Here is a 260,384-nt window from a genome sequence, read left to right on the forward strand (position 1 = left end):
CCAAGGGTTAAGGAAGTCTGAGTACAGGTGGATGCTGAGGGAGGGGACAATCACCACAGCAGATGAGAATGGACAGGCACTGGGATTCTGAATCAAAAAAACCTTAGCTTGAGAACTGGCGCCACTACTTCCTGTATCTTGGGCAAAACCACTCGGTTCTCACTGCCGGCCAGGAGTAAATAGCGACCCCTTTGCTGCCCTCCTAATGCATGCCAGACACCGCTAAACGTTTCACGTGCTCTTGCTCGGATGCAATTGTTTAGAAGACAAATTTCATTGTTGCTGTGATAGAGGAGAATGGGAGCATTAGTGGCGATAGTGCGAAAAGCGCAACGCACGGTGTCTAATTAGATGCAGAAAGTCAGACTTGGAGGGTTTAGTACTTCCAGCAACGAGAATGGCTAACCTTCAGGAAGGGCTGGGGATTTAACAGTCAGAGAAAACCTGGACAACCTAGCGCAGCCGATGTGATTGTTCTCAAGTGTTTGGTTTGGGGGCGCAAGGTGGGGCTTTATGGATTGAGATCCTTCAGCTGTTGTTGATACTGGCTCCAAGCTACGACTCCCCGTCCCAGCCTTGACTCTGTGTTTACAAAGACAAGAGGTCGTTCGACGCCCTGAGAATCCAGGTGGCTCACTGGCTCCGAGCAGGCGGAGCCCACCGCAGGGCGTGGGGAAGATGGAATTCTCCCACCAAGGCCAAGGAGGCCGAAGCTCTACGCTTCCTTTGTGGTTGGGGGAGGCGCCCGGCGCAGGGAGGGGGCGCCGCGCGGCCGCCCCGCCCACTTTAGCCCCGGCCCTCCTCCTCAGCCCCGCCTCTCAAGGCTCGCGCTTACTTCTAAGCCCCGCCCCCGCCACATCCACCCGTCCCGGCCAGGTCCCTACCGAGCTCCTTCTCGCCGCTCGAAGGCACCATTTCTTCGAAGCCCCGCCCCTCACAGCCAGGCCTCGCCCTAAGCCCCGCCCCTCGCGGCCTGGCCTTGCTCCCTATCCCCGCCCCCTAAGCCCGCCCCGGCCCTCCCCCTCAGCCCCGCCTCTCATGGCTCGCGCGTTCTTCTAAGCTCCGCCCCCGCCACATCCGCCCGTCCCGGTCAGGTCCCTACCGAGCTCCTTCTCGCCGCTCGAAGGCACCGTTCCTTCGAAGCCCCGCCCCTCCCGGCCGGGCCTCGCCTCAAGTCCCGCCCCCTAGGCCCCGCCCCGTCCCTCGCAGCCCCGGGCTCCGTTCTGCCGGAGGCGCGGGCTCTGGGGCCCCGCGCCTTTTGTGTGGTGCTTGGGCCGTCGCGCGCGCTTTCCCCTCAGTCTCGACTCCTGGGCTGAGTTCGCCCGCGCGCGCGCGCGCGCGCGCACCCGCGCGCCTGCCCTTCTCTCCGTCGACGGCGTCGCAGACGCCCGCGCCCGCCCGGGGACTGCGCCCCGAGTCTCGGGCGGGCGCGCGCGCTCCCCCCGGGCCGGCGGGACCCGGACGGCGCTCTCCCCTTCCCCCTAACCCCCGGCGGCGCGCGCACACAGCGGCCCGGGCACGCGCCCGCCAAGATGGCAGGGGCCGGGGCCCGGCTGTCAGGCGCCGCCGCCTCAGCCCGTCCCCGCAGCTAGCGGCCCGGACGCCCGCCCGGAGAAGATGAGCCCCCGCTGCCCCCCGCAGCCCAGCGAGACGCGGAGCCGCCGCGCCCGGGGCCGGCTGCCCCGCTAACGCCCCGCGCCCCGCGCCGCGCCCCCCGGCCCGCGCGCCCGCCCGCCCCGGCAGCGACAATGAGGTGAGTCTGGCTGGCGCGTGGGGCGGCCGGGCGGGCGGCGTGCGGAGCGCGGGGAGGGCCTCAGGAGCACCGGCGGTGGGGGGGCTTCGGGGACGCTGGGAGGGTCTGGGGGAGTCGACGCGGGCGGCGCCCGCCTGTGCAGCTCGCGGGGGGCTGGGGGCCCGGTGGGGAGGCGACCCCGCGGGCGTGTGTGGCCGCGCCCGGCCGCGAGCAGCACCCCCTCTCTGGCCGCCCTCCCCCGGACTTCGTGCCCTCGGCCTCGGCCGCCCTGTGCCGCCGCCCCGAGCTCTCACGTTAAGGGGTCGTGTCCTTCCACCTGGAGCTGCTCGCCTGCCTCTGCTCCCTTTTTCTCGTCCCCATTTCCTTTCTTCTTGCACGCCACTAAAGTGCAAGACCCACAACGTACCATTCCGCGGTTCATTACCCAGCCAGGGGGGGATTGATGGTTATCAGTTCGAGAAAAGAACATTGCCAGCACCAGGAACTCTAAATTCTCTCTCTCCAGAGGTTACCTGACTTGTGCGGATAATCACTTCCTTGCCTTTTGTCTGTGTAAGTGTACCTTCCAAACATAATATCCCATAAACACTATAGTGTCTTTCATTTTTGCCCGTTTTGTGATCTTTATATAAATGAAATACTCATGCAATATATAGTCTTTTGTGTGTCTGACTTCTTTCACTCAAGGTGTTTCTGAAATTCATCCATTACTTCCTAACTGCTGCTCATTTTTATTAATCTGTCGTATTCCATTATATGAAGATACTACATCTTAGTCATTCCGCTATTTGAGGACATTTGTTTCTTAAACGTCAGCCGCTCAGTCGTGTCCGACTGCGATTCTATGGACTGTAGCCTGCCAGGCTCCTCTGTCTTTGGGATTCTCCAGGCAAGTGTACTGGAGTGGGTTGCCATTCCCTTCTCCAGGGGATCTTCCCAACCCAGGGATCGAACCAGGGTCTCCTGCATCGTAGGCTGATTCTTCACCATCTGAGCAGTAGAACTTCTGGGTCAGAAAATACCTGTATCTTCCAACTTTGAGAGGTAACACCAAATTTTTGAAGCGCCTGTACCGGTTCATACTCCTTCCAGCAAGTGTGTGAGACTTCTTGTGCTCTGCTTCCTTGCCAGCACGTGGTATTGTCAGTCTTCAGTTTTAGCCATCCTGGTGATTGTGCAGGCAGCCGGGTGAGGTGTCCCAGTGTGGTTTTGGATTATGGTTTGTTGCAGACGGATGAGGCTGAATGTCTTTTTATGTTTATTTGATATCTTCTTTTATGAAGCACCTGTTCAGAAGTCTTTGTTTGGGGTTTACACATCTTTTTCTTCTTAATCTGTGGGAGTTCTCTGTCAAAGTCAAGAAGATAGTTTCCTATAACATCTTACTGCCCTGCCTTTCAAAGTAAAAGATCCACAGTCCACTTGGAAGTGACTTTTGTGTAACTTGTGAAAAGGGGGTCAAATTTTTCTTTTTTACCAGAACCATTTATTCAGCACTGTTTATAAAAAAACATCATCTTTTCCCCATCGTTTGCTGTGCCACCTTCGTCATCTTCCAGTCTTCCATTTGGAATCATTTCTTTCCATCTGAGGAATTCCCTTTAGAATTTCTTTAGTGCAAGTCTGTGGTGACAAATTCTTAGTGTTCACAGATTTCCTTATTTATTCTTCATTGAAAAACATTTCTTGAGATATCATTCCCATATCCTGAAATACACCATTGCCGCAGTCTAATTTTAGAACAGTTTCCTCCATGTTAGAAGGGTCTTTTCAGTAGTAGCAAAATTCTTGGTTTGACATTATTTTCCTTTAACACTTTAAAGATACCTCATGGTTTCTAACATCGATTGTTTTCTGTTGAGAAGTCATTTGTCTGTCGTTCTTTGAAAGTAATTTTTTCTCCATTTAAATTTTTTAAAAACTTATTTATTTTAAAAAAGATTTATTTATTTGGCTTTACTGGATCTTAGCTGAGGCATGCTCGCAGCATGCAGAGCTCTTTGTTGTGGCATGTGGGATCCAGTTCTCTGACCAGGGATCAAACCTGGGCACCCTGCACTGGGAGCTGGAGTCTTAGCCACTGGACCACCTGGGAAGTTCATCTGGCTGCTTCTGAAGTGTTCTCTGTCTTTGGTTTTCAGCAGTATTTTCTGTGCTGTATGGATTTTTTTTTTTTTTTTTAAAGATGAACATAACTTAGGGCTTCTTGGCTCTTTGGCTTCATGTCTTTCATTAGTTTTTGGAAGTCTTGTGCCATTAGGACTGCATATTTTGCTTCTCTCCCATTCTCTCTCTCCTTTCCTTCTAGCACTACAGTTATGCGCGTTAGACTATTTCACTGTATCTTCTGTGTCTCTTAACCGTCCTTCTGTGTTTTCTGTCTCTTTTTCCTTCACTCTGGATCTCCCCTCTCTTCTTTTTCCTATCACTTGAGTTTTTAATTTCAGTTATTCTATGGTTTTTGGTTCTTTAATTTCGATTTGGGTTTCTTTTTATAGTTTCTTTGTAGTTTCCAGCTATCTGCCAAAATTATCAGTATTGTCTTTCAACTCCTTGAACACAGTATGCATAATGCTTGAAGTTTATCCCATTATGGCAGTATTTCTAAGTCATTTCCAAAGTCTGTTTTCCTTGTTTGTCATTCATATTGTCTTGTCTCCTTATGTGTCTAATTGTTTTTGCTTTTTAATTTGTTTTAATTCTGCTGGACATCAGATTTGCAAAATTGTAGAAAGTCATTTGCCCAAGACGATGTTTTTCTCTTCCAGAGATAATTCACATTTGCTTTTGCCAGAGAAACGGGGCACGTATAACCTGGAGTCTCTTCGGTGCAGTCTCAAGGATCGGGATGTTTCTACCTGTTCTCTTGGCCGTTAGTGCTAGTGCTCACCTCTTCTTTAGCCCTGTTATCCCCCAACCCAACGCCATGCTTTTAGGATTCCCCCTAGAGTTGGCAAACACCCCCACGGAAAAGTAGCCCCACGTTCTGATCTCATCTCCCTGAGCATCTGATGTCCCTTTTTCCTTCAAGCCTCCAGGCAGACTTTTACTCTATTTACCCCCTGCTTGTCTAGTTCTTTCCAGCTGGAGGATTGTTCTCATTTTTCTAAGTTCATGTTTACTGGAAGTAATAGTCCCTGATGTGGGGCTGCTAGTAGTAAAGGACCCGCCTACCAGTGCGGGAGACCTAAGAGACTGGAGTTCAGTCCCTGGAGTGGGAAGATCCCTGGAGGAGGAAATGGCTACCTACTCCAGTACTCTTGCCTGGAAAATCACATGGACAGAGGAGCCTGCTGCTGCTGCTAAGTCGGTTCAGTCGTGTCTGACTCTGTGCGACCCCATAGACGGCAGCCCGCTAGGCTCCCCTGTCCCTGGGATTCTCCAGGCAAGAACACTGGAGTGGGTTGCCATTTCCTTCTCCAATGCCTGAAAGTGAAAAGTGAAAGGGAAGTCACTCAGTTGTGTCCGGCTCATAGCGACCCCATGGACTGCAGCCTACCAGGCTCTTCCGTCCACGGGATTTTCCAGGCAAGAGTACTGGAGTGGGGTGCCATTGCCTTCTCCGAAGAGGAGCCTAGTGGGCTGTAGTCCATGGAGTTGCAGAGTCAGATGTGACTGAAGAAACAGCATGCACGAAAAAAGTCCCTGATATTAGGGACAGTTTGAGTCAGCATCCAGTTTTGGAGGAGACTTAAACTATCAGGTTACAGAAGCTGTGGAGAATACCACCACGTATTTTCTTGTGTTATAACTATATTAGAGCATTTCATTTTGTGAAATACACTTAGGATCAAGGTAGCTTTAAGAATAAATCTTTATTTCCTTTTAGCAAGTAATTAATTGGAAAAAATGGCAGATCATTACTGTAAAGCAAAGGAAGCAGTTGCATTTTCTCCCTTTTAATATTCATTTCTTTTTTCTGTCTTGATTTCCTTCATTGTTTGTTTGATAAATCCACTTGACTAGAACATTTTAGTTTTTGATCTATAATAGAGTTCTCAGATCCCATTTGGGGGGATCAGATGACAAGTCATGGATATAGAAGTGAAAGTTTATAAATACTTTCTCCAAAATGAGTCATCCAGTTACCCTTTTTCTTTATGGATTTTTTTTTTTCTTTTAAAATGCTGCTAACAGTTTGACATGCTTCTCTGTTGCAGGCTGTTTGTAGTTAAACATCCATACGTGTGTATTTACATGTACCTCAAATACTAGGCTTTTGCAAATGGACCTAAATGAGTTGAGGGGGGTCTTTTCATTACCTTTGTTGTCAACTTATTTAATTTAGATATTTATAAGCAGTATCGCTCATCTGTGAAAATCCTTTTGTTCAATGCTGTAATTTTTAAAATGAAAATATCATATTTTTCTTGCTAGATAATCTCATGGGAATGCATAGATTGAAAAGGGTCAGAAATGAAACCTCTGAACTGACCCTATCCAGGAGTGTCTTAGAAAGGCATAGGGCTGGAGATGCATTCTAACAAACTGAACATCTGAGGCACATGTCCACATATTATAGTAAAAAGTTCTGTTGAATCAGACGACTTGGATAATTAAGGCTGTGGCTGAGTTTTTTCTTGGGCTTCCCAGGTGGCACTGGTGGTAGAAACCCACCTGTCAGTGCAGGAGATGTAAGAGACGTGCATTTGATCCTTGGGTCGGGAAAATCCTCTGGAGGAGGGCACGGCAACCCACTCTAGTATTCTTACCTGGAGAGTTCCATGGACAGGGGAGCCTGGCGGGTCTGTAGGGTTGCAAAGAGTCAGAAACGACTGAAGTGACTTAGTACAGTGAGTTTTTCTTAATTTTCTAGACTGTTGCCTGAATTCTTATTTCTTTTTTTCTAACAGACCTTATGTATTCTCATATCTTTATTCAGAAATCATCTTTGGAGGCCTTCTCATTGGTACTGGGTTAGATGGGAAGAAGGAAGCAAACCCCCTCCCCCAAATAATTCCCATCCCTAAAAGATTTATAGACCCTTATAGACCCCTTTCTGAATCCTTTTTCTACTTAAAAACAAGATACCCACATATACAGTATTCAAAATATTTCTGTTTATATACTTTAATCATTTATCTCTTGGGAAGATTCTCTTCTGTGAACATTTCCCCTCTCATCACCAGGGCCAGCTGTGTGTGTGCGAGCCTCTCATCACCAGGGCCAGCTGTGTGTGTGTGTGTGTGTGCGCCTCTCATTACCAGGGCCAGGTGTGTGGTGTGTGTGTGTGTGTGTGTGTGTGTGTGTGTGAGCCTCTCATCACCAGGGCCAGGTGTGTGTGTGTGAGCCTCTCATCACCAGGGCCAGGTGTGTGTGTGTGTGTGAGCCTCTCATCACCAGGTGTGTGTGTGTGAGCCTCTCATCACCAGGGCCAGCTGTGTGTGTGTGTGTGAGCCTCTCATCACCAGGGCCAGGTGTGTGTGTGTGTGTGAGCCTCTCATCACCAGGGCTAGGTGTGTGTGTGTGTGTCAGCCTCTCATCACCAGGGCTAGGTGTGTGTGTGTGTGTGTCAGCCTCTCATCACCAGGGCCAGGTGTGTGTGTGAGTGTGTGAGCCTCTCATCACCAGGGCCAGGTGTGTGTGTGTGTGTGTCAGCCTCTCATCACCAGACCAGCTGTGTGTGTGTGTGTGTGTGTGTGTGTGAGTGTGAGTGTGTGAGCCTCATCACCAGGGCCAGGTGTGTGTGTCAGCCTCTTATCACCAGGGCCAGGTGTGTGTGTGTGTGTGTGTGTGTGTGTGTGTGAGTGAGTGTGAGCCTCTCATCACCAGGGCCAGGTGTGTGTGTGCGTGTGTGTCAGCCTCTCATCACCAGGGCCAGCTGTGTGTGTGTGTGCCTCTCATCACCAGGGCCAGGTGTGTGTGTGTGAGCCTCTCATCACCAGGGCCAGGTGTGTGTGTGTCAGCCTTTCATCACCAGGGCCAGCTGTGTGTGTGTGTGTCAGCCTCTCATCACCAGGGCCTGCTGTATTATCAGCCTCTCATCACCAGGGCCAGCTCTGTGTGTGTGTGTGTGTGTGTGTGTGAACCTCTCATCACCAGGGCCAGCTGGGTGTGTGTGTGTGTGTGAGCCTGTCATCACCAGGGCCAGCTGTGTGTGTCAGCCTCTCATCATCAGGGCCAGGTGTGTGTGTGTGTGAGCCTCATCACCAGGGCCAACTGTGTGTGTGTGTGTCAGCCTCTCATCACCAGGGCCAGGTGTGTGTGTGTCAGCCTCTCATCACCAGGGCCAGCTGTGTGTGTGTGTGTCAGTCTCTCATCACCAGGGCCTGCTGTATTATCAGCCTCTCATCACCAGGGCCAGCTCTGTGTGTGTGTGTGTGTGAGTGAGAACCTCTCATCACCAGGGCCAGCTGGGTGTGTGTGTGTGTGTGAGCCTGTCATCACCAGGGCCAGCTGTGTGTGTGTGTCAGCCTCTCATCACCAGGGCCAGGTGTGTGTGTGTGTCAGCCTCTCATCACCAGGGCCAGGTGTGTGTGTGTGTGTGTGTGTGTGTGTGTGTGTGTGTGTGTGTGTGTGAGCCTCATCACCAGGGCCAGCTGTGTGTGTGTGTCAGCCTCTCATCACCAGGGCCAGGTGTGTGTGTGTGTCAGCCTCTCATCACCAGGGCCAGGTGTGTGTGTGTCAGCCTCTCATCACCAGGGCCAGGTGTGTGTGTGTGTGTCAGCCTCTCATCACCAGGGCCAGCTGTATTATCAGCCTCTTATCACCAGGGCCAGCTGTGTGTGTATGTGTGTGTGTGTGTGTGTGTGTGTGTGTGTGTGACTCATCACCAGGGCCAGCTGGGTGTGTGTGTGTGTGTGAGCCTGTCATCACCAGGGCCAGCTGTGTGTGTGTGTGTGTGTGTGTGTATCAGCCTCTCATCACCAGGGCCAGCTGTGTGTGTGTGTGTGTGTGTGTGTGAGCCTCTCATCACCAGGGCCAGCTCTGTGTGTGTGTGTGTGTGTGTGTGAGCCTCTCATCACCAGGGCCAGCTCTGTGTGTGTGTGTGTCTGTGTGTATGTGTGGTGTGATGTCTGTGTGTGTGTGGTGTGTGTGTGGCGTGTGTGTATGGTGTGGTGTGTGTGTGTATGGTGTGTGGTGTGTGTGTCTGTGTGTGTGTGGTGTGTGTGGTGTGTGTGTCTGTGTGTGTGTCTGTGTGTGTGTCTGTGTGTATGTGTGGTGTGATGTCTGTGTGTGTGTGGTGTGTGTGTGTCTGTGTGTGTGTATGGTGTGGTGTGTGTGTGTGGTGTGTGTGTCTGTGTGTGTGGTGTGTGTGTTGCTCAGGCTCCCATCTCACAGGTCCGGCTCTGTGCCAGGGAACCGTCTCCTCTCCTCTGGGCCGAGGGCACTGTATCCGTTTGGAGTTCTGTAGAGCGCAGTGCGATTATAGGGTGCAGTGTCAGCGACCCAGGCACAAACATGGTCTTCGTATCACAGTGAGTCCGCACTGGCTAACACACGGAAGTCCAGGCACGTCTCTGAGCTCGCTGCTGCGGAATAGACAGCACACCTCCAGATGTCTCTGGAAGTCATCTAGGGAGACCAGCTGTGGAGCTGTGGCGCCGCTGTGTGCGTATCTTTGGCTCTTCTCTCTCGTCCTGTCTGCTTATTTTTAGACGTGTGTCATTACCATATATATCTTGTGGGTGATTTTTTTTTTTAAGTACTTACATTTTGGCTGTGCAGCACGTGAGATCTTACTTCCCCTATCAGGAATTGAACTCGCTCCCCCTGCAGTGGAAACTCAGAGTCTTAACCACTGGACTGCCAGAGAAGTCCCTGAGTGATGATTTTTAATATAAGCAATGTCATCTTTTTATTGGAAGTAATGTCATCTTGAATTTTGCTGGTTTGGCAGTTTTGTTTGTATCTAGTCATATACATATAAGAAATTTTCAACTTAGTTTTTTAAGATGCACCTGAATAAGCTACATGAAAATAAAGTAAACCAGCACTGTTTCACAATATTTTTTTCCCTCTAAAGGGAATCTGTCGTCTGCCAAGTTTGAACCTTGCAGTAGACTGTAAGCTTGATGACTGTTGGTTGTTAATTGAGGATCACAAGTGCTAGGGTAGTGCAGTAACAGCTTAAAGAAGAGGGCCTCCAGCTTGCAGCTGGGCGAGCTGGGCAGGACAGTGGTCCCCTCAGCGAACCGCTGTTTCCTTTTCCCATCCTGAATGGAGAAGACCTTACAGAAATGACTTCTAGCAGCAGTTCTCATTTCTTCTGGTGTAAGTGGGACTTCCGTGGTGGTGTAGTGGCTGAGATTCTGCGTTCACAATGCAGGGCGCCTGGGTTCAATCTCTGATCAGGGAACTAGATCCCAGACACCACGTGCAGCTAAGACCCGGCACAGCCAAATAAATATATTTTTTAAATGCAGTTATATTGAATGTGGAGAATTTGAAAACATAGAAAGTATAAAGAAGACAGTAAGAATCAGCACTGATCCTACTATTTGAAGGAAGGATAACCCATTAAACACGGGGTATAGTTCCTTTATCTTTTCCATGTGTGAGAGTGACGTTTTCACAAAATTGATAGTGTACTGTGTATTTGTATTGGGCATTTCTGCAGTCAACATTTATGCATTTCCCCTTTTTAATGAATGTTCTTTGAAAACATGTAAAATGGCTGAATAACAGTGTTTCAGATGATATACCATAATTTATTTACCAGTACCCCAAGTTTGGGACAGTTGGCTTCTTTTTAGAATGTCATCATTGTGAACAACATGATAATGACTGCGTGTTCAGTCTTAGAGTGCATCTCTGACTATTTCCTCAGAATAAGGTAGCAAAATAGTATCACTGGCACCAAAATCTGTTGACATATATATCAGGATGTAAACTTTAAGCAGGAAAGAGAGAAAGATGATGTTGATTAAAGGAAGTTTATATTCCTGGTCTTAACTTGGAGGTTCCTCTCCCCAGAAGTTTGAGGATTAGAATAGGAATTAGAAATAAATGGTGTGGTTGCATCTGTTCGCCAGTGGGGGGAGCCCTGGTCCCGAGTCCCCTGAAACAACTGTGTATGAAGATGGATTATCTGTCTTTGTCTTTAAGGCTGTGTGAAAGACGTCTATTCTTGGGTTTGGACTTAAAGTAGGAATGTGAATGAACTTTTTTAAAATATTGATTTAGGCCACCTTTTGTCCCTCGTATTCTAAGCAGCCTGGGTTTTAGAGTCTAATAGACCTGGATTCTGCCCCAGAGCCACTCTTTACCAGCTGACTAACTTGGTGCAAATTGCTTAACCTTTATGACCCTCCACTTTTCTCAACTATAAATGAGGATAATTCTCCTTCCTTCTTAGGTTTGCAAGGCTCAAACAAGAATACATAAAAAGTTCTCAGTGTATGATGTTCAATAAAAGTTAGCTGTTTACCTCCCCCAGCTCACCTTGTTATGTCTGTGAGGAAGATAAATCCTGGACGATCTGGGACAGTTTTCTGATTTCAGATTTTCTGCCCTTTTGTCAGATTGCTGCCTAACTTATCTACCATAGGTGATGATTTTTTGCTTTAGAAACTACAGTTGCTATTGATACTTTAGCTTCTAAAAATGATTCAGGGACATTCTCTATAAAAGACACAAAATATAACTACTGGAATAAAGACAAAACAGGCATGTTATTTTGGGGTAGAGAAGATGATTGTACTAAGAAAATTTAGATGCAGAAATAGTTACTGCAGTTGAGCAGTTGACTGTGGAATTGACAGACGTGGTGGCAGAAAGCACAGTGGGAGCCACTGGGACGCGTGTCCTGAGTGTCTCAGAGATGGACACTGTCCCTTACAGGGGCTGGCTCGGGGAACCTCTTACCTTCTGCAGCCTTCCCCTTGTCACACATTTTTCCTGGGTGCGCGCCCTCTGCAGCTTCCGGCACCTCACACTCTGGGCGCTGTGCTCCATCCTGGGCTCTCTGTGGAGCTGTGTTGCCGGGGTCCAGCCCCTGCGGATGTAGGGTAATTTGAAGATGGGGACGGAATCGGCATCCTAGGAAAAAACTTATTTAATTACAGATATAGAGAGATTAGAAACGGATAGTGTAGTAGGAAAATTAGTGGAGAAAAACAGGCTGAATAACTTGGTTTCCGTGGAATACCAATCACCACCTACGTAGGCCACAGACATCTTTCCGTTCTCCCAAAGGAGAGGAGGCACTGAGGCCTCCCCGGTCCGATCTTAGAAGCCCAGGCAAAGTTAGCAGGCTTGGTGAGTACCCACGTACCAGATGGGAATTCAGCCAGAAAGACAGAGAGCAAGAAAGAAGCGACATGGGGGAATCAGTCTTTCCAGAAACTGATCCCATTTCTTTATTTTTCAGGTTTGCTTATATACTTTTTGTTATACATAGGGATGAATACAGAGTCACGCGGCAGTCAGCAGTCCTGACCTTTATCAAAATCAGGTGCTTCACACAAATGTATAAACAAAGGTCTTAGGGGTTTTACATCATCTTCTGGCCATGAGGCCTGCTGACATTTTATGATCCTTTCTTTCTGATAACCAAAAAACTTATTTTTCCAAGGGTGTTTTTTTCTTAAACCAGGCACCACCCTCTAAATAAAGTTGTATTCCTATAGGGTGAGGGTGTAGTGGGGTACAACTAAGACAGGAATTTATTTAACCTAAGGTTAACATGATCAATCTTAAAGGTTAATACTTACTTCTCCTATATGCTAGTTATATTCATTATAAGGGCAGGGAATATGGAGATTAAGCAGCGAACATCAGCCCAATGAATGAAAACCCTTCACCAATATTCCCCTTAAGATCTATTTAGTCTTAAGATAGTGATAAAGTTACATTTTTGCATAGCAAGGACACTGATTTATAACAAAGTACAGTGATCTATAACAAAAGAGAAAATTCATTAACTCAAAAGGTCTAGTATTGCTAACATCAAAAACTACTATATTTCCTTTTCTATATTCCAAGTACATTAATATATTCCCAGGTGCCTAAGGATATGGAGGCCTGGCGGCAATAATTGACTCCACAATGAGAAAAGCCCTATGCTAATTAAGACTTTCAAGATACTCCGAACTCTCTGTGCTGTTTAAGGTTGAGAGGTAGTAAACAATCATGTGGAGTATGGATAATCCTGTCACATAAGCTGGTTTGCCTGCAGAGAGGTTTGACCTGAGACACCCTTGTCACACCCAGGGCAGGGAATTAGCAGCAATTATTGGCACAACAAATGAAAAACCCTTCACCAATATAATTCCTAACCAACCCACTATACTAATAATTTCTAGCTTCCCAAAAGAATCTGCCTTTAGTAAGTCTAAAACATCTTGTCCCTCTCATGATTCAGTTCAGTTCAATTCAGTCACTCAGTCGTGTCCAACTCTTTGTGACCCCATGAGCCGCAGCACGCGAGGCCTCCCTGTCCATCACCAACTCCCGGAGTTCACTCAGACTCACGTCCATCGAGTCCGTGATACCAACCAGCCATCTCATCCTCTGTCGTCCCCTTCTTCTCCTGCCCCCAATCCCTCCCAGCATCAGGGTCTTTTCCAATGAGTCAGCTCTTCACATGAGGTGGCCGAAGTACTGGAGCTTCAGCTTTAGCATCATTCCTTCCGAAGAAATCCCAGGGTTGATCTCCTTGGAGTCCAAGGAACTCTCAAGAGTCTTCTCCAACATCACAGCTCAAAAGCATCAATTCTTCGGCCCTCAGCCTTCTTCACAGTCCAACTCTCACATCCATACGTGACCACAGGAAAAACCATAGCCTTGACTAGACGGACCTTAGTCGGCAAAGTAATGTCTCTGCTTTTGAATATGCTATCTAGGTTGGTCATAACTTTTCTTCCAAGGAGTAAGCGTCTTTTAATTTCATGGCTACAGTCACCATCTGCAGTGATTTTGGAGCCCCCAAAAATAAAGTCTGACACTGTTTCCACTGTTTCCCCATCTATTTGCCATGAAGTGATGGGACCGGATGCCATGATCTTCGTTTTCTGAATGTTGAGCTTTAAGCCAACTTTTTCACTCTCCTCTTTCACTTTCATCAAGAGGCTTTTTAGCTCCTCTTCACTTTCTGCCATAAGGGTGGTGTCATCTGCATATCTGAGGTTATTGATATTTCTCCCGGCAATCTTGATTCCAGCTTGTGTTTCTTCCAGTCCAGCATTTCTCATGATGTATTCTGCATAGAAGTTAAATAAGCGAGGTGACAATATACAGCCTTGATGTACTCCTTTTCCTATTTGGAACCAGTCTGTTGTTCCATGTCCAGTTCTAATTGTTGCTTCCTGACCTGCATACAGGTTTCTCAGGAGGCAGGTCAGGTGGTCTGGTATTCCCATCTCTTTCAGAATTTTCCACAGTTTATTGTGGTCCACACAGTCAAAGGCTTTAGCATAGTCAATAAAGCAGAAATAGATGTTTTTCTGGAACTCTCTTGCTTTTTCCATGATCCAGTGGATGTTGGCAATTTGATCTCTGGTTCCTCTGCCTTTTCTAAAACCAGCTTGAACATCAGGGAGTTCACGGTTCACGTATTGCTGAAGCCTGGCCTGGAGAATTTTGAGCATTACTTTACTAGCATGTGAGATGAGTGCAATTGTGCGGTAGTTTGAGCATTCTTTGGCATTGCCTTTCTTTGGGATTGGAATGAAAACTGATCTTTTCCAGTCCTGTGGCCACTGCTGAGTTTTCCAAATTTGCTGGCATATTGAGTGCAGCACTTTCACAGCATCATCTTTCAGGATTTGAAACAGCTCAACTGGAATTCCATCACCTCCACTAGCTTTGTTCGTAGTGATGCTTTCTAAGGCCCACTTGACTTTACATTCCAGGATGTCTGGCTCTAGATGAGTGATCACATCATCATGATTATCTGGGTCAGGAAGATCTTTTTTGTACAGTTCTTCTGTGTATTCTTGCCATCTCTTCTTAATATCTTATGCTTGTGTTAGGTCCATACCATTTCTGTCCTTTATTGAGCCCATCTTTGTATGAAATGTTCCCTTGGTATCTCTAATTTTCTTCAAGAGATCTCTGGTCTTTTCCATTCTGTTGTTTTCCTCTATTTCTTTGCATTGATCACTGAAGAGGCTTTCTTATCTCTTGCTATTCTTTGGAACTCTGCATTCAGAACTCTCTTGATTGGGAGGCTGTAAACAATCACATGTGGCTGGATGAACCTGTACTGGCAGGCTAGATAACCTTCAGAGGAGTTCGTAAGTTGAAACACCCTTGTCACGCCCAAGAATTTTTATTGACTTGGAGCTGTAAGTTAACACCTTCTCAGAGAGAGGTAATGGGGGTCAGCCCCCCATAAAGTCAGAGGTATAGGTGAGAACGTGAAACAGTAAGGTAGGTAGACTCTGGTTTGGGGGTAGGTGCCCCGGAACAGGGGGTTTCCTGAGGCTCAATCCTCCTTTGCGTATGCTGAAGCCTCCTTCCTCATGACCTTTGCCATGGGCGGAGTTCCTCACGCTGGCTCCCCGCACTGTGTCTGTCTCTGTCATCTAGTTCCCATTCTCTCTCAAAGGATCCTTAAATAAGCAGAGGTCTGAGGGACCAGCTCACGAGTTAACCTGAGGTCAGCTGCTTCCTTTTCGTCTTCAGCTTGCTTAGTGCCTAGCCTTCAAATCTTAGCTGCAATGTCACTTCCTCAGGGAGGCAGTCCTTGACCCCTACCCTGACTGAGGGCCCTTTCTTGTTTGCTCTGTGGGATTCCATATTTCCTCTGCTGTTACTCTTTTCGTAATTATTATACTTAACTTTCTCGGCCCAAGCCTCATCGAGAGTTACAGCTATTTCGATCTCTGTTGGGTCCCAAGAGCCTAGCACTGTGCCTGGTGCTTGGTAGATGCTTCATGAAAATCGGTGCTGCCACTTGTACCCGAAATGAGCAATAAATCATGACGTTCCTTCTTCCTCGTCATGGGTCCTTCCAAGTACAACATTCCAGGCAGCTCCCAAATGGGAGATGCTGGCATGCAAGATGAAAACGTGCATTATGTGCTTGATGAATTCCTGGGGTGACAGTGCTGATATCGTGCGTTTCCATACCACTGCTGGGAGGCAGGCTTTGTTTATTGATGTGTGGATGGGTTCTTTTTTCCTGTTTTTTTTTTTTTTTCTTTGTAAGAACACTGTGACTCTCAGTGTCCCTGGTGTTTCTCAGACTTTAATGTGCGTAGGAATCACCGTGTGTCCTTCCAAAATGCAGACCCCCAGGCCCCATTGCTGGGGATGGAGGAATGCTTTTCATAAGCCTTTTTTTTTCTTTTTATTAATAGAATTTATGTGTTAAAGCAACTTTAGACTTATGGAAAAATTAAGCAGAGAGTACGGAGAGTTCCCATACACATATCTCCACTGGTACCGTTTCCACGGTTAGCATCCTACATGGTCCATTTGTTGTATTTAGTGAACTACTATTGATAACAGTATTAATAGCTGGAGTCCATAGTTTGTTGGACCTAATGTCCTTTTTCTGTTCCATGTTCTGATCCCGAATACCACATCACATTTAGTTCTTAAATCTCCTTAAGCTCCTCGGTTGTGATAATTCTTCAGATTGTCTCTGTTTTTGATGATCTTGGCTATTTTGAGATGTACTTACTTAGATAGGTTGCAGGATGCCCTTCTGTTGGGATTTGTTTCATGTTTGCTTGTGGTCAGCCTGGGGTTGTTAGTTTGGGGCGGGAAGATCATGGAGAGAGTGACATTCCATCCCATGACAGAGGGTGCGTACCTGCAGCGAGCTTTATCACCGTGGATGTTGGCCTTGATCACCTGGCTGAAGCGGTGTTCGTCGGGTTTCATCCTTGTAAAGTTATTCTTGCATTCCCCTTTTAATGCTATCGTCTTTTCAAAACAGTCCTTGTCCATGTTGTCATTGTTCATTCACTAAGTCGTGTCTGACTTTTGCAACCCCATGGACTGTAGCCCACCAGGCTCCTCTGTCCATGGGATTTCCCAGACAAGAATACTGGAGTGGGTTGCCATTTCCTATTCCAGGGGATCTTCCTGACCCAGAGGTCGAACCTGCATCTCCTGAACTCTTTACCACTGAGCCACCAGGGAAGCCCAGTACTGTTGCGTAGCCCATGCTTAAAGAGGAGGGAATTATGATCCTTCTGATGAATGGTTTTTAAATTCTAATAATTAAATGTTTATTTTTATGTGTATTAGGAAAAAATCACTGCATACGATTGTGAAGCTCGCTCAGTCGTGCCCGACTCTTTGTGACCCCATGGCCTGTAGCCTACCATGCTCCTCCGTCTGTGGAATTCTCCAGGCAAGAATACTGGAGTGGGTTGCCATTTCCTTCTCCAGGAGATCTTCCCAACCCAGGAGTCGAACCCGGGTCTCCCGCATTGTAGGTAGATGCTTTACCATCTGAGCCACCAGGAAAGCTCTGCATCAGACTAGTGGTATTAGTGGTATTTTAACTGGGTTCTCTAGAAAACTACCCAAGATGAAGGCTCGTGTGTGTTTGGAGGAGGGCATAGGATTGATATTTGGGGGAAGGAAGGGTGATATATCCATTAGATCCCGTCTTCATTTGGCAGAGTAGTGCCCCACATGGCATATATTGCCCCTGCTGGTGCTCTCAGTGGATCCCGAGAGGGCACACATGGCAGCTCTCTGGGGCCACAACAGACCCCCCTCCCACCCCCAGGCAGGCACTGGACACAGGTCAGAGCCCGGACAAAACTGGTTGCCTCAGGGATGGCCGGAATAAAAACAGTTAAGGCGGGAGGAGCTGAAATGATGCAGACGCGAGGTGCTTAACGCATGTGACTTTGTGGGTATTTCTTTTTTAGTTTTTTTTTGCTTTACTGCGTCTTGATTTTCAGTCATGGCTAGAAAGTTTTCTACGTCCCCAGGTTGAATTCACCTGTGTTTTTTTTTCTAGTGCCTGTATCATTTCTTTTTTCTTTTCAAACTTTTAAGTCTTTGATCCGCTTGGAATTGAATATATAGGTTTGAGAGCCAGATCCAATTTTAGCCTTTTCCATCTCATTTTTCAGTTATCTCAGTACGGCTTATTAAAAATTCCATTTTCTCCCAGTGTTTTTAGATTCTGTCCTTTGTCATATTTAATCAGTTTGACCCATTTCTGGAGTTTCTGTTATGTTCCGTTTCAGTTCAGTTGCTCAGTTGTGTCCGACTCTTTGCGATCCCATGAACCGCAGTACGCCAGGCCTCCCTGTCCATCACCAACTCTCGGAGTCCACCCAAACCCATGTCCATTGAGTCGGTGATGCCATCCAACCATCTCATCTTCTGTCGTCCCCTTCTTCTCCTGCCCTCAATCTTAGGTTCCGTTGGTCTCTATTTATTTGTATGCCAATATCTCATTTGATTAAAGAGGCTCTATCGTGTGTTTTAATATTTAGGAGGGCTAATCCTCTCTTACTGCTTTAGCGAGTTGATTTTAAAGAAAATGACCAATTAATAGCACTCATGTTAAACAGATGTGACAAAAATCATGGCCAAATAGTGCTTTAACCCAAAGGAACAAATCCAGAATGGCATGATTCAGGCATCTGAATGCCCCTTGGGACAAGTTCTCACTTGTAGCGTGATATGTTTGGCTTTTGAATATGCATCCGAGGAGGCATCTGTGAGGCTGGAGGACACTCAACAGTGTGACCCCTCAGGATAGGATTGTCAGCACAGTCAAGGCACCCTTAACCTCAGTCACCCTCTCTCCGAAGTGTGAGTGAAGCTGGCTCATTTTGGAGGGTTTTACCTGTAAAAAAATTCTCATTTGTCAAACCATAGAAAATTAGATTCAGAAACTTAGAAATTCTCTAAGTCCAGTGGTTTTTAACCCTCACTGGGCATCAGAAACAGTTGAAAAGGCCTTCTTCCCCACCCCCCCTTCCAGTGTGAGGGCCCTGCCTTAGAGTCCATTAATCTGAAATAAAGTGTTTTGTTGTTTTTACTTTATTTAAAATCTCTAGTTAAATATGCAGCCAGAGTTGAGAAGTGCTGATCTAGTCCTGAGATCAAGACTGGGTCTGGTTTCTCAGAAAGGTAGCACATGTTCAGTAAATGTTTGTTGACTGGCGCATGAGCCCCCTATGTCTCAGATGAGAAATAGCCCGTTTCTCAGACTCCAGAGGCCTTGCCTAGGCCACATAGATTGTGTGCTTAGTTGCTTGGTAGTGTCCGGCTCTTTGTGGCCCCATGGACTGTAGCCCGCCAGGCTCCTCTGTCCATGTGGATTCTCCAGCCAAGAATACTGGAGTGGATTGTCAAGCCCTCCTCCAGGGGATCTTCCCAACCCAAGGACTGAACCTAGGTCTCCCGCATTGCAGGCAGATTCTTTACCATCTGAGCCAGGGACATGAAGCTCATTTTTCTTATTTTTTCACTCCTCTTCACCCATGGTTTTCTCTTTAGTTACAGGCCAAAGTAGGCAAGAGTATTTGCTCTCTTGATTCACGAGTTCATTTTTATGACCTCAACCCCAGTTCCTCCTGTTCAGTACAGCAGAAACTTGAGAATGAGCCTTAGACTTTGTAGTGAGAGAATTGGACTGTGCTGAAATTTCAGCCTGTGTTCAGTGTCCGTCCACCTATCGGTGGGGATCAAGGAGGGGCGGGGAGGAGGAGCAAGGGCCCAGGGACCGGCTTTCCCATGTGTCTGTTGTGTGTTGGGCTCCAGGTCTAGGGGTTTACAGCGCCTAGGTTCTAGCTGTCTCATTTTTTGAAGGGAGCTCCATGCCTCCCATTCCAGCCGCGAGGCCTGTTAGATTTCAGATTACAGGGCTTGATTAAATTAGTTTTGATTGATGCTTTGTTTTAATTAGGGCTTTATGGTTTTCTGTTAGTAAACAGCAGTGCCAGCTCTGTTTTCTCACACTCCAGATTGCTTCATCGCCTGATTTGGTTAGTTCCCTGGGAAAAACTCAAATTTCAGAACTGCAGAAGTTGTAGAAGTCAACTAGAGAAGACTCGAATTACACGATGAGTATTTTATGTTAGAAAGTTGGCATCTGGTTCAGTTTTGAACAAGGCTTTTGTACTAGATTGGGGATTCCACTTCTGGCGGTCTTCTATCAGATCACTTGGGCCTAAGACCTACTAAGAACAAGACAAGGTAAAAAGTTGAGAAAGAATTGTCAGTTTGAGGGCATAGGAGAACCACAAGGCAGAAGGAATTTTCAGAGCCAAGGTGTAGGTAGAGATGTCAGGTAACCCTACATTTGGCACCATTTCTTTTCTTGAAGCAATTGTCAGTGCTGAAAGTGTCAACTGAGAAGATGATTACAGCTTTAGGCAGATTCATGGGACGGGAAATTTTTTTAAAAGTTGGTGCACACCCTTGCTGAGGAGGAGAAGCCCTAGTAAACACCCCGGTTTTCCTAAGGGCTCTTCTTGGGGACAAGAGTGAACTGGACACAGACTGGCCCTCTCAGGAGCTGGAGCACTGCTTTGTCTCATCTCTGTGCCTAAGTGGACTAAGATGGTCTGGAGTAGCTTGTGCCTCTGACCTACCTGCATGTCAGAAACAAGAACAAATCTTCTAGGAGCCTGGAATTATCTGTGTACTTCTCATACGCAGTGACTGGGATGCAGTCAAGGATTATCAGATATACGAGAAGACTTAACTCAAAACGAAGGGAAAACAGACATAATAAAATAATCAGACTTGGATTTTAAAAGAAATGTGATTAGTATATCTAAGGAGATAAGTTGTGTTTAACCTTTTCTTGTTCACCATGGTCATTTCAGCTTAGAGGCTAACTCAGACTCCTGGACAAGAGTGTTTATAGTTGTCAGTGGCAGGCCAGTGTGAACAAGTGTGGCTCTGTGTGGCTGCCAGTTGTCCTTGGGCATATTTGCATGGTTGAGACATTACTTTACCAACAAAGGTCCGTCTAGTCAAGGCTATGGTTTTTCCATTAGTCATGTATGGATGTGAGAGTTAGACTCTGAAGAAAGCTGAGCACCGAAGAATTGATGCTTTTGAACTGTGGTGTTGGAGAAGACTCTTGAGAGTCCCTTGGACTGCAAGGAGATCCAACCAGTCCATCCTAAAGGAGATCAGTCCTGGGATTTCTTTGGAAGGAATGATGCTAAAGCTGAAACTCCAGTACTTTGGCCACCTCATGCAAAGACTTTACTCATTGGAAAAGACTCTGATGCTGGGAGGGATTGGGGGCAGGAGGAGAAGGGGACGACAGAGGATGAGATGGCTGGATGGCATCACGGACTCGATGGACATGAGTCTGAGTGAACTCTGGGAGTTGGTGATGGACAGGGAGGCCTGGTGTGCTGCGATTCATGGGGTCGCCAAGAGTCGGACACGACTGAGTGACTGAACTGAATCATCTTTGCTTAATCCCCTACTATGTAGCTTTGAGGTAAGGACAGGAGAGAAATTAGAATAATGATCATAGGCATTTAGATCTTAGAACTAGAAGAGCCCCTGGAGGTCAGTATTTTGATCCTTGTTTCTACCTTTGAGAGACATGTACCTTGTTGAGCTTGGCTTAGGCAATGTGAACACACACGGACGTTATTGGACATGGTAGAGCTGATGTTAGACACTTAATGGAAACATAATTTCAGTAAATGTGAATACCCTTTTCTTGGCCATACCACACAGCTTGTGGTATCTTAGGTTTCCCAACCAAGGATCGAACCTGGGCCCCCAGCAGTCAGGTACGGTACCAAGTTCTAACCATTGTACAGTCAGGCAGTTCCCTAAATGTGACTACTTTAAAAATACTTCAGAATTTTAAATCTATTACTGCAGTAAATGTGAGTTTTTTTTTTAAAGTATAGACTTCTCTTATAAATACATAACTACTCTTTATCTATTTTTGTGTAGCATATCTGCTTAAAAATTTACTTGAAAGGTAGATTTTGAGTACTTGAAAAGCACTAGGGATCAGGCAGTGAGAGTTGGGCCTTGTGTGTTACGATGTAGCCAAGAAGAGGGGGATGGGGCATCTGAGGTAAAAGTGCCAGAAAACAGGTCTGGTCCACGCAGTGTTTATTTATTTATTTATTGCATTTGTAATGGGCTTGACTAGGGTCTTTCATCCTCTGTGTTGGTTCTTCCCTTTTGCGGTTCTTTGTACCGGTTTATTATCGCTTGAAGACAATGGTCTGCAGGACGTCTTTCATTAATTTAGTTTAATGTCCTCAGTTCTTCAAGTTATTCATGATTTATCTCTAATTAGTGGTCCTTTTGAGGGCTTCCCTTTCACTGAGCTCTGACCCACTGATGTCATTAGTGAAAGTCCCTTAGTCGTGTCAGACTCTTTGAGACCCCATGGACCATCCATGGAATTCTCCAGGCCAGAATACAGAAGTGGGTAGCCTTTCCCCTCTCCAGGGGATCGTCCCAATCCAGAGATCGAACGCAGGTCTCCCGAATTGCAGGCGGATTCTTTACCAGCTGAGCCACAAGGGACATTATTAGCATTTAAAAATTTAAATTCCCTAACATTAGCCTGAACACAGAAAAATGTTGGGCCTGGCACTCAGTTGAAACCCTTGATACAAAACAGAAACACCACACTTGGAGCCTCTGTGCCTGTACACAGATGAAAATCAAATGTACGCTTTCTTGTCCTAGCTGAGATTTCTGACTGAGCGTCTCTAGGGACTCCTATCCTAGGAAGAAGGGACGCGCCGTCCTGGATCTGTGTCACTGTGAGTGTGAGCAGGACACTGAAGACAGCTCCGGCTAGAAGAGCAGCAGCAGAAAGAGCCACCTGGGGAGAGTGCGGCGCCCCAGAGTGGCCGCACCCGTGGGTGGTGCGGCAGGCCGCATCACGGGGGACCACGCAGGCGGACAGGACCGCTCTCTGGGTTTATCGAGTCCCTGGTGCCGACTGCTGGGCTGTGGGTAGAAGCCATGATTATCCACACGTAGCTTACCGCCAAGAAGCTAGAGCGCAGGCGCTTCACACTCGGTGAGCCTAAACCGAGACCCACTGCTGCTGTCTTTATGAGCAGCTGGTTTTTGACAAACATGCCAAGAAAATTCAAGGGGGAAAACAGCCTTTCAGCAAATGCTGGGACACCTGATTATCAACATACAGAAGTTGAATCCCCTACTTCCATATACAGAAGTTAACTTTTAGATTATGACCTTAAATATTGAAGCTAAACTTTTTTTTTTTTTTTTAATAAATACGTCTTTCTTTATTTAGCTGTATTTTTGGCTTGCTGGGTCCCTGTTGCTGCGGGAGGGCTCTCTCCACTCCAGTTGCGGTGCTGGGGCCTCTCGTCGCAGGGGCTTCCCCAGAGTCGCTGCAGCCTGGGTGCTCCAGAACACGGGCTCCTTGCTTGTGGCACGTGGACTCGGTTGCCCCTCGGCATGTGGGATCTTCCTGGACCAGCGTCCCTTGCATTGGCAGGCAGATTCTTAACCACTGGACCACCAGGGAAGCCTGCTAAAACTTTCTTACAGGAGAAAATATAAGAGTAAATCTTGAATTCAGCAATGTTTTTCTAGATGTAACACCAAAACACAAATCATGAAAGAAAAAAAGATAAATTGGATTTCATCTAAATTAAAAACGTGAGCTGCAAATCATACTGTTAAGAAAGTGAGAAGACAACTCACACAGTGGAAGAAAGTACCTGATAAGGGATGTACATCTAAAATACACAACGAAGTCTTCCAACTTAGTAATAGAAAGACAGCCCACCTTAAAGGGGGCAAATGATTCAAATGGACGCTTCTCCAGAGAAGAGATACACACGGCCAATAAATACACGAACAGGTGCTCAGCATCCCTAGATATGAGGAAGTACAAACCAGACCACAGTGAGGTACCACTGGCTTTTTTTTTCTTTTTTTTTTTTTAGTTTTTTATTTTTTAAATTTTAAAATCTTTAATTCTTCCATGCGTTCCCAAACATGAACCCCCCTCCCACCTCCCTCCCCACAACATCTCTCTGGGACCACTGGCTTCTCACTGGACTCAGAAGGCTGGGCGAGGGCTTCCCCAGTGGTCCCGGGGCAAAGAATCTGGCTGCCAGTGCAGGGACGCAGGCGCGATCCCTGGTCTGGGGGGATTCCGCATGCCTCAGAGCAACAGCCTGTAAGCCGCAGCTGCTGAGCCCCTGTTCCAGAGCCTGTGCTCAGCAGCAAGAGAAGCCGCTGCAAGGAGAAGCTCGGGCCCCTCAGGGAAGGGTAGCCCCCCGCTCTCTGCAACTAGAGAAAGCCTGCTCGCAACAGTGAAGACCCAGCACAGCCAAAAATGATTTTTTTTTTTAAATAAAAGGACAGGTAATAACAAATGTTGATGAGGATGTGGGTAATTAATCTTCACACATTGGTTAAGTGACTGTTGATAAATCTCGTATTGGAAACCTCAAACATTGCCTGGGGAGAATGTACAGTTGCTTTGGAAAACAGTCTGGTAGTTCTTCAAAATGTTAAACATAGAGTTTCCTTATGTCTCAGTGTTTCCACGTTGAGGCATATACCCAAGAGAAATGAAATGTACCTCCGTACAAAGCTTTACATAAATGTTGATAGGAGCTTTATTTGTAGTAGTCAAACAGTGAAAACGACCCCAATGCCTCCATCCTTATGAATGGGTCAACAAAGTGCGGTACAGTGGGGTGTCATTCAGCAATAAACAAGGGACAAGGTGCCCATCCTGGTAAGACATGGGTGAACCTTGAGAATATTATGCTGTGAGAAAGAAGCCAGTTACAAAAGACCACATACTGTGTGATCCCATTTATATGAAATGTCCAGAAGAGGCAAGTTTGTAGGGACAGGAAGTAGATTAGTAGGTGCTGAGGTTAAGGGGTGAGAATGGGGAGTGGCTGCTGGTGGGTGTGAGGTTTTTGTTTGGGGGGTGATAAAAACAATGTAAATTTAGATTGCAGGGATGGTCACACTGCCCTTGTAAGTATACTAAACAGTTATTGAATTGTGTATTTTAAATGGGTTACTTCTATGGAATAAAAATCTCTTTCTAAATAAATCTGCTAAAAAAAAAAAACAAAAACTGAACACACTGCTCTCTTTCCCAGACTTTTCTTCCCGAATCCTCATTCTCAGTGAGCTGTGAGCTGTGGCCCGAACTGAAACCCGGAGGCTTGATGAAGTCATTCATTCCCTCCCCCCAGATCCAGGCGGAGGCGTCATTATCATTTCTTCTTCCCTAAACTCTCTTTTGTCTGTCCCCCTTTCTCTGGAGCTGTGATACTGGCATAAATAGGTCTTCATCATTATTTAAGTGCCATGGTCACATTCCACTTTCCTTCTTTACCCCTTTCATTGTCTCCTCGGTATTTTGTTAAATTGTCAATACTCAACTCTGAGTTAATATTCTCTTCCTAAGTTTCTTCAGAATCTTTCTGTTTTTCTGGATAAAGTTATAACTTCTTAGCACAGTTTATGAAGCCTTGGGTGAAGCAGGCTCTCTCTGCCTCTTCGTGTTGGTTTCCTCTGTTCTGCATGTTTATAAGGAACCTACCCTCACGTGTTCTTTGTATATGATAGCCTTCCTGATGGTGATGCTGGTTTCAAGTGGTCAGCCGGCACGTGTGGCGCCGTGTGGGACAGCGCAGATTATGGAGTTTCCATTACTGCGTTGTAAGCACTCACTAAATGAATGAATCTTCACTCAGTAAACATTTCCTGAGTGAATGAGTGTGATCATAGCCATTATCTGTGACAGGAGCTCACCCAGCGTCTGCTCTTACAATTTTGGTGGTTAGATGCTCCCTGGGTTATTAGGTTACTAACCCAGCCCTAGGTGTCTCTCCCTTCTTCTTATATTCGGTATGTATTTGCTTCTCTGAAAAATGTCTACTAATTGATCCAGGTCCTGCATCGTCCATCACAGCACCCAAATTATTAGACTGTGGCGGTCATTTCCTCGACTTTGCCCTGGGTGGAATACCCTGCTCTCTGGAGCTGTGTAGAACAGGCTCTAGTTTGTCCGAGGTTCTCACACATTGTTGACTCCAGATACGATGTGGCTGTGGTGAGACCGGTGCAGAATTCTGATAGGTATGTTTTCGATTGTGCAGCCCTGATTGCTGTGAGTTTCAGAATCTGGCGCAAAGTCCAGTGGGGAGGCAGTAGCAGGCTGAAAGAATTATTCACCAAAAGTACGTTGAATAAGCTCAAGACTCTTCAAGCTTTTTTTGGAGGGGAGCATTTTCTGTAACCAAGTTTGTGACAAGTAAATTCTTGTCTGAAAGTATTTCTTGCTTCATTACTATTAAGGCACCTCTCTTTTTAAGTCACAAAAATAGTTGATCATAGTAGAAAATTTAAAGGCAATGGGTCAGCAAAAATAAGAGGAAAAGCAGCCTCATCGCATCACCCAGGAGGGCCACTGTCGACTTTCTGCTCTGGGTTCTTTTCTTGTGACCACACGTTAAAGAAAGATGTGTATCTTGTGGATTTGTTCTCTGCATACAGCTCTGTGGTCTTTTTTATTTGCCAGTGCATCCTGTTTAATGGCATACTTGTGAAACAGTCTACTGCTTAGCTTTTTTCAGCATTTGATTATGAAAATTTTCAGACTTCAAAAAATCGAATTATCTAGTAAATGTATATATCCCCACCACCATCCCACTGCATAAGCTTCGTCACTTCTCGGTCCGTTTACCCACCCAGCCTCCTGGCGGTGCACATTATTTCTTTCGTGCACATTATTTCTTTCAGAAGAGTTTACCTTGTAACAGTTTGCTAGTATTTTGTTGACTGGAGGTATCTAGATTATGTAACCAGTCCTCACTGTTGGGTATTTAGGTTCTTCTCCATTTATATTATGGGTGTTCTGTCATTGTTGAGTTTTGAGATTTCTGGATATAAGCCAGAAATCTCCCTTCTGATTACTCATTCTGAACATAAGCCATTTATCAGTTTTGTGATTTACCCCCATCTGTAGCTTGCCCTTTCATCTTCTTGGTGGCGTCTTGAAGCACGTACATCTTTTATTTAGATGAAGTCCAGCCCACCAACACTTTCTTCTGTGGATCCTTCTCTGCCCAACTCAAGACCAGGGAGATTTCCTCCTGTGTTTTCCTCTAGAGGTTTATAGTTTTAACTCTTAGACTAGATCTGTGACCCACTTCAGTATCGATGCGGTCCTGTGTAAGTGTTGCATGAAGTAAGGGTCTCTCATTTTTTGTAGAGATTCTCCACTGTTTCTGCACCGTCTGTTGGAGAGACTGTCCTCTCCCCGTTGAGTTGCCATAGCACCTTTGTTGCAAGTCATTTGTGTACTCTTTCATCATTTGCTACAACATAAAATAAATTCCTCGTTTTTATTTTATTCTTTTTTTTTTTGGTGGCTTGAGCAGCAGGCGTCTGCTTCTCAGGGTTGTGGCGCCGAGGGAGATCATCCGCTTTTTTCTTTTCTGCCTCTGCTCCTTTCGGCTTCACTCACCAAGCGTTTTGGAAATAGTGCCCTTGCCATGGCGGCTCCCATCTCAGCTACTGGTGGCAGGTAGTAGAGGCGTGAGGGTGTGTAAAGAATCGAAGAGGGGCGTGAGGGTGTGTAAAGAATCGGAGGGGGGGCGGCCCCGCTTTTTACCCTTTCTCCTATCCACCAAGGTTGGTTATTTGCTTGGGAAAATAAGTGATAACTGTTAAAGAGTGCCTAACTGGTGAAAATTTCATAAGAACGACGATTGAATAGATGCTTTAACTGTGGAGAAAATGTCATCTAGCATGTGCTAGGATATCAGCAAATTTCAGAAACCTTTCTTAGGACTAAAAGTTTGCTCCACTACTCTGTCTTTTGAAGTCAGCTTTCTCAGGGCAGTCATCTAATCCTGTTTTATAGTTTGTGCAAATACGATTAAATGTAAAAGTGCAGCTTAGAAAGACCTGAACTCTGCTTCACCATTAATGTACTTAGTAATAATAAGGATAGCAGGGACTTCCCCAGTGGTCCAGTGGTTAAGAATCCACCCTCCGGTGCAGGGCCTCAGATTCGATCCCTAGTCAGGGAACTAAGATTCTGCATACCACTGGGGAGCTAATTCCGTGAGCCACAGCTAGAGAGCCCCGTGCTGTGATGAAAATCCTGTGGGCCACAGCTATGACCCACTGCAGCCAAATAAGTAAGTAAAGTGTTAAAAATAGGAATAATAGTAAAGGATAGCGGTAGCTCATATTAATGAGTACTTTTCACATGCCCTCCGTGTTCCAACACTGAACATACATTGTCTCTTTATCTTTACGGTTCTCACAGAAGGTCGCTGAGGTGCTGCCACAGTCTCTTTTCATGCTGAGGAGCCTGGGGCACAGAGAGACCAGTGAGCTGCCCGCCTGGTAGACTGCACAGGCCCCAGCAGGCCCCAGGTTTGAGAGTCCCAGCATGGTGCAGCTCAGAACCGACAGTGCTGGAGCTCCAGACGCTGTTTAACCTGTGATCCTCACCTTCAGTTACAACTCGATAGTCCCCATGGTCTTTAAACATTCATTTTTAAAAATTGGTTGTAAACATAATTGTTTACCCAGATGTGGCTCTGCCGGCATATCTTGTATGGCTAATGTATAACAGACTGGCTTCTCTTTGAGTAATTTCAACCTTTGAGGGAGTTGAGAAGCGGAAGGAAAAGACAGTTCCGTTTCTTGTATCGGTTGCTGTTCTTGCCTAAAGGGCAGGGTGATGGCGTCCTGCACATATTAATCAGCACGTAGGCTCATCCCTTACGTGTAATAGTCATGGTCTGGAGGCTGGGGTGTTTGCTGCCACAGTTGGGCATATGGTGTATTCTCAGTGTCCACTGACCTGGATTCTGGGAGAGGAAAGAAAGGCTTACGACAGGCAGGGTATAGGGAGCAGGGATGAAGGAGAGGATCGAACCAAATGATGTCCAGGCCCAATACCGTGTGGTTTCTGTGGTTCTGTGGAGCTTTCTGACTCAGAACAGAACTCTTCAGGGTGCCGGACGTCCACAGTCAGGGCAGCATAAGTCAGCGTGAGGTGATCCATGGGAAAGGTGAAGGAAGCTGCAGGCTCTGCTTCTGGGGTCAGCCTGGCCCGGCCCCTGATGAAGCAGGACTGAGGCGTGCTTTCTTCTCCCTCCGTCTGCACCTTTCCCAAACGGAAGTACCGTGTGAGGTCCCTTTCTGTTAGCAAGCAGGGCTGGCAGGATGAGGCTCGACTCTGGTCACGACAAACCTCCTAACCCCCGGGTCTGTGGCTTCCCCCTCTGTACAGTCAGGATGACAGCCCCACCTTGCTCACCGTGGCAGGGGCTCCTTTGGCCACCTCTGAAGGTCCTGTGGACGTCGGCAGTCACTGAGGTGCTTCCCAGCCGGAGACTGAGCGTGTCCGTGAGGTAAGGGTTCGCTGGAGGTGCCAGCTTAGTCCTTCCTCTTAAACAGTGGGAAGAAGCAAGGGTTCCCATGGTCAGCATCAGGAGCCCAGAACCGCAAGCACCCAGCACTGAGGACGGCTCCTCGGTTCCGTGCTGTACAGGCTGACCTAGACCAGGGTTTCTTGAGAGACAGTGACTGCAGGCAGATCAAGGCAGATTTTATTTTCAGGTAGATAGGGATTAGGGTATTCTAGGAAAGCTCATGAAGGTCAGCAAATTAGTACTAATTAATAAAATCCACATGGTTCTCAGGTTTTAAAAAAGGTTTATTGGAGCCAAGAGGCTGTAAAATAAATCGACCCCAAAACTCCCATAATAATCATAGTAATACGTCTTTCCGGTTATAGTGCCTCACACTGTACAGAAAACTTTTACGTGATTATCACAGCATCCCACAGGGTAAGTGAACACCATGCTCATTCTATAGCTGTGAAAACAGAGAAGCCTGTCCAGTGCCACACAGTTTGCCATCAGCAGACCTGGCACTAGGCGAGAGAAGAGCTCACTTTTATTGAACTTCTGCTAAATGCGAACTGCTTTCCCGTTCACTGTCTCACTTGTTCCGTTGCTAAGCCGTGTCCGACTCTTTGCAGCTCCGTGAACTGCTGCATGCCAGGCTTCCCTGTCCTTCACTATTTAATCCACATATAGTCTTGAGTTGGTATAATCCCATTATATAGATGAAGAAACTGAGGATCAAAGGGGCTAAAATAAGTTGTTCAAGCTTAACAACTAGGAAGTAACAGAACTGGTATTTGAAAATCTGGATTTTTAAAAGTATTTACTGTTTAGCTGTGAAAGTGAAAGTTGCTCAGTCGTGTCCAACTCTTTGTGACCCCATGGTCTGTACAGTCCATGGAATTCTCCAGACCAGAATACTGGAGTGGGTAGCCTTTCCTTTCTCCAGAGGATCTTCCCAACCCAGGGAAAGAACCCAGGTTTCCTGCATTGCAGGTGGATTCTTTACCTGCTGAGCCACAAAGGAAGCCCTTTATTAGCTGTGCTGAGTCTTATTTGCCGCTTGTGAACGCCTAGTTGTATCATGTGGGAATCTAGTTCCCTGACTTGGAATCGAACCCAGGCCCCCTGTATTGGGAGTGTGGAGTCTTAGCCACTGGACTACCAGGGAAGTCCCCAGAACTGGTATTTAAATTCAGCTGCTGTTTGGCTCCAAAACTCAGCGCTGCTGCCCTCTCTTGCCTGTCAATTCATCTGTTCTTTCATTCATTCAACAGATGTTTATTCTGTACCTGGTAGTGTTTCAGGCCTAGAGTCTCAGGCTCCACAGCTTGCTCTCATTTGAGATTGCCTGTCTCATGAAATCTGTTAGAATTGAGAGCATTGTCTGTATGAGGCTATGGTTTTTCCAGTAGTCATGTATAGATGTGACAGTTGAATCATAAAGCTGAGTGCCAAAGAACTGATGCTTTTGAACAGTGGTGTTGGAGAAGACTCTTGAGAGTCCCTTGGACTGCAAGGAGATCCAACCAGTCCATCGTAAAGGAAATCGGTCCTAAATATTCATTAGAAGGACTAATGCCAAAGCTCCAATACTTTGGCCACCTGATCCAAAGAACTGACTTATTCGAAAAGACCCTGATGCTGGCAAAGATTGAAGGCTGGAGGAGAGGGGGACAACAGAGGATGAGATGGCTGGATGGCATCACCAACTCAACGGACGTGAGTTTGAGCACTCTCTGGGAGTTGGTGATGGACAGGGAGGCCTGGTGTGCTGCAGTCCATGGGGTCTCAAAGAGGCTGACACGATGAAGCAACTGAACTGAGGAGGATACATATAAAATAGTGTTGTTGTTTTTATAAAAACCATACCTATTCATTGTAAAAATTCAGCAATAGAGGAAGGGACACAGAAAAATGAAGTGCAGATGACGAGAGCATGTCAATCCCCTGGAGATAAACAGTTGTTAGCATTTTGGCCAACACACTTTAAACATTTCTCTAGGCCCATATATGCAGAAAGAAGTGCAATAATAATGCGGCAGCTCTGCCTAAGAGCTGTTTCCTAGCAGCGTCACGCGCATTGGGTAGATTCTCACCTAAGCCCCGTGAGATGACAGTGTCATCCCACTCAGAAGGAAGCTGGCGTTGATGGTAGTGTGGTGACCTGCCCCTTGGTGGGGAGCTCTGCATCCGAAGGCCAAGCTGTGAGTCCTGTGCTGGGTTGTATGTGATGGACAAGCTGACCTTGTTTTACCGCAATTTGCAGATACTGCTTTTTTTTTTTTTCTAAACAAATGAAAGGTTTGTGGCCACCCTGGGCCAAGCAGGTCTGTTGGCGCCATTTTCCCAGCAGCCTTTGCTCCCTTCAGGTCTCTGTGCCTCATTTTGGTAATTCTCGCACTACCTTATACTTTTTTTTTTATCATTACCGTATTTGTTAATTGATCAGCGATCTTTGTTCTACTACGACTCACTGAAGTCTCAGATAATGGCTAGCGTTTTTTTAAGTCATAAAGTATTTCTAAGCTAAAGTATGTACATTTTCTTAAGACAGTGCTGTTGTACACTTCGTAGGCTGTAATGTAAATGTGACTTTTATGTACACTGAGAAACCAAAGGATTTGGGCGATTCGCTTTATTTGGATACTCCCTTTACTGCGGTGATCTGGGGCTGAACACCCGGTGTCTCCGGGGTGTGCCTGTATATGGTGGTGCATAAGGGAGAGTACACTGCATGCCTTCCTGTAACTTGCTTTATTGTTTGGCTTGAGGAGGTGTTTATCATACAACCGTAATTCACAATTTGTAATAGTCCTCTGTAGTATTTTTACTCAACAGTAGTAATGTCTCGGCGGTTAATGTCGATCTGTCTCTTTGTGTATACTGTACTTTGTTTGACTAGTCCCTTGTTGAGGATGCTTAGTTTATTTCTAGGTTTTTTTTGCTATTTTAAGTAATAAAGGAATCAACATCTTCCTGCCCTTTGGGTCCTAACTTGTTCTTTAGAGGAGGAGGACAGAATGCCCCCTCCCCACCCTCCAGGTGAGAATCGCGGGTGTTAGAGCAGTCAGATTCTGCAACCTGACCACGCATCAGACTCCCCTGGAGAGCTTGTTAAAAATGCAGCTTGCTGGGTTCTCTCCTCCCAAAGTCTCTGACTCATTTAGTCTGGGGAGAGGGCTGAGGGTTTTCCTCTTTGACGAGCTCCCAGGTGATGCTGACCTGCTGGCCAAGGACCCCCACTTTTGAGAGCCACTGATGTAAAGGAAAAGCACTTAAGTGGAAATCAGGAGACTTCAGTTTTGATTCCAGCTCCAACAGTAGTCAGGTGACCCTAGACAGAAAAGGGAAAGTGTTGGTTTCTCAGTCGTTTCCGACTCTTTCCATGGGATTCTCCAGGCAAGAATACTGGAGTGGGGAGCCATTCCCTTCCCCAGGGGATCTTCCTGACCCAGAGATCAAACCTGGGCCTCTTGCCTTGGCAGGCAGATTCTTTACCATCTGAGCCACCGGGGAAGCCCGACCCTAGATGGGGTGCTGTGTTTTTCTCTTTGGTCAAAGTGAGAAGATCGGACTGACATTTTTCTTAGACCGTTTACCTCGTCAGTGAGAACTATGAAATCCTTCAGCATCTGTGTTCTTCTGCTCATGGCATTCAGTGGCTCTTGAGATTTGGTTCGTTTAATGCCTGTGTTCTTTTTGCCCTCTTTTCTTTCGTTTATTCAGTATTTACTGTGGGGTCCATGGAAGGTAGTGTCATAAGAGAGATGACTGGTTTGAGAGTGAGGCTTAGAAAATGATGAAGTGCTCATTTTTTTTTCATGTTAGCAAGAATACATCTTTTAAGAAAGAACTACAGTTCCAAAGTTAGTCAGCTGCCTAACAAATCCTAGCTCAGCATCAGCAATCCAAGGGAAGGCCCTTAATCAGTTTGTCCGCATACCTATTAATTTAAACAGCAGGGTTTTATGCTGAGCGTCGGAGCTCTTTGTATGAAGGAACATAAACACCACTGCAAGATCCATGCCAATGAAGCTCTTTGGGAAACTAAGAAGCAGTGCTATTTTGGATGAGGAAAAATACCACCCTGTACATGAGAGCGGGAAATCAGAGATAGAGAAAGCTTATCAGAAATAATACATGAGAAAGAAAGACTGGCTTTTAGAGGGGAAAAAATATATTTATCTAACGCAGGACTTTTCAGGTGACACCTCTCTCAGGCGTATGTCCATGCGATTTCATTGTCATCATCGCTGCCGTCAGACGTTTGTTAAATGAAGGTTTTCCTTTTTTGTCCTTGTAGATTAGGAAGTATTCTCAGGGCCAGGGTAGGTGTTCACAACATAGAGACGACGCCGGCATGGGTCCCTTCAGACCTGTGTGGCGGTGTTTCACATATATGTGTTTACCCCTCTCTGTTGCTTCCCTGCTTCCTGGCAAGATACTTCATCCCTGCCTTGCCAGGCGCCGGAAACCCCTGGTGCTCACTCACTGGGTCTCTGCTGTGACGTGAATGTTCGTGTTCCCCCTCAAGATTCCCCAGGGCTTCCCTGGTGGCCCTGTGGATAAAGAGTCTACCTGCGGTGCGGAAGAACCGTCTTCCATCCCTGGGTCGGGAAGATCCCCTGGAGAAGGAAATGGCAACCCACTCCAGTAGCCTTGCCTGGAGAATCCCCTGGACAGAGGAGCCTGGTGACCTACAGTCCATGGGGTCACAAAGAGTCAGACACGACTGAGTGACTAACACTTCCACTTTCTTTCTAAGATTCACATTATGTGAGGGTGTCAGGGAGGTGGGGCCTCAGGGTGGAGCCCTCAGAAGTGGGGTCCGTGCCCTTGTGAGGAACCTCACAGAGCCCCCTGGTTCTGTCCACTCTGTGAGGACCAAGCACAGTGAAATGTGCCTGAGCCGGAAGAGGGCCCTCGCCGGACCACACTGGCCCTCTGCTCTCGGACTTCTAGCCTCTAGAACTGGGGGATACACACAGTTTATACGCCACCCCATCTGTCTGTAAGCCAGCCGGAAGGCACTAGGAACTTCTCCATTTCTGAAGGTTCCCACTAGACCAGTCCCTGGAGATGCCCTTCCTCACTTAGGCTCTTAGAGACACTCGCTTAACATGCCAAAGCCTTTGGAATCCATTCATTCTTTCAGCTCTTTAGAACAGTTAATTAATTAATCTGTTTGTTTATTCATGCTAATTCCCTAGCCTCTGTGGAAAATACAGATATGAACAAGACGTTCCCTGATTCATTCGATTTTTTTTTTTTTACTTCATATTGTTGTGCCAGTTCGTGTGGGTTGGGTTTATATGTGCCTCTCTGGAGTGGGCTTGGTTTGTGACTTCCAAGCACTGTTATATTGGAAAGAAAGGAGTGATGGGGTAGGTTTGTGAAGTTAGGAAATTAGAGTTAATTATGGTAACTGCCTCAGAATAGCCAGAGCCTGGGGGAGGGGGCTCTGAATCAGCTCCGATGAATCACATTTCCCTTTTTGTCTTTAAAGAGGACTCACGAGGCGGTAGTGGAGAGAATTCAGAGAAGCACCGAAGACTGGAAATTCTAGAAAACAAGGCCCTCCAAATTTCACGATCATTTGACCTAGGAAGACTAATCAATAATTTAGAATTGACTTCAATTACTTGAAGGATTATTGTTACTTTATTTTTTTTACAAATTAAGAGGAGGTAAATGCAGCAGAGGCAAAAATGGACCAGATGGGAAAGAACAGCTTCTTATCCATTGCAACCAGTCCATTGGATTGGATGATAAGCTAGCTTTAGATAGTGTAGAGATACTTCAGGAAAATTACCTGAAATTTGGAGAAAAGGCAAAATGATTATTGTGTGCCTTTCCAAGGTCACTTGAGAGCATAATCTGGTAAGCCGATCTAAAGAGTATCTGACTTTTGTAAAGTTAGATTTTTAACTTGTAAGAAAATCGATAAGTGAAAAGTGAATTTTATTGTCCAGTAGAGCTCTTAATGATTTCTGTTCAGTAGGAAAGATAACCTCAAAGGTTATAGTTTAATTGCTCTGTAGGACATTAGCCAGTTTTGTATCAACTTGGCAAGATTATTACAGCATTCTTTCCTTTTCCACCAAGTTCATATGTTTCTTTTGTTAGATTTGGACCAGCTTTGCCATCCTGCTGTTTCCTTCATGAAGGACTTACTTGATACGTGCATACTATATATTGGCACGAGAGTTCCCTTTTTAGCTTTTTGAAAATTACACTTTGACAAAAGTGAGTGCGTGTGGAGGAGATCTCTGGTAGCTCACCCAGGAGTGGGGTTCCAGGCCCTTTCAGCCCTGAACACCGGTGTTCATCTAAATTCTCTTGGTCACCCAGATAGTACATTGCATTTATGGATCCTCTAACTTTCTGCCCTGGATGAAAACTTAAAACTCCTGCTTTATCAAGATCTCAGATGACACAGAGCAGAGAGGGATCATTCCTTTTGTTGTGAAGACCAGCACCGTTACTGATTTATATAGCACGCACAGTTGCCGAACACTGGCACAGCGACTGTCGTATCTGATCCTCTCTGTTTCCTTGTGAGGGAGCGGGGCAGGAACGGCTGCCCCCACTTGACAGGTAAGCACGTCGAGACTCCAGTAAAGTCACGGGCGCTTGGCTGCTGAGGAGTGGCGCTGGGACCACAGCCCAGCCCTTCCCACTCCACGCTCATCAGCAGCTACATGACGGAACTCAGATTCAAGAGGACTTTGGTAAGAACAGTGAACTGAGTAGGAAAAAGACGTGCACCCCGGCTCCAGACTGTCGTCATATCGACTGACCGGTGCGACTCTGAGGCTGCAGTCTTGGAGTCTATGTGCCCTGTTCCTGACTGTTGGAGAGATCTGAAATGTGTCTGAATCTCCCCTCACTGCCCTGCCCGCCCCGGCCCCCCCACTCAGGGATTGATCAGTGCTGGACACACAGCAGGTACCCAGGAGACACTTCCTGATTGAATGGGGACATTTGTTTTACACGTATGTATATTTGATCTCCCTCTATTCCTGGTAAGACACTCTTGGCAAATTTCTGCCTATCTGGGTGACATTGGTGCAGCTGCACTTATTCATTTAAAAGAATAATCTGCCCTTTGATTTGGCGCTTGCACCAGAAAGAGGACTGCTGACTTGACCCAATTCCATCTTTTTTTATGAAATCTTCTCTAAATCTGCGAGCTGCTGATTTATTAATTCTACAGATATTGACTAACTCTGTGCCAGGCCCTGCGGTAAAGACTAGGCCAGGCCGCCTCTCTTCCTTCAGTTCATGGTCCTGGTGGTGTCTTAGTATTTCTGTTGAAATACTTTCAGTCTTTGCTTCATTAGTAATTCACAAAATAACATGAAACAACTGAGTTGTGAAGAAGACTTAGGAATTCCCTGGTGGCACAATGGGTAAGAATCCGCCTGCCAGCACAGGGGCTGTGAGTTCGATCCCTAGTCCGGGAAGATCCCACATGCGGCGAAGCCCTTGCGCCACCACTACTGAGCCCGAGTGCTGCGGCTCCGGAAGCACACGCACCCAGAGTCTGTGCTGCAACAAGGGAAGCCACCGCCGTGAGAAGCCTGTACGCCGCACGAAGCGTCATCCCCAGTCGCCACCACTAAAGAAGGCCCGAGCAAAGCAGCAAAGACCAAGCACAGCCAAAAGCTACGTAAATAAAAAAATTTTTTTAAAGTCTCTAACTTCAGTTCAGTCGCTCAGTTGGGTCCGACTCTTTGCGACTCCATGGACTGCAGCACGCCAGGCTTCCGTGTCCATCACCAACTCCTGGAGCTTACTCAAACTCTAAAAAGACTCTAAAACGTGCTCCAGACCCACCCACTTCTTCTCTCTGGTCCACTGCCCGTCCTGGTCCCTGCCCCACGTCCACACCCCGCCCTCTCTTGCTTGCACAGGGCCTGCAGCTTCTCCCACTTCCTCATGCTTCTTTGCTCAGTCGTGTTGACTCTGTGAGTGTCGACTGAAGCCCGCCAGGCTCCTCTGTCCATGGGATTCTCCAGGCAGGAATGCTGGAGTGGGCTGACATTTCCTTTTCCAGGGGATCTTCCCAACCCAGGGATAGAATCTGCATCTCCTACTTGAGCAGGCTGATTCTTTACCATTGAGCTGCCTGGGAAGCCTCTCCCATTTCCCCCTAAAAACGACAATCAGCTCCTGTTAGGCCATTGTCTAAAGCTCTCCAGCAGCTTCCCTGTCATAAAACCGTACTTCCCCTCTGTCTCCATCTCCCTCTACTCCCTTCCTTCCTGGTCCAGCCACACTGGGGAAAGGGGCAGAAACCAAGCCAGTCTCCTCCCGCCTTGGGCCTCTGTGCCAGCTGTGTTGTCTGCTGATGCTGATCGTCCCTGGTGTTTTCGTAACTGTCCCCCCTGGTCATTTGGATCTCAGCTTAAGTCTCCCTCCCTGAGAGGGGCCTTTCCTGTCACCTCTTTTAAGTTCAGCAGCCCTTCCGTCACTCTGATACTTAACCCTGTTTTATCGTCTTTATCTTACTCATTTATCGTATGACTTTTTTCATTAGAGTGTGTAGCTAGGGGCTTCAGCTTTTCCCTGAGAAAGTTGTGGAGGGATGCAAGGATAGTGTTCGGTGGCCTGGCACAGGTGCTTAGAGAGGAGTACCGATTGGTTGAGAGGTTGATGAAGATGGGAGTGCAGAAGTGATTACCGGCGAGCTGCTCACGAGCAGTGGCAGGTGAAAATGGATTGTGATTGTGTTTGCTTAATGGCAGAGTGCCTGTTTTTTTTTTTTTTTTTTTAAAGAACTTTAAATAGAATTCTTGAAATGGAGGTAAGGGATGGTTTTATTTAAAGCTTTTGTTTCTTAAAGTTAAGTGTCACTGTAGGAATTCAGGTGACTGACGTGATTTGGGGAGGAGGAATTAGTTCAGAGTGTGGGACTCACACATTTCCTATTGGTTCAAGAAAGTGGGGGGTTTTGTTTGTTTTTAATTTTTTTGAAAGGTTAATTCAACTGGAACAAAAGTGCATTCAAAACACTTCTGACTAAAGACATGCTCTGTGGCTAGGAATGTGTCCTCCCTTGTAACGACTTAGAAGGCCTGAAAACAGGGTCAGCGCCAGTGGGCTCCCCACCAGCGCAGAGTAGGAGAGATCAGAGCTGGTGGCCCCAGGTTGTGACAAGTTTCTCTTGAAGCTGTGTTCGCACAGCAAATGTGTCGTTTCGCTTGCACTGTCCACACGTTCCTGATGGAGGTGGTGAGGCGCCAGCCTCCTCTGGTCTCCTCTTGCCAGCCCCCTTCCCCCCATCCCCAGGGGCTCTCACCTGGTCAAAGACCTAAGACCCGGGGGCACAGAGGGTCCTCCTCAGCACTAGATGGCATGTGAGACATTTAGAACGTAGCTCTTGGTTGTCATAGGAGTTGCAGTTTTGCGCTTCCTCCAGGCTGGCTGTGGTCAGGAGCAGAATGCGCAGTCATGTCACCAGCGTGGAGGGGTTGAGTGTGCCATCATCTCCTTTCTGCAGCGTCCCCACACCCGCCGTCATCCCCATCCTCAGGTCAGGGGGCTGAGGCTCAGACGGGGAAGAGTCCTGTCTTCCCAAGGCTCCCCAGGCAGGTAGTCATAGAACTGGGCTCGGAACCCCACTGTCCATAACCTCTGTGGGGCAGAGGCGGGGAGATCCCCTGCATCAGGGTCCCGGGTTGGCGAGGTGGGTGGGCAAGGCAGGTGGGGCTGGGTGCTGACTCCATCCTGCAGACAGTGAGGAAGGGTTATGGGGTTCAACTGGAAGGTGCTAGGGTGACTGCAGGAAGGGGTTGGACGGCCGGGAGATGAGAAATGGGGAGGGGAGTCTTAGGAAGCCGGGGGAGACCGGAAAGGCCACGGAGCTTGTTACGCTCAGCCCCCTGCTCAGAGGAGCACGTGCGGCCAGGCCTTGAGACCGGAGCTGCATTTGCAGTTTTGCCCGTAGCTGACTTCCCTGTACGTCCGCTCCTGCTTGGTGTGTGCAGAGCTCAGCAGCAGCTGAGCAGGCCCGAGGGTGTCAGAGCGTTCCTGCTCACACGGCAGGGATGCTAGCCTCTGTTCAGGTGCCCTGTTTATGTTGCCGCACGTTCGTCATGGCTCCGTAAGCCTGAAGCCTCACATCCTAAGACAAGCGGGAGAGGAAACATCGGTGTGAGGTCGCAGACTCACGGGGCCTCCGGGCCTGAAACCCCAGCTTGTCTGTACAGGAGCTGGGATGCGGATTCAGTGCCAGCAAGTATATTGTGAGTTCCCTTCTTGGGAACTGGGCCGTTTCACATGGAGAGGCAGGCTGCGGGCACTCTGAGCATGCGCACGCCACGGACACGGGTTTCAGACATCTTGCTCATGTAGCTTTCCAAGATTGTTGGGGGCCTGGGGACACCTCCTCTTAATGACCGTGTTTTTAGCCTGTATCTCTGCGTCAGTTTCCTGAGGCGGCTGGCACGGCCAGTAAGTGCAGCAGGTCAGCGCTCTGCTGGGACAGCCAGGCCCGGTCAGGAGGCTTTGTCCTTAGGGTGAGCCTGGAAAGAAGAAGGGAGTTCAGAGTGTCGAGGGTGAGCTTGACAGCGTGTAGCTTGGGGAGCCCCCTGCCCCCCCCAAAGTCCAGTGCGGATGGGCCTCCTGGGTCTCTTAGGCCTGGTGTTTCCAGGCGGAGTCGGGGCTGGTCCTGGTGGAGGGAGGGCCAAGCCAGGTAGCAGGGAGTCTGGGGCTCTTCTGTTTTCATCCGTTCTGTGTTCATATCAGTTCTGTGTCCCAGTTACGTGATACAGAAAAACAAAGGCTGAAGAGGGAGCGGAAGTCCCAGAGCAGGAGCATGCTTCGTCCGAGCCTTGAGTCGTTGGCGGGTAGCCTAGGATACCTCGTTCTTATGAGTCATGTGCTCTCAGAAGTGCCCTCTGGAGAGCAGTGGAGCAGTTGGGAGTCCCTGTTCCTGATCCATGGGGTCACCGGTTGTCAAGTGGTCAGGGGAGGTATCCAGCCTTTGAGGCAGACTCCTTCCCGGTCTGTTCCCAAGGCCTGTCACCTCGGGTTCTCAGCCTTCCTCCTGGGGCAGCCAAACCCCTCTGTCAGCCGTTAGTGGTCTCCTGTCTGGCTGCAGAATCGGGATTCGCCAGGGCCGGCCGGAAGGGTACCACATCCCAGCCTGGTCTCAGGACCACAGGCTGCCTGCCAGTCAACAGAACACGTCCTCTTCTGGAAGTGGCCTGAGGCGCTTGGCTCTTTGGTGTTGGGACCCCAAGTGGGCACAAGGGTTGAAAACGTTGGCATTAAACCTACCTTGGCCAAGCTCATTGCTCTGCACTTGGTAGCCATATGATCATGGGCAAGTTACTTAACCGCCGTGGCCTCTGTTCTCTTATTAGTAAATTGAGGACTCACATAAAATTGTCTCACATACACTTGGTGCTAGGTTTTGGCGATTTTTCACCATGATGAAAGTGAAAGAAGAGAGTGAGAAAGCTGGCTTGAAACTCAACATTCAGAAAACTAAGATCATGGCATCTGGTCCCATCACTTCATGGCAAATAGATGGGGCAACAGTGGAAACAGTGAGAGACTTTATTTTTTTGGACTCCTCACTGCAGATGGTGACTGCAGCCATGAAATTAAAAGACGCTTGCTCCTTGGAAGCAAAGCTATGACCAACCTAGATGGCATACTAAAAAGGTCAATTTTCATTCCAGTCCCAAAGAAGGGTGATGGCAGAGAATGTTCAGACTATTGGACAGTTGCACTCATGTCACATGCAACTAAAGTAATGCCCAAAATCCTTCAAGCCAGGCTTCAGCAGTATGTGAACAGGGAACTTGAGATGTACAAGCTGGATTTAGAAAAGGCAGAGGAACCAGAGATCAAGTTGCCAGCATTCACTGGATCATAGAGAAAGCAAGGGGATTCCAGAAAAACATCTTCTTCATTGACCACACTAAAGCCTTTGACTGTGTGAATCACAACAAACTGTGAAAAATTCTTAACGAGACAGGACTACCAGACAACCTTACCTATCTCCTGAGAAACCTGTATGCAGGTCAAGAAACAACAGTTAGAACTGGACGTGGAACAACTGAGTGGTTCCAAAGCGGGAAAGAGTATGACAAGGCTGTATATTGTCACTCTGCTTATTTAACTTATATGCAGAGTACATCATGTGAGATGCTGGGCTGGATGAATCCCAAGCTGGAATCAAGACTGCCGGGAGAAATATCAACAACCTCCGATATGCAGGCGATACCACTCTAATGGCACAAAGTGAAGAGCAGCTAAAAGGCCTCTTGATGAAGGTGAAAGAGGAGAGTGAAAAAGCTGCCCTAAAACTCACCATTCAGAAAACTTGAGATCATGGTATCTGGTCCCATCACTTTATGGGAAATACATGGGGAAATGGAAGTAGTGATAGATTTTATTCTCTTGGACTTAAATCACTGCACATGGTGACTGCAGCCATGAAATTAAAAGACACTTGCTCCTTGGAAGGAAAGCTATGACAAACCTATACAGCATATTAAAAAGCAGAGACGTCACTTTATCAACAAAGGTCTGTATAGTCAAAGCTCTTGTTTTCCTAGTAGTCATGCACAGATGTGAGAGTTGAACCATAAAGAAGGCTGAGCACCGAAGAATTGATTCTTTTGGACTGTGGTGCTGGAGAAGACTCTTGAGAATCCTGTGAATTTACAAGGAGATCAAACCAGTCAATCCTAAAGGAAATCAATCCTGAATATTCATTGAAAGGACTGATGCTGAAGCTTGAATACTTTGGCCTTATGTGAAGAGCCGACTCATTAAAAAAGACCCTGATGCTGGGAAAGATTGAAGACAAAAGGAGAAGGGGGCAGCAGAGGATGACATGGTTAGCATCACTGACTCAGTGGACATGAATTTGAGCAAACTCCGGGAGATAGTGGTGGACAGGGAAGCCTGGCATGCTGCAGTCTGAGGGGTCACAGAGTCAGACACAACTGAGTGACCGAACAAGAACAACAACAAAATCAGACTAGAGAAATGGCGCTGGCAGATTGTTAGAAAAGGGACAGACGGAGGAAGACCAGTTACTAACATGAGAGGGGGAGTGGGGAATGCCGAGTGTGAGAGCCAAGCAGCGGGGCTGGGAGTAGGCAGGTCAGACCCCAGGAAACCTTCCTGAGCAGAGTCAGAGTTGGTGCCTGATTCTGTTTGTGGTGTGAGGGAGAGAAAAACCATCAAGAGTGACTCACAAGTTTTCCTTTGAGATCTGTCTTCCTTGTTTTATAAAGATCTGCAAATGTTGACGACTCTCCTTGATGGCAAGTTTCAGAACACAGCCTCAGCTCACGTGCCAGATCTCAGCAGCTCGAGCCCTGCCCTCCAGTAAACATTCTTCTTTCTTTGGCTGACATCTCGTTTCCTTTTTCTTAACTTCTGTTCTGAAACTGTTACAGCAGCTTTTGTGCTTCAAGGAACTGAAACCTGGTCCATATTATGTATGGAAACAAATACCGAGATAAATACTCAGTAAACAAAGACGGAAATAAATGAGGTCGCGCTTCATGGCTGACCTACAGGGTGATACTTGTGGCAGAGCGCTGGCCGGAAACCATGACTCCTGGGATTCCAGAGCGGCCTCTGTTTGTGCTAAAAAAACGTTTCATAGTGGAAGGGTGAAATACAGAGTCCTGAAGAGTTTTCAGTAAAATGCAGCCTGGGATCCATCTCCACTAGGTTCGCTGCCCACGGTGGTCCTCATATCTGAACCCAAGCACAGCAGTGGCCACGGGCAGGTGACGTGAGCGGGCTGAGCTCAAGGGAGCAGGGCACACTCTCATTCCTTTCAGCTCTTGCTCCCCGGCCCCCTCCCCGGCCCCATACAGTTTGGTGGGGGCGTGCGTGTTCTGTGATTCCCGCAGGATCCCAGGCGTGCCCGGGGTTCCACTTGTTTCTCGTGGCTAATCCAGCTCCCAGCCTGGAGGCTCGGCGCTCACTGCATTAATCAGCCTTGCTGGAATGATCACATGGTCCTTAGCTGCCTCCCCTGTTAGCTGCCGCTCGTCAGCAGCTGGCAGAGCTGGAGGCTGCAGGCCCCTGTCTGCAGAAAGCCTTTCACTTCAGAATATTGGGGGGTGTGCAAACCCCGCCTCTTTTTTCTGCACCTTTGCACCATCTGACTGACTAAATGGTGGTCCTCCAAACCAGAAAGGCCCCCAGACAGTCTGAGGAAATTGTCTCCGACTAGGTCATGTTTGCACTTGAAGAATTCAGGTATGTCCTGGGTTTTCTCCATCAGCCTGCCGCTGGGTTTTTGTTCTCGCTAGGTTTTTGCTGTGTAATGATAGCCCAGGCTCCGGCTGGTCCTCACAAAAGAAGGGTTCTTTCCCATGGTGGGGTTTCTCCCAGTCGTGGGGGTGGGCATGCGGAGGCGGTGCTGGTCCAGGGTGTCGACTGCAGGCACCAGGCAGCGTGGTAATCGGTTTGATGGTGTGTGAAGGTGGTGAGGACCCCACCTTGCGCCTCATCCGAGCTGTGCTGGTGCTGGTGTGGAGTTCTGAATACCGACTAGGAACTGCTTATCCAGATGGAGCCTCTTGCTGCCTTTTGTTTTTCTTCCTTTGTCAAACTCCTGCAGCCTTACTGCTCTTTAAAAAAGCACTAATTGCAGCGGTGAAGGTGGAAACCCCGCAAGTGTGTCTGCTGGGTCACGATTTGATCTCGGCTCTGATTTTGCTCATTGTGGACGGTGGTCTCGTTGCGGCTGGGCAGTTTTCTGGCAAGCGCCCTCATGGTGTTTTGTGAACAGGCTCCTTCTTTGCTTTCGTAAGCTTTTCAGCTGCTGTGATTATGAATGCTCCAAATTAGAGTCTTTTGTGAATCTTATTCCCTCTGTATCCTTCATCTCTCCTCTGGGAATCTGTCCCTGGTATGAATGTGGGAAGAGGGCTCCAGAAAAGAGAGTTTCTCAGAAATGAGGCTAAAGGAGGTGGGATGAGGGGGGTTCCCGGCTCATTCTGCCGTGGGTCTCCACCTCTTCAGAGCATATGGAGGACAGCGTGTCTGTGTCTAACCTCTGACAGCTTCTCATTTTTCAGATGGAATTTCTGTGTGTTTAGAACTGAACATAAATACCATATTGACGGGCAGAGAAGTGACTGGGTGGCAACCTTTTAGGCGGTTTTTGTTCCCTCCAAATGTAGCTGCAGTAGGCATTAAAATAAAAATAGAATTACCACCTCTCGTTGCTTGTAAGAGGAAACTGGAGACCTTTTCATCAAAATTGAGGGAGAAGATGAGAGATTCTTCAGCTTTCTATAAGGGAAAGCAGGGCTGCAGAGGTTGCTCCCACCCTTCCTGTAAACGTGGGGCTTTGCCTCCAGAAGTTACCCTTTGTTGAAGAGTGCGCCTCGGCATCATTCCTGATGGGCAGGTTTGTGCAGGTTTCCATGTGGCAACCTGCTCTGATGACGTGAAGTTAAACCGTGACCAGAACTCCTGCTCATGGTGGCTCTGTCAGGTGACCAACGGGAATTTGTTTAATGCCTGGCAGGTAAGAGTTGACAGGCCATTGGGAATGAGTCAGGGGTCACAGGTTCTGCTCCAGGTTTCCTGACCCTTGTGAGAATCAGCAAGAGCATCGTAAATTGTAGAAAGTAGCACAAGGGTGAGGTTCATGTTTTACGGGTAGCACTTGTTCTAGACGGAGTAAGCCTTGGCTTCGGCCTTGAGCAGACGTGGAGCTTTTCCTTGCCTTTCGGAGTGAGAACAGAGGGATGGGGAGACCCACCCCCACTGCGGTGGTACCTGGTCCTGGAGTGGGTCTGACGAGTTGGGAGGCCTCCAGTTCAAGGCCACCGCTCTGCCGAGCGGAGGAGTGGGAAGATGGAGCTGAAGAGGGAGGTTTGTAGCCCTGCTTCAAGCTTCGGCTTCAGCCAGCCCTGAAGAGTTTTGCTGAGCATGGTTGCATTTTGTGACAGCTGCTTGGGGCTAGACAGATGGCTTTCTTTTGTAGTCAGGGGACTTGTGTGAGGTCCAGGGCATCGTGGTGGGGCTCGGGGCTCAAGAGGAGCTCACTTAGCTTTTTAGTTTAGGTCAGCTTGGTTCTCACGGAGAAGGCAATGGCACCCCACTCCAGTATGCTTGCTTGGAAAATCCCATGGATGGAGGAGCCTGGTGGGCTGCAGTCCATGGGATCGTGAAGTTGGACACGACTGAGCAACTTCACTTTTACTTTTCACTCTCATGCCTTGGAGAAGGAAATGGCAACCCACTCCGGTGTTCTTGCCTGGAGAATCCCAGGGACAGAAGAGCCTGGTAGGCTGCCATCTCTGGGGTCGCACAGAGTCGGACACGACTGAAGTGACTTAGCAGCAGCAGCAGCTTGGTTCTCAAGATGTAGCACACAGCAGATTCACCCAGAGGGCTCACAAAAACCCACCCCCAGAGTTTTAGATCCAGTAGATCTAGGGTGGGGCCTGAGGACTTGTGTGCGTCCAATAAGTTCTCAGGTTTTCTGGAGACCAGACTTTGAGAACCATTGGCTTAGGGAAAGCAGACAGACTGTCATTGAGATGGGAAGTCAGAGGGTACAGCTGGAATCAGAAACAGCAGTTCAGGTACAGGCAGGTGGGTGGGGTGGGGTGGGGATGGGGGCACTCGTGGGGAGGTCACACTCGGGCCATGCGATCTCAGCTGCCCTCTTCCTTGGGGGGCCTGAGAACAGTGGAAAGGAACACTGGGCTGAGCACCCATGAAGCTTGGTTCCTGATGCTGGCGCTGCCGTGGACTGCTTCGTGAGGGTAAAAGGAGGAGGGGACTGTGGGGGCGCTGTCAGGTCACCTGCGGACACAGCCCTCCATAGAGAGCGCCAAGGCCACGTTTGTTTGAGCAGGAAGTCTGGTTGACAGATGCGTTTCCCTGCTGGACCGTGAGTTAATCCAGGTGCTTTTAACTTTGATTCCTTAGGGCTTAAAGCTGCTGGAGAAACAGTAAGGCCTTAGTAAGTGGTGGACAGAGTAATTTTCAGGAGAACTTAAGACAGATGAAAAAGCAAGCACGCCCTCTGGCTCGCTCAGTGCCAGCCTGGCATGCCCGTTGGGTGCCTGCTGGTGCTGGTTCAGAAGAGCATGTCGAAAAGTGGACATCTGACCTCCTGAGAAAAATGAGAAGTATCCTCAGCACACCCCCATTGATGGAGCACTAGAGAACTCTGACCTCGTTTCATAAGGAATCTCTGTAATGACCTCACTCTAGACTGTGGTGACAGTGGTCAGGACTCCCCAGGGCCGGGGTGCAAGCCTGGAGGGCTGCAGGGACATGGAGACATGAGGCTGGGCCAGCATTTCCCTGCTGCTTAGGGGCTTTCCCTGGCTTTCCCTGACTGCAAAACCATGTTGTCTTCACACTGGGCCAGTCGCTCTACCTGGCTGTGCTGGGAGACACACTGCATTTGAGTTTTTGCTTTAAAAACAAACAAACCTTCGTAGGTGAGACATGTACTGAAATAATAGTTTAAGTCAGCATTTACCTGCCCCCGCACCCCACAGAGACTGTCCTCTGAGACCAACTGGAGATGGGTTTGTAGAACACAGTCTGGTTTCCTTCCATCCCTGGATCCTGAGCAGGGACCGCCTGCCCTTACCGACCCCAGAAGAAAGAGGCTGAAATGTGACTTTCAGCTTCATGGTCCCCCAAATGAGAATGGAACCCAAATCAGAAGCGCCTGTTTCTCAGAATCCCTGCTCCTTGTTGTGGTTTATTTCCAATACCAGCTTCAGGATTTATAATCCACAGTTGGAATGTGTCAATCACGTAAAAATGGGAAGTTACTATTTTGGGTCTGTTGTGTCTTATTTTTTAAATAAAACATTATTATGGAAGGATGGGATTCCAACTCAGACTCATTCTTTGATAATTCAAATTTATATCTAGTCTTAGGAAGTGTTACAACTTTTCTTGCCCTTTCACCGGAATATTGAAATGAATTTAAATGAGTGGTATCAGGGACGCCGTGAAGTTCATGAACCAAGAAGACGGCCCGGTGTCCAGAGCCCAAGCCAGCTCAGTGCCTCTCTTTTCCCAGGGTCCTGTAATCTCTTGAAAAAACAGATATTTGGGTACAGCGACTTTCACACTGTTGCCGTGTTGAGTCACTAAGTCACGTCCAGCTCTGCAGGCCCAGGGACTGTAGCACGCCAGGCTTCCCCGTCCTTCACTGTCTACCGGAGTTTGTTCAAACTCATGTCCATTGAGTCGGTGCTGGGCAGGGGGCGGGAAGTGGAGAAACTAGATCATTTCATACCTACTGTGCATCAGACACCACTAGCTGCTTTGCCCCTCGTAACTTGAACCCGAGTGTCACTTTATGGAGACACGGACAGTCCCAAACACATACCTCCAACCCAGAAACGGTGTTTGCTAAGTGAATGAAGGAAATGGGCACAGCAGCTCCGAGAGGCCACCTGAAGTCACCCAGCTGTGGGGTCTGCTCAGCTTCACTTCAGTCCTCCTTTCTCAGATATCCTGTGCCGAGAACGCCGTCCTGCGACTTGACCTCGTGTCTCCCAGCCAGCACAGCCTTTCCGAGTCTCTCCTCTGGGCCCAGAGCCCGTGGTAGCTCCAGGCACTCGGCTCACCTCCCCAGGTGTGGGGAACAGAAGAGGAGCAGAGGGTTGCTTGGAGGGCAGGACCGACTGACCCTCGACCCGACCTCCCAGCTCCTACGGCTCCTCACTCCTCCTTACCTGTCTGTGTGGTACTTGCTGCTGCTGCTGCTGCTAAGTCACTTCAGTCGTGTCCGACTCTGTGCAACCCCATAAATGGCAGCCCACCAGGCTCTGCTGTCCCTGGGATTCTCCAGGCAAGAACACTGGAGTAGGTTGCCATTTCCTTCTCCAGTGCATGAAAGTGAGAAGTGAAAGTGAAGTCACTGAGTCGTGTCCAACTCTCAGCGACCCCATGAACTGCAGCCCACCAGGCTCCCCTGTCCCTGGGATTCTCCAGGCAAGAACACTGGAGTGGGTTGCCATTTCCTTCTCCAGTGCATGAAAGTGAGAAGTGAAAGTGAAGTCACTGAGTCGTGTCCAACTCTCAGCGACCCCGTGAACTGCAGCCCACCAGGCTCCTCCGTCCATGGGATTTTCCAGGCGAGAGCACTGGAGTGGGTGCCACTGCCTTCTCCAGAGTGGTCCTTACTGCAGTGTAATTGTGTAACAGTTTCTTTCCCACCTCTCTCCCCTACTAAAGTGTGCGCTGTCTGAGGCCAGGAGGCATATCTTAATACAGCACCACCAGCTGTCAGCTTGGAATCAGCTCTCGTGTGAATCAGGCTTGTGTGTGTTCAGGTGCTGTTCATGTCCGCCTCTTTGCGACTGCATGGCCTGTCGCCCGCCAGGCTCCTCTGTCCATGGGGATTCTCCAGGTGAGAATACTGGAGCGGGTTGCCATTCCTTCTCTAGGGGATCTTCCCAACCCAGGGATTGAACCTGTGTCTCCTGCATTGGCAGGCGGATTCTTTACCACTGAGCCACCGGGGAGGCCCCAGTTCTTATATTAGAGTAACTTTAACTGAATTAAGTCATAGTCTCTAACTGGGGGAGGCGGGCTGTCCAACTCCCCAGGGCCTCCTAGCGCACAGGCCCCTAGTAGGGGGCGGTGGGGGCACGTGGTTGGAGGATGTGGGTGGACAGTGAGGGTGGAGGGAGGGGAAAGTAGAGCAGCAGAGATGAAGAGAGACGAGTCTCACTGACTTGACAGTCTCACCTGGTGCTGGTCTGACTAGCCACAAGCAAAAGTTATTTTGGGAGACAAATAATTTAGCTGTAGAATGGCAACACAGATATATGTAAAAATGCCAGCCTATCCTCCATTGTTAAATAAATGTCACAGCTGCTGAGTTTCACTCAAAGAGAAGCGGTGTTGTGGAACCAGACTCCAGTCCAGTCCAGTGTGGATGTAAAGGCTGAGACCTTGCGGAAGTCACTCCATCTCATCTCTTAGCTACCTCACAGAGAAGAAGAGGGCTGTTTTGAGGGTAACCTACTGGAAAGCAGTGTGTAAATTATGAAACGCTGCGATAAATGTTTGTACTTGAAAGTTACCTGGTTAAGGTGCTGCTTTGTTAAACAGTTTCCTCCCCCATTTCTCTTTGCTTAGCATTGTGGTCTCTTATATGGAAAATGACAAAATAAAACTGAACTAGGGAAAAGGTGTAACTGCACTCATTACCCAGAGGAAGGAGCCCTAGAACAGGAGACCACCTTGGGTCTGTGTGACTCTTGCTAGTTACTTAGGATATTGCAAAAGAGGCTCCAGCTTTGTAGGTTCAGAGACCTGTGGTGCCTTGTTGGAGGCAGGAGGGCCTTTTTGCTGTTAAGATAACTGTTCACCCAACAAACCACTTGCTGAGCATCAGTTGTTGTTCTTGTTGAGTCACTCAGTCGTGTCCGACTCTTTGTGACCCCACGGACCACAGCACAACCAGGCTTCCTTGTCCTTCACTATCTCCCACAGCTTGCTCAAACTCATGTCCATTGAGTTAGTGATGCCTTCCAACCACCTCATCCTCTGTTGTCCCCTTCTCCTCCCACCTTCAATCTTTCCCAGCATCAGGGTCTAGTCTAATCAGGTGGCCAAATATTGGAGCTTCCACGTCAATCCTTCCAGTGAGTATTCAGGACTGATTTCCTTAAGGATTGACTGGTTTGATCTCCTTGCAGTCCAAGGGACTCCCAAGAGTATTCTCCAACACCACAGTTCAAAAGCATCAGTTGTTCGACACTCAGCCTTCTTTATGGTCAGCTCTCACATCCATACGTGACCACTGGGAAAACCATAGCTTTGACTAGATCTTTGTTGGTAAGGTAATGTCTCTGCTTTTTAATATACTGTCTAGATTGGTCATAGCTTTTCTTCCAAGGAGCAAGCGTCTTCTAATTTCACGGCTGCAGTCACCATCTGCAATGATTTTGGAGCCCAAGGAAATAAAGTCTCACTGTTTCCATTGTTTTCCCATCTATTTGCCATGAAGTGATGGGACCGGATGCCGTGATCTTAATGTTTTGAATGTTGAGTTTTGAGGCAGTTTTTTCCACTCTCCTCTTTCACCTTCATCAAGAGGCTCTTCAGTTCCTCTTCGCTTTCTCCCATAAGGGTGGTGTCATCTGTGTATCTGAGGTTATTGAGTAGAAGATGCAAGTCTGTGTCATCCTGAGTCCTGGGAACGTGCTGAACCAACACCAAAAGCATGGGATGAGGGTAGCCAAAGACAAAATGAACCCAGGGAGACCAGGAGAGATTCCAGACGGCTCCAGATAGGGCGCTGCGGGCCGGGAGGAGGGCAAGGCGAGGGTTGGCCGCGGCGAACACCAGGGAGTCTTGCAGGCGGAGGCATCTCTCGGAGCACGTCTTAGAGCAGCTTCGGGTTTGGAGGGCAGGTGGCGGAAGGAAAGGAGGGGCTGCTGGCAGCCGTGCTGGAGCTGAGGCCCAGGAGCCGGGGCGGTGTGCTCTTAGCTCAGTGGTGGCTGATGAAACCTGTGGAGAAGGCTTTTCCTCATTCTTTTCAGGGTCACCCAGTCTGGTTGTCTTTCTCTCGTGATGGTCGCTTCTCTCTGCCCTGAGAAGTGCCCCGGGCCACTGCTTTGCCAGGTAAACCCTTCTCGCCTTGAGCAAGTGTGTGTCTTGTTTGTGGAGGCTGCGCGTTTTGCAGTGCTGGCTTGTCACTTTGCACAAGTTACTTCAGTTCTTCTGGCTTTAGTTTGCCAGTCTCTAAGATGAGGGTATTACCTACCTCCTAGGGTGGCTGTGTTGATTAAACGAGATTATTTATATAAAGTGTTTGGCAGGGTTTCTGGCACTTAGTGGGCTTCCCAGGTGGCACTGGTGGTATAGAACCCGCCTGCCAGTGCAGGAGATGCAAGAAACTCAGATTCAGTCTCTGGGTCGGGAAGATCCCCTGGAGGAGGGCATGGCAGCCCACTCCAGTATTCTTGCCTGGCAGGCTACAGTCCACGGGGTCACAAAGAGGCGGACACGGCTGAGCGACTTAGCACACACGCACACTGGCACTTAGTAGATCTTCAGTAAATTCATTCCTTCAACTTACCTTAAGCAGCAGAGCATTTAATTCAGACCCTCGTCCTGGATGAGAAATCACGTAGGAGCCAGGAAAGAGGCCTGACCCCGCTGAGGACGAGGAGCTCCTCTTACGCCCCTGTCTCCTTGGCATTCAGACTCAGAGTGCCAGCAGTCAGTCCTTGGACGATAGTCCTGTCTGCTGCCGAAATGCTTATGGCACAGTAAACTGACCGTGGTGTGACTGATCAGCTGAGAGCCTGGATCCTGGCTTGGTTGACGCACAGGTTCAGTGGGCTGAGAGGTTGATTGCGCTCCCTGCGGTTGGCATGCTGGGCCTGCGTGCTCCCTGACTGAGTTTAGCAACGCAGCCAGACCCCACCGCCCGTGCCAGTGCTGTGCCAGGGCCGCCGACTCATCCCCAGCCCGGGACTCCGTGATGGGCGTTCCTCCAGGTCACGCCGCTGCATCCGCCGAGACTGACACACGCAGGGGCTGTCTGCTGAGCTGACACGGACAGGTTCAGGGTGTGAGCTCCCTTCTAGGGGAGGGCAGAGGGAGGTAATGGGTGGGAACTTGGTGGAGGGGCAGAGGTGGATGTGATGGGGTCCATCCCGGGGTAGTTCTGTTGGGCATCAGAAGCCACTGGAGACTTCAACTTGTGGGGCCTCCGTAACAGTCCCTTCCTGGGAGGGCCCACCGAAATTGAAACACAGAGCCCAGGTCGGTCCTCACACCCAGCAAGTCCAGGTGCTCAGAAGTGGAGCTCAAGCACAAGCCCACCAGTGCACCTCGCCTAGCTGAGTCTGGGGAGAGCCTGAACCTCGGGAACCTGCAGACCCTACGTCTTGGTGACACTGTGTTGCCTTAGATACGCCGTTTAACTTCACTGGGATGTGGTTTGTTCACCTGGAAAATAGAAATGGCTCAGAAAGAACAAGATGACGGCCATGCAGGAGCTTGGGGAAATCAGGAGCCCTGGATAATTACAGGTGCTGTTAACATGTGCTTTCAGGTTCGCCTGGCGCCTCCGGCTGCAGATTGAACCACATGTCTTGAGTGTGCGTGGCTCATACAGACACAACCCTGAGTCTGGAACTGACCTCCTGCTGATGTGTGGGCTATGTGGGGTTTGGTAACTGGTCATGTGGCTGTCAGGAGGTCATCCCAGACCCAGTTAGAGGTGAGAGGAAGTGTTTTCAGTCCAGTCCCGTCAGCTCAGGGCCTGCCATATGCCAGGATTGATCCCACCCTGTGTCTTTGTGACTAGCCCAGCCTCCATCTTCATCAGCACGAGGGCTGGAAGAGAGCAGAGACAGGCGTGTTTACTTGTGGAGGCCCAGGAGGAAACCGGAAACTGGGAGCGCTTCCAGCTCCAAGAGCACCCCTGGGCTGCCTGGAGCACAGGCTCAAAGGAAAAAGAACCTGGAGCGGAAGGTGGGTGTCCCTCCAGACCCCACTCCCGCTGTTCAAAGCTGTGTCCTTCCTGTTGCCCTTTGTGCGAACCTGCCTGCAGTGCAGGAGACCCTGCGGGTTCGATCTCTGGGTGGGGAAGATCCCCTGGAGAAAAGAGAGACGAGTAAAACTGTGTGGTTGGATATACAGGACACCAAGCAGACTGTACGCTTTAAAGGCGTGTTTGGGCTCAGGGGTGAAATTTTCCTAGAGAGAGGATGCTTTCACAGTCAAATGAACCTTGGAGCCAGAGTGAAGACTGTGTTTTCCTTATCCACCAACTTACTGAGTAGTGAGGCCAGTAGAGTCCTGAAGTGGACGGAGGCAGATCTGCTGTGCTGCTCTTGATAAAACTGTGTGTTTTCCTGGTCTTGGTTGGGGCGTTACGATAATCAGGTCCCTGTTGTGAATGAAGCTCACTCTGCCTGGCAGAAAAATGTGAACACAGCCTTGCCTCGCAGAAAGGTGGGCGATCCAAGGAACACGGCCTGGTGTTTGGGGGCCGGTCCTTTACCGAGAACTCCGCCCACAGCCAGTCCAGCTCGTTCTGCAGCTGCAGCCCTCTGTGGCCTGACTGCATGCGCTCCCTTAACCCTGGACTCCCAGGAGTCTTCCCTCTGCTCCTTAAACAGGTTTAGTCACAGATCTGCATGTTCTGCTCTGCTTCCCCGTCTCTGAACTGAAACTGCAGAGCGTGTTTTGGGACTTAGGAGAGTGTTGTAGGTTCTTCTGGCTCCGCACAGCGAGAATTTGGCGAGAGGCAGGGTGACAGGTAAGGAAAGGGTTAATTAGTGAGTGGAGGACACTTGTGTGAGAGAGAAGCAGGAGGGCCAGGGAGCACTGCCCAGAACTTCGTGAGCCACAGGTTTATCATCACAGGAAAAGTGGGGCGGGGGTGAGGACCACCTTCTCCCTCACTCTTGGGTAGACCTCACACTTCCACCGTCAGCTCCTCCTCCTCGTCGGGCAAGGAATATTCTTGTCCCCAGATGGCCAGACTGGACTGCGGTGGTGTATGGGCGTGCGCGCAGTGAGAAGCACGCACACCGAAGCGTGGCGCCCACCTTGAGTTTCGGTGGAATGCCACCCTCTCCTTAAGGTTTTTCCTTTTCCTGTGTGCCGAGGAGCATTTCCTACTTACGGTTTTTCTTTTTGCTGTGTGCCGAGGAGCATATCCCAGGAATCGTTAACTCCCTGACCCCTCCCGGGGAAGGAGCTGCGTCTCATTCCGTCAGTTATTTCCTTTTCAGGGCTCATCTCAATATTCTTTTGCATGGCTTTGTTGCTGAGCGAGCCTGCTTGCTTTGACGGGTGAGCAAACTTGCTTTGTTGAGGGATTATTAACACAGGGTCTCCCATACCTTTTTCTTTACTTAGGATTCCCTAGTGGGATTAACTGTTTAATCACCCTCTCTGTCCCTTTACTGCGTCCCTGTCAGAACCATTGTTTTCTTCCTATGAAACCCTTCCAAACCCAGCACTGCACACACTTCCTTTAGAGCCTTTTCTGACCACTGTGGCCCAAATACATTCTCCCTTTTTGATGAAACTCCCATGCGGCACTCAGGCTGTCGAGCACCCAGTCTAATAGCGCGTGCTTCTCATTCTCAGCTTCCTGACTTGGTTGAGGATACTTGAAGGCAGAGCAGTATCCTCTTCGTTCCATCTGTCACACTTGAGCAGAGTGGATGCAGCCCAGCTTCTCAGCACTTTTTATTTACTCATTTTTATTACTTATTTCAAACCTCCTGCCATATGCCAGTCATTGTTATAGGCTGAGAAGGGGAAGTGGCAGGAAAAAGGCCAATTTGCTGCCTTTTTGACATCTGTTCACTTCTGAGCATGAAGGCAAGATTGAAATTTCAAGAGAGGTCCTGAATCTGGGGAGCAGGCCCTCTTGTGCCCGGGGAGATCAGGAGAAAGGCCTGAAAGGACCAGGTGGTAGATTTTCGAATCTGTAGGGAGTTAAAAGGGTTTGAGCTAGTAAAAATGCATGTGAAATTTAAAGAGTCCTTATATATTTTAATGAAAATATTCTGAGTCTTCTGGATTCAAATGCAAACAAGATAACACATGTGCAATTGTACCCACTATATTCCAGGCACTTTTGTTATCATCTCTAATTTTCCCAGCAATCCTCAAAGGTCGGCATTATATCTACTATTTTATCTAAGGGGCACCTAAGTTTCAGAGAGGTTAGATCCCTTTCTCACACATCTGCTTAATCGGTAAAGCTGAAAATCTGACCTATGTCTTCTAATTAAAACGTCAGTGCTTGTTTTTATCATTCTGACCCTAATTTTGTGAAACAAAGTCTGTGAGGTGTTCTGGCTCTATGTGCTTTATGTAATGTTTCGTTGGTAACTGACTGTATCGCACTGTTGAGCCCTGACTGTGGTCAGTGACCACCTGCTGAGAACTTCATTCGCCTGAACACGTGCAGTACTTTCCTCATCAGAGTCCTATGAGGGAGCTGCTGGCATTGTCCTGTCTGTTCCGCAGCTTGTCCAGCTTCACACGAGCTGGCACTTGAACCTGTGCCGTCTGACTCTGGGACCTGTGCCTTTACTGTCTTAGTCATACGAGGGGCTTTGTGGCTGAAGACAGTTCTGTGGTCACTTGGTTGAGAAAAAGCGCACAACCCACCCACCCCCCGCCCCGCCCCTGCAGAGTATCATGAAAGCTCTGATGCGTCCTGCAGGGGCAGCTATTACAGGTGTGAATTTTGCCCTTGAGTTTCCCATGTATGTTTGATGAAGGGATTTGTGCTGCTTAACATTTGCATGCATGCTAAGTCGCTTCAGTCATGCCTGACTCTTTGCGACCCCATGGACTGTAGCCCACCAAGCTCCTCCGTCCATAGCATTCTCCAGGCAAGAATACTGCAGTGGGTTGCCATTTCCTCCTCCAAGGGAATCTTCCCCACCCCAGGATTGAACCCGAGTATTTCTGCATCTCCCGCACTGTCAGGCAGGTTCCCCACCAATAGCGCCTAACACTAAATTTTTAGTTCAAACTCTGGAAAAATTCTGCTGTACAGGAAGGAGAATCTGAGCCTGGGAATTAGAAGAGGGAGGAAAGAGAATTGTTGTTCGGTCACTAAGACATGTTCTACTCTTTGCAAACCCATGGATTGCAGTATGCCAGGAGAAGAGAATATTCAGGGGGAAATACATAAATGGAGGAAGATAATAAGGCCTGAGATTTGAAGTCTCATTAAGATATGAGTTCAGGCTTCTGCTCTTACTGGCTGTGTATTGTAATTTGGGGGGCAAATCATTTTTTATTCTTTTTAGGTCTCACTTGCCTTATCTGTAAAATATTATTGTGACGAAAAGTGTGATTGTATATGCAAAAATGCTTTGTTAACAGTAAAACTCATGTAAGTTTTTTTTCTTTTTTCAGTTGGTGTTTACCAAGTTCATTTCCACTCTAGTACCCAACACAACATCTACCAGCTATTTGAAGATCAGTTAACAGTTGTTGGATGAATGAGTGGCTTTCGTCTTTTAGGTCTCAGGGTTCTGTAGCTGGTATGTTACAACTGAGAAATGTTTTACAATGAGGCTTTGCTTCTTGGATTTTCTTTCTAAATTGTGTTTTGTGTGTGTTAAAGACGTTTATTTATCTGGCTGCATTGGGTATTGGAGCACGTGGGATCTTTACTTGTGGCTCATGGATTCTGGTGTGGTGTGTGGGCTCAGTCATCGTGGCGGGTGGGCTTGATTGTTGCCGCATGCCGGATCTTAGTTCCCTGACCAGGGATCGAACCTGTGTCCCCTGCCTTAAAAGGCAGATTCTTAACCACTGGACCAGCAGGGACGTCCCCCTAAATTGTATTTTTGCTAGGTTTTCTGTTTTTGGAATTTAATGAAGTCACCCAAGTGGAAAATCAAGACTCACTCACTTTGTTGTATTCCAATTTGGACTGCTGAGGCAGTTTATTTTGTGTTTTTCTGATATGTCCCTGGCAGCTAGAAATTTTTGGACAGTTCCAAAATGGTAAATTGCATTCAACAGTGTGCATGTGGTGGCTTTTTTTTTTTTTTTTTCTTTAATAGCACTGCTGAGTCTCAGATGTGCCCACCCATCTGTGGTTTATTTTTTGAGGAATTTCTAATATATCACCCTCTCGATGTAATTACTCTTGATGTTTCCATGCTAAAGTCTAGCTGTTTTAAAGGACTGTCAGGAGAAGACACTTGCTGCAATTCTGCGCACCAGCGCAGGTGGGGGAGTGCTGACGTGTCAGACTCTTTGGCAACTTCAGATAAGTCGCTTATGTTTTCTTCTGTTTTTATTCGTCACCAAGTTGTGTCCAGCTCTTTGCTACTCCATGGACTGCAGCACACCAGGCTCTCTTGACTTTGTGCTTTTGCATTCCAATCCCCTGTGATGAGAAGGACTTTACTTTTTAATATTTACTTTTTAAAAATTTGGCTGCACTGGATCTTAGTTGCAGCATGTGCGATCTAGTTCCCCGACCAGGGGTTGAACCTGGGCCCCCTGCATTGGGAGCACAGAATCTTAGCCACTGGACCCCCAGGGAAGTCGGAAAAGGACATCTTTTTTTGATGTTAGTTCTAGAAGGTCTTGTAGGTCTTCATAGAACCATTCGGTTTCCGCTTCTTTGACGTTAGTGGTTGTGGCATAGACTTGGATTACTGTGATGTTAAATGGTTTGCCTTGGAAATGAACTGGGATCATTCAGTCATTTTTGAGATTGCACCCAAGTACTGCATTTTGTTGACTATGAGGGCTACTCCGTTTCTTCTAAGGGATTCTTGCCCATAGTAGGGGGTATAATGGTCATCTGAATGAAATTTGCCCATTCCTGTCCATTTAGTTCACTGATTTCTAAGATGTCAATGTTCGCTCTTGCCATCTCCTGCTTGACCACTTCCAATTTACCTTGATTCGTGGACCTAACATTCCAGGTTCCTAGGCAGTGTTGTTATTTACAGCATCGGCTTTACTTTCACCCCCCAGACACATCCACAACTGAGCGTCATTTCCACTTTTGGCCCAGCCTTTCATTCTTTCTGGAGCTATTTCTCTGCTCTTCCCCAGTAACATATTGGATACTTTCTGACCTGGAGGCCTCATCTTCTGGCGTCATATTTTTCTGCCCTTTGATACTGTTCACGGGGTTCTCGAGGCAAGAATACCGGAATGGATTGCTGTTCCCTCCACCAGTGGATCACGTTCTGTCAGAACTCTCCGCTAGGACCCATCCCTTTTGAGTGGCCCTGCGTGGCGTGGCTCATGGCTTCTTTGAGTTACGCAAGCCCCTTCGCTGTAACAGGTCTGTGGTCCATGAAGGGGAGTTGTGTTTCAGCACCCGGCCGGAGAGACAGGGATGAGCTTAAGGGTATTTCAGTGGGTCAGATGTGGCACAAAGATCGAGGGTCTGGGTGTTTTTGTTTGATTATTTTCGGCCGTGCTGGGTCTTTGTTGCTATGCATGGGCTCTCTAGTTGCGGCCGGCGGGGGCTGTTCTTTGCAGCGCATGGCCTTCTCGTTGCAATGGCTTCCCTTGTCGCGGAGCACGGGCTCTGGAGCTCAGGCTCAGTAGTTGTGACTTATGGGCCTAGTTGCTTCGCAGCTTGTGGAGTTTTTCCGGACCAGGGATCAAACCCATGGCCCCTGCCTTAGCAAGTGGATTCCCATCAACTGCTCCACCAGGGAAGTTCCAGGAGATTTTTTAAAGAGAGACAACCAAATTATGTTTTAGCACACCTGTTTGCTTCCCGGACTAGCGCTGTTATTCCTCAAGAGAGGCTGTGTTGTGCACACCAGCCGTTTCTGGAGAGGGGGTTAGGTAGAGGGGAACCAGCAGTCCGCCCCCAGTCGCCTGACCTGGTCATGCAGTTTGTGTGGGCCGGCCACGACCCAGCCCCTGCCTTGGTGATTGGCTCAGGTGCAGGGTGACATCTGAGTCCTCCCTGGCACCCCTGCTGGGCTAGAGCTGTTAGGAAAGGTGCCATCATGTCAGGATCAAGAAAGCCTCAAGTCATTGTAGCCCTCTTTCCCACCGTGTGGGTAAAGACCGTCTGAAAATGAAGCCAGAGAGGGTGGTAGGGTTCAGCAAAGGCCAAAGAAATGGAATTCTCCTGGCATCGTTGAGCCTTTGTGTCCTGCGTGCCGTCCTGCTTAATCCAGACTTAGCCAAGTGCCTTATCTTTTTTGTACTGTATGAACTAATTCCATTTTTCCCCATTAGTGTCTGTCACTTACAACCTAAAGAATCCCAAATAATTCAAAACCATGCAAGACAAATAAAAACAGAGTAAAACCTGTACCGTTTTTACCTCCAGAGGAGATGAGTGCCCCGGTAATCTTCTGAACTGTCAGACCACATCCACTGGATTGTATCCATCAGGCTTCCAACAGAGGATTGTGGTCTGGGACACTTGTGGACTGAATTGTGTCCCCCTAAATTTGTGGGTCGAAGCTCTCAGCCCCATTGTGACTGTATTTGGAGATGGGGCCTTTAAGGAGGTACTGAAGGTCAAACCGGTCGTAAGGCTGGAGGCTTCGTCCACTGGGACTTGTTCCTTTAAGAATAGCAGAGTCTCCAGGAGACCTCTGGCACAGAGGAAGGCTGTGTGAGGCTCAGGGAGGGGCGGCATCCACAGCCCAGGGGAGAGGCCTCGCGAGGAAGCCGCCTGCCCACACCTCGAGCTGGACTCCGGCCTCCTCCTCCTACGAGGAAGGGAGTTGCGACTGCTGGGACACCCAGTCTGTGGTATTTCATTACGGCCGCCCAAGCCGACACATTTAAAACAGAGAATAGGATGCTCAGGCAACTCAGGATGTCGTCTGAAGACAGTCTGTGAAGGGCTTGGGGGGTACTTTCAGAAGAAGAAAAGGCACCTTTAGAACTGAAAAAGCTCTTGAGTTCTCCTCTGGCTCATCGCACTACGAGCCACTTTTTTGGACCCAGTATTTAAATACTTTTCATTTTCAACGGGGTCCCTTGAGGCGTTTCCAGCGGGAAAGGGAAGTAATATTTACTGAACACCCTCTGTGTCTCAGGCAATTTATAGTTATTATATCCTCGTTTATCATTCAGAGCTAGACCATAGGATACAGATGGGACAACTTCTGTAAATTCCGCTACTAAGTGCCAAGAGCTCTATTTTAATACATTATTTAATTAACACCACACTCAGCAAGTTAGGAATTACCTCCCTCTTACGGACGAGGAAACAAAGCGGGGAAGGGCCTGAACTTGGGCACGATCGCCAGGGTAGCTCTCAGCAGAGCCGGGTCTAGGACTCAAGTCTGATGACTCCCATTCTGTTGCCTTTCTCCCTGTGCCCTGTAAGGAGGGGAAGTGCAGACCTGGGAAGGCTGAGGACCCGAGGCCAGACCCGACTCCTACACGCAGGGTGAAGGCAGGATGAAGGCACTTCCCTCGAATGTACTCCCTCGCAAGAAGTTAACCCTTTCTATGGATCTTCCCGCTCTTTTTGCTCTGACATTTTCCTACCTTCCCCCAAGTTTATACATCAGTCAGTCAGACCTTCCCTGGAGTTAGAGACCAAGAGAAAAGGCTTCCCCGGTTAACTCTTTGTTGGCCTCATGTTTAATTCTCATTTGGTCCATGGGTAGCTCTGTTCATCAAAGTCACTCAACTGTCTTGTGCCTCAGTTTCTTCTTTTTTCAGATTAGCATGGCACGGTGAGCATGAAGAGCTGACGAATACGTAAAGTCTCACACTAAAAAGTCATGGTCTCATTATTATGTTCATAATGTAGGAATTTATAATGCATAGTCGTATATGTTTTGTCTTTGAATATGAATATGACTGTTATTGGCAATAATGGTCCGCCTTCTGTTGTCCCCTTTAATTCCAAGACCTTCAGGAACACAGTATTAATTAAAGGAGGAAGCGGTGTTTAGCAGCATGGAGAGGATGCATCTGAAAAGCTACGAGAACTCCTGGGTGTGAGACTGAGCTCTAGCAAGCTGTGAGATGTGGGCAAGTCCTTCACGCAGGCTTTGAATGCCCTCCTTCCATGTGGTGATGGATAACCTCCCACATCTGCCTCACAGGACAGCTTCCTTAATTGGAGGCATGATGTTTGTGCCTTCATTACGGTGCGGGGAGAGGAGGGGGCGTAGAGTGCGCCATGTGCCGTGGCCTGGCTTCAGGGCGACTTGCCACCTGCTGGTGGCCTTGAGCCACTCCTGGCTTCAGTTCACTCGTATCTAAAGTGGAAAGAATGATAAAAATAGATGTGAAGAGTCCAGTGTGCAGTAGGTGCTCAGTAAATGTCTTTAGAGAGTGAGTGTTATTAGACGTATACCCTGGATATGACATTTTCAATAGTATATCACCAAATGGCTTGCACCATGGATTTGGACCCGATGGATAAATTTGTCTTAGTGTATTTTTCCAGATACTCTTTGGCGAACAGTTTTTTATTTTTGTGAAAATGCTGATGTCTGTCTTAGAAAACTCTCTCTGAAAGTTTTGCTTTTGATTTGCAGAGAGTAAAACATTTCTAAGGCGGGAATTAATTACCTGAGCACAGACAGAGTGAAACGAATCAGAGACTAGTGGATAGTGGTGCCGTGTCCTCTCGAGCAGCCCTCACAGACGGAAATAGAACCCAAGCTGCAAGTGGGAGCCATGTGCAGCATTTTAAATATTCAATCGCCCTGTTAAGTAAAAGGAACAGATAAAATTAATTTCAACAATCTCTTTAAAAGTACTGCATCTAAAATATTATAATTGCAACACGTAATCAGCAGAGAAACTATTCATGAGCTATTATTGGATGACTTTTGGTTCTAAGTCTTTGAGGTCTGGTGTGTCTTTTACACTAGTATCGCTCCTCAGACCGGCCCGTTTCTTCTGCTCCTGGTCACACATGCCTCAAGGCATGGCTTTGGACCCTGCAGCTCCTGAGTGCCCCCTGAACTGAGAAGGAAAAGTAACTCAGACCTCTGTTACATTATTGCATTTAGCAAATGGACTCGAAATTGCTGGGCCAAATAGAATCTCCAGATTTGTGCAGTATTCCTTGCTTTGTATTGGGTTTCTCTGCTTTTGGAGGTTTCCAAACACTTCGTGAATTGCTTCTGATTTCTCTGTTCCTGACGAGAGCACCACGGAGACTCTGCCTCTTTAACCCCCATGTCTGTGGGCAGCGGCCCCCAAGCAGGAACACACCGTGACAGGGCTTCAGCAGCAGCCCCCGAGCTCGAGGCAGCCCCTGTGCTTTCTGTTGGGGGATTGGGGATGCTCTTTTTGGTGACTTGGAGCCCTTTTGAAAAATTAATGGAAATTATTACTACAGTCACTGAGAAAGTCTGACGTGCTTAAGCCACAACGTTGTATGCAGTTTCGGGGGAATATGGATCCAGGAGCCAGGCTGCATACCTCCAGCGTCGAGTGAGGCATGTGGCCGGCCCCCGTTTGTGAGGGAGGGGAGGGTTGGGGAGCTCACAGCACAGTGGACAGGGCAGGTGGCAGAGAACAGACACACAGTTGGCGCTTGCAGTTGCCCCCGGACAGAGCTTTCTAATTTAAAATCTTTTAATTCTTCATGACACACGACATTTCTTAAACACAGAGGTTTTGCTTAAACACACACGTAGCAGCAACCCCTCTATCCAGAATCCCATGTTAGAACTGTCCAGAGACTTTCCTAGGGGTACAGTGGTAAGACTCTGTGCTGTCAATGCAGGGGGTCTGGGTTCAATCCCTAGTCTGGGAACTAGGTCACAGATGCCCAGGAGGAAGATTGACGATCCTGTGTGCCTCAAATAAATACTAAAAAAAAAAGAGGATGCACTTTCTATTAAAAAAGAAAGAACTGTTGAGAAAGCTTCATACAAAGCCATAGGAAAATAAACATGGGCTGAACACTCCCAGGCTGCTGGGCGCTGGGGAAGATAAAGTCAAACCTGGTGATTGCCCTCCCGGAGCCCACAGTGACAGACCCAGAAACAGACAGTGTAGTGGCATCCGAGCTGCAGAGCTGGGATTGGGGGACCTGACACGCATGTGCTGCTGGGCGTGTGCTGAAAAGGTTCCAGCAGAGACGGAGCCTGAAAGTGGTCCTCCCACATAATTTGCATAATTTGTGGTCGTGGGGACTGCATTCATGCTTTCCCCTAAGAGGGTAAAAAAGGCAGAAACTGTTCGAAGAAAAGCTGGGCACAGAGACGTTGACAGAGGAGCTCGTTCCAGCCGGTGTGTTGATACGACCCCATCCGAGGGAGGTGAGCCTCCTGCATGGGGTTGATGGAGTTAGAGCCGCCTGTGAACTCTGGGTGGGAAAGGGCTATGGAAAGTGAGGGACCACTGAGAGGCAGGAGCCAGACGAGGAAGCTCTGAGGGGATCTCTTCTCGTTGGGACACTGAGGCAGAGAGGGGACTCGCTTGTCCAAGGCCAATGGGGGACGGATGGGAGACTCAGGACCAGCTGCCCAAATCGCGTGCCTCCTGGGCTCTTTCCTCTGTGCCCCAAGGGAAGTGTCTCTTGAGCTTAGGATTTTATGGAGGCTGCTAGCACATGGGATTAGCGTGGCATCCTTTGTGTTAACAGGGCAGGGAGCATCTAGGAAAAGTTCTGAGTGACAGTTACTATCCCAAAGGCCAGGCTAGCAGAGGCTTCTTTACATACATGTAGAAAAGCAGCCCATTGCTTTGCACTTGCTTTGCAGGATGCCCGTGGCTTACAGGTCTACTGTTGCCTCATCAGTCCCAGGCAGCGTCAGGATCAGCCACCTTATTAAATCATCTCACAGGGGATTGCCGGGGTCCAGCCCTGGTGGATCCAGGGAATTCGAAGCGGGGACGGCGCTGGCGAGGAAAGACTTGTTTATTTATTAATATAAGATTAGATCAGGAAGAAATAGTGTAGTAGGAAAATTAAGTGGAGAAAAGAGGCTGATTAGCTTGGCTTACGTGGAAAACCAATAAAGTTCCGGACAAGGAATTTGCACCGTCTACGTTAGGCCGCCGTCGCCCGTTTGAATATTGGAGAGTGCCCCGCCTTGGGCACTCTCTCTTACGGATCTTAGAAGCCGGGACAAGTAAGACACAGTGAGCCTCCACGTTCCAAGGGATCAGCCTGAAAAGGAGAGGGAGGGAGCAAGAGAAAGAATCGACACGGGGGAGGCCAGGCTTGTGCAAAAAAACCCTCCAACTTTATTATTTAAAAGGTGTTTATATACCCTAAATTTTACATAATGGAAGATAGAGAGCAGTAGTCCTGACCCTTTCTGTATATCTTTTTTGTATACAAAAGGTCTCAGGTGATTTACATTATCTTCTGGCCAGGAGGCTTGCTAACACTTTTTTGGCTCTCTTTCTTAATGAACGTTAATCTTGTTTCCCCTGAAGTGTTTTCCTTTAATCTGCATCTCCTTAAAGCACTAAAGTTACATCTCTATAGAACAAAGGTGCAGTGGGTTATAACAAAGAAGGTACCTAACTCAAAGATCTAATGTTGCTAATACCAGGTCTACTACTTGTTTTTCTCTATACCAACTATATCTAAAAATAAAGGATATGAAAATTTGGCAGCAAGTATTGGCTCAACAAATGAAAACTTTTAATCAGTCCTATTCTAATGATTTTGACTCCTCGGAAGCCCCTACATTCCTAGGATGTTTTAAGCTTCCTGTGCCTCCTGCGGTCAGGAGCCTCAAACAATAAGAGGCGCAGCTGTAAGTCCTGCAGGCAAGCTAGAAAGCCATCAGAGGGGTTTTTGGATTGAAACACTCTTTCAAATGCAGAAGACTAAAGCCCTGAATTTTTTCCCAGAGAATGTCAGAAGAGTGGAAAAGCAGGCAGATTCTTATTTTTGGGGGTACATGCTCAGGAAATGCCAGGGGGAAAACCTGAGATCTGACTCGACCCTGCCCATCAGATCTCTGCCGCATGACCTTGTCACGGGTGGAATTCCTCACGCTGGCTTCCGGCAGGGGATGAAATAGGCCAGGGTAGAGAGGTGAAGAGATTTGCCTGGGGTCCCACTGCCGCTCAAGGACAGAGCTTGCACTGGTCTGCATCTCGTGGTCCCAGGGTCAGGCCATTTCACGGTCACAGACTGTTCTTCCTCCATCCAGTAGTCCTCCGTTTAAACAACTGCCTGTGTCTGGTCCTGCGTCGGGGCCTGGGGCTGCAGAGATGCTCAAAGTGGTGTCCCGCCCAGTGGCTCAGTTAGGTGGTGGTTTCCCAGAGGACGCAGCACTGCAGTAGACACAGCTGGATGGAGCAGGTTGTTGTCTGCCCTGCCTGTTCCCTTGCAGGGTCACAGGTAGGTCTGTTTGTTCTCAATCAGTTTGGGCAGGACCTTGATTAATCATTTCCCGGCTATGAACTCAAAGTTGAAAAAGAGGCTGGTATTGGTGGGAAATCAAGATTATTAAAATTTTAGAGCTGAAAGGCTTTGTGAAGGACTGGAGTTGATCTCCGGAGGGCGTGACGGCAGGAGCAGCTGGATCTAGTCACTGTCACATAGATGACCTCAAGGCAGCGACTTCGAAGACACTCTGCTGCAGCCGGAGGAGGCGGAGCTCCGTGGCCAAATGTGCCTGTTGTCAGAATGCAGAGATGTTAGCGGCATGTGTCAAACACAGATAGGTTAGTTCACAGATTGCAGGCCAGGATGATAGGGGTTTTTCTTTCCTTTTTTTTTTTTTTAATTTTTAAATCGTGAACTCTGTTACTAGCTAGATCTAGACTGATGAAATTGAAGTGCAATTCAGTGGAAGCTGAAGAGTCCTGCAAACTAGGAAGTGCCCACCCAGGGTTGTATGGAATGTGATTCCACTGCTCTGCCAGAAAGATCACATTGTATTGTAAGGTAGCAAATATGATGTTGTGGGGTGACTTTGATTTGGCTTGGTGATGGGGAAAATGGTAATTCTTGCAAATGTTGCTACTTCATAGTAATAACTTGCGGTGGAACTTTCTCTCCAATTTTTCCCATTGCACTGAATGAACTGCATTCCTTAGTTGAGAGCCACTGCTGGAGACCCCTGTGAACAGATAAACTGGCACCCGGATAAATTGGCCTTCCCTGTATTTCTAGAGGTCCACGCCCCTCTGACAAGCTTCTCTGACAGTGACATATCCTGTTTTTCAGGAGTTTTTCCCCATTCATTGTTTTATTTAATCTTCACAAGCAGAGTGGAAACGAAGAAACTGACTCAGACCAGATTCAAAATGGTTTGAGCCTCAGTGCCGACTGTGCTCAGGGGACCTGCTCATCCTGCTCCCTCATTTGAAAGCTGAGATGACAGTCCTGGAAGGTGACTCATTTCCCTGAGACCCGGAGCCCGGCAGCTGTAGCCTGTGCATCCCCCATCCAGCATACCTGCCCCTGCATCCTTGAAGCCCGGTGAGGGCATCAGTCACAGGAGAAACGTTAGCGAGGGCTAAGCTATCAGCAGCAGAACTGCCTGAAACAGCAGCCAGGCTTTTTGGACAAAGATATTTTTTAAGAAGACTTTTTTTTTTTTAATTAGTTCATTAAATAAAAAAAAATAAATAAGCATGGCCAGTATTATATAGTTACTTTAAATGGAGTCACCTATAAAAATGTTGGCCATCTGAAACAAATATAATATTGTAAATCAACTACCTTTCAATAAATTAAACTTTAGCTGAGAAAAAAAAATAATTAGTTCATTAACAAAGTAATTCTGTCTCCTGTCGGCAGAGGCTAAGGAGCTCAGCTATAGCAGCTGCCTCCCTAGTAACAGGTTTTATTGGCTACCCTCAGAAGCAGCATCATTGGCTTTTGTGGAATAGAGGATTTAAAAATAGACTGGACTTGGTTTGCAGAGCAGGGAGGGCTCCTCAAGGTGAGCTGGCAGTTCTCTCGCTGTGAGGACAGGCAGCGATGCGCAGAGAGGCGGGGGCGCCCTGCAGTTAGGGCGCCCTCCAATCAGGGCCTCCGCCTCCACCACCGGGGGCCTGCATGCTTGCCCTCACAGTACAGCCCTTTCAGAGGGACCTCCCCTCATTTCCGCACCCCCTTTGTGGGCTGCAGCAGGCTGAGGAGCAGGGCTGGGGCGAGGCGCCTGTCAGCTGCCCGAGAGGGTGCTGACCGAGGCCTGCCCTGCTCTGCAAGCTTGGGAACGCTGGGTAAAGAAAGCATTTCATCCTTCTGAGCTTCAGAACATATGTTTTTATCTTGACCTCTTCCACCGACCGACCGATTGCACTGATGAGGCTGTTGTGACGACTGAGAGTGTGAAACCAGCCTCTTTAAATGCAGATCACTGTAGAAATGTTAAAGGCTGTTCTAGCTAGGAGTCAGAAATAGACCTCCACTGCCTACCTCCTCCTTTGCTTTTCTCTTTCCCCTCATCTCTCCCTGTCGGTGCTGCTCTGACTCTAGGTCTCCAGCATCAGTCAAGTTCCTGCCCTGGCTCCTGTCCTTCAGGCTCGTTTCCTTTGCTGCCCAGGTGTAGAGCGGTGCAGGCTGTATGACCCTGGGACACCTGTCTGAGGTGCCAGGTCACAGGAGACCTGCGTTCAGGTTCCAGCATTTCCACTAACTCGCTGTGGCTTTTTAAATGAGCTGCTGCTTCTCTGTGGGCATGTCTCCTTTACAGCAGGCCTGCTCCACATTAGCACAGTTGACATTTGGGCTCAGGTGATCCTTTGTTGTGGGGGCTGCCCTGTGTATTTCAGGATGTTTACAGCATCGTCGGTCTTACCTAGTACATACCAGTAACCTCCCTTGGTGGGAGCCTCTGCTTTATAATGTTGTTGTTCAGTCGCTAAGTCTTGTCCAACTCTCTGACAACCAGATTCCGCTGTCCATAGAATTTTCCAGGCAAGAATACTGGAGTATGTTACCATTTGCTTCTCTAGGGGATCTTCCTGACCCAGGGATTGAACCCATGTCTCCTGCATTGGCAGGCAGATTCTTTACTGCTGAGCCTCCAGGGAATCCTCACTGATTTTTAATAGAGTAAGGGTAATCATAAAACCAGGACCCACTTGGCAGATTATCTTGAGCATCATATGAAATAGAGTGAGGCATTTTCTAAAATCTAGCACAGTCTTCTGCTGCCTTGATCCCCTGTTCAGGCTGAACGTGCACAGTCGTGGCTCCTAACTGCCCCGCCTGGGAACAGCTTTTCCTGTGCGCTCAGGTCGCCCCGTGCTGTCCCAGCAGTGTCCTTGCAGCCAGCAGCGTGTTGCGTCTGCCCGTCCCGAGTACAGGGGTGTGTTTAGTTTCACTTCACATCCCTGATGTTTCATAGCTCATGCCCTGTCAGAGGTGCCCCACTCATGCTTGTTGAGTGAATACCTCTCTCCCTTGGGAGCAATGCTTTTTCACGTTTCCCCACCCATCATCCGCTTTGACCCTCACCAGAGCTCTGTCAGCCAGAACGGGCTGGGGTTACTTCTCTCGCCTCTCGTGGCTGAGCACACGTGAGGAGGAGGAGGTGGGACAGCCAGCCTGGGTCCTCCTGGCTTCCTCCTGTGCCGCGCCCCTGCTTGGGGAGCTTGGGGAGGGCACTGGCAATAAGTTCAGGTGTTACTCTTTGTCTGCTTTGTTCTGTCCCGAGTATATTAATTAAGACTAAATCACTCCGTGATGTTTGTTCTCCCTGTGTGTCTGTGTTTATGGCTAACCGGCAGAATAAAATTATGGAATGAATCGATGAATTCCTGGAATGCTCTGAGGCCACTCTGAGCCCTGGTGATGTTAAGCAGTCTTGACAACTTTTTCCTCCAGCCATTATCCTGAATCCCATGAAAGCCAAGTTGACTTCCAGCCTAATTAGAGCAGTAGGTCACCCAGAAGCAGCTTAGAGCAGAGCTAAAATCTTGAGAAGAGACCTCTCTGATGTGATGTGATATTTTCCCTCCATCTTGTCATTGAAAACAAAAGTGTTGACATTTCAGACATAGGATTCCATTCTCTTTAAAGGCTTCTGAGACAGTGAGCCCGCAAGACTGAAAACGCAGAGGGTCAGAACCCAGGAGACACTGTGAACAAAAAGGAGGCATCGGGGTATTTGCTGCTGGTCAGTCACAGTCGTGCCTGACTCTTCGCTGCCCCGCGGACCGCAGCATGCCTGTCCTTCACCGTCTCCCGGAACTTGCTCAGACTCACGCCCTTTGAGTCCGTGATGCCATCCAGTCAGCTCAACCTGTCATCCTCTTCTCCTCCTGCCCTCTAATCTTTCCCAGCAAGTCTTCAGCAAAAACAGCGTTGATTAAAAATTTTGATAAACAGTAAAAAGAAGTCCTGGACTAAGCATCAGGAGGCTTGGCTTCCAAATTCAGTTTTGCACCCACTGTTTTGAGACCGGGGTCAGATCTCTTTCACGTGACCTGAGCCTCTTCACGAGGCCATTAAACCCAAAGACAGAAACAAATCATCTGTTCAAAACAGAGTCCGTTGGGCCAGCTTTGGCAGTCACACAGAATCAAACTCAAACAAACCATTCCGTCCAGCCTCCTATAAAACAGATGGGCATTACACTTAAAAGTAACCGGATGGCCTGTGTCAGACCCAGACAGTTTTCCCGCTCTAAAGCAGGAAGCACGGCCTGTCCATCTCTGGACTCCAGCGTCGCGCACATTCCCTGCTTGCACCACTGGCCCTGATCGCCTCCCTCGGGACCCCATGAAGGCGGCGTTCTCCAGCGAGCTCCATTTCGCAGGCCCAGAGTGCACGCTCTCGCTTCCTTTCATCCCTCAGCCAGTCCTTATGCGTTCTGATGGCTGCTTACCTCACTGTCTTAGTCACCCTCTCAGAATGTTTCCAGGGGCCAGTACCTCTCACACTGTGATGCCAAAACCTGGTCTCATCATTCCTTCTGTGCTCTGGCCCGACAGGGCCTGGCTGCATACTCCACGGCCTGTATCACGAAATAACGGAGTCAAATACCCATTCAGTGTTCCTGGTTCAAATTCTGTGTTCTAATAATGAGATGTGTGTACGATACCAATAAGCTTAGTACCTCATGATTTTTCAAGATGACTTGGGGAGATGTTGGACAACTGATGTTTGGCAAAGGTGCAAAGGTAGTTCAATGAAGAAACCAGTGTCTTTTCAGCAGATGTTCAAGTTGGAACAATTAGATGTGAATATGCCCAAAAAATGAGCTTTGACCTAACCCCTACACATGGTACAAAAGTTACCTCAAAGTGGATGCTAAATCCAAATGTGAAATATGAAACTGTAAACATTCTGGGAGAAAACCGGAGACAACCTTCAGGACCTAGGGTTAGGCAAAGGATTTGACCAAAAGCAACCATCCATAAGAGAAAAAAGAGAGATGGAATGGACTTAGTCAAATTAAAATAACTCTGGTTTCCTCAAAATTGAAAACTGTTTACTCTGTGAAAAGACACTGGGGAGCAATGTAAAGGCACAAGACAGACTTGGGAAAATAATCGCGTCAAAGGGCTCGTCTTTAGAACGCGCAGAGAGACTCTCAAAGCTTAACAGCAATGAAACAGCCCAGTGTTTAAAAAGCGGGCAAAAGATTGCATAGACATTTCACCAAAGAGGATGTACAGATGGCAGACAAGCACAGGAAAAGATACCCAGCATCATCAGTCATCAGAGAAACGCAAGTTAGAATTCCAGTGAGCTATGACGACACAGTTACTAAAACGGCTGAAATAAAACCCCGACGGTGCCACGTGTGGCTTCGAGGACGGCTCTCTGGCGTTGCTGGTAGGAGTAGAAACGGACCGGCTACTCTGGAAGACAGTGCTGTTGGCAGCTTCTTATGCAGTTAAGCGTGTAACCCAGTAATCTTAGTCCTAGAGACTGCATTCGTATAACATTCTGTGAAAGGAAACGGTGGCGATAGAGAACAGATCAGTGGGAGAAAGTGGCAGGGGGAGGTGTGAGCCCAAAAAGAAGTGGAGGGAGTTTTGGAGGTACGGGAACTCAGTCTGGTTGTGGTGATGGTTGCTCATATCCAGACAGGCATTAAACTCATTCCAAACGAAGTAAAAAGCAAAACCAAAGCAAAATGAGTTCTGAGGAACAGACAAAAAGCACCGGGAGTTGAAATGATGAAAAATGGTTTCTCAGTATCCTGCTCCTTTGGATTTATAGTTATGATTACTAATTAACCATAACTAGCTGCTGCTGCTGCTGCTAAGTCGCTTCAGTCGTATCCGACTCTGTGTGACCTCATAGACGACAGCCCACCAGGCTCCCCCGGCCCTGGGATTCTCCGGGCAAGAACACTGGAGTGGGTTGCCATTTCCTTCTCCAATGCATGCAAGTGAAAAGTGAAAGGGAAGTCGCTCAGGCGTGTCCGATTCTTAGCAACCCCATGGACTGCAGCCTACCAGGCTCCTCCTCCATCCATGGGATTTTCCAGGCAAGGGTACTGGAGTGGGGTGCCATTGCCTTCTCCATAACTAGCTAATTGTCCTTTTATATTCAAATGCTTGTTAAAGCCGTTGGGTGTCACTGAAAGGAGGCTGAAAGCTTGGAAACATACAAATACTCAACTTACAGCTTGAGAAGTTAAATATTCTTGGGCCAAGTTCCTAGACTTCCCTTAAAGCCTGAGCATAATTCAAGTTCATGGACATTGCCTTGAAGTCACAGAGCACGTACACTGCAACAGCTGGATTCTGGGAAGGCCTTTTTAGTCAGAAATCCTATTTCGTTCTATTTTCATTTCATTCTCTAAAAGGCTGACATAACTTGAGAGTTGTCAAGAAAGAGGTCCTTTCTACTGGGATTATTTCTGATGTGAGCCAAAATGGTGAGGTGATTTTCCTCAACAGCCTACAAGTCCCACCAATTCATAAACAACCCATTTGGAAGCATTGCAGTTGCTATATTGGGGATATTTTTTAAATCATAGCTTTATTCAGACATAATTTACATACCATTAAATTCGTCCAGTTAAAGTGTGCTGTTCAGTACACTTTAATATATTCTGTTTTGCCACTGTTACTGCAGTGAATTTTGGAACATTTTTGTCACCAAAGAGAAACTCTGTACCGCTTAGCCGTCCTTTCCATTTCCCCCCAGTCCCTTCCCCCAGCAGCCACCAAGCTACCGCTGTCTCTGTGGATCTGCCTATGCCGAGCATTTCAGTAAATGGAATCTAGTAATGTGTGGTTCTTTTGACGGGCTTCTCTCTCCTAGCCTGATGTTTGCAGGGTGCCCACACGTTGTCCGTGGGTCACTCTTGGAGATGTTGAATTACACAAGTCCATGCAAGAAGCAGCACTTCCTCTTGTCCCTCCCCTCAAGGGGACAGAGGTGTAGTGGAGGCATCACTGTGATAAGTGAGATTTGTGAGGTGATGGAACTCCAGTTGAGCTATTTTGAGTCCTAAAAGATGATGCTGTGAAAGTGCTGCACTCAGCACGTCAGCAAATTTGGAAAACTCAGCAGTGGCCACAGGACTGGAAAAGGTCAGTTTTCATTCCAATCCCAAAGAAAGGCAGTACCAAAGAATGCTCAAAGTACCACACAATTGCACTCATCTCACACGCTAGTAAAGTCATGCTCAAAATTCTCCAAGCCAGGCTTCAGTAGTACGTGAACCATGAAATTCCAGATGTTCAGGCTGGTTTTAGAAAAGGCAGAGGAACCAGAGATCAAGTTGCCAACATCTGCTGGATCCTGGAAAAAGCAAGAGAGTTCCAGAAAAACATCTATTTCTGCTTTATTGACTGTGCCAAAGTCTTTGACTGTGTGGACCACAATAAACTGTGGAAAATTCTGAAAGAGATGGGAATACCAGACCACCTGACCTGCCTCTTGAGAAACCTGTATGCAGGTCAAGAAGCAACAGTTAGAACTGGACGTGGAACAACAGACTGGTTCCAAATAATAGAAAAAGGAGTACGTGAAGGCTGTATATTGTCACCCTGCTTCTTTAACTTCTATGCAGAGTACATCATGAGAAACACTGGGCTGGATGAAGCACAAGCTGAAATCAAGATTGCCGGGAAATATATCAATAACCTGAGCTATGAAGCGACTTAGCAGCAGCAGCAGCAGCAGCATGCAGATAACACCACCCTTATGGCAGAAAGTGAAGAAGAACTAAAGAACCTCTTGTTGAAAGTGAAAGAAGAGAGTGAAAAAGTTGGCTTAAAGCTCAACATTCAGAAAATGAAGATCATGGCATCTGGTCCCATCACTTCATAGCAAATAGATGGAGAAACAGTGGAAACAGTGACTGACTTTATTTTGGAGGGCTCCAAAATATTAAAAAACAGAGACATTACTTTGCCAACAAAGGTCCATCTAGTCAAGGCTTTGGTTTTTCCAGCAGTCATGTATGGATGTGAGAGTTGGACTATAAAGAAAGCTGAGCACCGAAGAATTGATGCTTTTGAACTGTGGTGTTGGAGAAGACTCTTGAGAGTCCCTTGGACTGCAAGGAGATCCAACCAGTCCATCCTAAAGGAGATCAGTCCTGAATATTCTTTGGAAGGACTGATGAAGCTGGAACTCCAATCCTTTGGCCACCTGATGCGAAGAACTGACTCATTGGAAAAGACCCTGATGCTGGACAAGATTGAGGGCAGGAGGAGAAGGGGACGACAGAGGATGAGATGGTTGGATGGCATCACTGACTCAGTGGACATGAGTTTTAGTAGGCTCTGAAAGTTGGTGAAGGACAGGGAGGCCTGGCATGCTGCGGTCCATGGGGTCGCAAAGAGTCGGACACAACTGAGCGACTGGACTGAACTGACTGCATACAGACATTCTGGGGAGAGCGGACCAGAGAAGAGGGGCGGGGCCTTAATTGAGCTGCGATATCTTTCTGTGGTTTTGAGTTTTCTGACTTGAAATAAACAGAACTTTAAAGCAAGGACTATCTGAGTGGAGAACTAATGCCTCCCACTTTTCTTTTTTACTTTGTATCTGGCTGTTTTAAGAAAGATCTAATAAATCATATATTTCTAAAATTTCCCTGGGATGGTTTATTTAATTATTTCTCCCCATCATTTTCTATTACATAGTTGAAACTACATTAGTTTGTACTCACGATTATTTTTTCATGTTTAATATTCCCCTGGATCCCTCATCATGCTTTTTCTCCTTAAATTGTTGTTTGATACTAAAATTGCTAACAAGTGTTCTTTTTATTTGTATTTGCCTTATAGCTTTCCATTTATTTTCAGTCCCGAAGTATCCTTTTGTTTTAACTGGCTTGTGGGTAACTCGGGTTCTTTTTTTTTTTTTTGTCCATTCCAACGTGTTATATTCCCTGTCTGTTGACCAGTGATTTCAACCCCTTTACAGTAGGCCATGATTGTTAGCGCAGCCGTTTTCAGACTGGGGCACGGTCATTCTGGGGGGGTGTCGGGCCTTCCCAGAGCTGCACTGGCAGAGGTAGCCTGAAGGGGGTCAGTTTCTGGAGCTCCCAGTTCCATGTGTCTGGGGTGTGCTGGCTTCCCTTCTTCATGTGACCCCTCGCGGTCCCACATTTCTCACTGCATGGAGAGAGGCAGGCATCTCTTTCGCCCTTCCCAAATCTTGCAAAGATCCGTTGCTGCAGGATACAGTAACCTTCAGTGGACCAAACAGAGTAATTTGAGAATGCGTTGGTCCTGAAGGAGCCTCCCGCGAGCCAAGTAAAGACAGCATCTGCAGGAAATAATGAAGGCGGCAGCTCTTGTTTCATCCAGGCTGCCGGTTTTGTGCAGAGGGCCGCGCCCCTACCTGTCTAGTTGTCTGTTCTAAGAATAAGAATTCTCTCGCTGTGGTGTGGATAAGCATGTTAGAGTTGGAAAATTAGTTTTTTTCTGAGTAGAAAGTGAAACTAATGTGGCTGGACAGTTTGATAGAGCAGACAGGCTCTACCAGTGAAGTTTTAGGGCAGACCTTTTTCATAAACTGAAAGAACTTAAGCTCACATCTTAAGGTGCATTTATAAATATTTGCATATTTAATCCATGCATACCATGTATGATGTTTGTAAGTATTAAATCGTTTGCAATCATCTGAACTTCCTGTCATGGTCCGAGTGCAGGTTGGAAAAGAATTTCCAGACATGAGACAGAATGAGAGGGAAATAAAGTTTATTAGAGTGGGAGCGGAGAAGGCAATGGCACCCCACTCCAGTACTCCTGCCTGGAAAATCCCAAGATGGAGGAGCCTGGAAGGCTGCAGTCCATGGGGTCGCTGAGGGTCAGACACGCCTGAGCAACTTCCCTTTCACTTTTCGCCTTCATGCATTGGAGAAGGAAATGGCAACCCACTCCAGTGTTCTTGCCTGGAGAATCCCAGGGACGAGGGAGCCTGGTGGGCTGCCGTCTATGGGGTCGCACAGAGTTGGACACGACTGGTGACTTAGCAGCAGCAGCAGAGTGGGAGACGCTGTTAGAACAGCGGGCCAGCTCAAGGGAGAACCGACGCTGACCAGGGGTCCCCAGGGAACAAGGAGTGGGCTAGGGGTCTTGCGGGTCGTTTGCTGGTTGAATGCCTCATGTACACTGGGTAGGGGAAGGGTAGGGCAGGTGCCTTCTCCCTCTGGGGTGGGAGGGGGGACGGGTTATACTATTCCATTGACAGTCACAACATGGAGGCAGGAGGGATGATAAGGGTCTGGGCTTTCTGCCCCTGTGTTCCCAGACCCTCCTTGGCTTTATCTGCTCTCTCTTCCCTGGCTCACCACGTTTCCCATGAAAAATTATAGATGTCGCCTTAAAAATATGCAGCAGGGTATATAATTTTTCTAAGTATTTCTAGAGGGTACATAAGCAGAAAAACTGGGGGACTAGAATAATACACATATTTCTTCTTAGTCTGTATTTTCTATTTTTAACACTTTTTTCCTTGTTTGTTTCCCCCCCTCCCACCGCCATCCCCATTCTGATATACATGCTGAATTTTCTTAAATGGAGTTGAAAACTAAAGATTCTCTTTTCACTCTCCTAGCTGCTCCTCCTAGCTCACTGTGCCCGTGCTCACTCTTCTTTTTCATCGTCAGTATTTGGAGTCTGGTCAGGGTCTGGCTTCCCTGGGTCTTCAGTGTGCTCTGACCTCTCTTCCTTGTAGAGTAACCCGCCCCCTGCCCGCCCCCCCCCCACACACACACAAGGAACTTTTGTTCAGAATTAGAAATGCACTCCCTTAAAAAATGGTTTCTGACTATCGTTGCTTACTCAAACATAATTAAACCTCCGGCTACAAGAAACTTTATCAGATTTTTGCGCCAACCCCCCACCCCCACCCATTTTTCTGACCATTTAAATCATTTCGCAGTTTGCAGTTCAGTGATATTTTTTTACAACACTGTGCAACCATCATCACTCTGTTGTTTCAAAACCTTTTTATATCACTTCCAAAGAAAACTCCATGCTTATTAAGTCATCTCTTCCCATACCTCCCTACCATCCCCCCATATTCATTATATTTTTAATGTGTTTTTTTTTTTTTAATGTTTTGCCATCTTTGGGGGCTCTTGCTGGTTGAGGAGAGACTGCCCTTCCCAGGGCAGTAAATTTACTGTAGACAGTAAATCTGTTCGTGAGTTCACTTCGTAAACACACCAGCCAGTCTGCAGTCCATACTCTCAACATTTTCTCTCTGGCTCACATACCAAGCCAGTATTTCTTCCTGCCCTAAAGCTTCTCTGGGCCCCACAGCCTGCTGGAATTATTCAAACCAGCCAATCCTAGTCTGTTTATCCCGCCCTGCTTTCCCCACGGAAATTCCGAGAAAGGCTGCAGCCCCTGGCCTTCCGCTCGCTCCTTCCTGCCTGCAGACCAGCACTGGCGCCTCTGCAGCACAGACCTTTTGTTTCAGGGGGACGGTGAGTAACATTAACTTATCTTTCAGTGGCACTGCTGCCACTCAGTCACCTTTATGGATTAAGATCAAGACACAAATTAGCACCACTGTGACGGTGGTGATCTGTGTCCTGTCTCTCTGTGAATTCTACATTTCTTGTTTAAATGGAATCATACAGTGTGTGGCCTTCATATCTGGCTTCCTTCACTTAGCGTAATGATTTCAAGGCTTACCTATGCTGCGGCATGTATCAGTACCTACCTCCTTTTTATGGCTGAACAGTGTTAAATTATATGCTCCCACTTTTTTGTAACTAGTTATTTCTTCCTTCATAAGTGTTCTTTTGTGCTTAAATATATCCAGTAAAAGTTTTTCAAAGTAAGATCTGTACCTAGTAAACTAAGACCTTATATACCTGAAATGCATTTCCCCCTCATATTTAAATAATAATTTAGTTTGGTATGAAATGCAAGTATCGAAGGTTTTCCCATTAGAATTCTGAAGATATCATTCTATTGTCTTTTTGCAGCTAGGATATAGAAGTCTGGTCTGACTTTCATTTTTCTATTGGTGATCTGATTTTACCCTTGGAAGCTTTGTAGAATTTTCTCTTTGTCTGATGTTTGTAAATATTATAATCTGGGTGCGTGGACATGCACATTTAGGTGTTTCATTTATCAATTCTGTTTGTCACCCTGTGAGCCTTTTCAGTCTAAGCTGTTAGGTCTTTCTTTCTTGGATTCTGAGAAATTCCGTCATTGTTTCTCCAGAGGTTTCATCTCTTTCTCTTCCCTTCTCACAGGAGTTGGTACTTTTCTCCTTTCCTTGCTCTTCCTTACTGATGGGCCTTCTATTGTGTTGTGTCCGTCGCTCATTCGTGTCCGACTCTTTGCGGCCCCCTGCACTGCAGCCCGCCAGGCTCCTCTGTCCCTGGGATTCTCCAGGCAGGAATCCTGGAGCGGGCCGCCATTTGCTTCTCCAGCGGATCTTCCCAGGCCGGGTATCCCACACTGCAGGCAGATTCTTTACCATCTAAGCCACCAGGGGAGCCCAGGTCAGTTGTGTGACCTGATTTTGTGTTTTTCATCTCTTGTCAGCTCTTCCACTGAGGCTGCCCATTGAGTTCTTTATTTCAACAGTTATATTTTTACACTAAAAAATTACTTGGTTCTTCTTTCTCATAGCTTATTCCCACCTTATAATTGTATCTTCCCTATATCTCCAATGGTTTTATTATGCTTGTTAAATTTTCAAAGTGTTTCCCATGGTATAGTTTGTCCATAAGAAAAGCTTCTATGTGTTTCATTTACTATCACACTATTCTACTACAACACTGCTTCACTTTTTAAATTTTTATTTATTTTTATTAAGTATAGTTTATTTACAATGCCATGTTAGTTTCTGGTGTAAAGCAAAGTGATTCAGTTCTATAAATATATATAAATATGTGTGTGGGGGAGGTTTTTTTTTTTTTTAGATTCTTTTCCGTTATAATTTATTACAAGATACAGAGTATATAGTTCCCTGTGCTATATAGGACCTTATTGTTTATCTATTTTATGCATACTAGTATGTATCTGTTAATCAACTCCTAATTTACCCCTCCCCTCTCTTTCCCTTTTGGTAGCCATAAGTTTATTTTTGGTGTCTGTGAGTCTGTTTCCGTTTCCTAAATAAATTCATCTGTGTCATGGTTTAGATTCCACATGTAAATGACATCACACAATATTTGTCTTTTTCTGACTTACTTCACACAGTAGGATAACCTCTAGGTCCAACCATGTTGCTTCGAATGAGATTAGTTCATTCTTTTTATGGCCGAGTAGTATTCCATTGTTGGAGAAGGCAGTGTCACCCCACTCCAGTACTCTTGCCTGGAAAATCCCGTGGACGGAGGAGCCTGGTGGGCTGCAGTCCATGGGGTCACTAAGAGTCAGACGTCAGACGGGACTGAGAGACTTCCCTTTCACTTTCACGCAATGGAGAAGGAAATGGCAACCCACTCCAGTGTTCTTGCCTGGAGGATCCCAGGGACGGGGGAGCCTGGTGGGCTGCCGTCTATGGGGTCGCACAGAGTCGGACACGACTGAAGCACCTGAGCGGCGGCAGCAGCAGCAGGGTTCCATTGCACCTGAGCGGCGGCAGCGGCAGCAGCAGGGTCCATTGCACCTGAGCAGCGGCGGCAGCAGCGGGGTCCATTGCACCTGAGCGGCGGCGGCAGCAGCAGGGTCCATTGTGTATATGGGCCACATGTTCTTCCTCTGTTCTTCTGTTGATGAACACTTAGGTTGCTTCCATGTCTTGCCTGCTTTGAACACTGAGGTGCAAAACTCAGCTTAGAGTTTTCTCCAGATACATGCCCAGGAGTGGGATTGCTGGATCACATGTCATATTGGTAACTCTCATTTTCTAAGGAAGCTCCATGCAGTCCTCCATGGTGGCTGCACCAGTTTGAATTTCCACCAGGTGTAGGAGGCTTCTCTTTATTCCACACCCTGTCCAACATTTGTTATTTGTAGATCACCATTGCTTCACTTCTGACCCCAGATGTGTGAGGTTTTCACACGTGAAGCATTTCTGAGACACTAACTGGGTGTCCTGCAATGATCTGGAGATAGTGTCAGATCCCGTAGGCAAAGGGCTCTGTCCCACAAGGCTGTCAACACCCAGCCCACCCCCACCTTTGCTTCAGATATCAGTCACAAATCCAGGTTATTACCTGGGCTTCCCACCAACTGGCTATTAATGGGAGGCTCCCATACCCCCTTTGGTGGGGTTCAGTTAATTTGCTTGGAAGAGTTTGGAGAACTCAGGAAACCAGTTTATTACAAAGGAGATGAAAAGATACAGATGAAGTCAGATGTAAAGATATAAAAGGCAGAGTCCAGAATGGTCCTGAGCACAGGGGCTTCTGTCCTCGTGTTGAGGTTGTCTTGCCTTGCCAGCTCTGGATGCATTCTCTTCACCAACCTGGAAGCTCTCCAGACCCTGCCCTTTGGGGATTTTATGGAGGCTCCGTTAAATAGGCGTGATTGAGTACAGCGTAGCCAATGATTACTGAACTCAACCTTCTTGGAAGCAGAGGTTTTGGATTGTAAATTACAACCTAAGGGGGTTCCCTTAGGGGATTTCCAAAAGTCACTTCATTAACATAAACTCAGGGGTGGTTGAAAGGTGCTTGTTATCAATAACAAAAGACACGGTTCGCTTTTATAGCTTTCACACATAGCTATTTCAGGAAGTGAAGACTAAAAGACCAAGTATTAAAACAAGGAATGCTTCCATTGCTCTTATACTTTGGAAATTCCAAGCGTTTGGAGACCTCAGAGCCAGAGAGACAGGGACAGAGAGGAAATATGTGTTTCTTAGTGTATGTCACAGGTACCGCGTTTAAATGACGCCTCTCTTTTAAATCTTTGTTGTGTAGTGCTCATACTTCCTAGAGGTACTGCGGTTCTCCCCGTGAGTTCATTGTTTTCTCGGACGTCCAGTTGCCCCGCTAGTCCTGTGTGGGTTTGTGCTGCAGATGAGTTTGGCCAGGAGCTTAGCTCCCCTGGTGGCTCAGATAGTAAAGAATCTGCTGCAATGTGGAGACCCAAGTTTGATCCCTAGGTCAGGAAGACCCTCTGTAGAAGGGAATGGCAACCCACTCCAGTATTCTTGCCTGGAGACTTCCACGGACAGAGGTACAGTCTGTGGGGTCGAAAAAAGTCAAACACAACTGAGCGACTAACGCTTTTACTTTAGTTGAGATGGAAGTTCCTCGGGCAGATCACGATAATAATATGGACAAAGCCCATCTCTTCCCTTTCCAAATGCTTAGGTTTGAAAAGCAAAACCGTATCTATATCCTCTCTGTACCATCAATAGTTCGTATCTTTTTAATCCCAGTCTCTGTGGGAGAACAGTTCTGAACACCCACTATGTACCAAGAATTATGCTGGGCACAGGTGGTTATAACGGATGAATAAAACATGGTAGCTCCTAACTAAAGGAAATCATCTATGACAACTGAACTGATAATGTTGTTAAGTGCTGAAGAACCACAGCAGCAGGAATGACTTTTTCTGGGGGTGTGGGGGGCACTAAGTGCCTCCTTGAAGAGGCAGTATGTAAATTGGGTCTTAGAGGACAAAAGTCTGACTGCAGTTGGTCATGAAGCTTGCTAATTGCTCTGGACACTTGAAGAGTAAATCAGTGAGACAGTTATGAAATTCTGTTTAAGGAAGCACCCTATAATGTGTTACTGCGAATTGAGCTCAGCACCTAGTAACGCTGTTCAGGGTATAGTCGGTGCAGGGTAGATGTTGAGCTGATGAATAAATATATGAATAAAGAAATGAAGGAGAAGGGCACCAGTGATGGTCACTAATTCCGTGTAGTCATTTCTCTGTCCTCTTTTTCTCTGCTCCTAGAACACAAGGACCTTCTACTCAGAAGGACCTTCTACTCAGAACACTCTGCCTTCTTTTTAACACAAATTCTCATGAAAAGCCAGTATTATATAAGCATGATTATATAAACAAAGACGCTTTTATGCTCAAATATCCCACCAAGACTAAGTAGAAGAGAGATTAGTCTGTTTAGAGAAAAGGAAACTAAAATCAACCGGTGACTTAAGCCTCATGGCGACTGGATCTTAACTACATTTCCTAAGTAAGCTATCTTTTAGTATAGCTCCCTAATTTATTTTCAACCATTCTGCTTCCTTTTGGGATCTAGCCACGTGGAAAATACCTCTTTCAATTCAAGTCAGTATAGTTGTCATTTATTGAGCATGATCAAGAGCCGTGCCGTAGCATTTGATTTAATATCCTATGTGAGATTTGGTGCCCCTTGGCTTCATTTCTTTATTGGTATATTTACTGATGCAGTCAGCATCTACCCTGTACCTAGTATATTCAGAACAGCTTACTAGATGCTGAACTCGATTCGTAGTAACACATTATAAGGTGCTTCCTTAAACAGAACATTTTTTCAACTGTCTCACTAAATTGCTCTTCAAGTGTCAACAGCCCCTATCCTACTTTTCCAACATTTTCTATTTCCCTGACACAGTCGACTTAGAAACTGGTGCTGCACCTGCAACCCATAGTTATTAATATAACCAGTCCTTTCATTGAACATGAGGCAGCTAGGTCAAACGTGGAGGAAGTGAATGCCTAAGGACATACAGCATGCCAGTAATGAAGCATGGGCTAGACTCCGTATCTCAAAATCTCTGGCCATAGATCTTTCCACGTTCCTTGCTCCATCTCAGAATTCTTCCACTCAAGTGCTGTATTAAAGCCAGATGGTAGAGGGTTTTTTTTTTAATGCCCCCGAAAATTCACTCTTACCTGTTAACCTATTTATTGAAGCCAAAAAAAGAGAGTAGAAACATGTTTGGAGAGCAGACGAAATGAAGGATGAAAGTAAAAGGCACATTTCCATAATAAGGATATTTAAACTCAGACTGCTGTCTTTAGGGAATGCTCAGGAAATGAAAAATAGTGCCCACTGATACTTTAATAGTCATGATGAACTTCTGCTTCTGGCTGTGACTGAGTAATTGTTATAGACTTGTCATCTTGACAGAAACAACTATGAAACTGAACAAAGCATTCAAGATTCCTGAATAGATGGAGGATATTGAAACTCATACGAAATACTAAATTCTTAACAGTTTTCAGGCACTGAACAGGCAGCACAGTACTCTGAGTGCAGATGCCCCCGTGATAAGCCCCACCATTGGTCTAGCTTTCTACCTGCAGTTCGCTTCTGGTCCTGGCACAGAATGGTGGAACCCAAGCTAAAAGTTGATCTTAGTGAGCTCAGCAGTCAGATGTTGGGATTCCAAGCTTCTGAAATAGCTGGACATTGCAAGGGCAAGGAAATAGGGAAGCGGAAGCCAGCTTGAGTTTTGTGTAGGGATTCACTTCAGGTTGCTGGCTGAGGGCTGCTGTGAATGAGTAGAGTGAGACTCTCCATGAGTCTCAGCACAGATGGCCTTCTGTAGGGCTGGAAGCTGAATGATGTCCAAGGTCAGGCAGTGCTGGGAGATGCTGGAGATGCCTGTCAGCCCAAATGAAGAGACCTCACTGAGCACCTCGGCATTCAGGTGAGACCCCAGAACAGCTGCGCTTTAGGAATAAGGACTATGCCCTTGAGAAAGGGACACACCCTAGGACTAAATTCAAAGTGGAACCAGAACTTGAGAAAGAATTAATCCAAGCTTGAGAGCACAGAAAGGACCTGCCAATAATTGACCTAAGAGCCGAGACAAGCTGAGCACCTTTAAAGGAAGACACCATAATCCAGACTCTGAGTGTATCATAACAGTGTCAGATGTATAAATTCCTGGATGTACAGTCAGAAGATGTGACCTATATACATAAGGGGAAAAATCGGTAGGCAGGTGGCTCTGAAGTTGGAACTAGCAGACAGGTACTTCAAAGTTGCTGGTATAAAAATATGTTCAAAGACTTAAAGGGAATGATGGCTAAAAAGACCAAAAAGATGGAGAAAGAGAAATGGAAATTATTAAAAATTTGCCAAATGGAAACTATAGCCCTAGAAATAAAGGTTTAAAATTCACTGGATGATGGAATATTCCCTGGTGGTCGAGTCGTTGGGACTGCATGCTCCCACAGCAGGGGGCACGGATTCAGTCCCTAGTCAGGGGACTGAGACTCTGCAAGCTGTGTGGCCCAGCCAGAAAATTCACTGGACTAGATCACAGGTGGATCAGAGACAGCACCAGGAAGTGTTGGTGGACTTGGAAATGAACCAATAGGAATCATCTAATCTGAGAAACAGGAAAATAGTACTAAAAAAAATTAGCAGCCTTGGTGACTTGTGAGATAGTAACAAGAGGTCTACATATGTAGAATCAGAATTCTGGAGGGAAAAGGGAACAATGGGACAGGAAAAAATTGTTTAAAGAAATAATTATCAAAATGTCCCATGTTTGGTGAAAAGCCTGAACTTAAACATCCAAGAATTCCAGTAAACCCTAGCAGGATAAATATAAAGAGAACCATGCTGGAGGCCATCATGGTCACAACTGCTGGAAACCAAAGAAAGAGAAAAAATATTAAAGGTGGCCAGAAGAAGGATTACAGAGAGACAATGATGATGTGAATGATGGCTGACTTCCGTCAGATGCTGTGGATGCCAGCAGACAGTAGAACATTTTTGAGGTGCTGATAGAAAAAAGAAAACTCAACATTCTCTATTCAGAAAAAAAAAAATGCCTTTGAGTATGTTAAGCAAAACAAAGATATTCCAATAAAAGAAGGGTAAGAGATTTTATTGCCAGCATCCCTGATGTATAAGAAATGCTAATTGCAGTTCCTCAGTCTGAAGAAAAATGAAACGCGGGACTGGAAGAAACATAAGCTACAATCAAGACTGCCAGGAGAAATATCAATAACCTCAGATGTGCAGATGACACCACCCTTATGGCAGAAAGTGAAGAGGAACTAAAAAGCCTCTTGGTGAAAGTGAAAGTGGAGAGTGAAAAAGTTGGCCTAAAGTTCAACATTCAGAAAATGAAGATCATGGCATCCAGTCCCATCACTTCATGGGAAATAGATGGAGAAACAGTGTAAACAGTGTCAGACTTTATTTTTCTGGGCTCCAAAATCACTGCAGATGGTGACTGCAGCCATGAAATTAAAACACACTTACTCCTTGGAAGAAAAGTTATGACCAACCTAGACAGCATATTCAAAAGCAGAGACATTACTTTGCCGACTAAGGTCCGTCTAGTCAAGGCTATGGTTTTTCCTTTGGTCATGTATGGATGTGAGAGTTGGACTGTGAAGAAGGCTGAGGGCCGAAGAATTGATGCTTTTGAACTGTGGTGTTGGAGAAGACTCTTGAGAGTTCCTTGGACTCCAAGGAGATCCAACCAGTCCTTTCTGAAGGAGATCAGCCCTGGGGATTACTTTGGAAGGAATGATGCTAAAGCTGAAAATCCAGTACTTTGGTCACCTCATGCGAAGAGTTGACTCATTGGAAAAGACTCTGATGCTGGGAGGGATTGGGGGCAGGAGGAGAAGGGGACGACCAAGGATGAAATGGCTGGATGGCATCACGGACTTGATAGACGTGGGTCTGAGTGAACTCCGGGAGTTGGTGATGGACAGGGAGGCCTGGCGTGCTGCGATTCATGGGGTCGCAAAGAGTCGGACATGACTGAGCCACTGAACTGAACTGAACTATTAAAGACTTTCGTATTTAAAAAAGACAGGCACATATGACATTGTACTGAGACAGTTGGATGGCATCACTGACTTAATGGACATGGATTTGGGTGGACTCCAGGAGTTGGTGATGGACAGGGAGTCCTGGCGTGCTGCAGTCCATGGGGTCACAAAGAGTTGGACACAACTGAGCAACTGAACTATACCATTAAGGATGGGAGTGGATTTATGCACTCCGTAAAGTTCTTATGTTTTACATTAGTGTAATATTAATTCTAAGTATACTGTGCAAAGTTAAGAATGTATATTTAAATGCCTAGAAAGATCTCTAAAAAATAATATAAAGAGGAATAGCTAAAAAGTCAACAGTATAGAAAAGTTAAAATGGAGTTTTAAAGAGTATTTAGTTTGCCCGAAAGAGTGCAGAAAAGGAGTAACAGGGAAACAAAAAACAAATGAGATAAACAGAAAAAATAGCAAAACGATAGGCTTCTACCGAAACACATCAATAAATGTAAATGGACTAAATACCCCAATTAACAAGTAGAGGTGGGTATGCTCATTAGCTTGATTGTGGTGATTATTTCATAATATATATGTTTAGCATTAGCCAAGGAGTGCAGGTAGCCTCTGGAAGCTGTAAAAAGGCCAGGAAATTGTTCTCCTTTTGAGCCTCCAGAAGAGCCTGTTGAACTTTCCAACACCTTGGTCAAGCCCAGTGAGGCCATGAGATCAGTGTCAGATGGCTGGCCTACTATTATCTTATAAAACTAAGGTAATAAATTTGTGCTGTTATAAGGCATAAGTTCGTGGTAACTTGTTTTAGCAGTAAAAAAATTTATAAGGACAGAAAAAGATATACCAGGCAAACAGTGAGCAGAAGGAAGTTTGAATGGTTGCATTAATATCAGATAGAGTAACCTTAAAGACAGTGTTAGCAGCAATGAAGAGGGGCATTTTATACAGATCAAAAGGGCCATTCATCCAGAAGATAGAATAGCCTTAAAAATATATGTACCTAACAAGAGCTTCAAAATACGTGGAGGAAAACCATTTGACAGAAATAGACAAACCCCCAATCAGGGTCGAAGGTTGTAACACTCTTGTGTCAGCAGTTGGTAACAACAGTTAGACAGAAATAAGTCAGCAGTGACAGCAGACCAATACGGACATAAGATCTGAACCAAACTGTTAAGCACCTTCACTTGCCGGACGTTTTTTGACCCCTGCACCCTACGTCAGAACACACCTTCTTGTGCATGTAGTACGGTCACCAAGGTCAACCACCTCCTGGGCCGTTGAGCAAGCCTCCATAAATTTATAAGGATTGAAGTCATACAGGGAAAATGAAGAAAGACTCCTGTGTATGTTCTTTAACCACAGTAGAATTAAGTTCTGCTGATTCATGTCAGTCGTGTCCGACTCTGTGCAACCCCATAGATGGTAGCCCGTCAGGCTCCCCCGTCCCTGGGATTCTCCAGGTAAGAACACTCGAGTGGGTTGCCATTTTCTTCTCCAATGCATGAAAGTAAAAAGTGAAAGTGAAGTCGCTCAGTCGTGTCCAACTCAGCAACCCCATGGACTGCAGCCTACCAGGCTCCCCCGTCCCTGGGATTCTTCAGGCAAGAACGCTGGAGTGGGTTGCCATTGCCTTCTCCAATGCATGAAAGTGAAAAGTGAAAGTGAAGTCGCTCGGTCGTGTCCAACTCTGTGCGACCCCATAGATGGTAGCCCGTCAGGCTCCCCCGTCCCTGGGATTCTCCAGGCAAGAACACTGGAGTGGGTTGCCATTGCCTTCTCCAATGCATGAAAGTGAAAAGTGAAAGTGAAGTCTCTCAGTCGTGTCTGACTCAGCGACCCCATGGACTGCAGCCTACCAGGCTCCCCCATCCATGGGATTTTCCAGGCAAGAACACTGGAGTGGGTTGCCATTGCCTTCTCCGAGTATTAAGTTAGAAATAAATAATAATAACAGAAGTAGGATAACACCGAACGTTTGGAAATTAAAGTATTTCTCAAGAATCTGTATATAAAAGAGTCACAGGGTAAAATAGAAAATATTTTGAACTAAGAAAAAAAAACACAATATGTCGAAGTTTGTGGTTTGCAACCTAAAGCTGCTTTTAAAGGGAGATGAGTATCTTTGAAATCCTTTGAAAATGCATTTTCGGCACTCGGCTCTCACTGACTGTGCTTTCAGCTCTCCAGTTAGAAGTACTCTTTCTATTGTACCATACTCGGAACAGCTGTTTTCTGCTCTATCGGTAATAACATCTTAACACATCAATTTGCTAACCTGTCAGTCGCTTCCTTTCTCTACAGTCAAAGCCCTTCAAGGACAAGAGTTGCCGTTCAGGTCGGTGTTTTGTCTCCAGTTTCTGGCACAACGCATGACACTTGGAGGGTTCTCAGTCAGTTCTGAATGAAAGCTGGGGAGTGGATCTTACCTTCCTGAGAACCCAGTGGAGACAGGCGGACCGAGGATGATTAACCCCATTTTACAGCAGAGGAAACACAAGCCCAGGTTCCCTTAACGAGCCGGTGACAAGGCCAGGCTTCCATCACCCCTCAGATATTTTCCTTTCAGGCCGCCGATGACAGAAATGTCACCATTCATGAGAAGCGTCTCCCTAACAGAAGTACGGAGTTCATTAGCGAGTAAACCGTGAGGCCGTCCCCAGCTGTAATGCCATCATGGCGTGTGTGCACACTGGAGGATGGGCCAGGTGCCTTTCCGAAAGCGTCTAGGGAGCCATCGACGCTGCGCCCGAGTCGGGACAGTTGGGGAGCCAGGGCCTTGGCCTTCTCCGCACCGCGCCCACCTGCCCGGCCCCTGCAGAAAGTGCCAGAGTGCGAGGCTGCAGCCTGGCACGCGGGCCGCCCACACTGGGGGCTCTGTGCCGCAAGCTCTGTTTCTCTGTTTTCTGCCTAGGTTTCAGTTCTCAACTGGGGCTTGTTTCCCCTTTGTCTCTGGTTCAGCTTCCTTTTCCTGTTTGGTTTCAAGTAGAGTCTAAAACTTGAGTTGCTGCCTTCCCAGAGTCTGTGCGCTCAGGTCAGCTGGCCTGGCGGGAACTCGGGACTCACCTCCTCGGGCTCCCTGTCCTGCAGACTTGCAGCCATGACCACTGTGTGAGTACGGCGACCTCAGGGGACAGGGGCACCTCAGGAGCAGACCTGCAGCCGTAGCGGTGTACAGCCCGAGGGACCATGGCAGCCTCCCCAGGTCCCCTGGTTGCACTGATAGGGAGACCGAGGCCAGAGGGCAGGAGGACTCATGACCACTAGACAGTTACGGTTACGATGGAGCCGCCCGCTCCGTCCGCTGGTCCATCCACTGCACCAGCCTGTGCCTCTGGATGCCAGTTGTTGTTAGTGGCGCTGTGTGTATATGAGTGTGTATGTGTGTGTGTGGCAGAAGCACTTCCTCAGAAGTCAGACACCTGGCTTGGTTGGTGGGGGGCTCCGAGCTATCTCAGGGTCTGGGGTTTGGCTCAGAGGTGCTCTTCTCTCTAGAATGGCCTGAGAACACTCAGGGGTGTTCTCTGAATCCTGGGCACAGAGGGAGGGACTCGGGTGCCTTTTGTACAGGTGGAGACCGCATGGGCTGTCTCAGCAGAGCCCCGACCTTCTACCCAAGGCCCTTGGAGCTGAGTGTAGGCAGCAGATGGCTTGGGCTGCGGTGGTTTGGCACGTGTGTGGGCACTAGCCAGTCCGCGTCCTGCCCTGGTAGTTGTGAGCTACTCTTTCCGAAGGTGAGATTGCGACTCAGACTTGATTCTCCCCCACCCTGAGATCCCATGGGAGACTGGATCGTAAGACAGAGCTTTATCCTCTGGGATTTGGGGCACTAAACTTCATCGACTCATGGCAGCCCTACGTCTCAGCATAAGTTATACTTCTTCCCCTTTAAAGATTCCTTCTCAGTTCCCAGACTGCTGTTTGACCAGTGTTCTTGTTTGATTCTTTCAACCATGTCGGGTGGTCGGCTTGGGAAGGGTCATCACTGCTGTTCAGGGGGCAAGGAGGCCTGGCCTCTGACCAGCCTTGGAGCTTTGCTCAGGGCCTCATGGCTGGTTGAGGAGGGCCAGGAGAGCCTACCCAGCACAGGACAGCCGTGTCAGGAGGTTCTCCCGGGATGCCGAGCGGGCTCTCTGTAGGCGGTCTGCGGGGAGTTACGACAGGGACAGAACAGTAAGGGGGCCCGTCCGACGCTCCTGGTCAGCAGGGGAGCTTTGGCCATCGCAGCATACCCCACCCTAAGCTGAGGGCCTCAGCCAGGCTGCCAGAGCCCCTTCTTCCAGGCCCAGCGGCTCACAAAGCCCAGGGACGCAGTTGGCCTCTCCTGCTCCTTTGCAGCTGGTTTTCCTTTCCTTTAATATTTACTTAGTTGGCTGCGCCGGGTCTTACCTGCAGCATTCAGGATCTGCGGTCTTCATTGCAGCACGTGGGATCTTTAGTTGTGCCACGTAGAATCTAGTTCTCTGACCAGGGATTGAACCCATGCCCCCTACATTGAAAGCGCAGAGTCTTATACCGGACCATCCGGGAAGTCCCTGCAGCCAGTTTTATATCATTTTAGTCATCCCCCTGAGCTTTGCGGGATTTGTGAGTAGAGCTGTGGCAAACAAGACTTGCCTCTTTAAAGGCACGTCAGCTTCCACAGAGGGCAGGGACCAAAGTCATCATCAGCCGAAAGCTACCCTGCGGGAAGCTCAGTGTACTCCATCCTGTCTGCTGCTGAAGGCAGAAAACAATATCAGAAGGAAACGAGGAGGGAGCAGAGCCACTCCTAAACCGTTAAAACCGGAGCAGGCGTGTAAGTCTCCATCTTGCAAGCAACTCAGGGCCCTCCACCTGCAGTCGGGCGCCCAGGGGAGTGGTGCTTCAGGCACGTTAGCCTCCTTGTCAGCCAGATTCGCCCTCTCTTATCTTGTTTTAAGTATTCCTCCATATTTGTTTAAGGGGGGAGAAACTTGTTGCTGGTGATAATACCTTGAAATCTGAAAACTACTGATTTAATCCAGCTCTGAGGTGCACGGATGGGGAAACTGAGGCCCAGAGTCAGGGCAGAGCTTCTCTGTGAGTGAGTTAGTGGTCCAGCCAAACCGCAGGCCAGGTTTTCTGGCGCCCCCGCCCCGCGAGGCCCCGGCCCTCAGGCTGTCAGCGGGGCTGCCCCTGCAGCAGGGCTGTGGAGCCCGGTCACTGAAGAGCGTCTTGAAACTTTGCTGTCCTGTTCTGATCAGAGCATCTCCTGGGAGTGTGTTGTCTTCCCTGGGTGTCCTGAGGCAGGAAGTGCCTGAGAGCCGGTCTAGACTTTGACAGCTGACCCCTTAAAAGAGAAAATAACAGCGGTACCCAGTTTCCAGTTCTCTGCCAGGCATTGTGCTCATCACGTGGTCTGATGTATGTTGTATTTAACCTCGTCCTCTGTGGTTCCCGCTGCTGTTCCATCTCGCTGGTAAGGACAGGGGTCAGCAGAGTCAGCTTAACAGCTTACCAGCTCCAGGGCACACTGTTGGGAGAGTTGGGGTCTAAAGCCAGGCCTCTCGTGTTTTCAAAAGCTAAGGGGTCTCACAGAGTCGGACACGACTGAAGTGACTTAGCAGCAGCAGCAGCAAGCTCATCTGTAACCTCTCAAAGGAACTTGCCCGGAATCAGAGTTTGAATCAAGGCTGCTAGTCTCTGTTACTCTGTGTAGTCTCCAGTTTCCCACTGGTCAGACCACGGAGGCCGGAGGCCACCTCAGCCCTCCTGTACTGCCCACGTTGCTGTCAGTCATCCTTCCTTCGCCCCCTCCCCTCCCAGCCTAGAGCTGCTCGGGCACGGGGTCTGCGCCCGCCCGCATGCCCCGGGATGGCACACACTCACTCAGGTGTCAGCCCGAGCCTGTGATCAGGGGCTCAGCTGGGCTCAGCCTGGTCTCGTCGCCAGGCTTTAAGCTTACCCTCCGAGATGCATGTACTGCCCTGTTCCTTGGCCCGGCCAGATCCCCTCAGAGGCCCCCGAGCCTGTGGACCCCTGCTTCCCTTCCACACAGACTCGGGGACACAGGCGTATATTGGAACTAGAAAGTGTCTCTGAGGTTGGAGCCGCCCTTGTGTCCACCTGGCCTGTCAGCTGGGTGGCCTCGAGAGGAAGAGTGGGAAGGCTTGAGACGGGCTCAGGCTGAGGGTGTCAGACTCTCAACAGTTGGTCAGAGTGTGTGTTCCGGATTCCACCAGGCTTCCCAGAGAAGCAGAGCCAGCTGTCCAGGCATCTGGGACACTGGCGTCGGAGTGAGGAGAGACCGGCAGTCTTGGCCACACATGGCCTGGCAGTCTGGCCCTCCTGGCCAGCTTGGATGGCAGAAAGGATTTGGGGGCTTGACACTGAATTTATTCCTCATTTACCCAAAGCCTTTCTTTAATTGGCACACTCACAAAACTGGGCCTTAGTCACCATTTGAGATTCTGCGTGTTGCTCGGTGATGTCTGATTTATTATTTTCATTCCTGTGGTGCAGCAGTTCCCAAAATGTGCTCAGAAGACCTACCCTCTTCGGGCTCTGAGTCAAAACTGTGTTTGTAATAATACTGAGACGTTATTCTCCTTTTCCAGTCTCATCTCATGAGTGCACAGTGGAATTTTCCAGAAGCTCTATGACATGTGTTGACATTGTCACTGTGCCAGCCAAGGAAATGTGTGCTTGCGTTTTTTCAAATTCTTAGGTTTAATTTCAGATACGATAAATATAGATAGACTTAATCTCCATAAACAGAAGCTTTTTGGCTCCCTCAGTAATTTTTTAAAACTTATTTTATTGAAGTGTAGTTGATTCACAATGCTGTGTTAATTTCTGCCACACAGAAGAGTGATCACACGTACATATACATTCTTTTTCATCTTCTTTCCCAGTATGGTTTATCACAGGATGCTGAGTCTAGCTCCCTGTGCTGCACAGCAGGGCCTCGTCTGTCCATTCCACATGGGAGAGTTTGCCTCTGCCCATCCCAGAGCACAGTCCACCCCTCCGGTGGCCCCTTGCAGCCCCCGCTGGCAAGCCCGAGTCTGCTCTCTCTCTGAGTCTGTCTCTGTGTCATGGATGAGTACATTTGTGTCACATTTCAGATTCCGCATGTAAGCGATATCACATGGTGTCAGTCTCTCCCTGTCTTCACTTAGGGTGATCCTCGCTAGGTGCCTCTGTGTTGCTGCAAATGGCATTATGTATCCTTCTGTGTGGCTCAGTGATATTCCGCTGCATCTGTGCACCACCTCCTCTTCATCCACCCCACTGTCAGTGGACATGGAGGGTGTTTCCGTGTCTTGGCTATCGTGCATAGTGCTACTCTGGACATAGGGGTGCACGTATCTTTTTCAATTATAGTTTTTTTCGGATGTCTGTCCAGGAGTGGGATTGCTGGGTCATATGGGAACTTTGTTTTTAGTTTTTTGAGATATTTCCATACTGTTCTCCATAGTGGCTGCGCCAATTTATGTTCCCACCGGCAGTGTAGGAGGGCTCCGTTTTCTCCACACCCTCTCCAGCATTTGTTTATAGACTTTTTAATGATGGCCATTCTGACCGGTGTGAGGCGATACCTCATTGTCGTTTTGATTTGCATTTCTGTAATAATTAGCTACCATCTTCAAATATTTATATGGGTGTAAAGGGGCCCTGAGACCAAAAAGCATTTGAGGACCACTTCTGGTTGTATGACTGAACTACAAAAGGCAAGCAAGAATCTAGGCTGGCAGCTCCCACTGGCCAAGGAGAGGACTGGGGTGCAGGGGCCTCTTGAGCTCAGCAGCTTTCTGAGGTGACATCGCAGTTCCTGGGCCAAGTGGGGTGGCGGCATCATGGGAACCCACGCCTGCTTCTCACAGTCATCAACTGTTTCAGAATGAACATTTTTAAGTTTAGAACAAAGTATCAAATCTGTTTCAGGTCCGTTCACATTAAGAGAAAAAAGGTCACCCTAGAGAGGAGAAGGCAATGGCACCCCACTCCAGTACTCTCACCTGGAAAATCCCACGGATGGAGGAGCCGGGTAGGCTGCAATCCATGGGGTCGCTAAAAGTCGGACACGACTGAGCGACTTCACTTTCACTTTTCACTTTCATGCATTGGAGAAGGAAATGGCAACCCACTCCAGTGTTCTTGCCTGGAGAATCCCAGGGACAGGGGAGCCTGGTGGGCTGCCGGCTCTGGGGTCGCACAGAGTCGGACACGACTGAAGTGACGTAGCAGCAGCAGCAGAGGGAATTTACTTGTTACCAAGGGGAATGTCCCTTCCCACTGGGAAGATCTGGCATCCACTCCAGTCATCAAGTTTGTATCTCAGAGAAGGCAGCTGAATGTGCTTCCTGATGTGGTGTTAAAAAACGGCTACCCACTCCCACCTGTATGTCGTGTTCTTCCTGTTCACCCCGCCCCCCTCTGCACCCCTGGAGTGCGGTGGGCCATGCGCCTCCCCTTGAGGACGCAAACCACGGCCTCTGTTCAGACATCCAGTTTCTAAGTCCCAGGCATGGGCATATACTTGGTGCATAGTCAGTACTCAGGAAAAGGGGTGTTCTCTTGGTTTATTTGTCAGATTAATGCAGGAAGAGAAAGCAGTAGTGACCCAGTCTCACGGGAGTCTTGGTCCCGTCCCCTACCCCTCACGTCCACCCCAAAGAATCCCTAAAGAGGCTGAGAAATATGATACCTGGCAAAACTAGGCACACCCAAAAGCAAGCATTTATGCAAAGATTATTATTGAGCAGTCACTGGCGCTCCAGAGATGAACAGTATTTTTGAAACAAACCACAAAAAACCTGCCTCGTGCAAGACGGAGAAAATCGACAGACCTTCAGGACAGTGGCAGTGAGCAGGGTAGGGGTTTCCTGGAGGCAGTAGCACCGACCTGAGCTGAGACGGTGGGATGCAAACTGTGTGTAGGGAAGAGAAACCGTCCCGGACGAGGGAGGTGCTGGCTTAAGCAGATGGCACATCGGCATGAGATGAGACCTGAGATAGCCTGGAGAGTCACCCTGAGCATCCTGGCAGGACGCGGGCCGTCGGGTCCTGCCTGTGCCCCGAGCCCCCAGGTGGAGGCTCACCGCCAGAGGCTTGGGCCGTGCTGCAGGGGCATCCCCCACGCTGGGCCTCTGAGCCCTGCTGTGCACGCGTGCCCTCCTGTGTCACCTCCTGAGAGGGCGATGCTGCAGCCCCACTGAAGAGCCTCTGGGTGACCTTTCTTCACACCACCTACTGTACCTGCCACTGTTCTGTGGGTCTGTATTCCCAGGTATCGTATATCTCAGCTTGATGGAAGAGAAATGAGAGCTGGAGGCAGCAGCTGGGAGTCGGAAGCGGGTGCCAGCTCCTATCAGCTTACAGCAGCTAGGCTCAGGCTCGGCGTGTTTTCAGGGGAGAGGGAGAGGGCCTTCCCAGTTGTCTAACCACTTACCCCACTGTGCCTGGGACTGTCCTGGTCTTAGCGCTGAGCGTCCTGCCCCACCTCCCAGGAAGCCCCTCATTCCCAGGCAAAGCCAGGTTGTCGGGACAGTGTGAGGAGGTGTTCAGTCTAGAGGAGGTGGACCCGCTGGGTCAGGCTGAGCAGGGCTGGCGGGGAGGGTGAGGCGTGACTGGACCCGAGTGCGCTCCTAGGGGACCCGGGGGCCAGCACGCGCCTTCCCAGAGCAGCAGATCTCTCCCCCACTGGCCTCCAGGGAGCCTCACTCTGCAGCAGGCCCACCTCAGCCTTGCGGTTTCCTGACTCAAGATCCCAGGCCGCAGTGAGACCCACAGCACTGATGGTAATCTGCAGCAGATGCTTCTGTTTGGCAGTTACTTACTGCCTCTCTGAGAATAAACAGAGTAGGATTGTAGGTGGAATGTTCCCACGGGCACACGACCATGAGGGCACTTGTGCACAGTCAGAGCAGTTTGCAGCACACGAGGGACCACGTTTACAAAGGGGAAAGCCCCCTGCCCTCAAGGAGCTCATCATCTAGTGGGGCAGACGGTGCTTAACACAGATGCTGAGAAGCAGGACAGATGGGTGAGAGCCCTGGTGAGAGGCAGAGATGAGCGTAGCACCGAGGGGCTGGTCCTTACAGGTCCAAGTGCTGGACAGTGTCCAGGCTCAACCCTGGGCTTGGTTTTCTGGCAAGCCTCTTGGGGTGGCCTTATTGCTGTCTGTTCCCTTCTTGGTTTGCATCATTTTACTCGAATTTTAGAGCTTCCCAGGTGGTGCAGTGGTAAAGAGTCCACCTGCTAGTGCAGGAGACCCAGGAGACACAGGTTCGATCCCTGGATCAGAAAGACCTCCTGGAAGAGGAAATGGCAACCCACTCCAGTATTCTTGCCAGGAAAATCCAATGGACAGAGGAGTATGGTGGGATACAGTCCATGGGATCACAGAGTCGGACACAACACACACCCTAACTTTGGGACATCATCCTCTGTCCTTCAAATCGTAGTAAATGCCTGAAAAGGCCCCGAAAGGTATTTGTAGAGTGGAAAGGATTCCACGTTGACTGCACAGGAAAGAGTGTGGCTGGGATGGGGTGTCAGTGCCAGCCCATGCAGGGTCCAGAGGGCTCATTCTCGGTCATGCAGGGGGTGGTGGGGCAGGAGTCCAGCGGCTGGTGGACGTGGAAGCTGTGCTTTGCCAGGACTAGACGGGGGTGGGGGGAGGCGGAGACTGACTTCAGGCTGCCCTCTCCACGTCTTCCCATGCGTTGGTTTTATCCACAAGCGCATCAGTGGTTTCTTAGGTCAAGTCCAAGAAGATCCCTGAGTAGATTGCACAGTTGTCTGCAGAAAGTTTGTGGTGTGTTTGCCACTTTTAAGTGAGAGATTTCAGTAGTGGTCTCTGAAGAGTTAACTGCTGAACCAATGACAAGACTCTGACTGTGCTGGCCAGGGGCTGGGCTTCTGGGCAGAGCTCAGCGTGAACTCAGCTGTCTGAGGAGCCCTGAGGTCAACCAGCCTGGTGTCCATGAGGAAACTGAGGCCCAGAGCACGCCCTGACCAGAGAGCCGTCCACGGCTTTGTTATTGTCCGTCTCACACAGCACTGGGAGGGAATTACAGGCTGGGGTTTTTTGCAGGGCCCACAAATACCCGTACAAAAGCCCAAAATGAGACTGGACTTAGACTGCTCACTCTGTAAGAGCCTTCTCCTGGGAGAGAAGCTCTGCTTGTACCTCCAGCTCAGAACAGTCTGTCAGGTCCCAGGGGGAAAGTCCGTCAGCCTGGCGGTCCATGTGAACGCAGCCCTGTGTGAACGGGGCCTGGTGGATGGACCCCACTGGTCAGTGGTGGTTTGCTCTTGTGAAGGTAGTGTGTCTGAGATGAGCGCCGGGAGGACCAGCCTTGGTGCAGAGTGTGGGGTGCTAGGGCTGGGCAGGTAGCAATAGTCTTTTTCAGTTTAGTAAAGGGAATCGTATATATATGTGTTTAAAATACAATTCAGTATAAACTGTACTTGAAAATACTTGTTTTCAGTAAACCATTTTTGAAAGTACTCGTTCACCAAATTGTTGTTCAGTTGCTAAGTGGTGTCTGGCTCTTTCAGGACCCCGTGCGCTGTAGCCCCCCAGGCTCCTCCGTCCATGGGATTTTCCCAGGCGAGAACAAGGGAGTGTGTTGCCACTCCCTGCTCCAGGGGATCTTCCCGACCCACGGTTCGAACCTGCGTCTCCTGCATCGGCAGGCACATTCTTTACCACAGCACCACCAGGGAGGCCCCATTTACCAAGTTAACTTTCCTCGAAAACACTGATTGGGACAAGTGAAGTGTCTGGTGCATGTGAAATGTGTGTGTAGTACAGAGTTTCATATTCACCCAAGTGGAGCTGTTAAATAGGGACAGGGAGTATATGGCGCTCAGAGACAGTGTCTAGGCTGAGTAGTAATCAAGAGTTATTAAAACAAAAAAAAAATTATAACTAGATATGATGGATGATAAGACTTACTGTGGTGATCATTTTGCAATATAAACAAGTAGTGAAACATTTCATACACCTGAAACTAGTATAATGTTATATATCAGTTGTATCTCAATAAAAATAATAAAATGCTGACTCCTATAAAAAACAAAAATCCCAATGGGATAATAAGACATAATCTTAAGTAAAGAAGTACTTCCTTGCATTTAGGTTTTGTTAGTGGTAATAAAATAAACAGAGACAGATAAATACTGGTCAAATTGTGGGGGGGAGGGGATTAGGGATATTTGGCCACGCTGTGCAGTGTGTGGGATCTTAGTTCCCTGATCAGGGATTGAACCTGAGTCCCTGTACTGGAAATGCAGAGTCTTAACCACTAGACCGCCAGGGAAGTCCAAAAAGAGGGTTTGTTTTTGTTTTTGTTTTTGTTTTTAATCTACAAGTTAAATTTGAACCTGAAGTTCTAAAAAAGAGGGGGCCAGTGGGGAGGGGCCTGTGACTATAATTACAACTTTAAAAATAGTGGTTTATGTTTCAGCATCTCCCAGGGGCAAGCACAGCAGTGGACCCATGCCTTACCATCTCCACTGAGCAGCCCCGGAGGTGTGTGTGGGGCCGCTGGGTTGGCTCCGCGTGCAGCACACCGTCCTCACCCCCTTTCACCCCCACCTCTGCTGGTCTCCCCCGCCTGGAATCCCACATCCCCTTCCTGAACCCGCCTGGGGCTGACAGCTCTGCATCTTTAAACCCACACCGCAGTTTCTTCAGAAAGTCTCCCCGGTTCCCCAAAGCCCTCCAGGCTGAGAAGGTGTGTGATCATTCGTCGTCTTTCCTGAATAGCTCTGAGCTCGCTGAGGGCATCTCTGCATCACTGAATGTGTCTTGACTCCTCACTGGCATCTGTGCTTGTCAGATGAAGACAAGAGGGTCATGCCAGAAGTGGGACCCAGACCCCAAGCGAGCACGTGACCAGGGGGACTCCCTAGAGCAGAGTGGGGTGGCTTTGTCGTGTGAACGATGGATACCAGAGCCATGACATTTGTTCACTTGTCCACTGGATCAGACAGAACTGTTGGAACACCTCTGCACCTCGAGGGTACGGAGTAGACTGTCCCTGAGGACAAGGAAAACTCAAGCTGCTCTGCAGCATAACGGGCTGGTGTGTAGAGCAGGGAGTCCCTATGGCTGGCAACTCCATCAGAGGCTTGGTGGGGGCTAGGGCTGCTTTAGAAGACGGGTCGTGTTGTGCGGGAGAGAGTGGGGTCCCCTCCAGAGCTCTCTTCACAGGGGCCGGTTATCAGGCCCTGCTCTGTGCCAGGGTCCTGAGACTGCAGAGAATGAGACGTACGTGTCCCTGCCTGCGGGGAGCCTGCACCATGCAGGCTGTCTCTTTGGGTCTCCTAAGAGGCAGGCCCCCAGACCCCGAGGAAGGTTAGTTACCAGAGGTCAGTGAAGGATGGAGGGAGCGGAGAGGCCCGCAGAGCCTCAGGCCACGAGGCAGGTCTGCAGGAGGAGAGGGGGCAGGAAGGACTGAGGAGGAAGCATCTCGGGTTCGGCCCTGGCAGAGGAGGAGGTTTCCCCTGGGGACGACCCCTGCCTCCACCAGGGACCAGGTCACCTTGTCACCATTTAGTCGTTGGCAGAGAACATGACCTCTGTGCAGACGTGGTGGGTGTCCAGAGACAGCAGCTGGGACCTCTGGTGGAGCCAGGCTCTTTGCAGGTGAACTGAAGGGCGCTCCTCCACGGCCATCGTATAGGGTCTCCGCCACACGCGCCCTTCCTGGTTGCTCCCCCAGGGGCATCTTGGGGCTTTTGCATCCCATGCCAGTGAGTGCCGCAGCTGGGGCTTGGGCTCAGATCCCCTGGCTTGATCGCACCTGTGCCTTGCTCTCAGGGTCCCTGCCAGCGCCTGAGCCGGCATGCGCGCGCCTGCTGGCTTCCTTCCCCGTGGGCTGGAGCACAGCTGCGGCAGTGAGTTAACACACTCAGCCCTGACCCTGACTAGTAGTTTCCATCAGGGGGGATTCTGACTTGACCTGGACCAAGGTCTGCTGATTCTGTGTACAGTTCACTCTGATTCCTAGCAGACTTCGTGAGGACAGGGCTCAGCCAGGGGAGCAGCAACTTGCGGCTGCTGCTCAGTCACTTCAGTCTTTTCCGACTCCGTGCAGCTCCATAGACGGCAGCCCGCCAGGCTCCTCTGTCCCTAGGATTCTCCAGGCAAGAATAACTTGCTAATATTCTCCTAAAAGAGACACAGTTTCAGGCTCCAGAACTCAGAGAAGGCAGAGCATAGTGCTGTGTTTGGCTTTGTTTTTTAAAAAAGAAAAATTATTTTTAGGTGTGTATTTATTTGGCTGTGCTGGGTCTTAGTTGCAGCATGTGGGATCTAGTTCCCTGACTAGGGATCAGACCTGGGCCCCCTGCATTGGAAGCGCAGAGTCTTAGCCACTGGACCCCCAGAGAAGTCCCTGGTTATCTTTTTGTTTTGCTTTCTTCTCCCTGCCAATATGATATGGCTGTCTTCTGGGAAAACCCCTGCCTGTTTGGCTCATCACTGATTAGCCCTTATTTGTTTGTTGAATGAATAATGAATCATGAAAAAAAAAGGTGTAGCACGATCTCAGAAGAGCAAAACCCATATCATGCACTCCCAATACGTGTGACCACAGGCAGCCCTCGACACAGGGCTGGGACAGCTGGCGTCAGGTGTACCCGACTGCTGCTCCCCGGCGCGGAGCTGAGGGGGCAGCAGCCCAGCCGAGATGGAGCGGAGGAGGTATTTGGGGGCTGGGGGTCTGGGCGCTCTGAACGTGAAGTCATTGGCTGGACTGCTGTGGAATGTGCGTTGAGACAGTATGTATGCATGGGTGTCTGTGCACATGCCCAGATTACTGTTAAGATAATCGTGGTCTGCACGTGGTCCTCCACCTTCTAGGAGTCTTAGGGGAGTGGGTCCTGGGGAGGCTCGGGCACCGACTGCTAAGGCCAAGCGGAGGTTGTTCCAGGCCGCTCAGGGCCAGTCGCGTAAAACCACAAGTTTGCCGCCTGGTGACCACCAGGAAGGGGCCAAGGGAACCTCTTCAAGTGGTCGGTCTCCCTGCCCCTTAAATATGGTAACGGGACTGACTGACTGTCCTGCCTGCTCCGTCTGCTCATGACTGCCCACCGCACACACTTTCACTTCCTCAGACACCGGCCCTGACCTGCTGGGCTTCGCTTTCCACTCCGGATTCTTGAGCTGTGTTCCTCCGGCCTCCCTTCCCACTAGCAGCTGCTCCCCACCGCTGCTGGTGTGCCTTCCTGCACAGCCACGTCTCACCTTCTGAACTAGGGGCTTCCAGCAGACTAGAGACGGAGAGCGTGGATGCTCAAGGTGATGAAGGTGAAGAGGCGGCAGGCCCGGGAGGCTGGCCCCGAGCTGGTGGCAGGCGTGGTAGTACGCTGACTCCCCTGATGACTGTCTTCTCTCTCCAGGCTCTTCTTTCGCTTTTTCCCTTGCTTTCTGTCATATTCTGAGCAGGGGAAATTGCTTGGAAATGTCTCCAGTGAACAGGGTGCAGCCATCTGCTTGTTTTGATTTCCATCACTCTGTTCTTTAGACACTCACCTAGTCATGTTACTGTCTGCATAGCTCGTGTGAAGCTACACTCTCGTAACATCACCAGTTGAGCATTTTGTCGGCTTTTGTGAAGAATGTTATCGATGCTGTGTACTCTAGAGTCAGACAGAACTGGTTGGAGGTCCCAGATAAAATCACCCAATACCTGTGTGAATTTGTGTAAATCTTTCCGAGTCTCCAAGCCATGCTTTTTCTCAACTACAGAATGGGGAGGAGAAGTGGCTGCTTCCTAAGTTGTGAAGCTTAGGTGCTTTAGCGCATTTTCTTACCTAACACTGTGCCTGGAATATTGTAGACAGCACGTTATGGCTGAAATTCCTTTTTCCATTCAATCACTTTTCCCCTGAAGGCAGAGCTGTGAGTCTCTTCCACGTACCTCCATGGAAATGTTGACCCAGGAGCTCCTCTCCACTCCCCTGGTCTGTGAATTCTCAGAACCCATCACCTCACCCAGCAGCTCTTCCGTAGGGAGTTGGACGCTCTGGCGACCAGGGAGTTCCTCTGTGGCAGCTGGCCGCCGTTTCAGAAAAGGACAAAGCCAGCATCCATCCCTTGTGGCTGAGGCCAACACTTAACGTTCTCTCTCGCTCTGCAGTGAACAGAGTATCTGCCAAGCCCGGGCTTCCGTGATGGTCTACGATGACACCAGTAAGAAATGGGTACCAATCAAACCTGGCCAGCAGGGCTTCAGCCGGATCAACATCTACCACAACACTGCCAGCAACACCTTTAGAGTCGTCGGAGTCAAGCTTCAGGATCAGCAGGTGAGTGCTGGAGGGACAGGCCATGCCCACGAGCCTGCGCCACACACGCACGCGCACATACGCACGCACGTGACATGGTGACGTGGTGGAGAGCGGCCAGAGCAGCACAGTCATGGTTTAGTCAGAGGCCTGGCTTCAAAGTCCTGACTACATATTTTCATACTCCAAGGTGTTAGACCCTGAGCACACTGTCTTCTAAGCTTCATTTCTCATAGACAGTAACCCACACCGTGCCTCCCTCGTTGTGATATCATATCAGAATAAAAACAGTAGGTGGGAAACGGCTTTTACAAATGTGCCACTGTGTTAGCGTTACTCTCTGCCTTGTTACTGTTGTTCAGTTGCTAAGTCATGTCCGACTCTTTACAACCCCAGGGACTGCAGCCTGCCAGGGTCCTCTGTCGTCCACTATCTCACAGAGTTTGTGCAAATTCATGTCCATTGAGTTGGTGATGCCATCCAACTGTCTTATCCTCTGCCACTCTCTTCTCCTTTTGCCTTCAATCTTTCCCAGCATCAGGGTCTTTTCCAATGAGTCAGCTCTTCATATCATGGGGCCACAGTATTGGAGCTTCAGCTTCTGCATCAGTCCTTCCAGTGAATAGTCAGGGTTGTAGCGAATAAAACAACAACATTCTCTGCCTACATACCTATAAATATTGGCCTGGCCAGAAAGTTTGTTTGGATTTTTCTGTAACATCTTGCAGAAAAGATGTTAAGGAAAAACCCAAGTGAACTTTTTGGCCAAACCAATCCTATAGCTGTGAAGAGTTTTTGGTCCACCAACTCCCTGAGTCTTACTTTGAAAGGCAAGAAGGTACTTATATCTTCAAGATGATTTGAAGATTCTGGGATCATTTATCTCCTTAGCAGTGCATCCTGGGCAAATCAGATGATCGCGTTCATAAGTGTGTCTGATAAGCATGTGTGCAAATAAATACACAGCAAGTCCGCCTGTGCCGGGGTAGTCGTGTAATATAACTCGACAGAGTGGTCTGACGTGACACGGGCTGAAACACAGACATAGACAAAGGGCTCGTGTGGCGTAACCACAGCGACTTTGGTCAGGGCTTCAGCTCTCTTCTCAGAGATTGACGAGGACATTTTCAGCAGCGAAATAAACAGATCTGTAGTTTAGCATTTGTGAAAACCTTAAATAGCACCTTCTGGCAGCCCGTGTCGGTCATTCCTCGGCTGAGCTGAGCAGCAGGTTAGCTGGTATCTCTGCAAGAATCATCATGTTCACAAATAGAAAAGAGAACAGAAACCAAGACTCTATTTTTAAAGCGTGTTGCCTGTTGAATGGGTTTCTGCTTTGGCCAGAACAGTCCGATAGAATTTCAGATTCTTGTGGCTGAAGAGCGGAGCCTCACTTCAGAATCCCTGGTCTGAGGGAGTCTGTCTGACCTGGAGCCCTGACCACCTCCAGGTCAATCTCCATCCCTTGGGGTTGAGCCTTACTGGCAGGAAGGTTATTCTAGGAAGCTTCTAGAAGCTGTTTCCCTGTTCTTAAAGTTCATTGATTCTTGCTCTGCTTTTTAGAGGCATACCACACCATACACTGCGTGGACACCTTTAGCTCCAGCTGCAGTGACAACCAAAACATCTCACACGTTTCCCTAACACCCATGGGTGGGGGCCAAGGCGGTTCCACTCTGGTGCTCACTTTCGATATACAGCCCACAGCCTCGTGCAGTTCCTAAATCACAGTGGGTGTCCCTAAGTGGACAAGTTTTCCATTCCCTTCATGCCTCTCGGTTGCCCTGCAGGGCACACTGGGAAGATACCATGGTGTGTGGGAAGGGCTTGGGACTGGAGAACCAGATTCCCTGAAACCAGAATAAACCTTGTTCTCAGGAGCGTCAGCCTCCTTCAGAGGAAAGCACATATTGGAAAGCTCATTTTGGAGGAGGCCTTTCCTGCATCTGGGGGTGGGGGCAGGCAAGCAGTGACCCCCGCCCCCCCCCGCCCCAGGAAAATTCAGAGAGACTCAGTTGCCTTAGCAATCTTCTCGGTCTGACAGAGGAGTTAGCAACACAGCCTTCCACTTGGAATTACACATTCAACAAATAGGCTCCTGGAACATGGTTGCAACTCTGCCTGGGTGGCTGGAGCATGTTAGTCAGAAACACAAAAGAGGTTCTCAGTAAACCAAGGCATTAGAGAGTGGCAGGAGGTCTGGTCTGTAATAACCTTTATGGACAGAGGAGAAAAAGTTTATTTTCCTCGGGTCTGTTTTCCAGCAATATGGATTACAAGGTCAAGCATCTTCAGAGAAACAGAGATTCCTGGTCTTATACCCAGATAGGGATATCGTATCTGTTTAATGCTCCTTATGGCTCATGGAGCACCCTTCACGTCTATTATTTCATTCCCCCAATAACACCAAAAAGGAGAATGCTGTAAGAATTCTTGCCCCCATTTTGCTAAAATAGGTGGATATAAAACCAGGTGATTGTATGTGGGGGAAAAGGAGTGGTAAGACAGTATCATTAGCCAAGGTCTAACCTGAATGAGGGGAAGAAACCAAAAAAAGCTTAGTGGAGAATGATAGTTCATTATGTCCACTGGAAGTGTTAGCTACCAAATGTAGTTCTCAGGCTACATTAATAGAAGTAGAGGTGCGGACGGAGGGAGGTTATAGTCCTGCTCGGCTCCACCGTGAACTGGTCGTACTTCACCGTGAACGTCAGGGCTAGATCTGAGTGCCGCGTGGCATCTGTAATGAGGACAGCAGCCAAACTGGTGAGAAGTCTGAAAGCAGCGCTAATATGTGGAACCGTTGAAGAAGTAGCATGAGATACATACCTGGGGAGAGAAAAACTGAAAGGGGCATGAATACAGTTTTCAAACCTCTGAAGGGCTCCTTCTCCGTATGGAAGGGAAATCTCACTTCCTCTGTGAAGCCCGGAGAACAGAACTAGGAATACTGCATGGATACTACAATCAAGAAGGTTTAAACTCCATAAAAGAAAGAACTGTTTAACAACGATCCTATGGAAGAATGTATTGCTTTGTGAGCCCACGAGCCAGCTGGCCATTTGGTAAGCGTCCTGGGAAGGACATCCTGTCACTGGGTAGAGGTTTGGATGCGGTGAGACCTCACATGAGGCCTTGGCCAGCATGTAGACCCTGCAGGTTTCAGGCCCAGATGAGCTCGTGGGTCAGGAAGACTGTTGCCCACCATCAGCTTCTTTCTCTGTAAAGGGCTCTTGACTGTTCTTACTCAGAGGCCTCAGAAACATGTTAAACAGTATTTGGAGTTGCACAGCCTTCCTTGAAGAGGACAGGAAATCACTCCCACTTGTTCTTACGCTCCTCAAAATAAAACATGTGCAAATGTAATTGTGGACTCTGACACACACACACACACAAAATGACCTTTTAAAATAAGTTTAACCTTCAGTACTTGTCTAGATTAGTCCTGCCAAAGCTCGGAGAATTAGTTTTAAAATAAAGCATATAAGGACACAGGTTGAAAAGTAACAGAGGGAAAAGCATAAACCTTACAGACACTGACCAAGGAAAATGGTGTGACTGTGTTAATATTATATAGAATAGACTTCAAGGCAAAGAAGTATTACTGAAGATAAAGGACCTATTTAATGATAAAAAGCATCAGCTGAAAAAAATATAACAATCTTAAATTTGTAGGCTCTAATATATCTTCAAAATATATAAAGCAAAAACGGGCAGTTCTAAAGGAAGAAATAGAAGCATCCAGAAGCCTTGTTGGCGATTCTGATGACACCTGCAAGAAACTGAATAAGCAGAACTAGAAAATTTGAAGAGCGTGATTGACCAACTTGACCTAATTTACATTTATAGAAAATATAAGCTGTCACAGTAGAATATACAATCTTTTCAAGTGCACATTGAGCACTAACCAAAATAGACTGCATTCTGGGCCACAAAGCCAATCTCAACACGTGTAAATAGGATAAAAATCATACAGAGGTTTCCTTTGATCACAGAGGAATTAAACAGTATATAATTAAATAATCCATGATACCAAAAGAAAAAAGAATTCACAATATAAATTAAAAAGTATTTTGGACAGAACAGTAGTGAAACTGCAGTGTAGCAAAACTTGTGGGATAAACCAGCATGTAGGGAAATGTATAGTTAGAAATGCATATTGGAAAAAGAATGAAGAGTCAGTGACCCAAGCTTCTATCTCAAGAAACTAGAAAAAAAACATTAACCAGCAAAAATAGAAGGAAAAAGTAAAGCGTAAAATTTAATGAAATAGAAAGCAGATACACAATAGAGAAAAAGCAAAATATTTTTGTTTTTATTTTTTAAAGAGTCTAGGTAGATCTCCATGTATATGGTCACATGATTTATGACAAAAGTACCATTGTACTTCGTGGGCTAAAGATGGTTATTTCAATGGATGATACCAGAACAATCAGATATCAATACCAAAAAAAAAAGAAAACTTTACCCCATCTCATGCTATACCCCCAAATTAATTCGAAGTCAACCTAAATATGAAAAGTGAATCAGTAAAGTATCTACAAGAAGATTCATGAAAATATCTTCATCATATTGAGGGGAAAATACAGGAAAGCATCTTTATAACCTGGAACAGGACACAAAAAACATTAACTGTAAAAAAAAAAAAATGAAGTTGGACGTCTTTAAAGTTAAGGAGTTTTCTTTATTAAAAGGCACCATTAAAAGAGGTCAGACTAGGAGAAGGTGTGTGTGTGTATATGAATATGACAAAGAACTCATGAAGAATATATACAGAACTCCTACAACCTAAAATGAAAAAGGCAGGTAGCCTCTTAAAAATGAGCAAAAAGACCTGAACAAGAGTTTCACAGAAGAAAAAAAAAAAAAAAACAGTGGCAACAAGACATGCAAATGAGCCCATGGAAGTTGCTCCACATCATCAGGGAGGTGCGGAGATATCAATGATATGATATCAGGGAGATGCGGAGATATCAATGATATGATATCAGGGAGGTGCAGAGATATCAATGATACGATATCAGGGAGATGCAGATGAGAACTGCCGAGCACTTACACACACACCAGGCACTTACACACACCCCAAGCACTTACACACATTTCAAGCCACCAAAACGTAAAGGCTGAAATGGAAAGGACGCCGCCTGTGGTGAGGATGCAGAGCAGCTGGAGTTCCCACTGGAGCTGGTGGAGGCGTCAGTCAGTACAGCCTCTTTGAAGAATGGTTTGCCAAATCCTAGTAAAACTCCATATACACCTACTCTTGGGTAACATACCCACGAGAAATGAGCACCTGTGTGCACCAAAAGACCTATGTGAAAATACTCACGGCAGTTTTACTCCTAATAGCCAACAGCTAGAGGAGAATGGATAAGTAATTTATGGTATATCAAAAAAGAACGGTATTAGCAATCAAGAAAGCCTGAATTCCTACCAACGCAGTGGCACAGGGGAATCTCATAGACGCCACACTGAATGGAAGAACATCGAAAAAGAGTGTGTGCTGCGTGAATTCACTTCTGTGTCGTTCCAGAACAGGAGAAGGTGACTGATGCTGGCACTCAGAAATGTGGGCGTCTCTGGGGAGGAGTGTGAGAGATGAAGCTGATCCACACCCCTAGGTGGACTTGCAGTAATGCGCATGCTGTAAGGAGGTGAACAAAGGAATGGAGCCACTCTAGGCACAGAGCGTTTTAAGCATCAGCCCATGAGGCCTGTCCGTCAGTTAATGAACACTGACCACCTGTCAGCAGATGGTCAAGTGAGTCGGCTGTGTGTCATCCACACATCTGTCCAAAACACATTGCATGGACTCTCGTTTTTTAGAAGGCAATTGGGATGTTTAGAATAGATCTTTTCAAGTAGAAAATACCAGATGTTTCAATGACCATGTCCATTGATCCAGAAATTCTGTTTATAGGAATGTTCACACTGATATATCCACAAGGATATTCAGTCCAGCATAATTTATAATATTTTCATTTTACATATGAAGAAGGTAACGTCAGTAACTTTTCCAAGGTTAAAAGACCCTGTTGCTGGGAAAGATTGAGGGCAGGAGAAGGAGACGACAGAGGATGAGATGGTTGGATGGCATCACCGACACAATGGACATGGGTTTGGGTGGACTCTGGGAGTTGGTGATGGACAGAGAGGCCTGGCGTACTTAGGTTCATGGGGTCGCAAAGAGTCGGACACGATTGAGCAACTGAAGTGAACTGAACTAGATATTCCCTCTGGTCTCTGAGTTCCTTAAGCCAGTATTTTTGGCCACACTGTTCCTATATTCAGGAGGCATCCACCACCCCCAATTTCCACTGCCTCTAAGTCCCCCTCCAAGAACGTAGACAACCAGAGATTTTAAACCATAGGTTCTAAATCTCACTTCCCCACGTCCTCCCCTTGGGTACCTGATAGGTACACTGAAGAGTCTTTTTTTTTTTTTTTTTAAATCTGCTTCAGTATCCCACAGCCATTCTTGATACGATGTGGTTTCCAGACCTCCTTCCATTTAAAACGTGGCCCTCTGTGTCCACTAACAGTGCAGCACCAAAGCCGCTTGAGCACAGGCTTTCTGGGATGGACTTGCCTGTGTGGAGAGGGTGAGGATCCTGTCTCCCTCGTGCTGGCCACTGCGCTGCGATTAACGTGCCCTCTGAAGAGCCGTGTTAACCACAGGTCACTGTGCTTGTTATCATGCGTGTAACCGCAGAACCTCCAGCCCTTTTTCTGATGATCTAAAGCTGAACCCAGAGAGAGAACCACCCTAGGAACCTGGGTATAGAGGTTGGCCCGCGCTGCACTGTCAGTGTGTAACAACTAAGTTATGTTTCCTTAGCTCATTTAGTACACATGCCTCTCTCGAACCCTCTCTCTCTCTTGCTCACCCTGTCTTTCCGCTGTAGGACAACCCAGCCTGCCTTCCACGTGGCTAAGGCTTAGAGGAAAACGGTATCGCCCACTGTGCTCTGGCCTTGCTTTACCCAGCAGCACAGCAGCGTGGGGCAATAAACCTGAGCTCTCATCTCAGCGCCCCAGCAACGTGCAGGGTGTCCCTTCACATCTCTGAATCCTCCTGAGCTCACCTCCCTGACCAGAGGCAGGCTTCCCTTGTGGCTTAGCAGGTAAAGAATCCGCCTGCAATGCTGGAGACCTGGGTTCGATCCCTGGGTTGGGAAGATCCCCTGGAGAAGGGAAAGGCTGCCCACTGCAGTATTCCGGCCTGGAGAATCCTGCAGAGCTGGGCACGACTGAGCGACAGTAGACTGAGCTGCCTCCAGTCTCAGATCACAGACCCTGGAGCCTCACAGCCAAAGGAGAGCTGAGAACCCATCTCGTACCCCTCCTAAAGTGGGATCCTTTCCATCGCGTCACTGACAGCGGGCCATCCAGCCTCATCCAGACGCCACTTGCATACTTCCATCTCTAAGGACTGAATATTTCTCAGTTAACGCTTGCTGTGTGGTAGCAGCTGTGTTAAGCGGCTTCATGTGCATAATTGCCCCCCATCTCCTACGGCCCTCCTTTGGCAACCATCCATCTGTTCTCTGTATCCATGAGAACGTACGAGATACAGCGTATGGTATTTGTCTTTCTCTGACTTCTTTTCCTTAGCATAATGCCCGTGAGACCCATCCATGTTGTCATAAATGGCGAGGTTTCTTTCTTTCTATGGCTAAATAATATTTCATTGTGTATACAGTATACCACAGTTCCGCATCTGTCCACGTGTCAGTGGACGCTTGGGTTATTCGGTATCTTGGCTAGTTTTAAATGCTGCTCCCGTGAACGAGGGGCACGTCTGTGTGTTTGACTTGGTGGTGGCGGCTTGGTCGCTAAGTCGTGTCCGACTCTTGTGACTCCATGGATTGTAGCCACCAGGCTCCTCTGTCCATGGCATTTCCCAGGTGAGAATAGTATTTTCGTTTTCTTGGGGTAAATACCCAAAAGCGAAATTGCAGGATCATGTAATAGTTCTATTTTTAACTTTCTGAGGAACCTCTGTGCTGCCTTCTAATAGTGGCTGTACCAATTGCATTCCTACCAACAGTGCACAAGGCTTCCTTCTGCTCCGCATCCTCGCCAAACTTTATTTCTTATCTTTTAGATGATAGCCATTCTGACGTGTGTGAGATGATAACCCCTTGTGGTTTTGATTTGTATTTCCTTGATCACTGCTAGTGTTTAACATCTTTTTATGTATCTGTTAGCCATATTAGTCCCTTATCAGATATATGAGTTGAATCACTTACTCCCACTCAGCAGATTGCTTTCTCATTCTGTCGATGGCGTCCTTTGCGTGTAGCTTTTTAGTTTGATATAGTCCCACTTGTTTTGCTTTGCTTTTGTTGCTCTTGTTTTTGGTATCAGATTCAAAAAAATCACCATCAAGACCCGAGTCAAGGAGCTTATCACTTAGATTCTCTTCTAGGAGCTTTATGGTTTCAGATCACAAGAATATGGAGATTAAACAACATGCTGCTAAGGTGGATTGAAGGACAGATGGAGAGAGACTTAAATGCCTGGACACAAGCAGAAATGGGAGCATAACCTAACCGAACTTGTGAGATGCAGCAGAGGCAGTTCTCAGTGCTACTGCTAAGTTCTTAGCGGTAGAGGCCTCCCTCAAGAAGCAAGGAAAGTCTCAAACAGCCTCGCTCTACACTCAGGGCACCGGGAAAAGATGAGCAAAACAAGCCCGAAGTTAGTAGAATGAAGGGAGCGACGATGATTAGAGCAGAAAGAGAGACTGAAAAGACCATAGAGAAGAGCAGTGAGACTAAGAACTGGTTCTTTCAAAAGATAAAACTGACCAGCCTTTAGCCAGACTCACCAAAGAGAAAGAGAGAGGACTCTGTGTTCAGGTTAGAATGTCCATACTTACTCAGAGCAGTCAAGAGACTCAGTGCAATCCTTATCAGAATTCCAATGGCATTTTCCATAGGACTAGCACGATAATACTACAGTTTATACGGAACCACAGAAGACCCCCATGGCGAAAGCGATCTTGAGAAACAACAACAAAGCTGGAGGCATCACATGCCCTCATTTCAAACTATATTACAAAACTGTAGTAATTTAAACAGCATGATTGTCATTAAAGCAGAAATCAGTGGAGCAGAATAGAGAACCTGGTCATAAACCCACGCAGGTACGGTTTATTAGTTTATGACAAAAGGAGTCAAGAACATACAGCGGGGAAAGGGCATCCTGTTCAATAAACGGTGCTGAGAAAGCTGAATAGCCACATGGGAAAGAGTGAGGAGTCGTCCTTTTAACTAACAACCCTTTGGTTAACGCATTCTAGACTCTGCAGAGAGCTACGGGAGCATAAATACGAATTAGAAAAGACTCGCCCTTAAGAATCTTTATATCTAGAAGTCTTGATGAGATATGTGTCACACTGTGACCTCTGCAGTAACCCCATTAGGTCGGTGGAGCCAGGATGACTATCCCCGTTTCACAGCTGGAGAAACTGAGCCCCAGGGTGCTGCCTGGGGTGACAGGGCCAGGACCCGGGAACCCGACTCCCAGCTTAGGCCGTGACCACACAGCTTTATCAGTTAAATGAAGTAACTGGTTTTCAGACCCTCGCTGTTCCGCTGGTCCTGTTGAAGAGCTGCCTGGCCAAGCTACCTCTTCTTCTGATGCATCCACATCTCCCTGTCTCCTGGTAGCCCCAGGGACACGGTGTCCTTGCCCCAGAGTCCTTGCCCCGGAGCAGCTCTCTCCAGCTCACTTACCTTTTATTTATTTACGTGTATTTCTCTCTCTTTTCCCTTTCAGGTTGTGATCAATTATTCAATCGTGAAAGGGCTGAAGTACAATCAGGCAACGCCAACCTTCCACCAGTGGCGAGATGCCCGCCAGGTCTACGGTTTAAACTTTGCAAGTAAGGAAGAGGCAACCACGTTCTCCAATGCCATGCTGTTTGCCCTGAACATCATGAATTCCCAGGAAGGCGGTAAGTGGGGCTTTGTCTGGCCTGGCGCCCAGACCCTCCCTCCCCTCCCTCCGCCCTTCCATGGCTCTGGCTCCCGGGGCGTCCTCGACTGCAGCTGTGCTGAGCTGACGTCTGTTGGATTCACAGAGAAAACTGCTGCCTAACTCTAGATAGAAAGCACTATTAGCAGTTTGAGCGAGAAGAGAGACCTTGGCATCGTTTCCGCCCTTTGTGAGCTGGAGAGAGCTGTACTGTGTGCCTGAAATGGGGCGTCCAGATGTGTGTTGCCTGTGTCGTCCTTCTTTCCACATTCTCAGCACATATTTGGCAGAGTTTGGAGGGAACAAACAAAACTGTATTCTTGGATTCAGTTATTCCCAAGTTTAACATACTGTTCCTGAACACTTCTGCGTGTTGCAAACTGTCTGGGGCAAAATAGGTCAGAAGTGAATCGATGGAGCCCATTGACTCATGGCATTTGGTATCCAAGAGTAGAAGGATGGGCCTGTGAACCGCTAGTGATAACGTGTTACGATAAGGGCTTTGATAGGGTGTGAGCAGGGCAGGGCCTTCAGGAGCATGGAAAGGAAAAGGAGGGACTGCCCAGCTGGACTTCAAGCGGTGGCAACACTTGAGCTGGAGTTTTGACCGGCAGGGAGCTCATAAGATGGGGGAGTGGGCATCCCAGATAGAGGAAACGGCAGATACAAAGGCTCCGGGGCCTGAAAGCCCAACCTGTGCGTGGAGGAGAGCGTGCAGTGTCTCTGGGGCCCACCGTGCCAAAGGAAGGAGGCTGGACGTGGACCTGGAAGGTGGCAGGGATCGCACAAGGAGAGGCTTCAGCTAACCTGGGAGACTCGGGGTGTGGACAGCGGGGTGGGGGCGGAGAGAGGGGCCAGCAGGAGCGTCTGCAGGGCGGGCAAAGCAGAGACGCAAAAGCACACGTGGCTCTTCGGGCAGTCTGCAGCGTCCGCTTCCGCGGAAGGACGGGGCCTTCCAGGGTGTCAGCATCTTGGAGGCCAGCGACGTCCAGCGCTTGGCTGGAGGACTCAGCCTCGGTGGGCATGGCGGCATGGGGCTGGGCCCGGGGCGCCCTGCTGGCCTTGAGTCCAGCACACATCACTTAGTCTCTCTGTGTCTGGGTTTCTTTTCTGTAAGGTGGGTGAGGAGTTGCTTTTATGTGTGTGTGCTCAGAACCTTCGGTCGTGTCTCTTTGCGACCCCAGGGACTGTAGTCCGCCAGGCTCCTCTGTCCATGGGATTCTCCAGGCAAGAAAATGAGTGGGTTCCCATTTCCTCCTCCAGGGGATCTTCCCAACTCAGGGATTGAACCCTTGTCTCTGGCATCTCCTGCATTGCAGGCAGATTCTTTACCCACTGAGCAACCTGGGAAGCCTGATTCTATGTTTAAATGAATTCAAATATAAGATGTTAGTGGGCCGCCTGGCATGTGTTAATCTCCCAGTATCACTATTTGTGAGTATCGTTTCTGGCATTGCTGCTGCTGCTGCTGCCAGAATTAAGGCAGGAAGTGGGGAGCCATGGTACTTAGAAGCTGCAGGGAGATGCCTTTTAAATAACTGTTTTGCCTTATAGATCCAAGCTTTGAGACCTAACTTAAACCCTCAGAGAAGTTTGTTTGTCTTTTTTTTTTAAATAGTGAACGTGTTTAGAGGATGCTTCCTGCAGGTCATACGCAGAACCAGCACTTATAGAGTTCTTTCCCCACTGTGAAAAGACTGCAAGGTTTGTGGATCCTCTGCTGAGAACCGGGGGCTGCATGGTGAGGGACCACAGCGTTGCTGAGTGAGGAGTGCAGCGCCTGAAACATTGGAGGCCCCAAATAAACATTCATTAAACTGTCTTTTTTCCACCCAAGAGCCTTGAGCCTCAAGGAAGGAGCTGAGTTTAAGGTTTCCGATCTTAGCGGCCTCACTTGCCCCAGGACTAGCTTTATTTTATCTATATATATAGATACATTAAGGTGGGGAAAAGGTTTTCATTTAATCAGATGGCTGGCTCAAAGCAACTACTATTGACTTTATTAACCTCATGGTAGAATCACAAAGAAATCAGCTAATCTGAGCCTCATTTTCAGATAGAGATCTGTGACCAGTATAAAAAAATAACTGTTGTCAGGTAGTAAGTCACCTTGGAACCCCAGTCCCCCTGGGTGGAACGCCGTCCTTGCCGGGGTGGGTGGGTATGTGCTCACGTTGATGGGGGCCTGACCTGAGACTCTGCCTGTGAGTAGTCGTCCCTCCTGGCTCACTGGCCTTTGGAGGCCGAGAGCTGGGCCCCTGCGGACAGAGCCTGCTGTACCTTACAGACGCCTGAAGCGTGAGCTCCATGAGCTTGTACAAAGGCATCTGTGGGACCCCGACAGAGACCACACCCGTCCACCCCTCCCAGCCCAACCAGGGCTTCAGGTTCTGTGACAACAGAGCACCTTTACCTGTGTTTGAACTTAATGTAAATGGATCGTACAGTGCGGACGTCGGGGTCTGATTCTTGTCTTTGACCTCATATCTGAGGCACCCGCCCTCTGACCCATGTGTGTCCGCGGCCAGCCCTGTCCCTGTGGAGCGTGCTCCGGGATGTGGCTGTGCCTCTCTGCCCAGTCGTGCAGCCCCTGGAGCCCGGGCAGGACCCAGGCAGCCTCCCGCTGCAGATAATTGCGACGTTACTATCAAATGCCCTGCATTGGGAAGTGCTGTTCCGCCGTCCTCGGTGGGTGCCGTTCGCAGTGCAGCGGACCCTTGAACAGCACAGTTCTGAACTGGGTGTCCACTGACGCGCGGCTGCTTTTCCAGGAGTACATCTCCGGCTCTGCGTGATCCGCGGCTGGTCCTTCTGCAGGTGTGGAGCCGACTGTGTGGTTACACGCAGGTTCTGACCTCTGCAGACCAGAGCCCGACCCCCATTGTGCTCAGGGGTCAGCCGTGGTGAGAAAAGCGTATGCTTGGAGGCCCCAAGGTCTTGTATCGAGTCTTCACTCTACCACCTGTGGCCCTCGGATAATAAACCCTACTTCCTAGGACTGACATGACGATTCAGTGTAAGTGTTTATAAAGCACTTAGCATGGAGTGCCTCATATGTGATAAGAGTGAATAATACTGATTCTTCTTTCCACCTCCGGTCTTGCTGAATTTGCTTGTCTTTAGGTTTCCGCATCCTTGTTTGTAAAATGGGGTCAGAAGTCCCACTTAAGAGGGTGGAGGAGAGGATTCAGTTGCCTAGCGCGGGGCCGGGCATCTGGTAATCAACCACCTCTGCCCCTTCCAGTCCTCACTGGTGTATCCTATTCCGAGTGGGACATCCGGGGCCCGGGCTCTTAGACCGTGGACTCTGAGCCTCAGGGTCCAGCAGCATCTCCCACCCCCACGCTTGTGCTTGAGGGGCGCCACTGTGCGCGAGCGTGAGTGACGCCGGCGTGCCCTTGTGCGTGAGGCGCGGCCCTGTGCGTGAGTGACGCCGGCGTGCCCTTGTGCGTGAGGCGTGGCCCTGTGCGTGAGCGGCGCCGCCAGCGCGCCCTCGCGTGGTGCCGGGCTCAGTGTTTCTGGGTTTCCGTGTGACGGGTGTGGTGGGGGGTTCAGAGCGGGGCTCTTTGTGACTGGCGGATGGCGGAGATAATGATTATGGTAGTAAGAGCATCTGCACTTTCTCCTCACAGCCCAGAATCGTGTCCCGCGTGCCCCTTCCAGCCGCTGCTTGGGCAAAGACTCCCGCTAACCGGGCAGCCTGGGGGCAGGCCTTCGCTGCCGAGGAGATGCTCCCGAATGCCCCACTTTCTTTTCCCTGCAGGTGTCAGGCCAGCTTCTGTGACACACGTTTACCAAGACGGCGAGTGGGGGCTAACGGGGGACATGTCTGCAGCAGCCCTGCGGTGGAACTGACACTCGTATTTAGGGCCCCTGATTGGAAATCCAGTGTTTTTTCTACAACTCGGCGCTGCCTCAGGAGGTCAGAGAGGAGGGTCAGCCAGCCGTGGGCCCAGCCTGACCCTGCAGCTCTGGGCGGTGGTCTCCCTTTGGGGACCACAAAGGCTTGGGCAGGGTGGTCGGCCTGGCTCATGGCACGTTACCGCCACTGCAGACAAAGGACCACTGTCGTGGGTCTCAGTGTCGGGGGTCTTCATCGTCCCGACTCCACACTGCCAGTACCCTTACCTGCCACCCTCTGTGGGCGCCCACCACCGTCTGCTTAAAGCTGCCTGTTACCAGCCAAGGGAGCCATGTTTTGGGGCTGTACTTGGCCGCCAGGCCCGTCTGGGCTTCCCTTCCTTTCTCAGTTCGTTCTCTGTGCAGACATCAGTTTAGGGTTAGAGTTACAACCCTGATAAAGGCAACTGCTTCTGTGTGCGTCCATGTGAGCCTGCTTCTGACCTTAAACAGGCCACTTCTCGGGGACCTCGGTCTCCCTATCTCTGAAAATAGGGGTACCGACTTGGTCAAGATCTCTGCAAGTCCTTCTCACGCTCCTGGTTTAGGTTTTAGGCGCACTATCTGGACAGAGTGCATGCCAGCTCACTCCTTACAGGTGTGTCCCCGTGGCCGATGCTCAGAGCAGGGAGAGACCGGAGAAGAAACTGGAATGGCGAAATGTCCCTCTCTACCTCCCGGATGACCTAGCACCTCGAGAGACAGGTTCCCTCATCACCCACAGTCCTTGTTTATTATTGAAAAATAGAAAATGCCAACGAGCACACAAAAAATTCCACACTTGGAGTTGTGTTCACAGGGGAGAGGTCAGGAGCAGCTCCCCCCACAGATAGGCCATCAGACCTCAGTTAGGACTCCCCTAGCCTTAGCTTCTCCGCCTGTAAAATAGGCGGCCAGGCTGGTCTTAGATGGGATCCTGAGAAGTGAAGTTGCTTAGTTGTCTGCGACTCTTTGCGACCCCATGGACTGTAGCCTACCAAGCTTCTCCATCCATGGGATTTTCCAAGTAAGAGTACTGGAGTGGGTTGCTGTTTTCTTCTCCAGGGGATCTTCCCGACCCTGGGATCAAACCCAGGTCTCCTGCATTGCAGGCAGACCTCTGAGCCATCAGGGAAGCCCACACGTGGGCGCACAGCAAAGCGTGGTGTGCGTGGCAGGAGTTGTGAAGACTGGCTGGCCTGTCTCGAGCAGGAGGTGGCACCTTGGCACCCCCCGGCTCAGGGTGAGAGAAGAGCATCCTGAGGGCCTTGGCGCAGGCTGAGACGCAGGGGTGCCTCGTGGGGTTGGTGGCTGCTGCTGTTGGGGGGCAGGAGCTTCCCTGTTGGAGGCAGCTGTTTCCAGTTCAGGGTTGAGCACAGGCGCTCTCAAACGGGGTATGTTGTGGAGTTCCGGGGCTCACCAGGCACGTCCGGCCCTCGCCTGACACAGCCAGAACAGCTCCACTTTATCTCTTGGGCCTCTGCAGAAAAGGAAGAGAAACCCCTGGGGGCATGGTGTACCTCCACGTTGGCTGAGTCTAAGCACGTCTCTCAGAACCTAGCGCTGCAGCCTTTTCTTACCTGATTTGCTCCATGTGACGTCACTGGTACCTTTCAAGCTGGTGATGGACATTCTCTTAGTCTTTCCAATGTCCGTGTCCTTAACTGATGCCCAGCGTGGCATCACTCCCAGTGGGCAGGCGCCCAGGTGGGGGCCTCTCCCAAAGAGTGAGGCCCAGAGCCCCTTCCTCCTGTGTCCCACCTCTTAGCTTCCTGGAGTGGGGCTGGATCCTGCTTTTTGTAAACCTCTTTTCTTCTGAAAATTATCTAAAGTAGAAGAAATACTGAGCTGTCTTTCTCTCCTTCCTGCGGAAGCCGTGGGCACTTTCTATCCCCACCCTGCCCCAAGGATCGCTGGGGACACCCACTCCCTCCTGGCAGCTCCGCTCCTGGCGGCTCCCCATGCCTGCTCCCCATGCCTGCTCCTTACTGCCCCCTGGCGGCCACCTCCCACGCGCCAGCCACCCAGGGCGTCCTACCGCCCACACCCACAGTGACTCAGCGGGGCGCCTTCCCCAGATCCCCGCCTGGCGTCCCCTCCTGTCCCTACACATCCAGCCCCACCCGTCCTCTGGGAACCTTGCTCTGCTGACAGAGCTGTTTCCAGCCATCATGGCAGGGTTCCCTGTCCTCCCCTGCACTCCGTCGTGATAGGTAGCGCCCCCTGCCGTGTCCTGTTTGTCTCTGACCCTCAAACCCAGCCCACCGTCTTAGCTGACAGGCTGTGGCTGCACCCACCAAGTTAGGTGAGCACACCCAGGGTCTTGCTGGTCTAGAGACCCCCAGGCTTCCGTGAGTTCTCTCACTTCCCCTCCCCTCTCTTCCTGGGGCTGCCTCCCGCTTGTTGACCTGCATTGGTGCGCTTGTTTTGAGCCCGAGATTGGTTCATGTAGACTGTGAGCCCATCAAGGGCAGGAGCCCTGAAGCAGGGCCAACGGGTCCCAGGGCAGGGTGGGCTTGTGGCACCTGTCTGCCTGCCTGCCTGTCTGTACCCCACGGGCCCCTCCTGCCGCCACGCCATCCTCTGCCGAACTAGACGCCATCGCTGGACCAGCAGCCTGTGGAACCGGGCACGAGGCGAGGGGTGCTATCTGTGGTTGAGGACACGGCAAATGGAACTGTCTCACACAGAAATCGCACCCATCTCCTCGGCCCGCCTTGCACCACGCAGACGGACGGCGGAGGCATCTTCCCAGCCGGCAGCCACGTCCTCACCGACCTCCAGCTGCCGTGGCCTGTGGCCTGTGCCCGCGCATCGGACGTGGAGTCAGATAGGGCTGGGTTCCAGCACTGCTTGTGCTGCAGGTAACCCTCGGGCAAGTCGTTGGGCCTCCCTGAGACTCAGGTTGTCCGTCTGTACGATAGGTTTACCGCGCCCACCTCACAGGGCTGTTGTGAGAATGGCCTGAGGTGTTGTCTGTGTAAGTTTCTTGTCACTTGACGATGACTAACAACTTGAAGTCACTCTTCATTCTTTTTTAAATGTTTGAAAAGCTCACTAACCAGTGTATCAAAGTCTGTAGTGATGCCTTGGGAGGTACGGGGTGGGGCGGGGCAGCACGGGCTGGGGTGGTGAGTCCACTCAAGGGTCCGAGGAGAAGCTCGTCTGACCCCGGGGTCTCCCTCTGCTCCAGGCAGGACTTCGTAGCCCTCGCAGGCCCCCCATGTCTGAGCCCCAGTGGTGGCCTGCTACTGCCATCTCCTTCCTGTTAGGAATTCCTGTCTGTGCACAGCTCCCACCTTGGAGGAGGAGGACCCATTCCACCAGCCCTGGGGTTGTCTCCCTGACACCACTGGAGGGGTTTCTTTGGGGCTTTTCGTTTTTTCATAGATCTGGCCTGGGTACCACAAGCCCAGTTAGGACTCGAAAAGGGTCCATTACAGAGGCTGCCTCATAGGTGCCCACCCGCCTAGTACTTGTTGAGTTGAGGTGTGGTGACTGATAAGTGACACAGACTCCGGGGGCAGGGATGAAGTGCCAGTCCCATGCCCTGATCCCCTGTCACACAAAGAGCCTGTGAAAACTTGAGCAAGTCATTTCATCACCCCAAGATTCAGTTTCCTGATTTTCAAAGTAGATGTGGAACCGCCTGCAAAGTTGCTGTAAGACTTGAATTGTGGCATAGACGGAATGTGATTCGTAAGCTGTGAAGCAGCCTAAGAATACAAATTGTCATGCTTGTTCCTGGAGCAACCCTGTCCCAAGACATCCTCCTGGGTCTCAGCCCTCGCTGGGGCGGGAAGAAGCCGGGGCACCGTGGGGCCGGCCCACATGTCCTCTTTTGTGCCTGCCCCACCCCATCCCACTGGGTCCCCACGGCAGCCTCTGGGGACTGTCAGGGACACCTTAGGAATTCTTGTCCCTGCCTGCAGGTTGAAGGTTCACAGCAGTGATGCGCTCGAGGCCACCCTCGTGAGTGACAGAGACCCCAGTGAGCTGGTGGCCTCCGTGTTTTCTGAGTCATAACCCAGCTCGACTGTAGACTGAGTCACTGGACCTTGGTTGCAGTGTGTGGAACTTTCCTTGGCAGCATGCAGGCTTCTCTCTGGTTGCAATGCACAGGCTTAGGTGCCCTGTAGCATGTGGGATTTTAGTTCCTGGACCAGGGATCAGATCCACGTCTCCTGCATTGGAAGGCGGATTCTTGACCCTCTGGACCACGAGGGATGTCCCCGTGGGTTATTATGGACATTTAACCTGGCCTATCTTTATAGCCAGATACTTACATCTTCTGATATAAGTCAAAAATTAGATAGCATCCGTTTTCTTTTTTCTCACCTGGCATCCTTAATACCTTCCCTAAAGAATGATGATTTCACAGGTCAGTGTTCTACCAACTTTAGCTCACATTGGATAAGAGCCAGCTCAGATATTTTCGTAAGTGACCATCCCAGGGACTCATGAACCGGAGCTCAGAACTTGGATGCAACCTGCGGCTCCTAGAGTAGACAGGGTGTGAGCACTGGAGGCCCCGCCCCCTGCTTGCTTGTCAGCTGCCTGTCTTCATTCATGATTTATTCATTCAGCAGACACCTGGGTTCTCACAGCGGACACCAACTTGATTTACCTGCTTCTGCACTTAGCTGAGATAGTCTGTTCTCCACACACAAGCAGATTGATCTTTGCACATCTCGGTCAGGCCGGTTCAGCCTTGCTCAGGACTCTACAGGGACTTACAGTCTTACCCAGCATCAAATCCAAACCCTGACTGAGGCCAGCCTGGGCCTCGCTGGCCCTGGCTGCGTTGCTCAAGCACTTCCACCCCATTCCCTCTCCCACTGACCTACTTCTGATTGCAGGGGCCTCCTGGCCTCCGCCCTGATTGTGCTATGTGCTTCTTTACCCTGCAGGCCCTCCGCCCAGACCACTCTTCCCTCCAGGTAGCTGTGGCTCCTTTCCTGGTGCCTCTGCTTGCGACACCCCATCAGGGAGGCGGCACCGCCACACCTGGCCTGTCAGCTCTTTCCTGCTGCGGTCTGCCTGTTACATGTTGCCTGTCTCTCCTCTAGAGAACCTGGGTCCAGGGCAACCGTCGTGTCCACGGCTGCCTCCCCAGTGCCGTTTTTATGATGGAGGAAGGACCGGTACAGGTGTGTACCGGGCCTGTACCGTTCCAGACCGTGCACCAGCACCCAGAGGGGACTACAGAGCTCAGTCAGGCGGGGAGGAGAGCCTAGAAGGCACAGCATGGCCAGTGCCGGGGCAGAGAGGGAAGAGGCCTGGCCCGTGGGGACCTTTCCAGAGCTTAAAGGATGGAGAGGAGTTTACCAGGTGGAGGAGAGAGAGGGCAGTTGAGAGAAGCTGCCCAGCAGAGGCACGGAAACTTCTCTGCATTGAGCTCACAAGAGCAGTTCCCATCCAGGTGGATGTAGGGGGATCTATCGGTGAGGTTTACGAAAGTTGGTCAGTCTAGTCACTCAGTTGTGTCCGACTCTTTGTGACCCCATGGACTGCAACACACCAGGCTTCCTTGTCCTTCACCATTTCCCAGAGTTTTCTCAAACTTGTGTCCATTGAGTCAATGATGCCATCCAGCTGTCTCATCCTTTGCCGCCCACTTCTCCTCCTGCCCTCGATCTTTCCCAGCATCAGGATCTTTTTCAGTGAGTCAGCTCTTGGCATCAGGTATCTTCAGAGGTGAAAAATTGCATCCTGATACCCTGCCCTGGAGCCTGTCTCTTTCCAGGGCTTAGGGGGAGGGTCCTTGCAGGTTCCTAGCTGCCTGCTGGGACCCGAGGGCCTCAAGCGCTGCCTCTCAGCTACTATGCAGCAGTGGCTGCAGCCCGCGGCTCCTAAGTAGACTTAGCAATGGTTTGCCCAGCCGGCCAGCCTGGGTGCCCCCTGTCCATGGATAGCACCCTGTCTGTCTCCCAGCTTCAGGGGAGCACAACGCAGACAGGCATTGCTGAAGAAATCCAGCTCAGCCACCGCCAAGGTGGGCGACTTCGGGCCTCCAACTGTGTCCTGACCTGTTGCATGAGGTACTGATAAGAGCCTGTCAGGTGTTCTGGGGAAGTACACACAGCGATGCGGAGGCATAAACGTGGGGTATGTCCCTGCTCAAAGTGCTCGCCCTCCAGCAGGGGTGCACACAGACACCTACCAAATGTTCTAAAAAGCGGCCTGGGGCCTGGCAGCCAGGGCTTCACCAGGGCCCTGGGCAGGCCTCAGGGTGGCAGGCCGGTGGGGCAGAGGCGGGAACGGGCCACACCACAGGCAGAGGAAGCGCCAGAGAAAGGTGGGAAAGACAAGGCACATCTGGAGGACGCAGGACCTCTGTGGTAGAGCAGAGGTTAGGAGAGCGGGTCACAGGGCCTTGGGTGCGGTCAGGATCCCCCTGTCCTGGGCTGGTGCACGGTGGAGCCGCAGGCGACTTGCAGTCGCAGTCCTTCGGGTCTTGGCCCGTGTGTCGTAAAAGCCCCCATGCCCATTTTACATATCTGTCCCTCCTTGCCTGTTTGGAGTTACTTCCCCTTCAGTAAAACCGATGCTCCAGAGGGTGATCCGTGCCCTCTTGTTTCTGCATATATCTCAGTACCACCGAGCGGTGGAAGGGTCTGCCAAGGGCACGGGGCCTCTCCAGGTCGGCTGTGCAGCGTGGCTTGGCCTCCGCCGCAGAGTGCAGGAGCGGCCCTGCCTTGTGACCTCAGGGACTCAGGCACGGCTGAAGGTCAGCCAGACCGCAGATAACTGGCGGATAACTTACCTGATCTCGTCTAGAAATACCTTCTCTCCGTGGGAGCAGAAAACTTGGAATAAATCCTTGTTGAAGAGAGAAGAGACAACGTGTGGACAGGCACCGCCCGGGCTTATAAGCCGCGGGGGTGGGGGTTTGGTTGCGGGCGGTTTGGGTTCTGGTTCTGACTGTGTCACTCACTCGCCGCAGGCAAGCTTCTCATCTCTCTGGGCATCCCTGGCCTGATGGGGTAATGACAGTTCCGCTCCTGGGATGTGTTATGAGAATTTAACGCCAACATGAAATGATGGTCACTCAGGATTACCTAAGAGGAGGGGGCTCTGGCAGGGCTGAGTTGCGCTGTGTCAGACTCTAGGCCGCGTTGAAGATCCACAGCCCAGACAAGCGATGCTCTCGGGCGTTTCAGACCGGAAACCGGGGTCAAAGAGCTTCAGTCGTGTCCGGCTCTGTGCGACCCCATGGACTGTATCCTCCCAGGCTCCTCTGTCCATGGGATTCTCCAGCGAAGAATACTGGAGTGGGTTGCCTTTTCCTCCTCCAGGGATTCTTCCCCACCCAGGGGCTGAACCCCTGACTCCTGCATTGGCAGGCGGATTCTTTACCACTGCGCCACCTGGCGAGCCCTTCAGGAGCATGCCCAGGGTCAGAGGACAGAGCCGGGACTCAAATTTAGCTCCAGGTAGCTCCAGGCCCGTGCTCTCAGAACAGTGCCAGGCATGTGGTAAACGCTTTGAGAAGTGGGGTACTGCTCCCAGCCCCTTGACACCTCCTCTGGCTCAGCCCTTCAGATGGGAAGATTAAGTCCCAAAGAGGGAAGACGACCTGCCGCCCCAGGCCCCAAAGCCCAGTAGAATCCACGTGTTCATCATCCAGGGAAAGATTTGAAAGGCAAGGCTTTGTGAGCCCCGGGTCAGGGAGAAAATGGGTGGGGCTGGGGAGGCGCCAGCCTTAAGCCCCTCCTAGGCAGCAAGTCTGGGGGATCTGAGATTCCTTCAAAGTCTAGTGTGGTACCTCACAGATTCATACATGTCTGTTTTTTATCCACAAGGGAACGTGGTAAAGGAGGTGGTGCCTGAGCTGCACAGGTCACCGGTGGGGAGAGAGGAGGCTGGGGAAGCAGGTTAGCCTGTAAGAGGCCTCGCTAACGTCCCAAAGGAAGCATTTCCCACAGGACCTGCGGAAACGGTGCTTCTTGTGCAGGGACCAGCAGAGAAGGGCTCTGCTTTCTGCTGTTTCATGTGGAAACTCAAGGAAAGAGTCTGAGACCAAGAGAGGGGAGGAACCAGCCCTCCTGCCAGCCAAGGAGCTGGGGGAGGCGGCATGGAGTCGGAGACCTCTTAGCCAGGGCTTGGAGGGCCCTGGGCCTCTGTCAGCCGGGGAGGGCAAAGGAGCCTTCACGGCGGAAGGAACAGCCCCTGTGCCATAGGTGCCCAGAAAGGGGTCCGGGCAGTGGAAGAGTCCAGGCTGTTGGTTGGGCCGCAACAGAAGACAGGACAGGCAGGCTGGCTGGGACCCCAGGGGAGCGACTGCAAGAGGCACCTGGGGGGAGTGGGCGGCCACACAGAGCAGTGCCCAGGGCTCGTCCTTCGGTCAGTCACCTGATCTCTCTGAATCCACACCCACCCAGTCCCTCCCCACAGTCCCCAGGAGACAGGAGAGGCTTCTGGAAGACACGTGGTGTCAGCGGGGTCCGCGGGCTGGCCCCACCAGGGGTCGGGCCCCTCCTCCATGGGCCCCCGAGCTTTCGGGAATCAGGTGGACAGGAGGGTTCTGATAGGTTGGCTGGGAAGCCTCATTAAAGATTGACGCGGTGAAGCCCGTCAGACGGCTGCCGGCGTATCGGTTTCCCAGAGCCCAGGCCAGCGGCGGAGGAAGGAGAGGTGAGTGGGCAGGAGGCGAGCGGTGCGCCTCCCGGACGGCTCCCCGGGGCCCCGCAGTGGTCAGCAGGGATGGACCTCCCACTGCCCCTGCCCCTGCCCCTGCACCATCCTCTGCAGAGTGAGCTGTAGGTGACGGGAGCCCCTCCCTGGCCCTCCCGCTTCACTCCCAGCTGCTGGGGTGGGGTGGGGGCAGGGGCAGAGCCCTGGGTCCTGGGACCAAGTCCCTTCACCAACGGTTGGAGGGTTGAGGTGCTGTTCTGGCTCAGGCCTTGCAGGAGGGGCGGGCCACCACGGCAGGTAGCAGACTCGGCGGTGGTCAGTGTGGGCTCCTGTCCCAGCAGCCCCGTCTGCATGGGGCGCCTGTGGCCTTAGGAAGTCGCTCACCATTTCCAAGCCTCAGTTTCCCTGCATCTGTGACACAGGTCCGGCAGGCTCCGCCCTGAACAGTTGAGCAGCTTAATCACGGAAATGGCGCAGAGGTCCTTTGCATGATAAACCTGACCAATTTTATTGCACGTTATCCTGTTTGAGATTCTTTTCGAGGTTTGTTTAAGTCCTGAATGGAGCTTATTAAGAAAAGGAGGAAAAAAATGTCTTACTCGGGCAGTAATTGTCCCGAGCACCGCGCTGAGTGGGACTGAGCAGGCTGGTTGACGGCGTCCCGGCCTGGAAGCTGGGAGGCCTGGGTTCCAGCTCCGTTTGTCCCAGTTCAGATGTGTTCTCAAGCAGGTCTCTCCCTTTGCCCCACCTCAGGACCCTTCTACACCAGGAGAGGGGACATTTCTCGCTGGCACACGGGCCTCCTGCCATCACGGTCAGAGTGAAGGGGCCTGTCCCCTCCGGGGTGGGGGTACTTACTGGTGCTTAGTTGCGAGGCTAGGGGTTGCTTCTCACTGTGTGGTCCTGGGCAGCCTGCCCCTCTCTGAGCTGCAGCCTGTGTATCTGCCCACGCTGACCTTCTGGGTCTACAGGTCGTTTTTTGACACTGGCCGCTTAGACAGAGCTTTAACTGCTGGTTACCCTGGGGTCGAGCTGTAACTGGCGGGCCAAGGGTTGAGGGCATGCTAGAGGCTTGCAGTGGAAAATGACCCAGAGGAGGGGTCCTTATCGTCTGTGATAAACCATTAATTTATCAACGCAGTGATAAATCGTCTGGCTCTGTGACCTAAGGAAAACAAAGCCAGCTGCCCCACTTATCAGCTGCTCCTCCGAGCCTAATTTCACTGGTAAGGAGTGGGCTGAAAAGTACACAAGGCTGACTTTAAGCAAGAAGCAGACTGGCAGGGTGGCGGCAGTCAGGATTTGTCTGCTGTTGAGCCAAGCTCGGGAAGTGGGGCAAGCCTCCCACCCCCCAGGCTTCGTGAGCACAGGGGACAAGGCAGCTAGCTGTCTGTCTGTCTGTTTGTCAGTCTAAGCAGGGCTGGGCATCAGCGTGCTGGTGTGGACAGAGCCCTGGGCTGCTGACACTTGTGCTAGGCGCTGGTCCCAGCTCTGTGGGGCCTTGGCAGGGTGGCTCTGAAGACCATGGCCAGCCCAGATCAAGGCCCCGCTCCAGCGAGGACTCCCACTTGCTTGGCAGGATGAGCCTCAACACCAGAGCAGAAGGCTGCACCCCATCTCAGAGCTCACTGGCTCTGGGCCCGTGCAGGACAGAGGTGCCTCGGGAAACAAGAGAATGAGCCTGCAGAGAGGTGGGGAGTCTGGGGGGCTTGGGTCTCTGCCCAATGCGGGCCAGGTGGCTGTTGCTCGCTGGCCAGGAATTCCATCAGCGCCACTGAGCAGGTGCTGCGTCCGTGGTTCCTGGCGCTGCTGGGGTCTCGGGTTCCATCCTCTCTGGAGGCCCAGGGGATTGCAAGTAGAGGCCGCTTGGAACCTAGCCCCTCCCTGTGTCCCAGCAGCTGGGTGGGTGTCCTGGGGCCCCACGCATGTTAACAGGTCTCTGGAGGATGATCCTTCTCGGGAGGAGGCACGTCAGCGCTGCCTCAGTTCGTCCGCCCACCTTGGCTGGGCAACCAGAAGTGCAGTACCTGGGGCAGGAGCCGTGAGGCCTGCCTTTCCCTGCACAGCCAGACTCGGAGAGGAGTCGCAGCTGAGTACTTGTCCCCTCTGTGGGGACTCTATTACAAGGTGGTGCGGCCTGCTGGTACATAGAAGTTCAGAAGGAGGGAGAGGATCCCACAGCCCCGGGATGGCCTCTGTGAACATCCTGTCCTTTGAAACTGTAGCGAACAAGAGCGGGGCGATCCTCGGTCCCATCCTCACCTGTAGAATCCTGGAAGGTGAGAGGCTTAACTAGAGAGCACTGCACTCCGGCAGGAAGCTGGGTCTCCTGGCTCCAGGTTCGCTCCAGAGGGGATTGTACAATCTGAAACGGTCCAGAGAGGCCAGCCGGGAATGGGAAGGGGCTGGAAAACAGGAGTGGGGGCCGAGAGGGGCTGCGGGGGGAGCAGAGCCTCGCTGTCCACCATCCAGGCCAGTGTCTGGTTCCGACCAGGATTGCCGGGAGCAGTGCTCGCTGCAGGGGAACCCAGGGCTGCCTCTGGGGTTTCTCCTCCCTCGATCCCTTCAGGGTCTGCACACCTGAGAGCCTGGGGTCCACATCTGCCTGCTGGGTCAGGTGGGCTGGTTTGCCCACACCTTGCCCAAGTACTGCATGTGCAGGGCACCTGCGCGTGGTCGGGAGGATGGCAGCAGGCAGGCCGACCCGCTGTCTCCCTCCCCGAGGACACTGGTGCTGAGAGGCTGCGCAGGGCAGGTGCCTGCTGAGAAGGGCGGCCAGGGCACCAGGCCAGGGTAGGCCCCTCTGCCCACCTGGCCACCACCCTGCCTCTTGGCCCGCTCACGCTCCCGCCCAGGCTGTTTCTCTGCTCAGCGCGTCCCACCCTCTCTTCAGGACCCTCTGCCCCCTCCTCCTGTCTGGTCCCCCACCCTCCTTTCCCCGGGAGGTGGCGAATGTCTGCGGGCGCTAAGTCCCTGCGGACGGAGGGCAGTCCTGGCGTCCTCTCCTCTCAGCTTGCTTAGGGTAGGATGCGGAAGCGTGCCCGGCTCCGGGGATGAGCTGAGGGTGACGTGAGTGGCATCTGGGTGGCTAGCTCAGCACCCTGGCGGCTGCTGCATATGCCCGAGTCCTGTCTCCCCGTGTCCCACCCCCTCGTGCATGCCCAGTGCCTCCGCCGCTGGTGACCACAGGCCCCCTGGTCGGTCGCGTGTTTGCCTCGTGGGAGGCGTGTTTGCCTCGTGGGAGGCGTGTTTGCCTCGTGAGCGGCGTGCCCCCAGCTTGGCCCAGGACAGTTTTCTAGCCGGAGGGAGGGCTCTAGAAGGAGCCACCCACTCTGTCTCTAGTTGTTGATCGTGAGACAGTTTGCCTGGGGCCCAGTCTTTCATTTATTCAATAAATATTTGTCGAGTGTTGACCGGGTGCCAAGAACTGCAGTAAGCACTGGGAACGAGGAGAACCCGACAGTTAGGTTCCTGGAGGTGAAGTTCGACGGCTGTGCGCCAGGATCCTGCACATGCGGGCGCATGTCATGTCTCCATGTCCTCGGGGACAAGGGGCCCGGGCTGTACCCCCTGCACCATGGAGCGTGACCTCTGCCCTGCCTGTCCCCTGCCCCCTCAGCAAGGCTGGGGCGGGCTGCAGGGTCAGCCCCTTTGTTTCTTCTCCCGGAAGCCTGATCCTGTGCATCCAGCTTTTCAGCCATCTGCTCCCCCAGCGCCTTTCTGCTGAACCGGGGCAGCGTCCCTGGTGGTTACACCTCACCCTGGAATGTCAGCCACAAGGCCAGGGACGCCACACCAGGCACTCTCACCCGACCTGCCAGCTGCCCTGCTCCCTGTGGAGGGCGGGGGTCGCTCACCCTGCTCACAGGTGAGGGGCTGAGGGCCTGCCCCAAGTCTGACGTCTGACCTCAGACCTCCGGCCTTGCCCTCCCCTCCAGTCTAGCCTGCGGCAGGACCCTCGGTCACTCACACGACTCGCTGTAGGGCCATCAGCTCCCACCCCTCCGGCGCCTCCACTCCCCTGTGGCCGCTTTCTGGGTGGGCTGGTGCCCCGAGACTAGCCAGCCTCCCCCGCCTCCGGCTCTGCTTCTCCTCCGTGTTCCCACAGCTCGTGACCCCAGGGGTGGAAGGGTGTCGTCCGGGCCAGCAGCTTGCAAGAGTGGGCGTCTGACGTGCCTTCCACCTGAGGCTGAACCATGGGCCTCTGGGCCGGAAGTCCACTGCTTCCCTCTGTCCTCAGGACTCAGGCCAGGCCGGCCCTGCTCTGTGTGCAGTCGCCACCGCCTGGGCTCATCAGGGTGTGAGCCCTGCTGCCGTGGGCGGGACCCACAGGACGCCAGAAACAGGCCCCTGCCTCTCCCGACGCTGGGTCCCTGTCCCCCGTCACGCTTTCCTCTCACCTGTCTGCAGTGCGAGTCAGGCTCTTGATTATGACTTCGCAAAACTTGTTTGAAGTGAGAGAGAAGGGCGAGGGCCGTCTGGAGCTCCCAGACTTGGCCAGCTGCCTGAGCCCCGCGGCCCGGGGCAGGTCCCCTGCCCCTCAGAGCCGCCAGCACCCACTCCCAGCGGGGAGTGGTGAGCCTGGGCCCCGCACCTCGGTCGGCCTCTCCTCTGAGCAGGCATGGCTGTGGGGAGCCCTGTGTTCCTGTGGCTCACCTCTCGGTCGGTCTTACTTTCATCCGAGAAGCTCAGCCCCGTTCCTTCCCCTGGGCTTTCTCCCTGGGCTTGGTGAGCACACGTTCCCTGGGGCCTCCCCAGCTCAGTTCAGTAAAGCACACCAAGCACCTGACGTGAGCCGGCCTTGAGCGCCAAGTGAGAGGCGCACTCGCCCTGCCCTCAGGAAGCTCAGGGTCTCGGAGGGAGAGGAGACCGGCCGTCTGGTCAGGGTGGTATCAGTTAGAAAGCGGTGTTGTAAGACAGGCCCTGGGCATCAAGCGGTGGGGGGCAGGCAGATCTTGACAGGCTTCCTGGATGGGCAGCTGCAGAGCTGGGCCTTGAAGACTTGGCAGTGAGGAAGGTGCCCGGGGGTAACGGGGGGCCCACAGAGTCGGGGAGGGGCGCACCGAAGGCGGTGCGGGCTTAGTGAGCGGGTACCCAGGGCCTACTGGGGGCGGGGGGTGCTCTCCAGGAGCAGTGACCGTGGGGATGGGCTTGACCTGGACCCGTAAGGGTCAGGCTTGTGTCTTCCTGTGTCGGGTGGAAGATGAACGTGGAGAAAGGGAAGAGGGTAGAGGCTGAGGGCCCCTCGGTTGATAGTGGCAAGGGTCCAGAAGAGAGGCTGAGGCAGCCACGCGGGGAGGGAGAGGTGTGTGGGCCCTGCTGGGATATGAGGGGGGAGTGTCCCCACCTGGATCCCAGAGGCAGGGGCACGGCTGGCCTGAGACGGCTCTGGGGCAGGGGAGACACGCGGGCCTCCACCCTGGCTTCTAATTGCACCACCGGGAAGTGACACAGGACCCTGGCCAGACGGGAGTGGTGACAGCCACCCAGCACTCCCACCCTGAGGTTTCAAAGCAGGAAGCACTGAGGGCGGCTCTGCCCGAGCGTCCCAAGGGCCCTAGACCTTCTGGAGGGCAGCGCCTCCTCCCCATCCTCGCGCCTCTGCCGCAGGGCACATGGCCAGTGAGTGGAATGGACCCTCAAGACAGAGACGCGCCCCATGTGACCCTGGACAGACCCCTCGCCCTGAGACAGGGCGTGCGCGTCCCGATGCAAAGGACCCTCGCAGCTCAGAACCAACCTACGTGTCCAGCAGTTAAGAGGAACGAAGGCCGTACACAGCCAGAGGCATCGCTCCCTGCTCCGTAGTGTCTAAAGGCCCAGCCATGGCGCCAGGAGAGCGAGGGGTGCACGCCCCGAACCTCCACGGCATCTCGCTGCCAGCCGGGGTCCTGGCGTGGCGGGGCTGGCCCCAGCCAGGCAGGGTCTCCAGAGCACGGGCTCAGCCCCAGAAGGGGGAAGATCCAGACACGGGCCAATCCAGGCCAGGCATCTCGCTGCCAGCCGGGGTCCTGGCGTGGCGGGGCTGGCCCCAGCCAGGCAGGGTCTCCAGAGCACGGGCTCAGACACGGGCCGATCCAGGCCCGGCAGCTGAGGCCGGGACTCGGCAGGAGCCCAGGCATCAGGCCTGATCCCCAAACACCAGGCTGAGTGGGCAGCACTGCCCGCCACGTGGATGCCAGGCAGCGCCCGGGCGCTGTCTGGGGGCTGCACCCCTCACCCAGGGCCCTTCCGGCCAGGCTGCCCTCTGCACGCCTCATCCTTGAGGCCAGTCTCAGTAGACATTCTGCAGCTGAATTTAAGAAAGGAAGTGGCATTTCTCGGGTAGTCTGGGCCAGGCTCTGCTGCTGACAGCTCTGTCACTTAACCTTTGCTGGGCCGTTCCCACACCTGTTACAAATCTTGGGAACTGTCTGTTGGGATTGTGAGAATTAAAGTAAATGTAAGTTAAATTAAGAAAAGTGCCTTGATGCCGCGGTAAAGCACTGTTCTCATATTCTGGCTCTGGTTTCCTGAGAGCAAGGAGGAGAGGAGCCCTCAGGCCTGGGACTCATGGAATAGGAGAGAAAAAGACCTCCTCTCCACCGCAGATTTTTTTTTTTTAATTGGGACTGTTTCTTTCTTTATTAATCTTTAAAAATTCTCCCAACACCTATACTGAACATATTGACAAACCGGTTTTTAAAAGGAGCAAAATTATTGTATGTTGAATAAATAGAGCAGGAAAAGGGTGTTTAAAGACAGAGAGAGAAAACTAGTGTTTCTTTCACTTCTGTGTGTCACCAGATATACATGTGTATGTAGTCACCTCTGTAGAGAGCCCTCAGGCGTCTTATCTCCTGCCCGAGCGGGTGCAGCAGTGGGTGCCCAGCAAGGCAGGGTCTCCCGGGGAGGAATGTTCCCACAGTGCTGGGTGGGCTTCCTGCCATCAGGCAGCTGGCCCACTGCCCTCCGCCTGGACCCTCCTCTTTCGCAGCCAAAGCGTCCACACGGGCCAGGAAGCAGTAGACAAGGCTCGCAGAAAACTTGACCGAAGCACATGGCAGGGCCCAGGGCTGGGTATTGCCGAGTATGGAAGCAAGCTTCCGGCACAGAACGGGCTGTCAAGTATAGAAAAACAGAACAAGATTCCACCCGTGTCATCACCCCTAGGGGTGGGAATCAGGCCTTCGTGGGTGTGGGTAGGGTGGGGCCTCCGTGTCGGAAGGAACCCGCTCCCTTGGCAGGTCAGGCCTCCGTCGCCGGGAGAGCGGCCTGGAGGCACCAAGGGCTCTGGTGTGGGGCAGGGGGTGACCTGTTTCAGCTTGGGGATTCTGTTACCCTGTGTCCTGCCGTGCCCCGCTCCAGGGGACACACGGCTAACCTCCCAGCTGCTTGAAGCGCCTTGTGGGACAGGCCTGCCCATTGTGGATTTTGTCTTGCTCTTGAGCGTTGCTGGCCCCTCATCCTAGGTTGGAGATGACGCCCCTTCCCCATCTCGGCAGCGAGGCATGAGGCCAGCTTGCCTTGGTCCCTCCCCCGCCGCCCTGACTGCCTGCAGTTCCCCGGTGACACCTGAGCCAGCTGAAAGAAGGAAGAGTCGGCTCTCTCTCAGATTGGAGCCAAAGCCCGATTTTGTTGTAAATGTAACACAGCAGCAGCCCCTGTCTGAGGCATGCGCGGCAGCCCTTGCCGGGCCCCTGCCTTCAGGGTCAAGGGCAGGAACATGGCCCGGAAGGCTCCACGGCCGCTCACTCGTCCTCTGCTGCCCCTGTCACCTGCCCTCGCCGCACCTCCAGGCTCCTGGGTGCAGGCAGGAGGGCATCCCGCCGTGGGGAGGGCCACGGGCTGAAATCCCCGCCCCGACTCTTCCTGCTGGGAGATCGCTCCCCTGCTCACAAGGCGGAATAAAATGGACCCACTGGGTTGGCAGTTCCAAGTTGGAACGGCCTTGTGGGAAGTGGAGGGACTGTAGTTCGAGGTTAGGGGATTGAGGGCGAAGTGGCAGCCGCACGTGCCGTTTGAGGGGAAGGAGAGAGGGGTCAACACGAGAAGGGATGACCTTGAACCCTGTGAAGTGGCTCCACGGGAAGACCCACAAGAAAGGGGACAGAGGGCTGATGAGAGGATGGGGTGGGCCAGGGCGTCGCGAGGCTGAGAGCCAGCATGAAACCATCTCCTGGGGGGCAGGGGGCAGAGGCGGGGCCAGCCCCCGGAGTTCTCTCCCCAGTAACCCCCGTGCCTCTGTGCTTCTCTTCCCCACAGGCCCCTCCAGCCAGCGTCAGGTGCAGAATGGCCCCTCTCCCGACGAGATGGACATCCAGAGGAGGTAACTCCCCCCAGCAGGGCCGGCGTGGAGGGCACACCCAGGCGAGGGGCGGGAGCACAGGCCTGACCAGAGAGGAAGAGGAGGCAGCTGGTTGCCACTTTGCCAGCGACAACATGAGCATGTGGTTCCACAGAGCGAGGGCACCGCTGACTCTGGAGCCTCACCGTCAGCCTGGCAAGAGTCCCGGCCCGTCCACTTATGATCTCCCTCCCAGGTGTATTAGGAGGTTGTCATCCAGGGACCTGGGGATATGGCCGGGGCCGCATGTGACCTGCCAGGCCAGCCTGACTGAGCCCATCCTAGGCCCCCGTCTTGTATCTGTCTGGAGGCCTTGTGAGCCCTGGTCTCTCGTTGGAGGCCTTGGCGGGTGCCCCGCATGGCCTCTGCAGCGGGGGTTGAAGCAGACAGAGGCCGCGAGGGCGCTCTGGGCTACAGCTGCCCATGGGTCGCCAGGCCGGGCTGTGTCCTCATCCTCGTGGGGCCGGCCTGCGGAGGAGGCCGCTCCCGTGGGGTAGGGTGGCGCATCTTGAGTGTCTCGGGCAGCGCTGTTGTCGTGAAGTTACAGGAGACGTCGCGGTGGCTAAGGAGCCGCCAACTCCCCAGTCCCTGTGCCAGAGAACGGCCAGGCCGTGAGCCTGTCCTGCTGGGCAGGGGCTCTGCATCTCTAAGGGCCTGGCACCCCGACTCTGTGGAGCCGTGCCAGGAGGCACGCTTGGGCCACATCCTCTCCAGGGGAGCGGAAAAGGACTTGACTGCTGGGCCTGTGGCCAGGCTCAGGCAGAGCCCGAGGTCCGGGCTGGGAGGCCCTCCCCTGGCTGAGGCGTCAGGGTCCTCGCCTGGAGCCTGTCCGCTGCCCTGAGAGCCTTTGGCCCCCACAGTGGACTTCGTGACCCTGGGCCTTAGCCTCCTGTTGGCAGATGGCAGCATTAGCCAGGGAAAGACGGGCACATGCCTCCTAGACTCGGGTCACAGAGGCTCCCATTTATTCATCCCTAGCCTCTCAGAAGAATACTGTGTGGCTTACTAGGGCTTTTGCACACCTTGTCTCATTTTAACACTCACGTTAGCCCTCAGGGGTTATCATTACCCTGCTGTTTCTCACGTGAGCCACTGAAGGCGAGAGAAGAGAAGGGGAGCAGAAGTTAGGAGCAGAACCAGGACTGGCCCCAGCCCAGCCCTCTGCCAGCTCCCAGGCCGCCTCCTTGAGAGGGACGGAGGTCCCACACGGCCTGCACTCCGGCTCTCAGAGCTGGAGAATCACCACTGCCAAGTCCAGCATCCAGGGCCACTGGCTGCAGAGGGCGGTTCACTTTTGTCTGACCCCTGGAGGTCATCCTGTGACCGCAGGCATCAGACTCCAGAGCAGGGACCTGCTGGTCAGGACGGAGGGAGGCCAGGAGAGGTTGCGTGGTGCCCACGAGGGACGCAGTGAGCCCAGCACGGAGCCATCTTGTCTTACCACCAGCAGCCTGTGTCCACAGAAGACCGATTCTTCTCGTGGAGGGATTTGGGGCACGTGGATCCTGCTGGAGCAGCTGGAGTTGGGGGTGATGTTTTGGCAGTTTGGATGGAGAAGCTTAATGCAGATGCTGCTGGGAGTTTTTCAAACATCTTTAGTGTCAGAAGGGCCTTTTTCAGTATTTATTAGATATTGGGCACAATCCTTCCAAGAACCCATGACACGTGTTCTTATTTATGGAGAGGCATCTAGGCCCAAGAAAGGGGAAAAGCTCTCCCGTGACTCCCAGAGTGGGAACCGGAAAGCATTCTGCTGCTCAGTGGCCGCGCAGTGAGCCCCGCGTGTCGCCTGTCCCTCCTCCAAGGTGAACGCGCTGGCAGCCCTGCGTGCTTAGTCCCCACCAAGCACACCCGGAGCAGCCAGCCCAACACCCGCGCACTGGGAACCGGCGGTGCAGAGGCACGGCCGCGGCCTCTCTCTCTGCGGGTGCCCTGCCGCCTCCCGCCCAGGAGCACAGTAGCCCTCAGAGCAGTCCTGGGCCCTGCACCCTGAGACGGGCCTTCAGCGTCGGCAGTTCAAGCCGCGCTGCCACCCACAGTCCACGTGACTCCTGAGCCCCTCCCGCACTGGCGTGGCAGCCCCAGACTCTGTGCACGTGCTTGTGGGCCCGTGTCTTCACTCAGCCAGCCTTGAAGAGCAACCCAGGGCCCCTCCTGTCAGGAGCCAGGAGGTTGTCCCTGCTGAGGTCACCCGGCACAGCCACACAGCCTCCCGTGGGCTTAGGGAGCTAAGCCAGGTGCAGTGGGCGTGGGTGGCCCTGAGGTCGTGTCTGCTGAGGCCTCCAGACACCAGGCAAGCTCGTCCAGCCTGGGGGAAGCTTGGTCACTCGACCAGATGGTCACTTCAGCCTCGTGAGGGGCTCCCTGCCCAGGTGTCAGCGTCCATGGGCTGCTGGCGCTGCCCTGGGTGGGGATCTGGGCTGGTCACAGCTCAGCCTGTGTAAGCAGGGACTGCAGGCCCGGCAGCCAGAGCCCAGGGTGGGACGAGGCGGGCTCGCTGCTGAGCCCCGGGGGCACCGGGAAGCCTGATTCTGCAGCCCAGGCTCTGACTCAGACTTGTTCTCCTTCCGCTGTGGCCACTTCTCAGACAAGTGATGGAGCACCAGCACCAGCAGCGCCAGGAATCTCTCGAGAGAAGAGCCTCGGCCCCAGGTGAGAGCATCCCCTCTACGGGGCCACCCCGCCCCGGACGGTGCCGGCCACACCCCACATTTCTAACTCGGACCTGACCCTGTCGCCGTGTCAGCTCTTCCCCTTCACGCTGAACGACCCGGGCTCCCTGCCCGGCCTCCAGGTGCGCAGGCCCGGTCCCTGCAGGCCCATCACCCCGCGAGTGCCCCTCCTGAAGCTCCTTCACTTCCTCCGGGGCCGCCGCCTCCCTCGCACCCGTGCCCCCTTCACCAGACCTCACTGCTGTCCCAGCATGGTTGGTCCTTCCCTAAGGAAGCTTTCCGTGGGCTCCTGGCCAGCTGGAGCCCCTCCTCACAGGCCAGGGTAGCGCTGTGTGCCTGCTCCTGGCGGCACTTGTCACCCTCCGCAGTGACAGACGTGCAGGCCTGTGATTGGCTCACTGCTGCCCACCAGGCCGTGAGCTCTGAGAGCATGGAGCCCGCGGTTACTGGTCCCCAACGCCCTGCACAGGGCCCAGCAGGCAACAGAGACTCGGGTGGTGGACGGGGGTCGGGGACAGGACTGCCCAGCCCGCGGCGCCACTCCTGGACACATGCCCCCATCGGCCCTGCCGCCGTCCCCCGAGGCCAAGGGGGCGGGTCCCCGTTGCATCTCGGGGACTGACAGCTGCCAGTGCCTAGGAGGGTGCTGAGTACCGAGGGGGAACAGAGGGGGAAAAAGAGATACCATTTGGGCACCAGAGGGCTTCCTCTCCCCTGGAAGACCACCGCTGAACAATAGGAAGTCAGTGGAGCGCGGGGGTGCAAAGCCAACATGTGACACTGGGTCCAGCCAGGCCCCAGGTGTCGGGAGAGACTGATAGTAGCAGGCGCCTCCTGAGGGGCTTCTTGGAAGAGGTGACCCTGAGCCGTTCCTCGTACGCAGAAGAGCGCCCCAGGAGGCTCCAGCAGGGCCTGGGCACTCACTGGGCTCACCTCTGTGTTTCAGGACCCAGCCTCCAGCCAGGGCACCCGTCCTCTGCAGCCTGCGCCCCCCTCTCATGTAGCGGCCCTCCACCCCCACCCCCACCCCCTGTCCCACCGCCACCCACGGGAGCCACACCCCCGCCCCCACCCCCACTGCCGGCCGGAGGAGCCCAGGGCACCAGCCACGACGAGAGCTCCGTGTCCGGCCTGGCCGCCGCCCTGGCTGGGGCCAAGCTGAGACGAGTCCAGCGGGTGAGCGTCGTGGGCCCCAGGGGCGGGTGGGGGGAGGACGAGGCTGGGGGACCCTTCCCTGCCGGGGGGAGCAGCACCACCCTCCCCAACCAGACAGCACCTCCTGCCACCTCGGTCCCGGCTCCCTGGTTCTCGAGAGAGCTGGGGCGGCACTGCGTGAGGCTGGAGCTGCCACCCTCCTAGACGAGGAAACCAGGGCCGGGCTTGTGAACAGCTTGTCCAGAGCACGCAGGTCACCAGCGGCAGCTTGGACTCAGGCCCTGGGTCTGCTGAGTTTAAATCCATCAGCTTCCTCAGGCTCAGCCGGTGCTCCCCAGCCTTCCCCAGTGTCCTGGCAGGAGGAGCTTCTGGAAGGCCATGCGTGCGTGCTAAAGGGCACCTCTGATACAGAGTAGTGCCCCCTTGCCCCTCAGGTCATACCAGCCTCATCAAGGCCGCTGACCGTGAGCCAGTGGACCCAGGGCGTGTCTGCGAACAGTGACCTCCAGTCGATGGTGCCCTTTGGACTCTGTCGCCAGTGGGTGGGGCTGGGGAGATGGGACCAGAGGGCCTGGCCTGGCCTGGCCTCTTCCCGCTCTGCTGTCACACCCAGCCCCTTTTCCCTCAAGTCACCGGCCTGAAGCGCCCTCTCCCCTTAGCCAGAAGATGCATCCGGAGGCTCCAGTCCCAGCGGGTCCTCGAAGTCTGACGCCAACCGGGCCAGCAGTGGGGGTGGCGGAGGAGGCCTCATGGAAGAGATGAACAAGCTGCTGGCCAAGAGGTGGGTGTGTCGACTGACCCCAGCTCAGCCACTTGTCTCAGGCTCCTGCTCCCAATGCCCGGCCCGGGGGTGCGGGAGGTGGACAGCACCACCCTCCCCAACCAGCAGCCACTGTCCCTCTGGCTTCAGCCGAGGAGGGGGACTGTCACTCAGGTTTTGCCTTCTCTGGGGGTCAGCCTGAGACATTGAGCCGAAAGGAGTCCTCTCAAGTCTAAAGCCTTCCTCATTTCAGTTTAACAAGTGTTCGTCTCAAAGTATCTGCCATGTCCCAGCCTTGTCCTGAGCAGAGAGAAATTTGAAGATAATTTCGGAGATAAATTCTCAGGGAAAAAGAAAACTATTCCCCCTGGGGAATGGGTGATGATGGGGCGTGTCCTGTGGGGGTGGTTACAGGGCCCCCAGGAGGAGTGACCGGGTGGCCGGAGCCCCCAGGGACGGAGCAGCAGTGCCCCCACGTCCTGGTTGGTTCCGGGGCCCAGGCCTCCACTCCCATCCACACTTGTTTGGTCCCCAGCTGAATCCCAAGCAGGTGGAGCGATCAGTCAGCCTCCTGTGGGGGGGGTCGCAGAGCTCGGGCTGTACTTGTGGATGTGGGGTGGCAGCAGGGGTACGCTGATGGGGCCCTGCGCCCTGGCTCACCCGGGCACCGGAGAACTGGGGAGCAAGCCTCGTCATGCAGGCAGGTTGGATTCCATTCCAGGGGAGCCCCACGTTAAAAATAGAAGATTTTCTTTAAAAACAATATATGCACAGTCACTCCAAGTCCGACGCCAGTGCATTCATAGTAACAGCTTTGCCTTGATGGTTTGGACCAAACGGAGAGGAAGTTTCTGAGAACAGGAAAAGGCCAGTGAGCCAGGGAGACGCCAGATGGCTGGTGCAGAGCTGGGCCCGCAGTTTATACAAACCCCACACGACCGGCAAGGAGCCGTCACGCTGCCCCATGAAGCCCCGCTCGGCATTGGATGTCAAGTGGAGCCAATGAGATGCCCTCATGGGCTGTTTCTTTGAATGAAGGTCCTGGCAGAGTTGCTGGCTCCTCCCTCGAAGGGCTGCCCCACACCCTTTCCCAGGCGGGGGCATCTTGTCCACAGGTGCCCGGCGCAGGAAGTCTCCACGGAACTGGAGGGGCCTGGTCTGCTGTGTTTTCTTGGAAGACTGAACCTGGCTCTGGGCAGGCGCAATGTCACGGGCACAGTGGCCGGCCAGGGAGGAGCCAGGGTGCTTGCACCCAGCGTTGGAAATAAAGACAGGACAGCCAGCCCAGAAACAAATGCAGAGGCAGGACTGAGCGGGCACACTGTCGGGAAGATGATGTCGGGGACGATTCCCGGGTTTCTGGGAGGACCCATCCTTCCCGGGATGAGCCAACGAAGAAGGGGCCCCAGTGTGACTGAGAAGGCTGCAGCGAGGGCTGGTCCCTCGACGGGGACAGCCCGCTGGTGGCCGCTCCCTCCATCAGGCCAGTTTCCCCGTTGACGGGCAGCTCTCTTGTGAGCTCTTGAGCACTGTGCGTTCTGGCAGCTTCAGAGAGGCTGCTGCGTGTGGGTTTGAGAATTAGTCAGATGTCGGTGCCCAGTGTGGCCAGCAGAGAGCAGGGAGTTTTCAGGGTGTTTGAGCAGGGGCTCATCCCTGGGGGGTGCTGTCAGTGACCAGAGGCGTCTGTCGGAGCCTTTCTTTCCTAAGCAGCTCTTGGCAGCATCCGGGTTGATAGGGCGTGGCTGCTGAGCTCCGAGGCAGGGGACTTCAGGGAGACAGGCAGGCTTCCTTCTCCCGCAGGTGGCCCGCAGGTGGGATGTCCACAGCGTGACCTGTGGGCTGGGGGCTGTCTTGCCCCTCGCAGCCAGGCCTGGGTGTTCTGAGGCCATAGCTGTACCCAGCTCTTCTGACTGGGACGGGGTGTGGACCAGCCTCCTGCCCCTCAGGTGCTGCAGACAGAGATGCGAGTGTCCCCATTTCCCCTGCCAGACCAGTTTGGCATCCAGGGTCCTGGGACCAGCACAGAAGGCCTGCACAGTCACTCAGGCATCACCCCAGGCCAGATAGGTGCCTGGACAAGTTACCTCCTCCACACGAAACGGGTTAGACCCCAGCAAGGGGCTTCTTAGGACCATGTCCGCACAGAAGAGGCATCCGGTCAGTGTGGAAACCTCCGGGGCTGATGGTGTGTCTTCTCCCTTCTGTGTTAGGAGAAAAGCAGCCTCCCAGACAGACAAGCCGGCTGATAAGAAGGAAGACGAAAGCCAAACAGTAAGTGCACCCACCGCCAGCCTGCCCTGGCTTCCCGTGCCGTGTGGACACACCAGGCCCTGTGGTGCCGGGGGTTGGACAATCACATGATAGATCCTTCACTGGGTGATTGTAGGAGGGCAGGGGGACTCCTGTCCATCCCCCTGCACCACAGGGCAGGTCTGCACTCACTGAGCGTCTGGCAGCCTCGTGGGAGAGGCAGGTAGGAGGCAGAGAAGCAGGGTCCAGTCGGGAGTGTCGCGACGAGAGGGCCTGGAGCCTGGGGAGCTCAGACACACGAACAGGTCTCCTCGACAGACTCGGGTGCAGTCACGGTAGGGGGTATCTGCTTCAAGACCAGGGCTGTTCCTATTTATTTCTACTCCTAAAAGATGTCACTCGAGTCCGTCGATTCCAGCAGAGCCTCGGATGAGCTGGGCAAAGGACCCTGAGCCTCAGGCGCTTGTCCGGATCAGGATCCTGGAGTCCCGTCTGTCCACCCAGAACTCCACGTACCTGCCTCCACCTAGTGCGGCTAACACTTTTGTCCTGTGTGTTAAGCTTTCCCTGTAAAAACAGATTCCTGCTAAAACCACTAAGTTTAGCCTGTAATTGCAGACAGCATACAGGTTGCATCTCAGTGACAGAAATGCCAGGGCGCGCGCACTTCCGTGCCACTGGGTGAGGCTCGCCAGGCGAGGCCCAGGGCTCCAGCTCTGCCAGCGGCCCTCCCACCCCCTCACCCCAGCCTAGGCACGTGCAGCCCCCTCGGCCCCCACAGCTGACTCCTCCCCAGTCTGGACGTCTCTGCATAAGCGTTGCTCCCTGAGAAATGGGCTCCCAGACCCCAGACTAGGTAAGGCTCCCTGCAGCTTGGTCCCTGGGCACCTCTTCCTGCTGTGCTTCTGCTCAGCTCTCAGCACACATGTGTGTCTCGTCTCCTCGCTCCTTGCTGCCAGAATGTGAGCCCTGCGAGGACCACGCGTGCACGTTCCCCTGCCCGCATGCCTTGCACCAGGTGTGGAGCCCATCCAGCTGGCTCTGCCTGAATGCCTCCAAGTGCAGAGGCCTGTGTGGCCAGGAGCCTGGGCGTAGTCACAGGCCTCCAAAGGCTGGCGGGTTCCAGCCAGCACCGCCAGCCCCAGCTCCCTGGGCTCTAGGAAGAGAAGGAGTGGAAGTGCTCCGTCGTATCCGACTCTTTGCGACCCCATGGACTGTAGCCCGCCAGGCCCCTCTGTCCATGGGATTCTCCAGGCGAGAACACTGGAGTGGGTTGCCATGCCCTTCTCCAGGAGATCTTCCCAAGCCAGGAACTGAACCTAGGTCTCTGGCATTATAGGCAGATGCTTTACTGTCTGAGCCACTAGGAAAAGAGTAGGGACCCAGGAGAAATCTTTGACCCCAAGGTTAGAGTTTTCCTCCTCTGACTCCCTTTTCTCTGTAGGCCTCTAGGCTTGGTTGCATGCGGCCGGGAGGCCCCGCCCACATGGGCGCAGCCTCTTCCAGGGCTGGGACGGTCCCGCACAGCACAGCGAGTGCAATGTGGCCAGGGACACTGGCTCCTGGCCTTTCTTTTTTCTTTTATTTGGCCGTACTGCGCAGCTTGGGGATCTTAGTTCCCCAACCAGGGATCGAACCTGGGCCCTCAGCAGTGAAAGCAGTCAGTCCTAACCACTAGACCTCCAGGGGAGTCCCTGGCTTTTTCATTTCTATACTTTTCAGTATTTTCCAGATCTTCACCGAACATGTACAAAGTTTCAAGAAGGAAATGTGGAGCCCTCCACATTCGGGAGAACTCCACACTCCCGAATGTGGAGTCAGGTGGCTTGGGCGGGGCTACTAACCCCTTGCTGGCCACGGGGCTCTAAGGATGTGTCCCAGGCATGAAGAGCACAGCCCCCAGGCTGCGAGGCGGCTGGCGAAGGGGTCTGTGGGGGTAGGGGGGCTCTTCCCAGCTTGCAGCTGAAGCCGGACTTCCCTTTATATAGGGAGCAGTCTTATTAGTTATTTTTGAAATAATAGGATGATGTTAAAATTTTTTTCTGGTTTATTTTCCAGTTACTCTAATTTCACCCATAATATCTCCCACTCTGGCCTGTTTCCTTTGGGTCCTGGTCCCCAGGCACACATGTTGATTTCCATAATTTCATTAACTCCACTCTCTCACAGCGAGAGGCCTCAGGAGATCTTCCTAGGGTCTTCCTGTGGGTCTTCCTCTGGAGATCCACAGCCTAGCACATTCTTTTGCCCCTGAATCAGCGACTCCGAGAACTCTCTTCACGCACCCCACAAATACGAGGTGGGGGTTCCTGACAGTCACGAGGTCAGTGCTCGGTGCGGAGGCCAGGGGTGAGCAGTTGTCCTGACTCTCCGCTGTGTCTCCCTGCAGCCTTCTTCCCCAACTGCCATGGGGTGGAAACCTGGGGTTTTCATTAGTGAAGCACCATGGTGGTCTCACTGTAAAAGTAACACTTTGGAAAACTGCGGTCTCCTAGATGACCTGGCCCGAAAGTCCCCACCCAGCCGGCCTTCCTAACCAGATCGGCAGCAGAGCCTTTCTCTTCCGTTTCAGGAAGAGCCCAGCACCTCTCCATCTCCGGGGACCCGAGCAGCCAGCCAGCAGCCCCCCAACCCGTCAGGTAAGGGGCCCACCCTGCCTGCACCAGGCATGGGGTCCTAGAGTGGGAGGGGCTCTCACAGGAAGATGATCTGACCCCCATGGCCTCACTTGGCGGATGAGCAGAGGCTGCGCTGGCGGGGCGCCCTGCCATCTTACAAGGAAGCTCCCCCGACCCCTGTTAGCGACCGCCTGCAGTCGGAGCCTGAACATGTGCAGGGCATCCTGGGGGAGAGAGCTCCCCCATCCAGCTGTTTCCCCAGCGGGCCTGCCCACACCTAGGAGGGGTGGGGAAGATGGGACCGGAGGCTCAGCTTCCTGGCCTTGGGCCCTGCTCTGAAGAGGAGCATGTAAATACCGCAGTCAAAACGCCAGGGTGCTCCTTGTGAAACACCAGGATGTTATGGTCACCACCAGGGAGCCTTGCTCGCTGAGCAGTCAGCCAGATGAGGCCTGCAAAGCAGACGTAACCTGGTCCGAGCTCTGAACGGGTGTGGTCAGAAGAGCGCCTTCAGGCTGTGTGGTGGGAAGACGCCACGGCATCTGGTCCCTCAGTCATTCAGCAAACGTCTTGGGGTCTGCTCTGAGCCAGGCCTGTGCTCCTGAGCGTGTGGTGGGGCCGGGAGGGACAGAGAGAAAACAGGAAGCCTGTGGCGAGAGGCTCATGCCCGCTGTTGGCAGCTCGCTGGGGCACGGCTCTGCGGCCACCTGGGCCTCACGTCCTGCCCTTCTGCTGGCTCGTCAGCCTCCCTGTGAGGCTGGGGTCTGTGGCCTCTCCTCAGGCAGTGCCACGATTCTTGGTGAGTGACCGCGTGAACGCCTCACGTCCCAGCAGAGGGGCTGCGAGTTCCTAGTTAGAAGCTCAGTGCTTGTAAGCGGTGTGCCCCGGGCCACGTGCCAGAGCTCGGGTGTGGTCCTGCTCCCGGGTCCACCCTGCAGGCTCAGCGAGGGTCAGCCCGCGGCCTCCAGGCTCAGCTCAGAGCAGCTGGCCCCTGCTGCCCCAGGGAGCTTTCCCTTCTGCCTCTCTGCTCATCCTGCCAAGTCAGGGAACTCATTCAGTTCAGTGGACCTCTCGTAGTAAAGTGAAATGCAGTTAAAGAGCACTTGAAAAAGGAAAGACTAATCAGCTTCCAAGGCCAGGTCAGGAAAGAGCCAGCAGCATTGTGTGGGGAGAGCCACGGAGCCGGGGACGGCGGGGGCACTGGCTCCCAAAGGCGGGTGTGGGGTGCGCTGAGGGTGCAGGCGAGGGGCTTCCTGTGCCCCCTGGCCCACTGCTGGGGGCACAGGCTGCTTCTGGAGGTCCTGGTTCAGAGCTTCCCTGCCCAGCCGGCGCATTCCCAGGAAAGCCTTAGCCATGGGGAGAGGACTTGAAACCAGGTCAACCGAGTTGCGGGAGCAGGGGCTCCCGTCCTGAGTTGGGGAGACGCAGGTGGCAGGCCTGCGAGGGCCGCCTGGGCCACGGGAGCCGGGGCGGGGCCTTCTGCCTGGGGCGGGGCCTTCTGCCTGGGATGCTGCGGGGCGCGGGGCCACGGCACACTCCCAGCCCTGAGGCGCTTCGTCCACCGACAGAGGCCAGCCGGAAGCCCTGGGAGCGGAGCGGCTCAGCGGAGAAGCCCGTGTCCTCCTCGCTGTCCAGGTGAGCCGCCCCAGAAGCCCACGCTGCACCCAGGGCGGGGGCCCAGGCGGGCCTCGGTGCCAACTCACCTCTGCTCCATTCCACCCACCGCGTAGAACCCCGTCTGTGGCCAAGAGCCCGGAAGCTAAGAACCCCCTGCAGGCGCAGCCTCACTCTAGGTACCGCACCGCCCGCCTCTGGGGCCGCCTCTGTCCCCTCCCCCAACTAACACCTCGGCCCCTGCCGCGTTGTCATCTAACAGCTATCTCTGGGAGAGGGCGGGCTGTGCGTGGTGAGGGACAGGGCAGGCCGGGTCCTCCTCACCCTCATCGATGGGGGGCCCTGAGGCCCGAGGGGTGTGACTGTCCAGAGAGGCCGTGGGGAGCCGCGGAGGTGCAGTCCCAGCTCTGGGCTCGCCAGCCAGGACACCGGGCTAGCCAGGGGCCCTCTGCAGCCTCCGCTGCTTGCTCCACCCTGCGCAGAGGTCCGCTCACCACCCCCCCGCAGCGTGGTCGAGTGTGGACGGCAGCCGCACACAGCAAGTACCCCTCACCAGCGCTCGCTGTGCCCCACGGCCTACAGTCCCGGGGCTGGCCCCTCACCACCCTCCTCCGCTTCCTCTGCATCTTCCCAGGGAGATGCTGGCCACGTTTCCCAAACCAAAAGCTGAGGTGATAACAGGATGGGTTGTTTGCAAAGGAGGTCGCTCAAAAAAAACCTCAGGCAATCAGATAGTAACCACAGGCCGAGCGTGGCCTGAATGTGCAGGCTTCTAGAGCCCGCACTAAGGGGTGTCTCCAACGCCCATCACGAATCGGAGGGAAACAGCCCAGAGCAGGTGGCGCTTGGTCCTGGTCTGGCTGAGTCAGCCAAGAGAGAGCTCTGGCCAGCTCCGCAGGAGCGGTGAGGACAGACACAGGTGCTCAGGGAGGGCTGTCCCGGTATCAGCCAGGGTTTGTGGGGGTCCCGAGTCAGCCAGCTTTTCGGCCAGGCGTGAGGTCCCTGCCTGCACAGAGCTCGTCTCCGCATGCAAAGACCCACAGACAAGACAACCATGCGTTCCCACGGGTGCTCGGGGGAAGATACCAAGGGTTCTGTGGTGGGCAGTGCCGGGCACAGAGGGGCTTCAGCAAGGGGGCTTCTCAGAGGCGGTGTTTGAGCGGACACGGAGGAGGGGAGCCCACCCTGCAGAAAGTGAGGGGGGCGGACTTGCAGTCTGAAGGAGCAGCAAGTGCTGAGGCCCCGAGCCTGCCGCCAGCCTGGCGAACTCAGAGCAGAAAGCAGAGCAGCGTGGCTGGCCAGCGTAGAACGTGAGGAGGGCGGAGCAAGGCACACTGAGGGGAAAGGCGCGGGTTTGACCCACGCACAGGCTGCGGTCCGTGCGCCCTGGGCCAGGGCGCCATAATGCAGTGCCTCTGGGCCGCTCGCCTGGCAGGAGGCAGGAGGTGAACCCGTCAGGCGGGAGCCAGATCAGGGCCCGGGAGGTGAGGTGGGCAGGGCCGGCCTGCAGCCCTCGGCAGAGCTGGCTGCTTCCTGCTGGTGGAGCAAGGACAGATTGCCAAGTTCCGAGCAGCCAAGCGTCCCTCTCAGGGTGAGAACACTGTCCAGGGTGTTCTCACTGGGAAAGCAAGTTCTCCAGCTCCGAGCTGGAGTGCTTCCTAGACTCACAGATGGTGCCCTGGGGGCAGCCACTGTAGGGCCCACAGAGATGTTGGGGTCACTGTCGGGGTTGGGGGGCTGTCCAGAGGGGAGGACCAGGGCCCAGAGAGGTGACGTGGTTTGTCCAGGTGCCCCGGAAAATTGCTCTTGAAACAAGGACTATGAACCTACAGCAGGGCAGGGGACCTCTTTCCCCACCAGGATCCAAAATCACCTACTCAGGACCACGTTTGGCCTCTTCACTGAGTTCGTCCAGAGATGTTTTCCTTTTTTAATCTGGGTATGTGCACTGGACCACTAAAATTTTATTTACATGGCATTCCGTGGTTTTTCAACCCAGCTTTCTTGAGATATAATTGACATCTAATGTAGTGTGAGTTCAAGGTGCCCGGCACGGTGACTTCATGTGTTAGATGCTGTAAATGATTACCGCGGGCAGGCAGGTTAAAACATCCGTGACCTCGCACAGGCACCTTCCTCTGTGTATGCGGTGAGAACTCGCAGACCTCCTTGCTGTGCTCCTCCCAAGTGCGCAACGCAGCACCTCCAGCCACGGCCTCCGCGCTGTGCGCTCAGCCCCTCGGCCTGCCCGCCTTGCTACTGCAGCCTCGCGCCCCTCGGCAGCCTCACCAGCCACCCCCACCCCCACCCCTGGCAGCCACCAGGCCAGTCTGTTTCCATAAGTTTGGCTTTTCGAGACTTGTTTATTTTGTGTTGGAGTACAGCCGATCAACAAGAAACGTTGTGACAGCCTCAGCTGCACAGCACGGGGACTCCGCCATACCTTTGCTTGTTTCCGTTCTCCCCCAAACTCCCCTCTCATCCAGGCTACCACATGGCCCTGAGCAGAGTTCCCTGTGCTGCACAGGAGGACCCTGTTGTTCACCCAGTTTAAATACGGGCTTCTCTGGATTTCACGTATAAGTGAGACCACGCAGCATTGATCTTTCTCTGGCTTACTCACTCAGCACCATGTCCATGTTGTCACAAACAGCAGGACTTCCTTCTTTCTCATCGTGGAATACTTCATTATATAAGTGTGTGTGGCGTGTACCTATACATGTACACGTGTGTGCATACACACCCACGTAGATACAGATAGGACGTCATCTTCATCCACTCATCGGCCAGTGGACACCCAGGGGGTCTCCGTGTCGTGGCAGTTGTGATCAGCGCCACGGCGGACGTGGGGTGCGGCCGTCTGCGGGGAGCAGCGAGCTTGTTCCCTCTGGCTGCATCCCCAGAAGGGGGATTGCTGGCCCACGTGGAGGCTCCTCCACGCTGTTCTCCGTCTCAGCCGCACCAGCGCTTCAGCGTCCTGCCGGTTCTCCGCTGCGGAGGACACCAGCCGGACCTAATCTGTATGGTGACGCCTGGCAGTCGTGCCAGTTCCCCCAGTGTGTGTCTGCTGGTTGTCACATGTCCACTCCCCCAGTCCGCGTGTGTCCGCCAGCTCTCACGTGTCCACTGGCTTCAGGTGTGTGTCCACCAGCTGTCACGTGTATGTCTACCAGCTGTCACGTCCATGATCCCTGTAGGCGGCTCTGACCACATCATTTCCCTGAACCTGCCTCTCTCTCCATGTGGGGAGAGAAACTGAATCCAGAAAGTGCTCCCTCGGCACCATGATTCTCCTTTGAAAGGCCAGGTGAAAGCATTTGCCAAAATTTTCTTTTTTTTGACCACGCTGTGGGATCTTAGTTCCCTGACTAGGGATCGAACCTGGGCCCTGGCAGTGAAAACACTGAGTCCTAACCACCGGACCTCCAGGGAAGCCCCTGTCGAGACTTCCCAGGGAGGATTCATGTCCAGGAAACATTTAATTTCAAGCCAGCTAAGCTTAGTTCAGAAACATCAGAAAAGGACAGTCCCCAGAATTGAACCCTCTGCCTGAGAAGAGCAAAACCACACGCAGAGCTGGTCCCCAGCACCAGGGCCACTGGCTCTTGTCAGACATGGGTGCCTCTGGGCTGAGCAGTTGTCTCCTGTTTAATGCCAGCATCACGGGTTCTCCCCAGGCCGTGGTCTAGCCGGGATCAGAGCCCTCACTCTGAGAACCAGCTTATCAGCATCCTCTTCCCAGAGTTGGGCAGGGGAGGAGCGTGTGGCTCAGAATGCCGTCCACACGCATGGGCACTTCCGTGTGAGCACTGTCAAGTCGGGAGACCCCAGGTCCTGACGCTTGGGTTGGGAAATACATTCATGGTATCCAGGAGGCCTGCTCAAGGTGGAGACAGGGCGTGAGAATCCTTTCTGAAGTGCCAAAGCAGCAGCATTTGAAGAGGGCAGAGCCAGGCCCTCAGCGGGCAAGCACTGGGCACCCACTTGCCTGTCGAGCTCGGCCCCCCAATGCCCACCCAACCACACCCCGCCACCCTCTCCCCAGGATGAAGCCGGCAGGGAGTGTCAACGATGTGGCCCTGGATGCCTTAGATTTGGACCGGATGAAACAGGTGAGTGTGTCTGTCCAGAGGGGCTGTGAAGGAGCCGGGCCTGGGGGCTTCTCGGGGCTGTGAGGGTGGCAGCTGGCGGGGAGTAAGGGGGCGGGAAGCCACATGCATCTTCACCAGGAAAGGGCCCCGGGCCCTCCCAGCCTGCCTCTTGGGGGCGCTGCCCTGGCTTCTCCCAAGTATTTCTGAGGCATCGCAGGGTGTCCCATCCTCTGTCACACACACCCTTCCCCAGTGCGGGGTGGGGGGCCGCTGAGAACACAGAGGGACGTGGCTCTGAAGGGAGCCCGGCCTCCCTGCCCGTGACCACGGCCACCCTCACCCTGAGGCCCTGCTCCCAACAGGAGATCCTGGAGGAGGTGGTCCGGGAGCTTCACAGAGTGAAGGACGAAATCATCGACGGTGAGTGGCAGGGACCCCCGACCCCGACCCCCTCCACGGGGCGGCGCCCAGCCAGGCTCACGCCAAGGGTCCTTGGGGAGGGCAGCGGTGCCTGTGCCCAGGGCTGCAAGCCAGGGGCCAGGAGGGCCCAGCCAGTGAGGCCGTTCTGGGCCAGGAGGCTGAGGGTTTGCGCTGAGGGGTTTCGTTCTTCCTCCCCGCAGCCGACACCAGCCTCCCAGTTCTCTGGTTGGGCAGTCTGAGGTGGCTCAGACAGATTAAGGAGCTTGTCCAAGTGGGAGCACGTGCTCACGGTCTGCACCTCGGTCTGACCTCCCCAGGCTCCCTCCTGGGTGAGCCGGTGGTGGGAAGGGTGCGTTCACCAGTCCAGAGCAGCTTTGAACCATCTGTTCTTTATCTTAGTATCCCATGGACTTAGATCACTCTCTTTATTCTGCTGCTTCCGATCCCCGAGCTTGGGCTACAAGGGCAGCTGCTACCTTCCCAGAGGCTAGAGGGCCCCAGAAGCCACAGAACTACCTAAGGGCCTGACCGAGTCCACAGCCTGCTGGGCGCTGCTGGCCTGGGGAGCTGGTTTGCGGCTCCAGAGAGCAGGGCCTCGTCGCAGTGAATCACATCCATCCGTCCACTCCCCACCGGAGCCTTTGAAACGGCCGGCTCAGATCTGGGGCCAGAGGAAGAGGAAAGGCGTGGGCCGAGCTAGCTAAGCCCACATAGCAGGGAGGCGCGGTCCAGGCGCCCCCCTTCCTCGCCATCACTCCTGGGGGACTCTAGAGAGAGGAGAGCGGCTGGGAGCCAGCGGAGCCAGACTCCGGCCCAGGGCTGGGTGATCAGCCACGCCCTGTCCTTGATCCAACAGAGAGCGCTCAACTTCCTGTTGGTCCAGTCCCCTACCAGGCTGGGATGGGCAGATAAGGAGTTAATGAATGAAGAGGGGAGACAGCGGGAGCAAAAAAAGACAGAGGCCAACTGTTGACCCCACTTTATTGCTGGGTGCCCCTGCCTCGGGAGGCCATGGGCCAGAGGGGTCGGGGCGGGGGCTGGGGGCACCTTGGTCTCCACCTGCTGTGGCAGCCGCAGTGGACACGGCCCCTCGGGTGGGCAGCTGGGACTGAGCCTCTTTCCCGCCCTGTCCCCCAGCCATCAGGCAGGAGCTGAGCGGGATCAGCACGTCGTAGGCCAGAACCCCCGACGCCGCCCACAACCCGGGCCACCTGACGGCGGGGACCCCACGGAGCCCAGCGCCCAGGCGTCTGGCACAATCAGCACGCACTGAAGCTAGGACGTGCTTCGTTTAAAAGTCTGAACCTGTGATAAAATATTAAAATGAGAAAAGTTCAGTTCCTCGATTTTTTAGATTCAACCTGACAGAACACCAGGCCTGCCGCCTTTTTTTGTATTTTATATATGCCTATTTAAGTGTACGTTTCTTTGGGTTCATAGAGAAGACACCCCAAGTCACGCGCCTCGTTAGAAGGTCTCAAGTTTTCTTCTAGGTGCCCCCGGGAGCGGCGGCCGCTACCACACGGCTCTTCCCTGCATCCTGGCGGCGAGGGTCCGTCCACACACCAAGCCGTCTGTGTCCACGTGGTAATAAACGCTTACTGTCTACACTCTGGCTACGGCTTGTTCACTCAGCACCAGCTCCTGGTCGTGCCTGGCTGGGGAGGCCTCTTCTTGGGGGAGGGCCTGCAGAGTGGTGCCAGGAGTAGGGGGGGCCAAGACGGGGCCCTTGGGAGTGAAGCAAGGAAGGACGGGGTGTGAGCCGCCAGCTCAGGCACTTCCAGCGGGAGTCCTGGGGCTGCTCCCGGGCCAGCCTCCTCCAGGGAGCTGGGCCCTGTGTGGGGCCCATGCAGGAGGAGCATCAAAGGGGACCAGGAGGGTGTACCTGCTCAAATCCCCACCCCCACCTCCCAGATGGGGCCCTGTGACTTGGGCTCAGCCAGACAGGAAGGCGAGGCAAGCAGGCGTGGCCTCTGCCCTGCAGCCCCTGTGCCCATCAGAGGCACGTCTCAGACCATGCAGGGCTGAACCACAAAGGGCCTGGCCCTCAGCGCTGCCCACTGCTCCCCCTGTGCCCAGAGTGACCCCAGCTAGTAGGAAAGCTTTGAAATCCTGTGACCAGCCTCCAGGACAGCAGTGTGTCCTGGCCCTGGCCCAGCCGTACTCTGGGGACTGTGGGAGGAGCCCCCCACCACAACCGCCCAGTCTGGTTCAGGAAACGGGACCACTTGCTGGCCAGGCTGGACATAGTCCATCTCCGTGCATGCTCCCAGCAACTGAGAGACAGGAAGCCTGCTCTGCATGTCAGAAGGGGAGCGGCTTTAACCCACAGTTCCAAGAGGCACTCTGCAGCTCCTCCCACCTCCCTCAGTCCAGGAATCCTGGGGCCATGGGGAGGGGGGCTGGCAGGTGTCCACAGGGTGTTCCCAGTTGCCAGGCTGCCGCCTCCCAGGAAGGTTAACAACCCTGGGCTCTGGGCGGGGTCAGATAAACGCCTGGCAACTGGGAGGGCTAAGCTGGGCTCGGAGCTTGCCGATTGGCGCTCCTCTCTGGCATTGAGCGCAGGGGTCTCCTCCCGGGGGCCATCCCAGTGGTCAGACCACTCGGTGCCACTCCCAGCCCCACCACACCTGCCCCCAGGGTGGTCCTCGGCCTCCCCAGCCTCACATCTCCAAGGGGGGCTGTATTTCCCTCACCCGGGCACCCTCCTGCTGCCTGCCTGCCTCTGGGAGACCCAGACCCCTATCCCAACACAGCCCCTCCCTGGGCCAGGGGCTGTTGACGCCTCCCCCCTCACCTGTGCCATCAGCCCTTGGCTTAGCCAGGACAGGCTGTGCCCCACGTCCTAGAGACACCATCAGAGCTGCCCTTCACGTGGGCTGTCACTCCTCTGTCCGGCCACCTGTCCACCAGCCATCTCCCCAGCCCGTGCTACCCCTTCTCCAGCTTCACACCTGAGCTGGTGAGGGTGTGGGCTCAGGCTGGAGCAGGAGTGAGGCGGACCTGGGCAGGGGACGGGTTGAGGCAAGAGCATGGGCCAAGGGCCACATGGACTGGCTCAGTGTGGTCCCCACCAGGGGGCACAGAGCAGGCCCTGCCCAGGGAAGCAGGCTCTGGGGACTTGAAAACCACTGCTGGATTTAATTTAGGGCATGGGAACGCCGGAGGACTGCTCCCTAGGCGCAGAGTGCCCAGGGCAGGGTCAGGCCCAGCCCTGAAAAGGAGGGCCGGCCTGAGGTCACCAGTCCATGTACAACCCGAGCCGCCATCCATGCCCGCTGCCGCCAGGTGTTGTCTCTGGGCCCCGGGGGGGAAAGAGCAGTGGCTCAGGGCGCGGGAACCAAATGCAGCCAAACCAGTTCTGGGCACTAGGCCGTGGGATGGTGACAGCCAGCCCTGCATCCAGCGGCCGGGGCGGGGCAGCACGGCCCCAGGGCGCCACAGCACGGCCCCAGGGCGCCGGCCGTTCGTTGGGCTCACAGGCGGTTCTCCGCCAGCTTGCACACCCGCTTCACCCGCGCGAAGGGCCCCAGGGAGTCGTCGAACACAAAATCCCAGAGCACCTTCACCCACGAGTGGTGCTGGGGCAGGTGGTCGTAGTACTCGGGCGCGATCTTCCGTACCTGCAGGGGAGGGACAGGCGGGTCAGAGGCCGCGCGCACGCACGCACGCACGCAGACACGAGCGAGCACACAGACCACGTGAGCACATGCACGCACGCACAGCCCTGTCAGCGCTGAGGGTACCCGTGTCCTCCAGCTAAGTCAAGCAGCAGGCCTCAGGCGCTGCACGAAGGCGAAGGGGCCATTGGCACCAGGAGGCGCTGAGCTCCGACCTCTCCCAGCCCCCGGCCCCAAGTAGGGTGAGGAATTAAAATGCATACTCCCCTCCTTCCCGGGGGCCCACACACAAAGTCTCCGATCCAGGAGCCCCGGGGTGGGCCGGAGTTCTGAGTCCTGCTGAACCACGGTCTGTCCCCGCGCCTCCGTGCCGGCACAAGATGCCCTCGTGAACCTGCAGACTCTCCTCTGACCTCGGCTCCCACCACTCCCTCACCCCATCACCCTCCTCTCTGGCCTCAGTACCTGTCATTTTCCACTCCAGCTCCCTACCCCTCTCTGCATCTGACACCCTCAGCCCGCCTCCTCCAGGAAGTGCTCCAGCCTCAGCAGCTACAGCCACACCAGCACCTCCCCTGCTCTCCAACCACGGGAAAGGCCTACCCTTCCCCCGCCTAGGACGCGCCAGGTGCACAGGACCTGCTTTAGAGCCAAAGATGGGACGGGAGCTGGGACGGGAGCGGGGAGGAGGGCGCCCTCCGGGGTATGAGGGGACCCGCAAGGCGGGAGCTGGGAGCCCTTGACTTTGTTTGGGAGGAGTAAAGGGTCACAGCTGACACCAGATGCTCCTGTGAGCGTCTTGGGTCGAGAGTCTGGCTCTGCTGCTTCCTGGGAGCAGGGAACCACCCCCCAACCTGAGCCTCTGCCTTCTCATCCACGAAATGGGCATGATGACCTTGAAATGTCGCACAGGCTTGTGGTGAGACAGTGCTCAGCACAGAGCAGGACCTCGGTGCCGTGGAGGAGCCACTGGGTGGGCACGGTCCAAACACCTGCACACCCAGACCAGTGCTCACACACACTCGGACACACATGGGTGGGTGAACATGCACACCCAGACATGCATGTACGTACAGGCACACCTAACCACCTGAACACACAGGGACACACACACAGACTCGCACACTCACTCTTCCCACCACAGCAACCTCCAGCCTCCCTGGGCACCGGCACCTCTGCTCTAACCAGCCAGCAGCAGAGCAGAAGGCCTCCCCCTCCCGCCTCCCTCTTGCTCCTTTAGACATTCTCCAGCCCCAGGTCTCCAGGACAGAGGCACCAGCCCAGGCCGGAGGCTTCGCTCTGAGACAGCTCAGGTCAGAGCCCTTGGGTCACAAAGGGCAAGGCTCTCTGTCCTCTTTGCGCCGTGAGGGGGCCCTGGAGGGTCACAGGGCAGGGACAAGAACTGAGAAGGGAGGGGGTCAAAAGGCGGGTTGCTTCACTCGACCCAGTGCCACTGCTGCAGGCACCCTCTGAGGCTCAGGGAGGGCCAGCGGGCGGGCCCAGGACACACAGCCAGCCCGTGACCGCCACAGCTGTGCTCAAACAGGGTTGCGTTAAACCAAGAGGCCTGAACTGTAACATGCCCCTCGAGCCCCTGCCCACCGTGAATTCACCTTCTTGTTCTCCAGCCAGGCACTCCGTGTGCCTTGTGGCCTTTCCTCCTGCCCTGGAGACCACAAGGGAGAATGTGGCCGTCCCGTGACCGGCAAGAGAGGAAAAGAGGCCACAATGCAGCCCCAAACCCTCCCTGCACCTCCCCACCTCGCGCCCCCCCCACCCCCCGGTGCCTGCCGTTGCCCTGACCCCACCTACCAGGGGCAGGTTGCAGCCGGGGATGCTGGGGAAGTCATGATGCTCCATGTGGTAGCCCACGTTGAAGGTGATCCAGTTGAGGGGCCCGTAGTAGGAGTAGGTCTCATGGCCCTTGAGGAACATGTAGTGCTCAGCCACAAAGTGGCCCGAGATGGGGTGCAGGCCCAGGCCCAGCAGGGAGCTGGCCAGCAGGTAGACCATGGGCTTGAGCCCCCAGAGGGCATAGATGGTGGCGTCGGCCGCCAGCTGCACCAGGGCGTTGCACAGCTCCATGCGGGTCACGGCCTTGGGGTGCACGCAGAGCGGCCGCAGCGAGTAGAAGAATGGCTGCAGGACCAGCCAGAGCAGCTTGCGGGCCGGCGTGCAGAAGAGCCAGCCCTCGAAGCGCGTGGGCACGTCCACATCCAGCCCGTCGCCGCCCAGGTAGCGGTGGTGGTCCACATGATACTTCTTGAAGGAGGCGGCGTAGGGCAGGCCTATGGGCAGGTTGGCGAAGATGGCGAACCAGCGGTTGCAGGCGGCACGGCTCGTGCCGAAGGCGGTGTTGTGCGAGATGTCATGGATGGCCAGCGTCAGCGAGTGGTTCACACAGCCCCCAAAGGCGTAGGCCCAGAAGAAGAGCCAGCGCCATGCCAGCCCCCGCGCCAGCCAGCAGGCCAGCAGCTGCGCCAGCACCATTCCCGTTACCGTCCACTTGAGGTGGGGGTCCGGCCGCATCAGGGCCTTGATGGCCGGGTACTTGGCTGCAGGGGGACAGGGGAGAAGGTGAGGTGGGCACTGGCCGCCTGGGTCCCAAACCTGTGCTTCCCCTCCCCCTGCTTCCCCTCCCCCTGCTTCCCCTCCCCCTGCTTCCCCTCCCCCTGCCGGCCCTCCCCTCCCCCTGCTTCCCCTCCCCGCTGGCCCTCCCTTCCCCCTCCTTCCTCTCTCCCCCCTCCCCTTCCCCCTCCTTCCACTCTCCCCCCCCCCCGTCCTTCCTCTCCTCCCCCTCTCCTCCCCCTTCTCCCTCCCCCTCCCCCTTCTTCCTCCCATTTTTCCTGCCCTCTCTTCCTAGCCCCGCCCCCCCACCTCTCCCCTCCACCATCATGCCCCCAGGCAGTGACGCAGAGAGTCCTGCAAGCTCTGTGCACCTGCAGACCCACCTCCACCCCCCACCCCAAGGGGGCTCTGGGGAGACTTCCCAGAGTGGCGGGTCTTGGTCACCAGCCTCAGTAAAGAGCAGGTGTCAGCCTGGGTCACAGAAACGTGATACCCAATATCAAAGCAGCTGCCAGGAGCTGCGGTGCTGTGCGTGGTTGGGTCTTCAAGGGGGGGCCACCGGCAGACTGTCTGGGCCCTGGGAGGGGGCAGCGGAGCTGGGGGAGGGGAACGTGGAGGGCTCTGGCTTTGTGCTTCAGTCCTTTTAAACAAGATCTGAAGGAAACATGATAAAGCGCTGGATATGCGTATTGGGGTGGGGTGGTGGGTGTTTGTTACCATGCCATTTACACTTTTCTGTATTTTGTTTAACAGAAAAGGGAAAACACAATGAAGTGGGGGTTGCCCAAGCAGGGGAGGGCCTTCAGGAGTAGCTGGGAGAGAAAAGGGTGGAGTCGGGGCCCTTAGGTCAGAGGGCAGCGCCTGCTGGAAACCTCTGCTTGGCTGGAGGGCGGGCAGGGCCAGGCGCAAGGCTGCCGAGCTGGCTGGCGCTGTGTCCAGAGTCCGGGAGGGACAGGGGAGGGGCGACACGCGCTCGAGGGGACAGTCACGCTCCCACAGGTCCGCTCTGTCCCTGGGTTCCTCAGGTGGGGCTAGTGCCAGGGCACACGGGTGGGGATTGAGGCCAGTGAGGATGCAGGCGCCCTTACGACAGTCAGTGCCCGACGCCCGCGTGCCCAGTGTCCAGCCCGCCTGCCCAGCCAGCAGCTGGGCGGCCTCAGGCTGCAGTAGAGGCTACAGCAGAGGCCGGGCCCTGACTCGAACTGGCCAGGCCAGTGTCAGACCCTGGCCTGCTCATCCCTCTGAGTGACCCAGGCATCGCTTCCCTTTTGCGCTCAGAATGGGAAGCAGGTGACAGCTCCTCCTTCCTTGAGCACTTCCTGTCAGAGCCACTCAGCAATGGAATCAACTGTTTTAGAGGCGGTGAGCTGCCTGTGCCTGGGGGTATGCAAGGTGAAACACACAAGAGCCAAGGAATTCTGTCCAATCAAGGGGGAAGCTCGCTCCAAGTCCCCCTGCCCGAGCTGCAGTGGCGCCACGAGCCTGTCTCGAGATCGGCCCTGATCTCGCTGGGTGGCCATGGTGCCACCCTCCCTGGGCCTCCGAGTCTCAGAGGGACACGCATGGGCCGGATGTGCCTTGCAGGGTATGTATCCCCCAGACTGGTCCTGGCTCCTGATGGCAGGCCAGCTCGCATTGGCTGGAGATGCTGAGGGGGGCTGTTGGGGTCCCCACGTCCTGGAACTTCTGCCCAGGAAGCCCACAGAATCCCTCTGGCAGCACTTACACCCCCGCTGCCTACACAGCAACACTCCCGCCGAGCTGTCACCTCACCCGGCAACTACAGTGGTTTGGGCTCCAGGCAAGTGAGTAGTCATGCTACACTCGGCCTCAAGACAGCTGGCCGGGGGCCAGGGTGGGGTCTGAATATCATACCCTTGCCCCCTGTTATTTTTTTAATATACAATTCTACTAATTTGGGGCTGTGCTGGGTCTTCGTTGCTACGAGACCTTTTCTCTAATTGGATCAACAGGGGCTGCCCTCTGGTCGTGGTGCCAGGCTTCTCATTGCGGCGGCTTCTCTTTGCAGAGCGCGGGCTCCGTGGTTGCGGTCTGCGCGCTCTAGAGCAGAGGTCCAGTACTTGGGGTGCACAGCCTTAGTTGCTCCACGGCGTGTACCATCTTCCGGGACCAGGGACTGAACTCATATCTCTTGTATTGGCAGGCAGAGTCTTTACCACTGGGGCTTCCCCGATAGCTCAGCTGGTAGAGTCCGCCTGCAGTGCAGGAGACCCCAGTCCGATCACTGGGTCAGGAAGATCCCCTGCAGAAGGCATAAGCTGCCCACTCCAATGTTCTTGGGCTTCCCTGGTGGTTCAGATGCTAAGAGAATCCACCTGCAGTGTGAGAGACCTGGGTTCGATCCCTGGGCTGAGAAGATCCCCTGGAGAAGGGAACGGCTACCCACTCCAGCATTCTGGCCTGGAGAATCCCATGGACAGAGGAGCCTGGCAGGCTACAGTGCACAGAATCGCAGAGTTGGACACTACTGCACGGCCTTCACTCACTTTTTTACCACTGAGCCCCAGGTAAGCCCTCCTGCCCCAACCCCTGTTCTTATTCTGGCCGCTTCCAAACCTTGCACTACTGCCTGGGTCCTTTGATCCAGAGAGCTCTCCCTGAATCCGCCAAGGACACCACCTCATCAGGTCCAAAAGAATGGTGGTCACAGCCCAGTGTCAAAGCTGAACCTGGGAAAGCGCAAGCAAGCCCAGGACGGACGATAAATCTCAGCCCTGCTTAACGGGCCCCCAAGGACCACAGCATCCCCAGGCAGGGTTGGAAGGGAGCAGCGTTCATAACACATTCGAATTCCAGCTCTGGAAAGAGGCCTTAATAACCAGAATATATAAAGGTCTCATTCAACCCCAAACAAAAAGACAAACAGCCCCAGTGAAAAATGGGCAAAGGAACCTGAACAGACATTTCTCCAAAGATGTGTACCTGGTCCTCTAAGCAAGCGAGAAGATGCTCAACATCGTCAGTCACCAGGGGTGCCGCCAGCACCTCAGTGCGGTCCCGACTCCGAGCCGCTAGGACAGCTAAACTCAGAAAACAACAGGGCTGCGGAGAAACAGGGATCCTTGTCTGTATGTTGCCAGTGGGAACACAACAGCGCAGCCACTGGGGAGAGCGGTTGGGTGGTTCCTCGTAAAGTCGAAAATGGAATCAACCAGGGACTTCCCCGGTGCTCCAGTGACTCTACGCTCCCATTGCAGGGGCCCAGGTTCAGTCCCTGGCTAGAGATTAAGATCCCACATGCTGCATAACTCGGTCAAAAAATTTTTTTCTTTTAATAAAAAAAAAAAAATGGAATTAACCATACGACCAAGCAGTTCCACTCCTAAAGAATTCAAATTCAGGGACACAAATAGATACTTGCACACCCATGTTCAGAGAACTGTTCACAACAGCCAGAGAGTAAGAACAACCCAAGTGTCCATTAACTGACGAGCAGATAAACAAAAACGAGGTCCAGCCACACAACAGAATATTATTCGGCCTCAGGGCGGAATGAAACTTCCAGTTCTAAAACAAGCAGGACATAGGAATGTAACCCCCAGAATGCTGATTACATTTAGTCATACTGCCTTACATCCTTCTAAGCTGCCACAGAAGCAGGTCTTGAAAGTTCTCGTCAAGAGCTTGTCATCCCATGTGACTAAACTCACTATGGTAATCATTTTGCACTATAAACACATATCAAACCATCATGTTGCACACTTTAAACTTATAAGATGCTATCTGTGAATTACATCTCAAAACTGGAAAAAAGAACTCGGTACCCAAGAACTCATCAAGATAAAAAACTGTAACACTATAAGATGACAGATGTTAACTAGACTTATGGGAGTCATTTTGGAATATATGAAATCATTGTGTTCGGGGGAGGGATAAATTAGGTGTTTAGGATTAAAATATCCACATTACTATATATAAAGTAGATAATCAACAGGGACCTACTGTGCAGCACAAGGAACTATACTCAATATCTTGTAATAATCTATAATGGAAGAGAATGTAAAAAAATAGTATGTATATATTTATATACATGTGTATGTATAGAACTGAACCATTTTACTGTATCCATGAAACTAACACATTATAAATCAACTATATTTCCACTTAGAAAGTTTTTTTAATCATTATGTTGTATACCTGAAGCTAATATAATGTTATAGGTCAGTTATACTTCAATTTAAAAAATCCTTACATGGAGAAGGAAGTGGCAACCCGCTCCAGTATTCTTGCCTGGGAGATCCCATGGACAGAGGAGCCTGGTGGGTGACCGTCCATGGGGTCGAAAGAGTCAGACACAACTTAGCAAGTGAACAACAGCAAGCACACAGTCAGGCCGGTTGTCATTTGGGGAAATACCTCTTGATGAAAATGTGATGGAAGATGGAGAGCAAAGTGGCCTAGCAATATGGAATGTAGAGTTCTGTAAGAAATTAAAACTTATGTATAGAGTCAGAGTTGCAAATGTTCAAATAGTAAAGTTGGGGGCTACGGGAAAAATAAAAAGTCCTTATATTGACTTTCCCACTTCCCCACTTCACAATGTCAGCGTCCTGAATCCTGCTCCTGGGAATTGACTCCCGAATAAACTACCACCACGTCCTCCTCCAAACACGGGAATAAAGGACTGACCCAGGCGACTTACAACATGGATAAACTTTGAAGACATTACGCAGAGTGAAAGCAACCAAAGGCCACAAACTGTATGATTCCACCGAAGTGAAATAGCTAGAATAGGCAAGTTCACAGAGCCAGACAGCGGAGGCTGCCAGGGCGGGTGGGCGCAGGGGGACGGGCCGTGACCGGGAAGGGGTGTAGTGTCTCTGTCTGGAGTCAGGAAAAAGGTTTGGAAATAGGAGTGATGGCTACACCACACTGTGAATTCACGCCACCAAATCACACGTGTTACACACAGTTAAAGTGGGGCTTCCCTGGTGGCTCAGCTGGTAAAGAATCCGCCTGTGATGCAGGAGACCCTCGTTCCATTCCTGGATCAGGAAGATCCCCTGGAGAAGGGATGGACTCCCCACTGCAGTGTTCTTGCCTGGAGAATCCCCGTGGACAGAGGAGCCTGGCCGGCTGCAGTCCCTGGGGTCACAAAGAGCCGGCCACGACTGAGCGACTAAGCACAGCACACATGGTTAGGATGGCGAATTCTGTGTTATAGCTTTCCACAATATAAAAAAAGTTAAAAAAAAAATCCCAGCTCCAAGCAAGTTACCTCAGCTCCAAGGGTTTGTTTCTGAACCATAAACAGGCCACTGGGAGGATGGATAGATAAGGCACGGAGGCTTGGGCTGACTGGCTGGGAGCAGGCACCCAGATTAATCTGTGTGACGAGCGGCCAACACGTGGAGACCCAGCAGGTTTAACAGGCCAACAACCAGGGTGCTGCCCGCAGACGGGGATGCCGGGGATGGGGTTGGTGGATTAGGCCAGTGGGCACTTCCTCCCAGGCCTGCCCACGTGGCCCAGCGGCAGCCACATGAGTCGTCCCCCTGTTGTGGGAGGCCACTTGGCTTCCCCAGGAAGGCCAGAGGCCCCCATGTGATGCCTGCTGCCCCGGGCGGGCAGAAGAAGGGGCAGGACAGGAGAGCAAGGCCCTGCCGCCTAAAACCAGCTCCCAAGGTGGGGGGGGAGACTGGCAACTGGGAGGGCAGAGAACAGCGCCCCCAAAGATGCCCACCTCCTACTCCCCACTTCCACGTGAGGTCTGTGGACCTCACGACAGCAAGGAGCGTCTGGGTTATCCCAGCGGCTCAGCGTCACGCGAGGCTAGGGACAGCGGGGAAGCCTTCAGGAGAAGAGGTTCGGGGATGCTCAAGGTCTCCATCTCCCTCGCTAGCTGTGACGATGGAGGGGCCATGAGTCAAGGGAAACAGGCGGCTCTGGGAGCTCAAAAGGCTGGGAGACAGATTCCCTGACCAGCGACCACGGAGGAAATTGCAGCCCCATGAGACCCGGGTCAGGCATCGGACCTCCAGGACCTTGAGAGGACAAGTGTGTCTGCAGCCCTAGGAGACTCGCAGCAGCTGGACGGCGGATGAAGAAAGCCCGGGGCTCCAGCAGCCCTCACGGCCTCGGGGCCCACCTCTGCCCGGCCTGGCGCTGGGCACAGCGGCCACGCACGCTTGCCCCTGTCCAGCGAGGGCTGCACGGCCCGCCTGCCTTGGCCAAGGCGGACCAGCCAGCGTGGCATGCGTCCAGCATCACCCTGCCGAGCAGGGCCAGCGAGACCAAGGACCCGGCCAGGGGGTGGGAGCTGGGGTGTGGGATCCACTCAGGAGTGGGTGCAGGGGGCAGGCCTCGTTCCAGCTCGTTCCAGCCCTGAGAGGGGGTCAGGGTGAGCAGGGACATGTCAGAGAGTGGGCCTCAGTGTTCCCCAGGAAGATGAGTGCCTCCGGTGAGAGGCCTGGAAAGGGGATCCAGCGGCCACGGCGGGGTAGAGCAGGGGAGGAAGAGGCATCTGCGTGACAGCCGGGGCCAGAAGGACACGCCTGCGACCTCTGACCCGCAGCCAGGCCTGCATTTCATCAAATGCAAGGTCCCCGGCCTTTGCGTACCCGGATGTCAGGCTTGGACCACAGGCCCCGCTGGGCTCCCTCAGTCTCCCGACCAGCAGGGGTGGGTCTCTGGGCACCAGCCTCCCTCCTTGAGCAAGCAGGGACTGGGCCCTTACCTGCCTGCGCACACCTGGGAGCTGACTCAGGTAGCCAGAGGCCACCAGCCTCTACAGGGCCGCCCCCCGCCCCCAGCCGCTGTTCCCCTTGGAAGGAGGCCAGGCCCGGGGCAGGGCGGGGCAGGCCACACCTGTTCCAGATAAGCACAGCCTGGCAAGTTCTGGGCCAGCAGGGACCAAAACCCCAGCTTAGGGATCCAGGCCCACGAACAGGCCACTCCTGTGCCGCTCAGAGGCCAGGGCTGTGACCTTGAATGGGGAGCCTCCAGTGCCCCGTCTGTCAAACAAGGCCAGTAAGTCCTGCGTGAGTGGAACAAAGGGGAGCGCCCTGGGGGTCCCCCCAGCCCAGCCTGGCACCCCCTTCTTGCTTTCCTGACAGTTCTCCAAGGACCCAGCTGCCCTCAGCTTGGCCGCGGCCCCAACATGGGCAGGAGTGCCCGGTCCCTAGCCCCCAACCCTGGCCAACCAAGTCCTGGATGCACACTGCCCCGGCCGAGGTCTCCGCATCCAGGAAATGGGGCTGATGCCTGCTCCCCACCGCCCCCCGCATCCAGACTGTGGCGAGCCCGGGATGACAGCTCAGAGTCCCAGGAGCTGTTTCTACTGTTGTTATTAAACAGTTTCCAGACCTGAGAGTAAAAACGTCCCATTTCTGACCCTTAGGGCCATGGGCTGATGGTGGAAGCCGATCTGGCCCCAGACTTGCTTTAACCTGTGAGAACAGGCCGCAGCCTCCCAGACCACTGCACCACTGGGCCTGGCCGTCCTGCCAGAAGCGATGGAAAGGGTCAATGCACAAGCTAGATGCAGGGCAGCTCAGGAGCAATCTGGGAAGGGGCCAAGCTCCAGACCACCTCCCGCTGCCCAGAGCCCCGCCCAGACCACAGAGACGGGGGACGGGCAGAGCAAGTGCTCCAGCCCAAGGGGGGCCCTGCGAGACCCTGTGAGGGTTCAGAGCCGCTGGGGGCGGGCGGGCAGCAGATTCCAAGGGTGGCACAGTTGGGAGGCCTCACGGAACAAACTCAGCCTTCAGTAAAGACCCCAGAAAGGCACCATCTAAGTGGGGCCACTCTGGAGAGTCCCTTGGACAACAAGGACATCCAACAAGTCCGTCCTAAAGGAAATCAATCCTGAATATTCACTGGGAGGACTGATGTTGAAGCTGAAGCTCCAATACTTTGGCCACCTGATGCGAAGAACTGACTCATTGGAAAAGACCCTGATGCTGGGAAAGATTGAAGGCGGGAGGAGAAGGGGACAACAGAGGATGAGATGGTTGGATGGCATCACTGACTCGATGGACATGAGTGTGAGCAAGCTCCGGGAGTTGGTGATGGACAGGGAAGCCTGACGTGCTGCAGTCCATGGGGTCACAGAGTCGGACACAGCTGAGCAACTGAACTGCAGCAACTCTGGACCAACCTGCAGAGCACTGGTGAGCAGGTCACACTGGTTCACTCGCCATCTACCGCCTGCTGGACAGGTGGAACGGCAAACGTTGAACCTGTTCAATGCAAGGGCTTCCGGGCCCCAGGGGAGCTTGGGAGGCTTGGGGTCCTCCCCGAGAAGATGTTCTAGGGACCTCCAGCCATGCAGGCCTAACGAGGTCACTGGGCACAGATTCTGGATAGCTGTAGCTGTGGGCTTGGGGTGTCCCACTGTGGGGGTCAAAGAGGGTCAGAGAAAGGAAGGCAGGACAGCCTCCTGCTGGACTTAGCAAGGCCCCTGGGGACCCCAGCAGGAGCTGTGTGGGCAGGAAGCAAGGTGAGAAGGTGAGGCCGAGTGAGGGCAAGGGGGGAGAGGGCTGGCTGCGGGGTCGAGATGGGGGAGAGGGGGGCGGGGTGACGGCCGAAAGAGGGGATAGAGGTGCGGGGCGAGGTCATGGAGAAGGCCGGGGTAGGGGAGCTGGCTTGACCGAGGGGTTCCTCTTCCAGGGCTCAGGGGTGCTGCTGGGGAGGGGAGAGACACTGGCTCCATCTCTCCAGGTCCCAGGAGAGGAGTGAAGCCTGAGGAGGAGGACAAGAGCGTCCAGCAGCCCCCAAAGCAGAGCCCTGGCCCAGCCTGACCAGGCTTTGCCCGCCCCCCCCCCGCCCCGGGCGATCTCAGCTGACAGCAGGGGAAACCTGCCCACCCGGGCCTCCAGCGCAGAGCACCACAGAAGCTGGCTAAGGACACACGTGCCTCAGGGTTCTCTGGTCCAGTCGGGCAGCCTGGGGCCGGGCACGGACTGCCACCTGGAACCAGACCCATGCAATGGCTTTCCAGCAGCGGCTCAGGCGGGGCCCAAGGCGGCGGGCCACGAACAGCAGTCACTGCTGGAAGTCACACTGTCCAGGCACGACACAGGAGGAGGGATGGGGGCCCAGGGAAGGGTCCAGGCAAGGCGGGGCAAGACCGACAGAGTGAGACTTGACCTCAGGACCCCTGACTTTGGACCTGCTGGATGCGAGCCAGGGCCTGGGTGTGGAACCGGACCTCGGCAGGTGAAACATGCTCAGCGTCTGGCACACACTTACTCATTCGGGCCTCACCAGTCCGCCTCGGAGGGCACCGGGCCCCCACCTTAGAGACGGGCACACAGAGGTTCCACCACAGCTGATTTTCTCTGTCTCCTTCATTGTCCCCAAGGACCCCTCAGTCCCAGAGGAGCTGTTTCCTGAAGCTGGGCTGCAGTCATCAGGACCCGGTGCCCAGAGATAAACCCAGGTCCGCATTCAGGAGAGCCTCACAGCAGCCTGACTCAGCCCAGCTGCTGTGCACCCTGGGGCAAGCCCCTGTCCCTCTCTGGGCCAGCTTCCTCACTCTCCATCCCTAAGGCGCCTGCTCTGACAGTCCCGGGCTATAAGCACCCGGGGGTGGGGGTCTTCCCCGCGGCAAAGGGGCCACAAGCCTGCAAGAGGGAGGAGGCCGCAGGCCCTGAGGTGTCGGGGAGCCGGTGATGGGAACTTGCATGTGTTACATACATGTACATGCATGGCGGACTTGTTCACAAGGCCCCGAGGGCCCAGCAGAGGAGCAGCCTGTGGGAAGGGAGGGCCCAGTTGGGCCCGGGGTCCACTGCAACCCCACAGAGCAGTCTCCCGTGGATACCCACCTGGCTGTTCCCAGAAGCTTTCCTGACGAACCCTGCTGTGCCAGGTGACAGCGGGCGGGCAGGGAAGGCTGCCAGGTCCTCACCCTCTGCGGGCACCGGGGGGTGGGCAACGAGGGTGGTCCCCAGGCCCCCACCTCGGCCCTGCCGACTGGCCGGCCGAGAGGTCTTCTCCCTGACAGACCGCTTCCCCCAGGGATGTCAAGTGCCACGACGGTCCCACTAGCTCGGGGTAGAGGGGTCCCTTCCCCACCGGGTGCTCCCTAGTCTCGAACATTCCCTGATGTCTGTCAATTCCCTGCTGCCCCCCAACACACTGCTCCGGGAGTGGTGCCTTCCCTCCCCCCCTCCACACACACACACACACACAGCCAAGCGGTCCTGCTTCTGAAGGCTTCTCGGACAAAGGTTCCCCAGCCCTCTCCACCTCTCCCTCCTGCACGACTTCTCTGCAGCTCTGTTAAGCAGTCCCCCCACCCCCAGCCCTGTCTCTCCCACCTGGGTTTTGGTTTCGGAGCCAAAAGGCAAAGCCAGGCCTGTCTGGTCAGTGTGGGAGGCACTGGGGGTGGGGGGGAGGACGGGGGAAGGGGCCCAGAGCACCTCCAGGAGTCACGACCCCACCCCCTCACCTGCCTCCCGCTGAACCTGCTCCTGATTCATTGACAAATATTTGCCAAAGCTCCAGGACGAGCCAGGCCCCAGATCCCAAGGCAGGAGAGGCTCCTGGGCTGAGCCAGGCTAGGCGTTGCACGTCGGGGGCACAGTGTGTCCCGAGGAGGATGTGCCGGGAGAGGACGCACACCAGGCCCCGTGACCCTCAGGCGGGGACTCGCGGGACAGGAATCGGGATTTGGGTCCAGGATAGTGACTGCAAGTGGTCCTGGGCCCTCCAGGGTGAGGGGAGAGCTCTAAACTCGATTGTGTAACCTCACTAAAAATCGCTGGACTGTGTCTTTATAATGAGCAAATTTTATGGCATGTAAATCATGCCTCATAAAAGTGGGTACAAATTAAAGAATGCGGGTTAGAAGCAGGCCAGGCAGGAAGGCACAGCACATACATCAGTACAGAGGTCGGAAAGAATGAGAGGAAGGGGCCACGTGAGCTGGAGCCTGCCCACGAGTCATGTGCCAGGGACTGGACGGGGGACAGCCTCTTCTCAGGTCCTGGGTGGAGAAGAGGGTGGGACAGAGATGTGGGCTGTGTCCCCAGGTTAGAGACTTGTCCTAAGCCCAGCCCTGGCTGGGCGGGAGACCTTGGGCAGGGTGCCTAACCTCCCAGGGTCCCGCCCTGCATTAAAAAAAAAAATGCAAAAAAGATGCAAATGTCTGTAAGATTAAATTTTAAAAAGTGGGGAGGAGGAGAGAAAAGAATGAAAAAAATGTCCTAAGTGAAAAGACAGGGCTTCCTGCTCCCCAGGGGCAAGGATTAAGCTGTATGCCCCGTGTTCCCTGGCACAGCTGTGGGCTAAGTCCCTTCAGTCCTGTCTGACTCTTTGAGACTCTATGGACTGTGTAGCTCGCCAGGCTCCTCTGTCCATGGGATTCTCCAGGCAAGAACACTGGAGTGGGTTGCCAAGCTCTCCTCCAGGGGATCTTCCCAACCCAGGGACCGAACCAGTGTCTCTTATGTCTCCTGCATTGGCAGGTGGGTTCTCTACCACAGCGCCACCTGGGCATTGCTGGAAAGGGGATAAAGCCCCTGGATGGTCCTGGCAGGTGGGACTAGAGATGGCTCAAGATTTCGTAGGTCCCTGTTGCCTCCTGCAGCCTCGCTGGGACAGGCACAGGGGGAGGTGGGCTGACCCTGCCCTGCCCTCGGGAAGCTCAGAGTTGGGTGGAAGAGTGGGACAATTAAAGCTATCACCCCACAAGCCAAAGCAGATTTACAGATGGGAGCAAAGGTCCTGAGGTAAGAGTGCACAGTACTCCAAGGCAGGACAAGGGAGGGGTAGCTGGGAAGCAAGGGTGGGGTGGACTGTGCTGTAGACCACCAGCCCACGCCTGACTCTGTCACACCCCAAGTAAGCTCCTGTCTCCCCAGCAACGTGGGCAGCGATGCCTGTCGGCAGTTTGAAACTGGCCATGATGGAAACAGTTACAAACACTGACAAGTGTCAATTCACAAATGAGGGACTTTCGTTTCCCCCAGTTAACTGATGATTTATTTCCAAACGAAATGTGTGTGTGCACAAGTACTATCAGCCACTGTTTCTGAGAAAGGGACGTCTAGTCTGAGACTTGAAGGAATCCTAGAAGTAGGTGGAGTAGGAAAGAGAATTCAAGCAGAGGACGCAGCGTTTGCAAAAACCACGAGACGGGCAGATGGAGGGCTAGCTCTATTCCACTGAGTGGTCAGAGAGCAGGGGCTAGGGATAAAGGGTACCAGAGTACTGGGGTGTCGACGCAGAGATGAGATTTTTAGGAAGGGAAACCCTTGGAGCAGAGGCCCCCAAAGTCTAGGATCTAATGCCTGATGATCTGAGGTGGAGCTGATGTCATAATAAAAGCAGTGAAGTGCACAAGAAATGTCACGCGCGTGAATCATCCCCAAACCCCACCCCACCCCAGGTACAACGACAAACTGTCTTTCATGAAACTCGTTCCCTGGTACTGAAAAGGTTGGGGACCGCTGCCTTGGAGGATTCGAGCCAGGAAGGACACAGTTAGGTCAAACAGGGCCCTAGGGATCACTCACTGTCTTTGTGGCCATGTACCCAAGCGCCCCTCCCTCCCCAGCCAACTTCTCTGGAGCACAACACCCCTTCCCTCCGCCCTCACAATGTGACGCTGTGTGGCTTGCCCATCATCACAGCCCCTGCCCACTGGCTAATCAGAGGACTCACAGCTCTAGCCAGAGGTGAGCTGGCTCAAGGGGAGGACGCACTGCTCCGGCAGAATGGGAGGGAGGCACCTGCTCCCTCTGTGGGATCTCGGAGCTGGGTAGACACAGGCTGCAGCCCGCCTGGCGGACGTGGAGAAGGCGGGTCAGGCAGGATCGGGGCAGAGAGAAGAGCCCTGTGGCCAGCCTGCCCTCCTCTCTTGTGGTCTCCCTGAATTCCCTCAAGCTTGTCAGCCAGTTCAGTTTTGGGCTTAGCCACTTGCCACTGAGAGAGCCCCAGCAAAGGCTTTTCCTAAGCAAATAAGCCAACAATTGCCGGAGCCTTACTTCCTTGGATTATTTTTTGATTATTTGATTTTTTTAACTATGTGTGTGCCCTTTCATAAATAAAACACACACACAAAAAAAAAATCACAAAGCTATTTGTTTTGGAAAAGACAAATTCAAACGCTGCCTCTTACTCCTCTGGGCGTGCCTGGCTTGGGCTCTGATCTCCGACAGGACAGAGCCCCACTGGCTCTCTGCTCCTGCCCTCGTAGCTCGCGGAACCTCAGCCCTGACCTGAGAGGCATGTCTCCTTCGTCCAGGCAGGATCTGGAGGTGGACTTTGGTCCTGCACAAAGAGCACCGCGGCTGGCTCTAAGCAGGGACTTCCTGGGTTCCGACTCCAGGATTGAGCTTCCCTGGTGGGAAAGAACCCGCCCGCCAATCCAAGTAGATATAAGAGACGTCTGAGTTGGGAAGATCCCTTAGAGGAGGAAACTGCAACTCATCCCAGTATTCTTGCCTGGAGAATCCCATGGACCAAGGAGCCTGGTGGGCCACAGTCCATGGGGTTGCAGAGTCAGACAGACTGAAGTGACTTAGCATGCACGCACGACTCCAAGAGGTGAGGCTCTTTAGGAGCATCCAGTGGCCCCCCAGGGAGCTGGCTGGGCCTGGGGCACATCCCTGCCTGAACACCAATTTGGCCTCTGTGGCCTCTAAGCTGTGTGGCCCTGGGCAAGTCACTTCCCCTCTCTGAGCCCCACTCTGGGGCCTCCCCTGTAAAGACAGGCTGACAGTTAAATGTAGGGTTTTTCTCAGGCTGGGAAACAGCAGATGGAAGAAAAGAGGAAAACAGAGAAGGAAGAGCACTCACTCCCGGTCCTTGGGGAAATCACGGAGCCTTTCTGATTGAGTGGTGGCAAAACACTTCCCCCCACCTCATCTAATCTGCACAACATCTCCACAAAGAAAGCACTATGATGAACTCGTTTAACTCAATCAGACCTCAGTTTCTTCATCTGCTTATTGACCCACCCAGCGACACAAAGCTGATGAGTGGGTGTGGTCCTGGCTCAAAATCAAGATCTACAAACCTTCTAGGTCTGGAAACCTGCCTCCAAGAGATAAAGACCTGATGGGCTGGAAGGGGAATCCCACGGGAACACCCTCCCCCAACCCAGGCGGGGAGGGGGCTGTTCCTGCAGGAGGGAGAGCTGAGCTTGAGCGAATAGGGCAGGCAGGAACCGTGAGTGCAATGCCTGGGAGGGAGGGAGGAAGACACATTCCAAGTTCGTTAGCTCAAAACTGGCTCTGTGGGGAGGAACACGCAGCACCCACTGCAGAATGGGAATCTGCAAAGCGCCCTGGAGAGTCAGCCCTTGAGAACTTGTGCTGTCCCGCCCTGGCCCAAGTGGCCGCCCTCTTCTCTAGGTCTTCCAGGGTTCCCAGCCATCCTGTCCAGGATGCTTCCTGGATTGGTTCTAGGGCCTGTGGCTTCTCTCTTCAGAGAGGAGTCCTTCTCCACGTCCTGGCTTGCTGGGTAACACACTGGAGCACCTTCTCACTCAACATCTCCTTTTATCCTCATACCCACTCTGCCAGAAAGGATGACTGTGCCCATTATGCAGACTGGGGAAGTAAGGCTGTAGTCCAGAGTGTCTGCATCCCTACAAGCAGCTCTGTGGGCCAGGCTACATCTCCCAGCCTTCTCCACCTGGGGCCAGGTGTGCATTGAGTCCTGTAAGGGGGGTGGGCAGCGGGGAGAGCCCAGGAAGGGGAAGGAGACACAGCCCAGCAGGACCCTCTGAGCCACCTGCAGGAAGTTCGCAAGTGCAGCAGACGATGCTGCCCCCGCTGAGGCCACACACAGTGCAGGGTTATCGCTCACCTCACAGGAGAAAACCACAGACCCACAGACCCACCCAGGGGTCTCCAGGCCCTGGAACCCCAGCAACAGCAGGGCAGAGCCCTGCATTAACCACTCAGTGCATCCGGTGTCTGAAAGGTTTAAAAGGAATAGGAAGATACTTCCCTAGTCTTGGGGTGGAGCAGGAAGACACAAAAGAGAAAAATCTGAAGAAAAAAATCCAATCTATTCAAATGCATTAAAAAAAAAAAAAAAGCTCCTGTGATTATAAAGGGAAAAACATTTGCAATGCATTGTATTTACGACTAAGGGTCAAAAACTTCGATACAAAGAGCTCTAACAACCCAACAAGCAAAACTCCAACCCAAGAGAAAGCAAAACACAAATTTAAATGACCAATTAGACATTGAAAGCAATCATCAAATCAAACGTTAAAGTCGTAATGAAATAGTATTGTTTTGTCAACCTGTTTGGCAAAGATTAAAGACTTTTGCCAACTGCAGGTGTGGGCGAGAGTGTGGAATGGTGACCGACTTTAGGGAGGGGGACCGCGTTCACCTGGAAGCCGGCTGCAAAGGCGACTTGGTGGCACCGAGCAGAAGCAGCTCTGCAGGTGCGAGTCCTTGAACCCCTTATCGCGGGAGAAGGAACCGTACATTCGGGGTCCTTCTGAGAGGCTGATGGAGCCCGCAGGGTGGGTGAGTCCACAGGACGGGTGACCGTGTAAGTAAAAATGACTTTCCAGGACACTACATAACAGAGAGGGGCCACCGGACACTGGGCTACAAAATTAAAGGACAGACTCTGGTAAACCTCTGTTTGTTGTTTGTTTGTTTTCAGATAAGTTGTCTCTCGTTCAGCTTTGCTTCCTTCCAGGCGTTCATTCTGCCCTAGAGCCCGGTTTTGGGGCTGGGCTTGGGGCCTCTCGGGCGGGGCCGCTGGGACCTGGCGCTTGGCGCACAGGGGAGCCCAGGGTGCGGCGGACGACAGGTGGCCACGGAGCTGCCTTCGCGGGGCGGGGGCGGCACATCCCTCACAAAGACAGTCCTTGGGGCTGACCTGTGCGCCTCGAGTCCCGGGAGGGGCTCCCGTCCCACAGCCGGGATGGAGTAGCCGAGACGCGCTCCCCCGACGTACGGATCTGGGCTCGGGTCCTCGGGTCCCCAATCCCGGGACAGAGGCAGAGACGCGAAGGGAGTCTCAGACCGGAGCTGGGGACCCTGGGCCGGGGAAGCTGCCGGACGGGGAGTGGAGCCCCCACCCTCTGAAGCAGAGGTCGGGGAAGGCCTGCTGGGCATCCGGGCCGCGCAGGAGCGACGCCTCCCCGGGCTCGGGCTGACCTGAGACACCACACGGCCCCAGGGCTGTCCCCACTTGGGGCCCGCGCTCACCGAGCATCTCTTTGCGCCGCTGCGTGTGAGGCTGGTCCGTGTAGACCCACTCGAAGTCGCTGCGGCCCGCGCTGTTGCCCATGGTGGGGCTGGGAGCGCGGCTCTGAGCGCCCAGCTGCTGCGCAGGGCTCGGCTCCGCGGCACCTGTCGCCCTGCGCCGCACGAGGACCAGTTCGGGGCTCGGGGGCGGGGCGGGGGCGGGGCTTCGAGAGCCTGGGCCACCGGGAGGGGCGGGGTCTTGGGGGCGGAGCCTCAGCGCGGGGCCGGGGCGCCTGTGCCAGTCGGAGGGGCAGGCCCTCGGGGGCGGGGCCTCGGGCTGGGCGGAGGTGAGTCCCCGGGCCTCCGGGCGCCTCAGTTGCCTCGGGTTGGAAAATGGACTGTCAGTGTGACCCCGGGAGAGTCCCTGGGCCGCGGGGTGTGCGGGGACGCCCGTGCCCCCGGCTTCCCGGAGGCCCCATCGCGGCTGGGCGCCTGTTCTCGCAACGGCCCGGAGCCACTCGCGCTCCCGCCGCCCCTGCCCCGACGGACCCGCCAGTGAGGAGCGTCCCCCCTCGCCCCGCCCCGCGGCCCGGGGCAGGGGTTGGAGGGTAGGGATTAGACGGCTGCGTTGTACAGATGAAAAGAAGGGGAGGCTTCCCTGGCAGTCCAGCGGTTAAGACTCCGCGGTTCCACTGCAGAAGGCGTGCAGGCAATCCCGCATGCCCGCATGCCCCGCCTTGCAGCCAGAACGAACAAACAAAAACAGAAGGAGCTGGGGAAAGGTTCGTCACAGCGATCCGCCCTGCCCCTACCCACTCCTTTCATGCGATTAGCAGAGGGCAGGGGATGAGGCGTCTGCAGCTTCAGGGAGATGAGTCAGCCCCATCCCCGCCTTCAGGGAAGGCCAGGGACAGGAACATGGGCACGGAAGAGACTGGTTACGACTCAGGATGATACGTGCCCGGACACAGGTAGGTCCTGGGACAGCCAGGGCACAGTCCAGGGTTTTTTGTCTTAGGTCTCAAAGGGTGAGTAGGAGTTCAACAGCTGAAGAAGGCCAAGGGCATTGGCAGTAGAGCCAATGGAAGATGCAAAGGCTGGGACTTGGAAGGACCCAAACCTGGTCGGAATGGAGTCTGGTCTGGGGGGAGTCGGGGCACAGGGCTCCTCATTTTCCTCCTCCCCAGGGCCCCCCCCCATCCTCCTCTTGCTCCTTTGGGGCTTCGCATGGTGTGCCCTGTGTATTGGAGCCCGACCTGCAGGAGCTGCCTGGGGAAGCAGACTGACCTGGAAGTCAGAGGTGCCACAAGGCAGGCAGGAAATGATGGTGAGCATCGCCCCCAGTCTCCTGCAAGTCTGTGGCCACGGGTGTGGTACATTTGGCAGACCCCCCTCAGCCTAGGGCCAGAGGCAGTCCTGGCATGAGATGACACGGGAAGCAACTATGTGGGCACACCGTGGCAGCCAGCCACCTGCCCCAGAGTCAAGGGTAGGAAAATGGGCCAGTGCGGAGGCTGGCTTCCCTGTCCAAAAGGGACATGCTTAGAGCCTTGGGTCACCACCACCCCCTGCACCACCCAACAGTGTCATCTTCTTGGCTTGCACGCCTCTGGAAACGGAGAGCTCGGCATCTCCCAGGGCAACCTGCTCTGCTCACAGCCAAAGGGAGCCATAGCAGTCATCCCAACAGCGGCCACTTTACAGATGGGTAAAATGAGGTTCAGAGATAAAGAGACCCTCAAAATAAGCTTCCCTGATGACTCAGACAGTAAAGAATCTTCTTGCAATGCAGGAGACTAGGTTCAACCCCTGGGTGGGGAAGATCCCTTGGAGAAGGGAATGTCAACACACTCCAGTGTTCTTGCCTGGACAATTCCATGGACAGAGTAGTCTGGTGGGCTGCAGTTCATGGGGATCGCAAAGACTCAGACACCAGTGAGCAATGAACACTTTTACTTTCTTGCACTTTTCAGAATAAGCAGGAAAGCTGGGACACGCCCCTGATCTTCGACTTTAAAGGCCAAAGTCAGAATGTCGGCCCCATGTTACAACCAGTGAGATCTGGGTCCCAGCTCTGCCCTCTGGGCACCACCATGCCTGCCAGCTCCCTATTCCCAGGACAGAGATCAGAAAACCACTCACAGATGGACCCCAGGACTCCGCCTGTCCAGTTGACACTTGCCCAGTGGCTTCATTTTATAGATGAGAAAATTGAGGCCGAAAAGGGGACAAGTCAAAGGACAGGCTGGAGAGACACCTGGGAGTGTAATAAAAGTTCATGACTTTCAATCCTGTTCAGTTGCTAAGTCATGTCCAACTCTTTGTGATCCCATGGGCTGTAGCACGCCAGGCTTCCCTGTCCTTCACCATCTTGTTCAAACTCATGTCTATTGAGTCAGTGATGCCATCCAGCCATCTCATCCTCTGTCGTCCCCTTCTCCTCCTGCCTTCAGTCTTTCCCAGCATCAGGGTCTTTTCCAATGAGTCAGTTCTTCACATCAGGTGGACAAAGGATTAGAGCTTCAGCATCAGTCCTTCCAATGAATATTCACGGTTGATTTCCTTTAGGATTGACTAGTTTTATCTCCTTGCTGTTAGAGACTCTCAAGAGTCTTCTCCAACACCACAAAAGCATCAGTTTTGCATCACTCAGCCTTCTTTATGGTCCAACTATTACATCCCTACATGACTACTGGAAAAACCATAGCTTTGACTATATGGATCTTTGTTGGCAAAGTGATGTCTCTGCTTTTTAATATGCTGTCTAGGTTTGTATAGTTTTTCTGCCAAGGAGCAAGCATCTTTTAATTTCGTGGCTGGCTGCAGTCACAGTCTGCAGTGATTTTGGAGCCCCCAAATATAAAATCTACCACTCTTTCCATTTTTCCCCCATCTATTTGTGATGAAGTGATGGGACCAGATGACATGATCTTTATTTTCTGAATGTTGAATTTTAAACCAGGTTTCTCCATTCCTGAGTAATCCCCAGTTCCCCAAGGTCAGCTTGGACCACAGAGACTCAGCTTCAAGACAGTGAACCCACTCAGAACACATGCCCTAGCCTCCCCACCACGTCTCAGGTCCTGGAAATGAAAGAAACTGCATATCTGCTTGCAATGTGGTATCCTACGTGGGATCCTGAACCAGAAAATGGGAATTAGGTAAAAACTAAAGGAATCTGAATAAAGTATGGACTTCAGTTGATGATAATGTATTAACATTAAAAATGTTCATTTTTCTTATTCATTAGATTATATTAATATCTTATAAATAGAATTGGGTGTAGAGGCTATGGAACCATCAATACTATCTTCACAGGTTTTCTGTAAATCTAAACCAGATGTTAAAGTTTATTTAAAAATGAAGCATAGGGACCTTGCTGGTGCTAGTGGTTAGGACTCCTCTCTTCCTCTGCAGGGAAAACAGGTTCAGCCCTTGGCTGGGGAACTAAGAGACTGCATGGCACACAGTGTGGGGAAAAAATTAGATAATTAATTAAAATAAAAATGAAGTATATAAAATATACATATACACATATACCTATACATACCTACATATACAGATACGCACATACCTATGCATATATATGTAATTGTTGTTGTTAAATCCCTAACAGCATTGGAAAACAGAGACTTTTGCGGGTGGTAACTGAAAGGAAGCCAACAAGGCCAGCCACTCTTCCACGACTCTTGCACCTCCTTCAGCCCCCACTTCCTCTAAGCTGGGCGCCAGCCCCAGTAGGGGGGCTCACTGACCCCCAGGAGGGACCCTAACCAGAGGCTCTTAGTCAGGGTGCTCTGGCATCTTCAGCTGCCTGTGAGAAGCAGGAAGCACCTGTGCCCATAAGTCCTAACACAGTGCTTGCTGCCCCAGCAGAAGTCCTCTCCCGCCCCATGTTTGCAAAAAACAGGCCAGAATGCATTCCACACTGCACCTCCCCGCCCTCCCCAAAGCCAGCAGTCTATCAGCCCGTGACGCAGAGCCAGCCAACACCGGAGGGAAATCACCCCATGAAAAAAGGGCAACCAGGGGCTTTCCTGGTGGCTCAGATGGTAAGGAATCTGCCTGCAATCCAGGAGACCCAGATTGGATTCCTGGGGCAGGAAGATCCCCTAGAGAAGGGAATGACTACCCACTCAAATATTCTTGCCTGGAGAATTCCATGGACAGAGAAGACTGGGCTACAGTCCATTGGGTCACAAAGAGTCAACAGGACTGAGCGACTAACACTTTCCCTTTTCACCCCAAGAATGGGAGGAACTTCACACCTGGGAAAACAGAGCCAGGTGGGGGAAGAGAACTGGATTGAGGAATGAGAGTAATGTCTCCCAGGAAACATAAAGGTCTATTCCAGCCTGTTAAAATAAATAAACACACCAGAGATGGGTAGGTGCAAATTGCTTCTTTAAGAAGAAAAAAGCAAGCAGCAGCCAATCTCAGGCCCTCCCCCGCAGGCCAGCGGTTAAGAATCTGTGCTTCTACTGCAGAGTCCCAGCCCTGGCCGGGGAACTAAAATCTCACATGCCCAACAGCACAGCCACATGTGCGGAGGGAAACCTCTGTTGAAATGAAGGCATGTAAAAGAAGAGAGCTGAAGAGCAGGAATAGAAACCCCACATCCTCCCAGTGAGATTTCTAGAAGGAGAGAGAGAATGAAGGAGACGTGACATTGACTCTTCCTCTGCCTCTTCGTCTTCGAAGAAACAACCTCCCACTGAAATTGTAACGTGATTGTGCGTATGGACGGTTCCGCCAGCCTGGCATACATTGTTACATCCTGGGCAGATTTGCTTATTATCTGCTCCCTCCTCTAGAGCGTCTTGCTCCCTGTGGTGCAACTCTTCACCCCTAATGCCCCAAAGAGTTTCTAGCACAGGAGATGACCTTAATAACAATTTGTTAAATGAAAGAATGAATGAGTCACATCAAACGTGATAAATTTCCCCAGAACCAAGGAAAGACGTGAGTTTTCAGACTGAAGAGGGTGTCGACAAGAGGAAAGCTTGGTTCAGGCAGTTTGGCAAACTCTGCCGCAAAATCTACCGAAGCTCAACCACCATCCTGATGGGGGGACTTTCACTTCTGGGGACATCGTGCAAAGAAACGGAAATGACATTCACCAAAGACGTGTGCTGGGATGTTCATAGCAGCTTTACCGGCAGGAGCCCAGTCCTGCAGACAACCCCAGCCTCCAACCACGGGAGAACAGACAGAGGGCTCAGGGCCAATTCACCTGCTGGAAGGTGTGACGAGATGAAACCACAGCACCGAGACTTACACCAACGTGTGTCTCACCCGAGCTTTGTATTTTTTGTATTTCTTTTTTATAATGCTTTTTATTTTATATTTGATTTACTTAATATGTTTCGGGGGGCTTACTTAATATGAGCGGGGGGCTACTCTTCATTGCCGTATCCGGGCGTCTCGTGGCAGTGGCAATTCTTATTATGTTTCGGCTGCACTGGGTCTTTGCGGCTGCGCGGATTATTCTCCCATCACAGCGAGCGGGGGCTACTCTTCACTGCCGTGTCGGGGCGTCTCGTGGCAGTGGCAGTTCTTGCTGTAGAGCACGGGCTCTAAGCGCGGATGTAGTCATTTCGGCTCACGGGCGGGTTCACTGTGGTGCAGCAGCTTCGTTGCTCCGAGGCATGTGAGATCTTCCCAGACCAGGGATCAAGCCTGTGTCCCCTACACTAGCAGGTGGATTCTTATCCACTGTACCACCGCGGGGCGGGGGGGGGGGGGGGGTGTCCCGATTTTCTGTATTTCTGATGTTTTGACATCCTGGGGCATTGCTGACCCTGAAGAGACCACCCTCCAGGGCTAGCCAGTTCCTAAAGATGGTGAAAGCCTAGCCCAGGAGCATGCCTTTCCTATAGGGCCAATGTGAGTCGCTCAGTTGTGGCCGACTCTTTGCGACCCATGGACTGTAGCCCACCAGGCTCCTCTGTCCATGGGATTCTCCCGGCAAGAATACTGGAGTGGGTTGCCATTTCCTCCTCCAGGGGATCTTCCTAACCCAGGGACTGAACCCGGGTCTCCCGCATTGCAGACAGACTCTACGATCTGAACCACCAGGGGAGCCCCCTTCCTATAGGGCAAACTCAGGTATGTGGGGCCTGCCTGCTCTGTCCTCAGGGCCAGCGTTCCCCTGCCCGGATCACACCAAGGCCAGATACCAGACCACTCGACATAACAGCCTGAATAAAACTCTTCAAAGGAGGACTTCCCTGGCGGTCTGATGGTTTAAGACTCCAGGCTTCCAGTGCACGGATTCAGTTCCTGGCTGGGGAACTAAGATCTCACATGCTGCCTGGCACAGCCAAATAAATAAATAAATAAATAAATAAATAAATAAATAATAAAATTTAAAATAGCTTAGAAGTTATTCAAAGTGGACTTCCCTGGTGGTACAGCCAATGAGAATCCTCCTGCCAATGCAGGGGAAACAGGTTCGATCCCTGGTCTGGGAAGATTCCACATGCCTCGGAGCAACCAAACCCCAGAGCCACAGCTACTGAGCCTGTGCTCCAAAGCCCAGGAGCCACGACTGCGAAGCCAGCACATGTCGAGCCCACGCTCGGCAACAAGAGAAGTCACCGCAACGAGAAGCCTTCACACCACAGGGAAGCGGAGCCCCTGCTCGCGGCAGCTAGTGAGAGCAGGCATGTGGCGAGGAAGACCCAGCGCAGCCAAAAAGAAACAAATACAAACACTTTTAAAAAATTATTCAGACTAACTAATCCTAAGCATGAGGACCATGCCTCACCCGTTCCTTCCTGGAAACCACAATAAAGGCTCCGGTCCTGCTCCGCGCTCACACCCTTTGCTCTTGAACCTGCCCTGGAGGCCTGCCCCTGCTCTTACAAACTACGCAGGACGACTGTCTCATTCAGGACAGTGGCTCCCTGATCTGCTGGCTTCACCGAACCTGAATGATGATAAAACCTACATTTTGAAGCCGGAGGTTGGGCCTCGGACGGAAGGAGGTGCTCTTCGCGGACTCACTGGTCCCGCCAGAGGGCAGTGGCTGTCCGGGAGCGTGCCGCCACCTGCTGGCAAACGTGCATCGGTGTCGCTGCTGTGTTGAGTCTGAACTCTTGTCCAGAGGCCAGAGGACGTTCCCTGGGGTCCCCCTTATTCTTGGTTAACCAGCTAAGTTTCCAAAAGCCCCCAAGGGCTGTGGCCTAAAATATAGAGATGTGACTTCCCTCCAAGTGCTGTGGCCGCGGGCCCAACCTGGCAGCCCTGACGCATGTGGGCAGACCGAGGTGCCCTGGAAGGTCCTCTGCCTTTCAGCCTGGCCCTCCGAGCAGGGGAGGCCTCTTCAGAATCGCCCTGCCAGCACACCCACCCCAGGGACCACGACACCCAGCAGGGCCTGGGGGCAGGGCCGTAGCTGCGTGGTTGGCCTTGCTGCAGTCCTATTTTCCCCCCTGACCCAGCAGAATAGGAGAAGACCACACTGGTGGAGACATGGGAGGAACGGGAGGGGGGGCCCTAAAGAACCACCCGAGGTAGGGGCTGCAGCCTTGATGGTGACCACTGGGTCCTTGTTCCTGCCCCTCCTTATTCCTATCAGCCCAAACCAGAAACTAAAAAATCACAGAGTGAACCAGAATAAAAGCCTCAAGGAAAAGAAAAAGAGGAGGGTAGAGAAGAGGGAAAAAAAGGAAGAAACACCAAAGCCCTAGATACAGGGGGAGAAAGCAAAAGGTGAATAATAGATTATATATTCTATACATATCCATAAAACGTGATAAATTTACATAAAGTGTATATTTAAAATTTTAATAATTTATAAAATATATAATAATTTTTACATATATACTTTAATTAAAAGTCATAGTTTCACCCAATTGGAGGTACAAAATTTAGAAAGTAATAAATTATATATATATATAAAACTATACTAACAAAAACACCATAGAATTTATCTAACAAAAAGATTTAAAATGCACCAGTTAGCTTTGTGCTGCTATAATCCCGTATTCTTGCCTGGGAAATCCCACGGACAGAGAAGCCTGGAGGGCTATAGCCCACAGGGTCACAAAGAGTCGGACATGACTTAAGGACTAAGCATGCACACACGATTCCATTACATACGTTCTAAATTGCTGGAGTGGGTAGCCATTCCCTTCTCCAGGGGATCTTCCCAACCCAGGGATCGAACTCAGGCGTCCCGCACTGCAGGCAGATTCTTTACTGTCTGAGCCACCATGGACGCCCAAGAGCACTGGAGCGGGTAGCCCATCCCTTCTCTAGCAGATCTTCCTGACCCAGGAATTGAACCTGGGTCTCCGTACTGCAGGCAGAGTCTTTACCAGCTGAGCTTCCAGAGAAGCCCCAGGTTCTAAATTAGCTTTAGTATTTGCTATTAATAACATCATCCCCTGACAAAACTTCATGGGACTTACTACTGGGGCTCAAAAGATTGTCATACCTGGGAATCCCACCAACTTTGAGCACTGTGACCCCTATAATCTTAGGGAAGAAACTGAATGTAAAATAGAGAGGAGACAGATATAATTCACTTTAACATTAGCCTTATGTAAATTTCCCATGGTCATAGTACTCTTTGCCCTAAAATATCCCATATTGGGCAAAGATGCTCTAACATTATGAATAATAAAATTAAATTAAAATAAGTCTTTTTCATCTACAAACTGATTTGATAAAATGGGAACCCACAGACCCTTAATTAAAATAGTTAATATGACCCAATGCAAGTTGGAGCAGACTTTATTTCTTCAGTTCAGTCGCTCAGTCGTGTCTGACTATTTGCGACCCCATGAACTGCAGCATGCCAAGCCTCCCTGTCCATCACCAACTCCAGGAGTCCACCCAAACTCATGTCCATTGAGTCAGTGATGCCATCCAACCATCTTATCCTCTGTTGTCTCCTTCTCCTCCTGCCCTCAATCTTTCCCAGCATCAGGGTCTTTTCCAATGAGTCAGCTCTTTGCATCAGGTGGCCAAAGTATTGGAGTTTCAGCTTCAACCTCAGTCCTTCCAATGAACACCCAGGACTGATCTCCTTTAGCATGGACTGGTTGGATCTCCTTGCAGTCCAAGGGACTCTCAAGAGTCTTCTCCAACACCACAGTCCAAAAGCATCAATTCTTCGGTGCTCAGCTTTCTTTATAGTCCAACTCTCAAATCCATACATGACCACTGGAAAAACCATAGGCTTGACCAGATGGACCTTTGTTGACAAAGTAATGTCTCTGCTTTTTAATATGCTATCTAGGTTGGTCATAACTTTCCTTCCAAGGAGTAAGCATCTTTTAATTTCATGGCTGCAATCACCATCTGCAATGATTTTGGAGCCCAGAAAAATAAAGTCAGCCACTGTTTCCACTGTTTCCCCATCTATTTGCCATGAAGTGATGGGACCAGATGCCATGATCTTCGTTTTCTGAATGTTGAGCTTTAAGCCAACTTTTCACTCTCCTCTTTCACTTTCATCAAGAGGCTCTTTAGTCCTTCCTCACTTTCTGCCATAAGGGTGGTGTCATCTGCATATGTGATATCTCATGTACTTAAGCAAGTCATGGACAAGTGTCAGCTCATAATTACGATAAATGAGCTCAAATTAAATTATCTCTTTTATTTATGGTGCATATAAAACATTCCTAACAGCCTTTTAAACTGAACTTTGTTTGACAATAATTTAAATTAATGAGAAGGTAGACAGGCAATCATTAAAGCTTGTGCTTCCTCCAGCCCAGCATTTCTCATGATGTACTCGGCATATAAGTTAAATAAGCAGGGTGACAATATACAGCCTTGACGTACTTCTTTTCCTATTTGGAACAAGTCTGTTTTTCCAGGTCCAGTTCTAACTGTTGCTTCCTGACCTGCATATAGGTTTCTCAAGAGGCAGCTCCAAAATCGCTGCAGACGGTGACTGCAGCCATGAAATTAAAAGACGGCTGCTCCTTGGAAGAAAAGCTATGACCAACCTAGACAGCATATTAAAAAGCAGAGACATTACTTGGCCAACAAAGGTCCATCTAGTCAAAGCTATGTTTTTTCCAGGAGTCTTGTACGAATATGAGAGTTGGACCATAAAAAGCTGAGCGCTGAAGAATTGATGCTTCTGAAATGTGGTGTTGGAGAAGACTCTTGAGAGTCCCTTGGACTGCAGGGAGATCCAGCCAAATAAATAAACAAATATTAAAAAAGAAAGAAAGAAAGAGTTCCAGCATGGAGTCAGAACGGGCTTCTCCCTGCAACACTTCTACGCCCTCCAGCTGCCGAGCAGGACCATGACGACTGCCTCTTCTCTTGATTACACACAACACCAGTCCCGCTCACCTCCTTCACACAGACTTTATCTGACCATCAGCTCGTGCCCCTGGTAAGGTGACTGCCTCAAAAACACACTGAGATTGTATCATTAAAAAACAGACAACAGCAGCAGCAAAAACATATGCATCTCTCGGATTTTTGACACACTGTGGAATTCCACGGAGATACTGTTAGAGACACTGGAAATTTCAGATCTGGTTTACTGGGTGTTACTGTTGTTCAGTCGCCAAGTCGTGTCTGACTCTTTATGACCCCATGGACTGTAGCCCACCAGGCTCCTCTGTCCATGGGAATCTCCACGCAAGTATACTAGAGTAGGTTGCCAGGCCCTCCTCCAGGAGATCTTCACGACCCAGGGATGGAACCCAAGTCTCTTATGTCTCCTGCGTTGGCAAGTGGGTTCTTTCCCACTAGCACCACCTGGGAAGCCCATGCTATCCCCTCCCATTCCCCAAAGTAGCTGGAATATTTCCTCCGCTCATTAGCCTAAGGAATTACCCACCCCTATTAAAAGCTAACCCCACATCCCAGGGCTGTTCTCACCTTCTGGAATGGCCCACACTCTCTCTGTGGAGTGCGTTTCCCTCTACGTAAGCCCATTTCTTACCTATCACTTTGTCTTCCACTGGATTCTTTCTGCGATGAGACATCGAGAACTTGAACTTCATTAAGTACTAAGGCCAGGTGTATGACCTCAGTTAAAAAACCATGTTCAAGTTCAAGTCCCAGTCAGGAGTACACGGTTTCAGGACACCTAATACTTGCTACCTGTGCCCTTTCCTTCCTATTCTCACAATAAAATGTTTTCCATGCTCTTTAGGGAAATGTATGCCCTACTCTAAAAGCCTCCTCTATCATTACTCCCAAGGAGTCCTTAATATGACGTCACAACATCACGGGGCCAGTTGTATTATTCACGGCTATTTGTTTTCCATACTTCTGATGCTCTGACATCTTGGGGTCCTGTTGACATTGAAGAGACTACCCCTGCCACGGTAGCCAGTTCCTGTGCTGACTTGCTTCAGTCGTGTCCGACTCTTTGCAACCCCATGGACTGTAGGCCACCAGGCTCCTCTGTCCATGGAATTCTCCAGGCAGGAATACTGGAGCGGGTTGCCATGCCCTCCTCCAGGGGATCTTCCTGACCTAGGGACTGAACCAGCATCTCTCATGTCTCCTCATTAGCAGATGAGTTCTTTACCACTAGCACTACCTGGGAAGCCAGTTCCTGGAGATAATAAACTGGGCAAGGATGTGGAGCAACAGAAACTGCTACATCCATACAGTTCAGTTCAGTCGCTCCGTTGTGTCCGACTCTCTGCGACCCCATGGACTGCAGCCCGCCAGGCCTCCCTGTCCATCACCAACTCCCGGAGCCTACCGAGACTCATGTCATCTGTCAGTGTCCTATCTTTTTGCCTTTCCACACTGTTCGTGGGGTTTTCAAGGCAAGAATACTAAAGCGGTTTGCCATTCCCTTCTCCAGTGGACCACACTCTGTCAGACCTCTCCACCGTGACCCGTTCATCTTGGGTGGCCCCATACAGCATGGCCTAGTTTCACTGAGTTAGACAAGGCTGTGGAGCAGGAGGGTTTGATCCCAGGTCGGGTACTAGGATCCCACACTTCTCGGGACTACTCAGCCCACAAGCCGCAATGACTGAGCCTGCGCCGCAACTAGAGAGAAGCCCCCAGACCACAAGGAAAGAGCTTGCAGACCACAACAAGGGTCCCGAATGCCGTAACTAGATCCAGTGCAGCCAACAATAAGATAAAAAAAAAGAACTGTGGTCTAGTTAACAGTTTCCCACGGGGACAGGTGCTAACAGTTCTAGAACCACTCTAGAGGTATCCCGGAACTGAACAGGTAGGAAAATGGGCGGCCGATGGTGAGAGCCAGGTTTCTTGCTGTTGGGGAGGGAAGCTGAGATAAACAAGGGCAAGATGCTGAAACATTCCATGCAGTAACTGATTCTGATCAGGCTAAACTTACGTTTAGCTTAACATATACACAAATAGATCGGCTTGCTTTGTTAGCTGAGAACACCTAGTATGAACAAGGACACGGCAGTAACTACGATCACAGTTGATTTTGATTTCTAATATCCTTCTTCAGTAAAATAATTGGTGCTCTTTGGAGAAACGGCAGATGGTAAGACTAGGGTGCGGAGAGGGCAATGGCACCCCACTCCAGTGCTCTTGCCTGGAGGGAGGAGGAGCCATGGATGGAGGAGTCTGATGGGCTGCAGTCCATGGGGTCGCTGAGGGTCGGACACGACTGAGCGACTTCACTTTCACTTCTCACTTACATGCATTGGAGAAGGAAATGGCAACCCACTCCAGTGTTCTTGCCTGGAGAATCCCAGGGACGGGGGAGCCTGGTGGGCTGCCTTCTCTGGGGTCGCACAGAGTCAGACACGACTGAAGCGACTTAGCAGCAGCAGCAAGACTAGGGTAAGAACTATACAAGATGAACCGGGAGCGTCCTGAAGTTACAGAAAGTAAGGAAGTGCTCAACACACACACAACACCGCGATGGGGCATGACAGAGACCCAGGAGCCACTGCAAGAGTTCCCAATGGCCAAAGCGCAGACAATTTGAGCAACAGAATAAAGGAGCATTGAATATTAGAGAAATGCAAAAATGCAAATCGAAACTACAATGAGGTATCACCTCACACTGTTCAGAACTGCCATCATCAGAAATTCCACAAATAACAAATGCTGGAGCGGGTGCGGAGGAAAGGAAACCCCCCTACACTGTTAGTGGGAATGTAAATCGGTGCAGCCACTGCGGAAAACGGTCTGGAAGCTCCTTAAAAAATTAAACTTGGAGTTACCATATGAGCCAGCAATCCCACTCCGGGCCATAGATCCATAGAAAAGATGCAAATTCTAATTGCACCCCAGTATTCACAGCATCACTGTTCACAGTTGCCAGGACATGGGGGCAAGCTAACTGTCCATTGACGGACGAGTGGATAAAGAGCATTACTCTGTCATAAAACAGAAGAAAACAATGCCATCTGCAGCAACATGCGTGGACCGAGAGACGATCACACTAAGTCAGAGAAAGACAAACTACATATGGTACCACTTATACGTGGAACCTAAAATATGAGATAAATGGACTTATTTACAGACCAGAAACAGACCCAGAGACATAGAAAATAAACTTATGGTTGCCAAAGGGGGAAGCCAGTGAGGGAGAGAAAAGTTAGAAGTTTGGGATTAGCAGACACAGACTACTATACATAAAACAAGGAACAATGTCCTATTGTATAGCACCGGGCACTTCAATATCCTGTAATAAACTATTATGGAAGAGAATCTTAAAAAGAATATGTATACATTCTTTTTCACCGTGCTATACACCAGAAACTAATCAACCTTGTAAATCAACTATATTTCAGAAGAAGAAAGAAAAACAAAATGGCATTGGATTATAGCCCACAGCATTAAATAAATATCCATGCCTCCATATTGATATGAATAAATGATTAAGGAAGTAACTAAATGGAGGAGAAGAGACAAATCTCCCATGGGGAAGAATTCCAAGGCGTTTAGAATTCCTTGAGGATGCCCCACTGTCAGGGACCCCGCACTCCTCAAGTGTCGGCTGTTCCATGACTTCCTTCCAGAGAGGACAGTATGGAGGGGAGGGGAAGAGTCACTTCACGGAAGAGACGCCCGACAGCCACACCCTGGCCGGGTGATCAAGGTCAAATCAGCAGCGATGACCCTCGCTGGTTATATGTGCCCTTGATGTGAGGAAATGACATTTCACCCCTGTGGTCTTCCTCCCAAACCTATAACTTGAGTCTAATCGTGAGAAAAATGTCGGATAAACCCCAACTGAGAAATATGATATAAGTACAAAATGCCTGACTTTACTTAAAACTGCCAAGGGGACTTGTCTTGTGGTCCAGTAGTTAAGACTTTGCCCTCCGATACAGAGGGCGCAGGTTCAATCCCTGGTTGGAGAGGTTAGATTTCACATGCCCCGCGGCCAAAAAGTCAAACATAAAACTGAAACAATATTGTGACAACTTCAATAAAGACTTTAAAAATGGTCCACGTTTTTAAAAAAATTGCCGAGACCATCAAAAACAAGGAAAGTCTAAGAAACTGTCACGGCCAAGAGGAGCCTGAAGAGACACGACAACTGAACATAACGTGGTGTCCTGGGAGGACTTCTGGGACAGAAAAAAATGACATCGGGGGACTTCCCTGGTGGTCCAGCGGCTAAGACTCCAGGCTCCCAATGCAGGGGGTCTGGTTCCATCCCTGGTCAGGGAACTAGACCCCAGATGCAGCAACTGAGAAGTCACCTGCTGTAACTAAGACCCAGTGCAGCCAAATAAATAAATTTTTTAATGACATCAGGGAAAAATAGAGGAAATCCGCATAAGGTATGCATTCTGCTGCTGCTGCTAAGTCGCGTCAGTCGTGTCCGACTCTGTGCGACCCCATAGACGGCAGCCTGCCAGGCTCCCCCGTCCCTGGGATTCTCCAGGCAAGAACACTGGAGTGGGTTGCCATTTCCTTCTCCACGCATGAAAGTGAAAAGTGAAAGTGAAGTCGCTCAGTTGTGTCCAACCCTCAGCGACCCCATGGACTGCAGCCCACCAGGCTCCTCCATCCGTGGGATTTTCCAGGCGAGAGCACTGGAGTGGGGTGCCATTGCCTTCTCCAAGGTATGCATTCTAGTTAGTAATAAAATTTCTCTGTGTGATCACTAATGGTAACGAATCTACCACATTAATGAGCATGACTACAGGAGAACTCTCTGGGCTCTCCTCCCAGTAACTGTAAATCCAAAATTGTTCTAAAATTTTTATTTTAGTTTATTTAGAAGAAAATACACAAAAGCATACAGACTATATGTTTCCACTGACGTGACGTTCAATAGGCAAAACTGGGCTTCCCAGGTGGTCCAGGGATTAAGACTCCACCTGCCAATGAAGCAGACACGGGTTTGACCCCTGATCTGGGAAGATGCTATGGGGCAACTAAGCCCATGCGCCAGAACCATTAGCCTGAGGGCCCTCGTGCCCATGCTCCCCAACAAGAGGAGCCCCGGAAATGAGAAGCTCATGCACCACAATGAAGAGCAGCCCCCATTCGCCACAACTAGAGAAAAGCCTGTGCACCGCAGCAGACCCAGCACCGCCAAAAACAAATAAATAAAATCATAGATTTTAAAAAAAATAGGCAAAAACAATCAGTGGGGCTGGTGGTCAGAGTAGCGGCTTCCTTTGGGGTGCTAAGAAGCCCAGTGGAGGCTGGAAGTGAGTGGTCAGCATTTGGACCATGTGGGGGTCACACAAGTGTAGACGACTGTGAAAATTCCTGGAGCTGTACTCCGAAAATGTTTGCATTTAATATATGTCACATTTGAATTAAAAAGTGAACACAAGAGGAAATAGTTACAACAGAAAAGCCAGACATCACCATCTAGACATCACCATCAAGAAATTTCTGAACAGTCACGATGAAGAGAAAAATGCCAAAAGTGTCCAAGAAGAGACAGAAAAGATACTGCCTGTAAAAGAACCCGAGTCAGCCTGGCCACAGACTGCTCAGCAACGCTGTGCAGAGGAAGTCCTGGAGCGGCTGCCGTGCCCACCCCTTCGGGCCTCTCCCACCTCGGGGCACCCCTCACCCACCCAGCGTGCTCAGACCAGGCCAGCTCTGCCCACACAGCTAAGTCTGAGCCCCTCCTCCGGCTGCCCCACAATGCCCACCCCACAATACCCGCCCCCAGCCATATCCTGCCCACCCCCCCATCCCTCACCTTACGTGCCTTCCCCATCTCTCTCCAAACCCCTCATGCCAAGCCCAAGCATCACCTCCTCCAGAAGCTGCTGGATCTGTGAGCCTGAGCTGGAGGCTCACCTCTCTTGCACTCTCCTCCCACGGCAGTGGTCACGATAGAGTAGAAAAGAACTTTGTATCCAATTACAAGTTAACTGGGTCTTCTCAGGTGGCACTAGAGGTCAAGAACCCGCCTGCCAAGGCAGGAGATGTAAGAGGTGCAGTTTCAGTCCCTGGGTCAGGAAGATCAGCAACCCACCCCAATATTCTTGTCGGGAAAATCCCATGGACAGAGGAGCCTGGTGGGTTACAGTCCATAGGGTCACAAAGAGTCGGGCACGACTGAACTGACTTAGCACGCATGCGTGCACAAGTTAACCACAAAAGGGATGATACCTGTCAGCTTAAATGATACACGACGGCCCATCTCTAGGAACCCTGCTTCCCAGGTAATGCGAGTTAAGCTAAAAGACTTCTGCTCAGCTCACAGGAAACCTCCTGATCAGGCCCACCAGCGAATGGCTGCAGGAAGGAAGAAAGCGACGCGTCCCCTCCAGCGTCTGGCAGAAACCAGGACTTCAGCTCTCCTGTTTCAGTGTGAGAGAAGCCTCAAGGGACCTTCCTGGTGGTCCCGTGGTTAAGAATCCACCTTGCAATGCAGGAGACGTGGGCTTGATCCCTGGTCAGGGAACTAAGATTGCACGGGACGCAGAACAACTGAGCGCTTGTGCCTGAACTAGAGAGTCCATGGGCCTTAATGAAAGGTCTGTAGGATGCCACGAGAATCCCACATGCTGCCCCTAAGACCCGACACAGCCCGAAAATAAAAAAGAAGGAAAAGAAGCCTGAACTCTAGCTCAGGGAAGATGGTTCTCTGGGACACAAATCCACCACCTTCTCGGTGTGCTGGCTGTCCAAAGTAATTGCTATTCTTTGCCCCAACAGCTCGTCTCCCGTTTATTGGCCTGTCCTGCAGCAGGGAGTAAGACTCAGCAGCAGTGACCTTTGGGGTCTCTGTCTTTTCCGCTCTGCGCGAGGGGTGGCACAGCCTCTGGACACAGGCAGACCCAGCTGGGGTGGCAGCTCTGCCTCTCACCTGCCGGGTGACCTGGGACAAGCCTCACCTCCCAGCCTCGGTTTCCCCATCTGTAAAGTGGGGATAGCTACTCCATGGCTATAGGTGGGAACCTGTGTGGGAAGCACCCAAGACCTCACCTGGCACATCGTAGACCCTCCGTGGGCAGCACCCGTCAGCTGGGAGAGCCAGGCTGCTCACGGAACTGGCAGAAGCCTCTTCCTGGGGCCCTCGGCATTCTGGGCAGGGAGCCAGGCCGCAGGGACTGCTGTAGAGATTTAATTTATGACACCTTCCTGATTCGGTGGTTTCAGACACATGCGGCTGAAGGATAAAAATAAAACCCTTGGAGACGTCTGCCCTGATTCAGCAGGGGGAGGGTTCCAACCACACACAAACGAGCCCTATCAGACACACAAACGAGCCCTATCAGGGTGGACAGATGCTTGGGACTTGGGAGGGAGTGCCAGTCCCTCCGGCCTGAGTCAACTCAGAACCAGAAGTCAGACTCTGCCCCAGGCCACGGCGGTGCCTCCCAGGAGCCGATAACAAACACCTTGCCACCTCGGGACAGCGGAGGAAATGGGCTTGGTGCAGCAGAGACATGAGCTCTGGCCCACGCCTGTACGGCTTGTGTACGTACGCTCCACAGGGATGAGGCTTCTAATCGAAGCTCTGGAAGGTTCTTGATCTCCAGGGCCGGATCCTCAGCCCAGGCTCAGTTGTGACAGGTTGGCAGCCAGGTGCGGGGGCAGCCCAGGGAGTCCTCTCCTGTCTCCATCCACACCTGTCTGTGTGTCCTGTTTGGGTTTCTCTGCAGGGCTCACCTGCTCTCGGAGCTGACGGCCTGCAGAGATGCCTTCTGAAGAAGAGAAGAGAATTTCCTCAGTTGTGTCCGATTCTTTGCGACCCCATGGACTGTAGCCCACCAGGCTCCTCGGTCCATGGGATTTTCCAGGCATGAATACTGGAGTGGGTTGCCATTTCCTTCTCCAGGGGGTCTTCCCGACCCAGGGATCGAATCCAGGTCTCCCACATCGTAGGCAGATGCTTTACCGTCCAAGCTACCAGGGAAGCCGGTAGCTCTGAAGCTCAGATCTTATTCAGGGCCTGAGGCCTCTAAATGCCTTTGAAAAGGAGAGAAGGGGGCAGGGCCCAGCCTCTGAAACAGTGACAGAGCCCTTGATGATAGGACATAAACTGGTTAGAACCAACTGGGTCCAAGATGGTGGAAGATTCAACTTCCAGAGGACCTTGAGCCTCCTTATACGCTTATTGTGGCTCTTATCTACACGGCGTGGCCAGGGGCGTCCTGACGGTCCAGAGGCCGGGCATAAAAGGCCAAAAAGTGAGCAGTGGCCCAATTCCTAAAAGTCTCTGCCCCCTTTCCAAAATAGTTGGAATAAACCTCCCACTCGCTGTTGTTTAGTCACTAAGTCGTGCCCGACTCTTGCAACCCCATGGCCTGAAGCCCACCAGGCTCCTCTGTCCATGAGATTTCCTAGACAAGGACACTGGAGTGGGTTGTCATTTCCTTCTCCAGGGGGTCTTCCCGACCCAGGGATCAAACCCAGGTCTCCTGCATTGACAGGTGGATTCTTTACCACTGAGCTGCCTGGGAAGCCTCCTGCTAATTATCCAGCTTATAAAAAACTAACCACCCCACTTTCCGGGGCCTCTTGCCTTCTGAGATGGCCCACACTCCGTGGTTTGCGTTTCTCCCAAGGCCCATCTTGCTCTTTGAGACGGATCGCTTTCTGTCTATGGAATGTGTATCTCTCTAAATGCACTTACCACTTTGTCTCGCACTGAATTCTTTCCGTGACAAAACATAAAGACGCTGGGCTTCATTCAGTCCTGATACCAGGTATGCGATTTTAACTAAAGGACAGTGGGCTCAAGCCCCTCTCTGGGCTTTGGCTGGATGCAAACTCCAAGATGAGCCGCGCGGTCCACTGCCAGCGCCACCCAACAGGAACACCTTCCGAGCTGGGCCTGCAGCTGGGGGTCGCGATGCTTCCCCCCAACAACACACCCACCCGCAGACTGCAGAAGTCAGTGTCAACCAGTCAGGCCCCCACGGGCTCTGCTGAGGCTGGGACCACCCCCACTGGGGTAGAGTGGCTTTGAAGAGAACTCTCTAGCATTCAACAGAGTAGGGGTAACGGTGGAATTGGAGGCAGAGTGGCTGGGCCCCCATGCACACAGGCAGACCCCAAACCCTGAGTGTGGGAGAGCACTCTCCTTAGGGGTTTCTCCAGGGCCTATCTGCAGCTCAACATGGTTGGTTTTCAGAGGTCAATCAATGTTTGTGGCCCACACAAATCCAAAGAGTCCCCAAGGCCTCAGACATGTCCCTAAAAAAGGTCAAGACCTACAGGCCAGCCATTGGCCTCTGACATTGCCCTCACTCCCAGGACATCCTCCTGAATCTGAACCCCATGCCCACACCCAGGGCACCCCATCACCACCACCCAAACAGCCCCGGCAATGTGTCATCAGCTGTGAAGAGTTTAGACATGGGCCACCTTGCACCTAGCAGCTGGCCTCACCCACAGAGTGGAAGATGGGCTGGAAACGTGAAATGCCTGTTGTTGGCCTGGCAAGAAGAGGACCGGAAAAGGAGGCGAGGTTTCTTATGCAAAACCTGTAAAAATAAAACGTATTTAGATTCATCGCTAGAGACGTGTCTGCCTAAATACGCCCACACCAGAGAGTGTTCTGATCAACCTCTCTACGTGCGCCAAGAGTTCCCGTGTCGGCGTGTCCCTGCGTGTCCTGGTGAATGTGTGTCTCTGAGTGCATCTGGGAGCCTGGCATCTTGCTGGGTGTGTGTGTGTGTGTGTGTGTGTGTGTGTGTGTGTGTGTCTGTGTCTGTGTCTATGTCCTTGCATAAGCGAATGCTCTGGAGAAGGGCTGGAAGGATGTTCTCCAAGAGCAGAGGGCTGGGATCACTTCCGGGAGGAGGGGCTGTGGTTCCAGGATTGTTATTTTTAATGCTTCTGCCCTGAGTTTTACAAAAGCAGATCAGGTGAAATGATAAAAAGTATCTATATGCCTTGGAGAAGGAAAGGGCAACCCATTCCAGTATTCTTGCCTGGAAAATCCCGTGGACAGAGGAGCCTGGTTGGCTACAATCCATGGGATCGCAGAATTGGACACAGCTTAGGGACTAAACAACAATATGTTATATATGAAAGTGTTTAAGAATAAATCCTAAGAGTTCTCATCACAAGGGAAAGATTTTTTTCTATTTCTTTAATTTTGCATCTTTATGAGAGAATAGATGTTTATTTCATGATGTAAGTCAAATCTGTAAGTCAATACTGTATGTCAGTTATATCTCAATACAATTGAAATAAAACATTTTAAAAAATCTATATGGGCAAAATGTTGCCAGCCTTTTCAGTAAACAAAGAATCTCAGTGCTCAGTCATGTCTGGCTCTTTCTATTCATGGGATTCTCCTGGAGCGGGTGGCCATTTCCTCTTCCAGGGGATCTTCCCAGCCCAGGAATCGAACCCATGTCTCTAATGTCTCCTCTGCTGTCAGGTAGATTCTTTCCAACTAGTGCCAACTGAGAAGCCCCTGACAAGGGATGTTGCCCACCGTTAAGCGATCCACCCCGGCAGCCGCCCCATACAATGCGCCTTGAGGGGATTCAAGAGAGAGAAAACTGGGTACTGGCCTGAGGTAGTCAAGATGCGTATCGAAGGAGTAATTTCATTGGGCCCAGACTGCTGCACCTTCCTATACACAGAAAGGCACTAAAATCATTAACTTGGGATGCCTGGTTTTTGTTACTAGCAGTAATCTTTTGATGTTTGACTACATTTTTATTTTCACAAATAAAATCTGAAAATAAAATTTTCACATTAAAAATTTTCATTTTTATTTCTTTTATTTCTATTTTATTTTAAAAACTCCTATATAGCCTGGCTTCTCCCTTACCCCTTTGGAACAGTTCCTTGGGGCTATCTGAGGCTATAATGCATAATTACATATATTATTTATATTCATTATATGCACAATACATTTATTATATATATTTTTATATATAATTATATAGTATAATTGAGAGGCACTGAGTTATCTCCCATGCTGTAAAACATAATCCTCAACCTTTAGGTTTTGCATTTATTTCAGGTGTCATCTAATTGAATGTTTTAAAGCCAGGGCTGAGGCTCGCCCTTCTTCACCCCCAAGGCCCGCCTGCGCCCCTCGCTGGTCGGAAAGGCAACCGGCCTCCGCTGCTCTCGCTGGGTCATCATGGACCCTGGCCTTTGCCCCTGCACCGAGGCAACCCAGCCCTGGCCCTGCCTGGAACCTTTGTCCTTTCCTTGCAGGCTCCTCACCTGGGGTCTTCCCTGCGGGGAGGGGCCCCCATCCTACCTTCCCACAGGCAAGCAGCCAGAGGTAAGAAGCCTCCAGAGGGCAGAATCCCTGGTGTGGTGCATAGCTGGGGAGTAGGCGAAGGGGTAGAAGGATAAGGGGTACGGGTGGGGGAGGAGGGTGTTGCAGGAAGAGAGAAAATCTGCTTTGGGGGCCCCTCTCCCCATCTGCTTGACTGGGGCCTGGAGAGCTGAGGGCCCTAAGCATGTCCCAGGGAGGGGCCTCTGGTCCCCCTCCCCCACATGAGGACAGATGGGCCGGCAGAAAAGCGGTTAAAACAGGAATGTCAAAACAATGGCCACGAGTGTGAGCAAACTCCAGGAGACAGTGAAGGGCAGGGAACCCTGGTGTGCTGCAGTCCACGAGGTCCCAAAGAGTCGGGTACAGTTTAGCGACTGAATCACAACAGGAATCCATTCAAGAGTGAATTCCCCATCACCGTTTCTTCTTGGGCCCCTGCTCCCGGGGCCAACTCTGTAGGGGCTGAAACAGGGACACCCGCACTTCAGCAAAGAGCAAAGGGGGCGGCACCTGAGACCTTGAAGGAGACAAGCGCACCCAGCAAGCCCGTCAATGGCTGAATCAGGGGAGGTGGTCAAGCCTCCGGGTGGCCCTGCCAGAGAAGCTGAGTTTGCCCCGTCACCAGCGGAGCGCAGGAATGGCCTGCTTGAGGAGGCGACAGCAGCAAGCATGACTAGTAGAACCAAGACTAATCCTTGTGCTGAGTTCGTCAGCCCTGGGCCCTGGCTCACTCAGCCCTCCCTGCCTCCCTGGCATGGACTGTGGGTCTCAAGCCCCCTTCCCGGATTTGCTGACCCTTGCTCTGTTCATCTCTCTGCCACAGGGAGAGACTTGGAGAGATTTACTCAGGAGTCAGCACAGGGTCTCGCTGTGGTGGACGGAAGGCCCAGAGCTCACGTCCTGCACCTGCTCCAAAAGGAGTCTCCAGGGCTCGCTAGCAGACTGCCTCTACCATCCAGCCGCCGCCCACGCGGGCCCTGAACACCCTCCAATGCCAAGCCTTTGCTCCGGTGGGTCCCTCTGCCTAGAATACCCTCACTTAGACCTGGTCAAAGTCCCCTTGACCTGTCTAAGGCCAATCCCTTGTTGAAGCTTCCCTAGACCCCTACCTGGAGCCGGGGTCTCCTTGGCCTGGACAGGTCAGCTCATCTCTGGGTCCTCAGTGCCTACATGGGGTATACAGCAGTTGCCTAATAGGTGCTGGCTGAGTGCATTTCTCATCCACTACCTGAATGAAGACTTGGTCTGCACTTGGAGCCTCAGTCTCCCATCTGTGGAAGGGATCTTGGGAAAAATAGGCATGGTCTGTCCCTCCAGGAGAGACTTCAGGACCACCAAGAAGCCCAGGGGCTGAGACACCAGCCCGGAGATTTCGACGTGGGGGCTCTGGAGTAGAACGGCGAAATGTTTCCCCACATCAAAACAAAGCCCAGGGCTGCCCTGGTGGCTCAGTGGTAAAGAATCCACCTGCCAAGGCAGGAGACACGGGTTCGATCCCTGGTCCAGGAAGATCCCACGTGCTGAGGGGCAACTGAGCCTGTGCGTCACAACGACCGAGCCCGTGCCCCACTGTTACCGAATCCCGCGCAGCCTAGAGCCCGCGCTCCACAACAAAAAGGGGCCACCGCGACGAGAAGCCTGCACGCTACATGAGAAAGGAGCTCCTGCTCGCCGCAACCAGAGAAGAGCCCACGCAGCATGGAGGCCTGGCATGGCCATGGATAAATGAACAAAACTATTATTAACACAAAAAAGACCAAGCCCAGGGGCACCTTGCACGTCTCACCTCCTGAGCATCTACCACGGACCGCAGGGGAGGAGAGCAGAGTCCTGGACACTGAGGGCAGGCAGGGAGCAGACTCGGTGACCTCGGCAGAACAGGAGCGGGTGTGGCGGGGCAGGGCCCCGGGACTCCAGGAGGCAACAGAAGGCACCGGTCTGGGGAGAGCTGAGGATGCTGCTAGGGGCATTTATAAACAGCCAAGCCAAGCCGCAGACACCAGCGACCAGTGAAATGAACTCCCTGACGTTCTCTGCTGTCCTGATTTCCACTTTCAGAGCAGCTGCCAACAATGGAGTTGAGTCAGGTCACCTTCTCCTACAAAAAAGAAATAAAAACAAACCCAGAATGGGTCAAGTTCCCTCAACCAGGACTCACTATTAACTAATCACATGCCATGTGCCAGGCCCCAGGGGAGGGGGGTACAATCCTTATTGTTGTTGTTGTTGTTTTAAAAATATAGATTTTTTGGCTGCTCTGAGTCTTAGTTGTGGCCTGTGAGCTCTAGTTCCCCAACCAGGGATCAGACCAGGGCCCCCTGCATTGGGAGCTCTGGAGTCCTCTAGCCGCTGGACCACCAGGGAAGTCTCCCTGTTGTTGTTATTGTTATTAGTACAATAACATAAGTATGAAAGTGTGAGTCGCTCAGTCGCGTCCGACCCTTTGGGACCCCATGGACTGTAGCCCGCCAGGCTCCTCTGTCCATGGGATTCTCCAGGCAAGAATACTGAAGTGGGTTGCCATTCCCTTCTCCAGGGGATCTTCCTGACCCAGGGATCGAACCTGGGCCTCCCGTATTGCAGGCAGATTCTTTACCGTCTGAGTCACCAGGGAAGCCCCATAATAACATATGGGTAACATAATAATGAGTGAAAGAAGCCCGACCCAAGAGAGCACTGACTGTGTGATTCCATTGATATAAAGTGCAAAAAGCAGGGGAAACTAATCTATGGTGGTAAAAGTCAGAACAGCATTTGCTCTTGGTGGACTTTTGGGGGCCGAAATGTACTTTAACTTGATTGGCGTGGAATCACAGTGTGGACATGTGGAAGAATTCATCTGACTGCTCACTTAAGATTTTACACTGTAATCTAAATACATCAATAAAGCTAATATAATAATAGTATAGAAAACAATGATGCTCGTTCCCGTTTTTGAGCCCCTTCCAGGGCTGGCAGGCAGGACTGTCTCCACCAATGACTCCTCGCTCCCCAGCATAGGGGAGCTGCCTGGCAACGACTCTCCGTTCGTCTTCACGACTTCTACAACTGTGGAGACTGCAGTTGGGTGGACGTGGGCCTTGTCTGAGTCCAGCGCCCTTCTCAGGAAGCTCTGTGGCCACTCCCGCCCTAGGAAGTGTGGCAGACACCCGGGTCCGACGATGGAGTCTGGGCTTCCAGTGGCCTGGTACCCCCGCCTGCCCGGTCACACTGTGAGGGGCCAGAGGAGAGGAGGACTCATGCTTCCAGGAGAAGGTGATGTTCAGGCTGAGCGTTTAGACCAGTGGTGAGGTTTATTTTTATTTTATGGTTAATATTTATTTTTATTTATTTACTTAGTTGGTGGCACAGGTCTTACTTGCTGCATGTGGGATCTAGGTCCCTGACCGAGGACGCTGACCAGGGATTGAACCCGGGGCCCCTGCATTGGGAACTTCTGGGAAATCCGGGGTCCTGAGAACCTTCCAGAAGGCCTTAATAAGATGTTATCAAATGGGATTTGTTTGGAGCTAGTGTCAGCCACACCCAGATGCGCAGAAGAGGTTGGAGAAAGAGGGGCACCAAGGCAGGGTGATGTCACCCCCTCTCTCCACTACCCCACCCCCCAACCCCACACCGACACGGAGCTTTGTGTGCCTGGAATCCAGGCGACGCACCGGCGCTGCTCCACCCAGGCGGCTCCTGCTGTGATCACTGGCAAGGACGTGGGACACCTCCTCCAGCAGGCCCCAGAGAAGACAGGGACTCTGTTGGCAGCCCCAGCAAGGACTTATGGTTCAGAGGGAAAACTGAAAAAAAATCAAGATGCCCTTGAGGTCCATCTGGGGCGTGACCACTGGGACTGTGGGATAGGAAAGAGTTTTGTTTTGATTTAAAAGCTTTTGTTTTGATTTAAGATCCATGACACGTTAGACACAGTGTTGTTGCTGTTGTGTTAGTCATTCAGTCATGTTCCCACTCTTTGTGACCCCATGGACTGTAGCCCAACAGGCTCCTCTGTCCATGGAATTCTCCAGGCAAAAATACTGGAGTGGCTTGCCATTTCCTTCTCCAGGAATTCTTCCCTACCCAAAGATCGAACCCTGGTCTCCTGCATTGCTGGCAGATTCTGTACCATCTGAGCCACTAGGGAAGCCCATTCTACACATGTATATGGTATAAATTGAAGTGTTTATCCTGATATTTGTTTTCATTTAAAATTATATTGTGATAAGGATGGAGAGAGAAGGAAGGAGAAAGGAAAGACATAATAGTGTCATCACTGGATTTTCCTGATGATCCAGTGGCTAAGACTCCAAACTCCCAACAGGGTGCCCGGGTTTGATCCCTGGTCAGGGAACGAGATCCCACATGCTGCAAGTAACAGCTTGCATGAGTGAAAGTCGCTCAGTCATGTCTGACTCTTTTTGACCCCAAGGACTATACAGTCCATTGAATTATCTAGGCCAGAACACTGGAGTGGGTAGCCTTTCCCTTCTCCAGGGGATCTTCCCAACCCAGGGATCGAACCCACGTCTCCTGCATTGCAGGCAGATTCTTTACCAACTGAGCTATCAGGGAAGAGTTTGAATGCTGCAACTGAAAAACCCTACATGCGGCAACTTAGACCTGGCGAAGCCAAATAACTAACTAAATAAAAATTGTAAATGTCATCATTATTCATAACTGGGAGTCAATAGATCTCCTTAGAGAAATAAAGGATTAGTGTGTTATATACATTTACAGAGGTAATCACATGTACACAGCTACAAAATTTCCAAAATATCAGAAGAAACGCTTGCACTTAAATTAAGCAAATATTTTATAAACTACAAAAATAGAAAACATAAAATAAGATGACTTCATTGACTCTAAGATGCATCACATCAATATATATAAACTCATCTGGAAAGGGACATGGCTGTCAAGATAGTTCACATTCAACTCTAAGCTGGAGGTAAAAGTGACTCCCAAACCGGAAGACTCAGAAAGAATGCAAATGAAAGGAAGGTGCAAGGCATAACAAGCAAATGCAAACAAACAGAAAGCAGGGGTCAAGTTCAAGCAAAACGTTGAATGGGTCAAGAGGCGCATCTTATAATGCGAAAGAGCGCGAGTCCCAGTGAAGATACCACATATCTAATAGGCACAAAACTGCATTCATGAATAATCCGGCATCAAGCGACACAGAGTCCGCGTTCACACAATAAAAGAAATACAAGGAGAAAGTAAAATGCACACCAGTAGCGGGAAATTTTAATTCATCTCACACAGATGCAGGACAAAAAATTAAGGCTGAAGAAGACAACAGTGTGATTACTGAGAAAGATTTAATTTATATAAACCTGTGCTTTAAAACCAGGCTGCTGCTTTGCAAATGGACATCTGAACATTCACAAAGACTGACCACGTGTTAGACCACAGTTTTGAAAAAACCAATACAGTCCAAAAAGTAAATATAAAACAGACAACATTCTCCAATCACAATGTAAATAGAAGTAGAAATTATAACCAAACTACAAAACAAAAAGGTGTTACTACCTATAAAATTTAAAACCCTCAAATTGTTCTTACAAAAGAAAATCAGGTCAAAATTTAGGAATATCTAGAAAACAATTATAATTGAAACACTGCCTAGGAGAACCTAAGAACCTACAGCTAAATGAGTACTCAGAGGGAAACTCATAGCTTTAAATACTCCTTTTTATATTTTAAACTTATTTTTAATGGGAAAATAATTGCTTTACAATATTGTGTTGGTTTCTGCCATACAGCAACATGAATCAGCCATAGGTATACATATGTTTAAATATTTCTATTAATAAAGATGAATAGAAATTAATGAACTAAGCATCTAACTCACGCTAGAGGTTAAAAAACACCACTACCAACAAAATCCCAATAGAAATAGAAGGACAGAAATAAAGATAAAAGTGTAAAATGATTTTGAAGAAAACAAAAACAAACACTAGAACTACTTCAAGTAAAATAAATCCAGTAGAAATAATTTTTTTTTAATTGAAAATAGGAATTCCCTGGCAGTCCAGGGGTTAGAAATGGAGGCTGTCACTGCAGAGGGCCCGAGGTTTAAGTCCTGATCAGGGAACTAAGATCCCACATGAGTGAAAACAGCTTAAATCAGTAGTTGATGTAGTCAAGAAAAGATAGGAATAAAACACAAAAGCACTACAGAGGGTGATTAAGCGGAGATAAATTGTTCACTGCACATGTTCTGGTGCCTTTGCGTGTGTACTGAGTCCATCTCAGTCGTGTCAGACTCTGCGACCCCATGGACTGCAGCCCACCAGGCTCCTCTGTCCATGGGATTCTCCAGGCAAGAGTACTGGCGTGGTTGCCACGCCCTCCTCCAGGGGATCTTCCCGACCCAGGGTTGGAACCTCGTCTCTTACGTCTCCTGCATCTGCAGGTGGTTCTTTACACTAGGGCCACCTTGGCGACTTCAGAGCTACCCTTTTGCCTGGAGACGGGCCACAGTGAGACAACTCAGTAACGATCAATTTTTGTGTTGTGTTTTGGCAAAGGCGTTGCTCCCACTGAGGTAAGTGGCCTCTGCAGCAGAACAAGCCAAGCTTTGCCTTGCGCTTTCCTTAGTTTTGATTCTCAAACGCTGCCTGCCGTTTTCACAGGATGAATACTGAGTACAGAGAATCCTCCCTTGGATGCTTTCTAAGGAACATCTTCCTTACCCTGGGGCCACCTGACAGGTTGAGGCCAGTCACTGGTCCCCCTGCGTAACCAGTCATTGGTCCAGATGGGGGTTCAGAGGGGTCAGAGGACACAGCCGTTTTCCCAGCCCTCACAAGGCACCACTCCCCTGGAAGGGGCTTCCCTGTCTGCATCTCCTCCCAGTTAGTTGCCAGTGGGCCAACTTCAGCCCTTAAGACTCTTGAGAGCCCCTTGGACTACAAGGAGATCCAACCTAAAGGAGATCAGTCCTGGGTGTTCATTTGAAAGACTGATGCTGAAGCTGAAACTCCAATACTTTGGCCACCTGATGCGAAGAGCTGACTCATTTGAGAAGACCCTGATGCTGGGAAAGATTGAAGGCGGGAGGAGAAGGGGACACACGATGAAATGGTTGGATGGCATCACTGACTCAATGGACATGGGTTTGGGTAGACTCTGGCAGTTGGTGATGGGCAGGGAGGCCTGGCGTCTGCAGTTCATGGGGTTGCAAAGAGTTGGACACGACTGAGCAACTGAACAGCAAAACTTTAGCCCTTTACTTCGCCTTCAAGGACCCCCCTCCCCTACAAGGAGCCTGAGGCCCTGGCTGGGGAAGGACCCCTTCCCTCTGTAAATGAAAATGTGACAGTCGCTCAGTCAAGTCCGACTCTTTCCAATTGTTCAGTCCATGGAATTCTCCAGGCCAGAATACTGGAGTGAGTAGCCTTTCCTTTTTCCAGGGGATCTTCCCAACCCAGGGATCGGACCCAGGTCTCCCCGCATTGCAGGCGGATTCTTTACCAGCTGAGCCGGAAGAAACCTCCCCAAATAAGGATGCTTCCAGAAGAAGAGGAAAGCGCAGAGACCTGGGGAGCCCCAGGGAGTCTAGCCATGGGGCTTCAGGGAAGGCTTCCTAGAGGAGGCGGCGAGCACGACGCTGAGACTCAGAAGTCCCGGACCTCACAAAGGGGCAGGGTGAGTGTTAAGGGAGAGGACAGAGGACTTGTAATTCCAAAGGCCCCCATAGAACCCTACACTCCCACCCTCAGCGCCTTGGAACTCGGGCCCAGCAGAGCAGGGTTGCACAAGGGACACCCTGATAGACCACACGAGAGACGACCACTGTCCGTGGACGCCGGGCCGCCTCGGCCAACACACGAGTCAGAGTAAGTTCACAGAAATGGGTCATCTGGCCAAGTGGACGTCCGGAGAATGGCTGACGGTCAACCCGCGACCGGCCACACTAGCGAGTTCCCCGAAGTCCCGAGCCGCCCCTTTGCCGCCCCCTGCCGGCCGATCTGTCCGCACCTCTCCTCGCGGCAGAACTCGCGAACCGCCCGGGTCCGGGGGCGCGGCCAGCACGGGGATTGGCCGCTCCGGGTCACGTGCCTACACCCCGAGCCAACCAGCGGAGGAGGCGGGGTCTCGCGTTGCGCCTCTCAGGCCGGGCGGGACTGTGGGCGGGGCGATGCAGCAATTAGCTCCGCCCCCTCCCTGCGGCCCCAGGTTTCAGACGCCCGCACCCTGGAGCTGCAGCTCCCGCCTTATCTTCCTCAGTTGGCGACGGAGCAAGCTTTCCAGACTCATCAGTGGCTTTTTTTGGGGAATAAGGACACAAATCCTCGCTGGGACCCGAGCCCTGCGGCCTCCCGGCCTCACCCCTCCTCTTCCCCTCCCGCCCCTCCGCCCCAGCCATCCTGGCCTTCTGCCGCTCCGCCCCCTTGCCCCGGGCTTTGGCCCAGCCTGCGCCCCGGGCCTAGGCAGTCCTCCCCCGCCACTCCTCCTCCGCCTTCTCCAGCCCCCGTCTCTCCTCTGCTGCAGCTGCCCTCCCCACCCCATCCTCCCCAGCTCCGCGCAGCCGGCCAACTCCCAGATCAAGGCCCCGGGGGGAATTTGGCGCTCGCCGCCGCCTCCGGGGTCCACAGCCCCACCCCCCGTCATGTGACCAAGAACAGGCCTTACTTCCCCGGACTCCAGAGGCTCAGCTCTGACCCCCACCACTGCCCTGAGGAACCCGAGATGCGGAGCCTTGAGTTCAAACCCAGCCCTCTAACGGACACATCTGTGGCCGCCCTGGGAGATCAGCCCATCGGTGTGCTTGCAAAACAGCGCAGCCTGCTTTGGGAGAACGCTGCTGATTTGCCAGCATGAACTGGGGCTGCTTGGTGGACGTTGAACTTCCGCTGCCCTCCCTGCAAGGTCAGACACGTGAAAAGAGGTTCATTAGGGACTTATTAACATTCTCTGTTAGGCTCAAACTTCAGCACCATCTGATAGTGAAAAGAACCAGTCTTCAGCATGAGTCGGGTCGCCCTGACCACATGGCCTTCTACCTATCCTCAGCAGCAGCGCCGGGGGGCCGTGGGGCTCACCACCATCTCAAGTCTGAACTCTGGCTCAGCTCTGCATCCTGTGTGACCTTGGGAAACTGATTTCAACTCTTTGATCCTCTGTTTTGTTTCTCCTTTTAAGTTTTATTTTCAATGAAGTTAGTAACAGGTACACATTTCTTAAGGACAAACAGAACTACAAGGCTTATAATGGAAAAATGGCAGTTTCCTGACCCCATCCCACCCCAGGTCCTCCCCTTAGAGGCAGACATGAGCTAGCTGTTTTTTCTGACTCTCACCTCTTTCTGTGTGATAGGCTTGTACCGACAATGATTGATTTTTCACTTTTAGATAGAATCCAATGGCAACCCACTCCAGTATTCTTGCCTAGAGAATCCCGTGGACAGAGGAGCCTGGTGGGCTGCTGTCCTTGGGGTCGCAAAGAGTCGGACACGACTGAAGCGACTTAGCACGCATGCGGCATTGGAGAAGGAAATGGCAACCCACTCCAGTATTCTTGCCTGGAGAATCCCAGGGACAGAGGAGCCTAGTGGGCTGCCGTCTGTGGGGTCGCACAGAGTCGGACACAACTGAAGTGACTTAGCAGCAGCAGCAGATAGAATCCAATGACTGCCTGCTGCTGAAAGACGAGGACCTGTTTCTGTTAGACCCTGACATGCCCACGCTTGTTCCCCTGCTCTGTCCTCCCAAGGCGATCATGGCCCTTTGGGTCTCTCTCACCTGTAACAGGTGCTGTCTCCTCAGACCTGGTGTGAGCCTAGTATGACCTCCTGGATCCTAGAAACACTCACACAGTGCGTGGCCTATGGCGGGTGCTCAATAACGAACGACAGGCCTTCGTTGATAAATACCATTGAATGGTTCAGGTATATTTTAAAATTTTTATTATGAGCAGTTTCAAACATCCACAAAAGTAGAGAGCACTCAACAGTCTGATGAATCAGCTACAGCTACGTCAACCCACAAGCCTAAGGGCACCCACTTAATGAGTTTTTCCTCCATCATTTCTTTCTAACATAATTGAAAATGGATTTGTATACCCCTAACCTTTTAATTTTAAAAAATTTTGTTTATTTACTTATGGTTGTGCTGGGTCTTCACTGCTGCACGCAGGCTTTCTTTCTCTTTGGAGGAAATCATAAGACTCAGTTAGATAAAAAGGCTTCAGTAAGTGGTGAGCTATACCATGTCCATAGATTGGAAAACAACATTATAAAGAGGTCCGCTCTCCCCTCGTGATATATGAGTTCAATGCCATCCCAGTTAAAACCTCAATGGGCTGTATCACAGAACTCTGCACTGGGCTTACTCCTGGGAGAAGGGAGGGTTGTGGTCAGGACAGGTCACAGCTTCTGGGATTCAGCAGTGTTTGAGTGGGGAGGGGCTCTGGGATCATTTTCAGGTAAAACTGGTCCATTGCTGTTGGGCTTGTAAATTGATGCATCTCTTTGCGGGTAAAATTTCATATATCATGCTCTATGAAAACGCTCTAATTCTTTGACCCTGTAATTGCTCTCCTGAGAATAATCCAAAAGAAAAAAATGTAATTTATTCCTTACCAATGTTAAGCATCTGCCTGCAATGCTGAAGACCCAGGTTTGATCCCTGGGTCAGGAAGATCCCTTGGAGAAGGAAAAGGCAACCCACTCCAGTACTCTTGCCTGGAAAATTCCATCGACAGAGGAGCCTGGTAGGCTACAGTCCATGGGGTTGCAAAGAGTTGGACACGACTGAGCAACTTCACTTTCTTTCTTTCTAATGTTATTTTTATTAATAATACTGAAAACTGGGGAGAAAAAGCCCCTCAATATCCAACCATGCCGTTGGTTGGATTTCTGGCTCTGCCACTTACTAGCTACTTGACATCAGGCAAACCCCTCTTCTCTGGCTTTCCGTTCCCTCCTGCATGCAGTGGAGGAAATGGTGCCCAGCCCTTGGGATGACTGCAAGATACCTGGCACCCAGCCAGCAGCCCCCTGAAGCCTTTTTAGAGTAAGCACGTTTTGTGCTCCTGGGGAACGGCTCTCCCGAGGTTGATGCCACCAGGTGGGCTGGGCAGCCAGCCCAGGTGCCATGGAGACAATGTCCCCATGGCCCCAAAGCCCCTCCACCCCCATTTTGCTCTGCTCCATGCTTCCCTCCCCACTTCAACCCCCGACCCAGCTTCCTGCACCCTAGCTCTGTTCTACCATCCACTTCCGATTCCCAAGCACTCACCTATGTGCTCCAGCCAGATCCAGCTGCCACAGCTTGCCCGAGCAGACGGCAGCACCTGGCCACAGCTCAGCACCTGCTCACACACCTGCTGGCCCTGGGCTAGCTCTGGCTTTGGCGCAGCTGCCCGCCCGCCCACTGTCACTCACGTCTGTTTGGATCAACTACCATTTTGGGCATTTCCTGTGCTCTGGCCGACTTGGTGACAGAGAGGTGACCCCTGGCCTCTGGGCTCGTGAATTCCTGGGTAAGTCAGTGAGCAGCCTCCGGGCTGGTGTCTGTCTTCCACGAGGATGGCCTCCATGGACAGCTGGGCCCACCCACCACAGAGGCCCCCTGTCTAAGAGCCGGGCCCGGTCCTGCTGAGGACTGCTCCTTGGTCTGCAGTCTCCACGCCCTGCATTCTGAGCCCCTGGATGCTATCGCAAAGTGACAGAAGGCCATGTAGGAACTAGCAAAATGGGTCACACTGGGACTTTTCTTTTTTGGATATTTTTCCTAGATATCACAGAATAAGTCCATTTCAACTCAGAGGAGACTTACCCAAGGTCACATGGAGTTACCAGCAGAGATAAATAGAAGCCTAGTATCTGACTGTGGGCTAGGGCTCACCCCCTCTGCCCCCTGGCTCCAAGCTAAGGTGCTTTACATAAGGAACTTCACTTCATTCTTACAACTGCCCTGAAAGTCAGGACTATTTTCCCACTGGGCTCAGAGAGGGTCTGTCCCTTGTCCAAGGTCACACGGCTACTCAGTAAGGAGTGACGAAGCAAGGGCTGCTCTGTTCTTCTTTAGTTTCTAGCTTGGGTTGCATTTAGGACTCAGCCACAGAAGCACAGCAGTTCTGAGCTGGATGGGGCGGACTCTGGAGAAGTCCAGCTTGTCTGTGGTCAAAGCCCAGCAGGACGCAGAGGCGAGCTGGAATCTGTTGGGAGGCACAGACAAGGTCCTCCATGCTACAAGGGGACAACAGTGGACACCCAGAACGTTCAGTCCTCAAAGCAGCAGCCCATGAGAGACATCTGCTGAGAACGTCCTGCAAAAGACAAAGTGAAGTCCAGGCAGAGAAGCTGGACACAGAAGAATGGACGAGGGAGAGCTGCACCCTCGGCTGCACGCCCAGCACCTCCCCCTGGCCTCCCCCGCCTTGCGGAAAGGCGCCCCAAAAGCCCAGCTGCTAGTACCAAAAATCTGGTAGGCCTCACTTTCCTTCACCTTCCGTATCCAGTTTGTCAGCAGTCCTGTGAGTCCTATGTCTGAAATACACTGATTTGACTCATGGTGCTCACTCAGTCCTGTCCGATTCTTGGCGACCCCATGGACTGCAGCCCACTAGGCTCCTCTGTCCGTGGGATTTCTCTCCTGCATCTCCTACACTGGCAGGCGGATTCCTCAGTACTGAGCCACCTAGGAAGTCCCCAGTTTGACTACTCTTCACCATTTCCACTCCCGCAGCGGGGCAGCTCATCTTCCCTCCGTGGACTACTGCAGTAGCGTGCCCCTCCATTCCCTGCTTCTGAAACTGATTACCTTAGACTGGGACTTGAACCAATGTGCTGGAACTCGAACCCAGCCAAAACCCACAGTCTACCAACTGAGATCCCAGTCCTGGTTTCAGGAGCTAATGAATCTCAGGTGCTTGATACCTCATCCTAGAAAGAATTCAGAAAGAGACAGAAGTGATAGGTAAGACATGGATGTATTCAGAGAGAACACACTCCATAGACACACTGTGGGCCATTGCAGAGGGCTAGTACATGTGAAATGTGGCCTGGTTCGTTTTTATGGGCGGGTAATTTCACAGGGTAATGAGTGGGAAGATTTTTCTAACTGTTTTGGGGAAGGGCTGGAAATTTCCAGGAACTGGGCCACCACCCACTTTTTGGTCTTTTGATGGTGCCTTGGAACTGTCATGGCACTTCTGGGTGTGTCATTTAGCTTGCTGATTGTGGATCAAGGCCTAGTCGAAGGTGACTTGTCTGCCATCCTGGACCCATTTGATTGCAACTGGTTTATGTTGTGTTCTTGGGCTATGTTATTCTTTCAAAAATTGCGCCCTGCCCCCTTCCCGTTTCACTACCATTTGAACCCCTCAACAATCTAGTCTCTACAGAGGAGTGGGAGTAATTTTTTAGAAATGATTGTATGAGATAATCATTTATATGCAGAGTACATCATGGGAAATGCCAGGAGACGCAGGTTCGATCCCTGAGTCAGGAAGACCCCCTGAGGAGGAAATGGCAACCCACTCCAGTATTCTTGCCTGGAAATCCCACGGACAGAGGAGCCTAGTGGGCTACAGTCCATGGGGTCGCCAAGAATCGGACAAGCTGGAATCAAGATTGCCAGGAGAAATATCAGTAACCTCAGATATGCAGATGACACCACCCTTATGGCAGAAAGCGAAGAGGAACTAAAGAGTCTCTTGATGAAGGTGAAAGAGGAGAGTGAAAACCTGGCTTAAAACTCAACATTCAAAAAATGAAGATCATGGCATCTGGTCCCATCAGTTCATGGCAAAGAGGTGGGGAAACAATGGAGACAGTGAGAAACTATTTTCTTGGGCTCCAAAGTCACTGCAGATGGTGACCACAGCCATGAAATTAAAAGACACTTGCTCCTTGGAAGAAAAGCTATGACAGTGTCTTAAAAAGCAGAAACATTTTAATACAATAAAAAACCTAGACAGTGTATTAAAAAACAGAGACATTACTTTGCCAACAAAGCTATGGTTTTTCCAGTAGTCATGTACGGGTGTGAGAGTTGGGACCATAAAGAAGGCTGAGTGCCGAAGAATTGATGCTTTTGAACTGTGGTATTGGAGAAGACTCTTGAGAGTCCCTTGGACTACAAGGAGATCCAACCAGTCAATCCTAAAGGAAATCAATATTCATTGAAGGACTGATGCTAAGGCTGAAGCTCCAATACTTTGGCCACCTGATGCGCAGAGCTGACTCATTAGAAAAGACCCTGATGCTGGGAAAGATTCAACACAGGAGAAGGGGATGACAGAGGTGAGATGGTTGGCTGGCATCATCGACTCGATGGACATGAGTTTGAGCAAGCTCTGGGAGATGGTGACAGACAGGGCAATCTGGCATAACACAGTCCGTGGGGGTCACAGAATCGGACATGACTGAGTGCCCGATCAACAACAAATGTGAGATAATATACAACTTAATACTCACTTCAAAACTGTCTGAGGAGCTGGAGGCTGAGTGGGTGTATCAATACAAAATTATCCAAGGGACTTCCCTCGTGGTCCAGTGGGTTAAGACTCCGAGCTCTCATTGCTGAGGCCCAAGTTCAATCCTGCTTGGGGAACTAGGATCCCACAAGCCATAGTCGTTCAGTCGCTCAGTCGTGCCCGACTCTGTTACCCCGTGGACTGCAGCATGCCAGGCTTCCCTGCCCTTTACCATCTCCCGGAGCTTGCTCACACTCATGTTCTTTGAATCGGTGATGCCATCCAAGCCATGCAGAGCAGTAAAAAAAAAAAAAAAAAGAATAATGTACAAGAGAAGGACTAAAAGATTGGTGGTTTTGAAACAGGAAGGAAGGGGGCAGGGCACAACTTTTGAGAGAATGATATAGCCCAAGGATACAACATAAACCAGTTATAATCAAATGGGTGCGAGATGACAGACAAGTCAACTTCAGTTCAGTTCAGTTCAGTCGCTCAGTCGTGTCCGACTCTTTGCGACCCCATGAGTCGCAGCACGCCAGGCCTCCCTGTCTATCACCAACTCCCGGAGTTCACTCAGACTCATGTCCATCGAGTCCGTGATGACATCCAGCCATCTCATCCTCTGTCGTCCCCTTCTCCTCCTGCCCCCAATCCCTCCCAACATCAAAGTCTTTTCCAATGAGTCAACTCTTCACATGAGGTGGCCAAAGTACTGGAGTTTCAGCTTTAGCATCATTCCTTCCAAAGAAATCCCAGGGCTGATCTCTTTCAGAATGGACTGGTTGGATCTCCTTGCAGTCCAAGGGATTCTCAAGAGTCTTCTCCAACACCACAGTTCAAAAGCATCAATTCTTTGGCACTCAGCCTTCCTCACAGTCCAACTCTCATATTCATACATGACCACGGGAAAAACCATAGTCTTGACTAAACAGACCTTAGTCGGCAAAGTAATGTCTCTGCTTTTGAATATGCTATCTAGGTTGGTCATAACTTTTCTTCCAAGGAGTAAGTGTCTTTTAATTTCATGGCTGCAATCACCATCTGCAGTGATTTTGGAGCCCCAAAAAATAAAGTCTGACACTGTTTCCACTGTTTCCCCATCTATTTCCCATGAAGTGATGGGACCGGATGCCATGATCTTCATTTTCTGAATGTTGAGCTTTAAGCCAACTTTTTTATTCTCCTCTTTCACTTTCATCAAGAGGCTTTTTAGTTCCTCTTCACTTTCTGCCATAAGGGTGGTGTCATCTGCATATCTGAGGTTATTGATGTTTCTCCCGGCAATCTTGATTCCAGCTTGTGTTTCTTCCAGTCCAGCGTTTCTCATGATGTACTCTGCAAAGAAGTTAAATAAGCAGGGTGACAATATACAGCCTTGACGTACTCCTTTTCCTATTTGGAACCAGTCTGTTGTTCCATGTCCACTTCTAACTGTTGCTTCCTGACCTGCATACAGATTTCTCAAGAGGCAGGTCAGGTGGTCTGGTATTCCCATCTCTTAACTACTGCACAATTGCCCTCATCTCACATGCTAGTAAAGTAATGCTCAAAATTCTCCAAGCCAGGCTTCAGCAATACATGAACCATGAACTTCCTGATGTTCATGCTGGTTTTAGAAAAGGCAGAGGAACCAGAGATCAAATTGCCAACATCCGCTGGATCATGGAAAAAGCAAGTCAACTTCACTAGACCTTAATCCTCAATCAGCAAGCTAAATGAGACACCCAGAGGCACCATGACAGTTCCAAGGCACCATCAAAAGACCAAAAAGTGGGTGGTAGCCCAGTTCCTGGAAATCTCCACCCCTTCCCCAAAATAGTTGGAACAATCCTCCCACTCATTAGCCTGTGAAATCACCCAGCCCATAAAAGCTAACCACACCAGATACTGAGGCCACCAGACCTGCCCTCTGCGTTGGCCCACACTCTTGTCTGTGGAGTCTGTTTCTCTCTAGATGAGTCCACTTCTGACCTATCACTTTGTTTCTTATTGAATTCTTTCTGCAATGAGACCTCAAGAACCTGGGCCTCATTAGGTCCTGAAACCAGGTACTGTGGGTTTTGGCTGGGTTTGAGTCTAAGTCATGTGGGTTAGATCCCAAGCTGGGTTTTGGCTAGGTTCAAGTCCCAGCCATGTGGGTTCAAGTCCCAATCTAAGGTAAAAAGCTTCAGTTTCTGATGGGTGATACAATGTGGAGTTCAGAGGACTATCTCCATTTGTATGGGGATTTGCTCTTAATGTGTAGCTTTTGATGAGTGTGCTTTAGGAATAAAACACCATACACATTTCATTTAAAAAAACATACTATATTTAGGTATCTATTAATAAAGTTTGTACTACAAGAAGATCATACCTGTCAATCCTAAAGGAAATCGACCCTAAATATTCATTGGAAGGACGGATGCTGAAGTTGAAGCTCCAATATTTTGGCCACCTGATGTGAAGAGCCGACTCACTGGAAAAGACACTGATGCTGGGCAAGATTGAAGGCAGGAGGAGGGGGCGGCAGAGGAGGAGATGATTGGATGGCATCACCCGCTCGATGGACATGAATTGAGCAAACACTGGAAGATAGTGAAGGAGCCTGGGGTTCATGTGGGTCACAAAGAGCTGGACATAATTTAGTGACTGAACAACTTCCCTGGAGTTTCAGTGGTTAGGACTCAGCGCTTTCACTGCCAAGAGCCTAGTTTGATCCGTGGTTGGGGAACTAAGATCCCCAAAGCCCATGTTAATATTTATGCTTTTTTGTTCAACTAAAAGAAAAGCACAGCTGGTGCAGCCCTCCCCTCCCCCACCAGAAGTCAGGCAGGCCCGAGCCCACTCAGACTGGCAGCTTGGCCCCCTCGGCCTCTTTTCCCCCGGCCCTCCCACCCTCTGTCCCAGTTAACTCCTGTGCCTGGATCACAGGCTGTAAGGCAGTTTCAAAGCTCAAAACTGTGCAGGTTCCCAGTGGAAGGGCTGCCTGGTGAAGTAGCTCCAGGAAGTCGCCTCCCTCCCCGTTGGCCCCACTTGGCTCTCCTGCAAATCTGGGAGAGCATCCCTCACCTGCATCTCAAGGCAGTTGTTCCGTTCCAGAAATAGCTCCTGTTTGTTTGACAGCTTTGGGGCTGATACAGATTCCAGCCTCATTTAAGGCAAAGGAGGAGTTTGTTTGTCCCTGAGGTCGACCTAAAACCTGCCCTGAGGACAGAGCCACACCTGTGACTCAGGTCCTGCTAGAATTCCTCCAAGGGCTTGGGTGCAAGTGGGATCACAGCCTCATAAAACCAACCAGCAACTAGGCTCAAGGGAGGGGTCCGGCCAGCTTCAACCATCCACCATCATGTGCAGCACGTAACTGATCGGCTGAGTTTAAAGCGGTTAAGTGACCAACTGGTTAGTTAGTTCTCCCCGTTCCCCGATGCGGAGGGCCCAGTGCAAAGCCTGGGAAACTCACCGCCTGCTAACAATGGAAGGAGGAGAGAGAAACAGCCGGTACCCAAGGCGGCACTGAACTGCACCCTGTGACCCTGGGGGAGGGGAGAGGAGTACTGGGGAGGCGAGGGCTGCCCCACGTGGACAGTTAGTGTTTCCATCAGTCCTGGCCACTTTGACAGTCCCGTAGGCCGGTGGCTTATAAACAACAGATACTCATTTCCCACAGTTCTGGAAGCCAGAGATCAGGGTGCTGGCGTGGTCGGGTTCTGAGAGCTCTCTTCCAAGCTGCAGATAGATGCCTGTTTCCTCTCTGTCTTCGCAGGGCAGAAGGTGAGGAAGGGGCAGAGGGGCTCCCTGGGGCCCATTAGGTCACTAATCCCATTCGGGAGGGCTCCACCCTCCTCGCCTAATCACCTCCCCGAAGTCTTAACACCAGTGTGTTGTTGTTCAGTCCCTCAGTCACGTCTGAGTCTTTTTGACCCCATGGACTGCAGCACGCCAGGCTTCCCTGTCCTTCACCATCTCTTAGAGCCTGCTGAAACTCCATGATGCCCTCCAACCATCTTGTCCTCCGTCGTCCCCTTCTCCTCCTGCCCTCAGGCTTTCCCAGCACACTGGAGACCGGATTTCAGCACATGGATTTTGTTCAGGGAAATAGTTATTCCTTAGCAGGTTCTCTGCAGTGGTGGCATTTTAAACTGACAGGGCTTGATACAGGGAATTAGTTTACAAAATCACTTGATGGACCGAAAGCAATGGACCAGAAATCCACGACTGGGGGACCCACCAACAAGGGCCCAGACCAGGACCGTGGGGAATTGGGAGGCCACCACCGGCCCTGTTCAAGGGTGTGCATCGGGGAGGTGACCCAGCAGGGAGGTGACCCAGGGGTCGGGAAGCAGGGTGACTGCTGCCTCCAGCACCAAGGAAACGGAGACAAGGACCCAGACTTGCTGGTGTCTCTGTGATCTGGGTGCCAGGAAACCAACTCCTGGAAGGCTTCCACTGAGCGGGGGAGGGGCGGGAGGGTGGTGCTGGAGGGACACAGGGGAGGGAGTGCTTAATATGGGAAGCAGACTGGACATGATCTCCATCCGGAACCTGTCTTTCCAACTCCCAGAGCAAAACGGCCCTCAGCGTCATGGAGGGGGTAGAATGAACGAAAGAACAAGCCAACTAACCACCTAACTGCACTGCCCCCTCCTACTTTAAACTCAGCGTGTCATTCACACATTGCATACACCGAAGTTGACTCTTCCGCCTTCCAAACTTGAGCATCAGTTATCACTCAGAAGCCCAGCCCCCAGGGAGTCTGGGAAGCAAGAAAGGAGGCTCCCAGTCCATCCTCCCTTCCAGCACCGAGGCTGGAGGGAGGAGAAAGTCTCCCCAAAGACCCGCTGCTGCTGGTCTAGGGGCTGGGTGGGGAGGGAGAAGACCCGTTGGTGCCAAGGGTGGGCAGTGGGGGCAGCAGGAGGTGGGGGCAAGGGGGCCAGAGTTCAGCTCCTGCAGAGCTCAGAGCTTCTGGGTCCCCTTCCCAGGCCTGTATCTCCCAGGGCGGTGGGGAGCTTTCTTGTAGACCATTGATCCAGGGGAGAAAAATCAATTAAAGCCCATTGACTGAAAAAATAACTTGGGCTGGAATTTTTCTAGTGAGAAGAAAAGCTCCAAGCCATAACTCATCTACTGCTCTATTAATAACACACAAAGCCACAGCCGATAAATAGAACAAGTGTGAAGTGTATACATTATGCTGAGAAGTGGGGAAACGAGTGAAGCAGGGGAGGGTGAGGGGACAACATATGGGGACAGGAAAAGGGAAGATGGCAAACGAGGAGAGGAAAGCAGGGGAAGAAGCCAGGGAGACAGAGGCAGAGAGGAAGGGACCGAGGATGGAGAGCTGGTGCAGAGTCGGAGCGGTGGGCGATGGGGTCAGAGCCCTGCTCGGGCAGCGAGCGGCCGGAGTGCGAAAGGGAGGGCTGGGTTCGTTCTCCCATAAATAAGAACTCTATTTCCTTTGCAGTGAATATAAGAGACAGGCCAAGCTTCTGGAAGCAGGCTCCCACTCAGCTCCGAGTGGCTGATGTAACCCATATCCAGCGGGAAGAGCCTGGAAGCACTGGCTTCTCACCCCACTTCCCGGTGCCCTAGATGTGTGTTGCCTCTTATCTTCCCACTTGCTCAGAGTTCAGTAGATAAGTTTGTTTCCAATTCTTGGGCTTTCCCTTGCCTCACCTAAGGTAACCATCACTAATGTGTACTCCCTGTTCCTCTTCACGCTCACATAACAGAGATTGTCTCTGTCGATGTGGTGGGGGGGGATGGGACGGAGAACAGGAGGGAGGGAGGAAGGGGAGCATTCTACAGATACACAACCCCGAGCCTGCGGCTGCACTTAACCTAAACAGCACGCTGATCAGAGTGGAGGGGTTTCCTCCTGCTGGAATGCTGGCGCTGGCTTTTGAGGGGAGGTTGAAGGGTCCAGGGTGCAGAGATGGAGCTTGGGAAGGGGCAGGGCACCTCTGACATGACTGCAGAGCTTCTTGGAGCAGAGGTGTGGGGCTGAGGGGAGGGTTGTGCGTAGAGGTCAGGGCCGGGGGTGACTTGGGTCAGCCTGATGATCAGAGCTCACGGAGGATGGCCATTAACCAGGACGAGCGCTGAAAAAGCCCTTTCTACTGCCTGAATGCCTCAAGTAGTTGGACGAAATCAGTTCTAGGGTCTCTGGACTCAAAGTCTTTTTTTGTTTGTTTTGGTTGCTCCACGAAGCTTGCAGGATCTTAGGTGCCTGAGGACCAGTGACTGAAGCCTGGAACTCTAATCAATAGCCGCCAGGAAGTCCTCTCTGGACTCAAATTCTGCAACTCCGACCAAGTGAGTGAATTCTAACACCGCCTGAAATGAGAGGGTCCCCAGACAGCATCTGGTACCCTCTGGGCCTGTCCTTCCCTGACCCCCTGGTGCTTAACAGGGTGGGTGGCTGCCATGTGGGAGCATTTGATCTAGTGACCTGAAAGTGAAAGTGAAAGTTGCTCAGTCGTGTCCGACTCTTTGGGACCCACCCTGGACTATGCAGTCCATGGAGTTCTCCAGGCCGGAATACTGGAGTGGGTAGCCATTCCCTTCTCCAGGGGATCTTCCCAACCCAGGGATCGAACCCAGGTCTCCTGCATTGGAGGCAGATTTTTTACCAGCTGAGCCACTGGGGAAGTCCAAGAATATGGAGGGGGTATCCCTTCTCCAGGGGTCCAGAGCCAGGAAATGAAGCGGGGTCTCCTGCATTGCAGGCCGATTCTTTACTGCTGAGCTACAAGGGAAGCCTAAGACACACCCTGAGGAATGGCTCCACTGTGGATGGAACCCAGGACCTCCTAGTGACCTGGACTTGCTGTTTTCTCGTCTTCTGTGTAGTCTGCTGGGGAACTGATGACCCCACTGCACCTGGTGAACAGCCAGAGCAACACCCAGGGGTGTGGGGACAGCGAGTGACTCTCCAGGGACAGTCTGGGGGGGGCGGGGGGCTAGCATGCATTAGGGGAGCATTTTCAGGTGGTGAGAAGTCAAAGGACTTACTCTTCAACTACGACGGAAGGAGGTCGTAGGTAGAATGCTTGAAAATGGTTAACCACTTCACTATTCTTCGGTTTTTAAATGAGGAGAAAGCTCCCAGCCATCACTTTTCCTCCTGATAGGGAAAAGTTACGGCTGGCTAAAATATTCAAAAGATCTGATACCAAGTGAAAAATTCAAGCACAAATTCAATACATGATTTGGCTCTCATAAGCTTTCCTTCATCTGCTATTAAAAAAGGAAAAACAAAACATGCTTATAAAATACGTGTTTATTTGAACACCCATGTTCACAGCGGCATTATTCACAATGCCTAAAATGTGGAAGAAACTCAATTCTCCACTGAGGGGATGAATGGATTAGTAAAATGTGATGTGTGTATGTGTATGTATGTATGGACACAATGGACCATTATTCAGCCTTAGAGAGGAAGGGAATTCTGACATGCGTTATGACGTGGATGGATACTGAGGACACTCTGTGAAGTGAAATAAGCCAGACATAAAAGGACAAGCACTGCACGATTCACTTACACGAATGACGTTGTCTGGAACAGGCAAGTTCACAGAGACGGAAAGGGGATGGCGGGTGTCAGGGGCGGGCTGTGGGGAGTCCGAGTCGGGGGTTACTGTTCAACAGGAGGACAGCTTCAGTTTGGCAAGATGAAAAGAGCCTGGGGGAAGGACAGCAGTGATGGATGCGTGGCTACACAATGAACCGCACACATAAAAACGGTAGAGACGGTAAATTTTGTGCCTTTTTACTGCAATAAAGAAACAGTCTAAAAGTAAAAATATATATGTGATAACAGCACACAAAGTAAAAAAAAAAAAACAAAAACACAAACACAATAAAAACGGGCCAAAATCCTCCTTCCCAGAAGCAAACGACACTGTTTTGACATGTTTACTTTCCACTTTTTCTAAAAGTTCGGGCTATAGTATGTACATAAATGTGCTACATTTTTGATTATTATATCATAGCATTTTTCATATTAAAAGCATCTATAAAATTTAAAAAATCCATACATACAAAATCTGTGGTTTAATAATATTCCGTGGGCTCCATACAGATGGACCTTGAAATCGCTAAAAGAATAACACATATAGTAGGTTCTCATTACTTATCTATTTTGTACATAGTATCAGTATATCGAGAGTGTATGCTTGTCAACCCCAATCTCCCAATTCGTCCCACCTCCCGCTAGAGATAACAATTTAGACACCCAGAGAGTAACACCTCCTTTGATCCCATTCCCTGTCTCTTGCTCCCCAAGGGAATGACTTAGTCTCCTTGGCGACAGCAGGTCAGGAACAGGCCCCTGCAAGGTCCTCGCACCCCAGGACAAGGGTTTACACAAGAAGTCCAGTGAGCGCTGTGGGTTCACGGCTCCACAGGGCCTCCTGACCACTGACTCTGCAATCCCCTTCGCCTTTTCTTCACAGTCATGAAATGAAGACATAGTCCCAGCAATCACGCCAGTTTTGGGGCAGGAAGGAAGAAGACGGGCTGTTTCCTGGGGCTTTGCCTTTCTATTAGGGAAGAGGAGCCTCTCTAATGACACATATTTCCCCAGACATTTCATCGGCCAGACCTGGGACACATTCCCTCCCCCCAATGCCTCAGACCCATCACAGGCTACAGGAAGTAAAACTGTTTAAGCCAATCATAACTTAACCCCCAAGCTAAGGTCGTTCCACCCCCTTATCCCAAAAGATCAGATTTCTGTTACCTGAAGGAAGATACTGGGGCTCTGAAAGGGCAGGGCACGGGGTCTGGGAGGAGGCTGGCTGCCAGCCCTCACCAGAGTAGACGCCAGGGGAACTCGATGTCTTCTGCTGAACAAATGCGCACTGGTACGTTTGTGTGACATACAGCCACGTGTTCAAGTCCTCCTCGAGGCTGTTTCTGGAAGGGATTTCCGATGTGCAACCCCAGTTTATGTAAAGGCTACGTGAGTCAGCTGCTAATATCGAGCTGGCGCAATAACGTGATGGATAACAGTCCAGACACCTCCCATCTCCATAGGCTCCTGTGACAGACACAGCCGATCAGATGAAGACTTAACTATTACTTTTGGTCCGTAATAGGTAAGTGACTGCATTTGGATCCTAAAAAACACCCAGTGTGAACAGGGGGTGGGGAAAGGCGACTTAAGAGATGCACACACGTGCAAGCAAGCAGGGGCTGGCTGGCAGCTCTGAACACGGACAGGGAGGAGTCCCGGTAACGCTTGACACCGTGAAGTCACAGCTGAACGTGGCTGCACCCACTCTGGGTGGAGTCAGAAGTGGTCGGGCTTGAGTCTCCCATCCAGTAGCCTCTGCATTCAGTGGTTTGGAGGGGAAAAAAAAAGATGAAGCATCGCATCCAAGGGAAGCTACTACTCAACGGCTGGAGAGAGGCGTGTGAGCAGATCTATTAAACACCTGTCCGCCTGTGATGCATGCAGCATTGTCACTTGCTGACCACTGAGCTAATACACAAATCAATGAGGCATTTACTTCGACAGGAAATGGTCTGTGTGGATTTCTTGTTGTGGCAGTTGCACCAGGGCCTTGCTTTGAGAGGGCTGGAGGAAAGATTGTATGAGCTCCCACCCGGCAGGTCAAAATAAGGCTATTTTTTCCCAAAGCAGAGTCTCCTTAAAGGGTTTCATGTTTGAATATGCTTTTGAGAAAAAACTAGAAATATACACTTTCGGGTATTGGGTTGGCGATAAAGTTCGTTCCGGTTTTCCATTTAGATGTTACAGAAAAACCTGAACAATTGTTTTTGCTGAATCAACAGTTTGGGACAAGCTATATATAGTCTTTACTTTTTTCACATAATAAACTAACGATTTTTCATGGTTTGAACTTCCAAGAACATCTAATTTCCAGACACTGTTTTTACTTGCTTCCATGTATGGAAATTCACAGTACTCAAAAAATCTCAAGGACAAGCAAGCTAACAAAGGTCTGTATAGTAAAAGCTATGGTTTTTCCAGTAGTCGTGTACGGATGTGAGAGCTGGACCATAAAGAAGGCTGAGAGCCAAAAAACTGATGCTTTCAAACTGTGGTGCTGGAGAAGATTCTTGAGAGCCCCTTGGACTGCAAGGAGATCAAACCAGTCAATCCTAAAGGAAATTAAGCCTGAATATTCACTGGAAGGACTGATGCTGAAGCTCCAATACTTTGGCCACCTGATGCAAAGAGCCGAGTCACTGGAAAGGGCCCTGATGCTGGGAAAGATTATGGGCAAGAGAAGGGGGGGTGCGGACGGAGGATGAAATGGTTGGGTGGCATTATTGAGTCATTGGACATGAATTTGAGCAAACTCCAGGAGATAGTGAAGGGCAGGGAAGCCTGGCGTGCTGCAGTCCATGGGGTGGCAAAGAGTCAGACACAACTGAGCGACTGAACAATGAAATAAACTAAATTCAGAGCTCCCTGAGAGTTTGATTACGCTAAGACTCTGCCACACTGCTTAGCCCGTGAAGCAGCATTTTCCTGTCCCCTCCCATCTCCCATCCGAGTAAACCACTGTTTATCTAACACTTAGGATGTTCCAGGCTCTGAGCACTCTGAGCATGAACAGCCACAAAAAAGCAGAAGAAACATCCTTGCCTTCCAGAAGCTTCCAACTCAGGAACTGTCTACAAGGCATTAAAGTGAAAGCCAGCTAACTGAACAGCACCGCAGGCTGGGACTTCTGCACGCTCTGGGGAAAGAGAAGAGCAGGGAGGGGGTTATTTGCAACTGGAGGGCCTGGGAGGCCTGGAGGCAAGATTGGAACTGAGCAGAGAGGTTGGGAGATGTGAGGAAGGCACTCCTCAATGAAGTGAGAGGGAACAAAAGTGTGGAAAATGAAGGGGCATTTTCATCAACAAAGACACGCCTGTGAGGCTGTGTTGGGGAGGGGCTCGGGATGGAGCAGAAGGGAGAGAGAAAAGCAGTCATAGATGAGATTTAGTTAGTGCCTATCACATGCCGGGGGCTTCCCTGGTGGCTGACAAGGTAAAGAAGCTGCCTGCAACTCAAAAGACCTGGGTTCAATCCCTGGGTTGTGAAGATCCCCTGGAGAAGGAAATGGCAGCCCACTCCAGGATTCATGCCTGGAGAATCTCATGGACAGAGGAGCCTGGTAGGCTACAGTTCATAGGGTCGCAAAGAGTCCGACACGACTAAGCGACTAACACACACACGCCAGGAGCACTGTACGTACTATTTCAAACATTCCAACCATCCTGGATAGTAATATTCTGATCTTACAGATCAAGAAACTGGCCCAGAAGGAGTTTTCTGGTAGCCTGGTGGTTAGGATTCTGGGCTTTCAATGCCAGGGCCAAAACCCGCTGGGGAAACTGAGCAACGTGGCCCCTTCTCCCCCAACCCCCACCCTCTGAAAAAAGAAATTTAAAAACAAGGAAAAAAAGAAACGTAACAGAGGAAAAAAGAAGAGGACTGAAAAGCGGGGTATTATTCCACGATGAGGCTGCCAGACAAAATATAGGACACCTAGTTAAATTAGAATTTCGGATAAACAAGGAAGACTTAAAAGAAACTGACCCAGGGAGTGAAAAAACTCACCTGAGGTCACTGAATCGATGTGGTGGAACCGATATTAAAATCTGGGTCTGTCTCATGGAAACTTCTTTTTTTTTTCCCCCTATTATGCCACATTTCCCTTTTAGCCCAGCTAAAGAGCTAGGCCTTTTTAGAGAACTTTTTATTCCATCCTGGAGGATAGCTGGTTAACAGTGTGGAGGCAGTTTCCAGGTGTACAGCAAGGCGATTCAGTTATACGTGGCATGCAACTATTCTGCACTCCACAGGTGGTGGGGGTGGAGGACAATGCCGGGAGGGGCAGTGCCACGCGTTTCTGCTCGGATGGGGCCGACTGTGCGTCCTGCATTTGGCTGGCCCTGGTCCACTCTGAGGCTGGAGGCAGAAGAGAAACTGTCCCTGCCCTCAGAGAAGGCGCAGCTTGGTGGACAAGCAGGAAGGTTAACAGGTCACTTTCATGGTGAGGAGGATGATAGCAATTTGGGTGGAATGCTACGGAAATGCCCTTCCAAGGAAGGCTTCTTCGAGATGCCACCTGAGCTGCATTGGAAGAGGAGGAACGTCGAAGGTGGTGAGAAGGGGTCTCCTATGCAGAGAATGGCCAGCCTGAAAACAAAGGTCTGAACCACTGGAGCTGGGAGAGGCGGGAGGGCTGGAAAAACGAGGCTGCGTGTTTGAAACGCCTGGTGGAGGAGGGGCTCCAAACCTGAGTTTCGACTGGAATGATGTGGTTCCAGCTGCAGGTTAGGAAACCTCCGGAGAGCCTTGGGAAAGGAGGGCTGGAGCAGGTAGCGCAGCTGGTTGCAAAGGGCCCGCAGCACAGCAGGGACGGTGGGGAAAGAGAAAAGCTGGTGTGAGAAAGATTTAGCAGAACCTGATGGCTGACAGTGGGGTTACTGACGGTTGGGTTATGGAGCCAGGGCAGTCGAAGATGCTTTCCAGGTTTCGGTCCCGGGCAAGTGGGTGTGACGGGTGAGCGGGCAGGCGCAGGGACGGACCCCGCGGGACAGAGCATGTGGATCTAGAGCTCCGGGGAGAGCCACAGGCAGCTGAGAATTGTTGGCTGCCCACGGCTGTCGAGGCCACAAGGACGGGCGGCTCAGGGGGACACAGGGCAGCAGGCAGGAGGAGGGGACGGGCCAGAGGAGGGGAAGCCAGAGGCCAGAAGACAGACCAGGTGGATGAACAGGGTGGCAGAGCTGAGGAGGGGGTCTGGGAACCTCCTGAGCGTGAGGATGAGAAAGCGAGGTCAGAAAGGCCTCACCTGTGCGGGCTCCACTGCAGGTGATGATGCGGTACCTGCGGGGAGACAGTCAGCACACACCTGCTCTCATGGCTTGGCTGGGACTGCAAGGAGACGAGCAGCAACTCCTGGGGAACATGGGGTCAAGAGACAGCCCTGTTTCTAAAGACAGGGAGAGACGTCGCCACGGGAAGAGAGCCTGGGGCTCAGGGCAGGTCCCCGGGATGGGGGGAGGGGGTGCGCAGGTGGAGATGGGAACGCGGGCTCAGCCAGGAGCAGCCACGAGGGCACCCCGGGCGTCTGAGCGAACAAACTTGGATCCCTCCAACTGCCTTGAAGCAGGGGACGCTGGTGCTGGGCCACTGTGGGGAGGTGAGGGAATGGAGAGGACACAGGCAGATTTCTTATGAGCTTTGAGAAAAGTCATTTACAGAATCTGCTGAGCAAAATGGTGGTGTGGGGGCAGAGCAAGGACCAGGGAAAAGAAGTGTCAAGTGGCATCGAATGCTCAGGTGACGCTGGGACCGCAAGTCATGGCAGAAATCTACACTCGTGAGCGGTGTTGTCCCCGGAAGATCCCAGCATCTCAGAAGCACAGGGTTGGAAGTGAGTGGACCCATGGGACGTTCCATGGGCCGTAAGCAGTAAGGGAACCTGGAAGAAAAAGTCAAGGTGAAAATCGCTCAGTCGTGTCTGACTCTTTGCGACCCCATGGACTGTAGCCCACCAGGCTCCTCAGTCCATGGAATTTGCCAGGGGATCTTCTCGACCCAGGGGCTGAACCCGGGTCTCCTACAGCGCAGGCCGACGCTTTACCGTCTGGGCCACCAGGGAAGCCAGGGGAACCAGAGGACACTGGTAACTGCTCGTGGGGTTCTGGGCTGGGATGGAAAAGAGGGGTTAGAGAACAGGAGAGCTGAGGCTGAAACGAAGGGGTGACAGGGAAGAGGGGGCGAGAGCTGGAGACAAGAGGATGCTGGGAGTCTGAGATGCCAAGGGTGGCCCCGCTTCCCAGGGATAACGTGGACCCGGATGTGGTGGCTGAAGAGGTGGGAGGGAAGGTGACTGGGGTTTCGGAGGCCAAGGTATAGAGAGGCTGCCGCGACTGAGATGATGCAGGTTGGAGCGGCCTGGGTGGGAGAGAGGAGTTTAAGAGCTGAGCCTTCAGTGAGCACAGGGCAGGGTGAGCAGAGACGGACATCATGGGGTGATGGCTTCAGCCTCAGAGCCAGCGCTGCCTTAGGTAGGACTTGGTCAGACGGTCACTAAGGAAGGAGGCAGGCAATCCTCAACTGCATTCTTGCCAGAAGGGCGCCTCTGTTTACTCACAACAGTGCAAGGACATACCCAGCCCATTCCTTGGGGAGTAAGAGGAAGGGACGGTTTAGAACACGCTAGTCCTTCCTCTGCGTCACCCCTTAAAGCTGTCTGTGAGCGCTAAGGGAGTTCGCTGGCAACTTTATCCTGGGATGTGGAGGAAGGGGCCCTCCCGGGACAGCCATTTCTGAGTGGCAGCTGCTGACCCCACCACAGCTTGCTCGAACTCATGTCCACTGAGTTGGTAATACCATTCAACCATCTCATGCTTTGTCGTCCCCTTCTCCTCCAGCCTTCAATCTTTCCCGGCATCAGGGTCTTTTCCAGTGAAGCGGCTCTTCGCATCAGGCGGCCAGACCCCGTGCTTACCTGCACACGTAAGAATTCATTTGCTAGCCAGACTTTTCTTAAAGACATCTGCCATTATCAATGGTTAAGTTTTGAGTCTCTCCAGAGTGGATTACTGTCCGTTAAAAGTAGGATAAAGCAACTCTTTTTGTGTTTTCTGTCAACCAGAACTCAGGTTTTCAACACAGGAGCTCCTCTTGGAAGTGTGTCTACGTTGGAGCCCAGCTGCTCGTGTCTTACCGTCGTCACGTTTCCTCTTGGGACACAGAGATTCTTTGGCTGGGAAGGGTAAACCGAGCAGGGCTCGTGGACTGTGTGGTCACGGTGGGGTCAGGAGAAGGGGACGACAGAGGATAAGACGGCTGGATGGCATCACAGACTCAATGCACATGAGTTTAAGCAAAGATAGTGATGGACAGGGGAGCCTGGCGTGCTGCAGCCCACGGGGTTGCAGAGTCAGACATGACTGAGCGACTGAACAATAACCCAAACCAGCCCAGAATCGGAGAGATGAGTGGAGGCGGCGTGTTCACTTAGAATGAGTGGGTAGGACGGACGTGTAACAGTCCTGGGGAGCGTCAACACTTCACGCAGTTCACCTATCACCACAGCTGATTCCTGTTTGTCTGAAGACTGGCATTGCTAAGCCTGATTTACAGCCAAGGAAATGAAGAGTTAAAAGGCTACAAGGCCTCAGGAGGTCTCCTGCATGACAAAGGGCATGGTCAGGCCCTCACCTGTTAGGATGACTCTTGCCACGCCTCAGTTCTGCCGGCCTAAGTACCTTTGTAGCTGGTGTACCTTCCAAAGCCTGGAACTCCAAACCCATTTCCGCTATTAAGTTCAAGTGGAAACTCTGAACAAGGAATGGCTCATGAAAAACGATAAAAAGAAAAAAGAAGTAGGACATGATGTCAGTAGCGAAGTACTGAGAAAAACCTCAGGCATCTCAATAGCAGTTTCAGGGGATTCATTTGGTAATTTGATGAATTCCCAAGGCAAAATTATAGCTCTTTTACACCGAGTGCTGTGAGTGCAAGCTAAGCTGCTTCACTTGGGTCTGACTCTTTGTGACCCCATGGACTGCAGCCCACCAAGCTCCTCTGGGATCCTCCAGGCAAGAATACTGGAGTGGGCTGCCAAGACCTCCTCCAGGGGATCTTCCCGACCCCGGGATCGAACCCGCTTCTCTTATGCCTCCTGCACTGGCAGGCAGGTTCTTTACCACTGGCGCCGCCCGGGAAGCCCCAGAAAAAGTCCAAGACCTTATAAAGCTCTAGAACATAAATGTTGCATCAATGGTGTCAGTTTTATAGGTGTGGGCAATTAGGATCTATCACCACAGTTTAAGCTCCAAATCTAATATAGGCACTGATTTTGGGTGTAGGGAGGAGGGTCCCTTGAACAAGCCCAGTTTCAAAGATTCCACAATCAAGAATACACTGTACGTTTGATGATTAAGAAAAACATGTACGTTACCTACGTTGTTGCTTTAGTCCCTAAGTCGTGTCTGACTCTGCAACCCCACGGACTGTAGCCCACCAGGCTCCTCTGTCCATGGGATTTCCCAGGCGTGAATACTGGAGGGGGTTGCCATTTCCTTCTCCAGGGGGGATCTTCCCAAACCCGTGTCTCTAGCATTGGCAGGCGGACTCTTTACCGCCGAGCCCCCAGGGAAGCCCGTATACACCGACAGTTTTATATAATTTGCACTGATTCACACGAGGGGTGACCCACCGCAGGCAGGGGACCAGAGAAGCTCCTGGTACCATCCAAGACCCTGCACACACCCTAGTCTTGCCAGCAACCCACGCTTTAGCAGCTTTGCAGAAGGAATAGACTGTTACTGTCCCGTACCTCTGCCTGACTATACGACCTCCCCCTGCTCACCAGAAAGGGGGCACAGTACTTGAGGTACTAGCCTACTGTAGTCCCCCTTTGTGCGGCAAAGTAATAAAGCCACTCCTTCCTTCTCCTCCAAAAACATAAAACCCCACAACAAACAAGCTAGGCCTAACTAGATGCTTAAATACAAACTTTCATCCTGATTTTTTTCTAAATATCTCATTGGCAACTTGGTTTGGCTCTGAAACAGGGTTCGACCCCCAAATTTACAAAGGCTGCGTGGCCTAACAAAAGGCAAACATTGCCAGCTCTAGCTACAGCCCTATCACCGCACCTTGCAACGCGACCTTCAGCAGCTCCTCTCTTGGCTAGTTTCCTTCGGGGCAAAAGGGACTGGGCTAGCAGTGCTCAGAGCTAGTGTTCTCCACACTGTCACCTGAATATTCGCTTAAGGACTGATGCTGAAGCTCCGATACTCTGATCACCTGATGTGAAGAGCCAACTCACAGGAAAAGACCCTGACGTTGGGAAAGACTGAAGGCAGGAGGAGAAGGGGACGACAGAGGATGAGATGGCTGGATGGCATCACCGACTCGATGGACGTGAGTCTGAGTGAACTCTGGGAGTTGGTGATGGACAGGGAGGCCTGGCATGCTGCGATTCATGGGTTCACAAAGAGTCGGGCACGACTGAGCGACTGAACTGAACTGGAGTAGGACAACTTAACAACGATACTGTTACCGATGCAGAATGCCAACTCCAAAAGAACTAACGTTAGACGTGACCAAAGAGCAACTTCATGGGGCAGCCAAACTAGCTTGCGGTAAGGGAGGTTAACTTAGCATGAGTTTACTGCCTGAACTGTTCCCGATCTTTTAGAAATAGAAGGTAAAATCAGATTTGTTAGGCTCCCTATAATTAATAAATGAGAAGATACTCTGAAAAAAAGAGATATCAGTGTCTTTCGAGTCATATCCTTTGTTCTCCCACCCTCTACCCTCTCCGCACGTGTCCCTCCCTAACCTCCGTGGTCTTGCGGCCCAGTTGGAGACCTAATGGAGGTTGCAGGAAGGGAGCCATGAGGCCGAGGGAGGGGCGGTGACATCCACAGGGCTGGGTGTCACACTCGCACTTTTTGTCCGGTGCCGTCCCGCCAAGGGACACACACTCCGGGCAGGTTGTCTGTTGCCACACCTCCTTGGCCACCGGTGAGCTCGGACTCACTTCACACGCCTCTCGTGAGTGTTCCAGTCTTCTGCCTTCTTATGTAGTTGCTGACACTCATTTTCACGGTGGACAGGAAGTTTCGTTGGAGTTCTTAAGACATGTAAAATAGTCAAGCATTTTCACACCCAAGTCCTCTCTGTCACGGTGCCTTCGTCTTTTGATGAATCGAAAAGCAAACAACCATTCCACGCACAAGGCATTAAGCTGTCGACAGACCCAGCCACGGTGTCTTGTCCTCACGAGCCGAAGAATAAAGGCAGGCAAACGTGGCTGTAAAATACCCAGTTTAATTAGGGGCACTAGCTAGTTTTCTTGCCGCCAACAGAACAGGACTGTGGCTCAGACGGTAAAGAATCTGCCTGCAATGTGGGAGACCTGGGTTCGACCCCTCGGTCAGGAAGATTCCCCAGAGAAGGGCATGGCAACCCACTCCAGTATTCTTGCCTGGAGAATCCCCATGGACAGAAGGGGCCTGGTGGGCTACAGTTCATAGGGTTGCAAAGAGCTGGACATGACTGAGCAACTAAGCACACAGCCGTTCAGAGAGAACACTTACTGGTTCAGTTTACTCTGCCCAAACAGAACAAAAGAAATGCAATAAAATTAGCCCTACCTTTAGAGGCCTGTGGCTCTGGAACTGCACTTTAACCTGTCCTTTTAAATGGATTTTTCACCTTCAGCAGCCAATGGAAGCAGGCGAGAGCAAATACAGCGCCGCGTCTCTGCACACCCATTCATAAGTTAAAGAGCAGAAAACAAGAGTCTCTCCCATCAAGGAAAACTAATACTCTAGGGCAATTTTTAAAAGTTATTCATGCAGCAGGGGAACAGCTGGGCCCTCTCGGTGTTGTCTCCTACCTACCACCATTCCTGACAGTTAAACCCTTCCAGCCTCCTCCACTTGACTGTGAACTCTGCAGACCCATGACTCAGAAGCTAAGTGACCTAACTGGGTACTTCCCCCATTTCTGGTATCTATGGGGAAGTATCAACTACTTGCAAAGACACCCTTCCATCAATTACTAGAGAGTGGGGAAAGTGAAATTAATTAAGCCACATACAAATTCTCCCACAACTGGTTTTTCACTTCTGAACCATTTATGCAGAATTTATATGCTATGAAGCCAGAAATGACTTATTTCAACAGACATGACTTTCTCAAACTGTGTGGGTACAACACTCCAAAGGGAATTACTCAGGATTTAAAACTCAGATGCAAAAACAGAATGATCTAATTTTTCACTCCCCACACTAACATTTTCAAGTCCATGCCATTTCAAAATAACTGGGGACTAAATGAGACTGACAAAATCACTTTTTAATCAGAATACACTAACTTTCCTCTAAAGGTTCTTTAAAAAGACACCTGCTTGTTTTAACAAGTTGGATCTAAGGTTGATGTATTACAGTTCGGAATGACCATGGTGTTCAACTGCGAGAATACCGCTCCGAAAGACAAGGTAAAAGTGAATGTACATTTGAGAAATTCACACCGCAAAAGGAGTACAAAAAAGACACACTGTTTCTCGTGAGTTTCTTTCTTAAAAACTAGTTTTTATTTCTATTGCTTCAAACCCAAAGTCAGGTCGACCAAAACAACGAACAAGGGCAGGACCACATCGCTGCAACATAGATAGCTATTTAGGAAGGTTTAACTTGCCTAGAATTCGCGCCAGGAAAAAAAAAAACAACAAAAAAAAAAACCAAAAAAACCAGGAGGGGGGACCTCTGCTGCAGGTATAAAGGAAAACTGGGCGGGTAAATTTGTGGCATTTTCAACAAGGAGATAAATGCAAAGCCTGGCGAGCGTGAGAAGCGTCTACACGGGTGAGAAAGAGGTGAAGACGGTGGTCGAGGGGAAACGACGACTGGCTGGAGAGCGAAGAAAGGAAAGCTGAGAAGGAAATGCTCTGAAGCCACAACAAGCCAAGCTACCGGCCCGGCGGCCGGGACCCTTCAGCCAGTTCTAAGATCTACGGGGAAGCAGGCACCCAACGGCTAAGTCGCAGGTTTCCGCGGGTCACGAAAGGATAACGGACATCCTCCCAACGGCGGGCCCGGGGGCGCGGCGCGCCGCTTCCGCCCGCCCGAGCCGCCCGGGACCCGGCAGGGCGCGCGACCGCGGAGCTCGCGGCGAGAATGTGGGCCCGCGGCCGCCTACCGGCGTTCCCCTTCGCCGCCCGCCTTTGTTCGCCTGGCCCTGTTCTCCCCTCACTCGACCGCCGTCGCCCGCCCGGAGCCGGGTGTCAAGAGCAAACGCCGCCTGACGCGAGAAACGAGGCAGAGGCGCTACTCGTCAAACCAGACTTTATTGGGGGGCGCCCCGGGCGCGCCTCCATCTACCCCCGCGTGGCCCGCCGGCAGGGACGCCGCGTTCGGCTCGGCCGGCCCTGCCCCGCAGGCCCCCTCCCCCGCGGCGACGGGGGGGCCGCGCGGACGGCTCACCGGCTCCCGAGGCGGCGGCGGCGGCGGGCTGCAGCGTCGACACCCCGCTCCAGAGGGCGGCCCGGGGGGCCCCCCGGGGCGGCAGGCTTCGCTGCCGTTGCACCGCGGAGGGCGGGAGCCGCACGACTAGCGGCGAAGGCGGCGGCGGCGGCGCGCTGACGTCACGCGCAGCGGCCATCCAGCGCGCGCGCGCGCGCGCGGGGGGAGGGGAGGGGGGAAGCCGTCCCGGCGGCCCCCAATCCGGGAGGAACTCGGGCTGGGTGGGCGGGGCCGCTGCGGCGCACGGGCCGTTCGATTGGCCCAGGAGGAGGAGCGAGCAGGCGAGCAGGCGAGTAGGGACGAGGCGGCGGGGCGGGCCAAGGCAGCACGGAAGTCTCGCGAGGCCGAGCCTGAGCGGAGTGTGGCGGCGGCGGCGGCGGCGAGATCTGGGCTCGGGGTGAGGAGTTGGTATTTGTGTGGAAGGAGGCGGAGGCGCAGGAGGAACAGGGGGAAGCGGAGAGCGCCGGCCCCGGAGGGCGGGAGGAGGCGCGGCCAGAGCGGGAGGCCGAGGCGCGGCGCGGCGGGGCGCCGGGGCGAGCAGCGGCCGAGCGAGCGCGGGGCGCACCGAGGCGAGGAGGCGGGGAAGCCCGCCGCCGCCGCCGCCGCGCCCGCCCCTTCCCCCGCCGCCCGCCCCCTCTCCCCCCCGCCCGCCCGCCCGCCCGCCGCCTTCCTCCCTCAGCCTTCCTTCCCCACGGCCGGCCGCCTCCTCGCAGCCCCGGAGCTGAGGCCGCCGCGGCCGTGGCGGCCGAGCCCTCAGTCATGGCCTCGGGCGACACCCTCTACATCGCCACGGACGGCTCGGAGATGCCGGCCGAGATCGTGGAGCTGCACGAGATCGAGGTGGAGACCATCCCCGTAGAGACCATCGAGACCACGGTGGTGGGCGAGGAGGAGGAGGAGGACGACGACGACGAGGACGGCGGCGGCGGCGACCACGGCGGCGGGGGCGGCCACGGGCACGCGGGCCACCACCACCACCACCATCACCACCACCACCACCACCCGCCCATGATCGCTCTGCAGCCGCTCGTCACCGACGACCCGACCCAGGTGCACCACCACCAGGAGGTGATCCTGGTGCAGACGCGCGAGGAGGTGGTGGGCGGCGACGACTCGGACGGGCTGCGCGCCGAGGACGGCTTCGAGGACCAGATCCTCATCCCGGTGCCCGCGCCGGCCGGCGGCGACGACGACTACATCGAGCAGACGCTGGTCACCGTGGCGGCGGCCGGCAAGAGCGGCGGCGGCGGCGGCGGCTCGTCGTCGTCGGGCGGCGGCCGCGTCAAGAAGGGCGGCGGCAAGAAGAGCGGCAAGAAGGGCTACCTCGGCGGCGGGGCCGGGGCGGCGGGCGGCGCGGACGCGGGCAACAAGAAGTGGGAGCAGAAGCAGGTGCAGATCAAGACCCTGGAGGGCGAGTTCTCGGTCACCATGTGGTCCTCAGGTGAGCGCCGGCGCGCGCCGGCCCCGGGGATGTTTTTGTTTTGAAGGGAAGCCATGTTTTATGTGTGTGATGGGCGCCGCCATCTTCTTCGCGGGGCAAGTATGGCGGCCCCAAAAGATGGCGGGGGCGGCGGGCGGCGGCGCGGCGAAGATGGCGGCGGCGGCGCGGCGCCGCCCGCTAGGCCGCAATGGCGTAGTTTCCCCGGGCGGGGCGGCCGCTCGGCGCGGCGCGGCGCGGGGCGGGGCGCGCGGGGCGGGGCGCGCTCGGCCAACGGCCGGCCCGGGGCCCGTTGTCCGCGGCGCCCGCCCGCCTCGAGGCCCCCGGGGGTGGCGGCGGGGCGGCGCGGCCTGGCCCTCGCGCCCGGCCCGGGCCGCCCTTCTCCGGCCTTCCTCTGGGGGGCGGCGCGCGCCCGACTCCGCCCCCCGCCCCTGCCCCGGGGCCGCCGCGGCTCCGGGAGGCGCGCTCCGCGGCCTTGCGCTCGCCCTCCGGCCGCGCGGCGCTCCCTCGGCTCGCCTCCCTTCGCCTCGCGGGGCGGGACTTCGGCGGCGCGTCGGGCTCGCGTGTGCGGGCTCGGCGGCGGCGGGGCTTCTGTCACCGCGCGGCGGCGGGGCCTTCGCCTCTGCTCCCCCCGCGGCGCCTGGTGAGGAGTCGCGGGTTTTTGCAGAGGACCGACTCCTTCGCCCTTGAGGGAGTTTTGTTTTCTTAAGTTACTTGTTCTGCACGCTTGCCGTTAAATTGGTAAAATCGAGTCTTTTTTAAGTTTCCACGTGTCTTGCTAGAAAACTTCCAGTGAAAAGAAGGGGTTCTAGAAAAGGGTCTTTTCTGCTCTTCAACACTGCTCTGAACGAGGACCAGGAAAAAAAGGGCAGAAAAGGCTAGTCTGCATGTGTAAATCTGTTTTGATTTTACTTTGTAAGTAGTGTTTTCCTGTCCGTATCTTATTACCTTGTCCACAGGCTATCTTGTTAAATTTTGGTTGAAATAGTAAATAGGTTGAGAATAATCTTGCCATGACGAGATAATCTGGTACGTGGATAATTAAAATGGTAGAATCCTTTTCACCACAGTTGCTCCCACTCTGTTTAATATATATTCTCAGAATTGGATGAAGCCTCGAAATCTGAACGTTGCGTGTTTAGGGTTGTTAAAATTCACGAGAACGAGTGAAATAGGCAAAAAGACTGGGTTGAAGGAGGTCTGGTTCTATCTGCTGTGAAAGCTCCAGGTTTCTGTGGATCTGTGACTCAGGACTGGCAGTGGAGCGGAGGTGCCCTCAGAGTGTAATAGCACTTGCTCACAGCTCTGCTGCTCTGGGTTTCTGAGGGCCTTGTGGAACTCTCAGAGTTTCGCAGGAGCCGTATATTTAAATGAGACGTATCTTAGTATTTAAGAGGCTATCCAAAGATACCTTCGGTATACTTGTGGTAGTGCAGAATGATTGCACAGTGGTCATGTAGGAACTAGAAGCCATACTTTTCCATTATTAATAGTGGATTATGGGAGGCTGTGCTGGTTACTGATGAATTTGCTGAATTCAGAGCTGGCCCCGGTGGCTCAGCTGGTAAAGAATCCGCCTGCAATCGCAATGCAGGAGACCCAGGCTCGATCCCTGGGTGGGGAAGATTCCCCTGGAGAACGAAATGGCAATCCACCCCAGTATTCTACGGGAAAACCCCAAGGATAGAAGAGCCTGGCAGGTTGCAGTCCATGGGGTCGCAAAGAGTTGGACACGATTGTTACGTTTTAAACCACCACTTGCTGAATTCAGGATATTATTAGGTATTTAGGTAAAGATAACATTAACCACATGAAGCTGTATTTACTTTTTCTCACAGTACGATCATGTTGGCTTTAAGTAGTTAGCAAACCAGGATACTTTACGTATTCTGCATTTGATCTTACCAAATTGCTAACCCACTTCTCCATACCCGAAGGAACGCTTGATAATGTAGACTTTACTTGAAGTGGTATGTATCAAGTTAGCTTAAAAGTCATTACTTCCTCTGCAAGTGATTGCTCCAGGCTTGTACAGTTTCAGGGATATTTTAAAGTCCCCTTCTTTAAAGAGCTGTTTGGCATGTTGCAGTACTCTGCATAAGTGAAGAGGCTCAGTCGTGTCCGACTCTTAGCGACCCCATAGACTGCAGCTTACCAGGCTCCTCCGTCCATGGGATTTTCCAGGCAAGAGTACTGGAGTGGGGGTGCCATTGCCTGCTCCAGCATAAAGGTGGTTATAAACATTTGATGGCAGTAACATAGAATTGCTTGTTTTCTCTTACATGTTTTGTGGTAAACTATTCCTCTTCCTTGTCCTTGTGGTTTGGAATTATTACCAAAGAGAAGTGAAATAGTTTGTGATTAACTCTACATGTCCCAAGTTCAAATTCTGTGTTTAGTTTCATCTTCAGAAATGAAACAGGATAACTGATAACAGATGAAGAAAAAGCAGGTTAATTGTTAGGCTTAATTTCTGTGTGTGTTGACTGCTAGGCATTATGCACAGTGCTTTCATGTCCTTGATTACATCTGATCCTAGGCAAGAGAATTAAAAAAAAAAGTCCCTTGGTCTAAGCTCAAGTTTAGTTAACCTGAAGTGCTTTTAAAAAATAACAATACACGTAGGGTTTATCAGGGCTCTATTAATTGGTAGTACCTCTTGGCTAAAAAAAAAGTAATGAGAAACAAAGCACTTGGATTTTATGGGCTGCTTTTGCTTGTATGCCATCTTCATTTAAATGAAGAGTAACTGAACTGTGTGGTTGGCATCTTTTGAATGGGATGGCAGAGGGGAGTCTAGTATTGTAGTAGAGTAGTTTTAGCTCTGAAAGGGTCCCTAGAGATCTGCTCCCCCCCTTCTTTTTTAATTAATTAACATCACATGTACCTGGTTCAGTGGCTTTTTAGTTTGTTCACCAGGTTGTGGAATCATCACCACTGTCTAATTCTAGAACATTTTTGTCACCCCAGAAGAACTGGCTGCTATTGCCCTCTCCCCCACTCCCACCCAGCCATTAATCTGCTTTTTCCCTGGATTTGCCTATTCTGGACATTTCATTTACGTGAAATCATACACTATATTGCCTTTTATGTCTGGCTTAGTCTGTTTTCAAGGTTCTTCCAAGTTGTAGAATGTACTTAGTTACTTTTTACAGCTGAATACTATACCGCAGAAGCCGCTTATTTTTGCAGATGAGAAAATTAAGGTCTAGTTACGACGGAACGTGTTTTAGCATTTAATCACAGTTTAACTGTGTTTTGAATATCCATAATCCTTTGGTTAAGGCCCATATTTGTTCTTGCATCTTTCCTAGTGTATAATTAATGAACATTTAATTATTGCTAAATTTAAGGGATGGTATTATGTATTTTCCCCCCTAGATGTTCATCACGATAGTTTAGGAGGGACATCCTATTTTGTAGAATTTATTAAAAACTAAACCACTTAACAAAATCACTGGGTTGAGTAGGAAAGCTAATAGTAAAAGCTGTGTATTTAAAGCATTTAGTTTTGAGAGGAACCAAAAAGGCTTTTGAATCTTGAGGTTTCAGGTAGTTAGAATATGTGACCTTCACTCAAGGCTGTAAGTATTTTAATTATCTTCCGTTAGAATATGGAAGTGCTTTGTGCTAGATTGAGTAAAACATCTAAGACCAGAAAACCATTGATACTAAAAGCAGCAAATTGAAAGAGTCAAAAAGTATTAAATTTTTTCTCTTTCATATATTCAGAAAGTTCAAGTTTGCCAGAAATTACTAGTTCTGACAACCCGCTATTTTTCCTTTTTTAACATGCTGTTTATCACTACGGAAAGAAGCTGTAAATGTAAACTCCCATGGAGCCAAGCCCAGAGAACCCTCCAAAGTAATCGAGTCACCCCCATGACCTACATAGGACAGCCTGACTGATAGATCCTGCTTCCTGACCTAGTGGCTCTGGAAGCCTGGCTTACTTTACAAGCCTCTGCTGTCAGACTTTTGTCTCCTGGTTATTAACCTCCCTCCCACCCCTAGTCAACAGCTGTCTCCTCCAGGAGGAAAAGAAAAATCCGTATCAGAAAGGTCAGGACTCCTGACCTACCTAAAACTAACATTTCAGGCTTTGGGGAGAAAATAAAGAATAATTTTTTTTTAATATGCTATACTCCTGGGTGAATATTTACAAAAAGGCTTTCTATTTGTTTTGAAGTCTCCTTTAGTAAGATCGGTTTGTTTTAAGGCTGGGAAACTTAGGGCATAACAGGTTATTAGCAAAAGCAATTAAGAATGAACATTTCTCAAGGTCTACATTTAGTGACCAGTTTATAAACTGCCCTTACTACTTCCATAGGAAGAGCGTAAAAGTGAAAACTGTTCGTAATTTTTAAATCTGGAACATTTACTAGTGAGTTGTATTCTACAGTATTAACCATTCACTGTACTCAATATTTTCAAAATTTGGCATCTGCAACACCACTTGGACATTGAAAAAAACAAGTATTTCTTTACTGTTGGCAGATGGTTAGGAAGATGCAGGGAGGTCTTGGAAGCTAGTTGACTATATTGTGTAAACTTGTGTCTTCCTGTTTATGGTGAACAGGTCAGGAGAGGAGCTGTTTCTTAGTCTGAAGGGTCTTGTGTTAGTAGGTCCCGTTGTGTTTAGCCTAGTGATTAATTATTAATAACAGCAAGCCCAGTGGTTTTTGAGAATCTTGTTAGTAGTAGCATCAAATTTTCCTTTAGAGGGCAGTGCCCAGAGAGCTGACCTTGGCATGTCTCAGCTTCTGCCCTTGGGGTCTTTGTAAAACGCCCTGTTGGGGTAGGAGGACCCATGAAGGCATTTTTCATTTCCTTTACCGCAAAGACATTCTACTTTATGAATTCCTTTGTGAGGAAAGGAAGCAATATACTCAATTTCTTAAAGCAAAACTACCCAATTTTAACATGACACGGTGAGATAATGGGAACTCTGTAGGGCAAAATTTTTGTTAACTATTCAGTTACTTTAGTCTTACAGTGTGGTTTCAGATAGGATTAAACATTAAGCTAATGTAAATGGTTGTGATGGACTCTTCTTTATTGTGTAAATTATTCCCCGTGAGTGTAAGAGCTGAGGGGCAGGGAGAGAGAGGCAGTGTTTTGTGGAAGCTGTTGTGCGGTGGACCTGTCTCTTCTGGGAGAGCCACGAGCTCCAGGTAGAATTTCTAGTGCCTCACAAAGCGTCACACACTCTTCAGACACTCCACAGGGTTACGGTTCTCAGCTCAGCCCTCTTCTGTCCCCTTTCTTCTCGCTTCTAAGCATCACCAAAAAATTGAAGGAGGGACACTGCTGCCACAACTCCGAATTGACAGTTGGTTTTGAATTTTGCATTTTTTCGGTATCTCACTTGTAATTTGTAGTATTACTTGTGATTCTTAGACTGAATACGTTTTTATAGACTTGACAAGGACCAAATACAGACCTGTGGATTTCACTTTTGGGGATCTGATTGGGTCACACGTTATGCCTTTCTGAATTTTATTTCTAAGATTTAAATTATATGAATTTACTCCCTTGCCTAAAAATTCTACAAATAAAACAGGTGTGGATATACGTAACGCCACTGAACTGTAAATTTAAAAATGATTTTAGACTGGTAAACTTAACGTTTTATATCTACACACGCATCCCAGAGACACACTATTGCATTCAGTAAAATCCAGACTTCTCATAACCTGCCAGGCCACACATGATTTGGCCCCTGCTTTCCTTCCAGACTTCCTTCTTATCCCTCTGCTCCCATTATGCTCCACCCTTCCCAAGTTTCTTGAACTTGTCGCTTCGCACTTGTTCTCTGGAAGCAGCACCTCTTTGTCCAGTGCTCCGATCCCAGATGTCCATAAGTCTCAGCTCTGAGAGGCCTGCCCTTGCGTCCTTTCAAATTAGCACTTATGACTCTTATCTCCTAACCCCATTTTATTTTCTTTGTAGCGCCGTCTGCAGTTGTCTTGGTTTATCTTTTAGCTTGCTGCTTGTCTGTCTGCTTTCTGTGAAGTGGTAAGTCTCGGGCTGAAACCCTGCAGATGGTCCCGGGCACATAGAGGAGCCTCAGGAAAGAACTGCGTGAGTGCTTGCAAGCTGTGCTGTCGGGCTGAGTCCTGGCCTGGAACCCACAGTGCCACTCTCCTCTTATTGCTGCTTTGAGAAAAGGAATAGTTAAGGGTGAGGCGAGGGTAAAGAAGCATTTATTACAGCCGTTGGAGAAGGCAGTGGCGGCCCACTCCAGTATTCTTGCCTGGAAAATCCCATGGACGGAGGAACCCGGCGGGCTACAGTGCACGGGGTCGCAGAGAGTCAGGAAAGGCATGGATGTCAGTCGATTCTAGGTTGACATCCTGGATCTGTCACTTAACTGTGCTGCTTTGAGTACGTTCCTTTGCATTTCTTTGGTTTTCCCTTCTTTTCCTTTTTTTTTTGGCCATGCAGTGCTGCAGCATGTGGGGTCTTTGTCCCCCCACCAGGAATCGAACCTGTGCCCCGGGTAGTGGCAGGGCCAGAGTCTTCACCACTGGACCACCAGGGAAGTCCTACCACTTCCCGTTTCTGAGGCTTGATTTCTTTGGCCAGAAACAAGAGGTTAATATAAAGGTTTTGTTTGAATTAATGTGACAGTTACTGACATGAAATAGGTACCCAGTAAATGATAGTGTCCCTACTTGAGGCCTCTGTTAGTGGAGAAATGTGGAAAACAGCCTGTGTCTGATTTTTGCTTGTTGCTTAGCAATGAATCTCAGTTATAGCTATGCTCCATTTTGGAGCTTCCCAGGTGGCGGTAGTGGTAAAGAACCCACCTGCCAGGTTCTTTAGAACCAGACCCAGGTTCAATCCCCGGGTTGGAAAGATCCCCTGGAAGAGGGCGTGGCAACCCACTCCAGTATTCTTGCCTGGAGAATTCCCATGGATGGAAGTGCCTGCCAGGCTACAGTTGATAGGGTCATAAAGAGTCAGACAGGAGTGAAGCGCCTTAGCATGACACACACATGCATTTTGGTGGAGTTTGGGTTGGTGGCAGTGGTGAGTAAATAATGGCCAAAAGTTACCTAGAACAGTCAAACCAAAGTTAAAGGCCTAAGATGGAAGATGTGGAGAAACAAAATCTAGCCCAGGTGACCCACAAATAGTAGAGAAATAGGTAAATATATGAAATGGATGAAAACAGAAAATCAGGATCACAGAAAAAAAGGAAATCTTAGTGTCAACCTTAATGAGTTTCTTGGCGATCAAGATAGAAAAGGAAGCCATACTGCTGACAGCTGATCCTAAGACAGGATAGACTTCTAGGGGAATCAAGCTTTTCTTAGTCAAGACTGAGTTCTAAGATAAACTGTCTTCTATATGAAGGGAGCCATGAGTGATAGCAGTGCACCGATTCCAACTAGTGTAGTGTCAGAGTTCACATAATGTCTTTGAAAGGCCAGAAAGCTTAAATTTAAACAATGTAATTGAAGGTGCTTCTTTACTTGCTTATTCAACATTCTTTAAAAACTGTTAAGCCTTCAGACCTACTCTTCCCCTTAGGCCCAAGAGGGAGGGCAAAGGGGAATAAAGGTTTGTTTTGGAATAAAGGTACACACCTCTTTCCAGACACACTGGTTGCCATTTAATGTGTTACCTTGTTTTAGCAGAAGCCTGGCATGCTGCAGTCCGTGGGGTCGCAAAGAGTCAGACACGACTTGGCGACTGAAGAACAACATAAGTTAGGTGGTCTACCTTTTAATAAATTAAGGAAGCCAAACACTGGTCAGTGATAGGAGTGAGAGGCCTCTTAAAGGAAAGAGATCTTGACGTGGGCTTTGGAAAGGCCATATCGGGGATGAGAGGTGGGCAAGAAAGGAGAGGAAAGTTGTGTTATGAGACATTGAGTAACACTGCCAGCAGAGCAGCTGGGTTGGAGCTTGGAGGGCACATGAAGCTCCACTTCTGATTCTGTTTTCTGGGCCTCTGGCATGGTTTAGCTCCTTAGTCATTTCTTTTTGACTAAATGTTTTGAGTCTGTCTCTCAAACTAGGCTGGGAGTGGCTATCGCTTTGGTAACTTAGAAACTAAAGACTGTCTTTAAAATGTGAAAGAATAGCTGTTTCTGCTGAAATAACTCAAGGTGTGCCACCCCATTCCTGGATGGTATTGGCTGAAGTTGGCTTTTCCACACCTTCCGTCTTAAGCCATTTAGCTTTGATCATTTGCCTCTGGCAGGAGTATTAGTGAGTACAAGAATCATGTAACGCGCAGTTTTGTCTGGAAGTTCCCAGTACAACATTTCCCCCTGCCACCTTACTTCTTTGAATCCGTGACTTGTTTTCTCAGCTTTTTTCCAAGCAAGAATACTGAGACTTGGTTTTCATTTTAATTTGCAGTGTTGTGTTAGATTCAGGTGTATAGAAACTGATTTTGATGATACTTCTGCTGTGGATTAATCCTGTCTCCTGAAACAATGAGATAATTGACTGAGTGCTGCCCTCAAGGAAGACTCCAGAGAAGAATAAATACATACACTTTTTAAAGCAGATTTAGATACTTAATGAACAGGCTTTGCTTAGATGTGTTTCAGAGCTGATCAGTTAACATCTTCCCCCACTATACAGTGAATCTATTTCAGCAGTAATTATGAAATGGAAGGGGTATAATAATGGCCATTGCAAACAGTGAAATTGTTTGAATACATAACCGTAAAACATATTTAAATAAAATCGTACAAAAAAACCCATGAGTTAATACTTGTATTTTGGGGTTTTTTTCTTGTTGTTCTTTTTCATTCCCTTTTACTTACACTTTTTGAAGAGGGAAGCTTACGTATATGTGGTTTGTAAATGCAGCTTTTCTCTTTTTAGAGCTTTATAAATTTCTGTTTGGCAAAAGCATCTGATGACTTTCTTTGCAAAAATCAGATAAAATGGCCAAATCATAGCAAACATTGACATAATGTGATCTGTTGCTGTAGTGCGTGTCCAGTTCTTGCTGTAAATGAGGCATATGATGTTTTGATTTCTTCTGGCAGTAGCATCTTTTGTCATTTTTCTAGCAGTCTTTGAAATGTGGTTTTCTTCCTGTGTGAATAGTTGATTTTCTTAAATGCTGTTAAATAGTTAACAATTGTCTGTTTTATGGTTTCTGTGCACTGGCCTTCAAGGAGTTCTCTAAATTAACTTCTATGAAATACACTGTTAGGGAATAAGTAAGATATACAAATTTATAAACATTATATTGTGAAATTATACAGTAACCATAGCAGTTCTTTAGAACTTAGACCAACAGAACTTTGTTTTCGTGGAGTTTTCGAAGACCTGTTGATAAGTGTCCCTTTTGGTAGTAAATCCCATCATTGATTCCTTGATGCCAACGATTCCAGAAATTATTCCTTGTTTCCCAGAGGGGAATTCCACTATAGCTTAATCCCATTTTCTGAGTGAAATCCCGTCATATAGACCAGAGATGAGCAGGCTTCCTCTGTAAAGGGCTAGATGAACAGGCTTCCTCTGTAAAGGGCTAGATGAGGAGGAGTTCAGGTTTTGTGGGTCCAGATGCAGCTGAGCACCTCCATGTGTTCATGCAGCAGGGAAGCAGCCGTAGACAGGATATTCACAAATGAGCGTGGCTGTGTTTACAGCAAAACTGTGTTTCTAAAATCGATGGCATATGAGCACAACCTCATTCATAGCAGCATCGTTCACAGTAGCCAAGAGGTGGAAACATCACAAGTGCCCTCAGTAGATGAATGGATAGGCTAAAGGCCATATTATGCCATATAGGAATATTATTCACCTGTGAAAAGGAATGAAATTTTGATATTTGCTACAACACAATGGACCTTGAAAACATGCTTAGTGAGGCAAGCCAGGTACAGATGGACAAAGAATATATGATTCCACTTAGAAAAGTTATCTAGAGTAGGCAAATTCATGAAATCAGAAAGTACACTAGAGGTTACCACTGACTGAGGGGAAGAAGGGTGGTTGTTTAATGAGTAGCAAGTGTCTACTGGGGATGATGAAGTTTTGGAAATAGATAGTGGTAATAGTTATACATGAACTTTCTGGTGGCTCGAATGGTAAAGAATCTGCCTGCAATGCAGGAGACTCGGATTTGATCCCTGGGTTGGGAAGATGCCCTGGAGATACAGTGCAGCCCACTCCAGTATTCTTACCTGGAGAATTCCATGGACAGAGGAGCCTGGCGGGCTGCAGTCCATGGGGTCCCAAAGAGTCAGACCTGACTGAGTGGCTGAAGCGCAAGCTCAGTAGTTACGCAACATTATGAGTATACTTGATGCTGCTCAGTTGTGAAGTATGGATGATTCAGAAGATAAGTAATGTCTGTGTTACCAAAATAGACATAAAAATCTTGTCAGCCTCTACTTTTAGGTTTATTCTATGCATATTTTATATTCTAATTCTTAATTATCTGACTGTTCTCTGGGTACCCTATGCTGACTGTTGGAACCAATGACTCCTCTGATCTAATATTCCCTCACTGGACTTTAGTGTCACCCCAGAATTCATGTGTTGAAGCCCCAATCCCTGATACACTGTTACTAGGAGTTGAGGCCTCTAGAAAGTTACTAGGTTTGAGGGCGAAACCTTCATGAATGGGTTAGTGCTCTTACAAGAAGAGACAGAAATTACGTAATGGAACGAGACAGTGATGTGTATGTGAAGATACAACAAGGAGGCATCTGGTGGTGAACGACGAAGACGGGACTGAATGAGCTGGCACCTTGACATCCAGGAATGTAAGGAACCCATCTCTTTCTAAGCAGCCCAGTCTGGAGTGTTCCTTAAACCTTTCTTTATTGTTGATGGCTGCATTGGGCCTTAGTTGCAGCCCACGGGGCCTCTAGTTGTAACGCATGGCCTCTCTCTAGTTACGGTACACGGACTTCACAGTTGCAGTGAGGGCTTAGCTGCCCCATGGCCTGTGGGATCTTAGCTCTCCGACCAGGGGTTGAACTCGTGCCCCCTGCGTTGCCAGTTAGATTCTCAGCCACTGGACTGCCAGAGAAGTCCCTAGAGTATTTTTGTTCACAGCAGCCTAAACTGAGACAACTTCCCGCGCCAGAATGCAAGTCCCGTGAGGGCAGAGACCTGGCCTTGTCTCTGTTGCTGAGAACAGTGCCAGGAGAGTTCATATGTGCTGCACCAACACGAGGGGTGCTTGAGCTTGCGGCTCCGTCATGCCAAGCACCCGGCCACCGCCCTGCCCCGGCACTCTTCCGTAGTCCTTATCACCGACTCTCAGGGCAGCAGAGGTTCTCGACCTCGCCATCTTTCTCGTATGAAAAAGGTACAAACGAGTGTTTCTTCATGAGAAGAAAAATAACTCCAGTGGGGGGGGGGGTGCGGAATAGCCTCCCTACACACCAGTTCATTCTGGTACCAGTAGAAGGTTGATGTCCTAGTAGCTGTGCCTCAGTTGAAGAGATCAGAGGGTATAAGAATTATCACAGCCCTGAGAAAAGAAATGAAAGAATCTGGTTAGTGTGCAGTCCCAGCTTTGGAACTGGTGATCGGTAACTACACTTCCTGTCCTTAATACAGCCAGCTGCTTTCTCTTAGGCCTCTTCCTATGTCATGGGGTAACCCAGGATACACGGTCTGGTTCCAGTTCCAAACAAGAGGCAGGCTGAGTTTAACAGCTCAGCGCTAGGGTCTTAGACTTCGCGAGTTCAGCCTGTCACTTAGTGGCCAGTTAACCCTGAACAAGTCACTTAGCTCTCTGTGCCTCAGGTCTCTCTCTCTCCTGTAAACTGAACTTGCTAATTTGCCCACTTCATAGGGTAATCTGTGCGGTGATTAAAATAGTGTCTTCTTGTAAACATTGAATAAAGTGTCAGCTGCTGGGATGTTCTGTGGTTCCTTGTAATGACTTAAATGCTCCCTAATGTAAGGAGTGGGGGAAGGAGAAGCGCGCAGAGTCTGAGCCTGTTGTCTCCGGTGGTTTTCGTGGTGAAGCAGTTGGATGGAGAAGCACTAGCTCTCAGTTGGCACTGAGAGTTGGGCACATTCTGCTTTCTGCTTTAGTCACCGACGTAGTAGGAGGCTGGGATTTTGCCCTCCAGGTGCTTCACTCTAACTTGAGAGACAAGGCCAACAAAAGTTCAAAACAGCGTGATTTAAGAGTTTGTGAGTGTTACTATTCATAAATAATCCAGGAGTTCAGGATAAGACTCTTGAGGCTGGAGTGACAGAATCAACCAGCCCTGAGAGAATTTGACCCAAGGAGAAATAGAAGACTAGGTATGGTAAAGTGAGATCAGACAGCATAGGACCTAGAATGATAAATAGGACTTGGTGTTTGGAATACAGGAGATTGATTGTGGGAGTCCGTCTTCCTTTTTTTTTTTTTAACCTGTTAGATGTGGTGGTGGTGGAGTTGTGCTACATTCTTTGAACACATTTGAGAACCAACATTCCCTGGTGGCTCAGGCAGCAAGGAATCTGCCTGCAGTGTGGGAGACCTGGGTTTGATCCCTGGGCTGGGAAGATCCTCTGGAGAAGGGAATAGCAACCACTCCAGTATTCTTGCCTGGAGAATCCCACGGACAGAGGAGCGTGGCGGGCTACAGTCCATGGGATCACAAAGAGTCAGACACGACTGAAGCGACTCAGCACACGTGCAGACCTATATGCAGGCTCTGAGCCAGGCTGTGAAGGCTGCGTGGGCATCAAAACTGACAGATATCCCTGTCCTCAGAGAGTTGGCAGTCCAGTGGAAGTGGGTGACGAAAATCAGACAGCTATGAGTGCACATTGTAGTCAATAAAAATTGCACGGGCGAAGGCCATGAGGTGGATCGTCCAAGGTACATTTGAGGTAAAGGCCAGTGTAGCTGGAGTGAAGAATGAGGAGCTGGAGAGGTAGGCAAGAGGCTCACCAAGAGGTGCAGGCCAGAAAATCGAATTTGAGTCAGCCATGCAGAATTGGTGGTTCACAGGAAGTGTGTGTGGTGGACAGAAAGCAGAACTCCGAGAAGGGAGGAGGAGAAGCAGGGAAGCGGAGAGTAAGCCAGAGGCGCGGGCGTAGGAGGAGCGAGCTAGGTGCTGAGGACACAACTAATAATGGCCAGCTCTTCCCGCCAGGCTCAGAAGGAACGCAGGGAAGAGTTGTTGACTTTGGCCTTGAGACTTTTGGTGACCCTCAGGCTGCAACAGGATTTTAAGAGATTGAGGGGAAAGACTGGCTTGAGTGGTTAAGGGATAGTGGCTGTAAATCACCCCATTTAAGAAGCTGCTAATGAAAGCACTTTTTATAGTTTTTAAAATGTGTTTGCTCACATAACTTCACTCAGCTAAGACGATCCATCTTATGCTTTTCAGATGAAAAAAAAGATATCGACCATGAGACGGTGGTTGAAGAACAGATCATTGGAGAGAACTCACCGCCCGATTATTCAGAATATATGACAGGAAAGAAACTTCCTCCTGGAGGGATACCTGGCATTGACCTCTCAGACCCCAAACAACTAGCAGAATTTGCTAGGTAAGTTACCCTTCCTTCTGGTTAGAGAAAGTGCTTGAGTGTTGCCAGCTGTGATTTTTGGTGCCTAAATAACAATAGTGGTTTGTTCTTGCTCCCGGGAAGCTTCTGAAACAAAAGTGGTTGGCTTTCATTTTCAGTGGTAACTTTGCTTTTAAGTGGCACCGTTTTAGATTTGAATGAGATGAAGCAAATACATACTTCTAAATTCTGTAATTGATGTTGCTTATGAACAAACACATTTGCTGCACGTTTTTAATATTTTGTTTGGAAATGGATGTCTTGACACTGCATCCTGGCTTCTTTGTCTACATTTTAAGTTTGCGGGTATTGTCCTGGTCTGAAGCTGCTGGAGCCCTGAGTCTATGCTAGGTTTGTACAGCTGACCAATAGGAAGGACTTCATACGCTCCAATTTCGACATGTCATCAGTTAGGCTCCTGGTGTTGTGTTGATTTTTAGCGGCATGACAGGAGGGGATCACATATTTAGGTCTAGGACCCTGTGCTCAACTGTCCAAGGTAAGAAGCAGGAAGGCAGGTCTGAACCCAGTGACTGTTTATTTGTTTTGACTGAAAGCAGCCGGGTCCTTAGAGAAGCCTTGGTCCCCTTTTACATTATTTTCTAGTACTGCTTGGCAGTTTTTATAAGGACAGGAGAAAACCCGCAGAGACGTAAGATTCTAAATGAAATGAACTGGTAAAGTCTGGAGCAGGTGGTCTCCCTTGACGTGCTTGAGGTTGGATAGAGCCTGGAAGAGCCCAGGAGATTGAGGCAAGGACAGGGTTGTAGAGTAAGTCTGTGCACGCCTGTTCTAACAGTAGACACTTCTTCCCTCTCCTCTTCTGGAGAGCAGAATAGAGAAAAGCTGGAGACCCTGGGGTGTCCTGGTTTCTCCCTGCCTGCCAGAGTCAAGGTGGGTGGCCTCCAGCCATTTGAAACCTTAGTTTCTCTACATGTCAGGTGGGTATAAGAATCCTATTATGCTTTGATAAGAGTCTGTACCCTTTTCTCCTTTCCAGTGAAACTGTACTGTGGTAGGGAATACAAAAATTAATTTATTTCTGATTTATCATGGCTTTAAAAAAGGTAAAGCCCTATCCTCTTGTTACTGAATCGTGTTCCAGCTCTTATTGCTATTCATATTTTAAATACAGGTCTGTGAATTAGATAACTAAGTGCCCTGCTGTGCCCCCACCCCACCCCGAAGCACAACTAAAAATGGAATCTGTAGGATACATAGTCAGCAGTGAGGCCAAGAGTTTTTGGACAGATTGAGCCAAATATCATACCTGTGTTTGACATTGTCACAGAGTTGTTAAAGTTTGTTGTAACTTTCTTATGGTACTCAGATGTATTGAGGGCATGGGCTGCAGTCCCAGTGATAAACAGGGGGAACACGGAGGCAGGAGAGCCCTGGGGAGGGGAGCATTTGCTTTGGGCCTTGAGGAATATAAGGGTTCTGATGGGTGGTTGGGTGTCTGCGAGGCCTCCATGCCGGGGCAGGCTGCACGCGGTGCGCACTCAGTGTCCAGCACCTATTCAGGAAACAAAAGCCGAGTTTCGCTGTGGATTAGGATGCTTACAGGGAAGTGCTGCGGTCCATGAGGGGGCAAAGAGTCCGGGGCGACTGCGCGACTGAACAGCAACAGAGAAGTGATTGAGTTCAGGTAAATGTGAGCCAGGCCATTGGAGTCTGAAAACTGGGCCGGGACCCGTGCTCCTTTGTATGTAGCAGCCATCTGGTGAAGGGTTTGAGCAGCAGAGAAAGGGGGCTGTGTGATGAGAGATAGTTTTCAGCTGTATCCAGGCTGGATGGGTGCAGGCACAGCCAGGAAGTGGGAGAAGAGCTCGCGGAGGCCTGAGCTAGAGGTCAGACTGTACGTGTAAAGAAGTGTGCTGAGGTAGCAGGAGATGATGGAAGATTGAGAAGTAGCTTGACTGTCTTGGGGAGGGGGCAAAAGAGGCATCCAAATGCACACTTTGCTGTGCCTTATTTTTTGTTAACGCATATTGAAGGCTTTGCTCCTTAGGTGACAGGGAAGTGGGGAGGGTGCTGGTGTGCAGGAGGGGAGGCAGAGTTTGGTGTAGCATGCTCAAGAGAAGAAAGTGCAGCATTGCAAGGGCCAGTGGAGAGTCAGGCGGGCCAGGAGAGGGAAGGGGAAGTGTTCCTCTAAATTATATACTATGAAGCGGCTTTGGTGGAAGAGCAGAGGGCTGAGGCAAGGTTTTCAGAGAGGTGGGGGCTTTTGGGCAGTGAGCAGTAGAAGTAATTAGGTGTTGATGACTTTCTGAGTGTTCGTGTTGCTGGAGAACTGGGGCAGCTGATCTTAAAGCTTGTCTTCAGTCCTCTGAAAGAAACTCCAGGATGTTTCATCTCTGAGCTCAGGAGGCACCTATGAGGCCTTTCCACCCTGCGTCAGGCTGCCTTGGACCCTACTCCTTAGGAAGAGGCCACCCACAGGGACAGGGATCCAGGGACACCAGGTATCAATCTATTTGGGACATTTTGAAACACTGAGGATGAACCTGAGGCTTCCAGGGAGAAAAGATAGGTCACCTACAAAAGAATGATAATTAAACCCGAATGAGAATTTTCTTCAACAGCAATAGATAATTAGACAGAGGAGCAATGTTCTGAAGTTTCTGAGGAAAATTATTATAACATAGGATTCTTGATCCAGCAAAGCTGTCTGTCCAACACAAGGGCAAAACAATGATAGTTTCAGATGCCTGAAGGATTCGTTTTATGTTGCGTGCACCCTTTCTGAAGAGATTACTTAAGGGTGTGCTCTGGTAGAGTGAGGGTGAGTATCAGCTGGAAGACTTCCTAAAGGAAATCAAGAAGACAGCTACGCAGCAGGCTGGAAAACTTGTTCAATTTAGAATACACAGTCAGTGGGTTGTAAGAATTTCTTTAAGAAAAGTCCATCCATTTCATTCAGCAGTAGATAGAATGATCAAGAGGATAGAAGATGGTGGTGGTATCAGAAAGAGTTTTCTAAAGAAGAAAGGATAATCAGAAACGTCCTGACAAGGGTGGCAGGTTACGAAAACCATGGCCTAAAAATGGAACATTATTTTGACATTGTTTAGAGAGAGAAAACTCGTTTGACTTGACTAATAAAACTCGCTCTTTGGTACTGAAGCTGCTGTATTGGCCTTGGAGCGCAGGAAATGTGATCTTTACACACAGTTAGATTCTTTAGTAAGCATTACTTATGTAATTATCTGAATGTGGTGTGTGTTTCTTTTCTGTTACAGTCAACCAGTTAAAGACTTTGTTTTGTGTATGGAATAGAATGAAACCTTGCTCCTCTTGACAACATACGCAAAGTAAAGGCGTGGGATTGGGGTTCTGTGCGGTTGGGCTCATCCTCACCTCCATTTTCCACAGGATCTCTGGGCTCTTGAAAAGATGATGTAAAACGAAGTGGCTAGTTGGGCAGTGGTGGGGAGGAAGAGCCGAGCCTGGGGTGCCCTGTTTCTGTTCAGTCTTCACATTTTGAGAAGAGGCCCCAAAATTGGTGACTGGGACAAAGAAGCACCGAATTTCAAGTTTGTTGGGGACCAGAGCTCATCTTCTTGGCTGATAAAAATGCACAGAGCTTGTTCTGCTGGCCTCGTTTTTCCACCCACCTCCACCGTGTGGCTCAATTCTTGCCTTAAGGAGCCATGTGAGCTGCTTTCTCCCCCTTCTCCATATACTGGGGTGATGGGTTCTGGACTGAACTTGAAACGGAGAACGCTCAGGTCCCAGCTGCACTGAGCCTAGACTGCTTAGGAAGTCACTTAGCGTGTGGACAGGTATAAGAAATAGTAACTTGAAGTCATGGTATTGCGGTGGTGGCACTATGGTGATTTTGTTCTTTCTTGAAATGTCCTCTTAGTAAATAGTTCAAAAATTGCATGGTGGGTGGGACCTGGAGAATCGTTTCCTGGTTAAATTTGTGTGTTTTTCATTAACCTTAGCCCTTAGGAGACCTGTCCAGGAAGAGCAGAAAAACCAATAGTCAGTCCTGAGTTACTACCCCCCTCCCCTGCCCCCCGCCCTGAGGTTTTTTCACTGGGTTAACACAAAGATGTGATGGTGGAGCTGAAAGTGCCTTGAAACTCTTAAATATCTCATGAATGACTGTACGTTGCCCAAGAGAGAACTGGCTTAGACCCTTCAGTTCGTCTGTCTCAGCTGACGCAGAGGGAGGTGAACTGCGCTTGCGGATGGCAGCTCCGCTGCATAGGCCCGCTGTCCTGTCAGCACAGGTGGCTCCAGTCTAGAGAGTCTTCAGAAACCTTTCCTCTTAGCTCCTGGGATATTTGCATGTTTAACTAAGTTGGAACTTTTGGTTTACCTAATGCCCTGCTGAAAATTGTCCGGGAAATTCCTGCAGTTTGTGGTCCTGGTATCCATCCTTCACAGTGTGCACAGGATGACATCGTGTGAAATCAGCAGGGACGCCACAGGGGTCAGACAGAAAGCTACTACAACTAGAGTTTTGATTGAACAGGAGACTTGATGGCTCCCTGGCTTGTCCATAAACTTCTAGTACATGGAGGCCCTTTCCGCTTTGCCTTTGCTGTCGTTTCTCAGACTCCAGCTCTTGAGTTGATGACGGGGGTTTGGAGGCCCCAGTGCCTTCTGGGTTGTTGACTACAACTGTGATTTTTTTTAAAGCAATAAACTCATTTTTGGCTAAGCCCATTTAGCACAGGCTGGCAGTAATAATAGCCATTGTTTCTCAAAAGCTTAACACAGCATCTCTTTTTTAACCTTTGCAGCTCTGATCAGGTAGCATTTCACCTTTTTACAGAATAAGAAACTGAGGCTGGGGACTTAAGTGATTTGCTCAAGGTCTTGCGGCACCAGTCACACACCCCATCCTGGCTCACTCATGATGCCTGCTGCTGTCATGCCTCCAGGTCCAAGTCAGCCAAGGGGAAGCCCAGGTCTTAGTGGTTGCTGGCTCATTTGGGCCAGTCAAGAAGATCCTCTAAGTAGAAGTCTTGTAGTCTTGTAAGAAAATTCATCTTTTTTAGAATTTATTTTGTAGGTTTATGTACCAGTTGTTGCCACAGAAATTTTAGTCTTTACTCACAAAAACAGAACACTTTAATTCTAAGCATACTTGTTTGGAAAATGACCTTTTCAGTGTTTGCATTAGAATATAATGTAAAAGGTACCGGCCTCATTTGCCTCTCTCTAGTGACGAAGAGTGACTTGCCAACAAGCTTAAGAGTGGCTGCAATTAAATACCTCCACTTCCTCCTTGAGTCCAAGGGTGTTTGCCCAGATACATTTAACACTCATTCTAAACTTAATTATATTGCTAAATACTAGCATACATTTTGAAAATGACATTTTAAAAAAATGCCACTTAATAACATTAAAAAAAATGAAGAGTTGGGTGAATGGCAAATCAAGAGTTCTCTACTGTTAGGTATATTTGAAATTTTCCATAATAAAAGTTCCTAGGAATTAAACATTTTTGTGGGGTCGGGGCCGCTGAGGTAACTGGGTGACGCCTGCTGTCCTTTTGACGCAGGCGTCTCACTGCCATTGTTCCCGTGCTCATACCCACAGAGCCGAGAGCGGTTCATCTTTGAGATAATTTGCACACAGTGAAATTCGCCCTCTCTGAGGTTAGTACCGTTCTGTGAATTTGGACAATCATGCATTTACCTTCACGGCCAGGACAGCATTTGAGTGGAGTCTTCAAAGAGGAAACACCTCAGTTGGGAAGGTTGACGCTTGGTTCTTGGTGTACACTTTCTGTTACTGTGACCTCCAGGTGGCGCAGTGGCACCAATTTTGCCCTATCTAGTTCTGTGACTCAGATCCAGACTTCAAGACTTAATAGTATTTAAGATAACAAAGGCTAGTTCAGAGCCCTGTAAACAACGGGCACTTAGAAAATGTTTGCTGACTGATGTGGTAATCTTCCAAGTACAAGAACGAACAAGTATCCGCAGGGTTGGCCTGGGGAGGATACCAGACTGAAAACATTTCTCTTAGAATTCCAAGTAGGAAATGTGTATGATCTTGAACAGACTCCTTAGAGATAAGTTATAGCTAGCAGATAAAATTGTGTCACCTCTGCTCATCCGGGGTGTGGCAAGTTTCATGAGATGATTTCTGAAGTTCAGATTTGACAGAGGAAGGGAGTATCTGAGCTCAGATAAAGAGAGAAGAAGGCTGGTATTGTTAGGCTCTTTGCTGACTTGAAGATGGCCGCAGCAGTCTTACGTCTGGGAGAGTGAGGGTCAGCTAGCTTACTCTAGAGGACATCAGCTTAGTGGTCACTGAATGTTCATCCTCATTTAGGAGTTCATCCTCATTTAGTTGTTCACTGAATGTTCATCCTCATATAGTTTTTCTAGAAGCTCTTACTTCCTCACCCCTCTACCACACACAGATCTGTAGGGAGTTTTGGAGAGAAAATTTTGACAAAAGACCAAAGGTTGGTTCAGTGAAAATAGCAGGTAGGTAAGTTAACAAGCAAGCTTCGGGTAGTCACTCCACGAAAGGCTCTCCTTGACGGCCCAAGTGCTTGAAACTGTTATCTCCCTTCCACCACCACCACCACCACAACTAATAGTATGATAAAAATTAAGCAGTGTGAAAAAAGGTACATATAGATAGATAATTCTCTGTTTAAGTGGACTTTTCTGCAACCCTTTAAAAATGGTCTATTACAGGCAGTTTGTGCCATCATAAGATGCACACCCTCCTTAAGACCCTCCCATATCTTACTGAAGAGTCCGGAAGGAGGAGCAGATACTTAAATCGCACAGATCGCAGTGCCGCCCTAACGATGCACCAGCTTATTAGCTTTGAGACTGAGGGCAGCACCTTCCTTGTGCTTGTGCTTAAGCATCCTTACCTGTAGGTGGGAGAGTGCTTCAGTCACAGGTCCTCCGTGGACGTGCGTTTTCTCCTCCCTTCCCCCTCATGGCAGCATGTTGTAATCTTAGTTTTTGTACTTACAGGGAAAGCATTTTAGGGACTATATGATTTATGCCAGATGAATCTACCCATTCCTACAAATCTTTCTCTCTCTCTCTTTTTTCCCCCCTTTGGTAAGAATGAAGCCAAGAAAAATTAAAGAAGATGACGCTCCAAGAACAATAGCTTGCCCTCATAAAGTAAGTAACGCTAGGGGAAAGTGCTCATTTCTGTGGAAGAAGCTGTAGAGAGCTTGTAAGAAGTCGCGCTTTTATTTCCATCTTCATAATTGAGACTCACTGAGGAACTAGAATCTGGGTTCTAAATTCAAGAGACTGTATTTTGTGATGAAAGTTTTGTTGTTCCTTAAAGGCCACTTAAATTTACATACTCTTAAATGGGATTACTGTAGGGCACCAGTGTTTTTATTGTCACTGTGTACTCAATATACTCTGTTAGGATTTTGTTTCTTCTTTTTTTCTTCTTTTTGAGTTGTTAACAAGTCTAATCTTAGGACATTGGGCTGTGTCTCACCCACGGACCTTTATAGGACTGTGGGCTCCTTATGGAAATTTGATTTTGCATAGTGCTAGAGTAAGCCTATTAAGGCGTCATCATTTCCTCCACATTTTCTTTAATTTACCTGTTAGCTGTTTGTTGCTAGGGGGTACTTAATTGTTTTCAAATGTAGTTATTATTATTAGTTTCTAAAGATAGCCTAAAGTACTTTGAGATACGGATTGGGTCTGTTTTAAACTTGCTGCTGCTGCTAAGTCACTTCAGACGTGTCCGACTCTTAGCGACCCCATGGACTGCAGCCTACCAGGCTCCTCTGCCCATGGGATTTTCCAGGCAAGAGTACTGGAGTGGGTTGTCATTGCCTTCTCCGGTTTTAAAATTAATTGGAGGTAAAACTGACAAAAGTATCACGTAGGTGGTACAGAAAAACGGTGAGAGGTTTTGAATGGAGTAAATCTTTAAAAAACAACAATAATTGAAGAAGGATAGATTTAGTTTCACCATCTCACCTCTGATGACTGTGCTCCCACAAATTTATCTTGTCTTTTTAAATGTTGTTAATGTGGAAATTTTGAAATGTAAAGGTGTTTCTGTTGAGGCCAAATACCAATACGCATTTGAAAACAGTTTTGTCTTAAGTGCTCATCATCTCTCTACCTTCTTTGTGTATTTCTTTCCCAGTTAGGGTTTTCTTGAAATTCTGTTTTCTGAGTGGAAACTCAGCCTAGGGATCTCGGAAGCTGGCCCCCGCCCACTCACCCCTTACCGTTGAAGTTGCCCTGTGTCCTTGTCTGATCATTCCCCCGCTCCGTTGTTGGGCAGCGGCTGCAGAAGAAGCAGCGTTAGGCCATCTTCCCCAGCCTGCACACCCCCGCCCTCAGCTGCCAGTTGCCCTGCTGCTCTTCCCGGTGTCTCACAAAATACATCTCTTCTGTAGTCCTTGGAGACCCTCTCTTCTTGTAGTCCTCTGCACTCCTTGGAGACCCTCTGGGTGCTTTCTCTGTCAGGAAGGGGGGAGAGGCGGGGGGGGGGCAGGCGATGGAGAGGGTCAGCCCGCCGCTGTAGCGCAGAGCACGGCCCAGCTGGCGGTGGACCGCCGTCCCCGTGGCTCCGTCTCCCAGGCTGCTGCTCTCCATCTGGGGTGCGGCTGGGAGAGGCAGCCGTGCGGCACAGAGCCGGGGTCGGCTGCTACTCCCAGCCTGGCTCCTGCTAGTAGTGTGACCTTGGGCAAGTCTACTTAAAGACATCTCTGAGCCTCAGTTTCCTCACTGTAAAACAGAAGTTTGCATTACAGGATAAGGCCTTTCTCAGCTGGGGTTTTTTTGGTTTCTGTCTTAAATAATTTAGTTATTTCTGCTGTGATACGAAGCAACATTTAAGTGGGAAGGGTGGGGGTTTGTTGTACTGTGTAAGTGAAGGCTGTTAAGTGGACGAATCGTGGGTAACAGTTTGCAGTGTGAACCACTAAGCTTCTCTCTCTGTTCAAAGGGCTGCACAAAGATGTTCAGGGATAACTCTGCCATGAGAAAACATCTGCACACCCACGGCCCCAGAGTCCACGTCTGTGCAGAGTGTGGCAAAGCTTTTGTTGAGAGCTCCAAACTAAAACGACACCAACTGGTTCATACTGGAGAGAAGCCCTTTCAGGTAGAGCCCGTTCCCTTCCCCCTCTGCTCTCCCTGCAGGTGTAAGCAAGGCGGCCCCCCCAGAGAGGCCACTGCAGGGTCTCGCGGTGGGGTCCCCGGGACTCAGTTGGGGGCTGCCCTGGCTCTCAGCTGCACCGCTCGTATCTCTGGCACCAGAGACAGGATATGGCAGGTGCTTCTGGGTTGGACTTCATGTCTGGAGAAACACAGGATTGCTTGAGAGCGAGCCTGAAACAGCACTTTCTGTGTGTTGGGATTCAAGCAGTTTGCTTGATGTGATTAATATATTTTTTGTAGAATATTGACAGGGAGCTTCTGAAATTTTAATCAGGAGAGTAACTTCTAAAGTAGTTCTCTGCCTTGTTTTTAGAAGCCCATGAACAAGTGAATGGATTAGCAGTGCCATTAATCTAGCATGGTTCTTTTTGTTTTAATACTTGATAGCAGAAACCTTCCTAACCATTTGTCTCTTATGATTTGAAATATTTACAGAAGTGTTAGGACCCTCATGTAAGATTTAGAAAGATTTTTTGCTATTTTGTTGAATGTTTCTCTTATGTTTTGTATTTAAACAATTCATGAGGGCTCTCCACGGGTCTTCCTAGGAGCTGTCCCAGCAGCGTTAGAGCTCCCTTCCCCTATTTCTAGAATGTCTAGAAAGCTCCCCACCCGCCCTGGGGCAGGGCAGCAGGGAGTGAGGTAGAAGAAGCAGGCTCCTCCCCACATCCTTGAGCTGCCCCCTTCCTGGCCCCATGAGTCTAAGCGGGTAATCTCTGGTTTTTCCTTGACAGTGCACGTTTGAAGGCTGCGGGAAACGCTTTTCACTGGACTTCAATTTGCGCACACATGTGCGAATCCATACCGGAGACAGGCCCTATGTGTGCCCCTTCGACGGTTGTAATAAGAAGTTTGCTCAGTCAACTAACCTGAAATCTCACATCTTAACACATGCTAAGGCCAAAAACAACCAGTGAGAAGAAGAGAGAAGACCCTCCTCAGCCTCGGGAAGCATCTTCCAGGAGTGTGATTGGGAATAAACACGCCTCTCCTTTGTATATTGTTTCTAGAAAAGAATTTTAAAAATGAATCCTACATACCCAAGGGACATGTTTTGATAAAGTAGTAAAAATTAAAAAAAAAACTTTAATAAGATGACATTGCTAAGATGCTCTATCTTGCTCTGTAATCTCGTTTCAAAAACACGGTGTTTTTGTAAAGTGTGGTCCCAGCAGGAGGACGATTCATGAACTTCACATCAAAAGACAATTCTTTATACAACAGCTAAAAATGGGACTTCTTTTCACATTCTTATAAATATGAAGCTCACCTGTTGCTTACAATTTTTTTAATTTTGTATTTTCCAAGTGTGCATATTGTACACTTTTTGGGGATATGCTTAGTAATGCTATGTGTGATTTTTCTGGAGGTTGATAACTTTGCTTGCAGTAGATTTTCTTTAAAAGAATGGGCAGTTACATGCATACTTCAAAAGTATTTTTCCTGTACAAAAAAAAAAGTTATATAGGTTTTGTTTGCTATCTTAATTTTGGTTGTATTCTTTGATGTTAACACATTTTGTATAATTGTATCGTATAGCTGTATTGAATCATGTAGTATCAAATATTAGATGTGATTTAATAGTGTTAATCAATTTAAACCCATTTTAGTCACTTTTTCTTTTCCGAAAAATACTGCCAGATGCTGATGTTCAGTGTAATTTCTTTGCCTGTTCAGTTACAGAAAGTGGTGCTCAGTCGTAGAATGTATTGTACCTTTTAACACCTGATGTGTACATCCCATGTAACAGAAAGGGCAACAATAAACAGCAGTCCTACAGAAAGAATATGGCAGAAAAAGATCTGTAAGCACAGTCTTATTTCCTTTTGTTGTCCAGAATAATTACAGTTCTTGAGCCTCCCAGAAATTGGAAGCTAAATAAAGCAACTAAAGTTTCCTTTATTTTGCACTCAATTACAGTGACTTGTGATTAAAGCGATGCATGGATACTTTAATACTTCCCACATGTACTGAATTTTGAAAGAGTAGGTAGCAGGCACCCCGAGTTAAGGAACTACCTCAGAGGACCCCGCGCCGGGCCCGCTGGTAACAGGATTTTGGTCTTAGCCCCCCAGCAGACGCGTGACTGAAGCACTTGTGCCCGGCCTGTGTGTGTGGTCTCAAGGTAAGGTGTCACCTGGCAGGGGGCGCAAGCAGAGGGGAGACCAGGCGTTGCCACTGCTCAGGCCGCCTTCAGGGCAGCTCCCGCAGGTCCTCCCTGGTCTCACAGGAAACGCTAAGGCTATCGGCTGTTTGGTTGGAGAGCCTTGGTCCCTCCATCTAGTGGGCTCTGCCAGCGTCAGCACATTGTAGCAGTTGAATGCCAGCTGCTTCCTTCCTTCCGTGCTTCTGAATGGATAGTGAGTGCAGATTGGCAAGGTGATTTGGTTATTAAGAAAACTGTACTCAGTGAGTACTTGACCTCTCATGTTGTGACCTCTTAAATGTACAATTATAATTTTGGAATTTACTTAGAGTCAAATATCAGACTCGTGAGACTTTTATAAACTGCCATGATACAGCAATCCCATTTATTCAAAATGCAAACATCCTGTATGTCTGTGCTGTATGCTTGACTCTGCAGAGTAATTGACAGACTAGCTAATACCGGTGATTCAGGTACAAGACGTCCAGGACACCATCAGGTCCAGAACACAGCCCTGTCTCTCTCAGCTTCTCCATCGGTCCTGTCCAGGAGGATTGGCGATCTAATGGCAGGGACCCTGTGGCCCTCCGGAATTTTGAAGTGCCTTCTGAACCGTAAATGAAAAATTTAACTTGAGACACTTTTTTTTTTTTTTGTTCAGAATCTGTTATCCATTGAGTAGTTTGATGGAACTGAGTTAATCAGAAGACCCAGCTGTTCTCTGGATAAGCCAGGCTTTGCTGTATCTGGCGGTCAGGAGAGAGGTAAGCCTGCGGTGGATGTCCCTGCAAAGCTGAGCGCCCCAGCGCGAGCCTGTGCTGCTTTGCCTAGGCCTGGGGCAGAGGCCTCCACCGCTGCCCGCGACTCAGTGCCCGTGCGTCCCTCCCCACCATCGGGTCAGCAGCCCCCCGAGGGGCTGTGTTAGGGGTCACGCCCTCACCCAGCGCTGTGCCACAATGGAGCCTGGTCTTGGCGTCATCCTCAGGACTCCTGCCCAAGGGCCCGCGGCGAGACAAGACTTAGGCCGTGGGGAAATCTCCCAGCGGCCCCAAGAGCCGTGCCGTGACCCTGAGTTGGAGGGAGGTTCTTCTTCCTCTGTGCCTTGACCCCTTGGGGATGCCTTCCGTCATCTCTTCTGTCCCTTTCTGTCTCTGAGTGGAATAGCCATTGCTCCCGTTAACTCTTCCCTGTTTTCACGTGTTTTTCTCTCAAGATGCAGAGTTAATTTCTGAAAGGAATTTCACTGGGCGTTTAAAGAAAGTTTAACGCCCAAGTTCCTCCTTGACATAGCACTCTCAATTTAAAACTAGTGTAGGACACGAGTGAGTGACAGCTTATAGAGGTAGTTCTCATTGGGTATAACTCAACACCCATTCTGCTTGTGGTTAGAATTTATAGTTTTGCTAAAGATGTAATTTACTGGAATTTGAAATGGTGTTCTAACAGTCGATTGTCTGGATTAATCTGATTTATAAGTAATTCTGATACATATTTTCTTACATCTGAGCTGAAATAAATGCATGTTTCTAGCATATGTAATATAAAAACTTCAGAGGGTAAGTTTACATTTAACAAGATGTTCTTTTCTATTTTTGGATTTCTTACATTATTTTCCCCCCTTTTTTGGTGGTGGGGGTTTAGGGGGAAGCATAGTATTTGTATGAAGAACTGTCGCCCCAGAGTGACCTCTATTTTCCAAGGTGACCTTGAGCTCACTGTTGGTCTCATAGGTGTTTGTGTGCTGTACCTAGATTCAAGGCCTGTGGATTTGAGGAAAATTGAGATTTTTAAAAAAAATTTGGTTATGTACATTCTTTTAAATGTCGATTATTTTGTTAAATTTGAGTAAAAAGAAAACCATTGGGATGCTCTGCTGGAGGTCTGCGGATATTGCGGAGTGGATGTTGCCGACTTCTAGTTGGTTTCTCCTTAATAGAGGAGAGTCCGTCCTTCAGCAAGAGGCCTCGAGAGACCGAGGCCGTTGAAGCGCTGTCAATAGGTTTACTCCGGCTCGCCCGCCCTTAGCCAGACTTAGCTACTGTACCTTTGCCCCAGGATGTGTGTCAGCGACGCAGGAAGACCTGGCCCTCTCCGGTTTTGAGTTGGAAACCTGGTGATCCACCCCAGGACAGCTACAGGCAGAGAACGAGGATCGCTCCCTGTACCTTGTTTCCTCTTATCTCGGGGTCAGCATGCTTAGCAAGGCCACATTATTGGTCCTCAGTTCCATCTTCTTGACATCTGACCACCGGCAGAAACAAGGATCCCAGAAGTCAGAGCGGTGGTGAGGGCCGAGACGGCTCCCCGAGGCCCCCTCAGTGCCTGCAAGGCCTCTGTCCACTGCGCGACCCCGTCTCTGGGCGGCCTTCTCCTAGCTTCCCCGGCGCCTGTCGGACTGCAGAGCCGTTTGTCCGGCTCCCCTTGGCCTTGGTGCCGTTGCAGCACCTGTCAGAGCTCAGGACCGCGGGGATTCGCTCCTTTGACCCCAGGAGGTCACGGAGGAGGCTCAACCCCCGAGCTGTGCTTCCTCGCGGCCGAGGTCACGCGCTCCACGGTCTGCTCTTCCGCTTTCCAGAACGTGCCTGGGGAAACCCTCACGCCTGCATAGAAGCATTCGACTGCATGGCTGTCTAGGTCTGCACCCTAGCTTCCCGACCTTGCTGCACCTTGATTTGTTAACTGCTTGGACCATGTGGACTGTGCTTAGGTTTCTGGGTTGCCTGAAGGCCGAGTCAGTGTGGGGCCCTTAAGAGCATAAGGCAGCAGGCAGGAGGGGCGGGCCCTTCACGAGTGGGCGTGTTCCGCGGAAGGCCTAGTACCCCCCGGAGTGCGAGAGGCTGTTGGCTGGAGACCTGAAGGGAGGGGCGGGCAGCATACCATGGACACACTTGATCCGCCCCTCTCCAACCAGAAGGGAATGTTGAAGTAGAACCTGGGCGTTAGGTCAGGGGGCAAGCCAAACTCTCCAGACTTGTCGCCCTGGCCCTCGTGTCTTTAGCCCGCATTCGGGGAGTCTGCAGGGAGGTGAGTGTGGTGGCATCACATCCATCTAAAGCAAGATGATTGATTTCCCGCAAAATGTCAAGTTTGATCAGATTGATTGCTTTTCATTCGTTAAAGACCGAAGGAGCGCTGGGATGTCACAGGAAGGGGCCGACTGCTGTGCTATATTCTGACTGCTGATCTGTCTGGGGGCTTGCTCACTGTCTGCATACAGTATGGAGGTGGAAAGGGCATCAGTACCAAACAGCTTTTTTCTATAACATCCATAACTGATATGAGGCTCTGTTCTCTACAGATGGTGATGGGTCAAGCTATCTTCATAAAACAAGTCTGTTTTTATTCACTTTCCGGTAACTTCTGTGGGCCCTGGCTCAAGGACTTGGCATTGCGTCTCATGTACATCTTTTTCTTAAATGTTGTTTGCCATTTCTGGAATTGTCCTTGGTTTTTCCTTAGCTCATAGGTCATAGATGCAGAAATATTATAGTATTTAAGGCATCCGCATCAAGCATCAGATGGCTTTGCATCCAGAAAAACATTTAATGATAACTCAGTTTGAAGCACCAAGCATGTGTAACATGGCTCTATAAAATATAATAAACGCATAATGTTGTTAAGCTTTTCAATGCCTGTGGTTCTTGTTTGTTCCTGGATCTCTAAGCCGTCTGTTGCTGAGTTTCATTACACAGTACAAGTGGCTGTAAGGTCCCGTCTTAACCATTGGACCACCAGGGAAGCCCCCTCACCCACTTTTTAGAAAGCACATCCAAATGAAATTTGCATGACCTTCACTGTTAGTTCTGGAAGCTCCCTGCAAAAAAAAAAAAAAAAAACACACCTTATTCCTAACTGGGATAGACTCTAAGGCTTGGTAAACAGAGAGCTTGATAGGCTTTGGGGGCAGGGGAACAAAATATTCAGCCCTACCCTCGTCCAGCTAGGGTCCTGTTGACTGCTGGACTGCAGATCGGGGTTTATTGTTACCCCTTAATTCACATGACTTTGCCTCCTCTTTGGAGGCGGCGAGTCCAGGCCCTCATGAAGCACAGAACTGCCGAGGGAAGGTCTGAGGTCCAGCTGTTTCGAGGAGCAGCCATGTGAAAGAGTGCATCTTCAGGTTTGAGGCAGGAAAGACCTGGGGGTGCTGGGGCTTTGGAGCTGCTTCCTGTGCGTCCCTCCTTTGCTTGGGCCCATACCTCCACCTGGCTGTAATAACACTGAGGGCTGGGCTCAGGACCACACCCAGCACTGTGAACACCTTTTCAGTTAATTCCTCCAGACTGCCCTTGGAGGAATTCTGTAGATTACTCGTGCCATGGATGAGGGTCACTGGCAGTGTCAGTGACTCAGGCTACCTGACTTCCACTGCACTCTACTTGCCACAGTTTATCTCCACCCACCTCTCAAAAGAATCCCTGGTCCCTGTCTGCGGTGGGACACCACGGCCTCCTGGCTTCCAGCTCATCAGCCTCTCTGGCTCTAGAGCAGATCCTGGTCTTGGGTCTGGCTCACTGCCAGCGGTTTCAGCTCTTAGGTCTGGCCCCTGCCGCTCCCCTCTGGCCTGCCGTTGGCAACTATGCCAGTCTCCAGGGTGGGGGTTGCCACCTCACCAGAAGCTACTGGGACTCCCTGTTCCTACCCAATCCGATAAAATCCTAAGCCCCAGCCTCGACCTACTTTTCCACCCTCTCCTCCCCTCCCTCTTGGAGTTTCTCGTTTCCAAAGCTTCCCTGTCGAATTGGCAGGTTTACTCACTCAGCCACTGAACACCGTGGTGGGTCAGGTGCTGACTGCAGGGCACTTGGATTACATCTGGTAGAGGAAAGGGCAGGAGAGAGATCTGGGATGTACTGTGAAAAGAGGAAGGGGCCGGGAGGGAGCGCAGCCTCAGAGCAGGCCCCCGAGGAATGGCCTGCCATCTGGTCCAACATCGCTGCTTCCATCACCTCCTGTCCTGCGGGGTAGCGAGCGTCCCAGGAGCTCGTGGCCAGAGCCCGTCTGCTGCAGTTCAGCTCGCCGACTCCCCGCACCTCCTGGCTCTGCTCTGGCAGAGCTCGGCTCTGGGCCCACATCCCACGCAGGCTTCGCTCAGTTATACGTCTCCGCCTGGGAGCATCCCAGCCGCGGGCGGTAGGGGGTGGGGGGCACTGCCCTCGACACTCCGGCGGGCAGGGCGGGGCCGAGTGCGCGCGGATGCGCGGCGTCGAGATGCTGGGACCCTCGAAAACCAACCGCCCCGTGGAGATGCAGGGTGGTCTCCGGGGCCCAATCACGGCGGAGCATGTTAGGGCCCCTCCGCCTCAGCGCAGGCGCTGGCCCTCCGGGGCCGGCCTGCGGACCCCACGAAGTCCAGGGTGAGGGGTGTGTCCTGCCGGCGGCCGATCCCCCGGCCTGCAGGAGGACCCCAGCCTGGCCCAAGGGGAGGGCAGCCTGGTTGCACAGGCCTGGGCATTCTGCCTAACCAAGGGCACATGACCTTGGCCCTGGGAGCCTCCTTTTCCTCAGAGGAAGATGGGGGACCTCTCCGCCAGGAGGAGGGGCAGCTGGGGGCCGGAAGTCAACCTCGGGGAATTTAGGAGGAAGAGACAGAATTTAGGAAGAAGAGACCCTTGCCAATGGGGGGCCAAAGGCAGGGTTGGGGCGGGGCTGGGGCTGCTGGACTGTCCCCCAGGAGGACACCCCATGTAGGGCTGCCTGGGTTGGAGGGGAGCATAGGCGTGCAGGAGGGGCCATCTGATCAAGGCCTGGGGCTGCCCCCAGATCAGGGAGGGGGGACACCTGCCCATGGAGTGCAGCAGGGGGAGCAGTGGCCCCAGGAAGCCGGATCACCCTGGATGAGGTCACGACCTGGTACCGTGAGGGTGGGAGAGGAGAAGGCTTCAGTGAGGGGGGCGGAGAAAGCCCCAGGCCAGGGCGTGGGCTGCTCATCCCTTTCCGAGCCCACTCTGCGGCAGTCACCCCACTCGAGTGCCGGGGACCTCAGCGTCTGCCCCGGGATGCTCCGTCTGTCGCCTTCCGGCCTGCCTGTGCCTTGCCTGCTTCCTCCTGATGACCCCACCCCTGCCCGTGGCCGCCCCCCGATGGCTTTGTCTTCACGGACACCTGCCCCCTCCGGGCTGTCCCCTGGGGGTCCTGCTCTGTGACGGTCACTTCCTCAGCCTGCAGGCTCCCAGCAGATCACCCATCACCACTGGCCTCTCAGCCCCATGTCTGGGCTTCATTATCTCCTGCATCCTTGCCTTCCTTCACCCCCGACTCGTCTAGAAAAACCCAACCTGGTGTGTATATGTGTGGGGCGTGGGGGCGGGGAGAGGGAAGGTTCCAGGGTCTGAGCGAGGGTCTGCCTAGGCTCCGTTCCCAACGGCCTTCAGGGCTATGCCCTGATCACGGACACTATGACCGGGGACACAGGTGAGTGTTGGGAGGTCCAGGCCTGGGCGCCCCTGCAGGGCAGAACTTGAGGCCAAGGCTGACACAGAGTGAAGCTGGCCCTGTCCCGGGCGCCTCTGTGGCTTGAACTCCACTCCAGCCACGGAACCGAGGAGTCGGCCATCAGAGGCCAGGGCACAGCCCGGGCTGCTCCTGGCTCCTGTGAAGCTCCCGCCGGTGGGTGGAGGCTGGCCCGGACAGGGGCAGGGACGCAGTGGGGGCTGTGGACCTGTAGGGCCTTGGGGCTCCGGCCCCAGCACCCCCTGGTGTCCTGACTCTAGACAGGCCCCCCATATGGTGTCCTCTGTTGCAAAATGAGGGCACCAGTGCCAACTTCCAAGAACTGTTAGGAGCATTAAAGGGGGTGTGTGTGCCAAGAGCTCACCTATTGTCCCTGCAGTCACAAGAACCCACCACCCATAAGGGCCGTGAGGGCCCCAGCTAGCTCTGTGTGGGACAAGGGGCTTTTGCCCATGTTGTTCAGTCGCTCAGTCGTGTCCGACTCTTTGGGACCCCATGGACTGCAGCACGCCAGGCCTCCCTGTCCATCACCAACTCTCTGAGCTTGCTCAAACTCATGTCCATTGAGTCGAGGATGCCATCCAACCATCTCATCCTCTGTCGTCCCCTTCTCCTCCTGCCCTCGATCTTTCCCAACATCAGGGTCTTTTCAAATGAGTCAGCTCTTCACATCAGGTAGCCACAGTATTGGGAGTTTCAGCTTCAACATCAGTCCTTCCAGTGAACACCCAGGACTGATCTCCTTGCAGTCCAAGGGACTCTCAAGAGTCTTCTCCAACACCACAGTTCAAAAGCTTCAACTCTTCGGGGCTCAGCCTTCTTTATAGTCCAACTCTCACATCCACACATGACTACTGGAAAAACCATAGCTTTGACTAGACAGACCTTTGTTGTAGCTGAAGAATAAAGTAAGGAATGGTCACCAGATGAAATGCCATGCAGCTGTTAACAAAAACGTGGCCGGCTGAAACACACTGATAAGGAAAGATGTCTGTTGTGGGTTGAACTGAGTCCCCAGGAAAGACACAGTGAGCTCCTCACCCCCGGTGCCTATGAATGTGACCTTATTTGACAATGGTCTTTGCAGGTGTTATTAGTTAGGTCATCCTGGAGTAGGTGGGTCCTTAAGCCAACGCTTGATGTCCTCCTGAAAAGAGGACAGGGAAATTCTCTGGAAGTCCAGTGGTTAAGATTTCAGGCTTTCACTGCTGGGGTGCCCAGGTTCGATCCCTGTCAGGGAACTAAGATTCTGCAAGCCAGGTGGTGCAGGCAAAAAAGCAACAAAAAAGACAACAGACCCACAGGGGAAAAGGCAACTTGAGGATGGAGGCGGAGACTGCAGCAACGTACCTACAAGCCAAGGACTGCCGGCCACCAGGTGCTGGAAGAGGCCAGGAGAGATTCCCGCTCAGGCCCTCCAGAAGCAACCAACACTGCTGACGCCTGAATTTCACACTTCTGGCCTCCAGAAGCTAAGAGAATTAAATGCCTGTGGTTTTAGCCACGCGGTCTGTGGGCCATTGTTACGGCAGCCATGGAAACTGCTACAATCTCCAGTCTCCAAGATAACTGCTGGCTGAAGACAGTGAAGAACGGAACCGTCAGGACCTGGGCCAGGCTTTGCCCCAGGAGAGAGGATGTTCCCGCGTGCTGGGACTTGCCTGAAATGCCCCGGGAGGGACGAACAGCCAGGAAGAGGCAGGAGCCAGGTCTTCCTCCTCACTGCACAGCCTGGGTTCCGCTTGCATTTTTTACTTTTTACCAGGTTAGTAAGGAAATGAATAAAATTCAGATCAGGGAGAAAACAAAATGTCAAAAGACCCGTGTAAACCCAACACCTCTCCTAAACCCTCCTCTCGCCTGACTTGCTGTTTAACCATCGGCAGCAAGGGTGGAGAAGGCAATGGCACCCCACTCCAGTACTCTTGCCTGGAAAAACCCATGGATGGAGGAGTCTGGTAGGCTGCAGTCCATGAGGTCACTAAGAGTCGGACACAGCTGAGTGAATTCACTTTCACTTTTCACTTTCATCCATTGGAGAAGGAAATGGCAACCCACTCCAGTGTTCTTGCTTGGAGAATCCCAGAGATGGGGGAGGCTGGTGGGCTGCCGACGGGGTCGCACAGAGTTGGACACGACTGAAGCAACTTAGCAGTAGCAGCAGCAGCAAGGGTGGGAGAGAGGACCCTGCCTTTAGCCTCTGC

The 260,384-nt window shown here is 51.2% G+C and overlaps 4 protein-coding genes and 1 non-coding gene across 14 annotated transcripts; 4 read left to right on the forward strand and 1 right to left on the reverse strand.

Annotated features, from left to right (window-relative positions):
• On the forward strand, positions 1,229 to 148,741 carry EVL (Enah/Vasp-like). Of its 9 annotated transcripts, none has more exons than XR_001919860.1 (14): positions 42,957 to 43,257; positions 100,578 to 100,746; positions 110,512 to 110,689; positions 131,470 to 131,533; positions 134,139 to 134,203; positions 135,170 to 135,399; positions 136,038 to 136,159; positions 138,349 to 138,409; positions 140,961 to 141,027; positions 142,575 to 142,641; positions 142,737 to 142,799; positions 145,757 to 145,927; positions 146,666 to 146,732; positions 147,074 to 147,113. XR_001919860.1 is itself a non-coding variant. In XM_018066035.1 (14 exons), exons 1-14 carry the CDS (start codon positions 43,235 to 43,237, stop codon positions 147,544 to 147,546), a joined length of 1,449 nt encoding a protein of 482 aa, XP_017921524.1. In that variant the 5' UTR covers positions 42,957 to 43,234; the 3' UTR covers positions 147,547 to 148,741. The 9 variants fall into 9 exon arrangements, 8 of the variants coding, with proteins under 8 accessions (XP_017921523.1, XP_017921524.1, XP_017921526.1 ...); XM_018066035.1 differs by lacking the exon at positions 145,757 to 145,927 and adding an exon at positions 147,332 to 148,741 and having other exon boundaries at positions 147,074 to 147,131; XM_018066037.1 differs by lacking the exon at positions 145,757 to 145,927 and adding an exon at positions 148,269 to 148,741 and having other exon boundaries at positions 147,074 to 147,131.
• On the forward strand, positions 117,221 to 117,302 carry MIR342 (microRNA 342). The gene has a single exon (NR_129712.1). It is a non-coding gene; the product is annotated as a microRNA 342 (primary transcript).
• On the reverse strand, positions 150,250 to 169,643 carry DEGS2 (delta 4-desaturase, sphingolipid 2). 2 transcript variants are annotated; one of them, XM_018066042.1, is made up of 4 exons: positions 169,474 to 169,641; positions 156,263 to 156,382; positions 152,564 to 153,306; positions 150,250 to 150,754 (listed from the first exon to the last, which is right to left on the reverse strand). In XM_018066042.1, exons 3-4 carry the CDS (start codon positions 153,278 to 153,280, stop codon positions 150,608 to 150,610), a joined length of 864 nt encoding a protein of 287 aa, XP_017921531.1. In that variant the 5' UTR covers positions 153,281 to 153,306; positions 156,263 to 156,382; positions 169,474 to 169,641; the 3' UTR covers positions 150,250 to 150,607. The 2 variants fall into 2 exon arrangements, with proteins under 2 accessions (XP_017921531.1, XP_017921530.1); XM_018066041.1 differs by lacking the exon at positions 156,263 to 156,382 and having other exon boundaries at positions 169,474 to 169,643.
• LOC108638482 (WAS/WASL-interacting protein family member 3-like) lies at positions 198,950 to 199,888 on the forward strand. The gene has a single exon (XM_018065934.1). The coding sequence runs from the start codon at positions 198,950 to 198,952 to the stop codon at positions 199,886 to 199,888; it is 939 nt and encodes a 312-aa protein (XP_017921423.1).
• Positions 225,743 to 255,356, forward strand: YY1 (YY1 transcription factor). The gene is made up of 5 exons (XM_018066124.1): positions 225,743 to 226,930; positions 240,258 to 240,420; positions 247,499 to 247,559; positions 249,367 to 249,525; positions 250,316 to 255,356. Exons 1-5 carry the CDS (start codon positions 226,249 to 226,251, stop codon positions 250,496 to 250,498), a joined length of 1,248 nt encoding a protein of 415 aa, XP_017921613.1. The 5' UTR covers positions 225,743 to 226,248; the 3' UTR covers positions 250,499 to 255,356.

The sequence above is a fragment of the Capra hircus genome, chromosome 21, assembly GCF_001704415.2.
Source record: "Capra hircus breed San Clemente chromosome 21, ASM170441v1, whole genome shotgun sequence".
In the NCBI taxonomy this organism is placed as follows: domain Eukaryota; kingdom Metazoa; phylum Chordata; class Mammalia; order Artiodactyla; family Bovidae; genus Capra; species Capra hircus.

What these genes read in the sequence shown, in the direction of transcription:
- EVL (XM_018066033.1), top strand. Translation starts at nt 43,235, where the DNA reads ATGTTTGCACTTGAAGAATTCAG. An exon ending in CATGAATTCCCAGGAAGGCG is followed by an intron (nt 110,690 to 131,469) that starts GTAAGTGGGGCT and finishes TCTTCCCCACAG; the next exon opens with GCCCCTCCAGCCAGCGTCAG. An exon ending in AGCTGAGACGAGTCCAGCGG is followed by an intron (nt 135,400 to 136,037) that starts GTGAGCGTCGTG and finishes CTCTCCCCTTAG; the next exon opens with CCAGAAGATGCATCCGGAGG.
- DEGS2 (XM_018066041.1), bottom strand. Translation starts at nt 169,555, where the DNA reads ATGGGCAACAGCGCGGGCCGCAGCGACTTCGAGTGGGTCTACACGGAC. An exon ending in GCGGCGCAAAGAGATGCTCG is followed by an intron (nt 153,307 to 169,473) that starts GTGAGCGCGGGC and finishes GTCCCCCTGCAG; the next exon opens with CCAAGTACCCGGCCATCAAG. An exon ending in CCGGCTGCAACCTGCCCCTG is followed by an intron (nt 150,755 to 152,563) that starts GTAGGTGGGGTC and finishes CCTCCCCTGCAG; the next exon opens with GTACGGAAGATCGCGCCCGA.
- LOC108638482 (XM_018065934.1), top strand. Translation starts at nt 198,950, where the DNA reads ATGGCTGACGGTCAACCCGCGACCGGCCACACTAGCGAGTTCCCCGAA.
- YY1 (XM_018066124.1), top strand. Translation starts at nt 226,249, where the DNA reads ATGGCCTCGGGCGACACCCTCTACATCGCCACGGACGGCTCGGAGATG. An exon ending in CAATAGCTTGCCCTCATAAA is followed by an intron (nt 247,560 to 249,366) that starts GTAAGTAACGCT and finishes CTCTGTTCAAAG; the next exon opens with GGCTGCACAAAGATGTTCAG. An exon ending in CTGGAGAGAAGCCCTTTCAG is followed by an intron (nt 249,526 to 250,315) that starts GTAGAGCCCGTT and finishes TTTCCTTGACAG; the next exon opens with TGCACGTTTGAAGGCTGCGG.